This window comes from Gopherus flavomarginatus, chromosome 15, assembly GCF_025201925.1.
Source record: "Gopherus flavomarginatus isolate rGopFla2 chromosome 15, rGopFla2.mat.asm, whole genome shotgun sequence".
NCBI lineage: Eukaryota > Metazoa > Chordata > Testudines > Testudinidae > Gopherus > Gopherus flavomarginatus.
In genome coordinates, this window is record NC_066631.1 from 25745145 (window position 1) to 25975942 (window position 230798).

General features: G+C 43.1%; 3 protein-coding genes across 18 annotated transcripts; 1 reads left to right on the top strand and 2 right to left on the bottom strand.

Moving 5' to 3' along the window:
• The first annotated feature begins 6408 nt into the window (after positions 1-6408).
• On the top strand, positions 6409-201704 carry PITPNM2 (phosphatidylinositol transfer protein membrane associated 2). Of its 13 annotated transcripts, none has more exons than XM_050924398.1 (27): positions 6415-6527; positions 27753-27852; positions 105935-106108; positions 133422-133636; positions 134586-134707; positions 136469-136702; positions 143192-143521; positions 148044-148139; positions 154500-154601; positions 155639-155709; positions 158135-158379; positions 158897-159086; positions 160059-160178; positions 160970-161181; positions 166649-166824; positions 167290-167460; positions 168556-168705; positions 177295-177459; positions 181524-181736; positions 184573-184721; positions 189393-189509; positions 190652-190768; positions 191061-191209; positions 192548-192697; positions 192805-192988; positions 196286-196414; positions 197059-201704. In XM_050924398.1, the coding sequence occupies exons 3-27, from the start codon at positions 106031-106033 to the stop codon at positions 197401-197403; spliced, it is 4230 nt and encodes a 1409-aa protein (XP_050780355.1). In that variant the 5' UTR covers positions 6415-6527; positions 27753-27852; positions 105935-106030; the 3' UTR covers positions 197404-201704. The 13 variants fall into 13 exon arrangements, with proteins under 13 accessions (XP_050780369.1, XP_050780368.1, XP_050780355.1 ...); XM_050924403.1 differs by having other exon boundaries at positions 177298-177459; XM_050924400.1 differs by lacking the exon at positions 6415-6527 and adding an exon at positions 17025-17095.
• A 1357-nt stretch (positions 201705-203061) lies between these two features.
• On the bottom strand, positions 203062-210324 carry ARL6IP4 (ADP ribosylation factor like GTPase 6 interacting protein 4). Of its 4 annotated transcripts, none has more exons than XM_050924413.1 (5): positions 210094-210320; positions 209165-209494; positions 207132-207249; positions 204535-204604; positions 203062-204189 (listed from the first exon to the last, which is right to left on the bottom strand). In XM_050924413.1, exons 1-5 carry the CDS (start codon positions 210284-210286, stop codon positions 204133-204135), a joined length of 768 nt encoding a protein of 255 aa, XP_050780370.1. In that variant the 5' UTR covers positions 210287-210320; the 3' UTR covers positions 203062-204132. The 4 variants fall into 4 exon arrangements, with proteins under 4 accessions (XP_050780370.1, XP_050780371.1, XP_050780373.1 ...); XM_050924414.1 differs by having other exon boundaries at positions 210084-210294; XM_050924416.1 differs by lacking the exon at positions 204535-204604.
• A 6904-nt stretch (positions 210325-217228) lies between these two features.
• Positions 217229-227624, bottom strand: OGFOD2 (2-oxoglutarate and iron dependent oxygenase domain containing 2). The gene is made up of 7 exons (XM_050924447.1): positions 227425-227624; positions 225511-225567; positions 223707-223817; positions 222396-222495; positions 221194-221318; positions 219237-219494; positions 217229-218286 (listed from the first exon to the last, which is right to left on the bottom strand). Exons 1-7 carry the CDS (start codon positions 227560-227562, stop codon positions 218011-218013), a joined length of 1065 nt encoding a protein of 354 aa, XP_050780404.1. The 5' UTR covers positions 227563-227624; the 3' UTR covers positions 217229-218010.
• Positions 227625-230798: the final 3174 nt, after the last annotated feature.

Consider the following 230798-nt stretch of genomic DNA (forward strand, 5'->3'; position numbering starts at 1 on the left):
TTTATTGCAAGCACATTCTTTCAGTTTCTGGCCAAAGAGTTTTGTGATGGGATCGGCACAGCGGATTTTCAGTCTGCCCAGCGGTTGCTTGTGGTCTCTGAGGATCTAGTCACTGACACGGGTTGTCCACCTATTGTCTTTCCATGACCCGCCCATCACACATTAAAATATAAAATCTGCCTTTTACACTTACAAATTTTGTTGTGGTGAATAATATGTATTTCTTAGGTGGGACATTACTGAATTACAAAGGTGCATACCTAATATTTCAGGTTTGTATTGTAATATTAAACATTTAATTAGATTATTTCCTGCTGCGCAAGCATAATACTAGGTTTAGGGATATTACCCAGAGATGATCTAGGTTTTAATCATATCATCTGTCAGGGTTCAAGCTATCAACAATATGATTACTTTGCAACAGGAAGGGCAGGGTCATTGGCATAAAGGCAGCGTGTGCAAGTTTGATTCTAACATTAGAGAACTGGGTTTTAAAGCATTCAGTAAAGAACCTTCCCTATTTGGCCCTGCACGCGCGCGCACTTTCTTTCTCTCTCTCTCTCTCACTTTGCCGATGGAAGATTAGAAGGGGGATTGAATATGTCAGTGAGGGGGAGCTCCGGTGGTGGAATATTCTCCCTCTGATTTAACATAGACTGAGACTAGTCTTCTGGGCATTTTGTATTCTGATTTGTATATTGGATTCAAAATACCTAAAGAGAATAAGAATCTCAGCCTCCAAACAGCTGCAATGCCACTCACAAGGAATGGTGTTGCCACGATTTTGAATTATCATAGTGTACTTGCTCTAATGTCTTCAAGTGTGTAATTCAGCCTGAAGGGTTTCTCACAAGCAGTCCATTACTGGATAAGTTTACGCTTGGGAATTAAAACAGGGCTTCAGTCTTCACATTGTCTTAAGTGCTTTTTCTTGTTTACAAATCTGTTCTCTTCCCTCAGTTATCGGAAGAACCAATTTTCCTTGGATAATTGATATACCTACTGGTTTCCAGTTTCAGCTATTCCATTATCGCTCCACTACCCTTCGGTTTAGACCTAAATTTACCTCTATCCTACCCTCTTTGCTGCCGTTCATTTTTTATTACAGTCATTTGTTGACATCAGGAAAGAAGAATCATTCAAGTGAGTTTGTATAATTTCTGTCTGAAAGTAACCTCCCATTAGCTCAGAAAGCCTGAGCTGTTTCTCTTTGTGTTCTCATACTGCTGAGAAAAACTAGGTGTTGGTCCAACATTTTGAAATAGTATCACTGATTTTGGGTGCCCAACTGAAAATCAGGTAGGAGGTGTCTTATGGCTACACTAGAGAGTTGCAGCGCTGGTGAGGAGGTTACAGCGCTGCAACTTAGGATGTGGCCACACTTGCAAAGCAAGGCCAGCGCTGCAACTCCCTGGTTCAGCGCTGGCTGTACACCCGGTCGAGCCTTGGGTGTAGCGATGGTCAGCAAGTGTGTGGACCCCACCAGCGCCTTTATTGACCTCCGAGGTATAAGGAGGTATCCCAGAATTCCTGTCCACAACAAACCGGAAGAAAGGGAGAGCTCGGAGTTCAGCCAAACTGCTTATTTAAAAAACAAACACAGCTCCTGTTTGCTGAGCGAGCGGAGGCAGGCAGGGGAATTACTTTGGAATGTTCACAGCTGTTTGCTTGAAGAGAGAAACAGCACGCTCAGACGGCAGAGGGGGAGGGGGAAGTCCATGTTGAGCAGATGCTTATCTGGTCTGACGGGTATTTAAAAGTATATAATTTGCATTTAGTGAATGAGAGAGGGGTGGGGGAAGGGGGCCAGAACTTTTAAAATGATTGAAGGTAAGCACTGTGTGTCTTCCAGTCCTTAGAACTTGCAAGGCAGGGAGCTGAGAACAGTGTCAACTCCAAAAATCCATTCTGTCTGTCTCCTCCATGCTCCCTGTCACATTCCACCCCACCCCCCTCTTTTGAAAAGCACGTTGCAGCCGCTTGAGTGCTGGGATAGCTGCCCACAATGCACCACTCCCAACAGCGCTGCAAATGCTGCAAATGTGGCCACACTGCAGCGCTGGTAGCTGTCAGTGTGGCCACACTGCAGCGCTGGCCCTACACAGCTGTACGAACACAGTTGTAACTACCAGCGCTGCAGAACTGTAAGTGTAGCCATGGCCTAAGAAGTGCAGAGAACCTGCATCTCCAAATTAAGTCAGTGGGAAATCTAGATGTTGAGCACTTCTGAAAATCAGGCCAACGGTGTCTTAAGCTGGGAACCAAGAAATAGCCACACCCAAAGTCAGTGGCTGCTTTTGAAACTATATCTGTTATTGCAGCTGACCTTTCTGAATGGTGTTCCTTTAAATTAGATTTTTAAATTTACAATTTTAAAATGGCTTTCCTTTAACACAGATTTAAATCTCATTCTGTGCTGAGGGCCAAATTATATTTTGAACAGGCTCAAACATATTTATGCTCTTTTCAAGTATGCTCTTTTCCCTTTGCAATTCCTCCCATTCATGTGGTACTTCTATGCATCAGAGGGATAGGAAATTAACTAGAATCGCTACTTTTGTGTGTGTCAGTCTTTTTTCTGTTAGTTTTCTTGTAGACAGCTCTCCGGTGTAAATCTCTTCCAGTGCTGGATCTTTACAGCATTATGATAAAATGAAGAGAGAGGCAGATCAGTTAAGTTTTATCTCCAGACCAACTGACTGACCAACATCCCTGCTCTGATAAGTATAGTTAAGGAAGATTATTCTCTGAACTAAATCACTGAGATGTGCTGAAAAATAAACTGTGGAAAAATTTAAAACAAACGCAACAGGTCCAGAGTTAGACAACGGTTTTATACATCTCATTTCCTGACCCTCAGATGAGTTTTGTTACCTGTAGTACTTCCTTAAGTATGTTGCACTTAGCTGATTTCAGTTATTTGTATTGCAGTGTATAGTGTAACTGTGGACAGGCACTTTGCAAAGCAAATAAAGACAAGGTCCCTGCTTTAAAGTATTTATAATTCTAACAGGAAACAAAACACAACAAGAGTTCGGGCATAAGACAGCAGCAGATGAGCTCACTGGAGGCAAGGTTTGGAGGAATGCGTTTTAAGGAGGAGATGAAGGGCACTGGACAAGAATTGGGAGATTTTACATTTGGGTAGGAGCAGGGCCGGTGCAAACATTTAGGCGACCTAGGCAGTCACCTAGGGCACTGCGATTTGGAGGGCTCCATTTTCTTTGGCAGCGACCGCACTGGCCGGATCTTCGTCCGCCCCAGTCGCCGCCGGCATTGAGACAGAGGGAGCTGGGGCAGGGGAGGTCGGGGAGGGCCACCTGCAGCAAGTAAGGGTGGGGAGGCACGCAGGGAAACTCCCTGCCCCAGCTCACCCCTGCCCCACCCCCTCCCCGAGCACGCCGTGGCTGCTTCACTTCTCCTGCCTCCCAGGCTTGCAGTGCCTGAGCTGATTGGTGTCGCAAGCTGAGGAGGCAGGAGAAGTGAAGCAGCCATGGCGTGCTTGGGGAGGAGGTGGGGCAGGGGTGAGCTGCTTCACTTCTCCCGCCTCCCAGGCTTGCGGTGCCAATCAGCTTAAGTGCTGCAAGCCTGGGAGGCGGGAGAAGTGAAGCAGCCACGGCATGCTCGGGGTACTGGTGCTCGGGGTGCTGGTGCGCAGAGCAGGGATGATCTGGGGTGGGGGGTGCCTTAGGGTGGAGGATGGGGAGCTGCGACAAGGAGGGGTGCCTCAGGGTGGAGGGAGGGAGCAAGGTGGAAGATTCACCTAGGGCGCGAAGCATCCCTGCACCGGCCCTGGGTAGGAGGCAAATTTTGGGAATTTAGTGGAAAAGCTGAAAGGAGCAGTAAGGAGAGAGGATAGGAATATTAATAGGGAATGAAAATTGGAGGATAAGAGGGAAGTGGTGAGATGTATGTAAGGCTTTGACGGTGGGACCAAAGATCCTGAACATGCTGTAATGAAGAAAGTTCAGTGTATTGATAATGCAATTATGTGGATAAGGCTAATGACTTTATATGTAATTCATTGTATGTCTCAGAGCTCTGCAAATTGGTTGACAGTGTTGTATAGTGTGATAGAAGTACTCACATGACATATTTTAAATAATCAATTACAATAAATAATATTATTTTTAAAATATGTAAGGAATTTGGTTACTTCTCTGGCTTCAAACCAGTACAGATCACTGTATTTTTCCTGCTTTTGTCCAATCTTGTTAGTGAGCAAAGATGTAAGAGTAGTCAGTGCTGGTAGTCTTGTTATGTATCTCAGAATCAATCACTGTTGAAATTAGAACAGGAGTACTTGTGGCAGCTTAGAGACTAACAAATTTATTTCAGCGTGAGCTACAGCTCACTTCTTCGGATGCATAGAATGGAACACGCAGACAGGAGATATTTATACATACAGAGAACATGAAAAGGTGGAAGTATGCATACCAACAGGAAGAGTCTAATCAATTGAGATGAGCTATCATCAGCAGGAGAAAAAAAAATTTTGAAGTGATAATTGAGATGACCCATAGAAGGTGTGAGGAGAACTTAACATAGGGAAATAGATTCAATTAGTGTAATGACCCAACCATTCCCAGTCTCTGTTTAGGCCTGAGTTAATTGTATCTAATTTGCATATTAATTGGAGTTCAGCAATCTCTCTTTGGAATCTGTTTTCGAAGTTCTTTTGTTGCAAAATTGCCACCTTCAAGTCTGTCACTGAGTGGTTAGAGAGGTTGAAGTATTCTCCCACTAGTTTTTGAATGTTATGATTCCTGATGTCAGATTTGTGTCCATTTATTCTTTTGCATAGAGACTGTCCGGTTTGGCATTGCTGGCACATGATGGCATCACGTTGGTAGATGTGCAGGTGTTGAAAGTGTAACAGGGCTGGGGTGTTGAGAATTTAAAGGAGAGCAAGTCTGGTGAAAGGTCAAATTAAATGAAAATGTTAGGCTTCCTAATTCTGGCCCTTAAGTTCCAACAGTGGCATGTGATGAAAAGGTCATGTTCAAAAAAAACAACAGTAAAGGAGAGCTTCTAGGATGCAGCTTATCAGTTGCTTGTAATTATTTCAAGTTAATTTTAAGCCCCCTTATCATGGGATGGAAATTAACATGCAGATGATATAGGCAAGCATCCTCAAATCAGCCTTAAATCATCGATTTGTGAAATTATAGAAAAGCCACGTACAGGTCTCCTAAATACAGACCTAAGTAATTAACATTTTGCATTATATTCATCAAGGGCTAAGGGGGGATCTTTCCTGGCCTTGGAAGTGAATGAACATTTTGGGACAGATATCACATGGTTTAGTGAAGCCCTATCTTCATATTTTTAGCTTGTAATGATGACTGGTGCCTTGCACCCACACCCAGCAGTCATCTGAGAAGTTTTACCAATATTTGTTGTGCTAGATGGGGGTTGCAATGCGTGAGCTGAAGTCTTTCACTTGAATCCAGATGACCTGGTTTATTTTCAGTGTGATGGGAAGTCCCCTACATCCAGCCCTCAGTGCACTCTGCCTTGCCTTGGGGTATGTCCCTAAACCCATTGATCCCAGCAATGACCATAGCAATAGCACTATGGTAAAGGTGTTTCCTAAATCCCTGAATGCCCTGGCATTACCAGCATGAGGTGCTCCCTGTACAGCTGTGCCATGAGAAACAGGGCTATTGGGTGTACACTGTGCAAGACAAACTTCCAGGTACGGAGCTGAGAAGTGGGATCCATTCCAGACTCTGCCATTAACTCACTGTACCTCCCTGCTGAAGTCAGTCGCCTCCTTGATACCTCAGTTTTGCATCTGAGGCATGGGGATAAAGATGCTGACTTCCCTCGCTTTGTGACACAGGTAGAGATCTAGCCCTGAAGCGTGCACTGTAAGTGTATTATTAGTCCTTGGGCTAACCCTTCAGCCCCTGGGGGTGGGGCCTGGAACGTTCTTGAGTTTAGTCCCTGGGAACAGCTAGTTTGGAAGGGGGAGATTTCCCTGCCTCTCGCCCCACCTCTGCAAAGCACCAGGGAGCGGGTGCGACGGTTTTCTCGCTCCCAGCGCCCGGGCGTGCAGCTCCCAGGCGGCCCGTGCCCGGCAGGCGCTGTCGTACCCCGCCGCGGCCTGAGGGGGGCGCACCCCGCCCGGCTGCTCCCCTCGTGCTCCCGGGGCCCAGAGTGAGGGAATGCCTGCGAGCCGGGGAGGAAGTGGCCGCGCGCTGCAGCAGTGGGCAAGGCTCGCGCCGGGAGAGGAGGCTGCCAGCCGGCTCCGTGTCGCTGCCGCGGGGCAGAGGGCGAGCCGGGGCGCCCCCCCCCAGCCGCTGCAAGAGCCCTGCCAGGCAGCCGCCCGGGAGCCCGGGGCTTGCAGCGGCAGCTCCCCCCCGGCCAGCGGCACCGAGGAGCCCCGCTGCCCTGCCCGCCCTCGCCGGGGATTATGCGAGAGGGGAGCGGGCAGGTCGGCAGCCCGCTCCTGGTAGCCGGGGAGAGCAGCAGCAGCCGCCGAGCGAGCGCTGGGGCCGCGGCCGGCGGAGGAGCCGCAGCCGGTGCGTGGGGGGGAGAAGCCGCCTCCCCGGGCTGGCGCTGCTGCGCGCGGGGCACCTTGTCCCGGCGGGAGGGGGGTGCTGGGGCCGGCGCCCCCTCCGGCTCCAGCGGCCTAGGCCGGCCCCGCGGCGACGCGGCTGTTCTGGGGGGCGTGTGGCACAGGTCTGGGCTGGGACCCGGGCGCGTCCCCAGGGGCTGGGGGGCAGCAGGTGGCTGGACAGGCCCCCGGCTGGGCATCGCTCCCAGTGAGCAACATCTGTCTCCTCTGGGGGCCAAAGCCCATTGACCCGGGAGCGGGGAGGGACGAGGCTCCCCCCTTCCGCTCAGTTACGTGGGGTGAGTGGGTCCCTGCAGGGAGCGAGGTTCACTTTCACCAGCTGTTTCGGGGGGCGGGGAGAAACATTTTAACCCCCCCTCTTTTTTCAAACTGGTTTTATTAGCCCGACCGAGCTGTGGATGGGAAAGCTACCTACTCCCTGGGTTGCTAAGAAACAACCTCTTGGCGCTGCTGCACAGACTCATGCATTAATGGTCACTTCTGTGCCCGCAGATCCAGTCTCGTGCTCGTTATTACTACAAAGAAACCTTTCAGAGAGATGGGGGGGGGGTGTTTTTCTTTAAATGTACTTGACGCATGGACACTTCTATCCTAGAGACAACGTTGTTTGGTTGTTTGCACTGACAGGCTTGTCATACATACTAACATGCATTTCTTCCCTTGCTATAGTTAGCAACACAGGGCTGGTAATGCACAGGGAGAGCAGGCTGTAAGAATAATACAAGTCACTTGGTGTTTCTAACTAAGTATTGCTAGAACTCTTCTGTGTTTTAACCTGTCCTGTGGCAAACAGTAAACAGAGTGTTTTGCTAGCAAAAAGTTTCCAAGGTAAATGAGATGGCATGGTAGGAAGGACAGGCTATTTTAATTATATCACAACAAATCTAAGAGCTGCAACAATAACAGTGTGGTTTTACAGAAAAGATGAACTCATGATTTAGTTAAAATAACCCATAAATATCTTAAAATGTGGACTTCTCTTGTTTGGTGTCTACTTGTGCAGAGTGGCTTTCCTCTTAATTTTAGGCTGTAATTTGAATATAATGTCTGAGGAGATGTTTGTGTTTGAAAATATGAGGTAGCAGGTGGTACCTGTCTCTTGTTTCAAACCAGCAGATGGAACATTTTAGGTAGTTCATGTACTTGATGTGTGTGAAATAATTCTGGGCTTCAGGGATACCACCCAGCTAGACTTTTAAGGGTCATATAATTTTAATGCTACAATTTATTATAAGCGTGTGATTTATTTACCTTGGACCATAATGTTAAACTCATGGCTTGAAGGTTAGGTTTTTGATTTGGTTTGGATTTTTTGGTAAGTGAATTTAGTTCTACCAAAGGTGTCAGATTTGCATCCCTGGAGACTTCACTCTGCTCATCCCCAGAGCAAGTACAGCAGAGACTGTGGTAGCACAAGCTTCCCTCAAGCTGCCCTGTAACACTTGTCAACTCTGACTTGGCTGGATCACTTCTAGGGATGGAAGGGCAGATCTGTCTCAGTCCCGTTTCAATTCTCATCTCTCTGCTGAAGGTCCCCAGCTAGTGGTCTGATTTCAGGACAAGGGCACTTTTCAAATTGAAATGGAGCTGTGACCACCAACTGGGTTCACATAATCCAGGGGTTCTCAAACTTCATTGCACCGCAACCCCCTTTTGACAACAAAAAGTACTACATAACCCCAGGAGAGGGAACCGAAGCCTGAGCCTGCCCGGGCCCCGCTGTCACTGGTGCGGAGGCCAGAGACCATCGGCTTCAGCCCCAGTTGGGAGGCCGGTAATCTGAGCCCCGCCACTCCAGGCTGAAGCCCTTTGGCTCTGGCCCTGGGTGGTGGGGCTCGGTCTTTGGCTTTGTCCCCGGGTGATGGGGCTCGGGCATCAATCCCGGCTCCGGGCCCCAATAAGTCTAATGCCAGTCCTGGCAACCTCATTAAAACGAGGTCGTGACCCTCTTTGGGGTCCCTACCCACAGTTTGAGAACTGCTGACGAAATCTATGAAAGAGTCACCTTATAGAATAATAGAAATGTAGGACTGGGAGGGACCTCAGTTGGTCTTGTCCAGTCCCCTGCACTGAGGAAGGACTAATTATTATCTAGACATTCCTGACAAGTGTTTGTCTAACCTTAAAAATCTCCAATGACAAAAGAATCCATAACCTCCATAGGTAATTTGTTCCAGTGCTTAACTTCCCTGACAGTTAGGAAGTTTTTCCTAATATGTAACCTAAATCTCCCTTGCTGCAATTTAAGCAGCTTTGTTCCAAGCCATTCCCGCTGCAATCTGACTTGGCTTTCCCCTCTGAGAAGAGAGGTGGAAGGGACTTCCCCTTTCAGGGATCTGATTCTCTGGTTATTTGGGCATTGAAGCACCTTCATGCTACTCTTTGCAAAGAGGCTCTAAAGAAACATGCTGGCTGCTCCTCCATCCACCTGCAAGGATTACGAGGACTAAATTTGCAGTATTCCCTGACAGCCTAGAGAGCTTTTGGACTGGGTTCTGCAGCTGTGTGTGTATATCCTCCCCATGGGGGGGCCAGTGGCACTGCACTGGTATGGTCTGGCAGCATCAATAATGATGCTTTATAGAGTGCTGTTTATCCATAGCTCACAAAGAAGGCAAAGGATTACTATCCATAGTTAGGGAAACAGAGCACAGCTGACTTGCTCAAGACTGTGCCACACATCCATGGCAGGACTGGGAATAGAACCCTAGTCTCTGGTCTCCTAGTTCAGTGCCATCTCCAGAGGCCCATGCTGCCTCCTGAAGATGGGCTGATTTTATTTCATTCTCCTTTGGCATCACTGATTTCAGCTCTGTAGATTCCATTCCAAGTGTCTTGCTTTTGCAGTACAGTGCAATAAAACGTAAATTGGTGCATGTACTCAACTCCAAGTATGTGAGTAGTCCCATTAAAGTCAGTGGGACTGTGCAGTCTTTGTAAGCACAGGGGTTTAGTAATTAGTATGCACTGACTTGATTTCATATTTGAATAATGTGGACTCATAAAACTCCCTCTCCCTTTATTGCTTGATAGCCCCTTGTTTCCGCCCCCGATCCTTGATCCTCTGGAATATTTTTATCATGTTTATTTCTGCCATGTCTGTTTTGTGTGCCTGAGTAATAGAAGAAGATTGATTGTGTTACAAAACACAAAACTAGCTTCTAAGTGATTTTTCCACTCTTGAATAGTAGGCGGTCGCTTTTGAGAGTGCACCGTTCTGTCCTTTCACAGACCTCATGCCTGATATGTTCAGTTGATCTTGGTATGGCTGCTTATTTTAATGGTTGACTAGTTCATGGGCTTGTCCTCAGTTGCTTGATGGCTGAAAATCCTTAGCATGAAATACAAAGTGAAGAATAGCTAAGCATGACAGAAGAATGGCCACAGACCAGTCCTCTCTTGTGGCTCTGTGTTGCAGTGCTTCTTTACAATACAGTTCATGTATTCTGATCATGATAGCATCTCAAAGAAAGAGAGAGAGAGAGAGGAGTAAATGACTGAGGCTTAGGGGTTAAAAATGTGGCTTGTTCTGTGTCTTACCTTTGATAGATAGAGCAGACTCCTGTTAGGATGTTAATTTGCATTAATCATATTTAAGTTTCCATAACTAACTTTTAATTAAAGCATGGTTGATACCAGCTTAATGAATGTACGTATGCTAGGCCATCTGCATGAATAAAAATTGTTTTTAATTCCCTTACTATTCCCTTTATGGCCCCTTAGATACTTTTTGTGGCCATTTAAACAGCATATGGTAGCAGCTGTTCATCTTTTTAATATAACTTTTTTGCATCTGCGTTCAAGAAACAAGAATTATGTAAATAAACAACTATCTTGTATCTTTAAAAATATTTTTTAAGTAACTTGGAACATGAAAAGGTGGTAAAGTATGTCTAGGTGCATGTATGAGAAAACATTGCTTAAGTTAGGACCTGATCCAAAGCCAGCTGAGGTTAATGGAGAGCCTTTTTGTTGACTTCAGTGGGCTTTGAATCAGCTGTTGGGCTACAATTCAGCAAAACATTTATGTGCTTAAGTCTCACTGAAACCATTAAAAAAACCAACGAGGAGTTCTAGCCCACGAAAGCTCATGCCCGAATAAATTTGTTAGTCTCTAAGGTGCCACAAGTACTCCTTGTTGTTTTGCTGATATAGACTAACACGGCTACCACTCTGAAACCATTGACACTTAAGCACGTGCTTTAACTGTTTTGCTGAGTAGAGGTGGATTGTTCAGTCTTAATGCACTCTGATCGTAAACCTCTCTTATTTACAGTAACTTTTCTCAAGAATAATGTCTTCAGTAGACTTAATCCTGATTTACACCTCGGTTAGTGAGAGCAGAATGAAGACCTCAGAGAGTGATTTTTGGATTGTAGTTTATTTAATGGGCATCTTTCACCAAAACAATAATTTCTGATACAATATCCCTGTTATTTTGGATTTGCTTCGGACAGCATATTTGAATGTCTTCAGTGTTGTGCCTCGAACAGCCCAAATGTTTATTGTGAGCTGGCATCTGGTATGTGGGAGTTTTATGCATCTGCTAATTTTAGTTAACAGCCAATTTAGAAAGACTGTGTTTTAGCCTGTTGAGAAATGCTAAAAAGTTGCAAGTGAAAGTGGGATGTTTTGAGGTTTAATTATTTTATTGATTTGCCTTTTTAATTTGAAATCTGGATCGCTTCTGAGAGTTTTCTCTAATGCAGCATCACATCTTCCAGGTAAGCTAATTTTTTAAAAGGCTCATTCAGCTGCCCCAAACAGGTTTTTTTTGGAATGTACAGACTTCAGTAAAAAAAACAAACAACTGTCCTATTTATTGTGATACCGACATAATCTCATAGCTAATTAGCCACACTGTATTTTAAAAAACTGTTATGTGAGGCCTGATTCAAGAGCTGCAGAGTAAAATGGTGCTCTTCGTAGTGTAGAGTGATAGCTGCTATTTATTTTTTTCTGAATCTAGCATGACTCATGACTGTGAATTTGTGAGAATGCAATAATGTGTCCTAGGACCAGTACAATCCACTGGGAAATATTTCTTAACCTATCACTTTCCCTTTTAAATTTTCTATCCAAAATGCATTTTTCTTATTTGAATTGTCTTAAGTTCACAAATTAGAGAAATTTTTTAATTTTTCTTCTAATTATTTTTTAATCTGATTTGTAAAGAGGAGTGTAATCAGCGTTTCTATTTAAAAAAGCAAAAATTAGTGAAAGACAGTGTTTTTCAGGCCCAGATTTCAGGTTTTGTAAAAAAACAAGTGTTTGGCAATCCCAGTAGGAATAGAAATATAGTTATGAAACTGAAGGGGGCTGGGGTGGAGAGAATAAAATTAAACCTGTATTTGTTTATAACTTTTCCCAGGTAATGTTGGGAATCTTTGTACAACATTGTACTAGGGCAGGAGAATCTGAAATTGAAACTTTTTATAAACCCAAAATGTATCTGAGTAGTCCAGTTTCAGTGTCTAAGTTGAGTGTGGTGCCAATTGTAAACAAACAACATAAATAGTGAACAATAAATTTTGGGGAAATTACTTCAATTTTAATAATGTAGGTGGGATTTTCAAAAATATGTAGCATCAGCCTCACTTGGCTCCCTTGAAAGTCAACAGGAGTTTACGAAGAGCTCCTGAAAATTCTACTTATAAAGTACCAGTAACATGGGCAATGAGGTTAGTATGTGTAACTGTCTGAATAGTGGCTCTTCAGCAAGTTGCACTTAGGAAACTGGGAAACAGTGTGAAAATACACCAGATCTTATCATGGATGATCCTTGCTTCTGGTGGATCACCTAAGATCTACAGGTGTCAGGAGTCAAATCTCCTTTCCATTCTGCAGGGGACAAAGGGCTACAGGGTTGAGTGGTTTGGAGCCCTTGTGGTCACCCTCTGCACAAGGACAGATTTTGCCCAGAGAGGAAGGTGGAAGGATTCTCCTTGTCAGAGGATAAATAGTGAAGAAAGGTGCCACACAGAAAAAGGTAACTGAGCTTGTAAATGTATTTGCAAGCTCCAGCAACGAAAAGTAGGAAGAATCCAATAACCTTAGAGTTAAAACAACTCCTGGAGAATACTTGGGGATACCGGAGGAAATAAGTGCAGGAAGATATTTCTGACTTTGAATGAAGGCCTCTTTTAGGACTGAGCCTCATTGCCTGGTGCTCTTCTCCGTACAGTCCAGTCAGGGGTGGATTAGGGTTTTGTGGGGCCCTAGACCAGAGCAAATTGGGGCCCCATCCCTTCCGCCTGAAGTACCTCCCCACCCCCGGCGCTCCTGCTGGGGAGTGGGTCGGGGTATGGGGCCTTTCCCTGCTCTGCCCCCCCATGCTGGGCGAAGTAGGGCAAACCGCCGCCCTCTGACCCACTCCCCGCAGGAGCACCGGGTGGAGCAGGACAAGCCCTCAAACCCTGACGCAGCTCCCTGGTTGGAGTGCCCAGTGGGCGGAGTGGGTTGGGGTGCAGGGGCACCCATTTTTCTGGAGTCCCCCAGTTGGCCAGGTCTTCTGGGCACAGGCCCCGTTGGCCCAGTGGGTAATCTGCCAATGAATCCAGTTATTTGTAGATCTTCATAAAGGAGAGCAGGGAGGGATGCTGCGTAACAATAGTAACTGGCATTGCTGTCTACGGTGCCTTTTCATCTAAGGATTCTGAGGGATTTGATGAATGTTGACTAACCACTGTGCCACACAACACCTCTTTATGTTCAGAATGGGATGCATGAGTATCACTTCCCCTGCCACTAAGTTGCAGCTGCCTCCTGGGATGGGCATGTCAGGTGTATATGAGTGTGCAGCAACAAAACAGTTGAGGAAAGGAATTGACAAAAAATATTTTAGCCAAGAAGACTGTGGGTAGAGTGTAATTGTCTGAGCTAGGATATGGGCAGCAGGCCAAGGTTACCCTTGGTCTTATAAAAGAGCAGTAGGATCTTTTAATGACGATGCGTCATTAGGACTTCAGTTTTTGCATCTCTTCCCAACTCAGTTGCAGCTCCGGGGTTCCAGACGAACTGCTTCTGGACTGTATTCCAGCTTTGATGCAGCAGCCAAAACGTTTTGGTCAGATGAGTCCGACAAGGCTATAAGATCAGGAATCCTCAACCTTGTGGACAGTGAGATGCCCACAATGAGAAAATGTAAGGAGTCGGGTATCCTGGATAGTTTTGGAAGAGTTACACAGATTCCATTTGGTTTTGCATGGTGTTTAGACAGCTGTGCTCAGTGAGGACCATGAGAGTACTAACAGGAAACTTTATAACCGTTATGTGCACAGGGAAGGAACAGCACTTAGGCAGCTTAGAGAGAGACCTTGAATAAGATAAGCAATGATGATTCATCACTAACTATTCCCCCACCAGAGTGACTTAGCAGCTTAGCTCCCTAGCTGAGACTATGTACATCAGATTCCTGCTTGGAGTGAATTTTTATAGCCAATTTATAAATCTAGGTGACCAGGGGAAAAGGGCAGAGAATTGGCTAATGTCCCAAACGGTGTGCTGTAGCAATCCCAGCATTCTTGTACTGTCAGGAGAGGTTATAAAAGACAATAGTGAGTTAATGGTTTAAAGTTTTTAATTTGTCATGGTGAGTGCAACTAATTAGATGGATAGAAAAGATGACTATAATTTGTTTGGGTTGCTGGTGCTTACATAATTAATCCTTAGCTACTAGTTCAAGCAAATTATCTGATTTAACCCATACAACCATGTCCTCAAAAGGCATTCTCTTCTAACAATGCAATGCCCTGCTTAGAAAGCGGGCATGTGTAACAGTACAGGCATATGGAGGACCACTGTTGAGAGGCACTGGAAAGGCCTCATTATCCCAAGATGTATAGGAAGAGTCAGGAAATTCGACTTCAGCTACGTTATTCCCGTAGCTGAAGTTGCGTATCTAAAATCGATTTTAATTCCTAGTCTGGACGTGGCCTTAAGGATTTAATTCTATTAAGTGCTTTGAAAGGATGTGGGGGATTGCAGGTTTTTATAGTACAGCCATGGATCACTACTGTTCAGCTTACACAATGTGCCTTGAATTGGTTAGTCATCAGAAATCTGGTTTGGGGCTCAGTGCGCCACTCTTATGTCAGCTCATTTTGAATTGAAGTCAAGGAGTTATGACTTCTTGGGAAAGCTGGCAGGGCTGTGGCTATCTCTGAAGAGGCAAAGAATACTGTTGTGCCCTTGTATGTGAGTTTACGCTCAAGGTCCACTCCTGCTTCCAACAAAATTGATAGGAGCTTGGAATTAATAGATTACAATTGTTCTTTTTTGCTTTCTGTCACAGAAAGGCACAAAATGGGGTGTGAATTTGTTATGATTTTGTTTTTAAGCTCAATAGTTATAGGTAATCTAAGGGGCCTCCTTTTAGGGAAAAGGAACGATGTAGAATGATTTTTCTCTATGTGAGCAGTTTACTTACTTTAATGTTCTTCCCCCTTCCCTTTTCCGTTAAATGAAATAGAACATGGTTTTATGTTAATCATGTCAGATGAAATTGAAATCCAATATCTTCTTGCTGTATCTCAGGTTGAAACGAATTGGAGGCATTTCCAAGCTGTTTAATTTTCCCTTTCACTGAGTCGGTTGTTCCCCGTGCATGATGGAAACATGGACCCTAATTTCTTTTCAGTATTTGCCAGCCAGACTCTGCAGCCGGAAACACTTCCCTCTGTAGGCCTCTCAACCTAGCATCAGGCTTCTACTGTTCTAGCCTGAACATACACAGACTTTGTTACTTGCCCCCTCTCTAGTAGCAAATAAAGTGAATTGAAGTGTGAGAAACAAGGGGAGAGTGAGTTTAATGTCTAACTGTGGATATCTCTGAAAACAAGAATTTAAAATGCTGTGGGGAAAAACAGAGGGCTTATCTCCCTCTAGATAACCCTTACCTCTTCTATATGCCCTTTATCTGACTATCTCAAAAGCTCTTTGCAAAGGAGGTTGAAGTATCATCATGGCAATTTTACAGATCTTTACACTGAAGTGTAAAGTCATTTGTCCAAGTGAGTTAGCCAAAAAGCCAGGGAAAGAACCCAGGTTTCCTGTCTCCTAAACCAGTGTCCTATCTTTTGGTCCACACTAACTCTCATGAATATTCCCATGTAACCAAGCTGAGACTATTTTTCTGTTGAGCAGTTCTGGCAGACAGGGCTGGCTCCAGGGTTTTTGCCACCCCAAGCAGCGGGGGAGGAAAAAAAAAAAGCTGCAATCGGCGGCAGCTCCATTGCGCCGCTTTCTTCTTTGGCGGCAATTTGGTGGCAGGTCTTTCTCTCTGAGAGGGACTCAGGGACCCACCGCCAAAGAGCCCGACTTGCCGCACCTTTCCCTTGGCTGTCCCAAACGCCTGCTTGCTGAGCTGGTGCCGGCCCTGCTGGCAGATCACTCATTTGGGCCCCTATCCTGTGCATTGTGTAGTCCCACCTAAATAAATGATATGAACAAAAGCACAGTAGGCACCATGGTGTGTGGGTTTTTTGAGAGGTTGTGTGTGTGTGTGTGTGAAATGCCACATTTACAAAGATTTGAAGATCGTATTTGAATTTACTGCTGTTTTTCCCCTACTTAGACTATGAAATACTACAGCTAATTTAACTATTGCAGAAGGTAAACACTTGTTTTGTTTTTAATTGTCTCCACTCTAAAGTAACAGTCTGAAGATTGGTTCCCAAATATGCATTTAGCATGGCTACAATGTGTCCTGTCTGTTTTGTGGACCCAGAATGACTCTTAAAGCTCACTATCTCTTGTGTAAACTCCCCTAAATGGGCTTTTCAAGGACAGAATTTATTTAACACACAGTAACTGCCAGGTAGAAATGCATATTAGGGCAAGCCTAATTGAAGCCTTAACTTTTCAGCAGCAGCTCCTATGTAGCAAGCCTCTGTTCTAGCCTCGTGTATTTTATCAGTTTGTTTGTTTAGTGTAACAGGATGAGTTTTTTACTCTGCATGCTTTGCTAGCTCTATTTGACAGGCTACTTGGCCAGAGATTCATATAATGATATTATTTGAACCAGGGCACTGGAAATGCATCATCACTGCTCGGAGGGGAAAAAGCTGTATTGAATTAGGGGCTGATCTTTAACAGTGCTGATTATTTTTGCAGATCTGTGAGGAAAGCTGTTCAAAATGTTTTTCTCTGGTACATTGTTTCTCATTCTGAGTTAATCGCCATACAGAGTGGACCGCACCACAGAGATGCACTTGTTCTGTTACATGCGCCTCCTTTCCCTTGGCCCTATGGAAGGCTCTTCTGTAGGCTTGTCAAAGAGCTCGGACTCCATGGATGGTGAGGGCATTTCTCTCTTCCCCCGCCCCCATGAGATTCTCTTGCATATGATAATGTTGACATCACCAGCCTCCTCTTATGTTGCATGATGTGATATGCCCTGGAGGGGAGTTTCCAGCAGCTGCCAGTGTGGAGTCCATGGGAAGTGCTGTGGAACTGAGTAGAAGCACTGGGCTCTGCAACTAGCCTGTGTCTGGCATGGATGTGTGGATGCCTGTAAGTTTATGGAGGAGGAACCCTGTCTCTCCCCAGTGAACAGTTAATGTTTCCTGTGGAATCAGCTTCCTTATGCTGGTTTCTCCGCATTAGGGGATGATACTGCCAACTGTTAGTTTTTTTAAAATAAACTACTGCATCTATCCTGCCAGGACATGTGCTAACCTCTCTGGCAATAATGGCTTTCCCTCCCCTCCTCCCAAACCTTGGTGAGGCCAAGTCCCTCCCTCTCTTACAACCATACAGCCCTGTTGATTTCAGTAGGGCTGCAGAAATGTAACTGAGAGCAGAATGTGCCCCTTGTAAGCACTGCAGTTGTTCTGTGTTGCAGGCTCTTCTTCAGAGAAAAGAGAGTTTCAGATTTGGTTTTTGATGTTCAAAATGGGGCCACCTTTCCTAACATACACCCTGCAGGAATAGTGTTAAAATTACCAGTACCAGTGGTTTTTATAGTGAGAAACATGGCTGTAATAAAATGAGCATGATTCTACTAGTACTTACTCACCATGTCTGTATGCTGTGTGTCTTTGAGCCAGACCCGATAGCTTTAGTGACAAAACCCTGTTTTGACTCCCTGGTAGCAGTGCAGAGCTTAAAGAGCAGGCAGGAATATCTTTTATCTGATGCATCATCAATAACATTTTCATCTAAGTTGCGTTAGCAGTTTTTTACTGCTGCTTATCTGAGGCGGACCTTGGCTTTCAGACCTCATGTTGAGTATTCAGCACCAGCAGTTGGAATATGCATCTTCTGTTGTAAACTGACCTGAAACCACCAAGAGAATAAACCTGGAACCCCACGATATCAGTTTTACAGCTGCTTCTCAGAGGAGAACTGCATTTTAATATTCTTACTAAGTACTTGAAAGAGAACTGGCAGTAAACTTGTAATTGTTAAATTTTTGTGCATAATTTGGTTATATTGTTATGAAACCTACTGTAAATGAGTTCAACTCTTAAAAAACTTTATTTGTAGACAGAGGCATGAACTAGGGCCGTTCATTTTTTTTTTCTCAGTGTACTCTAGTCAGGTTCTTATTCCACACCCTTTACTGTAGCATCTGTAAGGCAGTTGTTAACATTACACTTACTTATTTTTGATAAACTACTGAAAATCAGAGTTGTACAGTAGATCACATAACTGAATACCAGGGTGAAGTTAAATCACTAACTTGGGGAGAATGGGTGAGATGCCTTTTCTCCAGAATCAGTTGCTGAATCGGCAATACGTTCCTTCTGCTAGCATATGTTAATCTGACTAGCTATAGCTGGAGTGAATATTTAAAGCTCTTCTAGCAAAGATAGCAGCAGCAAAACAGTAAATCCTACGAAAGCTGTTTGTTTTCAGGTATAAATCCAATTTAAAGCCAGCTTCCTAAGTCTGTTCCTACTTTAGTCACTTGGGGTCTCTACCAGTGAAGGCCAGCAGGACTGGCTCCTAAATTGTGGCCATATGCCCTACTATATCTAGGAGAGGGGAGAAATGCAACTGAGGTCACTACTAATCCTGCATGAAAAGCAAAAGCTCAACATCTCTGAGTTTCTGATATGGGGTCTAAGGAAAGATAGGAGCAACGAGGGAAGGGAAATACAAAGCACTGTACAGGACACTGGAAAGCCGACTTAACTTTCTATTTGCTATGATTAAGTTATTGTAGCTCAGGGGAGTGGTGTTTGTTTTATTTTTAGGTTATAATTTTTGATTTCTCTGTTCTCCCATCCCCCAGCTGTAAAATGGGGGTAATGCTGCCTTTATCTGTCTTGTTTGTGTGTATGGACTGTCTCTCAGTATGTATTTGAACAGTGCCTAGCACAGAGGGACTTACCTTTCAGTCGGGGCCTCTAGATGCTATTGTAATACAAATGAAAGCACTGGGGGCCAATGTTTTTAAGCTACTACGAGCTATTGCCTCTTGAAGAAAACCTTTCTATAAAATATTTCTTAATCTGTAAAACAGGGGTAGGCAACCTATGGCACGCGTGCCGAAGGTGGCACACGAGCTGATTTTCAGTGACACTCACACTGCCTGGTTCCTGGCCACCAGTCCGGTGGGCTCTGCATTTTAATTTAATTTTAAATGAAGCTTCTTAAACATTTTAAAAAGCTTATTTACTTTACATACAATAATAGTTTAGTTATATATTATAGTCTTATAGAAAGAGACCTTCTAAAAATGTTAAAATGTATTGCTGGCACGCAACACCTTAAATTAGAGTGGATAAATGAAGACTCGGCACACCACTTCTGAAAGGTTGCTGACCTCTGCTGTAAAATAATGAAAGCTAGCAAATCGTGCCAAACCTAAATGACGTGTTTCCATTTGACTCATCAGTTGTCCAAAAGATGACACCATTTACCTCATTAAAAATGAGACATCGTTGCCGACTGGCACATTTGTTCGTTCTGGTAGGTGCTGAGCACTCATTTTCGGTTAGGAACATAAGTAAATTATTATTTCAGCTAAAATTGGGGTGAAATTTGTAAATTTTAAATCTTTAATATTTAGGATTAAGAATTGCAGCTGGGATGGATTCATGTGTGATGTTCTATCTGGACCTAAACAGTGTGCAAGAATCCACTTCAAAATAATATATACTGTATTTTTAAAACTCTTTTAAAATGCAGACTAGCCAGATGGTCAAAAGAACCAATCAGTGAGGCAATATGTAAATATTTTCAATCATTGCCATGGCACTTCTGTGTTGACACTGAAATATAAAGTGCTATTCCATGGAGCTCATGGGTGATCAGCAGATGAGCTCTGATAAAATAGAGAATAAGCTTGAATATTATTGTGGATCATGGGTTTCATCTATACAGGGAGACTACAGTTCATTTGTATAACATGATGGAAAAGCTTTCTGTAGCCTCTCTTTAAGCATATTATTTAAACCCAGACAGTCTTTATTTCTTCTCTGTCAGGTCCTGATCAAATGTGGTTGTGGTTTTTTTTTTTCTTTTTTTGAGACTTCTCATTTCAACTGAAATATGCTGTGCAGTAGTTACCACTTCTGCTTTAATTGCCACGTGTATTTGGAAAGGGGCAGGGACTGGAGCTGTTGAGGAGTTCTTTGCTTTAAACATACCCAGCTAGAGAGAGTGATCAGAAAGTAGTTAAAAATCAGCAGATTGAAATACATTTTAATTTTAGAAAAGCCTTCCTAAAGGAATCTGCATGTACCCGCCAGAGCAGATCTTTTAGAAATGTGTACCCGGGGCGATAACATTTTCATGTATAAAACATGAGGTTCCCTCAGTGAGAACAAATGCAAAGCCTTCATCCAGCAGAAAGCAGCTTCCTCAATTGTTTGGCCCTTCAGAATCTCAGTGTCTGCAACCCCCATTGAGAATGCTCCCTCTTGGGAGGATTTTTTCCACCCTTTTGTGGTAGCTCCTAAACTAATATTAGACAGACAGCTATGGCAGATCCTCCCCAGAGTCTGAGACTTTTACTGGCCATCTCACTAGGCCAGTGTGGAGCAGTTGCTATTGTTCTAGTAGAGGCATGGCAACAGAGGGGCCTAAAGGCCATCGTCCATTTTGGAAGGTGGGGTTCTGAACAGACCGGCTGCAGCTTACAGCAGGCTCTCATAATATTAAATACAAGTTCTCCCCGCCATAATGAGAACACAAGGACCAGGGGAGTTAAGTCAGGAGTTAAGTCAGGATGTACGTGGGACCTCCTCCGTTGAAGTGCTGAGTTTTGCTGCAGTCAGTGGGATATAGATATGGCAACTTTAGTGTGTTGACGTGCAGCCTAGCACAAACTTGGCTCTCTGCCATTAATTTTATGAAAGTCCTGGGACAGTGCTCTGACTACAGGGCCGGAAGACAGGAACTGCTGGGTTCTGATCTTTGCTCTGTCGCAGATTCCATCGCTGACCTTGGGCCCATTGCTAACCTTTTGGCCTCCATTTTCCCATCAGTAAAATAGAATAACCATTCGCCTACCTTGCCAGGGTACCGGGCTGGTTACTGTTTGCAAGGAGCTTTGAATATGAAAATGCCATGTGAATGCTGAGTGTCGTCATAGGCATTGAACAGTCCAAAGAGCTGTCCCTGGATGACATCTCTGCCCTGGTGCTCAGCCAAGGAGAGAGCTCTCCTCACCCTCACACAGCTGCTTCCTTCCTCAAAAGAAGTGAGGGGAAACTCTATGCGAGGATGGTAGGGTGAGGATCCCTGCCTGGGCGGGGGTGAGGGGAGTCTGAATAATCTCACTCCACCAAGAAAAGAAAGACCTTCCTCCTCCTAATTGTGTAAACAAATTTACCACAGGAACCTTGGGGGCCCACTTGTATTCCCACTCTGAGGGCCAAACACAGGGTCTTACTCCATCCCCAGGTGAGCAGTAACTCCCTTGGGCTCCATACCTGTAGTTGGGCGGAGAGGTCCAGCGTATGGTGTTGTCTTGCAGTGAAGTGAGGCGCTCAGCTAGATGAGCTCCTCTTCCCTTCCCCGAGCCGCTTTATCATTCTCCACCCCACCCCCCTTTTCCCTTTTTGGCCTTATGCAGCATCACATCCTTTCCCTTGGATGGATCCACCTGCAGCCCAACCAGTACCTTCAGCCTCTCGGACCTGGCATTTTCCTGAAGCCTGTGTATATTTTCTCCTGGCTCAGGCCCTTTGTGGGTGAAACCAGAAGCATCTCTGTTACTTAAAGTGTGTAACCGCAGCAGCACAGTAAAAGATCCAGATGCAACTGACATTGGGGAGGGAAGAGCTTGGAACATTCTTTTCAGTGCACCTCATATTATTTCTGCATTAATCGCCAGATGTAGCTTTCTTGTTATAAACTGCACCTGTTCCCCGGTGTATTCTGCTGCCTGTTTTATCTGAATATAAGGTGATTTTTGGTTTTGGATTTATTTATTCCTTTTTTAAACAAAAAGCCAAAGTGCTGGCAGCAGCTTACCGAGTTACAGCCAGATATGGCCCGTTCGGACCGGTTAAAGGTCTGATAAGACGGGAAAGCCTTTTCATTTCAGGGTAGGCAACTACTGTGAATGCCCAGCCAGAGAATGTCGCTTGCAAATTGTGCATGTACAGTATTTGGCAGCAGCTGACCTCTGCGAGGATGTAACGTGTATTATTATAGATTGTACAAAATCACTAGACTGAGCTATAACAATTGCATTGTTTGGAACTATTTCATAAACCCTTGGAAAATTGCACTGTGTCCACTCTTCTGGGTATGCAGAAACAGAACAAGGATTGTTCTTCCTCTCTCCCCACTCCTTTCTCAGCAGTATAGCAGTGCTCTTCTGTTGACTCACGCTGTTATCACATGCTAGAGCCCTCCCTAAAGCTACTGACTGATTGTGGCAGGTGTGGTTTGTTAACTGTTCAGTTAAAAGGAAGGTGAAAGTGCCCTTCTAGGCACATGGAACTAGGGCACAGAGGCTTCTGCAAGGAAACCCTAGGAATGGCCAACCATAGGGACAAGACTGAGGCTTATGGTGTATTGTTATGTTTGTTTCAACTAACGATAAAGCCAAATGTCAGGTGGGGACCAAACTTGGGATGCAACGTAGTGTTGTGTATAGGGCACCAACATTGCGTAATGGGAATTGGGAGTCTTTAGTTATGTTCCAAGCTCTGCTAGTCATCTGCTGCCTGACCGTGGCAAGTCGCTTCCCCTCTTTGTGCTTCTGTTTCCCCTCTCACTCTTTGTCTTCTCTGTTTAGATTGTAAGCTCCTTGGGGAGGGACTGTGTCTCTTGTTGTAGGTCTGTACTACACTGGGCCTTGATCTTGGCTTGGAACTGTAAGCACTACCATAATCCAAATAAATATTTGGTCCATGGTATACCCAAGTGGCTCTCAACCAGGGGTATGTGTAACCCTGGGGTATGCAGAGGTCTTCTGGGGGTACATCAGTTCATCTAGATATTTGCCTAGTTTTACAACAGGCTACATAAAATGCACTCGCAAAGTCAGTACAAACTAAAATTTCATACAGACAGTGACTTGTTTATACTGCTCTATACACTGAAATGTAAGTGCAATATTTATATTCCAATCGATTTATTTTATAATTCTATGGTAAAAATGAGAAAGTCAGCAATTTTTCAGTAACAGTGCGCTGTGACACTTTTGTATTTTTATATCTGATTTTGTAAGCAAGTAGTTTTTAAGTGAGGTGAAACTTGGAGGTATGCAAGACAAATCAGACTCCAGAAAGGGGGACAGTAATCTGGAAAAGTTGAGAGCCATTGGTATACCCTGTTGTATTTGTTCTGTTCAGGGTGGGAACTCCACCCATTCCCCAATGAAAAGTACTTGTGTGTGACACTTACGATATCTCTTAGGGGGAACAACTGAGAACTGAAGCACAACACATCAGTTAAGTAGACAGGCCTTCAGAAGCCAGCCAAAAGAATGTTATAATTAGTCTGCTTCCATGGAAAGATAAATGCCAGTTCTATTAGTGTAGTGCAGCGTTTTCAATATTTGTGCTAAAAATGAGCAACTCACCACCTGCTGGGTGGCACCTCATCCTAACTGCAAAATGTATTTACATGTGAATCTGTCTACTAATAGCTGCGGCTGCTTTGATCATCTTCTGCATGGTCTCATGATGCTTTTGAACCTAATTTTTAATTTGTGAGTGTGTGTGAGAGAGAATCTTAAGAGGTGCTGAGCAATCCCAACTCCCATGAAAGTCTGAGAGAGTTGAGATTGCTCAGTACCTCTCTGGATCAGGTTCCTAATTGGTGGTCAGTAAATATCCTATCATGTATTAGCATTTCCTTTTTATTCTGGTGTGAGCCACCTTGGCCCAAATGTCTCCCTGATGCAGCTCCACTAAAGGCTTCATGGTTGCAGCAAGAATTAATTTAGATCCATATGTTTAAGAAGACACACTCATGATATGTCTTTATAATGAAGATGCAGTGGATAAAAGTCGATGATTGTTATTTTAAATGGAAAAATAAAGCATTTTTTATTGAACTTGGGTTTTTTAATTTTTTTAAATTAAATACATTTATCTTTTTAAAAATAAACCTGTTTAAAATTAAATTTGAAATTATGATGAGCTGTGTAAAGACCTAAACTTAATATAATCTACTAATTGTTTAATTATTTTTTTTAATTGCAGCACCCTTCTGCAAATTTTAATGAATTAAAGGGTGCTCCTTTTTAAAATTATATACAGAATAATGGGGTGGGGGAATCTTTAACTTTTGAGGTTAATTCAAGCTATGTCACAATGTCCTGTACTATATTAAGTAAGTATCTCTGTTATTTTCAGTCTTTACAATGGAGGGAATGCCGATATTTAAATTTTTCCAATGTAAGTACTTTGAAGAAGTATTGTGCAGAAAAGATTTTGCCCTAATTTCTTTTGGTTTCATTTTAGTTAGCAGGTGCAGAAAGAATATTTCTTCATGTGGACTAGTTAATTCAAACTTGAGAAGCTGATAGGGAGTTGAAAAAGTAGAAATGCTCATTTTTCTCATCCAATCTATGAATAAAAATCAGGTGGGAGAGGATGAGGTCTACTAATTCTAAAAATGTGAAGGACATGGCACCAGATTTTCAATGATATTTGGCAGAGAGGCACCTAATAGGATTTTCAAAAAGTGCTTCCCATGGGAGTTAGGCACCTAATCTGTTTAGGCACTTTTTGAAAATTCCACTAGGAGTCTATCTGCACCTTCAGGCACTTAAACGCTTTTGAAAATCTGGCTCATGGTGATCAGAAACAAGTTAGTCAGTTCACTAACTGCAGACGATATTTCTTTATATAATAACTTTGGTTAGTTTAAAATGCAAGGCATAATTTTATAAATATTTTTTGTGTATCTAGCACATTTAAGGTAGTTTTATTTAACTCATAAAAACTAGCTTAAAATGCTGCTTTTGTGCATTTTTTATTGAATTAAAATTTTCATCCTAATGCAAGTGTGAAAGAAATCATGAGTAAAAAAATTACCATTTAGTCACATAGATAGAAACCAGTGAATGACACATTTTTAACACTATAAAAAAATGTAAAAATTAAGAATCTGAACAAATGTCTGTTAAGCGACATAATTTCTGAAATAAAATATGTATAGGTACAGAAGAAGTACCAACATGTAGTATAAAGGCTATATTTGCATTGCAAATCAACATATTTGAATGGTCATGACAGCCAAGCAGAACAGACCTTTCTTTTGGACTATATACAAATGCAAAACAAAATTAAAATGATTTAAATCACAAGTTTTCCTGCTTGCTTATTTAAATCACTTCAATTTAAATCAGGCCTCTCGAATGAGGACAGGAGGTAATTCCTGTCGACTTCTATCTGGTATCAGATTCTTGCAAGCCTGAGGCTGAAATCTATCAATAGATGTTTCTTTGTTGGCACCAAGGTTAGCATTTGGGACTGCCTGACTATTGGTCCTGTTATCTGACCACTATGCCATGTTGCCAGAGCTGCAGTTCAATTTCTAAGTCAAATTCCATCCGTTAATAATAGTCACAATACGAAAGGTTTGTATATAGGTTAAATAACTTGCTGTCAAACTGCTGTAGCATTTTAATCTGTGCTGGGAAAGCAGAACTGGTGTTTGGGCTCCATGCGACCAACTGAGCTGTGAATCGTCAGATGACGTTAATAAGCATTTGAGGACTAAATATATTTTAAGCTGTCTGGCTGTTTGCTGTCTGTGAGGACTCTGAGACTAATGGACCTGAAACATTGCTCATGCTTGCTCTTTCTCCAGTGGGACTGTGGCCCTCGCAAGCACGTTGAATAGCTTTGTATGAAGGTACAAGAGTAAACTGCAATTAAAATCTATTTTGGTAAGGTATAAATCAACCCTATTAACCATGGCAGGGTCAGCTAAATAGTGCACAATGTAGCGATTCCACGCCTGGCTCCGTATGTCCTGCCTGCTGGCTTGTAATCCATGTTCCAGTCTCAAAGATGCTGTGCATGTATGTAGTCTGCTCTGGTAGGTGTGTGTTCCAAGGTAGCGCCTGCCAGGATAGGTTTTACTTTGCGCTCGATCTACAAGAGGTTTTTTTGAGGGAGGGAGAGGGGGCGGGTGCTCATGTATCTCTGCTGTGAGTGTGTGTATTGAGGAAACACTTGCACTGCCATGAAGTGGGTTTTTTTCCTCCTGCTATGTAATGCAGGGGCTTAGAGTCCAGGATAGGGGCCAGAATCACCTGCACTGGCACAAGTTACAACTCCCAGTGCTGGAAAGGGCAGTTGGGCATCACCTAAGCTCAAAGGGATAATGCTTCCACTGCTGCCCTGGAGGTTCTGCTGAGGTAAGGCAGCCAGTTAATGGGGGCTGCCGTGTGGATGCGCTGAATTGGTGCATCACCACTCCCTGGGCAGGCCTGGCTACACCACCTCACGGCCACACCCACCTCTGAGGTGATGTTGGCTGGCTGTGGGCCTTCTGGCAAAGGCAGATGCATGCAGATGCCCGATGTCATTGCTGTCTTCCCTCCCCTTTCTGGACTGTCCACTGCTGGGAGCCTTTGTCAGGATCTGTGCTGGCTGCCTGTGGGAGAAGGGGATTAAGGAAGGAGTCAGGAGCAGAGGTGTGGGTGATGCCAAGGTTTTGAAGGGCTTTGAAGAGACATAGAGGAGCTTGACTCTAATGTGAGAAGGGGCAAGAAGCCAGTGGAGTGAGGATCGGCAGGACTGGGGAGGGTTGTGTGTGTGTGACTGATGTATTGATCAGGCACTTTAAAAGCATGCCTTAAAAATGATCTACAGTAGTTAAAAGCAATGCCGAGAGTCCACCCAAAGGAATCTCTTTAAAAAGGTAATAGGCTATTTTCCATAATTAAGCAAACTGCATGAGCTACTTAGGATATAATTATTCTATTATGTTCCTTGTAAACCTCTCTCAGCTCTCCTGGCAAAGACAGCCTGAGGGGCCAGGATACCAGTAACCACAGGCAGGGAAGTAGAAGGGGTGGTGTCTCAGATATAAATTCCCCATCTCTGCCCCAATACAGGAGGGTAGTCTGTATCTATCTGGCTTGAGGCACTGAAAACTCTCACTTCCCCTGGTAGCCCAGCCCACTCCCGTTTCACCATGCTGCTCCTCTTGCAATACTAGGGGAAAAGAATTATCTCTCTGTAGTGGTACTGGGAGGTGCTATTTTTCCTTACTCCTCCCCTGCCTGTGGAAGTGAATAGCTTCTATAAAGGCAATTCCAGCTCCCTTCCCACTCTTAAAGCAAGGAGTCCTGCCTCATCTCAGGGTTTAGTAGACTGCTGCTATGTGAATTTTTTCTTCAACAACATCCATGCTAAATATCTGTGCACTTACATCTTTCAGCACCCTGTGTGAACTGGTAACCTTACATGGGGGATTAGGATTATTTTATGCAAAGAGAGCACATGGTAATGGTCAGTGCAGATTTTTTTTTCTTATTTTAAATTTCCATGAGTTAGAGATTACGATGACTCATGGCTTGGAAAGAGCTGAAATCCCTAAGGTGCTAGTTACCGCCTACTATCACGTATTGAATTTCTAACATACTGGAGGGATGTCTGCAGAGAACTGTGATGTACAATTATAAAAGGTTATAGCTTCATGTTGTTTGTACAGGAGCTATTAGCATGGCATAACTTCACTCTTGCTGTTAATTTCCCAGCGGCATGGTCGTTAAGTACATGTTCTTTATTTTCTCTAGGATGTTGACATATGTGGACCAACAGTGACATCCTACGTCAGCAATGCTGCATTGACTCCCTCCTGCATTCAGAAGCATCCAGAGAGATTTCATACGTACGGTATGTTCTGACAGTTCCATTGAATTGCAGTTCTCTTTCTGTTTTTTTTTTTTAAAAAATCATTCATATGCTACTGTGGGGAATGGCAACCATCTCTGGGGAACAAGTGGTTAGCCTCAGCTCAGGTTCCTCAGAGGAAGGGCTATACAATGGAAGTTCAAAGAGTGGCTGCTTGGGTAGCCTTTGGGAAGGTCAGACTCCATGCCTAGGGTCACAGAAGTAGGTTGTCCGGTGCTGAGTTAACTTGTATGTGTTTTCTGGTTATAATTGTTCCCCTTTTGAAGAAAACTTTTGCTGAGTGTGCCTGTGCGTTTGTTCCTGCTCAGTCAACACCCAGAGGTCTCTTAAGTTTGTAAAGTGGGTTCATTAAAGGGACGCTACCAAATAGGTTACTCCCCAAATTTAGACCTTCCGCTTTACTCTGCGCTGGTTAGGCCTCAACTGGAGTATTGTGTCCAGTTCTGGGCACCGCATTTCAAGAAAGATGTGGAGAAATTGGAAAGGGTCCAGAGAAGAGCAACAAGAATGATTAAAGGTCTTGAGAACATGACCTGTGAAGGAAGGCTGAAGGAATTGGGTTTGTTTAGTTTGGAAAAGAGAAGACTGAGAGGGGACATGATAGCAGTTTTCAGGTATCTAAAAGGGTGTCATCAGGAGGAGGGAGAAAACTTGTTCACCTTAGCCTCTAATGATAGAACAAGAAGCAATGGGCTTAAACTGCAGCAAGGGAGATTTAGGTTGGACATTAGGAAAAAGTTCCTAACTGTCAGGGTAGTTAAACACTGGAATAGATTGCCTAGGGAAGTTGTGGAATCTCCATCTCTGGAGATATTTAAGAGTAGGTTAGATAAATGTCTATTAGGGATGGTCTAGACAGTATTTGGTCCTGCCATGAGGGCAGGGGACTGGACTCGATGACCTCTCGAGGTCCCTTCCAGTCCTAGAGTCTATGAGTCTATAATATATTTTAAAAAATAACCCTCATACAAATGTATTAATTTTTCTTCTTTTTAAAAAAAATCAGTGAATGTAAGTATTTTATTTTTAATTTAAACCAGGCAGTGTTTGGAACCTGAATACTGCAATATTGTTTTAGTGCAAGTAATCCAGAAAGCAAGTAGAAATGGACAGGCTCATGTTCGTTTTCCAACCTGACAGAAATGCATACCTCCCACCCCCATGCAGACTGCACAAATGATGAGAAGTTGGAATTTTTTTTCTGTTTGGATAATTAAAGGTATCGAGATGTTTTTGTATTTTGTAATGACATAGTACATTGTAATTACATTGTGATTTAATCTTGTGGTGTATTCCTTTAATGTTTATTTTAAATATTTGGTGATTTTCATTAAACGTCCTTCATGTTAGTTTTGCTGTCCTGATTCATATTTCTAAAACGAGGGTGACCAGATGTCCCAATTTTATAGGAACAGTCCCGATATTTGGGGCTTTTTTTTATGTGGGCTCCCATTACCTCCCACCCCCTGTCTTGATTTTTCACACTTGCTATCTGGTCACCCTATCTAAAACTGCTTATGGAACTAGCAAATGAACAGGCGTTCTGCAACTAATTTACTTGAAAGTAGGTGTGGCCTCAGCATACCCTTTTTATTATTCTTGACTGTTTTGTTCGAATCTGTTGTATTTTCCCACTTTCCTTACCCCATTCTCCTTTACCCCATTAAAATTTGTAACAAAAATGGTTTAACTTTTATCTCCAGTCAAAGTTTCCCTTTGGAATGATGTCCAGGGTGCTGCAGTCTTGCATTCTGCTGTTGTAGACTAAAATTCGGGGCTGCTGACCTTCAGTTCAAGAGCAGCTGGAAGCAGGCACAGGATGGACAAGTATAGTTGTGAGAGTACCCAGGCTGAGGAGTACAAGTTGCTTTCAGTGATTCTGGATTCACACGCTCAAGGCATTGTAGTTATTCTGAATGTTCACAGTTGCAAGTGAAAGTGTAATCTGGCCTTGAACTGGCACTTGGGTGCTCCTAGCAGAAGTCACTGAAGATGATGGACCACATTGTACCCTTAGTATTGTACTGGCATAAAACCAAGGGAGAGGGACAGAGAGCCCAGGAAATGGAGCAGCATTCACCTTGGAGCATCTCCGCCTGATACTCCCCAGAAAGTCTGTGGGCCCAGGTACTGGTATGGTAACTGTTCCTAACCTTGCAGAAGGCTTGAGGCTCTCTGGGACCCAGCTTCTCTCCTGAGGGAGCCATGCTGCCATTGGAGTCTCTCTCCCTATTGGATCCGTGCAGTGGGAACCATGGACGGTCTCTCTGGGAGTAAATACCACTGTTAGCAGCTTAGCAGCAGGGCTAATGCTCTTAGCAGCACAAATTTTCACTCTTATCGACAGGACCTGAAAAGAACATCCCGTGAGCCTCCTCTGTGTGGTGGAGGCACAGAAGGGTCTCCACTTGCTTGGCAGAAGGGCAGGAACAGGCTCTGCTCTCACTTTCCATGGGTTTAAGGTACTTTATGTCCAAGTTCCTGCTCCTTTGCTCCCCTCTGGGCTGTGTAATGGGGAAGAATGTGACTCTGTAAACTAATGACAAGCAAAGGAAGGCAAATGCAGTCTCATCCCATTTTCAGAGTTGACTTAGCCCCATGCTTTTCACTCTCCTGAAGGGATTAATGTATCTCAGTAAAATGTAAAACAGACACAAAATTGGTCATCAGTTACTCGGAGAACAAGGAAATGCTACCTTTACACGCAGCAAAATGAAGCTGTGCAGTGCGGGTCGCTAGGAAGCTGAAAGGAGCGAGGAATGTCTATGTCTCGGCAGATTAAGTACATAAGGGAATAAAATTGGCTTTAAAATTTGATGGTGAATGCAGCACTCATGAAAACAAAGGTCTAAATGGCATTGGCCAGAACTAGGAGCTGTTGGATGCAGGCACTGGGTGATTTTCCTACTGTGCTCTACCATTGTCACTGTGCCAGAGTTCTGCTGTTCAATCCCTGAGGGACTTGTGACCGGACTGCCAAACAGAGCAAATAATGCGGAGGGTCGGGGGGGGGAGCTCCCTTAAGGTTGCTCCTCTGAGGTGCTGATGGTCTTCCACCCCCACTGCCCTCAGTACCTTACAGGGTCGGCACCTGAGAGAAACCATATCCCACATCCATGGGGGTATTATAATGAAAATACAAGAACTGGGCTTGATTCACAAGGACAGAGCTGGCCCTGTGGATGTACAGGCTGGATGTCCGTGTGTGGTGCCTCCATGACCTGTGATGGGGCTTGAGCCCCTCACAGAGGCTGGAAGAAGCCAGCTGGGAGGCAGCATCTGTGCTAGGGGACAGAGGTTGCTGGTACAGAGTGCCTGCTGCACCAGCAGCCTAACCTGTCCCCCTGCTCCTTTGCTCCTACCTGTTCTGAGGAACAGAATTTCCTCATTGCCCTTCAACCCTTCCCTGAGCCTCAGAGGGGAGGAAACGTGAATGTTCCCCTCCCTCATACTCATGTTGGTTAGTCTCTGTCTCTACCTCCGTTGGATGAGAGGGCAGTTGGGAGCTGGTGCACAGGAAGGGAGTGTGGAGGGGTGACAGACCAGGAGTTTGGGTTATGTGGAAAGGGGCAGCAGAAGTGAGGTGGTGGTGGAGGGGCATTAAGGACTAATTGGAGGCAGGGCTCTTGTACTCTGGGGGAGTGGATGCCCCCTCTGGGCAATTCGCATGTCTTAAAACAACAATGCATAGAACCACCCCGCAAAGGGAAGTAAAAATTACACCTGAATTGACTCCTCCCCATATATCCTGGTTCTGCCCCCTTTTCCAGCCTGCACCGCTACTTCTTTGGGCTGCACTGTTGCCCTAAGCTGCCAGTAAAGCAGGTGTGCACAGCTGAGTTGAGTTGCCTGAACCAACCCTGCAGCAGGTTTTCCCCTGTAGAGCCCTGGGCCTCTGTGTGGGAGTAAACAGGGACTGAATCTAACCCTTGACATGTGCTGTATTAAGCAAGAGTCTTAGAGCTATGTGGTCTGAGGAAAGTGGTCTGAGCATCACCCATAGCGTGAGGATTGTAGGCCACTTTAGAAGATGACTCTAAAGGCGGATGAATGGATCAATACAACACAATCTATTTTTATGTAGAATCTTTTATATGAAATATCGCAGGCCATTTTACGAGGAGAGTTAGATCAAGGTGATAACACTTCAGAGAGCCGGGCTACAGTCACTCTCCAAAAGACAGAAAACCGGACTGTGTGGGGAGATGCAGCTGAGCGAGATAGGAGAGAACAGCAATTTTAAAAGCATTTAAAGGTGGTGCATGTTAGCACAGCAGGTGTTGAGTTACAGTGACAGGCGAGGAGAAAGGAGTCGTAATAGGAGAGACGCGAGTATGGATAACTTGTGGTAAGGGAAGTGGATTATGAGCAGCTTGAGTTGGTTATGGTATTAGCTCTCAGCAGAGGTGAGCAATCAGGTACAGGGTGTCTCTCTTTAAAAGACTGTGACTTCAGCCTGCACTGATGTTTTTAAATCTCTAGTGGAAATAAGGGTGTGTTAAACTTTTTCCCCCCCTTCTCATTGTCTCAGTAAAAGCACTAGGCGTGATGAGCTGTTTGGACACCCAGTGTAACGGGGAGGAAAGAGCTGACGACATTGGTGTGGTTCTAACCGCAACATCAACTGACAGTAGTTTCCTGTTACTGGTGTAACTCTCTATAGATGTGTGTGTGTCTGTCTGTCTCATTTCTTAATTTTTGGGTGAAGTTCCATTGTGAATTTTGTTTAGGGGTGGTTGTATTATTATTTTTTTTTTTGCACCTTTGTCATATTTGTGTTTGGAGGGTGAGGTAATTATAGAACTAATTACAATCAAACATTTAAGAACATGAAAACAGACGTCTGCACCTCTCTTTTACAGATAACAATAACACAGTCAACAAACAACATCCCTCCCCCCGAAAGCATGTCAGGCCCTAGTTTTGCATTCAGATCTGCACATACAAAGCCCTACTGATTTCAGTGGGACTCAGTGGTCATAAAGATATACCTGTGGGGATCTGATTACAGGATAGGGGCCTCTGATTCCACCCTTTCCACAGATTCATATCATCCCCTCCCCAATATGTAAAATGTCACAGCTGCAAAAACTGGAGCATGCTCTCTTCTGCCGTTCCCATTCCAGCTGCAAAACTTCGCCAGATCCTTCCCTTGTGATTTGTGATATGGTAAATAAAGGCTTAGGGAGGTTGCACATTTTCCAGCTCAAGTTATGTTGATTCCAAGGCTGGGCGGCGGGGGTGGGAATTAAATTGAACTGTTCTGGGTTGTTGTAGGGAAAATATTATTAATATTATGGGAAAACAATGGAAAAAAGACCATCCCGAATTAGACCATTCCTTTCTGGCCAGAGCTTCATCTAGGGACATGGGGCCAGAAATAGTCTAAGCTAGGCACCTAAAGAAAAGTGACTTGATTTTCCAAAGGTGATGAGCACCTGCAGCTCCTGCTGACCTCACTGGCATTTATGGATGCTTCTGAAAAATAAGCCTTTTATCCTTAAAAGCATTAAGGATATAATTCTGCAAATATTTGTGCATGTGAGTAACTTTAACCATGCCCATCGTGACATTACCACATGAGTAAATTTACTCAAATGCATTAACATCTGCCAGTCAGACCTTTGAATATGGAGTTTTGGAAAATTTTGGTTATAGCTCTTATCAGGTCGTACACATCCTGTGGTCAGTTTAGTCCAGTACTCTGCCTTAGGTAGTCAGCAATATCTAATGCTGGAGAGAATGGGGTAGGAGGTGCAGGGGGAATGCATTATATGAGAGCTGTACGATTTTGTGTTTTGAAAACCTATGCTGGTTTTTACTAGTAGAGAGACTCTCTCGTGCTGAGCCATGATTTATTTGTTTTTGTTATCCAAGTAAATGCCTGTTTCATCTATCTGCCTGGTTTTTGTCTACTCCTTCTGTGTCGGTGTTTGAGACTTTCTGGTAATGAGTATTCACAGGAGAATATCATTGGTGTTTAAACTCCCATTTCATGTTGTTAGTTTTGATATTTATATTTAATCCTGCTAGGATTTACTAAGAGACAAGGGATCACAGCAAGGCTATTGGGCTTTATTACTGGCTGATATGCAGAGTGTGATGTTTATATTGGCTACAGCACTGCAAGTTTCTCTGTGTTGGTCCCAGGATATGAAAGAGGCAAGGTAGGTCAGGTAAAATATCTTTTTTGAGACCAGCTTCTGGTGGTGGAAGTACACACTTTTGAGCTACACAGAACTCTTCTTTTCCACCAACAGAAGTTGATCCAATAAAATATATTACTTCACTTACTCTTTAAAGTAACCAACAATTACTGGGAATTCTGTGTGTCAGTATTTGTTGGTGGTGGTGCTTTTTGTCTGATATTTACAGTTTTCTTTAAAGACCTTTTCCTGGTAAAGATTTTCTTGGTACTTTTCTTTATCAAAACAAGATATAAAGTGTGAATGCCGCTTGTCACTTTAGTCTTGCATTGTAGCTCAGTGCTGCAGAAGTCAAATTTGACATAAAATTTATATAGCTCTGAATGTGCAGTAGGAAATAGAATTAGTGAAAATACATTCCACATATAGATGTTAATTTATCTCTGCAGGATAGGTTTTAGATACACTCACTTAACCTGATTTTGTTCTTAGTGGGCACATAATTCATGGACATAAAAATAATGGCCCAGTTTTATCCCTGCTGTAACTCCATTGACGTCATTGAAGTTACAGCCGGGATGATTTGGCCCAGTTACTTTAAAAATAAGACCTGATGAGCAAACCTTTAAGGAAAAGACCTAGAGAGAATTGTTTCCCTGGGATATGATAAAAGGGATCTAATTTTCTATTAAAGTCTATAGGACCAGTTTGATTCCATCCCTATGAAATTAGATAGTACCCTTTCATAAGGGAAGAGTGCTTGGAATCTGGAGGGTACATTGTCACAAGTGGCACCAGGGAAAGGTTAATCGGTTCAGAGCATATCCATTTTAAAGGAACAAATTTAGAGCTAGTCACATACATGGAAGTCAGCTGGGTTGTATCCTCTACAACAGATTTACACTTTGCATGTTGAAAGACCCAATAGAGTGATATACTCTGATATCCCTCCTCCTTAGGAAACAATGTTCTGAGACATGTAATCTCGAACCAGGTTTTAGAGAAGTGACTGTGTCTATTATTGAGATGCCAAGTGTTCCTTTTCCTCACTGCCTTCTAGAACCGTCGTGGCTGAAGTATACGAGATTAGAAACCAAAGACACAGTAGCTTCTACCTGCCCTGTTTTCAGAATTTTGTCCTGCTGTGGAAGTGAGAAGGCATAGACAATACTGAAGGCAAAAAACAATCCCAACCGCTACAGAAAGGTGAATAACAGTTGTCTTAAATCTCCCCGTCTCCACCACCAAAAATAAAAACCCAGCAAAACAACCTCCTGTATTTGCAGGCTTAGCACAAATTGAAAACTCGGACATGTACTGTGGACTTTTAAGAAGTGCTGGTCAGTAGCATCTCCCTGCTCCTTTTGTGGGAGTTGTAGATACCCAGCACTTCTGAAAATGGTGTCATTAATTCATAAAATGATTATTTTGGTTCAGAGCCTATTGGCAATATTTGGGAGAAGAAATTGTTTGGAAAAATGAGGCCTGGTTGTAACTGATTGAAATTTCAGAGTACTGGTTCAATTCAGCTCTAGAAATGCTGATTTTTGTTGTATAGGGTAGCTGTGTAATTGGGAACTCATTAAGCTATGAGTTCTTGGCATTTTAGATGGCAACAGCTATATCTGGTCAAGATCTAGTTAGCAACTTCTTTTTTTAAAGTGTTCTTGACCTCTTGCACTATATCAGATCAGGGCTTTGGAGTGGAGCGTGGAGCAGCAGGTTTTTGCCTGGAGCTGGAGTGGAGCCAGAGCACAGCTCCAAAGCCCTGTATCAGATTATTCATTTCAAGGTGAGTACTGCTGGACATACAAATAATTCTCCATGGTGAGGAAAATGCTTTTCACATTTTTGGTGAAATAATTCTCTGAGCATGCAAAGCAACTGGCTTGCAAAAGAAATACCTTGCTGATTTAGGGGGCAGTGTTTCCGTGAGCGTATGTGAGGGCATGCACTGTAAGGGAATTCAAGTGAGCAAGCTTTTGCAGGGTTTTGCTAGAGCACTACAGAAAGTGCCATTGACTAGTATAAACAGTGAAAAAACTGCTAGAAGCTGGAACTGGACGACAAGGAATGCGTCTGGCACTGGCCACTGTTGGAAGAGAGAATATACTTAGCTAGATGGACCGCTGGTCTGACCCAGTATGGCTGTTCTAATGTTCTTATGGTCTGTTTTCTCTTCCCATCCCCCTTTAATTTTCATACTTATTTTGTTAGCTACCTTAACTCCAAATGGAAAATGTGGGAGGGAGCTCTTAGTGGGGGTGATAGGTTCTAGAACCTAATCTTGAGCGTTTCTGCTGCTCTGATCTCTACTCTTGTGCATGGACTCACTAGCTCCAGTGGGACCATGAATTGGAGCGTAAGCATAGACAAGACATTTAGTTTGCAGACTTTTTTCATGTCCATTTTGTATATGAAAATACTCCTCCTCTTTTTTTCTAGCTTGAGGAAGTGGGGGTTGGGACTCCATCTGGTTCAGCGAAGAGCTGACCTCCTCCTTTTCTAGCCCCTTTTACCTCCTATAATGGGGGACAATGGGGTCCCAGCAACCAGATGGCTGGAGCCAGGCTGGGGATTTGTGGATGGAAGATGATCCTGTACTGTACAATTTGTTGCTGGATGCTCCCAGATATGTTAAGAGAATAAAGTTGTGGCAAGTAAACCACATCCATTGCCTCCTGTCTTTCTTCTGGGATGGCTGTAGATGTTATATGGCATCGAATTAGACAAAGGGCAAAATTTTCAAAAGTGTCTTAAGAGCCTTAAGTCACTTTTGAAAAATGTGCCCTTGTCTATTTCCAAAAAAAGGGAGGATGCTTAAAGTTCCCATAAATTCTTTAGCAGTAGCATCCACTGTGGTCGTGTTCGCAATGAATTTCTAGGATTTGTGGACAGAGAGCCCCCTGATGTACCACTTTTGACCATAGAGAAGTTAAAACACATCTGAATTTTGCTCAGTAGGTTTGTCACATTGTGTCCATGTGAAATGGTGCATTAATTAAAATTATAGCAGATTCACAAGTAGATAGACTAAGTATTGCATTACTATTGAAGAAAATAGAATGGCACTGGTAGAATGCTGGCCCCAAAAGATTGAGGATTTTAAAAAGAGTAAATGAATTTTTTTTATTTGCCCTTTTGGGTTGAGTTTTAGGTATCTCATATTTTTTTCAGTGTTTTCTCAGCAATCCTGAGGATAAGAAACAGCATTTTAAAATGAAAGCTGAGATTGTTGTGCAGTGTAATAACATGACTCCAGAAGATAAGCCTCTTAAGAAAAATGCCAGATGTTACAAGACTTGTGATAAAATTGTGAGAGTTGTCAACAGAGGTCGGGCATTGATTGTAAGGTCTCTCTCACAGCCCTTTTACGACTTTTTGCACTGAGATCTTCTCTCAGATGTATTTTCAACCATGTTCCCTTTACTCATGGCTGTTTCCCCTGACCTGTGGAGGCACTCCTGTGGCATTTCTCTTGAATCCCCAGCCTAATTTTACATCCCTACTCTTGACTTATCTGCCATCTTGAATCAGTGATTACCCTCCCCTTCCTTGGATTCAAGTGGGACTTAGAATTTGACAGAGGGGTATGGAGGCGTGAGATAGATGTATTGTTTTATTCAGTGGGGACAGGGCTGGGGGGGACATCTAAACTTTCTGGGAATCAGGGTGGTGTTTTTGTTTTGTGCATGTCTCAGTCTTTAACAAATTTAGTTGTTTTTGTTTGTTTTGGGTGGGCTGAGTCACTGGGATACAGCATTCTCACATTGTGGGCAGTTGAGGCAACTTTAAAATTGACCGTACACCAGCCATTTTACTGTGAATACAGAGCCCAGTGTTGTGAGTTGCTGAGGGCTGCTGACTCCCACTCAAGTCCATAGGAATAAAGGGCACTACCACCTCACATGACTAAACTGCTGATAGCATGAGTTTTGTTGGAACAAAATGAACAGACTGTTAATCCAGCGTTCTGATTGTACCGGAGGGGCCACCTGTAGTAAAATGAACGCTGAAGTGCTTGTGCTGTTTGTGCTGTCTTTAGCAGTTTTAATTCAAGGACAGAGACCGGTTCTTCAAACAGGATGCCAGGAAGTTCAGAAGGTGGGAAAGCAGGAAGCAGTAGTATGATCCAGGGTTACCACGGGCTGCATACAATCCTGGTTTAGATTTATGCTTGCTTTGTGTTGGTGGGATCTGTACTTCATTTCCTGGCGTACTCCGTGCATTACGCATTGTCTCGCTAGAAGGCTGCGCTTAACCCTAGGTTGTCACCATGGCTGTGAGTAGAGATAAAGGCTAAGATAAAAAGCTTTTGTCTGGATCGAGACTTGTCCCAGGTTCTGAGGTGTCTGGACCCAGGTTTGGCCCCATCTCTAACTCTTATTGTACAGAGGATTATAAAAATAGGACCTTTACTGTTGGCATTAGACATACATCTGCTTCCCTAAACATCTAGAAACACACTTTTAGTACATATGTGATGATTGCAAAATGAGGATGTTGTTTGGGCATGCGACTGTGTCAGAAAAATTTATATAATTTAGGGAACTTATTTCACTTGATTGTGTTCTCGGAATCATTCCCTTTTTATAAACGGAAAAAACCCCAACCCCCTCCATGCCTATTTCCATAAGAGGTTCCTTCTATCTCAATATTAATTAAATGATACCAATGAAAAAACATACCAGGTAGTGTAAGCTGCAGTGCTTGTGACCCTTGCTGTAGAATGTAGCAATACATCTTTTTTCGTATTTTTTTTGAAGTAGTAATATTCTAAGAGAAACCAGTCTCTCACATTTTTGCCAAACCTGCAGCCAACAGTGGCCTCAAGTCATGGGATGCCCCATCTCACCAGGGACATGTTGAAATGCCAGCATGAGTTTTCTGCTCTCTTGCCGCTTGCCTTGGGGTTGAGTGGGTTAATGCCAAGTGAGAGCTGTGTAGGGGATTGGGGTATTTGCCCCATAGGCCAGCCTCTCATAATTGCCCCCTCCTTCTGTTCAATGGAAAGCATCCAGCCAATAACCCTATATGTCCCTCCACAATTAACCACATCAGTTCTGGACATGCTACCTGTTGACTTCCCTCATCTGTGAAACATCTCCCCACACCCTCCATCTGTTATAGAAGAGGGGATTGAGGCAGGTGAGTGGAAACATATAGCACACTGACTGCTTGATTCTGCAGCTTTGGATTGAAATGAATGGCTCTGCAGAAGCCTTCCAAATTTTCTTGAACCAGCCCTGATCCTAACATCTGTTGCATACAAATACAAAATCCTACTGAGGAAGACTTGTTGAGAGCTAAGCTAAATCGAACGGCACTTTTGCCAATTAAGTTGACTTCCAGCTTCTATAAATAAGTCTTTACAAAAAAAATGTACTTTATTGTAGTGCATGGAAGCTTTCAGATGGATTAATTTCGTCTTTGAGTGATGGTCCCCATCTGCATTCCACACGTGCGAGATGCATGCATACCGTGCTCCTGAGTCTGGAATTTCTTTCAAGCAGTGTCCATTGGCCCATACATGCGCCGTAGCTCTCCTCGTGTGCCAAACCAAGGGTATAAAGGGCGATGCAGGCCAATACCTCTCAATTTCCTTCTCACTGTCACATGGTCTGAGTTAGACTCTTCAGTGTCCTCGGTTCCTTTTTGCTATGTTATTCCTTTAAGAAATATATATAGCTTAGTTTATGTAGTTTATAGTATAGCATGGATAGATAGCTTTTCCCCCCAGGAAGTCTGGGATTATGCACCGAGTCCAGGGTTCAAAAACTGTGTTTCCTGGCCTTGCTCCTTTTCTGTTAGTGACAAACATCAGCACTGCCTCTGCTTCTTCAGAGGTTCATGTTTCCTCCAAGTGCAACATCTGCCAGTCTTTCCCTCTCCCCAGAACTTGTGAGGGTCAGGAACTGAGACTCAGAAAACACTTCGTGGAGAAGTCAGTGAAGCCCCAGTCAGATGCAGGCTAGGAACCACTCTCCCCATCCCCTCATACATGGCCTCAACAAGCAGGCAGCGCACCTCCAAGCATGAGCTTGGGAATGGAGGCTGTCCGTTAAGTCTATAGAGAAGGCTTCAGAGGAGAGTAAGGACGATCTCATAGACATAAGGACAAGTCATCTATGTCTAAGACTGTCCCAAAGAGAAAAGATCCCTCCCCAACCTCGCCATAGTCAGGAGAGCCAGTGTGTTTGGGCGCTAAGGTCTTAGGTCCAACTAAATCTTCTCAACAAGAGAAGGTGGTGCAGAAGGGTACAGATCTGACAGTTCCAGCGCTGGCTCTGGTAGTAAAGACATGGCATAGACAGCTCCTGGTGCTTCCATCCACTTTGGAACTGAAGTGGTACCAGTTAATGACGCAGCCCCAGAGGGAGCAGACTGCCATGGTGACCAGACAGACTCTGGCTCCATCAATAGACCCTCCTCTTGCTCCAGGATGGTCAGAGACATACATATGCTGTCCCCTACCTGCATTACCCACTCCTATTGGGCCTACCATATACTACCTTTCTGTAAGGAAACAGTCTTGCTATGTCTCCACCCTAGATTCATACTCAAGGCAGTTTCTGAGTTTCACGAGTCATATCATCCACATATCTATATTTTTTCCCTAAGCCACATGCCTTGGAAGAGGAGAGACGACGGCATTCTCTGAACATTTGGAGGTCTTTGGCCTTTTATTTGCAATGACCAAAGGACAGCAGAAAGAGACCTGAATATTTGTTTCCATAGCAAAGTGATCAAGAGATCAACCTATATAGTGCAGAGACTTTCAAAACGGATCTTGGGTTGTATGTTCCTTTGTTACCACCTAGTTCCCCACCCCTCACCTCCCTAGAAAGAGCAAAGGCTCATTTCACCAGGGAGCAAGCTACTTCATCTGCATCTCTGAGAGACGTACCTACAATAGAAATATGTAGGGCAGCCACTTGGAGCTCTTTGCATGCTTTCATGGGACAGTACGCCCTGGTACAATCGTCAGCTGTTGATATGGCTGTAGCAGTACTACAATCAGTCATTATTTCTGCGTCCTTGCACCACCTGTTTGACTACTGCTTGTTAATCTCTCACGTGTGGAATACACCTAAGGACCATAGCTCGAAGAAGAAATGAAGGTTACTTACTTGTCTCTGGAGGTCCTTTAAGATGTATGGTTCCTATCTGTATTCCACTACCCACTCTCCATCCTCTCTGCTGCAGGTTCATTACACTGCAGTAAGAATGGGAAACTGGAGAGGCGTCAGCCTGCATCACCTGTTATGCCCTCGGTTGGAAGTATGGGAGAGCGATGGTGCATGTGTGGGCCAATGGACACTGTTTGCAAGAATTCTGGACTGAAGTGCATAGTGTGCATGTGTATCCGACATGGAATATAGATAGAGACTGTGCATCTCGAAGAACCTGCAGTTACAGATGAGTAACCTCCATATCCTGAGTGACCCATTAGTGTAGCCTCTAATGACTTTTAAGATCTATTGTTAATTTAATTCCTTCACTTCCATTAAAATTGTCTGCCGTTTTCACTCCAGTCCAGCTTACATAGACACACACTTAAAGTGGGGTGAGGAGGGGGAAGAGATACTAAAATGTCTGTATCCACTTACATACCAAAGATTCTGAGAAACATACTACCCAGGTCTACCATAGCAACTGAAAACTTGATATCAAAGTATAAGCAAATTCATCAGGTGAGGTAAGATGGCATCTTGTTCAGGCAACATTTTGATATTCATTTCATCATGTGGCAGAAGGGGAAGAAACAGCTATACAATATTTAGGCAAAGCATATGCTTTCAGTGAATACTTTTCCTAAGTAGCCCCTTATAGTTCACTGCAATTGACAATGTTGGGTGTATGATCACATCTCCTCTACTCATGTAGTAATAGTGTGTCCTCCAGCCTTGGTTACTCTCTGTTAAGTGCTAAAATGTTATCATTTTGAGTGTTCTAATGGTCTCCTGGTACTGCCTGTTTAAAGATAAGGTTACAGAAGGGTTTTTATTATAACACTATAAACATGGCTGAAGTTTGAAACTTGGCAGGGGCAGAGTCTTCGTTATGATCTAGTACAGATATTCCAGCATCATGGTCCACTGAGCAGTTACCAGTGGTTTGCAGAAGGCTGGCTGGTCACATGCTCCTGTCTCCAACTTTGTTTTTAGTTGCAAAACTGCATTAAAAGAAAAATACATAGGTTATATGTTGTGTTGTATGCTAAGAGCTGCATTGCTCTCTCTCTCTCTACCTGAGATATGAGCAAGATTCATCTGATCTAAGGCAGCTATTAGTCCTGTAATACTAAGGTTTCTCCCTACACCCTATCCTTTTCCCTTTTTTCTAAAAACATTTCTGTTTGATAAGTTGGGAGAAAATAACTACTTCTAGAAATTTTGCTTTGTTACTTGAAAATAATCTTACTGATTTTAAATGTATAAAATATTACAACTGTCCAGTTAAAATGAATGGGGTTTTTATTAATGTTGTGTTTTGTAGGTATAATTTAATTAATATGGAAACAGTAAAAGTCCTATGGAAATAAAACAACACTGATGTTAATGCCAGATAAATAAATGATGTTCAGTGCTATTATAATGAATACAAAATTATTTTTTAAATTCTTAATGGGACTATTAGAACAATAAATGTAGATCTAAAGAGACATGCTTATATGCTCTTGCTCTAAGCTTGTGTTTATGCGTGTATAATTAAATGTTAAGTAATAACATGTTAGTCATTGATCTTGGCTAATAACTAGATTTCGGCTATAGCTGAGAGTGCCAAAATGTCTTTACTATAATAACTTGTCTCCACAGCCAGGTCTAGAGTTTTTAAAGCACTTGCATGTATCTGGTGCTGTCTCCATGTAGTTTAATTAAATCCTAAAATAGCCCTGTAAATAGTATCATCCCTGTCTTACGGATGGGTGTTGAGCAAGTGGGGTATTCTTTCAGTCTCCAGCCTCAGACATTGGCTGAGTTGGTAAGAGAGTCTTGGCTTAAGATGGATGAGAAAGAGTAAGGTGTGTACAGCTTCTTAATTCACTGTTTGCATTGTAAATCCTATTTTGTGAGTAATCCATTTCCACTGGTGGGAATCATATACTATCCGATAACTCATTAACTCCGAGAGTTTTATTTCATGTAAAAAAATGTGAGTGATTTTTACAGCGCTGTTACAGTATTTTATATGATTAAATTGTAGTTTTGAACTAAGTATTTTTGGCATATAATTTTCAATAGCACTTGTAGTTTCAAGGATCAGAAATCCAGTTTCTAGCAGTAATGAAACGCTTCTTAATATGCTCCTCTTGTGCCTTTGTTTAAATTCTTAAATCACTGTGGTTGTGACTGTAATAATGCTGTCATTTCATATCTTAGAAAAGGAAAAAATAATTTTATTTGGGCAGAATAATGCAATTGGAACACAGATGCCTCTAGGTTCTTTGAGTTAAAAGCTAAAATGGTGCTGATAGTTGACAGAGATGCACAGTCCTATTCTTTGATGATGATCTGCATAAATTCCACCACCAAATAGTGGCAGCTTATTGGTTTTCCTCAAATTACTATTAAGTAACACTAATATTTTTAAGATGTGAATATACTGGAACAATTCAGGATGAAAAAATCTGCTTGTTAGGGGAGACAGTATTTCTAGTGTTTAGTTAGATCTGGGGTTTTGGAGTGAGTAGTAGATCTGGGTTCTGTTATGGGAACTACCACTGACTTGCTATGTGACTGTGGGCAAGTTGCTTAACTTCCTTGTCCTCAGTAGATCACTTGTAGAATGAGTGTCAGTATCTATTTATGTGGTACTTTTTGTGAAGCAGTTTGAGATCCTCAGATGTGAATCGCTGTAGAAATGGAAAATGTTGTTTTATTTCTCTTTTGGAGGAGAGAGGAGATGTATGCAGAAACTTGATCACTCCCTAGAGAATCTTGAAATCAAGGCTTCTGCACATACTGTATCCAATGCTGAGTCAAATATAATTTTATACATTAAATATAAACACCAGTTTATGACCTTCTGCAAAATGCAAAGGCGAGTGTACCTTTGTGCTTTAAACACTATGCGCGTCTTCATCTTTCCTGTTTGCTGCTCATTGAACAAGTTCCTTGTGCCTTGTTGTTTTTGGCTCAGTGGAATGTGCTGAAAGTGAAATTTCAATATAAAAAAGTGGTGTGCTTGTTTTTCACATAAAGGTCTTTCTATAATTCATTTAAAAAAACCCAAACCACCTTTTCATGATTTATTATCTGTGTTCTTGTGGCTCCCAAAATATGCTAGGTGCTGTCTGTATAATCACAGTTCAGCCTTGAAATAGATCACTCTTCCCTCTCTGAAATATCATGTGCCTGAACTGAGGAGGCAGAGAGATCAATTTCTTTCCCATCTAGGCTCAAGCATCTTGTGGGCTATAAACATCTCTTGCCAGCTCAGTGGTGTGGGCAGTTTGTAGACATGGATATCTGGACAAATGATGTGTTTTTCCTCTCTGTTTCAAAGCAGAGTACATCTTGACTATTTATTTGACAATTGTGATTGCTGACATTTGTTGGGTGAAATTTTTTAAATTGCATCACATCCAGTTTCTCATTTCATTGCAATTGACTGTGAAGCCTTGGTAGGACTCCCAGGAGGAAGATGGCTGTACAAAGACGTGCGAAGCAATAAAAGTTCAGTGGAGCTAGCGTGTGAGCAATGTTACTCGTGTGAGAAATTAGCCTACTTATTTTGAAGGGCTCTAGAGTTCTGCTCTGTCAATGCGATCCGATGCCTGCGAGGCATTGTGAGCTGGTGTCATGACTTGTGCTACTGGACACAGAGAGTTGAGGTTTGTAATAGATATGTTGTGTCCCTCTCTCTCAGTGCCATGGATTGGAATGCTAGGGGCTCAGTGTGATAAGTCCCTGACAGAGTCCAAGGGACTAATGAGATTCTCATGATGAGAGGGAGACTGGGCTGGAAGGACTCTTGGATTTCCTTGTCCTTCTTTCCCCCTCATTGTCTTCCTTGCCCTCTCTGAACCGGCATCTTTCCTTCGTATTCCTCTCCACTCCCTCCAGCCTGCTGGCAGGGTGAAACCTACACTGCTGGCATACTCTCTTGCCTCACTTAGTCCAATCATCAACACTCCGTGCTCGGCCTGAAACAAATGGCCAGACTGCCCATAAGGGAAGCAAGTAATGTTGTTCTAGGTGGTGTTTGGCTCCCTGCAAGTGAGGGAGAGAAATGGACCTGGCAGAGAACAGCCTGAGCAATAGGGTTGCCAGCAGTTCCGTATTATAAGAGATGACCCTTATTTACATAAAAAATTGCCCATCTTATGTTAAATCAGTATGGGACTCCTTTTATTCAGTACTTTAATACGAGAAATACTTCTGGTTGGCAGCTTGACCTGGGGCACAAGGTTGCAATGCCAACCACCACTCAAGTTTGGCCTGGCATCCCTCCATTATCCCTATGTGGCCCATGGGTTTGTCCTGTATTTTTGAAACGCAATGTTGGCAACCCTACTGAGCAGGTAGAAACTGTCAGAGATTGACGGAATTGGAGACCACTCTCACTCTGAGGCACTCCCAGAGCAGGTGATTCTGCAGGAAAATACCTTGCATTGTTCAACTGCTGCCCCTCCAGTCAGCTTAAAGGGACATCATCTTAAACTTGTTTTGCCAGGAATCTTTGGACCTTCTGTCATTACAAGGAATCTCTAAATCTCTTAGTTTACTCTGTGCTTTTGGTAGATCTTTGTTTTCAGTCATTGTCACTGTTTCCATGTGTGGTCAGTTGGCACAAGAGAAGATAACTGAAAAGACCCTTATGAACATCAACAGGGGAGAAAGAGCAGAAACACTTTCTTTTTGAATATGAGGCCCTGAATTCTGTTGTGTGCACTCTTTTGGAGTGCATTGCTTTCAGGAGTGGGGTGGATGGGCTCAGTTTGAGAATCCTGACTTGATTCCATCAGGGAATGTCAGGAGGAATGAAATTGGGTATTGAGGTTGGGGAAGAATTTAGAGTAATAACACTGGTAGATTATCTGTGGTGCTACACTCAATGAAGACAAGATTTCCCTGAGAAAATCTTGGGTGAACTCTTTTAAAAAGAATGTCATTTTTTTTTTCTTTTGCTGTAGCTGAGATTCCGTGGGCAGCACAGGAAAGGTTTTGTTTCAAGAGTATGTAACTGAATGAAAGGTCACAGTCCATTTCTGGATTGTAACCTAGAAAAGGTCCCCTGTATTGCAGTGTCCATTGTTTTCACACTGGGGTTAGTGTTAACACTTCCAGGTGGTTTGCAGAACTGCTCTGTCACATTGGTTTTCAAGTTATGCTGCCTCTTAGCTATATACCAGCCTAGAACTCTTTTCACCATCAGGGCTTCTAGAGGCTTTCTTGACAAATTAAAATAAAAATTTTTCCAAGTGCACTTTGCGTCCTGCATGGCTGCTTCATATCCCTTTTGGGATAAGTTCAACCATGATCACATTTTGCAGTGCAGTAGGCTACAAGAGGAGGTTCAGAACCAATAAAATTCTACTTTTGCGCTCACAGGAAATAAAGTATGGATAAAGGGGAAAAATAATTGAGGGGCAGATGGCACCTTCTGCTCCGCACAGTAAAGTGAGTTTGTTTTACTCCTGTCATCTTTAATACTGCCTAGCATTATTTCTTTATATAATCAAGCACAGAAGCTGCTTCAAGGCAAGGTTTGAGAGTCTGGGAGTTGAGTTGGTGCCTTTTGAAAATCTTCCTCTCTTTAGAAGTAGTTGGTCCATAGTCTGAAAAAGTTTGAGAACCACTGACTGTACCAAATTGTAAAACATCTCCAGGACTTAAAATTATTCTGCCTTGTGTTGGACACGTTGGGAACCTGCTATTCTATATCCAGCACTGAAAGCCTATGAGTTGTTGTTTCAGCAGGATGAATAATGGAGATTTAGCACTGGCATCTCTTCTGATGGAAATAGGGGAGGAAGGCCATCTGTATTTTGCTCCCTCCTCCTGTAATTACAGCATGTTTGGGCTAGAAATGTATTGAGGTACCCAGGCTGCAGATGATGTTATGGATTCTCCATATTGCTAGTCCTAATCTTAGTTACATACAGCACAGTTCATGCCAATATTCACCCACTTGGATTTGCACTTCCAGTAGTAATCATCACACTGTGAATTTTACCTACGCATAGCTTGTCGTGCAGTCGAACCTGTGGTGTCGACTCATTTTTGCCACAGCATGGTGGGGGAAAGGAGGGAGAAGAAACCCACACAACTGAGATACTGGGACAAGCCTCTGAAAAGTGCTCTTTTGTGGTATTTGTCACAGCCCATTGGAGGTGGGTTGAGGGCAGAAAGGGGAAATAATTCGTTAACTCTATTTTTTGCCTTCTACTTTGAGAAGCCCTGTGCATTTGGGAAAACTCTACTATATGTTGCACATTGTGGTGTGTGTGTTTGTTTGGTTTTTCTTTTGAGAATTCCCACTCCAGTTTGTCAAGTGAGGAGCTTGAGAAGATTCCAAAATGTGCATGACAGTGGGAAAGCTCTGCTATCAAAACCTCTCCTCCATTTGCAGTGAAACTAAGATGCTCGTGAGTAACTTCCCCCCCAGATGCTTAAAAAACCCACCCTCCCAATTTCCCAGAGTTGTTCTTAGTATGAAATTGTCATTATATTCAGAATGTGTTTGTACATCTCACATGCCTACTGGAGCACTTAAAAGCTTGTAGCTGTGGTTATAGCACATGATTTGGTTTTTATGATCTCTTTAATTGGACTGTCACAGGGTGGCTGGCTCCTGTAACTGAAGTAGATCCAGCGTTCCTGTGCCAGAGCAGGTGCTCCTAGTTGGGCTAATTAAGGGGTTGGGGTTGCAGCTGTGGCTATAAAGGGTTTGAGGGAGTTTCCAATGTAGGGTTGGCTGTGAGAAGGAACTTGCCAAGGGAGAGTGAACCAAAAGCAAGAAGCTGCTTGCAAGCAGGACTTCGAGTCCCCTGGGAGGGGAGGCAGTGAAAGCTTGAGATACAAAGCGTAAGCTGAGAAACTGTTTGTTTTGGTTGGTTGTTTAAGTTTGGACCATAAAAACCTGCCTAAAAGGAGACTCTGGGTGTGTCATTGAGGCTTCCATAAGCTGATGAGAAGCCCTGTCATGTGACCCATAATGGATAATTCGGGCTCCTCAATCAGCTTCTGATTCCAAGGGAGAATGAGGATTGTTGGTGAAAGAAAAGAAAGGGACTTTGTTTCCCTCTAAGATTGACTGACCCCCACCTCATTTGAATGTTTAAGGAACATGGAGAAGGCGATTTTCTACTGGTGATGGCGCGACAGCAGACAGCCCCATTACAGTTGCAGCAGGAACAGCAGCAACAAACACAGACTGTGCTCTGGTAGCTGATGGAGAGCCTGCAGAAGCACAAAAGGCAGGATTCGGAGGCAAGAGGCCCAGTTCCAGCAATAGTAGTGTCTGCAGAAGCTGCTGGACCAGGGGTCTCAGTGGAATGTGGTTGGTGCTGGAAAGGGAAGCTTGTGCTGGCTAATCTCTGGCCTGGCAAAGTTGAGCCAGAAGATGACCCTGAGGTTTTCCTCAAGACCTTTGAGAGAGACGCACGTGCTGGTGGGAATCAATTTGGGCAGCGCATATAGCTCCTTCATTCCTGACCGGTGAGGTACAGGCAGCCTATTGAGCTCTAAGTGATGATCAGGAAGGCTCCTATCCTGTGGTGAAAGTTGCCATCTTAGATTGGGACTGACTGCAGAGGTGCATATGCACCAATGCTGAGTTGAACCCTTCCCGCATGGGATATGACCTGGGGTAGTAGCTCAGAAATTACAGGACCTCACAGCTTGGTGGCTGTGCCCCCAAATCAGCTCAGTAGAGAAAATCATAGACCAAGTCATCCTGAAAAAGCTTTTGAAGGTACTACAGATGGCAGTCCAAAGATGGGTAAGATGATTTCAGCCTCCCAGCAGAAGATTATCAATCATTCAATAGAACTGGAACAGCAATTAGCCTGGGTTCGGATGGAGGCAGAGAGTGAGAATCAGCAGTGCTTACTTCTAGAGCAGGAGTTGGCTAGGCTCCAGATAGAGAATGGGGGGCAGAGTATAATGGGGGCTTAGAGGCTGAAGCTGAGTGAGTGGGATACAGGTGGGACCCAGACAGAGCTTCATCACCGTGCTGGGGGCCAGGTCAGAGGCCAACAGCAAAAACAGTGGTCTTTTGCGGAAAGGGAGACAGGGACACCTGTTTTATGGCTCCCGTCCTGAGGGCTGGAGAGTTCCTGGAATGACTGGAGGCCACAGAATGTTAGCTACAAATCGTTGGACGAGAAAGAGAGAGAGAGCAACTGGCTGCAGGACATCGGGCTGCTCAAGAAGAGAGAGGTTGCCTGATCCTGATGGTCAGTGAGCATGAGGGGGAAGTAGAGACTCTGCATACAGAGACCTCAAAACCCCAGAGAGGATAAGATGCTATAGACTATCCCTGGTGAGTATATGAATTGTCTGGCTGGTGTTAAGGCCTGTGGGGAACTTGGGGAATATGGAGATAGATATAAATACATTTATATGTGTGAGTTCACATAGAGACTTTGTGTTTTGTATTAGGGGTCAGAGCAGTCCAGATAGGGCCCCACAGGCCAGTGTAAAAGCCTGCATGTGAAAGAGGCGGGCTTTTCTGAAGGGGGGTGGGATGGTATGTCACCTAGTGGTTGGCCCCTATAACTGAACTAGGTCCGGCTCCCCTTTGCCAGAGCAGGTGGTCCAGTTGGGCCAGTTAAGGCGGGACTACACTTGTTGCTATAAGGGGTTTGAGGGAGTTCCAGTGAGAAGAAACTGGATGAGAGAGTGAACCAGAGAGAGACAGGAAGCTGCTGGAAGCAGAACTGCCAATGTCCCTTGGGAGGGGAGGCAGTGAAAGCCTGAGATGCAAAGGGTGAGCTGAGGAACTGTTTTTTGGTTATGTTTGGATAATAAAACCGTGCCTAAAAGAGACTGTTGTTATGGCTTTGAGGCCTTGGCAAGCTGTTGAGAAGCCCTGCCATGCGACATGGACTATGCAAGATTATATATATTGACAGAAGTGTCTAGGGGGAGCTGTCAAAATACTAAGGAAGGAGTGAATGCTGAATGCATATATTGCTGTAATCTGCTCTTGATCAATATGTTATAGTGTATTTATCAAGTCAGGGTGAAGCCTTAATTACTGATATGAAGCCATTAGGGTCTGAAGCCGTGATTGGAGCTCTTATTGAAGTTGTGCTTATATTTCTGTGCTGAATTTAAGCATGTAGAAGGCTTTCTAGGTTGGTTTTATAGGCTAATCCCTTGCTTTTGTTCTCTCTCCTTTTAAACTGTACAAAGATGACAATAGATACTCAGATATTACAATGGTGAGCACCATGGAAATGCTTACAAATAAAAATAACCTGTTCATAAAGTGTATATGACTCCACGTCTGGAAAAAGTCTGGCCATGGAAAACAATACTTTTGTTCCACAAATGATTCTTATCCTGTCTATCTTCTGATGTGAGATTTTTGGATGCAAATTTCTATGGCAGTGTAATGCATTATTAAGCAACATTTGCGGTCAATATTGCAAGACTCTGCAGGATATTGGCATTTTACTTAAAGCAAAAGTGAACAAACCCTGGAAAGTGTACATATAAGGCTGTAAATCAAAGGATTGTACGAGAAAGCTTGTGTGATAGTATCATTACTTAAACCTAGAATAGATGGTGTGCTGCTCTGTTTAACACAATATTTCTCCCCTCGACAAGAAGGCTAAATATGACCTTTACAGCTATAGGGCAGGATAAAATGTACATCATTTGTTCATGGTTTCAAGCAGTCAGCTTTTGTAAACAATTACAAACATGACGTGAGAGGAGTGGTCAAAGAAGCCTTAGTCTGGACCAATGCCCTGCTATTCCATCTGCAGTGTTTTTGTTTCAAATTGGCTACAGCTTGTCTTCAATCTAATCTTTGGACTCTTGGTCACCTCTGTCAAAATCAGTGCTCTGCTCTGCTGTCGCTTATGCTCCTCAGCACAAACGCGCACACACAGGCATTTGCAATAAGCTTTGAGTTGCCCAAATGCAATGAGTATGTGCCTCATGCTGAGAGATGCTAAGCACCCACAATTCCCAGTTCTGGAGATAATGAGTTGCAGGCTTCTTGCTGTAAGCTTTCCCGGGCTGGGACTGTGTAGGTCCAACCTTTTCAGCCTATGGGTCTCACATATTATTTCAAGCTGTATCCAGTATGTTGGAGGAAGACTCTCGTTTGCCACAATGCTAACAAAAAAAATTGACAGTGGTTAGGCTCTTGGTGTGCGGAGGTCATGCTGACATGCTCTCGTAGTTTCCTTACACTGCCCTGTCTGCCTATGTCAATCCATTGTCTCTTATCTTATACTTAGATTGCAAACTCTTTGGGGCAGGGATCATCTTTTTGTTCTGTTTATACAGCACCTAGCACAATGGGATCTTGATCTATGACTGGGGCTCTTGGGGCACAATGATAATACAAATAATAATAATAGTTGGTCTGCCCTTCTGTGTCAGTCAATGGGAGACTTAGATCTCTATGGCAGGATCTAAGATTTACTGTAGTATAGAAGGCCTGTTTTCTCAGATTGTCTGTCCAGTTGTCAGTTCAGTCATTTTACTTCTGTTTTAAGGCTGTGTTTTTTCTGACTTTTGGCATGATAGGTTGGTTTTGGTGGTGGAAAATATTATTGCCTAAGCTCCATAGGGTAATAATTCACAGTATGGAGGTTGAAGGATTACTTGATGTCTTTGAGTGGCTGTAGTAATGATATATCTGGTATATTTTCTCAAGTCTTCTCTCCCTGAACTACCCTTTCCAGACTGGAAAAGAGCTAATTAGCTGTGAGGTTCAGGTGACAGCGAATGTGCAAGGCCCCTGATGCAGCAGCTAGTGAGCATTCAGAACAATTTCCCTTAGATGTTAACAAGAAGCCGTCCGTGAAATCTTCCAGACACCGTGCTGCTGCATTTTTCATTATTTATCAAAAGGTAAAACGTCTCTGTTGTTTGATGTTCACCCTAATAAACTGCTGGGTTTTAGATGGCTTTTTAAAAAACATGTATACATTATTACACATGGAACACTATTTCTTTCCTGAATGACAGCACTGCCTGCTTAAACCCTGTCATTGCTATTCATAAAAAGAATTGCTAAGTATAGTGGCTGGTCTAGAATCTGACCCTGACTAATTCTAGAATTACTGTTGATGTTTACTAGCTTAAATTAATATAAATTTTCTATTGTTATGAATAGGTAATTTGGCCCAGTACCTGCTTCAGAGATTTAGTTTAATTCTTAAACTAAATTGTTTACAAGTGTAAATCTGTAAAGGTCTAAGAGAAATAAAAGAAAGCTCCAAGGAGTTGTTTGAAGAATCCATAGACATTTTTAAGATGGAAAAGACATTTTATATTCACTCTTCATTCATCCTCCTGCCAAGACAGAATTGGTTTCTTCAATAGATTCTCCAATACTTGTTCCAGTCAAGCTTTAAATGACCTAAGGAATGGGGCTTCTGTCACTTCACTTAGGGACTGTTTCATGACATGACATCTTATTGCCAATATGTTTTCCCTGATGTTACTCATAAATTTACTTTTGCTTTAATTTATTCCAGGCACTCCTAGCTGTATACTCACATTGAGCTATCCTGAATCATCTTCCTTGGTGTTTTCACCCTGCAAATGCTTGCAGATTGATACCTCCATCTTAGTTTCTGCATAGTTAAGCTATACTCTTTCCTTATACAGTGATTTTCCCTTCCCCCTTAGTTGGTTTGTTTTATGATGCTGAGGCTGAGATTTTCAAGGTGGGTGACTGAAGGAAGTTGGTCACTCAACACTCATTGACTTTGCAGGATTGGGGCCTTTTGCGCAAGCACCTTCTTGAGGCAACTATATTATTACTTTCTATGGTTGAGTCCTGTCTCCCTTAGGCCCCCTTGACAGTTCTCTGCAATGCATTGTGTCCTCTTGAGTTCTCACCAGTGCTGGAGAGAGAGACCCTCACCTCTTAGATCTAGAGAGACCCTCACCTCTTAGATCTATAGTTTGCCTCTGTATATTCTACTCAGAATCAAGGGGATTTTTTGTTGTCATATCACAATGCAAATTGATATTTAATTTACTGTCTACTGCTATCCCCAGGTGTCCTGAGTTATCTTCCTCCAATGTATTTGCTTGCATTTTTCCAAGCTGAAACTCACATTTTGTTATTTCAACCCCGTATTTCTAAATTCTCTACAGAAGTCCATTATCTTCTTGTGTGTGTGTGTGTGTTCTCGATCCTCTGTGGTCTTCACAACATCCTCTGATTTCATATCATCATCAGTGAATGGTATTAACATGCTGATTACATTTTCTCTTTCAGATCATTAATAAGCGTGTTAAATGAAACTAGGCATAATACCAAGCCCTGTGCTTTATCAGCCCTGTACTGTTTAAAAGAAATCCCACATAACAAATGTCACCAAGAATGTCTGATGATGCCTTGTGAATGATTATGCTGCATAATATGGTATCCTGTAGGGTAAGGTATGATAAAACTAGGTTAAAATGTGTTAGCATAGAAATCTGAAAACAGTGAGAAATCCCTAGAATGAGTTGAGGGCCCAGATAAATGGCAGGATCCCTTTCTGGTTCCGTTGCTGCAGGACAGGGTGAGTGGGTAGGGCCTCCATGTCTCACAGCCCTCCAGACATAGAGCAGGTCTAGGAAGAGGCCATCTGTATGCCCTGTTTAGAGCTGGTTAGGAATGATCTGTGAGTATAGTAATAGGAGAGAGCCTAACATGCATTGCTCTTTCACAGCCCCTAGCAGATGTTTTCGGGAGTGGGAATTATAGCTTTGGAGGAAGTTGCCTGCTCTGATGTGTGATGTGGATTGGGTTCCAGTTTGATGTCTGGCTGGGATCCTCCTTGGCACTGAGCCACCTGAACAACTGAATGAAAATCCATTTCAGGTAAACTTCAAGGCTGTTTGGAGGAATTTATGCTTAATGGACTAAAATCTGCTCTGAGTGACATTGGTATTGGTCTGAAGTAACTTCAGTGGCTTCACTGTGGTTACATTTTACTCTAGCGAATGTGAGAACAGAATTTGATCTGTGAATGTTGCGCAGTACATCCCTTTCCCATCCTGGAAAATGTTAACCCTTGAGGATGTTTGGACCTTTCTACATTTGTGTTAATATGTTCTCATTTAAAAGGGCTCTGGTAGTTATGTTGTAATACTAGGATTTGGGAGATGAAGGGCTGGGGAGAGTATATTACAAGCATGTATTAATAAAAATATGTTAAGTCAACTATTAAGACAGTTTTCATTAACTGCTTCTAGTATTCAGACCTCCAGTTGCAGTTCATTGATCTAGGTATTCAATCATTTACTAGTGCATGAGAATCGGACTGTGAAATTGACCAGTTTTTTTCATTGCCAAAACAGTGAGAAGCCAAAAGTAAGTGGCACAATGGTGAAAAGTGAGCTAGACTTTTAAAAGCCTTTCAGCTTTGTAACAGATACTACAGTACTAGAAACATGGGGAAAGACATTTGCTTTAAAAAGAAACCTGATTTATTTTATCAGGACAGTGCCATTTTTAATTCTCTTTGCTTTTGTAACACTTGTAACTTTTTCCTTCCTCCTGTGCTCTCCTCTTTGGCATAGATTTGCACCGTGTATGTTGTTCCATCTTGTTATGTTGTGCTGCTTCTTGCAGCCTAAAGTCTCCACAGACTTATGTTGACAGTGATTTTTTGACATCACTCTGTTGCTGTCTTACATTTTGCAGTCTCTCCTGCTTGCTTTTCCCTTTCTTCACAGCATAACACTGTCTCCTTTAGCTTTACATTGACATTATCATGAAGCTGCTATCATTCAAACAAACAGAGAATTCCTGTTAGCATGAGAATATTAAGAGAATTGCTGCATGTGCACCACCACAGCATTGCTTTTATTAAGATGAATGGAAAAGCTTTGCAAGGAGAGAGGAAGTGCTGGTGTCTTGAGGGCATGATGTTTGGAAATGCAACTCTCCCACCGGAGGAGACGTGGTTTGAGGTTCCTACGTCTTCCCCTTTCTGATTATATAGGGCAGATATTTTCCACTGCTGCATGATGTGAAGAGGAGAGGAAAGGTCCATTATCTAGGTAGAAGTGTTCTGGTAGGAGTGTGCAGTGGGGGAGTTTGGAGCATTTTCTCCTTTCCTAGCCCCCACCTCAGAACCCTGAAGAATCTGTCTTGGCTAGCACTGTGTAAGATTGGGTTGGAGATGGAGAGCCCATACAGTGCGTGAGCTGCTCCAATGGTGGAGCTAATAGGGGGACAGGGTAGGTGGGAGAATCATCCACCGATGTCCTTTGGTGGCGCCATATCAAGCCAATAGGTATAAATGAAAGTGGCATCACCAATAAAACCCATCAACCCCCAGTTCTATATCTGCTCAAAACCTGGGCTCCGCTACTGAAGCTTCCTCAAGCACTAGTGGAAAGTGGGATTAACCCCTCTTATGTTGTTTCTTCCCAATTTGGGGTGAGGGGGGAAGGGTAGGGGCATAGCCATGGGTGATACCCGTTAGCAGTGTAACTCTTCAGGGATATGCTGTCTAGCAGGAGTCGGGGATGGACACCCCAGGGAACAATGGAGGATGCCTCTTGTGAGACTAGAGCTAGATTTCCCCACGGGTCCTTGACTTCTCCGAAGTTCCTGGCCCAGGCTCCTTTCACAATCAGTAAATCTATTCCCCAGTGAGAGACAGGGAAATGCTGCAGAGTTTTCTGGCTGCTTTTCCCTCTTTTTTTGTGTCTTTCTGATGCAGGCAGCATTTAGGCCTCTGACTGTGAGATGATTCCACTGCTATTCTGCAGATATCATTGCACTGAGTAACCCAACAGCAGAGGGAACCTGAGAAATGCACCAGGGAAAACTTTCTGCCTCCCAAGACTTGAGTTTGGGGCTCTGTGACTTTACCTACAACAGTAGATCGTATCACACAAAACAGAGCAGAAGCTGCACCCTCTGGAACTTCTTTGCCTACTTTGCAAACACTCTCTCCTCCTTGTTTGCAAGCAACTGCTGTTGGTTTTGATGGAAGTTATGAGTGCTCAGCACTTCTGAGAATTGGGGACCAGAGTGTCTCAATTTGGGCACCCAAAATGAATGGGCACTTCTAAAAAATGTTGGCCGTAGTTATTCTTCAGACGGCTCTTGGGATATAAACATGCTGTTCAGCCCTGCCCCAGGGAAAACAAAATGTATATTTGGACTCCCAGTTGCTTTGTGTGTGACTGCATGTTTATTTTATTTAAGGAGTTGGTACATAATCAGTTTTAAATCAGTCTGTTGACTTGTCACCCTGTGAATGAAAGCACATTGCTTGTAATTTGTTTGACATTATTCTGTCCTGTTGTCAGACTTCTAATTACATTTAGAACATAACCCAGATGTCTGACTGTCTTTTTTTTTTTTCCCCTTTTTAATTTTAAAACATGGAGGGAAACAATTATCTGGTGAACCTGTGGAAGTCTGTTTGCTCTTGTAAAACTTGTTTACTTAATTTCTGTGTGGTCATCTGCAAATGGATTTGAGATGCAAAGTTCATGTCGGGATCTGGGCCTGTCTTTTCAAAAGGGATGAGTGAATACTTGGCTTTGGTGCCCAACCTGAGATGCCTTAAAGGCAAAATGTGAACACTTGCCCTTCTGAGCATGAGGCCCTTTTAAGATGTCTCAGTTTGGGTCCCCTAAATCACTCGTATTGTTTGAAAGCTTAAACCCTAAAGTGGAACTTTCCTGCAGTTTGAGGTATTTGAACCAACCTTTAAATGTATCCCCCACCCAGGGACAGCTCAGTGGTTTGAGCATTGGCCTGCTAAACCCAGGGTTGTGAGTTCAATCCTTGAGGGGGGCCATTTAGGGATCGGGGCAAAAATCTGTCTGGGGATTGGTCCTGCTTCGAGCAGGGGGTTGGACTAGATGACCTCCTGAGGTCCCTTCCCACCCTGTGATTCTGTGACATATTTTAAGCATCTCTCTTTAGCCATTGCTCTCAAAAAATGTCTTTTTCGAAAGAGATGAAGTGGGGAGTGTGAGGAGAAAGAGAGAAATTGCTTGTGCTTGATAATGTTTATATCTAAATAGCAAGGAAAGAGATGCAGAATGTTGCCCTCTCAGGAGGAAAGCCATGTTTTCAAGTGAGTGATCTTTTATAAATCAGGAGTAGGATTGGCTTTCCCCTGAATAAGAGCATGGTATACCCTGGCCAGCTTGGCTTTGTGAGAGTTTGGCTGGGAGAACTCAAGCTGTTTCCCTCCTGCTGGAGTGGAAAGTTTACCTCTCAGAATCTCTTTGCAACTTGTGTTTTCTTAATGACTCCCAACACACTCTTAGACATATGGGATAAAATTTTCAGTAGCATGTAAACAACATCAGCTTAAGTCTCTTTTTCTCAAAAGCACGTAAGCCCCTTAGGCATTCTTGAAAATTTTACTCTAGCTAGTCCAGTAGTGGAGAAAGAAAGTCCTGTGTAGGCTGATAAGTGAATACTTGTCCCATCAATAGTAACTCGATTCCGCTGATCCAATTTTGTAAGGAGATTAGGTGCTCGGTAGCTATTTTTAGTGCCTGGTGACTTCACTCCTTTTGAAGAGCTTAAGTCCCCTCAAAGTCTCCTGAGATCCGTGTGTGTGTGTGTGTGTGTGTGTGTGTGTAGGAGAAGGCAAAAGTTTGAGGATGTCTTAATGGCTTGTTGTAGAGAAGGACACCTGGGGAAGAAGAAGAAAGGGAATAAAACATACTTCTAATACAACTGATGTTTGAGAGACTTGAGACAAAATAATTCCTTGGCTTTTTATTTCCCTGCCACAAAGAACAAATATTTCCTGACCTTTAGCCTGAATGTTGTAAAGGCCACGCAAACTGGACCGCGTGAGCAATTCTGTCCCTTTGGTGGAGGTGATTTTGTTTGTCATTCTGTTTTAGCATTGTGATGCTTCTTGATCCTCTGCCTTTGTTACTTAAGGACTTGATATCTGTTAAGGACTTACCACCTGCAAGCTAGAATGGCCTATGTTTGAGCTATGAAATACGTCTGTATTCACAGGATCCAGGATAAACTCACTTTATGGAGATCTGTCTAAAACGCTCTGCTAGTGACAAAAATGAAACCCTGGGTTGTGGAGATAGAGACCACTTTGGGGCTCCTTCCCTAACAGGTCAAAAAGAGAATAATAGAGTCAGACCTAGATAAAATAGTATTGAAATTTACTTGGTGCACACTTTATACTATAATATGGTAATGGCGAGGTGTGGTTCTTGGCTGTAGAATGACCAGAGGGAAGGGATGAGGGGTTGTTTGGGGAACCTTCTCTGCCTGTCTGCTCTTGTGAGCATTTATTTTATTGTCAAAGGGGAAAAGCCATGTCTCTTAATTCTTGTATGTTAGTTTCTGTAACTGATAATTCACCAACAAAATAAATACTATAAATGTTAACTTCATCTGGCCTGTTCATACATATTCTTGAACCTATAACAATATTTGATGCATACATAGAGAAATGTTGTTTTCACCCAGAAGAGATGTTACTGACTCCGTATGAGAACCAATATGAAAATTCAGAGCATATCTTTTTAACAAAAAATTATTACCTGAACTAGGATGTGAAATTTCAGGTGGGTTGGTTTGATTTTGTATAAATTAGGATCTGGTGGGATGTCGGATTTGCGCTTGTCATGAGAAGCTAGCTTTAATAATTGTTGAAAGGATGGCGTTCCTCTCCATAATATAGCTTTCTTCATTTTTCTTGAAGGAGATGCTGGTACAAAATACAACCCTAATCCTGCAGACACATTCACATATGTTAAACTTTGTGTGCATGAATTGTCTCGGTAACTGAAGTGGAACTATTCACGTATGTAAAATTAAGAATGTATGTATGTATTTGCAGGATTGAAGCCTTAGAAAGTAAGCAAAATAAAATAATCAATGAAATATTAATAGGACAAATATGCAGTGTGCCTTTTATAGAAAAAAATATTGAACAGAAAAAGCAACCAGTATTATAATTGCACTAATAAGGGGGAGAATTAAAAAGACTTAATAGCTTAGATACTTTTGTGTGTCTCCTTGTGTTAAGTATTGTATTCACTATAGGTATCACTTCTAATAGTGATAGTTATTCCCCCATGATGAGGTGCCCCTATGATTTATTAAAGCATTTATTAGCAGGGATTATGTATTTTTTCCAACTTTCAGCCAAAGCCTAAAAAGAGAGAGAACTGTAAATAGGATTACATAGTATGGAAGCAATGAATTTTACACCCTTCATGTTTCCTTTTGATTATGCAATAGCATTGTATGGAAGGGAATCTCTCCTCTGTGCTCATCTGATTTCATGGGTCCTTTCTTGTTCATGATGCAAAATATCCAGGACCAGTAAACTAAATCCTGAACTTCTCTTCACTGCTGAATTTTAATTTAAATTTTTTTCACTTGTCCATATTTTCCCTCTGTGACGGAACACTAATCTTGTTCTTTCTTATGACACTTAATTCCCCCCTCTACTCCCACTGAGACAGGAAGAGCTATTTGATAATGTTTGGTAGGAATATTTGTTTTTGCAACTATACCATCTTTCTGAAGAAGAACTGATGAGACTTCAGAGAAATACTGACTACATTTGAATATATAAATCTCTCTCTTTCTCCATCTGCTGTGGTTTCTCTCTGGATAACATTGAATAAGGCTGGTTTCTCTCTCTCTGTGCCCTGCCATTTGTGGATACAAAAGGTCCAATCTAAAGGCTTGACCCTTCAAATGCTTACACGTATGCATAATCCTGTTGAGTTCTACAGAATTGCTCACATAAGTGAAGTTATTCATGAGTCTCTGCAGGCTGGAGGCCTAACAAAAAATTCAGCTAGGACTTGGGAATGCAGACCTCATTTGAGTGTTTGATGAGGCAGACAACTGTCAAAGTTTCAAGTTCTGTTGTTTTTTTTGATTAAAGGCCACTGCTAAAGTGTACAAATCCTTTCAAATGAACAGAATTTAAAACAATTCTGATTGGCCAGTTCAGTCAGGCATTCAGGAGTGATCTCCATTTTCTGAGTCCTCCCTTAACTTATCAGGCTAAGAAAGTGGCTTCCAGTGTGACAATCTTTTAAAATTATACTGAAGACACTTAGTAATAAAATGGTGATTTATTTCCTCTTTGCAGTTAGCCTCAGTGACTGGGTTATCATCTATATTACACTCCCTGTTTGCTGTAATGAAATGACTAGCTAGAGCAGGGGTGGGGAAACTTTTTGGCCCGAGGGTCACATCGGGGTTGGGAAACGGTATGGAGGGCTGGGTAGGGAAGGCTATACCTCCCCAAACAGCCTGCTTCCCGCCCCCTCACACTTCCCGCCCCTGACCCATCCATTCCCCCTGCTCCTTGTCCCCTGACTGCCCCCTCCCGGGGTCCCCTGCCCCTAACCACCCCCCTGGGATCCCACCCTCTATCCACCCCTCCCCCCCACAAGCCCCTTTTGGAATGTGGCCCTGCGACCATAGGCAGAAGACTCTGGAGGAGCAGGGGCAGCTGCGCAGCTGGAGAGCAGCGGTGGTTTCCCCTTCAAAGTACCATTTCTCTCCGGCTGGCGGCACAGCCGTCTAGTGCTCCTCCTGAATCCTCCGTCCGTGTTCCCTGTGCTCCCACCACCCACACCGCCCACCTGCTCTCCTGCCCCCACAGTGGAGCCCCTCCTTCCCCGCAGGGGGTGCACCGGTGCTGAGCTGCCCTGGGGCCCCCTGTTGTTGGGGGGGGCCTCGTGCCAGGGCACCCTGGGTTCATTTGTAAATCTGCCCCTGAGCCACACCGCCCAGCTGGAGCCAGCCATGCTGCCGCACTACCGGCACGGTGAGCTGAGGCTGTGGGGGAGGGGGGACAACAGGGGAGGGACTGGGGCCAGCTGGGAGATCAGGGGGCCTGGCAGGATGGCCCGTGCGCCGTAGTTTGCCCACCTCTGAGCTAGAGTAATCCTTGGCACATTCACCTCCGAAAACTTTGCGGAACTAGCTATTCGTTTTCCTTTTTCCTCTTCATACTCTAGTTCTGACATACCCAAAATAAACCAAACATGCAAACCACTCCTCCTCATGTTCCTCCATGTCTTTTAGGTGTTGACATTTCACAGGGATGTTGTCAGCTGAAGTTGCACTTCTCTCTGGAAAGTTTTGGTTTTACTTATTATTCTTTCCTAATAAAAATCATACCGTTTGCCTCTTTGTGCCTCAGTTTCCTCATAGGAAAAAGGGGATAACTGCACTTTGCAGGGTTGTTGTGTGGCTTACTGAGCCTTCATAAGGCACTCGGAGATACTCTGATGAAAGGCATTTCAGAAGTGCAACGCTGTTGTTTAATTCATTTTACTATTCAGGATGTTTAGGCCAGAGTTCTTAGAATCACTTGTATGTGGAAATTAGGAAACTTATTGCTTGTAACAGTTCTGTCTGGCCTTGCCCGCATGCGGAGAATGGGCTGCTTTTAACATCTGTTGTTAAAATGGCTTCCTCCAGGCCGTTCTCTAAATGGTTTTAAACAACTGTCCTTCTGGGGTCAGTATGGTCAGACCAGTTCAACACACGTTGTAGGAACACATTTGAAAGGTTCAGAGAAGAGCCATGAGAATGATTAGAGGATTGTTATAGTGATAGACTCAGAGCTTGACCTATTTAACTTGACAACGAAAAGGTTAAGGAGTGACTTGACTACAGTCTGTAAGTATCTACATGGGGAACAAATATTTCACAATGGGCTCTTCAGTCTAGCAGAGAAAGATCTAACGTGATTCAGTGGCTGGAAGTTGAAGCTATACAAATTCAGACTGGAAATAAAGCATACATTTTTGACAGGGAGGGTAACGAACCACTGGAACAATTTGTCAAGGGTCATGGTGGATTCTCCATCACTGATCATTTTTAAATCAAGGTTGGAAGTTTTTCTAAAAGATTTGCTCTAGGAATTATTTTGGGGAAGCTCTATCCAGGAGGTCTAACTAGATAATCACAATGGTCCCTTCTGCTACGTATCTAGAGCTATTTGCTATAACTTGTATTATTATTATAATAATTAATGCACAATAGCAGTCCTGCTGTAAAATCATAGTGGATGCAAGGCACCTGTAGTTTTTACTGTGGAGCAGCTAGGTGGGGTCAACACTTTCACACACAAATTCCCCCATCTACCCTTCGAGCCACCCACAGTTGATCTCGCCTAGGTTACCTCATGGTAAAACTGCAGAGCCTTGTCTCCACTAGAATTCTAGAGTGGGCTGGGTAATGTGCATTAATTATCTCACAGTAAAAACACACCTTTTGACAGTAAAGACAAAGCCTTAGAATACAAGCTCCTTGGGGTAGTGTATGTCTCCCTCTAAGTTTGTATAGAGTCTGTGGGTGTTACTGTAATATAAATATTACATATTAAATATTAACGTTGACCCTCTGTGCTCCAGTGGGGCAACTGTTTTGCAACAACCATTTGAGAGGTACAGGGAAGCTGTTGTCAAGAATGGCTAATTTTCCTAGTGTACACTCTGCCTCCCATTACATGTTTCAAATCAGCAGCCCGAAGTATGTTGAGATGTGCACACTTTCTGTGAATACAGCCGCTTTTCTTGACCTATTTGCCAAAAATTCTGGTCCTCAAATACAGCTTGCTGCTGTTTGGCTCTCTGTTCTGTTGGAAATGAGAACAGCATTTTAGCACAGTTTTCCTTAATGCAAAAGAACAACTGACTCCCCTATTAAGGATGTGTTCCAACATGTGAATAAGCATGGGCTGAAGATTTAAAATGGGCCAGCAATTTCTGAATCTGAACCACCACATAAAAGTATTTGTCACTGTGAAAAATCTCCCTTCAAGAGAATGAAAATACCTTAAGCAAACATGGCTGTGTGATGCCAAACCTAGTTAAAGATTTCTTGCCCTCCCCATTCAAACAAAACCCAAATCTTCTGGTGCATCTTTAATTTGAGATGAGTATTGCTGTGGGTACAAGGACTTTCTCTGTGTACAAAAATTGAAGTTTGGTTTCCATGACTATTTTTTGATGCCACTTTATAAATTAAATAAGCTTCCCCCCACTCTCTTCAATCCTGTTAAACTTGACATTTTAATGACTCTCTTAAACCTCTTTTATTTTTAAGTTAGGGATGTTAAACCAACTGGAAAATGTTCAGTTGGCCGAAGGCCTGTGAACATCCATTCTGCATTTAAAATAACTTGTGAGGTGCACAAACAAGAAACTCTCTAGACTGATGTGGAGTGGTGGGTATGGGATAAATGCTTGTGTATGTATTACTGCTCCCTACTGGAATGAATGGCTAACTTATCTGTGTGAGAGGATGGGGTCAATCTCTAGTGGCTGCAGTCAACAGCTGAGAAAAGCCGTAATACTACAGCAGTTCATGGAGGTTAGAAGACAGATGTCTAGCTTTTTTATTAATTATTATTATTATTTTATTATTACTACTATTTGAAGCCGTAAATTCCAGGTCCTATTGCCTGCTTTGTATGCCTGAGGCTTAGCTAATGACCATGGTGAGAGGGAATTAGCAGTGTAAGAGGATCCCTAACTACAAACCCAGGACAAAAAGAACAAACAAGATTTTACTACTCATTTAAAAAAAAACAAAACAAAAACTAAACCTCTCTTTTGGACAAATTGTTTTAAAATATGTGGCTCCCGGTGACGGGGTTGCAGCACCTCCTCCTGGCTGTTTTGGGAATTAGCTCTGTGTCCTCTTCTGGTGGTGTCTCGCCCACCGTCACCTCTGCTCCTGGACCCACATCACTCCCAGGACCTTGGCATCCTCTTCATGACACTGCCCTCTGGCAGCGCCACACTCTGTTCTCCCCTTCCAGGGGACCTGTAATCTCCTGTCTGGCCACTCCCTTCAGTGGCAAACTGCAGTCCACAGTCTAGCCGCTTCCCATGTGGTTCCAGCACTGTCCTTGCCCTTGCATCAGGGCCTCAGTCTGCAGCCCCCAACAGCCAGCCAGGATCTGTCTCTTGTTCCCTTGGCCTCTGTTGGCAGCATTGCTCTGTCCAGGGTGCTGGCAGTTCTCTCAGCCTATCAGGGACCCAGTCCTTCCTCCCTTGGCTCCCAACAGAGAACTGGCCTTGTCTGCCCTGCAGCTCCCTTTTTATATGGACCTGCTTTGCCCTGATTGGCTGCTCCCCTCAGGCCTTTGATTGGCTTCCTCCTGCACAGCCTCCCTAGGGCTGCTTTTAACCCATTTTCTGCCAGTGTGGGGGCAGATGCCCCATCACACTCCCAAAGGGGGCTCCCAACTGAATTATAGGGAGCCTAATTCCAGTGCTCGCTAGTGACAGAATCGCTCTTCTTCACAACCTGCTTGCTGCCAAGAGCAGTGTTCGTGAGACACCGTGTATGAGCACCCGTACTTGTCAGTTAGAAGTTATCTTTCAGGAACCATATCACGATATTGTTCAGATTCTGGAAGCTGAGACATGATGGAACACAATTGTTAATTCATTACAGTGGCATTTTAGCTTTACAAATTAAATTGAGGGAGTTGTCTCTCAGTGGGGCTGCTTCTCTGTGCTGCTGGGGGCATCAAGCTGGTTTTTGTTGCTTCTATGGAAACTGACACACTCTTGGTACTTATAAATATCCTAGATGCTTATTTGCTGTTCTGATTATCTGTGTCCCCACCTCTGGGGCAAATATTCTGTGTATTAAATACATGTTCCAGCTATCTAACTAGTTGCAGTCCTCTGAGGGGCTCGGGGTTGACTGGCTCTGATTAGACCCTGCTACTTGCTCCCTGATGGCATAAAAGGATCTGAAGAAGATATGGAGGCCCCTTTTCATCAAGCTGCCCCTCGTCTCCTCTTTTCTGCATTTGCCATACCATGCCAGTGAGTGACTAAGTGGCATCCTCCTCGCAAGGCCTGTAGCACCCTCCCCAGCATAAGAGGGCCCCTGGAGGCTTTTCACTTAGCAGCTGAAATGTATGTATATGAACTTGAGCAAGGACACCAATGCTGTGTGTCCACCAGTGCCAGTGTTTTATGCAATCAATGAACATCAGCTGCAGGCAACTCAGAATACTAACAAAAAGATGAGTATTTGATCCTGCTGGGGACTTTTGCTGCTTGGGACACACATTCATGTGAAGGTAATCTGAGGGCAGAAGCAATCTGCTCCATCATAGGCAAATTAGTTACAGCCTTTGGGTTCCAAGCAGGCTGTAAATACAGCTTTCAGTTGGGCAAGGTGTGGGTGCCTCCCTTGCAAACTAATGCTCCAAGGGCTGTGGTTTGTATCCAGTTTATTTAGTTAGCTGTATTATAGTATATTTTCTAAATAGCATATTTTGGAAATGTGACCTAACTGCTGCTTAATTCCTTACGTGCAGTCTCTGCCTTGTAGAAAAGGCAGTATGGTAGCAGCGCTCCAGCGGGAATACCCATAGTTTATCTGAAAGAGACATTTCAAAGCTGGTAATTTCACAGAAGGGGGATGGCAATAGGTCTAATGCTGCTGAGTACAGAAAATATTAGGGCCGTTTTACTGTAATTGTGATTGTACATTCAGTCTGATTTTGATGGTTACAAAGGTTCAACAATATGCAATTATCTTAATAGGCTAATTTGGCAACGGTGTGTGGTTTTTTGTTTTGCCTTTGTGAGGATAGCACTGGCTCATGCTCATGACTGTTGCTTGGAAGTTAAATTAATAGTAATTGCCAGTAATTTCTTCTCAGCCTCAGGTTAGTGGGTGCAGTTAGAAATGTGCCACTGATGGCCCATTTGTTTCTACTTTCCCTCTGGCTACACTGTACTGTCTCCTTTCACCACATACTTCAAGTTGCTTCACAGCTCCCCTTTTCTCCATGGCAACTTAGCTTAGAATCGGTTTTCTTTTCCTTTCTTTTTGCCTGAACGTGGCTTTTGTGTCCAACTGACATGAATGCATCGCTCTCTGCTCTCCTGGTTTTATGGGATGTCATGAAAGAAGTGGTGGCAGCCAACTCATTAAAGATGCCAGAACAGAGGAATGCCTCAGGATTCTGCAAAAATATATCAGACCAACAAATGCTTACTGTGTTCCCCCCACCCAATGTAATTTTGCGGTTTCTTGGGAAGCATGGTGATACAGTGGTTCTGTCGGCTTGTAAGGCAAAGGATTAGTCTCACACGTTTGTTTTAAAAAGAGAGACTGAAAGTGGAGGGTACAGAATAGTTTATTCTTTCTGGGAGAATCCTGATGGGTGCTGCTTGTTCCATTCTGATGTGCAGGAAGTAAACGGGCAGCTTTATTTATTTAATTTATACTTAAACATGCAAAGTGTACTTATCAAGATCAGGAATAATACATAGAAATACATGGTACTGCTATGAACATAGTATTTTCTAAAATAGATAAGGAAATAGAAATATGGAGAAATACTCTTTTTATTCACTATTGATTTGAGAATAAATCCTTTTCTATATTAGAAATTGAGTTAGTTTATATTAAAGACTAGCTTAAGAGCAGAAGTATTTTGTTAGCAACTTTGAGAGCAGGCAGATGTTTGCAAGCAAGATGATGTTTTCAGACATTTTCTGTTTTGGTTTTGTTTCTGGCACCTGTCTGATTCTTCAGTCACCTTTTACTTTTCCCCCTTTCTCCTCTCATCACTGTTGGTGATATTTCCATAGAAAATAGAGTCTTAATTCAGGAAAAGGCTAATAAAAGGAGATCTTCATGCCATACTACTGCTGGGTGCCTCACATGCCAGGAAGACAGTATGTCTGCCCCATTTTCACCTTAGAGACCTTGGCTCTGATATTTATTTACTATGGGTTAAAATATTCCTCCTGTCTTGAAATGCCCTGTGCTCGAGGTAGTCTGACAGAGAGGATGTCGCGGGGATGCAGTTCAGCAGTCAGCTCTTAGAAACAGCAGTTTTGAATTTTGTTTGAGAATAAAATGTGTCTGATCTTTTAAATAGCAAATGGGCTATTTGAAATATACTTCATGAGGCACTTCCAACAGATCTACCAGGACTTTGATATAAGCAGCCAGAAAAAGCAGTGGTTTGTTTCAGCTCATCTGGGACTGACTGTAATTGTACTGAGTTCGTATGAAATTCAGGCTTTTTCTCTCTGCTCTTTTTTTCCCTTTAAATTGCATTGTTGGAATATGCAGTTTCTGGTAAATGCTGGCTTTTATGCTGTTTTGGAGAATCCATATAAGGGTGCATGTTTATAGCAAAAAACACATGGCTTTTTAGTCCAGAATACAAAATGGATTCTTTGCAGGGTAAAAATATTGATCCTTCTCTTCAGCATCTTTACTAAGCAACAAGTCACTAAAAGTAAATAACGCTAAAAGGGCAAATGGCTGGCTTCCTAAGCAGAGGTTCACAGTCCAGGTTAGTTATCTGTTTGTAGGTTGTTTTAAATTTTGTTTTTTAATGGATAAAGAAATGCTTACATTCTCGCAGTACCAATTAACTCTCTAGGCTCTGCACTTCAATATGTCTGCATTTGTTGGGCTGGATTTGGAATGTGTGTTTTGTGCTGTGAAATACTTTCTTTTCTCTGAGGCTGAAACCCTGCGTATGAATGTGAGAGAGACACATATAGGATCTTTAAGTGCTCATTTATATTGACAGAGCGTTACTAAACTTTTTTGATGTTTAGTTGGTTGCAGTGTGCGTCTGTCTGTCTCTCTCTGTGTGTGTCTGTCTGTCTTACTGGTTGCTTCATGTAAACTGGCAGTTTAAAAAAAATTACTTTTCTGAGCAGTATTTAACAGCGAGTGGAGAATTTAAAGGTCAGATTTTAGACAAGAGCTCTGCTTTTGTTATCCTTCATGTTCTCTGCAGGACAAATTTGTGTTCTCTATCTTGTCCAGATTTGCTGTTGTGTAGATTTATTTTTCTTTGTGTTCTGTTTTGAAACGGGATTTTTGAAATGGTTGTGGCAGTAATACTGTTCTCAGAATGTATGTAGTATACTGTATATATCATAGCCATTGCTGCTCTCCTACTAGTTACTCAGAGGTAGTAGTATTGATTGGAGCATGGAATTTTCATACTGTTGGAAGCAAAAATTATGCTATTACATGGGATGCTTTGAAAGGATTCTTTTACAACAATAAATGTATGTGGGCAGTAGTTACCAAAACTCTTTATTAAATATCTGTAAACTGTCTGCCAAGCTGTAGGCTAAAAATTCTGCTGGCAGTTTGTTAATATTTCTGACTCTTCTTTCAGTGTAATGGTGTATGGATTATACGTTCACAAGCTAATTCCAGAAAGAGACTTCTGTCTGACAGTGTAGTTTTCAGGACCAAAGAAGTGATTATCTTTTTCCTTTATGAAATATCATGTGCTATTTATGAAGGTGGTTGTTATTATTAGGGCTTGGTTTACTGAGAGAGGGGAAAAAATCAGTTCATAACATCATGAACCTCAGTAGGTAATGTTTGTTTTGTATTCCTGTTTGTTCAGTTCAGCTGGCTAGATGAACCACCTGTTCTTAGAAGTGTATGGGCTGCACTCTTAGAACTGTAAAGATACGATGACATAAATTGCTGTGTGTGACTTTGATTTAATTTTAATGTGAGTGCAGCTGAAGTGAGTGTTTTTAATTTGCAAGGTGAGCAGTTCTAATGAGAACTGTCTTGTCTTCAGGCTGTAAAGATGTCTTTATGTTTTGTTATGGCAGATAGGTCTGTGGTTTTAAGTGGAGACTTTGTTTTGTAGGGTCCCCGGGATGACAGTGTTGATTAAGAATTTGTTCTTTGTGGTACATTTTCGAATAGTTCTGCAAGTTTCTTGTTCCAGTTCATGAGCCCTGGAGTTTGATGGGACTGAACCAAACATCTCTGAACGTTGGGAAATTTCAGATATAGGTTTGCATACAAATTTTGTGGGATTTGGCTCAGTCTCTGGTCTGGGCTAGTGCAAGGAAGCTGCTATAGTGTGTAGCCTGTTTTTTATAGCTGAACCAATTTTGCGATCTAGCTGGAAAGGATTTTTAAGATGCATTAATCTTCACACTAAATTATTCATTTTGTAACAAACAATCTCCTTTTGTGTGTGTTTCTCTCTGCTGGAAGAGCCTGCATTGTCAGTGTAAAGTAGCCCTACCAAACATGAAGACATGGCTAGTTATTGGAAACAAAAGTAGAGCATCTTTAATTACTTTGGAACCATTGCATAGCATTTTTGACAGGTCTCTTGTTGTGAAAAAACATTACTTGCAATGTATGAATATTTAATAGGACACAAGTTTGAACTGAATTCTGCCTTGAGTGGCTCACTTCTTTGCAACTGAACTGCTTTTTTCTCTTTGAAGTTCTGTTCAGTTTTCGGCCAAATGCATCCAATCAGTTGCCTTTCCAGAGGCATTCCAATATTTATTGGTCATACCAATGATGAAGATACATGCTCCAGATGGGCTTACCCAACCTACGGAAAACTCCAGATTTATCAGAAAACACCTTATAGTTGTTTAACATATCAACGTCAATCATAATAGTCTTTAGCTCTCTGAGACTGTTGGATGAAAAGCAGCTTATAAATGTTAATGAATTAATCTTCACAAACTTTCCTATCAGATAAGTGACATTATCCCTGTTACACAGATGAAGAATCAGAGGCCCAGAGAAGTTTGGTGACTTTCTCAAGGTTACATGGAGTCACTGTTGCTGAGCCATGACTTTGAACCCAGATCTCCTGAGTCCTGTGGTGCTTTTAATGTTAATGGCCTTCTCAAACAAGTGGCAGTACAAAAAGATCATCCCTCTGGAATTATAAGAACATAAAAATGGCCATACTGGGTCAGACGAAAAGTCGATCCAGCCCAGTATCCTGTTTGCCGAAAGTGGCCAATGCCGAGTGCCGCAGAGGGAGTGAACCTAACAGGTGGTAATCAAGTGATCTCTCTCCTGCCATCCATCTCCACCCTCTGACAGACAGGCACGCTAGGGATACCATTCCTTGCCCACCTGGCTAATAGCCATTAATGAACTTAACCGCCATGAATTTATCTAGTTCTCTTAAACCCTGCTATAGCCCTAGCCTTCACTACCTCCTCAGGTAAGGAGTTCCACAGGTTGACTGTGCACTGTGTGAAGAAGAACTTCCTTTTATTTGTTTTAAACCTGCTGCCTGTTAATTTCATTGGTGCCCCCTAGTTCTTGTATTATGGGAACAAGTAAATAGCTTTTCCTTATTCACTTTCTCCACACCACTCACGGTTTTATATACCTCTATCATATACCCCCTTAGTCTCTTCTTTTCCAGGCTGAAAAGTCCTAGCCTCTTTAATCTCTCCTCATATGGGACCTGTTCCAACCGTCTAATAGTTTATGTTGCTCTTCTCTTAATCTTTTCTAACGCCAGTATATCATTTTTGAGATAAGGAGACCACATCTGTACTCAATATTCAAGATTTGGGTGTACCATGGATTTATGTAATGGCAATAAGATATTCTCCATCGTATTCTCTATCTCTTCTTAAATGATTCCTAACATCCTCTTTGCTTTTTTGACTGCTGTTGCACACTGCATGGATGTCTTCAGAGAACTATCCACAATGACTCCAAGATCTCTTTCCTGATTACTTGTAGCTAAATTAGCCCCCATCATATTGTATGTAGAGTTGGGATTATTTTTTTCCAATGTGCATTACTTTATATTTATCCACATTCAATTGAATTTGCCATTTTGTTGCCCAGTCACTTAATTTTGTGAGATCTTTTCGAAGTTCGTCACAGTCTGCTTTGGTCTTAACTATCTTGAGCAGTTTAGTATCATCTGCAAACTTAGCCACCTCACTGTTTACCCCTTTCTCCAGATCATCTAAGTTGAATAGGATTGGTCCTAGGACTGACCCTTGTTTGTCTTTGTGAATTTTTATTTTTTTGTGCCTTTATTTAGTGTCTCTCTCCTTTCCTTTCCCTCTTTAGTTACAGTAGAAACCGCATCATTGGCACAAGCTTCGTGACTCTCACAACTGCCAAATAAAATAGCTCTGTATAGTCTTTAGTTGGTGAAATACTGGTTGTATATTTGATACCCCAGGGCAGTGTGAGACTGACTTCTTCGTGTGTGGACATGCTAATTTTTATATCACCTACTGCCTTAGCGACTAGAAGCTTCTATTATAGAAATTAAAACCATGCAAGGAACCTGCACTGCCCCCAGCAAGCATGGATATGAAACTGAAAAACACCCTAACTGCAACTGTGCCCAGCAAGCCTTGGAAGATGGAACACAAACATCAACCTGAAATATGGGCTGGGGCTAGACCCTTCACCCTTTGCACACATGAGCTGGGGTTCCACTGAAATGTGTAAAGAAGCTGAGAGAGATCAGCACTTTTTACAGGATTTGACCCTAATAGAAAGACTCCTATTGACTTAATTATCTTTGGATTGGAACCTCTATGCATGGCATTAAACAGCAAATGCATTTTTAAATCAAAGCAGCTGACAACTCATTCCTGCCTCCCTGGTTCAGAGCTCTTCTTGCAGCAGTTGTTGACATTACAAACACTTTGCAGGTCAGTGCAGACACGCTGTCTCCCTGCTCTGTTTATGGAGTTACAGGAACCCTGAACTTGGATCTTGGCAAATCAATGACCTTTTCAGTTTACCTTTAAAAATGAATATCAGAGGCGTAGCCGTGTTAGTCTGGATCTGTAAAAGCAGCAAAGAGTCCGGTGACACCTTATAGACCAACAGACGTATTGGAGCATGAGCTTTCGTGGGTGCATGCATCCGACGAAGTGGATATTCACCCACGAAAGCTCATGCTCCAATACGTCTGTTAGTCTATAAGGTGCCACAGGACTCTTTGCTGCTTTAAAAATGAGGTACTCTGTATCCATTGCCTGGCTGCTTTAGAGATTTATCTAGAAATGCAGAGTAGCACAGCAATGGTCTTTGTACTGTATATGAACCTTACCTGCCTTTACCACTGCCTGATTTATCTGGCTCTGTGTGCTCTGTTCTGGCCTGATGGCTTATGAGCTTCTTCCTGAGAACTAGACCGAATGGATATTTTAATAACACTCATATTGATTGCCCTATTAGAAGGCAGAACTGCACTTGTTTAAAAATTTAAGGAGGTATTTTATGAGAGCAGCTTGCTATGGTGCGATCTAACAGAAGCATCTGCCACCCTAGCCTTGCCTGACCATCTGAGCGATTAATTGTGGAGACCCCTTAACTCAGGGGTTCTCAAACTGGGGCGTTGCGAGGTTATTACATGAAGGGCTCCAAGCTGTCCGCCTCCACCCCAAACCCTGCTTTGCCTCCAGCATTTGTAATGGTGTTATACATTAAAAACACTTTTAAATATGTTTAAGGAGGGCTTGCTGGGTGAAAGGGGTCACCAGTACAAACGTCTGAGAACCCCTGCCTTAACTGCTCCATAGTTCAAGTTGCCTCCAGAGTTTCACTTAAAGCAGGGATACAATGCTGCTACCTTGCACATTAGGGTTTTCAGTTTAGTCTCTGAATTTAACCCCTGTTCTTAAGGTCAAAGACTTACTAGCTTTGGCAGAAGATCATTTATACATGAAATCTTTTTGAACTTTTCATTGACATTATAAATTATTCTATGGGCTCTTCTGTCTGAACCACAGTGCGCTCTGTGTATTTGTATCAGCACAAACTGGTGGCAGTGTCAAGTTCTGCTGTTTTTGCTTCCTGGATGCTGCTATGCTAATCCCCAGGTCTCCCCAGCACAGAGTCTGAGGGACAGGGAGGTCTGAGTGGGGCTGTGTGTGCTGGGAGCTTTAGGAAAGGCAGGATCTGTAAGGAGATGGTTGGAGTGGGAGGAGCAAAATCTGAGGTGTGCAGAGATTTGGCTTTCCAGCCTGCTGGGCGTTGTGCCATGGGTACACAAGGTAGATGGGTGTAATCAGTTCTATAGCATGGTCTGGACGTGCAATGGAAATGTGTGGTGGAGTAGAGGGATGGGCTGGGCCATGCATGTCTCCACATCTGGGCTTGCTGAGTATTCCCACCATTCACCACTGGTCGTTCTAGTCAGATGGACTTCCCTTTGGCAGAGCAGAGAGTGATGCTTCCCGTGTCTCCCCGTCTCCCATTGTTACTCTGGAAAGCGGGAGAAGCCAGTGCAGGGAGATGGGGGTCAGGGTTGGGGCCAAGAAGCTGATCTTGGAGGCTGTGTTTTGAATATAGAAACACCTGGGCAGGTAGAAAAACACGAGTCCTTATTTATTTATTTTTAAAAACCAGGCCAGGTGCACATAGTGCATGTGCAAATAGTTGGTTGCACATTCAGACTGACACTACCACAGCAATTACGCGCCTGATTTGTTTAAAAATCGTCCTGACATCATCCTGGCTTCTGGGCAGTACTAACCCTGCTCTGAATGTTAATTGAAAAGACCTGAATTTTTAATATTGTGGGGCTTCTGGTGCTTAATTTACCCCCACAAAATGGGTATAACTGTAATAATCTTGTGTTTTTTATATTCCCCAAGCATCAGGTTTTAGACATCCTAGAAGTGTAAATGGAAATCCCCCATGGGTAATCTCAGCCCTTCATTGTTTATACATGTGGTATACGGTGTAGTTCACTGTGTTTTTATTATTTTGGATGAGACCTTAAAAACTAAGCTGTAATCTACACTTCTTGGATGCTAGCAATATGCCTGCTTGCTTACTTACCACCCTAAACTTGCCTGCATTTCAGTAGTGAAGAGCTTTGGTTCCTCTGGAAGGAAAGATGCTAGAGACATGTAAAATATTATCCTTGTTGCTACCTTTTTAACCTGACCTTTGTCCCACTAGACAGAGCCATTGGGCCTGGAGCAGGCTTAGAATAACCTCCAAAGACTATTTTATGGCTATTCACAAAGAAAATCTGAAAATGTGTCACAGAGGACATATATAGAGCTTTAAGGTATTAATTACAACTCTCAACATACCAGTTTTTGGAAAACATGCTCTTTCAACAAATGTGATTTATATAAATTGGGTCTTTCAAAGCCTAAGAGAATTCGACACCCAAATCCTATTGAAATTCAGTGGGTGTTGATTGCCTGACACCATTGGGCTCGTTTGAGAACTTCAGCCATAATCCTTAGGAGGGGAACTTCAGAAAACTAGGCTGCTGCTCATTGCAAAGTGATCAGAACAAAATGACACTGTGGGCCATATAATGGTGAATGTGATTTATCTAAGTTTTTCTGTTATTGCCAGGCTAAAAATAAATGTGCCCCGTTGTGTTACTGAATCATGAGAGCGTACCTTGAAAGTACAGTGCTGGAGTGGATAATATGAAAAATAACATTATAACTTTTTATTTAGCTTTTCCTATTTTGTCCCTTCACAGGAGCACCTAAAAATAAGTAATAATTCTGTGTATAGTCTGGTTGTAATCCCATCTGTCCCTATGAAACTGGCAAATACTTGAGGTTCAAAATAAACTCCACGTGCTGTCAGCTGAGACCATCAGGCAGAATAGTTTCCACATATGATTCCTGTTCAAAGGAAAGAGACTGGCCTTTCTCTTAACAAAGGACTCAAGCAGGTTTTAGTGGTGCTTCTGGGAAACAGTAATGGTTGTCCTAAGATTGGCCATTACCTTGTCCGTGAGCCACTTTACCTTGAATGTTCCTTTAAAGTTTAGACTATGTGCTAACTACTTATACTAAACTTATCTGTTTGATCTTATTTTTAGCTGTGACACTGTCTTTCCCAGACCCAAAGAAGAGCTCCGTGTAGCTCAAAAGCTTGTCTTTCTCTCCTACTGAAGTTGGTCCAATAAAAGAGATTCCCTCACCCACCTTGTCTAATTCCCTTATAAGAGGCTGTTTTCCTCCACTCCCATTTTGATACAAATAATTAAGCATTAACAATCTGTGTAAAATACTAATGTGCCAGAGGAAACTGCCAGTAGTTGGTCTGTTGGGTGATGTTGTGTAAAATGGCAGACTCTTCTGTTCAGCTTGTCTCTAAGCACTGCCCATCAGTGTATTAATGACAGAGCTTCTCCATGGTAGCAGGCCTCATCTTAAATTATTGGAAAATAATGATGCTTCCTTCCCAGATGGTAAGTGTTCCCCTGTATTAATCTCTGCCCTGGCATTGTAGCTGCCAGAGTCAGTGGCATGTTGTGATGACCTTGTGAAAGAGACCAAAGCAGCACAGTTGCGTGTTCTCTACTCCGCAGTAGAATAGCAGATCTCCCCTTCTTATGGAGGCTCGATTTAACAAGTCCATGCTCGGTAATGGGGGTTGTTTAATGTGAGACTTGCTTGTAGTCTAATGCAGGAAAGTTAGTTTTGAGCTTCCTATGGTACTGGATGGGATTATTAATGAAGGGTCTTTGTGTTTGGTACCACTCACTCTCAAGAACAGTCACCCTGAAGTTGAGGGAGAACTGTTATATAAGTGGTTCTTGGTCCAAGGGTTTCAGAATTGGGCCCCATGTTGTTATGCATAAATGCAATTTGTGGTTTGCTCATGAGAGAGTTTCCTGCTGAGCGCATTTATAGTTCAGTCTCCTATAGTACGAACTTCCCAGGGGAGGGGGTGCTCTCTGGAGCAGGCTCTTGGCTGTGAAATTTCTATGTCTAGGGCACAGTGCAAGTGTCCTCTTGTCACAGCCCAGTTAATGAGAGAGGCTTGTGCTGTGTGGCCTGAAGATTTGATCCCACTTAGGAACATAGGATAAAAATGAGGGCGGAGAGGAGATGGCCTTATTGTATGCATGAGATGGAGCAGCAGCAATGCTATATGCACCTGTATGCTATGGAGATTGGAAGAGAGAAATGGGTAGATGGAAACCTTATGAAGTCCAAGATATAATGCAAAACCTAGAAGAACTGAGCAGCAAGCCAGGCTTTTAATTGCCTTCACTCTAAACTCTTCTCTGAAGTTTTGCTCTGTATTGACGTGCTAACGCATAGGAAGCTAATGTTGTTGTTGGTTTCTCTTAATCTTTTCCCAATAAAAAAAACACTGGCTAAATTTGGAAGGAAACAGTCCTCCATGTTGAGCATTGGAAACCACTCCTTTTTCAGAAATTAGTTCTCTCTGTTGACCGACATTACTCATGGCTTGTGGTACTGAACTGAGTGCAGCAACAATCCACCTAAGAATTTGTCTTTGTCCGTTACTGTAAAGATCACTGTCTCACAACTCTGGGTCATTGCTGGCAAGGTGATGCATTTAATATACTTCCTCTGCTACACATGTTTAATGATGCTCCTCTGTTTTATGCCAGTGTAATGAAATCTTGACTAATTACCCTAGTCTGTGAAAGATGTTTACAAACCTACTTAGAAAGCCAGTGGCCTTATTTAAAGTGCATATGAGAAGTGAAGAGCGTATGTGTAAGTATGCAAGCATGGTGGGATGAAAAATGCTTGAGCATAAACAATTCAATGTGTTTATTTTGGACGGGCACCTGCCTGCTCTGTGCAGTCAGGCACAAACTGGGAAATTTGGATCTGGATTTTGACTTCCCAAAGCACATAGATGTTGAGGTCTGCTGCACTGTTTCAGTTTGTTTATTTGTAGCTTCCTCAGTGTGATGGGCATTGCACAAATATATAGAAGGTATGGGCCCTGCACCAAGGAGCTTAGTCTTTAAAAAGAGAGAGAAGGACCGTGAAATTCAGGCTTTGATTCAGAGCGGTTTGAGTCTAGGGATTTTAATTAAATCACCTCTATTATCTCCTTTTCCTTCCGAAAATCAGTGAGCTGTATTTGGCATAAGAGAGCCATTACTGTATTTCACTTCTCTAAAAGTGCATTTGCCTAATAAATTCATCCTGATCAGTGTTAATCCACAAAGCTCAAACACACCAGAGAAATAAGGCATAAAATTGCTAGTACAAGAAATAGAGCAGCAGGGAAACCTGTTAGTAATAGCAGTTCTTCTCAGCCTTATCTAGCCTCTGCTGTCTGAGGGTGTCAGAGCACTTCAAGCCTCTTAATCTTTTGTCTTCCCACCTCCTCCCCCTTTTACCTTTTTTAATGGAAAGTGACCTGTATAGTACGACTTTCAGATATGGCTCTTCTCCCCATGTCTGTACAGAAGAATGATGTTAACTTAAATCGCATATTATCAACAAGTCATTTTGCCAAGGTTACTAATACCAGGTTATCCAAAATAAGAGGTTTTTTTGTTTTGTTTTTTTTGTGTTAAATCCAATTTATTTGTCAGTGTTTATGCTCTTACTTTTTGCCTTTCTTTCTGCTTGGACAGTAAAAATCACTGAAGTCTGTTTCACTTCAGATTCTTAGTGTTGTGATGATTTCCAGTCACTACAGGGGAATGTACTTTAAATTTAAAAACCACTGTTTTCATTAATGTGTTTTTTTTTTAAAGTGGAAAATTTTACAAAATGTAAATGATGAGCCACCTGTAAGTTGACAATGGTCTCTTTAAAACTGTTCTTCCTCCCTCTTCTCCTTTCCTTTTTCAGGCTTTCACTGAATGAACATTGCAGAGGTTGTCACTTGGTTGGCTTTGATATAGTCAGATTTATTTATTTTAAGTGGCAACCACTTTTGCTGCTCTAGAGCTACTAAAAATAACATCAGAACTCTCCGTTAAAGACAGACTAGCCAGAATTCTTCATGGTGGGATTACACTGGACAGTGCCCCTTGACTTTTGTTTTCTCTCCTGATCTAAAGAGGCTAGTATGAAGCAGCTCGGTAACTTATCCGAATGTCTTTTGGAAATGGCAGCTCTGGTTAACGTTGGTGGAGAATGTGGGCTGTTAGCCTTTGCTCTCTAATTCAGGAAGGAGTGTTTACTATTGCATTTGTTTTTTCACCTCTTACATGATCACTCTATTATTCTCTCAAAATTTTTGTGAAAATTAGTGGATGAAAAGTGGTGACATAACAATAACATATTTAGAAGATTTGCTCCCTGTGCGTGTTCTGAGTCATCCTTGCTGACTTTAGTAAAAATATTTTTGTCGCTACTGTCGGCTCCTGACCTGTTAGTCATCAAGAGAGGGTGAGCTTGATTCTGTTCTGGCTCATGCATGATCAAGAGAGCTAACTAGGGTCCAGTCTTGCAAACACTTAAGCATATATTTAGCGTCACATATGTGAGTAGTCTCATTTAGCTCACAGATTCCTGTCTGACCTATTTTCCTGTACCTCAGTTCGCCACCTGTAAAATGGGGCTAAATCTTCCCTACCTGGCAAGGCTGTTGAAGATAAATTAATGTTTATGATGTGCTCAGATGTGAGAGGGGCCAAATAAATATCTTGATGGATAGATCTGCAGACTTTAATCACATGAGTAAGAGTTTGCAGGATTAGCCCTAAGTGAGTCTATGGGTGGGATCTGACACAGACCCATGATTGTTTAGCTCAGGCTTCTTGTTTGTTTTTTGGGGGGTTGTTTATTTTTATTTTCATATAACTTATCAAATCAGCTCAGAAGATTTTGCCCTTCTATACTGCCCTGAGAGCAGGAGGAGGGGATAGTTCTTTTATTTATTTTAAGTGAGTTTTCAGAAGGGGCTTGAAAACTGGACAGGCAGGGTAGTTTGGTTTATGTTGGATATATTGGTATCGCTGTGCTGGGATTCAAACATTTCTCAACTCAGAGTTGCAATTGCAAACCTTCCACACTCTTATCCCCATCTAAGGATTCTGAGCTTTATTCTTGCAACAGATTCTGGTTGAATGGTGTCCTCTGAGGGCCAGATCCTCAACTGGTGTAAATCAGTAAATGTTCATTGCTCCTTTCACTTCAGTGGAGCTATGCCAGTTTGTGCCTAGCTGATGATCTGGACCCTTTTTTTTTTTTTAATTAGTCCTTTTTCTTAGAGTGATTGCTCATGTCCATTCAATTTGGAGGTGTGTGCTCGCCACATGCACCGGTGCCAGAAGTTTTTCCCTCAGCAGTACCCATAGGGGATCGCACGCACATGCCGCGGTATATAGGGCACCACCAGTTCCTCCGCTCTCCATTTCTTTTTGCTGGAAACTGCAACAGTGGGGAAGGAGGGCGGGTTGTGGACTGGACATGAGGAACACATCTCAAAGAACACCAGTTGCGGAAAAGGTAACTGTCTTTTCAGTTATTGAGACTGCATCCCTCTGATTCTCCTTCTTTCCATGCTGTATCATCTCCAAATAAACGTCCTCTTTCTGACATTCTTTACAGGTGTTGTCCTTGGGACACAAGCCAGCCACTGTCTGCCCAGGGTTACAAAGAAACTTCCCCTTAGCGCAGGTACTGCATAATTGCCCATTATGGGAGTTTCACACCTTCCTCTGAAGCATCTGGTACTAGCTATTGTCAGATGGAACAGCAGCCTAGATGGGCCACTGGGATGATCCAATACGGCAGTTGTTGAAATGCTTTCCAGTAAGTCCCCATGGTGTGAAACTGGCTTCTTGCCTCACTTGCAGTCAAGGGTGTTACAAATCCGTCTCCTGAAAACCATTTGTGTTGTGAACGGTTGACTTCCAGCTTTCAGAAATGTCAGAGTGGCTTACTGAAAAGCAAAGAGCTCTAGGAGGACAAATGTATCAGTAAATCACATTGAAGAAGCAATAAGTAATCAGTCTGGGATGAACTCAGCTCATAACTTAATTGCACAATGTAAAATTAAAAACCTTTATTGTCCAACCCAGTGACTGTATAAAAAACGGTTCTTACCAGTATATTTTGGAAATCTTGTACATTAAAGGGATCTCACTTAAAAAAAAAAAAAGAAAAGAAAAACAACCATCGGGTGTGCATTAGTAGCTCTGTGGCTTGCTGCTGCTTTGCTTTTCGTGTAATTAGCAAGGCTGGTTTAGGGTAGTTTTTCCACATATCAGTGTTTCCTGCCAAATAGGCTAAAGAAATGCAAGCATTTGTCTCCTCTGACATGAGAAATGTTCTCTCAGGAAACAGACACCGCACACATCCTGAACTTTCCTTCATGCTCAGGTCTGGTTTTATTCCTTTAACACTATGGTAACAATAGTTGATGTAATCATGTCATCTTTATTAAAGAATGCTTGTTTTTATCTTTAGATGTACATATATGGACCTCATGAATTAGTCTTTATGGATCGGAATGTTCTCTTTGGCTATTTTGTATTACCAGCCCCAATCATAGCCTCTTTCTTTTTCTGATATTCTTTAAATACACATCCCAGGGCCTTGATCCTGCAACAAAATCTATGCAGAAAGACCCCTTCACCAAGGCAGAGCCCTGTCTCCACAGATTTCATTGTAGCAGTGGAGCGTTAGGTCACAATAAATAAGAACAGTTTTTTTCAGTTCCTGTGTGATCCTCTCTTCTCCCTGCTGAACTGGTCTCTGCCTTAACTTCTATGATTGTTTTGTTACGTTAGGTATCAATGGTGAGTACCATAGGCTGAGCGATATTGATCATGCTTCCCCTGTTTTGAGTATATTTTTAGAATTAATTAAACTCCCACAGTGACCTTGCATGCACTGGGTCAGTATTTTCAGTAAAATAACCTGGGATGCACTTTCTCCTCTTGTTTGTACCCAAACCCTAGTCAAAATATGGCATGGCTTGCCGAAAGAGTGGATGTTCTATTTCCCTCCCCATGGCTGCAAATCCTCTGTCCCAGGCTCTGAACCTTACCTTAGCCTTGAATCTCCTGAAATAAATCTAGTCTGACAAACCTGTCAACTGCCTCCCTTGTTAGACCCAACTGTCCCAAACCAACCGGATGCTGTTGCTCCGCTTCTTTCATAGTGACTTAATTTGGGTCTTAAGTGCCCAACTCCTGGAACTGAGACTTTTGACAACAGTCTTGTATATGGCAAAGAGCTGATTGCCACCTCACTGACATCATGCCTCTTGTAATGCTGCTCTTCTTGTGTTCCACATTTGGATCTTAGTTAGTGTTTGAGATTTATTGAGCTGTGAATTCACCTGAGTTTACTGAATAGAGATACCCCCACTGGCTTTAGTTAATATTGGACTTTGTCTGATAATGGCTGGAGCGTTGTGTACCTTTTTAAGGTATTACGGTCTGATTACATGGAACACAAGAAAAGGTCAGTATAGATTATAGAAACATGTGGCCATTGATGCAGCTAGTATGTGCTGATGTAAAACTCCCCTTTAGGAGAAACTGAAAACAAATATTCATAAGTATTTTACCCTCCTTGGAACCACAGGTTCATATCCTAGAAGGGTCGCCTCAACCCTTCCTCTTTCTAAAGAGAAATCCAGTACCATGCATCTAAGTGTGTGGGACTTCGCATGAGAACACGAAGGGAAGGTCCTGCTTGCTCTGCACTGACATTAAGGAGTCTGTGGTGTCTTTCATAACAGCAGGTGTTTGCCCCAGTGTTGCTTAGTAAAATATCCCTTTCTCCCGTTGTTGTTGTACTAGTTGCTTATGGGTGGCTGCACACAATTGGCTTTTACGTATAGTGTGTAATTTGCTTAGGGATGAAATACACTATAGAAATGTAAAAGGTGATGTTGGATACTTCTTCATCCGACTTGTAATTTTGGAGCTTCAATGGCTGAAGCATTTCTCTGTAAATATGGGCCTCCTGTCTGATTTAATGATGCCTCTAAGGAGATTTCTACCCAGAGGTATTGTTGTCTGTGGGTCTGACAAGGGCCCACTGTGCACAGGGCCTTTACCCAGTGACTTGTCTCAATTCTTTCCTTCCTGCTTTAGCTCCCAAACTCAGGAGTGTGCAGTTATTTCACAGATGACAGGCCTTGTTCTGAAACTGAGGGACGGATACTTTAAAAAGTCGGCTTACGCTTTTACTGTCTCTGTAAATGCTGACTGGCTTATCATTTCAACTGTCTTGTTTCTCTCCCACTGTCACCACCATCAGTAGGCAGCTGTGGTTGCAAACAATGCCTGTTGGGCAGCTGAATGACCTAGATGCCAAGTGGAGGAAAATATGGATTCTGTTTCCAGCAGTTGTCACACTATTTGGTGCATGTTTCCCTCTTTGACAAGATAAACCCATTCCCAGAAGTGATTCCGTCAGATGACTGGAGCAACTGAGCTTTATTTTCCTTGGGTTCAGTTTTGATTGTAAACAAACATACAATAGTTTCACATGTCTTTGAAAAGTGGAGAGTTTTGTCTGTGGAGGATTTATAGCTACTTGCAATGGCATTTGTAATGCTGTAAGAGCAAAACAGTACAGTTATTCTTGAGGACCATTTGCACAATGAATTGCAAAGTCTCTGCATCACCTCTTCAATGATGTATGTGATCAATAGAACCAAACCAATAATGCACATAACGGGGAAAGGTTCATTTGAAAACTAGGCTGTATACCAGAGCTCAGATGAGTTTTTAGGTTTGTGATCTGGCTTAAAGAGCTCTGCTTTTCTTGAGGATTCTCCCAGAGAGACTTAATTTTTTCTGTGCCTTTTTTTTAGTAGTTCACAAAGATACAGGGTGACTAGTAATGCCTCGTATCAGAGGGGTAGCCGTGTTAGTCTGGATCTGTAAAAGCAGCAAAGAAACCTGTGGCACCTTATAGACTAACAGACGTTTTGGAGCATGAGCTTTCGTGGGTGAATACCCACTTCCTCAGATGCATGCATAGTAATGTCTCAACACTTCTGCAGTTTCTCTTGGGTAAACCTTCTAAGTGAACATGCCTCTCGCTTCACATCCAGCAAACTGTAGCAACCAATTTTTTTTAAATAAAAGAATTGTTTCCCAGGCAACATAGAGAAGCAGTAAATATATTTTAAGCACCCTGCATGTATAGCAAGCTATTGCCCATGGAGACTAGAGCCAAGTAATGCCTGTGTCCAGAAAAAAGCCTCGTTCAGGTTTAATTAAAGTACATGGAAAGATTGATTGGCAAGATGCTGTGTATTCTCAGAGGCAGGAGAAATATGTCAGTGAGTCGGGGCAGAGCCTGGACTAGGACACAGTAGGGCCTGGGCCTCCTCAAGTCACTGCCTACAGGGAGTTCTGCAGATCGAGTTTATCTTTGCAAAAATATTAGAAAAAAATAGTATTTCTAAATGTGTCACCTGTATGGATATCATTTATACCTCAGTAGGTCATGATTATAAATCAGATCTAAGACTTCAGGTTAAACTTGGAGATTGCCCATCAAAGGACACGTGGTAGGATCCCCTGATTTCAAAGAATCTAGACTGCAAGGAGTTCCATGGTGCTCATGAGAATAGTACATATATAAAGGGTTACAGGAGCAGACAGCATGGCTCAGTGTGCTCTGCAAGACAATGTTTAGCTTACTAAGGATAAAAGTTGTGGGGGCAGGCGGGAGGGTGTGTTACTGTCAAGCAGGACCTGTGTGCCGGGCAGCGAGTTTTGAAACTGTAGGAAAGAATCTGTGAGCAGCTGTATGCTGTTGCATGATTTCTCAGGTCACAAACCATAAAGCACAGAGTTTCCTACATTGACTATCAAGTCTGCTATCCTGCCGTGGCCAATATCTGATGCAAGCCGTGCATCTGGCCGTTTTGTACAATGCTGTATTCAGGGAGACCTAGGGAATTTCCAACATGACCTCTGCAGCAATCAACTTGTCACGAAAGCATGCAATTGTGCATCTGTTATTGTAGCTTGCATAGCTATGGTTGTCATCGGTCATAAAGTTTATCCTGCCCTTTTTCAAAAAGCCAACCACAGTATTTGTGGTATCTCTTTCTGTTGCTGTTAGGATCTGAAGAAAACTGGAAGAGCAATCATAGAGATCCTGGAATAGCAGGAGAACACAAATCAGTATATTAGTGTAACAAAGCTGTACCATGCCTGGCAAATGTATCATAAATCTTCCACTGGAAAAAAAAATAGGGTTTGAACTTTTAATAAAAACAGACATGAGAAACTGAATTATCAACTGGTTGTATTATGAGTATAATGGACACGTCTCAATTTGGTGAGCTTTAAATAGTCATTTAAATCTAAAACCTGTTTTAAAATCTCAGGCTTCTAATCCATTTTCAAATGGTAATGAATTTTGAAAAAGCAAACATTTATTTGTGTCTATAGTGACGTGATTCAGGATAGCCTAGGGTTACCTCGGGAGAAGTTTTATTAGCCACAGCCTGTTGCTTCTGTAGTTTTTGGTGATTAAAGCAAATTAAGCAGACAAGATTGAGATCAGTAAGAAAATCAGTCCATGGTACTGTTTGGTCCTACATTTAGTTGCCTATTTATTGTCGGTGTTCGGAACAAATGGAATAGTCAAAGTGAAACGAGGAAGTTTAGTGGTTAGTGGAGGGTTGGGAGTGGGAACACTGAGATTGTATTCCCAGGTTTGTCACTGATTTGTTGTATGACCATGAGCCAGAGTATTTTAGGGCTTGAATTTCAGAAGTGCTGAGCACACAATTTCATCAAACCTTAAGAGACTCTGTCCCTCAGTTTACCCATATATAAAATGGGTTCAGTGTTTACTCACTCAGGAGTACTTGCCTCTCTGGGTATAGTCAGGCTCAATTAAATGTTTGTGGAGCACTCTGAGACCCTCAGCTGGAAGGTGCCTTTAAGACTTCATGGATGCACTCAAAACTTCAGGGCAATAAATGTGTAGCATCTAGATCCTCCTCCTCCAAAAGCACAGAGTACTAGTAGAATTAATGGGGAATCTCCATTGTTTGTTAACATTACAGGGCCTATGACAGATAGTTGACCAGTTCTGATTCAGTCCATTAGAGGCCAGCAGTACTCACATACCCTCAAACAAGCCAACACAATAATCTTAATGTTATGATTATGTTTTAAAAGTCCAGAACCCAGGTTAGGTTACTGTTTACATCAAATATATGTCTGCTGTGTATACATCTGTAATGCCCCAGTGCATGAAGGGTGTGTATAATTTCTCACAAAGATCATGCAGTATACCTCCTGTCTGATATACTGACAGCTGAAGCCAAAATATCAAGAATAAAGAAATTCTCAAGACACAAGCACTAGGTAAATCAGATAAGGATGGACAGAAGACTGCAAGAGACAGAGACTGAGAAGATGTATTCACAGAAAGAGAGCTCAGCCTGGTGGTGCAGAAAGGTGTACTGTAGTGGTGGTTCTCATTGTGTACAGCGAGAATGCTTACAAACAACACTGTCCTACAAGAGGCCAAATCCTACAAACTTACCCAGATACCAAGTATGGTAGGATTGGGTTCTCTAGTTGTACCTGTGCTTCTGTCGGAAGCATCATGCCTGTTTAGAATACATTTGTGACGAGTTGGTTCACAGAAACCCCCTTGGGGCTGCCAACTGATGTACCAAGACTACTTCTGCCCCTGCTTTCCCTGCCCGCTTGGGACTCCAGAGCCCTGCCTGGATGTGCCAGACACGCGTGCCAGCCACAAACACAGACCCAGGTCTGAATCACGTCCTGCAAACTGCAAGCTTAACTGAAAGCAAATTAAGAAGTGTTCCTATCTTTAACACTCAGATGCCCAAACCCCAAATAAATCCGTTTAACCTTGTATAAAGCTTATACAGGGTAAACTCATAAATTGTCCACCCTCTATAACACTGATAGAGACAGATGCACAGCTCTTCCCCCCCCCACCATATTAATACATACTCTGAGTTAATAAGTAAAAAGTGATTTTATTAAATACAGGAAGTAGGAGATTTAAGCGGTTTCAAGTAGTAACAGACAGAACAAAGTGAATTACCAAGAAAAATAAAATAGAACGCACAAGTCTATGGCTAATACAGTAATAAAACTGAATACAGATAAAACTTCACCCTCAGAGGCATTCCAGTAAGCTTCCTTTTACGGACTAGTCTCCTTCTAGTCTGGGTCCCGCAATCACTCACACCCCTATGGTTACTGTCCTTTGTTCCAGTTTCTCTCAGGTATCCTTGGGGGTGGATAGGCTATCTATGGAGCCAGCTGAAGACAAAATGGAGGGGTCTCCCAGGGGTTTAAATAGACTTTCTCTTGTGGGTGGAGACCCCCTCCTCTCTCCTATGCAAAGTTCAGCTCCAAGTTGGAGTTTTGGAGTCACACGGGCAAGTCACATGTCCATGCATGACTCATAGCTTACAGGTAGCAGCCACGGTTCACATGCTGCCTTGAAGGTCCTCAGGTAGACGTCTTATGTGGATTGGAGCCTTCCAAGATCCATTGTCTATTAAGTGCTCAATCAAGAAGCACTTAACTGGACATTCCTTTCTCAAGAAGCTGACCAAATGCTTTACTCAGGCTATTTAGAAATCAAGCAAATACACAGCCAATATTCATAACTTCAAACACAAAAATGATGCATGCATACAAATGGAATAGATTCAGTAGCTCATAACCTTTACATAGATATGTTACATGGCATATGTAGAATAAGACATATTCCAGTTATGTCATATATACATTCATAAGCATATTTCCATAAAGCTGTATGGGGTGCAACATAACATCTGCTGTTGTCAAACTGACACAAAATTCATTCTTTCTTGTAACTTTTCTAATAAAAAAAATAAAGTTGTGCCATGACCTTTGCAGACTGAGGTCAATGAATTTGGTTTGTACAGGATTTTCTTAAAAGGACCCCCTCAGGAGGAAGGGGGAGGGGGAAGGGGAATGGTTGTTCATTGTTTATACTAGCCATGGAAGGCTGAAACTGAAATCTGTTTCCTATCTTTACTAATTGCTTTCTGTTGCCCCTGCACACAGTGGATTGTTGTTATAGAGCTGCCCTTGAGTGTTGGATTGCGGGCTTGATTTTTATTTTGTTTTGTTTTGAACAGTGGAAAAAAAAGAGTATGGAAGTCCAGCTTGTTTTGAGAAACAAAAATACATGGAATTACATGAGCATTTGTCAACCGTTATAAGAAATCTGTGCTTGGGAAAGTCTCTAATATATTATAGCATTGAAACCATTATAGTTAATGGTCAGCCTTGCCCCTCTAAAGAGTTTTTTTCTAGAATGAAACCTAGCACAGTCTTAACAAAATCAGATCTCAGATTTTTAGAGTAGCCAACAGGAGGAAAAAATGTTTCTGGGGACCTCAATCTTTGCAAAACAACTCAAAATAAAGTACCAAAAATGGAGCTGTGACGTATGGTCCTGAATCTGAGCTTGTGTATTTGACCATTTGAAAAGGAATTCATTCCTGTATGCTCAAAATATTAATGCTAAAGTGACTGCTCTGGGTTCAAGTTAACCACTTCTGATGATGTGTTATCAGCGGCAGGGATTATTTTCACCAGTCTTTCTCTCGAGGAGCCCATTTAAATCAGGGTTAGATCATCTCCCGAAGCCATTGGTATTTAGGAAAAAATGTCCATGACACATCGGAGGAAGGGGCTGCTCCACAGATTTTCAGTACTAGTATCACGGGGAAAGGAGTGGAGCTTCCATCCATGGATGCCATGTTATATTGTGGTGTTCTGCCAAATGTTCTATTTCCATTCATGATACTAAAGTCACATTTCCAAGGAGTAAGGGAAATTTTCAAAAGTTATCTTGCCTACACTGTAAATACTGGCCTCGATATCCTTGCCATTTAGAAGGGCCCTGTCCCATATTAAAAGGTGACCCAAAATCAAGGGTTGGTGCCTTTTGGTGATGGCAGTTTTAAAGAAGAAAAGTCCTTGTGGCATTGGGGAGTCTCTTTTTGTAGTTGGGCTAGCCAATGCGGAAGATTATACAGGGATGTAAGGAGAAACTCTTAGTTCTGAAAGTAGAATCCATTTAAATGGGGCACTTTCCAGGAACGATCCACTTCTCTGGAAGTTAATAGTTCCAAGTTTTAAGGCAGCAAGTGTTAAAGGGTAACTTTAAACACATCTTTAGTCCACATTGTTTCTGATTTTATTGGTAACCACGTGTTGGGATCTACTTTGGCCATACAGAATGATGCCAATCAATGGAACTTAGCCTACTTCGTTTAGAGAGAGGAAAAGTGGTGGTGTGGCTGAAGCCTAGAAGTGGGAGCCAGGAAGTCCTGAGTTCTATTCCCAGATCCATAACCCAGTCATTGTGTGACCCTGGGCAAGGCCCTTCATCCATGTGTGTATCTGTCTCTCTCTCTCTCTGTCTCATTTCCCCACCTGCAAACTAAAGATAATGATACTACCCTAACTCAAAAGGGCACTGCAAGGCTTAAATCATTAATGTTTGTAAAGTGCTTTAAGATTCTTGCAAGGAATTCACTACGTCTGGGCAGCTAAGTATTATTTATTACTCTTACAGCACTTGTTGATCACCATCACTCTATTATCCTTCCCTGCTTGGCAAAATTTGTGTGCTTAGATACTAGAGTGATGGGAGCGCTAAGCATGCTTCAGATATTACCCCTTTTCCTCCCAAGTTAACCTTTGGTCCCTGGCTTATATCTTCTATTTTCAGGCAGTGTTCAGTGCTGTTGTGGTTTTTCTTTTTTGTCGTTGTTGTTTTGTTTTTGTTTGTTTTCTGAACCAACAATTTTAAAATAACACAAAAAAGCCAATAGATCTCCTCTTTACAGTTCAGGTAGTAGAACACCTTGCAGAGTTGTCACTTAGGGGCAGAAAAGCAGTTCAGAGTCATTTGTGATGTTACTCAGGGTGTTTAGTACCGACTACATGGAGGGGCTACGATTCCATTAAGAGGTGCTGTTTTCTTTCCTTCTCCAGCTCGTCCTGTTACAGCTGTTGCTGCAGTATACAGTTTAAATATTCTTTATGTTGTAGCAAGGAAACCAAACAAATACGGAATTGAGTGTAATCTTGCAAAAGGTTTATTAGTAGTGTACTGTGCTGAAACATGCTGTACTTGTGATTCAAAATGGCTCCGACAAGTTTAAATATACAAAGGTGTGGCTGGCTTCCCTCTTGGGACGGGCAGGGTCATTTTCTGCAGTATAATCAGCGCCCTCTAACTGGCCTGTCTCTGCACCTGGGTTTTATTATGATCGACTTTGCTGCAGGTGTCCTTTGAGTTGAGGTTTGCAAAAGCTCAGCTTTGCTACTGAGAATCATCAGACAGATGACTGGGCTAAGGGAGAAGTATGTGGGTTCCTTGGGAAGTTGATTGGGGCATTGTGATAAGAAACTGGGGGAGAGGTGAATTTTAAAAAAACAATCTAACAATTAAGCAAAAGTGCTTTTCAGATGTCCAGTATAAATATATATTTGCTTTGCTTCCTGAGTTTGCTTGCATGCAAAAAATACATATCTTGCTTTTCTTCCGCTCCAGTACAATATGGCTATGTAAGCTACATCCACTGTCTTTGTGTCTCCAGTTTATATCGGCACATGTAAAATGCATGTCCAGTTCACTTTGTGCATTGTCTATTTAAAATGCCTTTTCTCTACTTCCGTTTCCCCCATCATGCAAACTTAGCTGTTTTGAATGTCAAAAATAGCTGCAGAAAACAAGTGTTCAACCAAAAGCTTGCAAAATGAACAAAGGTTTGGTGAAAATACTGGTAATTTCAGGACCGTTTTGGTGATGGTGAGATCTCACACAGGCCCAATTTTAACCACAACCTCAGGATTTTGTAAAAAGAACTTCCCAAAAGAGAGAATTGGCATTGTTTCACACAGCTCTCATATCCTTTGGCGAGTGAATGTGGTTTACGGGGTACAGGAGCAGGGTACTGAGAAACAGGAGCCTTGGTTTCTATTCCCAGCTCTGCCCCTGTCTTGCTGGGTGGAGGTGACCTTGGGTGAATACCTTACCCACTCTCTGCCTCAGTTTACCAGTGTTTAAAATGAGGATAATATTTCCTTACTTAAAGCTATCATGAGGAATATTTAATGTCTGTAAAGTACTTCGATCCCCAGAATTATGGCACTGGATATAGTAAATGTGGAGAACAAGCTTTAATATTAATCTTCATTGATGCGGGTTGGGCTGAAGCCTCCAGCAAGTGTTAGAGAGGATCCCGGGAAGCTGTTCCATTCTCCCTGATCAGTGTTTGAGGCTGGGTTACGTTCTTGGAGGGTATGCAAGTAGGAGTGTGACTAGCACACAGAGATGAATGAATTTGCACTGCTCAGTGCGAAACAAAAGCTTCCTTCAGCTAGATATGAAACATAAATCCAGGGTTTGCAATAACGGGGGTTCAAACGCAGGGTCAGGCTTCTTACAGCAGAGAGACAATGGGTCAAGCTCCCTGCTGTGATTGGTTGCCTGTGGGCATGAGTTGAAGGTTCATACCCATATGGACTTCTCCAGGCTCCCATCAGAGTGTCTCCTTCCTGAGTTTATAGCCCCACCCGCCAAGGGAAAAGAGGGGCTGCTGTCGAGTTATCTTGATAACCAGCAGGAGTTTCCTGGGAGCATGCGTGGGGAGAATGCTGATGAACCTAACTGTTGGCAGCAGCTATGGGGCCTGCGACTGCCTGAAACGGGGACTTAACCCCTGGCTTGACAGGAGCTGCATGGAATCCATTGTGCTGCCACAGGGGCTCTAGGAGCTCTTTATTCTTAATTCAGATTCTGCAAATGGGAATAGTGAAAATACCCCCCCACCCCTTTGCACTGCTTCATGGCCTCTTTCCTCCTCCTGCCGTAGGCAAGTCTGCTTCTCCTGTGACTCATGCACTGAAATGACAGCTTTTCTGGCGTTCCCTGGGTTCGTCCAATGCTTGACTAGCTTTGCAAGCTGCGCCGTTTCTCGTTTATTGATAGTCTGAAATGTTTGATAGGAAAATACTTCTGCTCAGAACACTGCAGAGGAGTGGTTATGCTGTTATGGGGAGAATTAGCACCCTGGATGGTGCTCAGTCGCTACGCAGGCTCTGTGGGAGTTTTGCCAGGTAGACATATTGCTCTAGGCTGTACAATGGAAAATAACTTGTAGCCAGACCTTTCTTGCTAAGTCCCTGTGCTTAGACCTGCATGAGTAAGAAATAGCACTGGGCGTCTGTCCTTTTCACAGGGGCTTGGATATCAATTTTGTGTAGCTATTTCCTATACAGATGTTTATCTAGAGACTGGATTAAGTTAGTGTGACAGTTTAAAGTACTATGAAAAATCTGCAGGTAAAGTTACTGCAGGCAGCAAGCAGGGGAAATGCGGGGATGCTAGTTGTCAGTGCTGCCACGATCCCCCATCATCCTTCAAAAAACAAAATAATATGAACTTTATTACAGCCAGCTGGGCTAAGAGTGCTATTTCAGTTACAGTGGCCACACAGCAGGCCCAATGCAACTCTCAGGGCTTGTCTACATCAGAAAGTTGCAGCGCTGGTGAGGGAGTTACAGCGCTGCAACTTAGGAGGTGTACACATCTGCAGGGCACCACCAGCGCTGCAACTCCCTGTTTGCAGCGCTGGCCGTACTCCCGTTTTGTCTCGGGTGTAGAGGATCCAGCGCTGGTGATCCAGCGCTGGTAATCAAGTATAGTCACTTACCAGCGCTTTTCTTGACCTCCGTGGAATAAGCAGGTATCCCAGCATACCTGAGGAAGCTCGGTAATCAAGCTGGTCTCCTTCCCCGGCTTGCTCTCGCGTTCCCCGAACCCCGAGCAAGCAGGTCTCCTTCCCTGCGGTTTGCTGGGTGGTTCCGGGAAGGCGAGAGCAAACCGGGGAAGGAGACCAGCTTCGCCGCGGTTTGCTCTCGCGTTCCGCGAACCACCCTGCAAACCGCAGGGAAGGAGACCTGCTTGTTCGGGGAACGCGAGAGCAAACCGCGGCGAAGCTGGTCTCCTTCCCCGGTTTGCTCTCGCGTTCGCCGAACCCCCGAGCAAGCAGGTCTCCTTCCCTGCGGTTTGCTGGGTGGTTCCGGGAACGCGAGAGCAAACCGGGAAAGGAGACCAGCTTCGCCGCGGTTTGCTCTCGCGTTCCCGGAACCACCCAGCAAACCGCAGGGAAGGAGACCTGCTTGCTCGGCGGTTCGGGGAACGCGAGAGCAAACCGGGGAAGGAGACCAGCTTCGCCGCGGTTTGCTCTCGCGTTCCCCGAACAAGCAGGTCTCCTTCCCTGCGGTTTGCACGGTGGTTCGCGGAACGCGAGAGCAAACCGCGGCGAAGCTGGTCTCCTTCCCCGGTTTGCTCTCGCGTTCCCCGAACCCGAGCAAGCAGGTCTCCTTCCCTGCGGTTTGCAGGGTGGTTCGCGGAACGCGAGAGCAAACCGCGGCGAAGCTGGTCTCCTTCCCCGGTTTGCTCTCGCGTTCCCCGAAACCCCTTGAAGCCGCCCAACAGCGCTGCAGTGTGGCCACATCTAACACCACTTGCAGCGCTGGTTGCTGTAAGTGTGGCCACTCTGCAGCGCTGGCCCTATACAGCTGTACTAATACAGCTGTAACAACCAGCGCTGCAAAATTTTAGATGTAGACATGGCCTCAGATGTCAAGGGAGAAACTCCTATTGGCTTCAGTGGGTATTGGATAGGTCTCAGAAGACAGCCTGGTGCATACAGTGGAGCAAATGTTTCCAGACAGTTTTCAGAACTCTGGGTAGTGCAACCGCAGTTGCTGGGGTAAGCCCATATTGATCTGTGACCTCCTTAAAGATCAGGCCCTCTAGGAAACACTGGTTTACTCTGAACTAAATGTTTATCTTCATTACCTTCAACTCTTACCTTTGGTGCTCTTCTAATTGTGTTTATTCTTGAGCCATCATCATTGTCCTCAAAGCATCAACGAAGGAAGCATAGACAGTCCGTACCTCTGGAATTTTACAATCAAGGAGCCAAATTCTGCTCTTGTTTTAGAGGCACAAATCTGGAGTGAGTCTTTATTTGGGTGGAGTTGAACCAGATTTATGTCTATGGCTCAGAGAATGGAATTTGGCCTTAACTGAATTTTCACACTTACTGGGGAGTTTTCCATGGCTGATGGAATTGGAAATACTTTATACTGGTTTTCTTAGAACTATTACCCTTTTTGTCAAATTTCAAGCACCAAGACTGTGTTTACTATGTCTTTTTTAATATGCAAACTTTGATTTATCATCCATCCACCTTGTAGGTAAGTAGCCACATGAGAGTTGAGGGCTGTTAATGTGGCATTGTTGGAGAATCAGACCTTTGGAGGGGCATTATTTGTGTCTGAAATGTTTCTCTTGTAATGAAGAGAGCCAGATCATGTAAGTAAGCAGTGCTTTCCTGCCCGTATGTGGGATTGCTGCTAATCCACTATGGTTGATTTGTTGGAGTTTGTGGCATTAGTCCTATGTTGCACTTGCTTCCTGCATATGGGATAGTTCTCTAGATAAGACATGCAGTACTGTTTTTGGCTCTTTAGAAATATCTTTGGGTAACAATGGCGCAAGCTCTGGTGGAAACGTCAGTGATTGCTCTGCTGTGAATTAGGATTTTAAAAGGTTCTTGATAAAGATGGCTTTGAACTAGAATTTGAATACCCTCGGGATTGTGAACAGCCATATCCTGACTTCCCAGCTCCTGGCTGATTTCTAGTTACCAGTCTGCATCTGAGCTTTGTGTACTTCGTTTGGATTGAAGATCACATAAGACCCCAGCTACTGGTAAAACCTTAGTACCAGTGAGAGAGCGCAGAGCAAAATCAGTATGGCATTTTCCTTGAGCCATCCCAAAGAAAACATAGTCTTTGACGTTCTAAATGGCTTAATTTCAAAATCCTAATATTCCCGTACCCAGGGCATTGTTTGCAGATGCTATTAGCTGAAAAAGTTAACAAACAGTTAAAAACCACATATCAAGAATAAGAAATGGTAAAGTATCAAACTGATGTTCAATAAATCATGGTTTAAAAAAAGGCAAATTAAAATTTAAAAATAAAAATACTTTTGGTTTGAATTTGTACAACCTCCCCCCCAAAAAAAAAACCAAAAAAAAAAACCAAAGGAATGATTACAGAATGTGCCATACATAAGTAGGGCTAAAGAAGAATCCTGCTGCTAACCATTCCATTTTGTGAAATGCCAGCAGTTTTCACAAAGTTTTATAAGGGTATGGCTACACTTGAAATTTCAAAGCGCTGCCGCGGCACTGCTGCGAAGTGGGAGTGGGAGAGAGCTCTCCCAGCGCTGCACGTAAACCACATCCCTTACGGGTGTAGCTTGCAGCGCTAGGAGCCGCGCTCCCAGCACTGCAGCACTGATTACACTGAGGCTTTACAGCGCTGTGTCTTGGAACACTCGCGAGGGGGGGGGGTCACACCCCTGAGCGCGAAAGTTGCAGCGCTGTAAAGTGCCAGTGTAGCCATGGCCTAAGAAGATGAAAGTTTGAAGGATGTAAAACTTGAATCAGTAGCAGCTGTTCTATATGCCTGCACATTCTCAGAGATGTGACCAGAGACTGGCAATTGTCTATGCTGGGACCGAAGTGTCTTTCTTCCACTTCCAAAAACTGCCGAACCTCACCCTGCTGCTATTGTAGTGGCATTCCAGTACAGCACTAAAATACTAATTTTGGATCCAGACAGAACGGTCAGTTGTCTCATGTTCATGAGGCAACCAACTCAACTCCTCTCCCTTCAATAAAAATAGAACAACAACAGGATGGGCTTAGTTATTCTTTCTGAAAGATATTGGGCCAGACCCTGGGCCCTGCTTGGTGATGCTGTGGTGGATGAGAATTATTGGGTGTCATAGAGCTTTTTTAGCGGTTCCTGTTCTACCTACTCACCTCTTGCTCTGGAACTGTGTGAGGGAAAGGGTCATGGCCAAGGCACCCCTATAACCCACTCAGCCTGGCTGCTGAACAGCCTGTGGGTCATGGGCAACCAGGCATAAACTAGAATATCTGCTCTTGCTTATGCCGGGGACTTAACTGGTCCCCCGGCCAGCCCTTGAATTAGGGGAGTGAAAGTGGCTTAGTGATAGCTGAGCCAGAAGACGATCTTCCTCTTTGTTGTTCTGAACCTAAATAATCAATGAGCAATAGCTGGGAGTTAACAGAAATTATATACCCTGTGTGTAAATCGTTCAAGGACCTAGTATTGCCTAGAGTAGCAACAGGGGCGTATATGCAGGAGGGCTGTTAGAGAGGAGCAGTATGTTTTGTTACACAGCCAGAAGAAGAAATCCCACCAATCTACCAGTGCAGCTCAATTTGGACTCCTTTGCATCAGCTCGCAGTCTGCTTAGCTGAAAATATCCTGGAAACCCATAAATTATTTAGGCGTTATTAGAGGCTGGGTTCCATGTTGCAGTCAGTATTAGGAATGATTTGCAGCAGCAATAAGATCTGACATGTAAAAATGCTGCATCACTTCATGGGGTGGGGGAATCAGCCCCCTAAATGTACTGATTGATTGATTTAATATGTAAAAGTTCTTGATTATCCATGTACCTTCATTACCCTGGTGCAGTGTTGAAGGGAGGAAACATAAGTCTCTTCTTTTCTGAAAATCACCATAAAAGGCACTTAACAGATATTCAGAGTAATTATTTTTGAGATTGAAACTCTGAAGACATTATGCAGTGTGTGAAACCTTGTTGTTATTCTGTTGGCGTTACGGATGAAAGAAGCAACAGACACAGATGTTAAACATTCACCACAGCAGGACATAAGGATCACAGACTTTGAATCTCAGTTCCATTATTAGTCATCAGCCCCCACTAATTTGTGTCTCCTCCCATCCTTTGCTTCCTGGGCAGTTCTAGGTACCTGGGCAGTTTTCCTGTGGGATAGATTGTGCATGCTTTCTCAGTCCCTAATCAGTCTTTAGGCAAGGTAGACTTCGCACTGACAGATTCCAGTGTAGAGTATTGTGAAGCCATGGTGATAACGCCATGGTTGAGAGTGTAATATATTTTTTCCTTTTATAAAACCGTCTTTAAACCAGTTCTCAATGTTTGTTTTAACAACTGCAGTGTTCAGATTTGATACCTTAATCCTGGCTTTTATGCAGCAAAGAAAAGGGTGAAATGCTCCTGTTCACTTGGCAGTGTTTTCACAATTGCAGGCTGCGTTTTTTGTTGCAGCTTTGTGTTCAGAAACCCCTGTTTTAAAAGTGATTTTGAGCCTGGGAGCTCTGCAGGGTTGGTGTCATTCTCCTCAGCCCCATGGCTGAAGACTCCGATTGGCGAATGGACCACCACCTAGGAAAGAGGGCAGGTGTATGCGGAGGGCTATTGCTCCCTTAGCCCTTCCTGTTACTACTCTTAGTTCTCTCACTTGGTGCTGTTAATGTAGGTCTTATTTTCCTACTCAAAAAGACCTGTCCTTAACTCGAGTTAGCTAACGCACAGTGAAATGCTAGTGAAGATAAGGCGGATTCAAGTTTTCATATGAACTAACGAGTAGCATGAGATGAGGTTCCCCCACAGTATTTGGCTGTGTTTCACAACAAAAAGAGCTGGCTCTTCTTTTTTATGATGGTGGGATCACTAACATGCGTTAGTGTTTTAATGGAGACAAGGCATCAATAATTCTGACTGTGCAGTAGCTAGGTGATGTCAACCCCAGCCGTGATTGACATGGGTATGGCGTTGACCTCCCTTACCTGTGTCATGGTTAAAACTACAGGTGCCTTGTCTCCACTAGGGTTTTACACGGGGTGGCTACCGCATGTGAGTTATCTCACAGTAAATCACATCTTTGTCTGGTAGTGAAGACAAAGCCTTCATTGGCCCAAAGGGCACTGGCTAAACACAATCACACACAGTTTCCTCCTAAACTCCTCCAAGTGGCCCCCACAAAAGCTCTTTGATTTGAAGTGTGTAGGAGCAATAGATTCTTCCGTAGCCATCTTAGGGGATGTCTTCACAGCAGCTGGGAAGTGCAATTCCCAGTGCAGGCAGACAGCTCAAGCAAATGCCTAAAGCTATGGAGGTCTGGAGAGCAGCTCGGGCTGTCTACCTGAGTACGTACCCAGGGGGTCGGTGGGATCGCAGTAGGGCAGCTAGCTCGAGGTCACACTGCTATTGTGAGGTGCTAGCTCAGGCAGAGCTAATACATGTCTGTCTGCATAGGGAAATACAGTAGCAGCTGTTGTGCTGCCATACCCAAAGTTAGAAAAGCCATCTCGAAGCATTCTTGGCCAGGCATCACACTTCCCTAGGTGCTGCCCACAAATTGCACAGGCTTCCAGATGGCAGTTTCTTTAACAGTCCGCAGCCATTGGATTTACCATGGAACAGATCCAAAAATGCCCCCCTTTACTGTGTCCCTTCAGGTTTGCGATGCCTATTTACAGCAACCCCCTGCAGTTACTGTTCTCTTAATGCTGCTCATATATATTTTTGTATCCAGTTATTTTTAGCAACATGATGCGGAGGGACGTGGGCGAGAAACAATAGAGAGTGGGGTCTGCGTAGCTCTCTTCAACAGAGCTGAGCCTGCAAGAGCCTCACCAGAGTGGTTCTGCTGCAAGCCTTCCATCAGGGCGCTCGTGACATTTTTGTGACTGTTGCTTGAAATGTGCGTAAAATAAAGACCACGTGGAAGCATTTATCATTTAATCTCAGAGGTGTTCCTTTTTATATCCATTTTTTCTAAACAGCAGCAGAGGGGGAATTATAACTTATTTTATTTTTTTCCCCTAAACTGATCCATGACTTCACTATGTATTGCAGGTCTGTAATGTCTCTCTTTATTTCATTTTTTCATAACCTCCAGGCACAGCGTAACCTTAAACATTAATTTTCCAACTACCATTCGGCTAATGGACTTCCCTGCTGTTAAATCCCCTTGGAGTTAGAATGCCAGAAGCTGAACTGAGCACTTTGGGGAGCTCACACTGTAGCATCATTAATACAAGAGAAAGAAAGAAACACAATATTCTGTACCCAGATGTCGCAGGAACAGAGTAAATGGAAATGGGTATAAGATACTGTATTGTAGCTTCATATTAAAAACTGTTTCATGCATCATTTTTTGCTGCAAGCCAGTATTTGGCTGCCCAGTGAACTATAACAAGATTTAACAGCCACAGTGCAGTTGTATTGTATTTGGACTGATTCCAGCCTTCTGTTGTAATAAACATTGGCTTTACAATGGGCTCTTAAATTCTACAAGTGACGTCAAATTGCATCTAATAATGGAAAAAAGATTAAGTACTGTAAACTCAGCCTTTTCTCTTAATGTTTTCTTCAAGTCTTGCATTGTCTTCTGGTCTGTGTCTGCATCCCAGTGCACCATTATCTACACGTTCCGTATCTGAGTGAATTTGTTCTGAGCTTTGCATCTTAATAGCATCACCTACCAAACATGCCCACATCTCCTTTTGTTTTTCTCTTGTATAGTCCTGAAAATGTGGGACTAATTGTACTGCAGGCTAGAGACAGATATGGTGTATGCAGGCATTCTGCAGCAGCTTTTCCTCCTGACAGCTCTTCCAATGCACCTTAACCCATTCCTGCATTCAACACACCACTCCAGGGAGGTACTGGATTGTGCCAAATTATGTGGTGATTCTGTGATGTGGGCAGATGTTGTGTAGGGACTCAACTCATGTTCACATTTGATCTAAGGCAAGTTTTGAAACTGGGGTGGGTGTTTTATTTTTTTATTTTTTTAAGGGACATTATCAACCTGAATTCTTTGTAAACTAAATTAAAAAACTATCATTTGCTGAGACAGATCCTTCTAAACATGTATAAGTCACACCATGCTGGTTTCTGCTCCCTTATGTTTATATGGATATTTCCAGTTAATTAGTTTATTTTTTGCTATATAACTATGTATGAAAACTGAGACTATACAAAAAGTGCTGTCAAATGCACAAGGTGGACCAACTGAAGAAATAGAGAAAAATATTTTTAATGCTAACTACTTTCAGGAGTAGGTGTTTATAACAACTCTCGTAGTCACAAAGTTATTGCACAGAAATGTTTTTTCAACTTCTAATGTGAAAGTTACATGAACTAATCTACTTGCTCGTGCATAACATCACGTTTTTTTTAAAATTGCACAGTCTTCACATGTTCTTCAGCAAACCCTTGCAAACAGTATTTTTTCCTGAATGAAGTAGCACTTAGCAAAATTAACTTTGGTCTTAGGACCCTTACACTATCTTTCTCAGCAGAGTTGGTATGTCCGTGTACCACTTGTAGTGTTTGCAATCTTGATAGAGTTGGGATGGGGTGTGATACTGTCTGCCTTTCTGCTCACTCTCCCCTTAGGGACCTCTCACTGGATTGATAGGATTTTAAAAGAAAAACAATTTAGGGAACAGCTCCTTGAAATGTGGTGGCTCGAATGAACATTCTAATGCAGTTGGGACGGACTTTTTTTTGGGGAGAGTGGAGGGGGATGACACAGAACTGATCCAAATGCGAAATATCACTCTCTTCACAAAGAAGTCATTTCAGGGATAAAGAAACCATACAGAAACTAAAGAGGGACTCTGAGCACAAGGGACATGGAATTTTTAAATGGTCTCTAGGTAACACCTTTACAACCCCCTGAAATATTATTTAGTTGATTTGTTTGTATTCCATATTACAATCATTTCCTTGTTAACTACCATTCATTAATTGATACTTGAGTTATGAATGCTGATGGTCTTAAATAGTGCGATCTTTGGGGGAGAGAGCTGTTTCGCAGAGAAAGGAGGCAAATTCAGTCACTCCCATTTCTTAACCTAGTAGGTGAGTAGTATAGCCTAGTGGATAAGGCACTGTACTAGTACTTGGGAGACTTGGCTTCAGTTCCCAGCTCTGCTGTGGGGTGACTTGAATCAGTCACTTGCCCTCTGTGTGCCTCAGTTTCCCCATCTGTAAAATAGAAGTAATGATACCATGTTTGTGAAGTGCTTTGAGTTCTACGGATGAAAAGTGCTATGTAAGAGCTAGGTATTAATAATAAAATAAACATCTTGGGTGTCCCTGTCTGTGTACATGTACACCTTTTAATTCAGATTGTGTGGGATAAAGCTCCTACCTGCAGCTAGAAAAAGCTATTTTGTATTGCTTTGTGCTTTTAGGATTTATTTCTCCCCTAACGAATATGTTTAATATTAATTTCAGCATGGGGCATCTATTGCTTCTGCTGTTTAGTTCATTTCAGTTCTAGCTGAGCTCTGTGTACTGCAAAGGCAGCTCTCAGAAAATAGTAGCTGATCAAAAATTAGTTGTTGAGGTGACAGCTGGGAGAGCTTGTAGCAGCCCAGCTGGGGGTACAGCAATAATGGGTATTTATAGCTTGAATTTACCAGATGGTGACTGGTTTTCCCACATTGGATCCAACTGACAAGCTGAGCAGCCAGAAGACAGTAAAAAAATGTTGTGTTTTTTTTTGTTGTTGTTCTAATCCTCAATGCAGACCTTTTAGGGTCATCCATCCAGCTTGATCAGGGTTTGGCCTTCAGGCCTTTTGATGTTTAAGTATCTGCCATTAATAGTCTCAGCACTCATTAGCTCTTATTCCCTAATTACAAGGTTTCAGTTGTCATCAGTCCTTCAGTAAAGCCCTTTTGCAGTCTCTGAAGCTTCATTTAATGCCAGGGAGGCTGTGGCAGTCACATCTCAAACCTCTGATATCAAACAACCGATACGTGGGCTGGATTGAGGTGTTTAGATGCATCTGCTGATGGATTTGGATTCTGCTGAATCTAATCTTTTTTCTTTTTAAATGGAAGTTTCCAAGCCTTTTGTTGTGAAGGAAACTTTTACCATCAGAACTCAATGAAGTGAGAGGAGGGTGTCTTCACAAAGCCTGAAATTATAGTTCAGAGGGGGTACTGACTTGACTCATCTCAGTGGGGTATTAACTCTGAAGCCCAAGTACGATGCTTTAAGAGCCTGACTTCAATTATTTTTAAGTATAAAATTATGCGCCTGGCATATATGCAAATAGTTACTGCAGTTCTGTGTACAAAGGAGTAATGGCGTATATGAATAGCCAAATAGCAGTGGGCCTAAAAATGACCTGTATCCACTGCACAGCTTTTTAATGTTACTAACTAGCTTTGAGTGCCTCAGATTTTAGTGCCGTCCAGGAGCTGCAGGTGCTCAGCACCTTGGAAAATCAGGCCCAAGATGCCTGAAGTTGGACAGCCAAAATCCAGAGCCACTCTTGAAATGACGTCCTCAGTTGCAACCTAATGGCCATATTCCACCTCTTTGCACAACCCCCCACTTTTAGTGGTGGGGATTCAGCAGTGGATTGGGCTAGTCTATACATCTGTAGACCTGGCCCACAGACTATAAATAAACTTTAATTGGTCCCAATTCACTGACCATTGGTCCCAATTCATTGACTGTTGACAGCCCTGCTCTAGAGCCCTGTTCTGATCTCTCACTGGTGGTCACCCTTAAAAGCTTTCAGTTTTTGCTTTAGATAACTTTACCTCTGTGCAGTATTGACTATACTTGGTACCGGGAATACTGCAAATACCAAGGTCATGCTATCTGCTTATCTATGACAATCAAAACGTCTTTACAAGGACAGCCGCTGTCCATCAGTGTGAATTCGGAATAACACTGCTGATCCATGCAAATTGGGAGTTAATGCACTGAATGTATCTCACATCTGAATCTGGATAATATCCGTATTTTATCCTTCCCAATACAATGCGTTTTCCTGGATTGCCACTAAGTCAGACTGCAGTGTTTTACACAGGTTGCTATTTTTCAGGTTAAAGGCAGCCCAGACTCCAAATTTTTCCAGATTTTTTAACTCAGACTGACTTAAAAATTGGCTTTATGTGTGCTGAGTGCTTGATGTCCCTCCCTCAGGACCAAGCTGCTGATCCTAATCCTGGGTACATTTGCTCCCTGGCATGCATAGCTTGAGGTTGAAAATGAAATCTGGCATTTCAGCTCAGTTTCCTTCAGAAAGGTAGTTGCTTCTTTAGACTATGTTTTGTGGAGGATGTGTATGCAACTGCCATGGCAGGCTTCCTTAAGGATGGGACCCAAGCAGTGGAACAGAGCCACAGGAGGAATTCAGAAAAGTACAGTCCAGGTGGGCAGATCCTCTGGTCCTGCTCTTTTGGGGAGTGTTTGGTGGTTCTAGGCAACAGGAGACTTGTCAGTCGCATATTGGGACAAACTTTGGCTCTGAACACACTGAACTTTTAGAAAGGCCATACCTGGAGGGGAGCTTTGCAGCGAGGGCTTGCTCATCTCTCATAAAAACTGAGATGTGAGCTAGATCGCTACCCATTTCTGTAACCAAGACAGGCTATTCAAGGGGGGCCTGACACTCAAAGACCACGTGCAAGTTGAGGCTGCTGATGGCTGCTACTGTATGTGCTTGCGGCCCTAAGGCCTTTTTCTTTTTTTTTTTTTTTAAGGATGCAGTAAAACAAACCATCTTGTGTGTTGGTTGCCTGAATCTGTCTAAATTATTATTTATTATCTGTCTGGCACTGAATTATAAACACTTTTTCTTCATCCCGGTACCTGTATCCTGCCATTTTATTGCTCCTCAGATGCTCTTTTGTTTTATTCATCTCTTATAATCAACTGAAATACCCTTTTTTTAACAAGTGAGCGAAGACAGGCAGGTGATGGATGCACCCTACATGCGTGTGACACCATTTCAAAGCATCTGAAAAAGATTTTAACTTACCTTTTAAAAGATCACTATGTAGACTACACCGTTCCACCCCACACAAGCAACCAAATGTTATGTTAAATCTCAGGTGAACTCCTGCTTTAAAAGTTCGGATACCAGCTTTTCCTTGGAAGGTCAGGTCCATTCTGATCTTGGGGGGGGGAGGGTGTTGTTCAGGGCCTATCTCTATTAAATATTATTGCTTTGTTCCATAACATTAATTAAAAGCCTCTTAAGGTTATCCACACCCCATTCTGGAATGTTCTCCTAGTGGATTAGCCTGCCAGAGAAATTATTTTGGTAGAGTGCACACACATGTGTGCTTGACAGAAGTATTCCCCGCAGGGTCTGTCATGTCAGGGAAATTTTTCCTGGGGTTGCGCTGACAGGAATAATAATAATAATTTAAAAGCAATAAAATGGCATGAAACAGAATTAAAAATGGGAAAAAAATCATTTAAAATTCAGTGCCAAGCAGGTAATTATTCTGGGCAAGTCAGTGAGCAGTGAGATAGGTTTGTTTTATTACCGTCTCTCAATAATAAAAATAATAAAAAAGACTTAGAGCCCTATGTAAATACCCCAGCAACCTTCCACCCCCATCCTGCTAACACTTACACAAGTGTGTTCAGTGTTAATATGCCCATTGCATAAACTCAGGAATGTGTGTAGGTGTTTGCAGGATTGGGCCTAAACTTGCTTCTTGGCATGGCACAGTGTGGTTTAGGCACAAGACAGGAGTGAGGAAGAGCCTGGGTTCTAATCCTGGTTCTGATGCTCATATACTCTGTGATTTGGGCATATCATTTAGTATCGCCAAGCCTTATTTAATGTCAATTAAGTGCAGTGTAAGTGCCAAGTATCATTAGGGGCTCTCAGTGAGAATGGTGGGACAGGAACTCAGTGCTCCTAGGCTTCCTGCCCTCTGTTTAATTCACTAGATCACGTGGCTTTTGTGGGCTCACTATCACTAAAGCGAATTTTAGGATTTAATGTATTATCTGTATTAAGCTAGGCAGGCATCTTGCTGTGTAATGAGCTTGTGGACTGTGCTTTCCCTCTACTGAACAGCTCTGGCCTCTGTTAGCAAAAACATGTGAATTTGGAAGCTAACGTTTAGTGTAGGTGGAATCCTTTGAGGTCGGAGAACTCAGCCAGGCTTTTCTTGGAGTTATTACAGTAAGTTTACCAAACGTTTTGCCCTCGTGTACATAGTTTTTCTGTGGTATCAATCTTGAAATGCCTTTATTTTCCATGTACTGCACCTTCGCATTTCTAAAGACTGCCTCTCTTCAGGGACAGCAGCCAGATTGTCATCAGTCACAGCAGCTGTTACAAGAGTCGTACAGTGTGCATTCTCATGGAGACTTTACATGGAGTTCTTGTTGTTTTCATTAATCTAAAATCGTTCAGATTGAAAGTACGTGTTTTGTTCTTTGAGTATGGAAACATTAACGGTTTTTACTTCCTCTGTTTTGTTTGAGGGGGTTAAAAATCTTGTCTAGTAGTAGAACATCTTATTCTAACTTTCTACATATACACAATAAATATTGCAAACCAATATTCACCTGATTTTGAAATGAGAAATGGAAGTACATGTTATAGAAGCATGTTATTTCTTTTGTATAAGTATAGTATCTTACTTCTGTAAAAATAATGAGGAGTCCTTGTGGCACCTTAGAGACTAACAAATTTATTTGGGCATAAGCTTTCGTGGGCTAAAACCCACTTCATCAGATGCATGGAGTGGAAAATACAGTAAGGGGTGTGTGTGTGTGCGCGCATATATATACAGCACATGAAAAGATGGGAGTTGCCTTACCAAGTGTGGGGTCAGTGCTAACCCGGCCAATTCAATTAAGGTGGAAGTGGCCTATTCTCAACAGTTGACAAGAAGGGGTGAATATCAAGAGAGGGAAAATTACTTTTGTAGTGCTAAAGAGGCCAATGCAGTCAAGGTGGAGGTCGGCTATTTCCAACGTTGACAATAAGGTGTGAGTATCAGCAGAGGGAAAAATTACTTTTTGTAGTGACCCATTACACACACACTTCTTACTGTGTTTTCCACTCCATGCATCTGATGAAGTAGGTTTTAGCCTATGAAAGCTCAAGCCCAAATAAATTTGTTAGCCTCTAAGGTGCCACAAAGACTCCTCATTGTTTTTGCTGATACAGATTAACATGGCTACCACTCTGAAAACTGTTACTTCTATAAGCAAGTGTAAGATCCTGAAATTTCTCACCCTGTGAATGAGTCATTAAACAATTTTTTCTCTGCTTTTCAATTGATGTTCTTTTATGAAAAAATACATGTAATGTAACCAGATAAAAAAATCTAGGTTAAAAGAACATTATTCAGGTTAGAAAGTCAGTTACTCAAAAGATTTAAGGTCCCCTACGCAGCTTTTTTTCTGTCTCCTTGTAAACACAATAAAGGGATTTTTCCTCTGTTTTTTGCGAGAATTAATTGGAACAGTTTCACTAAGCAGATGTGACAAGAAGCATGTATGCTTGCTGTAGAAGGAACGGCATTTGGGGTTTATGTGCTGGGGAAACTGTTTTTAAAAATCATTTATTCTAGTGACAATGTTATCCCAAAAATGCTGCTGAGGTCGGTGTTATCTTGGATAATCTGCCCATGGGACTACTAGACAGATTTACACGTCTGACTGCCAGAGGGAGTTTTGCAGTCACGATTCAGTGTTCTTTGCTCCCTCCTCTCCTCACCTTTCTTCTCTCCATTTCTATGTTTTGTACTGCTGCAGCCGATACCCCTCATCTGCCGTGTGCTGGTGGTACTCCGAAAGTTGCTGTCTTAGCCCTCTGTTGATCAGTCCTGTTTTCTTTTAAATTGCACAGAAGCTGTGTATTGTAGGACTTATTTTCTGACTTGAAGTTTGATCTAATGCTGTTAACTTATGCTATGGGTGTGTAAAACAAGTTCTGCTATTGATTTCAACTGAGGGAGGATTTCATCCCTGGACTTCATTGGAGGGAAAAGAGAATGGATGCTGTTAATAATAATGGGAAGAAAAGTACGTTTTTACAGACCTCTTTGTTAGAGTCCAATTTAAGTTCTCCAATGTGGTGTTACCGAGGGCTGAGGAAGTCTCCTAATTAGTCTCTTTTGTTAGCTGCAGAGCAATCCTGTAAGAGGATAAGAAGATCTGAGGTCTCTGAGTGGCTGCATCTCTGATGTGTCACTGACATTGGAGAGAGACATTATTGTCCTACAACAAAAGCTTCACTTTCTCATTTTCAGCTGTGTCATATCTCAGCCATGGAGATGTTACATAGAAAAATCTGATTGATATGGTGGCGAAGGTCCCTAGGGCAATAGCTTTGAGGGTGTCCCCTGCAGCAAATAAAAATTCTTCTAAAAGAGTCTGTTCAACTTGATACCGGTTCCAGAGTAACAATCAAGGGATTTTTCTTCCTTGTTTTAAGAAAAATTAATGTCTCTAGAGATTAAATTATTACATTTAATCAGTGCAGAAAGTAATTGCATCTCTCTGCTTTTATTTCAGGGGTGCTCAATGCACTCATTTACCATTATTTAAGGAGTCTCTACTAGAAATATCTGGATTGCATTTCTGAACAGACAAAAAGGCTTGGACTTCAAGATGCTTATAAAGGAATATCGTATTCCAATTCCAATGAGTGTGGAAGAGTATCGGATTGCCCAGCTGTACATGATACAGGTTAGTAATGGTTCAAACAGACATACTCATGGGCCCACACTGATTTACACACATGATATTTTGGTCTTCACTTCCTGTGCAAAAAGTTATGTCTTGATGAAGAACATAATAATCTGGTGTTTCTGGCAGACTTTTCAGCTAACTTTTTTTAATGCAGTTTTGCTTTTAAAATTTATTTGACCATAAAGGCTGGATCCTGCTGTCCTTAAACTGGCAAAACTTCCTCTCTTAAAAGAAAATTGGAAGTAAACAGATCTAGTACAAACTTGGGAAGTATCACACTTTGGGTAGGTTATTCCTGTGTAGGGAGGCACTGGACCTTAATTTTGATGTGGAAAAATTAGTTCATTATAACTTTCAAAAGGCAAACTAAAAAGAGCTTAGCACATGACTTACATACTATTTCTTTAATAATTGTATGTAAGCACACAGATCCTGTCATCTTAGCTTAGGCACAAAATTTAGTTTTTATTAAATCTAATGTAAATGTTTTCATAACTTAAAAAAAAATAGGAAACAAAATGTTTGTTTTTGTAATCTCAGTCGTCCATGCTCCCCCTCCTAAAAATGGAAATCCAAAAACAATGGCCTTAGGATGGTACATGAGAAACCCAGCAGTGAAACTTACTAAAAAGGAAATTGTCCATCTAGTTTCATTGCCCATAAAGCTGAAGAAAATGCAAAAATGCCCTCAATCCAGCAAAACACATCCTAACTCTGAGCACACAGAGCAGTTCCATTTTTATTTCAGTGGGACTGCTCCAGAGGCTTGTAGTTAAGCATGTGCTTAACTGCCTTACTGGATTGGGACCTAAAATGAACAGCATAGATGGTGAAAAATTATTCCAGATATGAGAGATTATTTTTATTATACTGTGATTTTTATTTTTACAGTGCCCCTTAAAAAAAAAAAAAAAAAAGAATAATTAATTGCTAGACTTGACTGCCAAGCAGTGCACAGCATAACATATATTCTTCAGTATTATCAAAGGAATTCTTTTTTCTGGCAAAAATATTTGAGTACTTATATAAATTGATAAATTGATTTGTAACTTAATATTAGCATACTTGAGTAAACATTTTCTCAAGGGCCTTAATTTCTCTTTAGCTTCTCCTGAAGCTAAAATTGTTTTGAAAAATGTCATGTAATTATTTTCTCATGACTTTTTTTTCTATCACATTTGGATTAGATGTTTAAATAAAAATCATACTAAGGGGCAAACATATTAGCTATGCAAATGTAACAGCAGGCTAAGGAACCCGTTGAAGAATGGTCTCATTAGTGGGAGAGATTCAACATACTCTTCGTTGGGGAGAATACTTGAATACCATATGCCATTCTGGTAGCCCCATCTAAAAAAAAAGATACACAACAACTGGAAAAAGTACAGAAAAGGGCAACAGGAATGATCTGGTGTATGGTACAGCTTCTGTCTGAGGAGAGATGAAAAACACTGAAACTGGTTAGCTTAGAAGAAAGATGACTTGGGTGATAAGAGAGATCTATAAAATCATGAATAGTGTGGAGTCAGTGAATAAGGAAGTGTTATTTATGTCTTCACATAACACAGGAACCAGTAGTCACCCGCTGAAATTAATAGGCAGCAGGCTTAACACAAAAGGTAGCTCTTCTTTCTCACAATGCACAGTAAACCTGTAGAACTCGTTGCCAGAAGTATAACCGGGTTAAAAAAGAAGTTCATGGAGGATAGATCCATCAATGGCTATTAGCCAAGATAGTCAAGCGCACAACCCTATGCTCTGGGTGTCTCTAAACCTGACTGACTGAAGCAGGGACTGGATGACAGGGAATGGATCACTTGATAATTATCCTGTTCTGTTTGATCCCTCTGCAGCAGCTGGCCACTGTGGGAAGAGAGGATAGTGGGCTAGATCAGAGGACTGAAACACGCGGCCCTCTTCCTGCGGCCTGTGCTCGCCTCCCCACCTACCTCCAGGCCAGCGGTGGGCAAACTACAGCCACAGGATTGCCCCCCTTGAGCCCCGCGCCGCTCCCTGAAGCGGCTGGCATCACGTCCCTGCTGCCGGGGGGTGGGGAGAAGTAGAGGGCTCCGTCCGTGTGTGTTTCCCTGGTTCCAGGTGTGCATGCACACACACACACCCTGCAGCTTCCATTGACCGAGAACAGGGAACTGCGGCCAATGGGAGCTTCAGAGGAGGTACCTGGAGGCGCGGCAAGCAGCACGTGGAGCCTTGAGTTCCTCTCCCCCAGGGGCTGCAGGGACATGGTTCCAGCTACTTCCCGGAGCGGGGCCGACAGCCGGCCCTGGTGTGTGCTGCTGCCACCCTGGAGCCCGAAGTCCTCCTGCACTCTGCCCCCCAACTCCATGCCCTGAGCCCCCTGCTGCATCCCACACCCCTTCTGCACCCCAATCACCAGCCCTGAGCCCCCTGCCTGCACCCAAACCTCCTGCTGCACCTCAACCCCCTGCCCTGAGCCCCCTGCCTGCACCTCAACCCCCTGCTCTGAGCCCCCTGCCTGCATCCCAGCCCCCAGCTGCATCCCAACTCCCTGCCATGAGCCCCCTGTCTGAACCCCAACCCCCTACTGCACCTCAACTCTCTGCCTTGAACCCCTGCCACACCGCCCATGCACCCTCTGGGGGAAGAGAAGGGGCAGAATTGGGGTGGGGACTTCAGGGAGGGGTTGGAATGGGGGCAGGGCCTGAAGGGGTGGAGTGGGAGCAGGGCCGGGGGCAGCACGGGGGGGGTGTCAGTGATGCGGCCCTTGGGCCAATGAACTAGCCTCTCGTGGTCATTTGAGTTTGAGGCCCCTGGGCTAGATGGACCATTGGTCTGACCCATTATAGCCATTCTTATGGGATACGTCCTCAGGTTAACAATATTGTTGAATCAGAGTTGCTTCCAGGTTTAATGCCTTTTGATGGTGGAACGTTTAGTTAGCAGAATTCTGCTGGTGTTATCTCAGAAGCCACAAACAAGATTTTATCAGATTAGTACAGAGCGTGTGATTCCATTTAACTGCCTGAAACCATTATCAGGTGATGTGTGTAAGGTCTGGCACTGGCTTGGCAAGAGGTGGTGCATAAATGCACCATCCCAGCAATATCCCTCCCCTACTGCCCCCTTGCCAGACATAATTTGCTGCTGGATTGTGCCCCATCAGCAAATTACAGTTTCCCCTGCACCAGCCCAGCTGTACTGACTGGTGGGTTGGAAGGTGGGTGAGGCTAAGGCTCCAGCCATTCTCTGCCTATGCATTCCAGCAGGGCAATACGTGAGTGTGTTTAACTCTGTGGCCCAGCTCCAAGTTCCAGCCTGCAGAAGGGTATAAAGGTGGGGGATGGTTTCTTACTCCCACATACTTGAAGGTACAGTTCGTCCAAGGCATAATCTAGCTCTAAGAATGAACATAAGCACTTCTGAGAGAAAATGCCTCTCTTAGCTCAAAATATTTTGAAAGTCTCTTGGAATAAAATGTTAGGGTTAAATTCCCCTTTCTTTAATCTTGTTCTGTAAGGGCTTGTTCCATCTGCCCTTGAAGTCAATGGAAAGACTCCCACACACTTCAGTGGGAATTGGCGTGGTCCCCATGACATTAACTGCCTCTGTAAAAGAACACGGCTTTATCCTTTGAGAGAGAAATCAGGGAATGTTAACTCAGAAGGAGCAGGAAAGAGCACAAAAGACTTATCTAGATGTTTTCAGAGTGTGATTTTTTTAATAAGACCCTTTTGTCTGGCTATCGAGGAATCACTTTTTTTCTTTTCTTTCATTCCTTTGGAATCTGTAGCCCACAGGAGAAGTGTTTTTGTGAGTTATAGCATCTAGTTGGTGAGCATATTCCAGGGGCAGCAGCAAACTGGGATTCTGTATGTAATATATAGTAATGTAAAGCCCATTTTTAGGACAGAATGATGCAGAAGGAGACTTTTTTCCATGTTCCAAAAAGATATTGAGCATCTCTCCTTGAGAAGAGATTGTTCTTTTCTTTCCTTTTATTAAAATGTGTCCGTCAGAGCACAAAGCCTAGTTTTAAATTTCATTTGTTATGCAGAGCACTGTGTAGATGCTGCACTAGAATGATAATCATACTAGTTCTTAAGAGAGGAGGTAGATCTCCAGCACTGCAAAAGTGAAATATGTGGTAATTTATAGGAAATGTTGTTCATGAAGAGTTTATTTGGCTTCAGTGAGACTTAAATACATACTTGACTTTAAGCATATGATTTGTGGCTTTCCTGAATAGGGGTGGAATTATGCATTAGCTTGAAGTTAAACAAATGCAAATCAGGTCTTTTAAGAGCAAAGTAAAGCTTTGTGCACAAGTGTAGCCTATTGAAGTCCATGGGTAAAGTTTTCAAAAGTGTCTAAATCGGGTGGTAGTTAGGGTCTGAAGTCACTTGTGTGCTTTTGAAACTTTCACCCCGTGGCATTACTTGTGTGAGGGTTTGTGAAGTCAGGCCCAAAATAGTTGCAGGTTTTTTTTTAAAGAGAGGAATTTCCATAGTTTCTTTTGTTCCCTCCTTATTCAAACAGTGTGCGGAGAGGCCACGCTTTACATTCTGAAGGAGCTGCTCCTGTTGGAACTTGGAAAGATTCCCCTTCAGTTTGCTACAAGCAGGATCAGTTCCTGCAGAGAACAAAAAGTTCTTACCGCTGCTGCTTCTCTTAGAATGATGTGTGGTAGATGTACACTGGATAGGAGCAATAAAAGCGTACAGGATGAGATTTGGCATCCTAGTTCTTGGCTCTTTCTGTGCTATTGGCTGCCCAAGGCAGCAATAAATTGTCTCTTTTGTACTCGTATCTTGCATCTCTCACATTTTCTGGGTTCCCTGCTGATGTTTAAAGTTCCAAACACTGAAGTGAATTAATGGCCAGTTTCTTAGAGGCTTGTCATTTTTCCCCTTCGCATCTCCTTTTGCTGCTTCTGAATCCTTTTCTGCAGAGACAGTGGTTTCAGTACACGGAGTAGCACTTAGATTCTTCAATAAATAAGTTAATTTTATATTACAGCAATGAGCTTAATAGATCCTTGACCTGCTTGCAGACTAGAAGATCTGAACCAAATTGTTTTTTTCTCAGTTAGATTTGAGACTCTCTATAAATATAAGTATTTCCATGGGGAATCTCTAGCATGATGCTTGTCATTGTGTTCAGTTCAGGAAGTCTTGTTGCATCTGTAATAGGGCAGGTAGGGTAATCCTGTGCTGTATGTACAACTTTCTTCTCATCTTTACTTGTCATCATTGTCTTGATGATGGTCTTATTTCTTTCTCATTTGCTCTCCATGTGAAAAAATTCCAGCTGTTTAGTCTAGACTCCTAACCAATAATCTCCTTTTCTGCAACAATCTCCTTTATTCTGGTGCATAAATCAGGGAATTGAGAAAATAGTGCAAAATACTGAAATCATTCTCAAAACCTGTTTTCTAGCCATTATTTTATTCATGTCATTTTCATACTGATTTCACATTGTTCTTTGATTTGACCAGATCATCTCTCTGCAACACGCTCCATATGTTTTTAAATTAGATCACAACAGTGATTTCCCCCCCCCCCCCATGATAAATGGTTGACTGCAGCACCAACCAACCATAAGATGACGGGGGGGAGCAGATATCAAGCATGAGCAGCACATATAAGAGGCTTGGGGAGGTTAAACCTCACCAGAAAACACTGGCCATGCAGGAGGGCAAGCACCACGGGTGAGGCGTGGGTCATCTCCCTTTGGAGGAGTGCTGGAAGCAGAGCTCCCTAGAAGTAGGGGGAGGCACTGGTCCCCAGACCGTGGCCGCACTCCCCCTCTTCCCCCGAGGCCTCACCCTCATGCCGTCTCTTCCCTAGGTGGCTCCTACCCACCCCTCGCTCCTCTCCACCACGGAGAGGAGTGAGCAGGCGAGACTTGGGGCAAGAGACGGAGAGGAGCAAGCAGTGGGTGAGCCTCGGGGGAGGAGACGGAGTGGGGGCAGCGCCTCGGTCCAGGTGCTGGTGGCCCCCCGCTTCTAGGGAGCTTCCAGCACTAGCGTGTAAGCCTCCTCAAATTGAAGACTCACGTGTCTCCTATAATATCAAGCACTTATTTTGTATGCTGCCAGCATTTCTCTCTGCTAAATAAACCAGAAATGTGATACATGCTTATTCAAAACTACCTCCTGCTGGCAAACGAGAAGGTGCTTTCGGTGGCGTTTACTCTTAGTAACCAAGGACTAATAGCTTTGCACACGTTGCCATGATGAGCTTGGGGAACTGAAATCCAGCGTGGGGAAGTGCACATTCCCGTCCTGGCAAAGGAGGGATACAGCCCAAGAGAACTCTTCAAAAGCCAAAGTCTGGAATGTAGAACTACCATCTCTGAGTGTCTCTGTGAAATGTCTCACTCTACCCAGTGGTTATGGAGACTCCTGTTCCTAATCCCAAAGTGGACCTTTCTTTCTGATTCTCTTTTTCATTTTCTCTGGAGTTTGCCATCCCTAGGCACATTCTGTAGAACACAAGGAACTCTGCGGGGTCTTATCTCCTCTTAGAATCAGCCCTTTCATACAAGAGTCTCAAAGGAGTTTGGAAATATTAGCTCATAACTCTCCAGAGTACAAAAGCAGCTGTAGCCTGAAGCCCCACCATTGCTCATGGCCAAGGGCCCAATAGTGGCCCTATATTAGCATCTTGGCCAGGAAGTTCAGCTAAGATTGTGGCTGTTTAAAACTGTTTCAAACAAACAAACAAACAAACAAACCACTAAGTGAAAACAGAAGATTATGGCTGAACTAAATAAGCTAGTCAGGAAGCAAGTTTAGCTCCGCTCAGCCAAAGCAGAAGTGGGACATCAGCCTTTAATATTCAGGCCACCGCTTTCTAGTGTGATGCAGTATATTTTGCTATTTTAGTTGAGACAACAGCCACTATAATTTGTTAGCCATTCCTGATACCTAACAATAATGAAGGGCCTTCTCACATGAACATGCAGCTTATTCTTTAATTCTATTTGGGATTTCTGGGTAAGTGCAGGAATTTATCTCTGGCATGGAGTGCAGTGTTGGTCATCTCACCAGTTAAACAAAAATGAAAAGTTTTACACAGTTTCACAGCATTGTGTGGACAATATTCCTCAGAGCATACCCTGATAATACTGATAAATAAGGATTATTATTCCTACTTTGCAAATGGGGACACTGAATGAGGAAATGATTTGTCCAAAGCCCCTAAAGAGTTGAGATGGTTATAGGATTTAAGAGCTCCTAGCCTCATACTCTATCTGCTATTTCATTTGAGCTCATTCTTTGGCAATCACAGTTTTTCCTATGTGGATGCAAGTCTTTGCAGTGTCACCTTTTGAATGATGTGGACAAGACTTGCAGTCAGTCCTGGAAATTTAAGTTATGAAAACCTCAGACCTTGTTTTCTATTTTAGTTCTGTTGGATTCATTTAGCTTTACCTGAGCTCATGGGCTTTCTGCTGGATTAATGGAAGGAAATCCCTAGTCAGATGTGTCTTGATGTTTTTTCCATCTCACTGCAGGCTCCTTTTTGCTAGCTCATTCGTAATTTGGCTTCTGCTCAGACCCTTCTGCACATTGACTTGCAATGATCCTCCAACGTCTATAATTTGCTGTCAGGTATCTCCTACAGGCATACAGGAGAACACTTCAGCCTCCCTGGCCACACTATAGCAGACCTTAAGGTGGCCATCCTGCAGCAAAAAAACTTCAGGACCAGACTTCAAAGAGAAACTGCTGAGCTTCAGTTCATCTGCAGATTTGACACCATCAGCTCAGGATTAAACAAAGACTGTGAATGGCTTGCCAATTACAGAACCAGTTTCTCTTCCCTTGGTTTTCACACCTCAACTGCTAGAACAGGGCCTCATCCTCCCTGTTTGAACTACCTCATTATCTCTAGCTTGCCTGCATATATATACCTGCCCGTGGAAATTTCCACTACATGCATCTGACGAAGTGGGTATTCACCCACGAAAAGCTCATGCTCCAAAACGTCTGTTAGTCTATAAGGTGCCACAGAACTCTTTGCTGCTTTTATAATTTGCTGTGTTTTCTCAGAAAAACAGGCAGTGCTTTCAAGGGTGAGAATCTTATCTCATTTGTGCTGCTCCTGTCTGCTTGATTGGTATTGACTCTGTTGTTTTTCTTTCTCCAAATATACTGTGAATTCTGTCAGTCTTCAGTTGTCATTTTTTTTTTCTAGGCTGTCTTCATCATCTGGGCGGGGTTATTCTCTGAGATGCTTGCAACTGCCAAGTAGAGTCTTGTTGGTTCTTGAAAATGGATTTGAAGAAGTTAAGTGTGTGTTTGTGCAATGAATTCCTAGCATTCTGTCTGATTTCTAGTGGACAGGAGTCCAGCTCAGCAAAATCTCCACTGCATTTAGCACTGGCCAGCCCTCTTTGTTGACGGCCTCAGGAGATAGGTAAAATACGGAATGGGTTTGGAGAATGAGCTACTCTTTCATCTCTGGATGTTGGACACTTCAGAACAGGGAGAAACACTGACAGTGTGGGTGAAACCTGTGCATACATTGCATCTCGTCTACAGGAGAACTCACTTTCCTTGTTATCAATATGGCTTATTTCACTAATGCTACATCTTTGAGTTGTCGGGGCTACCCCATGTACCCTGTTTCTCAAACCAGCACTTGATATTCATGCTGTCAGTCAGATCCTTTTCTGTTTGTGTAATCTGTCTGACTTCCAATGCCATGCCAGTGTTGGCTTGTCTTTCAAAATCTGTCTCTAGCATGGCACAGATTAAAGCACCCAAGATCTGACAGTGACTGTAAAAGTCATCTGTTTTTCTCTGAATCTTTTTTTCTTTTTATACCACTGATTAAGATGCAGTTATCTGTTTTGCATACCTTGCCATTTGGAGGATGGTCATTTGCATGTTTCTGTTTTGAAGGCAGTTGCCACTTATCAGTACTATTATACAACAACAGCAGCAGCAGAAATAATGCAGGTCCCTTTCTCAGAGCAAAAAAAATGGTCTCATAACCAAATCCACGTTTTCAACCTGCTATCTGCATAGTATTGCCAACTGGAAGTGCTCAGAGATCCTGAGTCGGTCTCCCAAAATCATGCAGTTTTTAAAAGTCTTCTGTTTTGTTTTGTTTTGAGTTTTTTGGGGGGCCATTAGGGTGTACTCAGGCCATGTTTTCAAGATTCTCTGTGCAGCTGTAAGGGTGAGAAACATACTATTTTAAAATGAAAGCTGATTGTCTCACATAATCACTTAACTCCAGGAAATGGGGAAAAACACCAAATATCGAAAGGCTGACAATAGAGCTGCAAGACTTAGCAATATTGTCTGCATGCAGTGTTTGAAAAGTGCTACACAACCATGAAGTAGTGTTATTTGCAGTCATTGTATCAGTACCAGTTTGTGTCCCTTGCTCCAAAAGGATGAAGATCAGGGTTGATTTTATATTAATTAACTGGTTTGGTTATAGCACTAAGAGCAGGACACAATATGTGATGTTAGTCTGGGGTTAGGATGTAACTCTTGGCATTTTATTGAGAGTCTCACAGTGTTTTATATCTTTCTTAAAGCCTCAGCTCCTGGAGTCATGTTTTGTGAGAATGTCAGTAATTTTTTTTTAGTGAAACTTTCTAGCTATTGGAGTTATGGAGAAAAGCTTTCATTTTAATGCAAAATTTTAGTTGTGTTTGGTTTGCAAAGTAGAAGGGAGTAGTCTGAGTGTCAGACTGAGATTCAGAAGTTCTTGATTTCACATCCCATCCCTGATGCACTGAGTGCCCTTGGGCAGTGTGCTTCATCTACCTACCTCAGTTACTCCATCTGTAAAATAGAGGTAGTATTTCTCACAGATGGTGCTTTGTGGAGCAGTTAATGTTGTGCAGATCTTTGAAGAAGAAAAAGCAGGACATAAAGAATTAAAAAACTGAGCAGGAGATGGAAGCTGAAATGTTAACAGCCAGTTTAAAAGATATAGCATGTAGGGCAAGCAGGTTTGAGGTGTCTTCATTATAAAGTTATTTCCATTTTGCATTCCTGTGCGTCAGGCAGCCCAGCTCCAACAAAAGTGTGGTTGTATGACTTTGCACTGCAGAGTGATTTATGAACAGGTATAAGAATGGTTTTCTTTTAAGGCTGTTAAGTATTTATAGACTTGCACAGCAGATTGCCCACATAATATCATGATGTGTTGTACTAAGAGCTCCATTAATAGCCAGTCCTTGTTCTAAATAATGTAGTGCATATAGTATTTGTACAAATTGGGCTTGCACTTACATCTGAACTCTTTTGTGAAGGCCTGCTGCTCTCAGCCTGGCCATTTAACATTTGTCTTGAAAGCAGCGAAGAGTATTGAAGCCTCAGGCGACAGAGGTATTCATCTGCCCATCGTGCTGCAGGAGCTTCTACAGTAACAGTCTCTTTTTCGGGGGACAGGGAGGTTGTACGCCATCAGGGAGGTTGTGTGCTGCTGCTGCTTTTATCTGGCTATATCTCATTACAGCCTTCATCAGATTTCATGCTGAAAACCAAGTGAGAGAAGGTTCTTGTGGTCTAGTGATGCAAGGCAGGATATTTTTACAAGCCCAAGCAGGAGTGACACTTCACACTGAAGTGAGAGTGCTGTCTTGGTCATTCTGGCTTAAGCTCTTGCTTGGTTCATCCTTTTGAATTTGCCTCTGAAGGGGCCAGAATGAGAAACCCAAATTTAACTTTGTTTTCTTAAACTAGCAACACATAGCTTACATCTTAGTTCAGATGTTGTCCGTTTTGTCGCCAATTATCCCCCCTGCACTGATGTACATGAACACCATTCCTCAGGACAGAGCTGTAAGTGGTCACTAGACAACCCCTTCAATGTCATAACAAGAGGGAAGTGAACTCTTGTGGTGGTTTAATGGAACCAAATGTTAAATACAGTCTTGATAGTAAGAAACCAATTTACTTGAAGCTCCAGTCCAGGACACATCTGGAATTTTGGGAGCAATTTAAGGTTTTAATAGGTTTGACTGTTTAAATCCTTCATATATTTTCCAGCAGATGCACGATGTGATCTGTAGTTTATTTCAGCATACCCACACTCCCATTTTACTGTTGAGGGAAAATGTGGGATTGGGCAGCTAAGTGAATTGTCCAAGGATACTTTGGGAGGTCTATGGCCAACCTGGGAATAGATCCCAAGAGCACTGACCCCTAGTCCTGTGCCCCCTAATCATAAGACCCTGTGTAATGAAGGTCTGCATTTTGTTGACTTCCGAAGGTCACTTTCAAACTCTCATGTCCTGAGCTGTTGGGCTGATGTTTTGATTTATATACGAATAGATATAGTGAACTCTGTGCTAATGGCCTGTATCTTAATGGCCGTTAAAATCTCAGTCCTTATGAGAGTTTTCATATTAATAGCACGGTACTATGTGGCCATCTGTTGTAGAGGCCTGAAAAATAGCAATTCCTTTGATGGTGATGTTACCAGGTTTCATCCTATCTGTATATTTTTAATTCTCTCACTTTGCGGCCATCCTTCTCTGAGCATTCTTAGATTTCTTCATCGTTTTGCCTGAAGAGTAGCAGTGTTTGTACAGACTTTATAGTTGAGACATTTGGCTGAGTGCCGGGGCTGGGGGGGAATGTTCAGATGGAACAATGCAGTGTGTGCTGCTCAGAGAGTGATCAAACCTAGAAAAGGGGGATCTTTATCACAGCAGCCTGTTTTGCCTTTACACACTCAACAAGTGGCTTATCAGTAACTTCCCCCTCCCCCAGTGATTGAACGTTTTCAGCTCCTGAGTAACTTACAATGTGCTCAGGCTAGAACTCAAAATACCCTTGTCAAGCATCATGTTCTGATCTTCCTTAGAGTGACTCAAAGTAACCTCCCTTTGCTGAATGTGTTAATGCTGCCTCTAAATATATTATTTTTCACAGCACTAATTGAATTAAAATCATTTCGTGTCATGCATGAAGAATGCATGTTACAGCACAAAGGGGACACGGAGACCTCCTCTGTGGGTACCATGGATACTGGTGACATAGCTCAGTTTGATATTAATAATGATTTGTGTGTAGATGGCCTAAACTAAACCCACTGGATTGCTGATGCAGTCCCATTGCCATGGAAACAGATGCTGCAGCTTAAGGTTGCCTGTAACTGTAACATGATGCATGCACACAAAAGCATGGTCTGGTGGTGTCCATAACTCTTAAGAGGATATGAGTGTGATTACTGGAGAAAATGGGAAATTGTAATGGGATTTGATTTATAACGTAGGGACCTCTAGTTATAAGTGCACAGTAATTCATGGCACTCTCTGTATTTGGAGAAATAACAAAATGCAAAGGTTTTTAATTGTGATTTGACCTCCAGCTACATTACTTCTAACGAGCATAAGCTGCACAGTGCATGAATTATTTTTGTAGGTGTGTCTTATACAGTGCAGAGCACAATATCAATGCACAACTAATAGAGCAGGCTCACAGGTACTGATAAACCTCCCTGTGTTGGAGGGTTTTGCCTAAGGGTGGGTGAGGTAATGGGGAGACACTCTTCTCCTGTGCTCTGTCCCAGCTTTAGTAATGATTTGTCAAGTGACCTTAGGTAAATCCATTAAGCCTCTGCTTACCCACCTGCAAAATGGGAATAATTAGACTTGCTTACTTCACCAGAAGGCCCTATATAAGCTCATAGCAGTAGTATGCTAGAGGAAGGATGGCTTTGTGGTTAAAGCACTGGAGTGGGACTTGGAAGATCTGGGTTTTAATCCCATTTTGGCCACAGACTCCGTGTTCAAATTTCTTGAATTTTCTATGCCGAACATTCTCCATTGTAATTCCCATCCCGTGTTGAGGCTAAATTTGCTAATGTTTGAGAGGTAATTGATTGCCAGGATGATGAGTGCCATAGAGAAGCCAGTAAATAAACATTTAGTAATTATTATATACCACAGCATTTAATCAATTGTAATGCATTTACTACAGTATATGTAACTTTCTTATTCATATAGATTGCAATTTGGTCTTTATGTTGTGTTTTTAATCTTGTCATAAGAGCACATTATGTGCTGATAAAATTTCAATTTTGGTTTTGATTTCAGTTACTTCCAGAAAGGTTCCTCTTCACTGAGAGATGGGCTTGTCACTAACACACAAGAAGTTTATCTCCTTGGCTGAGATAAGAGTGGCCTTATTAGCATCTCCCCCACCCCTTTTGACTCTGGAGGTGGTTTTTTTCCCTCCAATATTAACCTAATTAGTTTACTTACATTTTCATTGGGTACTCCAGGTCCTTGATGGAATACTGGATGCCTTGTTTTAAAAACCTAGTTTAATATTGTTTCATACAAATAATTCCCCTACCTCCCTGCCCAGATATATTTTTAGGGCAAAATGACATTTTGTTCTCCTATTTAATTACATGATTTCGGGGGAACCTGCAGACATTAACTAACTGCCAGCTGTGAATGATGCCTGAACTAATAGTATCTGTATCCAGCAGACAGAAGATTGCTGGTGGTGAAAGCAGATTGCTCATAATGAATTAGATGTCAGATCAAATGATCAAAAAGGAATAATTAACAAAACACAGGGCTGACTCATACCACAGCAGGAGACAGCTGGGGATAAAAATGATACACCCATGGGTGCGCATATAATCGCAGTACGTGTTGTTGGGAAATGACAAACCCTACCCTGGAAAAGTGTATTAAAAATAAACTATGCATTAGTTGCAAGACCTTCAGATATTTTTCCAATAACTGTATCAGTGGGCTTCGGTTTCCATTTAATTATGGCTCCCAGCAACTATGCCCAGACCCTTGTGTCTGTCATCGTTCCATTTATTTGTGGCGCCTGGATGCTAGTCTGTGTAAATGTCATGGTCACAATAGGCCCAGATGCATGAGTTAGGCTGAGTGACTGTGCTACCTATTACTTGACCCAGCTTTCCAGGCAGCAGCTATAAAAGGATATTGAACACTCATCCAGGATGAGAGAAGAGGCAATTTTTAAGCTATAAAGAGAGGAGACCTCATTTCAAACCACAAACACTTCCTTTTGCTAGATCAGCATGCAGCATCGGTAGTGATGTGTGCAGCCCATCTGTAATAGAGAACAGTGCTATAAAACAATGAAGATGATGGGAGGCAAAGCGAGGACTGGGATTATCTGTCTGTAAGCCAGGTGTACAACACAGTGCAGCCAAAAAGCCTTAATGGAGGCTCACCCACATCCTTTACCTCTCACTGCAGTGTCAGGACCAACCTGGCCAGCCTGGGTTCATCCTCAGTGAACTCGGACAGTTTTTATTCCACGGTCACAGAAGATGCCAGGACCAGCTAACATGAGGCTGGCTTGTGTTTGATTTCAAACATCAGTCCTGATTGGGATGCAAAATAAGCATTGCCATTTTGCTCCCTATGGCAATTTTCCAATGCATCTCTTGGTATTGCAGAGTTTGGGCAACACCTGCTGTGTAAAACCATAGATAAGATTGTTCATCGCTTCCCTGTTTCATCAGTGGCTACACACAGTGTTGTGGTAAGTAGCGGTGCAAACAGTTACAATAAACTGTATTTAACTGTCTCCTTTGTTTACTGCACTCGCCTGTTGGAGGAGTAGTGGAAAAGGTCCCAGCATCAGATGGTTCGGCGTTCCACAAGCACTGGAGGGAAGAAGCCATAAATGGTTGAAATTGAACTCAAAGGACCTCAGTGATCAAGAAAGAATTTTGGCCCTGCTTGGCTGTTCTTTTGCTTGGGTGGAGGCATTTATTTTTTGTTTCTTTAAAAAAAAAATTATTATTAAAAGGACATTGTCAGGTTCGGTAAGACTAAAATTTGGTCTCTTGTGGACTGCAATCTTTTGTGTTCCCTATGGTTTTTCACTTGGACTATTATCACTCTCTGACCATACAAAATTATGGTACAGAATAGATACCTATTTAAGACACATAGGTGGAAAAGGGACTAAGGTTAGAAGTGAGTGATATTCTGAGACTTAGGGAATCAATGCTTGGCAACACAGGAGGGGAAGGAAAGACTGATAGTGCCCTAGAATGCATCAGGGAATTAATTATAAGTCAAGGAAGATAATGGTCATTCTTTACAAGGTTCTTTCAGAGCCCGTTTGGAGCATTGTGTGCTGGTCTGAGCACTGATTACTTTTTGAATGCAGTAGCATCGGGTGGCCCCTACTGAAATTGGGGCCCTATTGTGCTAGGCACTATTCAAACACACAGGGAGACATAGTCCTTGCACCAGTGGGCTTACAGTCTAAATAGACAAAGGGTGGGAGAAGAAACAGTGTCCCAGGGAAGTGAAATAACTTCCCCAAAGTCACACAGCAAACCGATGATGGAGCCAGGAATAGAACCTATTTATTCCAATCCAGTGGTCTGTCCACTAGACCATGCCTCCTACCCTGACATTCATTCTACCTTTGGAGAAGGTGCAGATGAGGGCAACAAGGATCAATTAAGGCCTGGAAAGGAGGGTCTCTTATTTAGTGTTGTGAAAAACTGACCTCATCACAAAGTTTAATTCGCTTAAGAGAAAGGTTGTGACTTTATCATGAGTCTTGCAATATTTGGTGTTTTTCTTATAGCCCCAGCTCCTAGAATCATGAAAATATGTGAGAATTTCAGATTTCATTTATAAATAGATGGTTTCTAGCTTTTATGGTTGTTGGAGAAAAGTTTGAAAATGTGGGCTAAGTGCACTCTAAAAGCACAGTAACCAAATGGCAAACAAAAAGAACCCTAAAGTTTTTATTGCTATTATTTTTAATAATGCTTTGTTGGGGGCCTGGCTCACGCTCGGGAATCGGGATTGGCAATACTGCCAAGGCTCAGGAAAAGACCATTCTGGATTCCAGGGAGATTGTACTACATGTGATTGTGACATTAGGAGAGATTGTGACACTGTGAAATTCAGCAGCATCCTTTGGCAGAATGTCCCCTTCTCCACACAAGCAGCCCCCACCATAAGCACAGTGCTCCATGCCTGGAAGAGACAGCGAATGGCCGGAGGGCAGATGGCTTTCACTTATCATGGTAGATAGTGATGGGAAGAGGAGGAATACTGTGCAAGTGTTCGGGACACTGAATTCACCATTGTCTAAGGACATTCAACTGCTAATAATCAAATTAGTATGATGTTACTGTGGGGGTTGTGCTTGATTCTGTGGGGATCCCAGGGCGCACATGTTACAGTGGCAGTGAGGAATGTTTTTTGTCCTTTTGGCTGGCCATTGGGATGTTTTCCCTCAGACAGTACTTTTAAACAGAAAGGAATCAGTGTCTGATTGGTGATAGGATATTTCAGAGCTGGCTAAGCCACTGGTGACTGGTGGTTGCTACCATCTTGTTGTTGAGTGGACTCTGAAGGATGAATTTGATCTCAGTGCAGTTCCCAATGGACAGGTGTTCACACACACATACACACTACTCCACACTGGAGTCTAATTAGCACCCTTCCTGCTAGCCTAATCACAACAACAAATCAGAAATGGAATTGGCCATGCAGTATAAATTCCCACTCTGCCTTACCAGGGTTAGGATTGAGTGTGTTGGCTGGTCAGTCTGGGGAAGTTTGCCCCAGTGCTGCCTTACCCAGTTCTGTGGGTAAATAGATGCCTTCATTCTCCAGGACTGTCGCTCTGGCACCTTCTACCAGTGTTAAATTCACACCGAATTTTAAAAAAATCCCAGCAGTTACTTCAGTAAAAGTGAAGCAGAGGATCAAAACTTCCGGTCACCAAACTGGAGACAAACCTTATGGAGTTACAGAAACCCCTTGGTTATTGTTCTCAGAGAACAGACTGTCTTCATTATATATGGACCCTCGGTTTTATCAAGTATAATACTGTCAATCTTTGCATTGTACGTTACACATGTTCAAACCAAAACCCCTCATCTCCCATGAAAAGCAAGTCTGTATAAATGTCACAGTAATGCATGAAGAAACTTTATTGTAAAACAAAACCATGTCAGCCTGTTATAAATGTCTAATTTATTTAGATATGATTGAGGGTTACATCTGTAAACCACAATCAATGGTAAACAAGTTAAGACTTCATAATTTATTTAAAAAAGCTAGAACAATGTCTTGGACTCCTATTATTAGTATGCAGCTTACACTTTTCTTACTGTTCTCTGCAGCACAATAGCTTTGCGAGAAGTAGCAAATTATACGTAAAAACAAAAACAAAAAAACCCTCAAATGAATCCAAAGATTAAGAAAGCTGTTTCTTCATTGTTAGTTTCACTGTAAACTGTACTATGGATCTACAGTTTTTAGAGTCAAAATGTGGTACATTTTTACCCTGAAAGCAAAGCATGATGAATAGGATTGATTTGTATAGGATCATCCTATCATCAATATCTCTCATGAGTCACGTTCAAATATAAATGGCAAACACAATAATGTATACATCTACAGAGTATAGATTGCAAAATCATCTGCATGCACAACCTATTGCTGGAAGCTTTCATTAAGCAAATTAGTTATGTAAATTGAATGACCTAAAATAGATCTTTGTGGAAGTCTTTTTGATATCACAAACCATGTTAAAGCAGACCGAGATGAGCTCTGCATGATCCTAGAAGACTGGAATTGGTGTAACAAGCGAGTTCTACCCACTGTCCATTTAAATTCACTTTGAGGAAGTGAAGGACAAGCAAGTTCTGCTGGTAAAGTTCTTCTGGGCATTGGGAGATAAGAGTTCTATTTCAGGCCTGCCAAAGACTTCCTGTGTGACCCTGAGCAAGTCACTTCACCCTGCAGTGCCTCAGTTCCCCATCTGTAAAATGGAACTAATTAATGTGTGCCTACCTTATAGAAATGTTGTGAGGCTTAATACCTTAAGTGGGGTGCTTTGAGATCCTGGGTTCGAATGTGCTCTGAAAGCACAACAAATCTTATGCTGATTACCAGCTAAAGCATTTTGGTATGAATAAGAAGGAGGTTATTTGCCAGCCTCTAAAGAAGGGGCCACTAGTTCAAAAAATTATATTTTTCCAAATCTCCCCAAGCAGTGTTGTATTGTAGAGATGCAAATGAGAGGGCGTGACCCAACCTCATTTTACAGGGTTCCTATTCCATTATGCCACTGGCATCCCTAGTTACACAGCAAAGCTATGTCATGTAATGACAACAGAGCTGCATGATTATTTATACCTCCAGATCTAGGCTGCTATGCAGAGATCAAAAGAACTGAAAATGGCTGAGATCTGACTGTGTCTCATCTAATCCCATCTCTGAGAGTCAAGCATTTTGAGTGTTAAGGAAAGAGGGATAAGGAAAGAAGAAAAGAAATAAAGAGATTCAGTGTGATTAGGATTGTGATTATGCTGAATACTTGTTATATTAGATAGTGCAGAACTTGATGATGAGGCTGGAATTTACCTATCCTGAAAGGCACTTATTAGGGTAAAGTGAAATTACCAGTTAGTCGGCAGGATTTGTTCTCCTGCTCTCGGTGTAAGTATGCGGTAGTGGGCCTGGGTTTCCTCGCCTTACAGACACTGGACACTCAGTGTTGTTTGCCTGCAAAACTTCTCCACTGCTTGGGATTAGGGCTGCATTTATTAGGCCTTAAAAAAGGAGCAGAAAAACCCCAGGAGGATTCCTGTGTCTGGTATCCTTAGGCTGGGGGGTCTTTCACAATCATTAAGGGCAGCAAGCAAAATAATGCCTCCCTCCCTCCCCGCCTCCTGCTTCTGCAGGCTCTGTGGCCTTCCAGCCTCCTTCCCAGGGAAGATCAGTAGCTGATATACATTGCTGGCTCACAATCCCAGCTACCTAATCTCTGCTGGTCCTCAGTACATCCTTGCGACCTGCTCTGGACAGGGTGTATTCGGTGGAGAGGGGTGCTCTGTGGACTGTGAAGGGAGGGTGTCCACCCTGTTCCACTGACCCAGGAGAGCAATCCCTGTGACTGTCCAGGTAGGATTTTAATCAAACTCTCTGAACTTCTGGGAGCGGAGGCTAGAGGCCCATCCTGAAATTCATCAGCAGAATAAATCACTTTCTAAGACATGAGAGCCTTTGACCTTATTTGCCTTCAAGGAGTGACGAGAAGTGCCTGTTTTTGAGCAACTGCGGTGAAGGCACATCACTATCTCCTCCTGCTTGTATGTCATTATCCACCTCCCCAGCTCTGGACTGCAAAATCAGATTGTGAACAAGACTGGCCTGCTGGTTAGTACAGCAATGATAGACACTGGAAACTGTAGCATTAAGAATAGGGCAACCTAATCAAGTCTCCCCCCATGATTCATATTGCTCTGATTATTTGATTTCACAGTGTCAACTAAAAAGGCAGCCCCCACCTTCAGAACATGTTGACAACTAGAAAATAATTTGGACAGGTGGATTATACTTTAATTGTCAATGCTTGTAGCTTTTTCCATATGTTCTTGGTCTTGGACTCTTACAGTCATAGGGTCGTGATATCTGTCTGCTGCCTATATACATTGCTGCAATGAGAACCTATCCATTTCGGATCTAAATTTCAAGGTTTTGGATTACTCTGATATTCAGGAAGTTCTGAGTTCTAATCCTGGCTCTGACATTAACACTGTCTTTGGTCTTGGACAAATCACTTAACTTCTCTGTGTCTCAGTTTCCTCATTTGATGATGATGACCTCATAATTGGGTTGTGGATTAGTTAATGTTCAAACAGTTTTGAAAATGAAAAGCTGTACATAAAAGCTATATTATCATTCCATTTTATAGGACATGATACAGCCTCTAATTTAAATATACTAACTCTTAATTCTGTACTTAATCCTTAATCTGAATCCTTAGCCCGATATTTAAATGACATTCATTGGAATTACTCATTCCATAATTGTTGTTGTGAGGTCATGTGCTGTGTCCCATGTTTGTGCTGCTGTGCCAAGTGATTTATTTTAATAGAAGCCTTTAAGTAACTGGCGTTCTTGCTAATCATGGTGCATCTGCTTCTCTGGGTTCCCTGTTACGAGTAATTTAATGCTATTACTTTAGCTGGAAGGGCTCTGTGTCACCATCTGTCCTGGAAAGCTATTGATGGGGCTGTACAGAACATGGAGTGTCATCAGCAGAAGAGAGAGAGTTCTAAAGGGATGACTGGATTTCCTGTTGTAATATAATATAAGAGGGTTTACTGTGATTATGGCTTAGATGAACTAGTATCTAAAGGTTGTTAGCTGCTATTTGAATTTGCTGGGGACATTTCCCCAGATGTGTATGGAAAGATGAGATGTAATGTTGTTAGCAGTTAGTTCCAGGTAGTAATCTCAAAAGTTAATCATTAAAAGGTTGAAGTTTGTAAGGATACAAGTCCTGTTAAATTAGTATCTAAAGAGCCCCAACCTCAAATGCCTGCACATCTGCAGCTCCCAGCAACCTAACATTCAGCAGCAAAGGCTTGCCAGATGCTGCTCAAGCCAAACATTTTCCTAATCAATGATGATTTTTTAATTGTTGTTTACCGACCTGTTCCACATAATAAACATCTCTTCAGAATATGGCAAGGAGTCACAACAGACATGAAAAGGCTACACAGTTGAAAAGCAAGTTGCTCTCTCGTTATCAAAGCCAGTGATGCAGTATAACTTGTAAACTTGTAAATTGAGCACGGGTATAGGGTATCTTCTCGGCTGTGTCAGAGCATGTTACTGATGCCTTTACTTGAACAATGAGTGAATTCATCTCATGACTAAAGTGACTGGTTTATAATCGAGTTAGGAAATTGCACTGTTCTCAGTCTAACCAGATCTGTCCTTGCCAAACCATTCTGGTTACGTAGGTTTTTCCTGTAGTCTAATGGAAAGCATAGGAGCTTTTCACAGTGTACTGCTAAAGGAATTCAGTGACGGGTTTGTTTTGTTTTTGTGATGGTTCCGTCCTTCTCACTGTGCCTGACTGGATGGTGCACGGTAACTCATGTTTTGAGTTTTTAGTACCCTTTGGACCAACCCAGAATCCTGGCTCCAATCTCCCCTGAAAGTTCATTTCCGGATCTCAGGTCTGTGGTTCAGGCCTTGCTTTAATTTTATTGAGCAAAGTGCAGCATCTCTTCAGTTTTCATTTATATTTAATAGAAAAATGTACTTGCTGCATATCAACATAGCTTGTGCAAATAACCTACACGCAAGAGGAGCAGATATGCACTACACAAAGCAGGGCCAAACTCTCATCCAGCTGCAAAGCCCACCCACAAAGGTTAGGTGGAAGGGCTGGTGTGGCTGAAAGCTGGGTGTGAATTAGCCACAGTCACTCCAGACTTTGGGCTATAGTAGTTGGCTGTGGTGCTCTACAAGCCCCGCTACCCAGGCATTTTGACTGGTGGATCTATGCAGCTCATGGATTCACTGCCCATACCTCTTGTTTACCACCAACCCTTCTCCATGGTGCCATAAAGGGGATCACATGAGGGAGGGCGGGGGGAGCAGAGCATGTCTGCATCCCCTCATGGCCCACCATCTTCCATGCAGTGTTTCCATTGCACACCTATGCCAGAGGTAGCAAGGTTGACCTATGAAATAGTAAATCCTGATCTGTGCACAGTTGCACAGTTTCCAGCTAGATTTACAGTGGTCACTCATAAGCTTTTTAATGACTCCATGTAAAACACACAGTCACAGTCGGCAGGAGTCTTTTCATCTGGGATAATGTTTGTAAGGAGAAAACGGAACGAGTTCATGGAAACAAAAGGAATTGGAAATTTTCTCGTATCATAACAATGCTTAGCTTTTCGGAATAAGTAGATCTCCAAACGTTTTACAAAGGAGGTCAGTATCATTAGCCCCATTTTAAAGACAGGGAAACTGAGGCACAGAGAGGGGAAGTGACAAGGTCACCCAGTAGACCAGTGGAAAGTGCCCCTGCTTGGGCTCAATCCAGGCTGATGACTGCTGGATGTGGAACCCAGCCTTCCTAAAGGCATTCTCCCCATTTTCCAGGCAACAACTTCCCCTGAGCACCTATGCAGCAGAAGAGAGAATCCCCTTTCACCCATGACTAGGATGTGCCATGGCCCAATGCCACCTGTCCCATCACCCTTAAAAACCAGTCAGTCGCCTTGAAGAACTAAATGATTTTACCTCATTGTTGGCAGTCTTATAGGCATAGGCGCCAACTCTAATGGTGCTCCGGGGCTGGAGCACTCATGGGGAAAAAATGATGGGTGCACCCACCAGCAGCCCCCTATCAGCTTCCCCCCACCCCCTCAGAACCTCCCGCCTGCCAGTGGGCCCCACCAATCAGTGCCGCCTCCTCCTGCCCACCACAATCAGCTGTTTCATGGCATGCAGGAAGCTTGGGGGGTGGGGAGGGGAGAGGAGTGAGGATGCGGCACACTCGGGGGAGGGGGTGGAACTGGGTGGGAAGAGGCAGGGTGAGGGGGGGGAGAAAGGGGTGGGGCCTGGGGCAGAGCCAGGAGTTGAGCACCCCAACGCTTTGGAAAATCGGCAACTGTGCTTATAGGTATTTCCTATTGCAAGTACAGGGAAGCATAGGCAATAACAGTGCAGATGCTAATGTAACTATTTGTCTATGACAAAACCAAACAGTATTACAGGGTCACCATTGTACCAACCATACAACACAAACCAGACAATTTTTTGTAACGCCAAGTCAATTGTGACAAAGTAACTTAATTGCAAAGAAAAAGTAGAGAGTTTGAATCTTGGCTGTGTATTGTGATGATTGCGGTACCATTGGACTCTGAAGCAGAGAGGGATTGTTGTTCATGTTGGGCCCATTCTTGACAAACTGCCTATCACTAATTAGCTGTTTCTGAATGTAAGAAAATGACTCTGCTTCTCAGTAACGCGTTTATAAACCATCCTGGAGCTAACTTCACATCTGGTGTCACTGTAGAGTGACCCCAGGCACGGATCTGGTCCCACTGTCCGTACACAACTTGTTGCTTGGTGGAGTAAGACCAGTGAAACTGGTCGCTGGGCAATCTCAAAAGTAAGAGATTTCTTCCTGGCAGAGAATCAACAGTTTTTGAATCACAACATTTATAGATGCTTAGGATACTCAGCAGAAACATTTCCAGCGAAAGGCATGCAAATTACTTCCAGGGAATTGTTAATTTTGTCTGATAAGGAGGGAGAGGCCTGTTTTACAAGGAGCTGATCAAGCATAGCAGATAGTAGCTTTTTACATGAAAGCTAAGGCTCTGTACACGTTACAGCTTACATGGGTATAACTTACATCGCTTAGGGGTGTGAATAAACCAGCCCCCCCTTAGTTACCTAAGTTACAGCAAGGTAAGAGTCAGTGCTTTGTTGGCGGAAAAGTTTCGCCCGCTGACATGGCAACCGCTGCTTGCAGGGGCTGGAATAATTAAGTTGATGGGAGAGCTCTCGCCCCTCAGCTTACAGCATCTCCCCTAGTAATGCTACAGCGGCGCAGCTGCACGCTCTGTAGTGTAGCCATAGCCTGAGTGTCTAGCCCTAATAGTGGTGGAGACAGTCTTGAAAACCTGAGAGAGACACGGTGGGTATGGTCATATCTTTTATGAGTAGGGTGACCCTACGTCCCACTTTGGCCGTGACAGACCCCCTTTTTCAGCTCTGTCCTGGCCGTCCCTTTACGCACCCTTTTACGATCACTCACCTCATTGTAGCTGGGGAAGAATCCTAGGAAACTGATAATCCTGGGAATTTTCAGGTAACACACTGCAAACTCTAGGCTCTAGTAAATCAAGAAGGGCCAGCAAGGTGTTCAGGCAGTCAGCCCCAAGCCCAGCTGCAAGCAGCACGAGGCTCAGGCAAGATGGGGAGGGCAGCTCTGGTGAGCCCTGTGCTTGGGGAGGTGTGCGGGAGAGGTGAGGTGAGGTGGGGGCAGCTTGGCCAAACCCTGGGCTATCCTGTTTTTACTTTAAGAAATATGATCACCCTATTTATGGGACCAACTTCTGTTAGTGAGAGACAAGCTTTTGAGCCACAGAGAGCTCTTCTTCACCTATATTGAAAACACGAGCACAGTTCAACCAAGACATGGATTCCTGCCTGTATCTGCAGAGAGCCTGAAACAGTAGCTCTGGGAAGTGTGGGCTGTCCCATTCGCCTCAGTGGGCTAGCAACTCAGATGTCTGGTGATGCTATTTTAAATGTCACCATTGTTAGCTATTTCATTGCTGTTGATGTAAGTAAGGGAGGAGAAGGAGGATCACAGATTTGCACAGTGTACTCTTGAGTGGAGTCTCATTTAATTGATTAGTGTTTGGGAGAGGAGCACCATTCACATGCACACCCTGCCCCTATCTGAGCCATGGAGCCACCATGTCAGAGGGAAGGAGCAGAGGTTGGATACATTTGAGACCCACCAAGCGGGAGCAAATATTTCAGAGCCCAGCAAGGCACCTGCAAGCCCTCTGTCAACCAGCCCCTTACCCAGCCTTCCAGGCAGTGAGGGACAAGTCTGTGCTGGTGTTGGGTGTGGGGCCAGGTGGCTTCCATCCTAGCTAACGGCAGCTGAAAGCATGAGGACTAGAAACATAACTCTCTTTAAATGCCCTGGGAGCTGGGGCCCTTGGTACATGCCAGTTGTGCCTGCTTTGCCTTAATCCAGCCTGCCCAAGGTGATTCTGAACCCAGCAAGGGAGGAGCCCAGCAGAGCCTGCGTGATCATATTTTGAATATCTGTGCAATGTGCTGTTGAGTGGCATGTCACTGTGGCTTGCCTAGTGGGTGGAGCTTGGGAGAATACAGCCGCTTTTTCCCCCAGTTCAAGCCCTGCAGAAGTTCATACAGTTTATACAGACAGTAAATACAATATGAGAAAGCAAAGCTCTTTTGCCATGATGACACCTGGGCTTGATTCCATCCTGTCTCAAACTTGCTACATGGTAGGCAGTTGGTATTTTATTAAAGAAAATGCCCTGCTGTGCAGGGCATCTATAGACAGGCCTTTACTACTGCACAACTTTCTGATCCATTCGATGGGAGTCTCATCTGAGTAAGAAATGCAGATGTTGGGCCTCCAAAGTGGTTGGCCCATTGGATAGCTCTCTCAAAGACTATAGGGAAATGAGAAACTTATAGCAGAAAGTCAAAAGTGGAGTTACTGTGCTCAGACTTAACTTGATTACTGACATGATATAAAGTATATGGTATTACATGCTTTTATCAAGAATAAAGCCTAGATTTCCCCCCCCACACACACACACAATCTTGGTATCAGCTATGGTTATAAAAACGGGCCACATAAATCATCACCATTTCAGCATCCAAATCCAATGCAAGTGTTTGTGTGAGATAACAGGCTTGATCCTGGGTCCTGATTTCAGTGAGAACTGAGGATGCTCACTCAGGCTATTTCATGTTTCAGCCCAGAGCAGGGAGCTGTTATCTGATTCTGAGTTCTTGGAGACTTTATCATCTCTAGTGGTAGGTCTCAAGGCAGCCAACGCAGGGTTTTACATGGTGTGAATTTGCACTAAATATGTCATCCGTGTTTCCCCTGCTGGTTCACATTTCCATGTACTACTGCCATGTAATGAAACTCTAGGGCACCATAATTTTCATCAGTTCTTCAGACCAGATGCTCTACTAAGGTTACCAGACAGCAAGTATGAAAAATGGGGACGGGGTGGGGGTTAATAAGCGTCTATAGAAGAAAAATCCCCAAATATCAGGACTATCCCTATGAAATAGGGACATCTGGTCACCCTAATCTCTGCTATTATTCTGTCTAACATATTTGCCATGCCTGCTGGGTTGCTGCCTTTTCTTAGACCTGCTACGTTGTGAAATTACAAAATGTTTAGGTCATCAACATTATTTAATGTTATTGTCATAAATGTTTGGACAGGACTTGGCCACTGCTTACATAAGCACTGAAAGACAGTAACTTGTTTTAAGAGGATGTGTGTTTAATTAACAGCAAGCTCAGTGCTCTCTCTATAGATTATTTTCACAAATGTGCTTCTCTAAACTGCATATCACAATTTACAAAAGACAAGACCCAAAACATTTTCATATTTAGATTTTTTTTTTGTCTGTTATCAGAGGGAGGGGAGGATTTAAAATGCTTCCAGACTTGGTTGGAAAGTGTATAGCTCTTCTTTGCTTGTTGTTTTGTCCTCAAACGCAGATTCTGATCTTCTGCACCTTATTAATCACTTTTTGTTAAACCATGTTGCCTTTCATGTTGTTTTTCTGCCAGAAAGAAAGGGTCAGTATTGCAGTATCTTTTACAGTCAATTTGGACTACTAATTCCAATTTGTTAATTTCCCAGTGCTGTTTAAAAAACAAACAAAGACAATGAGTTAGGTGTTCTGAAATACCAAAGTCCCTGCATTATCCTGCCCACTGCAGCATGTGTGTTAGAAGTGCACAAACATTTTGGGTCTCTCTGTCTTTCAGGCACTGAATTTAGGTTTTCTTATTAAATGAATGCTGCCAGGGTTTGGGAGAGTTCTCAACATAAGCCTGGATATGGAAGCTGCCAGAGGGTGCTCTGTGCATTCTGGCCAATTTAATATATTTTTTCTATAAATATCTTAATTATCAGGGTGTAGTCTTCAGGCTGTTCTTAAAGAGTTGTCTCTTGCCAGATCATTAAAGGAAAATGCCACTAAATGCTACATTTTCTGCCTATATATTGCATTGTGATGTTGCAGCTAATATTTGTTGTTTTGTCACTCTGATGTAACATTGCAAAAATACGCGTCAAAGCAGGCAAAACCCAATTCCTGCTACTTCTGGTAATGGAAAAGGTTATGTGGTGTGGTCTGATCAATTCAGATCTGAATCCAGACTTCAGAGTGTTTGAATACAAAGCTTTGATTCAGCCTATTATAGATCGGGGAGTTACCTGTGACATTTGGGTTTGGATCTTGATTTAACTTCTTCACAGTTTCCAGGCTGTCCTGCACTAGGGTTTTGGCCTGAGTTCCTGCTTTGGTTAGTGGATAAATAAGATGATCCAGTAGGTCTCTTCCATTTATAATCTCTCTGATTCTGGGGGTAGCATGTGATGATATGAGACCATTGGGTGACTCTGCAGTGAGGAATTTATGTGCAGGAATGGTGTCCCTAGACTCTGTTTGCCAGAATCTGTGAATGAGCAACAGGGGATGGATCACTTGATAATTGCCTGTTCTGTTCATTCCCTCTGGGGCACCTAGCACTGGTCCGTGTCGAAAGGCAGGATACTGGGCTGGACGGACTTTTTGTCTGACCAGAAAGGCCATTCTTATGGTCTTATTTGTTGGTGGTTAGTGGCTGTTGTTGAATATCAGTCCGTTCATGTAGGGTTAAATGCCATCTCTCAAGTTAACCTGCTTTGAGCAAGTGGTATGTAAAATGTGTACAAGTAAAAACAGTGGTGTCTTTTCCTTTCAGAAAAAGAGCAGAGAAGAGACATGTGGAGAAGGCAGTGGAGTGGAGATCCTGGAGAATAGGCCGTACATGGATGGTCCTGGTGGCATTGGGCAATATACACATAAAGTGTACCATATTGGTATGCATATACCCAGTTGGTTTCGGTCTATCCTGCCAAAGGCAGCTTTAAGAGTTGAAGAGGAGTCATGGAATGCATATCCTTACACAAGGACAAGGTACTATTCCATGTCGCCCTCCCTAGATTTTGAAAGGAACTGAATATCACTGTACTTGCCATGACTGAGTCACAGTGACATCTCTTGTGTATCCATGAACATTCTTTAGGGAAACATTGGAGCCAAGTCCTGAGATCCTTACTCAGTCCTCAGAGATTTGTATGAGTAGGCTTGGTGAGGACTTCAGATTTTGGCCCATTGTCTAAAGGTGGAAGCCCGGTTGTGCACCAAAGTGTGGAAAATCATTACGTTTTACACAGAATCTTGTGTGTCACCCTGCACGTTCCATTAACTATTGCAAATATCTGATCGTTAACTTAGATTATATTTAAATGTATGTGAAGATGGCAAGGTCAGCATGTCAAACACTGCCTAGTAAAAGTGAAATTGGATTTGCATCCCAACCCTGTTCTAGGTTGGAGAGTCGGAGAAGTGGGAGAGAGAGAGATTTAAGGATAGAAATAAAAATAATAGATATTTTGGAGGTTCTCAGATATTAACATGCTGGGGGCTTTATTATTATTAATTTATTGATTATGTATTAAAAAAAAAAGAAATAACCCTACACCTAGTAAAGTTTTTAATCCCCAAAAGGGAAGAGAGCCAAAGACTCCATGGGGCCCCCTAGAGACTTTGCCTTTGCCATTCACTGTATTTGAAAGGCATTTGGATATTAGCGTGATGGGCAGCAGTCACTTTTAGCCTAACATTGGAGATAAACCATATCCTGAGGCCACGCTCTGGCCTAAGAAAAAAATGTTAACAAAGCAAAATCACTGGCTCCTTTTTTGTACATGCAGATTGCATCTTAAATGGTATTTAAAGTAAAACATGAGTGAGAAATGACCTGGATTTGCAGTCGGTATTTAGGTGTCTGTTATGAAAGCACTTCTCTACTCCATCAAGCCTAATAGGCTTTAGTCTAAGCTTCATTACTCTTCTCTTCCAGGTATACGTGTCCTTTTGTGGAGAAATTCTCTATTGATATTGAAACGTATTATAAAGCCGATCCAGGGGATCATGTCAATGTATTCAACCTTTCTCCTGCAGAAAAAAGACAGACAATTCTTGGTGAATATCACTTTTCCCCTCACTTTTTCTTCTATCCTGCCTATTGATTGCTACACAGAAGTTTTTATAGTAATTTTTCTTAGGGGAAGAAGCATTGTCTAATGGTTAAAAAAAGAAGTGGTAACTAGGAGATCTATTCCTGGCCCTGCTGCAGACCATGTGTGACGCTAGGCAAATCGCGTAATTTTTTCCATCTGTCTCCATTTTTCCAACTGTAAATGGGGCTAATACTTTCCTGCCTCATTTGGATGCTGTGAGGACTAAGGCTTCTTAAAGGGCTGTGAGATACCAGATAGAAAGAGCTATCAAAGGGGAAGTATTGCTATTTTTAAGTAATTTTATAACAACATATTTTCTTTCTATGGGAAAACATTGTTCCTATGTAAACTTTCAAAACATAGGAAGGCTCTTCCCCCTTTCTCCCCAATATCATCTCAGCACTGGCTAACATTTCAGGCTTCTATTCCCATTTGCACCCTTTTCGGCAGATCACTTTATTGGGCCTTACAAACAAAGGACTTCAATGTGAAGAAGGCAAAATGGGCATTTTGTGAAAAGACCGAAAATGGCAAGTGTCATCCTGATTCCCGTTGCTTATATTTCCTACTGGCCAGTCCCTATGGCATAAGCAGTAGACGCACTGTGTCAGTTAGTGCTAGCTATTATAGTTACATGCCATTAAAGCATCACTTGCTTATGAAACTACTGACACACTCATGAATTGGTTTGAGTTTTGCCTGGCCTTCTTTTAGGAAATGTGAGATTAGCAAGCACAGTGTCCCAGTGATGGAAAGAAGGACACCTAGTGGTTGCTGTATCTTTTTCTTAGCCACTCCTGAAACGCTGCCTATCAGTGGGCAAAGATAGTATCTAAGGTGCAATTTTACTGTGTTTAATTTCTGTAGGCTTGACATTTTTTGTCATTTTCAGTCTGGATTAGTATGTTCTTGTCACTAAATGTCAAACCTGCCTGATCAGCCTTTGTGTACTAAATTGACTCTATATAAAGAATGATTTGAGTCCTGTTCCTTCATAGAGAATTTATTGAAAGGCCTGTCAATTCTGAGGGAATAACTGAGATATAACCGTTTCAGATGGAAGTTTAGATGCCTCTAGCAATGTTTTCTGATCTCAGGATTATTTACAGACCTTTTAGGATGCATTCATTAGTTCAGCTACAGTTGCTTGGTCCCCCTTATCACAAAAGTATTCATTAAATAATTTTTAGACTTCAAAGCAGAAAATGCAGATTATGTATTGTCCATAGCACAACATCAGCAAATGAGCAGTAAACCAGTAACATGACTGTGGTGATCTGCAATGGTACCATATTCAGTGGCTAGTCTCTGTTCTATGATATTATTAGAAAAGAACTGTTGTATTATAAGCTTCTAAATTTAGGCAGAGCTACAGCATTGTGGTGGCATGAAAGGAGCTGAAGGGTGAAATATACAAAAACTCTTTTTACAGCTGAAAAGATGTAACAGACAGAGCTGCCAAAATATCCTCGGTTTACAAAATCTTTGGGCAAAAATATCCATTTGCTAAGACCGTGCATGTGAGTTCTCCAGGCATTGTCAACATCGCTGTCTAGCAGAATTGTATAAACAGTTTAAATATCAGTTGTTTAAGAGAAAATACAAAGGAGCTAAATTGCTTTCATGTTTCTGATAAACACCAAAGAGATTTTTAAAAGTGTTATTTTATAGTTATGCAGAAAGAGAAAACTTTTTAAAAATCATTTGTGTTTTCTGCCTTTAGATCCTATTGATATTGTTAAAGATCCTATCCCACCACATGAATACAAGTCAGAAGAGGATCCAAAGCTTTATAAATCTGTGAAGACTAAAAGAGGGCCATTGTCAGAGGACTGGATTGAGGGGTACAAGAACAACCCTGGGAAATATCCAATCATGTGTGCATATAAACTGTGCAAAGTGGAGTTCAGATACTGGGGGATGCAGTCCAAAATCGAGAGGTTTATCCACGACGTTGGTGAGTAATTGTAGTCTTGTACGTGCTGTCAAAATTTTAACATTGTTTTTAGCATTTCTGAGTCAGAGTGCAGCAGCATGTTACAAAAACAGTATGTGCCCAGTTTTCATGTGTGGATGCCTTAAGAGGTCACTGGACTACTCAGTTTAACACTTGGCACAGAATCCTGTGCATATAACATAAGAGATGCCCTTAAAAGAGATTTTGACAGCACCATGCAGGATGGCTGTGGGACTGCCCAGAGTACTCAGCATCACTCCCATTGTTTGCAGTCAGACTGTGTGTGGACCCTAACCATGTTTTGTCATAGCTGTATCCTGGAAAATGTTGGGCAGGGCCTTAATCCTCAGGAAAAAGGATTCATCTGTCACAAATCTAACTAACGCTTTCAAAGGTCTGTTGGTTTTCCTTAGAATGGGCCAAATCCTCAGGTGCCTCCCAAACACAAGTAAATGGGCCTTGCAGAGGGGCCTGCCACAGGGCTTAGTGGAAGGGGGTGGAGACTCCCCACTCTACCCCACACCTGCAGGCCTGGGTAGCCAGCCTGCCCTATAAAGCTGGCTAAGAGACAGGAAACCGGGGGGAGACAGGAAAGGGAGGAGTGTGGGCTCTAGATCCCTGCTGGCTGGGAAGTTCGTAGTCTCCCAGGGTGTTGGTCTCTGTAAATAATAGGTGGTGGGAACAGGCACAAACAATAAAAGGACATGGGTGCTGCACATCAGTTGGTCTCTGACTGTGTTTGTGGAGGGGCCAGGAGCAGGCACCGCTACAGTGATCCATGTTGAAAATACATATCTCACTTTTTCTTCCAACAGCTGATTTCAAATTTTAGACCCTTCATTAGTTTGTCTGTATAGAGTAGGAGGCACTTCAGTTTGTGCTAGATGAAGTGAAGAGATGATGACCTTTAAAGGTTTGGAGATTTGGTTCAGTTTGAGTGAACACCCTGTAATTTATTTGTTTATCCAAACTGTCCAAAACTTTGAGTCTGCAAAATCATGCCTTGTGAGAACAGGCTTTCTTGCAGTAGTTTGAAACTTCCCATCTCTGCCTAAACCCATACGTGTCGATGCTCCCAAAAATGGGGAAAAAAGAAAAAGAACAAAACAGAAACAGGGTTTTGGAAAACAGTTCACTGTTTACATTTTATTTATTTATTTATTTATTGAGGCTCAGAAGTTTTATTTGCTTTGGGTCTCAGTTTGGTGCAACAATTGGGGATAGTCTTACATTAGCGCAAGAGGTTCAGTTAGGGAGTCCACCACAGATTTTATAATGAGCCCAGCCTAGGCTCGGAGAGAGCTGTGGGAGTTTGCTGAGTGCCAAGTGGCTACCCAGGCAATGCAGAGGTGGTAAATGACACGTACAGTTAAGTACCTTGTGTTATCAAGTCAAATTTTAGTGTTCTTTTGAGAATTCCCACCTACCTGAAACAAAACTGTACTAAACCCCCAGCTCTTTCTTACTTTAAAACTCTGTGTAAAACGTGCTAAATTCTTGTCTTAGAGAAGGTGGGAAGTAGAGGGCAGTGAATGTGTGCATGCTAACCAACAGATGTCTCAGAAATTATATGTGTGAGTGCTGGGAAAAAGGACAGATAATCCAAGATTTTAGTAATTACACTAAAACATAATCATTAAAATGGAAATGAAGATGCCAGATGTAATGTCCTAATTCAAATGTATATACTGAAAACCCTTGGATTCCATTAAGTAATGACATCCAGCTTCCGTTCACGCTACATTTTCCTACGTTATCTGCACAGTTGTTCCTTCCTATTGGCAAAGCTTCTTTGAATTGATTCTGCTCGCTCATACAGAACAACTGTGGTATTGCTTACAATAGTTAGCATTGGTCCCATTGTTTGTAATCATACTGTGTTTTCCGTATTAGTTATCTCAGGAGCACTTTTACAGTCCATTCACTAGCCTCGGTAGTGGGTATCGAGTGCTCTGCTAGAGCCATTTTGGTTTTACATTGTCCATAACCCGAGGCTCTTGGCCAGTCTTTCAGTCTGGTGTGGACAAATTGTTCCTCTCTGACAGACTGTACTTAGATGGCTCTTACACTATAACAAACCCCCTCAGTATATTGGGGAAATGAGTTAATTTCATCTCTGTCACAAAACATGGCAACAAAATAAAATGAGCCCTTTTTATCTGGAAAGTGAAGAGAAGTATATGGCCCTCTCAGTTGTTCATAAATAGGATTGGTAGAATTATTTTTTCATGATTTCAACCGATAGTATCAATGTTTAAATATAAGCATTTTTTAAATTATTTATCAATTTACATTTTCATTGTGTGAAATTAAGGGAGGTGTCAGACAGTAGTGTGGGGCCAGACAGCAATTGTTTAATGTCTGAGGATGTTGAGATTCAAAACATTAAAGCTTTGTAACTGCTAAAACACAAATTGTCAACATCACAAGTCAAAATATACAAAACAAATATCCTTAAACCAAATGCCAATAACTTCTCAAGCAGCGTTTTTCTTTCTTTGCCTATCTGTAAATTACGATTATTATCGGTGGAAATATTATTCATTGGTTTGCTTGTGTTGGGTGAAATTAACATTTACTGACATTTAGCAATAAAAATGTAATCTTTCCAATCCTTTTCATAAAGGAGCTTTGCATAAGTTAAACTGTGGTCTCTTGGAAAGATGGCTCTTGTATATTTCCTAAAAGACTTCATTCAGTCTCTTGTTGATCCAGCTGTAGCAGTGAGCCATATCATCTGATTGTCTGCCACTCAGGCTCCTTACCGCTGTGTTTTATTGATATAAATTATGCATCTTTGATCTGAAGTAACTTTAAGTTGCATAAAATAGGAGAAGTCTTTGAAGCAGAGTCAGAAAATTGAATGAAGAGTGGAAATTAAAAGCTGAGGATTTGTGGGAGATGGATAGCCTAGCTTAACAGTCCATGCTTGCCATGTGGGGGAGAGTTTTCCTTTTGTTAATATATTTCCTTGGTACTGGTAACAGTTTGGAGGATGTGCTTGTTGTCTCAGGCCAAACTGGTAATAGCAAAATCACAATGTAGAAGTAAACTCTAATTCGGGGGGGGAGGGAGGGTGTTAAACTGTACTCAGACCTCACACTTCTCTTGTGTTTTTTATCTGAGGACCTTTTTTCATCCCAAATTCCCTATTATCCTCATTTTACAGATGGAGAAGCTTACCCATGGACCAGTAAAGTGGCTTGTCCATGGTCAACATGGTTCAGATTCCTAATGCTCCGCACTACGTCGTTATTTAGACTGTGTTCCATAATGACGTACAATAGAAAGTTCGGGGAAAGAGTTGAAAGAGAAGAAAATGTTTGTTTAGTTAAAAATAGGATAATTATAATATGTGGTTGACTTACTAAGAGGCTAGACAAGGAAGGGAATGGCTGTGTGAGAGGCCGTTGAAATGTTCTCAGTCCCTGATTGAACCTAGAAGTCATTTGTTAACTAATTGGATGGTCGCTGTTATCTGACATCTTGAGACACTCACTGAAAATGTGGGCTGTTGATCTAGTCTGCTGTGCTAACTGAATGTGCTTTGGCGTGAACCCCAAAGAGTTTAATTACATTAGTAGTGTACAGTGTTGTCCAAGTTCAGGATTTTTGCCATTCCCACTCAGTTGGCACCCTTTGTACATGGGTTCTGTTTCTTTTGTTTTTCTTAAACAAATCAGTGATGATGTATCTTAAGACTATATATTGCAGATGATGTGTGTGCCAGTGCTGATAACCTGAGAAGTTTCGGGATAAGCCCGTCTTTTTCTGAGAAGTTTTGCTTCATTTAAATTTTCTGTGTAAAGTACTCATCTAGTAATGTCTTATCCAGTGCCCATTTAAGTCTATGGAAGGACTCCCATATATTGGCCAGCCCTTACAGCTTGATATGTACAAGTGTTGGCATCTCCTCTAAGCTTGTGTTTTAATAGATTGCAGCTGGAGGATCAGACATAACCATATAATTTTGCTTTGTGAGTAGCCTAAATTAGGGAAACGGGGGGGAAATAAACACAATTTCAGGGTTACATTTTATCAGAAACGTTCAAGCAACTAGAACTGTTCGGACAAGGTTATGGTATCTGTTGTGGCTATCAAGGAAATAAAGTGCCACACAAGGGAAATCAGACGTCCTTTATCTGCAGCCAGGAAATTGCAAGTGTGTTATGAAATGCTTGGGATGCGTCACTCTTGTGTGTAAAAACAACTGCCCAGATATACTTAGATTCTGCAGTGTTTTTATATTATAATTGGATTGGGTTTGTGGTTTTACTTTAAATAGAAAAAGCAAATCCTGAACTACAAAGAGATCTTTAGCACAGACAGAGCCCTTCAATGGCTTCACACTGGTTGAATTCTAGAAGTATTGTTATAATTTGACTGGAACAGGGTTAGCTAGGATGACAGCTTTGAAAGACAAGTGATTAAATGTCCATCGCCTGCTGATAATCACAAGGGATGATCTTTCCTAAAACAGTGGAAAATATTACAGTTAAATCAGCACAGAGATACTAGTTTTTTCTTAACTCAAAAATATGGCAATTTTTTTTTTTAAGTCAAAATGTTTCACTCCCTGGAGAGTTAATAAAAGCACACTAACTATTATTAGTATGTTGGCTGAAGAGGTATTTGGTGCTTATCCATAAAGAGACTGTTCCTGCATTCCTTTCACAGGCCGAATTCACGTTGACTTTAGTGGGTGTCTTGCCTGCAAAAGGACACATAGGGTTGTGCTCATTCCATAAATGAAGGTGAGAATCGGAATGAGACAAGCCAGGGCTTTGTGACAATTCGTTCTCTATAAATTTTTCAAGATGAAAATCAGTTCTGATTCTCCCTTACTATTCGTCTTTCTGATGAGCAAAAGAGAGCTCTTTGGAAGACTACGTGGCAATACTAGCTTTTCTTCATGTTATTGGACCACTCTGTTGCATTCCAATCTACGGATATGTCTGCCCTGAGGCTGAGAGGGTGCTTCCCAGCTTGACTAGACAGGATCAAGCTCCCAAGCTCTAAAAATAGCATGTAGCTGGGGTTAGCGTGGTGGTGGCTCGGGTTAGCCACCCCGGGATGGTGTCCTTAGCCTCTGTTTGCCAGAAGCTGGGAATAGGCAACAGGGGTTGGATCACTTAATGATTACTGTGATGGGGCAAGGCCAGATGGCTACAGTAAAGTACTGAGAAACAGGTATGTTAGCCCCAGGCTAAACAAATCCCTAGGACCCTGGTAACCAAATGGCAGTTGCTCCAGGTTAATCAAGGCACCTGGGGCCAATTAAGATCTTTCTAGAAGGCAGTGGAGATAGCTACTTTAATTAGAACACCTGCAGCCAATCAAGGCAGGCTAATCAGGGCACCTGGGTTTAAAAAGGAGCTCACACCAGTCAGGCAGGGAGGAGCCAGAGGAGAAGGAGCATGTGTGAGGAGCTGGGAGCAAGGAGCTGAGAGTGAGAGAGTGTACTGCTGGAGGATTGAGGAGGACAAGCGTTATCAGACACCAGGAGGGAGGTCCTGTGGTGAGGATAAAGAAGGTGTTTGGAGGAGGCCATGGGGAAGTAGCCCAGGGAGTTGTAGCTGTCATGCAGCTGTTACAGGAGGCACTATAGACAGCTGCAGTCCACAGGGCCCTGGGCTGGAACCCGGAGTAGAGAGCGGGCCTGGGTTCTCCCTAAACCTCCCAGCTCCTGATCAGACACAGGAGGAGCTGACCCAGACTGTGGGTTCCACAAGAGGGGAAGATCACTGAGGTGAGCAAATCCACCAATAAGCACAGGACCCACCTAGGCAGAGGAGGAATTTTGTCACATTACCTGTTCTGTTAATTACTTCTGGGGCACCAGCACTGGCTGCTGTCAGCAGACAGGATACTGGGCTAGATGGACCTGTAGTCTGACCCAGTAGGGACATTCTTAAGTACATACCCCCTAGGGGTCCAGGTGGGTTCGTTATCACAGGGCTAGCTCAAGCATCCCACCTATGCTACCCCCAGCTACACTGTTATTTTAGTGCATTTGCTCAAGCCAGGCTAGTGCATGCAAGTCTACTTGAGTTGGGAAACATGCTTCCAACTGCAGTATAGATGTACCTTAAAAGTGTCAAAAGTGAAAGAACACAATTCAGTAAAGGTTACGTCCACCTAGTTCAGCGACTCTGATCCATGTTACCATGTAATAGTGGTTTGCTCTGCAGTGTCTGTTGCAACGTTCCAGGTTGTTGCAGCTCTGTTCTGCCTCCGTTTCCCAATATTTAAAGTGGAGATAATGTTGTTTATTTGAAGGGTTTGTGAGAATGAATTCGTTAATGTGTGTAAAAGACTTGAAAGTTGAAATGTGCTGTTTGTATGTCCTGTGCATCCATCAGAGATAATTACCAGTTTAAGGGCATGATCTACCATGAGATTTTAAGTAGTTCTCATTGAAAATCCCAAACAATGACGTTCCTGCAGTGTGTTAGCTTTGCTGGTCACTGGCATGTTCTTGCTTTGCAGGCCTTCGGAAGGTAATGGTGAGAGCCCACCGGCAGGCGTGGTGCTGGCAGGATGAATGGTATGGACTCACCATTGAGGACATCCGGCAGCTCGAGAAGGAGGCACAGCTGATGCTGGCTCAGAAAATGGCCCAGTTCAGCTACAGTGAAAATGAGGCAGAGCAGCATGGAGCCAAAGACTCCCCGGGTGAGAATGATGCTGAAAGCAAGGCCATGTCCTCCGTCGATGCAGCAGACGCTGCTAGTAATGTTGGTGAAGCCGTGTCTGGGAGAGGGATAACCAAGCAGTGGTCCACGTCTTCCAAATCCTCGCGATCTTCAAAAAGAGGAGGTGAGATGTTTGTAATGGGATTAATTGCATTAGGAAAAAAACATACAACTCTTGCCGTGGTGCTGATGTAACATGCTGGGTAAGTGTGATCATGCCTCTCTTTAGGGGCTAGCCCATACGATGGGTCAGAGCTTATTTATTGCTACCAGCTAACTGAGTCACTTCTTTAGCCTGTGCATTTGGTGTGAAAGTCCCCTCTAGTGGAGCTGTGTTGAGGGTTATGCCTATGCTGCAACAGCGGCTCCTGAAATGACATTGCCATGAATTCTGTCAAAGTTAAATAAATTACAAAAAGGGGAAATGAGAAAAAGCAGTGAGAGCTGGTTGCAGTGATTGTTGTCAAAAGAAAACAAGCAGGGCACCATAGAAGGGAGATTAGTCCCTGTTGTTAGTAACATGGAAATTTTTTATAAGGTTTAATTCCTCAGGCGATGTTCTCTCTCTGGACATGTGCCTGTCTGATGTGAAATGCTAGATGCAGAGAGAGAGAGTCACTGAATAGGCCTTGATCTGATTAATTGTTAGATTCCATGTCTCCTGCTTTGGATTTCTCTGAAATACAGTTAAAGTGACAGGCATAATCCTCCCCGGTCAGCGATAAGTGTTACTGCTTTCATTCATTTCTAAGGAGGGGGTTGGCTCCCAAGCTGCTGCAGTGTAGTTTGCACAGCTAAGCACCATAATTGGCCTTTTGGGAAAATTAACGCAGGTCACCACTGTCAGTGAAGGGAGAGGGGAATGACAGCTGTTGCATTTTGCTGCTGTTAATGTCCTGCAACCATCATCCATGGCTAAGGAGATCAGATACCACCATGGATCATGTTTGTATTTCCTTTTAAATGCCATGCAGGAAAAATGTCCAACAGGCTCCAATGAACCTCACTGAAGGACTCACTTCAGACCCATGAATCTTCCCTGTGCACTAGGAAGTCACATTCTCTCAAGTATCCTTTACTGTACACGCCTCATTTTCTTGACCCACTCTTTGGAAAAGATGACTCGTGACATCTTTACTCAGTGTTTCCATCAGGCACAAGTCGCATCAAAGACAGTGGCAGGGTTTACAGTAGCAAAAAAGTTTTGTGTGTTTTGCAGTAGGTTAGCGATCTCACTGTAAAATCCTAGGGTGAAAACGTGGCCTATTGAAGTCCTTGGGGCCAGAATTCATCCCTTTGATGTAGTTGGGCAAAGTAAACCACTTAGGACAACCTACAGTTCTTCTTCAAGGAGTGTCCCTGTGGGTGCTCCACTTCAGGTGTCTTGGCGCCCTGTGCTTCTAATCAGAGATTTGTAGTAGCAGTGCCCTGGTTGGCCACACACATGTGGCAGCCATCTCGCACCACTCTGAGGAGTTACCCTGCTTGTGCAGCTAACCGTCCCCCAGTTCCTTCTCTACCGCCTTTGGCTTTGGTTGGAACGACAGCAGCGCCTCACAGCTTTCGATATTTCTATTATTTCAGTTCTTTCCCTAGCTAATACCCTTTCTTTATTAATTTCTCCTTAAATTTTTCTTTACCATACAAAAAACAAACAAAAAAACATTTCCTCTCCTAGTCTTCCCCTTTCCCCCACCTCAGGTGGGTAATTACCCAATTAGAAAAGAGGCATAAGAATGGATCTATTCCCATTCTTGCTTTCAGCATAGCCTCTCAGACATGCCTGGCTCTCCAGGTTTCAAATACTGTCTTGACTTGCAGCCCAAAATGCCCGCCATCACTTTCTTCCCCTAATCTGCAACAGGACTGTCCAGATTCTTAGAGACAACTTGGCGACTATGTTTTATATAAATTCCCAAAGAGAGGCCCGATCTTATCCACTCTGTGCAGAAGCAGTCCGCCTCTGGCAGTAGAGCATCTCCAACAACATAGACAGCATGACATTCTACCTGCCAGGATGCCAGAATGCTACAGCAGACCAACTAAGCAGGAACTTTTCACAAACGCATGAGTGGAAGATGGATTCTGGAATCCTAAAAACTATATTCAGACAATGGGGATTCCCCTCAATAGATCTTTTCGCAATGGCCCACAATGCCATGTGCCCGCAGTACTGTTCCCGGGCCGAGTTGGGACACGACTCTCTGGGCAACGCCTTTCTTGTGAAATAGAAAGCTCCACAATAGATTGCCTTCCCCGCAATCCCTCTTTTGAGCCGTATCCTTCACAAGATCAAACAAGACAAATCCAGAGTCATCCTCATTGCACCAGCATGGCCCAGACAAATGTGGTTCCCATACCTGAAACAAATGGCCGTGACACCACCATGAACCCTTTTCCTTGTGCCTTATTTGCTGACACAGGATGCCTTCATCACCCCAACATTTCAATACTCCATCTCGAGGCCTGGCTGATCTGTGGATGACAGGACTTGAGACAGACTGTTCCGAGGAAGTACAGGACATACTACTGAACAGCTGGCAGATGACCACATGAAAGACATGCATGCACAAGTGGAAACGGTTCTGTACCTGGTGCCGGGACAAGCAGATTCTTCGAGATGGTTGTCCCTGTGGGTGCTCCACTGCCCCTCCCCTTCAGAGTTTCACATTGATCCTTTAGGGTGGAGAAGGAACTGGGGGGACATTTGGCTGCGCACACAGGGGTAACCGCTCGGAGTGGTGCAAGACCCCTGCTGCATGCGCAGCCAACCAGGGCACTGCTACTAAAAATCTCTGATTAGAAGCGCAGGGCACCAAAACACGTGAAGTGGAGCACCCACAGGGACAACCATCTCAAAGAACCTCCATTACTGGACAAGATGAGTAACCTTCTCTTCACTTGCTACACACTTAACCTGGAGATAAAACTACCACTTGCCTTGGCTATGCTGGTATTTTACAGTGACAGAGACATCTCTTGTTAGCTATCTCTCCTGATGTAGACTTGGCCAATGGAAATTGCAGTTCTGCAGCACCTCTCAGGATTTCACATAAAGGTTTTCACCGGTAGCAAAGCATGATTTTTAAACTTCAGATTGGCATGGATTTTACTGGAAAAAACTGATGAAAGGAGTGAATTGCAATGAGCTGGGAAATACATCATGCAGATATTTTAATCCTCTTTCATGCTAGGTTTAAGAAATGGCAGCATATTCACATAGATAAATGCGAAGAGCTGTCTGGATTTACAGCTACCTTTGACAAGAAAGTAACTCTGTCTCTCTGTATGCAGACTTGATCCGTTTTACACTGCCTAAGCAAAACCCCTGGTGTGACTGGGGCTCTTGTCACCATCCCATATATTATTACGTGCTCTATTTTTAGAAACTAGCATGCGAGTGCATTTGACGTCATTCCACTGTGATTTAGCTCAGCTATGCCAATCACACTGCTCGCTATTCCCAGAGGGGTGGATGGTGGGATAATCGGGGGCTACAGAACCAACTAAGCTGTAATTAACTGCCTCTGCTCAGGGTCACAGTGGTCTTTCCACATGACAATTAGGAGGTAAAATTAGAATCTTAAGAATCTGACTCACATATTTAACCCTGTTACAGCAATGGAATAAATAGTTTTCATACAGCCATTGCAATAACATGAGCCATTCGATGGTCTTTGTATGCTAGATGAAAATTTTAACCCTACTGTGTTACATTAGAATGCTGCTGCTACAGGTACTTTGTGTGTGCTCCCTGTTCTGTAACATTGATGGGTGCACCACAATCATGAGTGAAACTGAGAGAGAGAGAACCAATCTCTCTTGCGTCTTTGTGTATGATTTTCACTTTAGCTGACTTAGCATCCTGTGAAGAGCTCAGCTAAAAAGAGTTCACAGTAGCTAGTTTCTGAATTGTATTTTGAAAGCTAATGCCACAAAAGGTTTACTTAGCACAATGAACTTTTAAATGGAAAATGAAAGGAATCAAGTAGATGTAAGAAAAGGAGGGCAAACAGCTACTGAAGGAGTTGTCATGTACTCTTGTTCTCACTGTATTAGTGTAAATCTGTCCATAGTGCACACTGAGACCTTCCATAAAAATAGTTTGATAGCATTTTATTTAAATCACCTCAGTTAAAGTGTAAATAGATCTCTGTTGCAATTGGTATGGAAGCAATTTCCTTCCAGAAAACAGATCATTTCTCTCCATACTGTTCCAGGTAGTTTCCCATCTGAAAGTTAGTGGAAGCTGTAGCACGGATTGTGTGCTGTTACAGTCGAGAAGAAGGCTTACAAACCAGATTGTTTCCTTTTTAATTGCAAACTTTAAAAACAAAATGATTTTACACATCCTACTAATGGTTATAAATAGCTACTGTTCAAAATAGCATAAGAGTGATACAAACAGCTTGCTTTAATGTGGCAGCTTGCGGGCAGGTTATAACCACAGTAAGCAAACAGGACTTGTAAAGTGGTACATTGACATCACACCAGCATCACTGGAATATTGTGCCTTAATCTATTGCTGCAGTGATAGATTTTCACAAGGTGCACACGACTATGTTCCTGTAGCAAAGACCATGTCAGGAACACTCTGCCTTGTTTATGTAGCTTTCCGCATACGCCTTTTTTTTTGTTTTTTCCAGCAAGCCCCTCCCGCCATAGTATATCCGAGTGGAGGATGCAGAGCATTGCCAGAGATTCAGACGACAGCTCAGATGATGAATTCTTTGATGCACATGGTATGTGGAACCAAAATGGTGATCGGTTGTTTTATCTTCTTAAAGGGTGGAGTTGGGAAGGGTGGAGCACCTGCCTTGCTTGAAACTATATTGTTTTCTAATCAAGGGTTTTATGCAGCATTAATGTAATTCAGAGCAGCACCTAGCAGACTGTTTCATTCAGCTGGGCACTATTTCAAGTTGAATGTAATCTGTCTGATTATTTTTTAACATGAAATGATCTTGAGTTCTTTTAACATATGGAACTTTGGTATTTTTTTGGTGCGAATGCACCTGGGTAAAATTCTGCAATTCTCTACACAAGCTGTGGATATAACTCTGAATATTTCTTGTTCAGCATGACAGATTGTTTTCAAATAGCCAAGTGGTAATGCTCATGACGAGTAGAGTCCTACCTGAGTAAGAAGAGACCCTAGTCTGTCTTTAGTAAGAGTCCTTATTAACATCTTGTATGCCTGCACGAAGAAATGCAAAAAGGAATGAAGGGAGATGTCAGAGTTCACGAGCACTGAAAGGTTTTTTTTTCTGTAAGAATTCCTGAAGTGTTTTAATGTGCTATAGCTCTCTCCACATATTTTCATGTTTGCTGTGTGTATCTAAAAGGAAGATGCTCTGCTCTACAGGACTCGTATTGTTTATTTTACTTATTTATTCAGTATATATTTGAACACTGACAGTGAGCTCAGCACTGGTACAAAGCACTAACTTCCAAGACACCCTTCTCCAAACAGCCTTTCAATGGTCATCTAACAAGCTGGCTAACTTGCACTGCTGGAGCTGGCAAATGGAGTTGCTGGTACCATTTTGTAAATAGTATTTCATTCGTGATTGACCATAGCAAGTAGTACAGCTGAAGTGATGTACTCCAGAAAAGTTTTGATATCAAGTATTACGAATATGCCCCAGATTCTCAGGCTTTCCTTCCAATGTTTTCTTGTGGGAAGTAGCATGCTGCTGTAGAGTAAGACTGCAGGTTTGTGCAGGTTAAGGGGCTGCTTTGAGTACAAGTTGGCTCGGGGTTGAAGCCCTAAGTGTCACTGGCCCATCAGCCAGGGCTAACTTATTTTATGTGTCTTTATTTATTAACTTATATAACTCCTGTAACAACTGTACCTCAAGGCTTTACCATAGCAATATAAACATATGAATACAAGTGAGTCATCTAAACCAGTGGTTCTCAAACTTTTTTTACTGGTGATCCCTTTCACAAAGCAAGCCTCTGAGTGCGACACCCCCCCCCTATAAATTAAAAACACCTTTTTAATATATTTAACACCATGATAAATGCTGGAGGCAAAGCGGAGCTCGGGGTGGAGGCTGACAGTTCACAACCTCCCATGTAATAACCTCATGACCCCGAGGGGTCCCAACCCCCAGTTTGAGAACCCCTGATCTAAACAAACATAGCTATCCACCATGCATTTTACCTTTTAATCACTGACTAACAGACTCTAGAGATGGACAACATCTGCTTAAATCATCTAGCTCATCTGCTGCCAATGGAAAAATTCCTCCCTAATCTGCTTTGACTGCATCCTATTCAGTCTAGGTTGAAATGTGCTTAATTTGATTGGTTTTTTCCTTCACAAATCGATGTTCTCGACAATGCATATTAAGACTACTCGATTTTCTTGGGTAGTGACAATCTGCTACACCCTTTATTGCAGACCAGACGGCTCTCTCATTAGATGCCAACTGCATTGGATTTGTGAATATGGAATGAGTGTTTCTTACAGTGAATACTGTGAGAGAGGCTTGCTGGGCCAGTACCATGGAAACTAAGTGTCGATTGGGGTATGAGTCAATGATGAATTCAGCTCCTCATGAGTGCTTCCAGTATACATTCAGATTTCCTTGCTGAATAGGGAATGTAATCTGAGCCTATAAAGATTTTTATCTTGTTAGACTTTCCACGTGTTCTCAGTCACTGGCATGTTCTGGTAAGGAGAGTTAAAAATACAGTAATATCTATACAGTAATAAATAATAGGAGTAATATCATATTTGGTGATCACTAAAGCAGCAGTAAGACCTATAATTAAACCTCTCAAAGAAATGAGTTCAATATTTAGATTAAGTTGCTGGAGAAGCTTTGAATTTAATCTCTCCCTTTTTGTTCTCTGTCTGACACACACAATTTCTCTGGTGTATTTCCATTGGCAGAGGTATCATGTGATGTTACCTGTTTGTACATTCTCTCTGTGCAGTGAAATCAGATCATCTCAAGTTTTATTGGGGTTTGAAGAATTATATGGCATGTTGACATGACCATTTCCAGGTCGCTATCTTTTATGGCTGAGGTGTTATTAAAAGCACTAAAAATAAGCAGGCTTTGCGCAGCAGTGCATTCAACCTTTATATAGCTCTTAGCTGTTTATCAGATTTCCTGAAAAGAATAGTGTTTCAAAATCTTTTTGTTCCTGATCCAAAGAACCTTGCAACTAATGATCTTATTAGTAGTTGTAAAGCAACAAAAAAAAGAGAGAACTTTAAGCCTGTGAATCTGAAGATTATAGGTTTTACATCTTGGAGACAGCTGAAATTGCAGTCATTTTTATGTTTAGAACTCAGTTAAATTTACCTCTTCGGGAAAAAAAATCGCTAAGCATGGAACTATAAATACAATTAAAACACAATTAACCTTCAATGATAAATATGATTTTCAAATCAGGATTACATAAAAGCTGAACAAAAGCAGTGTTTTATGTGCAGATTTGAGGGGTCATTCATTGGTTTCTCTTCAGTGTCAGAGAGAAGAGTGCCCAGAAATCAGAGATGGTCTGCTAAAGAATTGACCTCTGACTGTGGGCAGCCTATAAGGAGGGGGCTTTGTTAGCTGAAAGAAGAGTTTTAGAATAATGATACTGATATAGTGCCTATCATCTGACGAGCTCATTATGCTTAACAAATAATAATTTAATGAAGGTGAAAGTTGTATGAGGCAGAATGTTGCACACTTTCTGGTAACACAGCTTCTAATGCTCTTCCAGGATAGATTTGCTTTGCTGCTATGTCTCTTGAGTCTGGACAAGAAATACTAATGAGCTCACTTAATAACTGTGTTTAATTAAATCTATCCCTGCAGATAGTTGTGCTTGACTGAATAATGTTGATAGCTCATAGGAAGATAATTGGTACACCGCAAATCCAATAGTCTTTCATACATTTCCATTTGAGAATTAAAAATATTTTTAATAGAGCAGATTTTGCTGGTGGGTTTTTACTAAGTCCCACTCATCAGTGTAGGAGAAACAAATATTTAATATGCTCCAGCTTCCAAGTCTCAAAACTGAAAAAAGAAAAAAATTGCTTAACTTCCTGGCTAATGATCAGGCAGGTGTGTCAATAGGGGTGTTATACAGTTAAGTCTATTTGTTTGCCATACTTGGCATTTTTCAAATGTGATTTGAAAGAATTTTTCACTTACTAAGACATGAGCTCAGAGTTCTGAGCAAACTATGATGTTGTCTTTACATACATCAAACATTTATAGAGCCTATCACCATACCATTAGAGCGCACTTTACCCAGCTTAAAATTGCATCCAAGCCCGTGTCCAGGAATGAGGAGCCATTGCATCATTCCCTCCTTTAGCTCATGTGCTTAGAATCTAGAGAACAGAGTGGCACCATCGGGCAGGTCTACACATTAAACTTTTGCCAGTACAGTAATGTTGGCAATGGTGTAATTCTTTAACAACGTGTTTGTATCGGTAAAGCCCTAGTATAGATGTAGTTATACCAGCAAAAAAATGCTTTACCTGTATAGCTTATTTCATTCAATGGTATAAGCTATACCGGCAAAAGCACTCTTTTACCCGTATAAGCTATGTATACTCTAGGTGAGTTTGCCAATATAGCTGTCCTGGCAAATCCCTTCTAGTATAGACTAGGCCTAGTGCCCAGGATTTCTAGCCTATGGTCAGTATAAAGTGGAAAGCCTGTGCAAAGTGGCTGTCTTGCTACTCTTCCCAGGTTCAGGCTTAGATTTATTCAAATTTATTAATACCCAGAATAGCATTGGGAATTAGGTTCGCTTTAGTCCTTTCAGGTACTTGTGGTGCTAACAGTAATGATACTTAGCACCCTTTAATCCAGAGATCTCAGAGCTAGACAAACAAGGCAGCTTAGAGTCCTAAGTCCTCTGGGAGATACGTGCGGCAAATGTAGGGATCACGTCACCCACTCCTGAAATGCAGCAACTCCTGAAGTGGATTATGGTGCTTGTTTGTTATTTATTATTTGTGTTATTGTAGCACGTAGGAGCCCTACTCCTGGGCTAGGAGTCCCATGGTATTACATTTGGTACAAACAGAACAAAAAATATGGTCCCTGCGCGAAAGTGCTAACCATATTAGTGTAAGATAAGAGACACTAGATGGATACAGACAGGGAGGGAGCACAAGGAAACAGTGGGTATGACTACCCTACGGTCCAAAAAAAAAAAAAAAAAGCTACTTCAGCCAGTCTCCTCCGAGCCTGGGTCACCTGACTTGGGCTTACAGGGCTAAAAATAACAGTGTAGACATTCTGGCTTGGGCTGGTGCCCAGGCTCTGAAACCCAGTGAGGGGGAGGGTCTCAGAGCCTGGGCTCCCGCCTGAGCGTCTACACCGCTATCTTTAGCCCCACAGTGTGAGCCCCATGAGACCAAGTCAGCTGACCTGGGCTCTGAGACTTGCTGGCATGAGCTTTATTTGGTCTGTGTAAACATACCCAATGAGTCTGTGTCAGTCAGCATGATGGGCAGTGGTCTCAGCCCACCAGCTCTCCTCAGGTTGTTTTTGTAGGCATCATGGCAAAGGAGAGTTTCAGTGGATGATAATCAGTTTTGTGGATGTTTATTGGGAGCTCCTCCTGAGCTTGAGCAGAGGCGTGGGAGAAAGCACGAAAGCACGTGTTAGAAAACGTAACCAATGGTATCATGGGCTGATTGGAGATGAGAGTCAACATCCTGACAGTGAGAGAGGAGTGGTAGGCTGAGAGAGGATAGGCCATCAAGGGCCTTGAAAGTGAAGACTAGAGATTGTTTGATGCAGCAGACAAGGGGGAGCCAGTGGAGGGATGCAAAGAGAAGGCTGACGTGGTCAAAACAAGGGCTAAGAAAACTGTTTGCAGCAGCATTCTCAGTGGATAAGAGGGGGGCAAGATTGTGTTTGCCAGAGAGAGGGATGTTGCAGTATTCAAGACTTGAGATGGTGAAGGCTTGTATGAAAGAGTTAGCTGTGTGGATAGCTAAGAAAGTCTGTGTCTTAGAGATGTTATGCAGGAAAAATTGGCAAGATTTAGACACACCCTGGATATGAGGAGCTAGAGAGAGGTCCAAGTTGAATATGGTGCCCATTGTAGCATGAGTGACAGTCAGTGTGATGGTGTTGTCCATAGTGATTGAGAAGGGAGATAGCAAGGATGGCTGGGGAGAGGGCGATCAGGAGCTCTGTTTTAGCCATGTTGAACTAGAGCTGGTGGCTAGACATCCACAAGGAGATGTCGGAGAAACAAGCCAAGGTTTTAGTTTGGACAGAAGGAGGTAGGTCTGAAGTACTAGGGGTAAATCGGTGAGGCTGTTTAAAATCATACAGCAGCGTTTACAATATAGTTTAGGACAGAAAATGTGTCAAGGAAAACACAAAACTGGGATTCTAACAGCTAACATGAATTTAAAGCTATTTATACACATTTCAGAGTTATACACAGATTACTTGTATACTCTGTTGATTAACTTAAACAGCTTTTCTTTTATATTTAAAATGCATTTTGCTCTCACTGTCCTGAGAGCTGGTGTCTGCATAAGATTCCAGGATTGTCACACTCTGTGTGTTGCTCTGAAGCCTAGAAGGTCTATTGAGTCAGCGTGAACCGATGGAGACAGCTACAAGAAGGATTGAGAACTCTTTTTGTTTAGAATAACACCAGGTTCAATCATCACTGGGATTTGTGATCTGTTACCATCCAATGTTTAAGTCTTCAGCAATTTTGACTTTACAAAGTCTACCTGTGAGTCGTACAACTACAGTACATGTATCTATGCCTTGACCATTGTGATGCCAGAGGTAATTCAATCAGTGACCAGCCTTATTCTGCAGTTAATTTGCATGTGCCAATTTTATTGGTTGCGTGAGGGAGACTGCACAGCTGGCGGATTTTGTGGCCCAACTGCCACACCCAAGTGACGGCATGAGCTTTCAGCTACTAGTTGATTATACAAACACCACGTTTAACCATTATCTTGCCTCAAATTGCAATGAGGTCACACAGCATTAATAAAGGTATACTTTTATTTATAGACATACTGCATGTAGTGTGTGTGTGTGCATACACACGTGTACAAGTGTATCATACAAATATTTTTTCTGTCTTTAAAGAGGGCTTATCCGACAATGAAGAGATGTTCCCAAAAGAAATCACCAAATGGAGTTCCAATGATCTCATGGATAAAATTGGAAGCTCTGAATGTGATGTCCAGGGTAATTTATTTCTTTTTACTTCACACTGTACGTAGCATTTTTTTTACAGTCACTTAATTTAATTGTCCTGACCAGCTGCTAAGGAGGATACAATTTGTTACCCCCATTTTACAGCTGGACAAACTGAGGCAGAGAGAAGTGACTTGCCCAAGGCCCCAGAGAGAGTCAGTGTCCAAGCAGGGGTTAGGAATAGGGAGATTTTGTGTCTCAAAATCTCTTACGTTCCATTTCAGTTTGATTTCTTACTATAACAAAAGGAATTATCTGATAAAATGATTAAATGCTCTGGTGCAGTCTTAAATCACCCATACATTCCTCAGACTTTTTAATCCCTTCTTCTTCCTTGCTCCCTCCTCATACAAGAGGGGTTTCTGTTAGGAGGTTTAGCCTTCTCACCTGTATCCTCCTCATCTGATAACATCTTCCTCTCTAAGCCGTTTTGAAGTGCTGAAAGGAAATTGACTCATCAGGTTAGACTGATTCAAGTAAATCCACGCATGGAGGAGCAGGTCAAACCCCATTCCCTTGTTAGAGTTCAAACAGCCTCTTCCGTGCTCCTGTGTAGTTGATTGTTTTAACAGCTGTGCAAGGGTCTCTCCCACTACTGCTCTTTAGTTGCTGGAAAAGTACAGTTATCTCCTTGATGAAGAGACATATGGCCAAATTCAGAATGTTGTTAGCAATTTGCAATTCCATTTCCTTCAGTGAGCTCCTACCTGCTCACACCAAATCTGAATTGGGCCCCTTTTTTAAAATATGGGCTGCATCCTCAGGTCTACAGCTGGATGTCCTTTAGAAAAACCTTCATGTTAAAAGAGAGAGAACTATTAGGACATTTAATGATGGTGTAGTTCGTGGGTTCTCAAGGTGGGAAATGACCAAAAAGTGTTGGGATCACACATACCCCATCTTTCCCATATCGCTGGCTAGGTGGGAGGTGGATCCTGATGTGGATAAAACAGAGAACCATCATTTATATAGCTGCTGTATAAAATGGATTCTGGCTGTGCTTACATTAGAAACTTCTTTAATTCCAGATGACTTGTATCATGAAACATCAACAGAGTACCATGTTGGTTCCAGTGTGGAAAGGCTAAGCATCATAGAGGTAAACACTTAAATTGCATCAAATTAAAATCCCGTTTGTTTAGAGAATGTAGCTGGTGAAGTGATGGAGTAAATAGTGCACTTCATTTTTTATGTGACCCCTGTGGCATCTCTGTGTCATGGAGCTAGTTCATGACCGTGCTTACACAGTTACTTCACTAAGGTACCTACCTATAGAATATTGTTAACCACACATAAAAAACGACAAAGCTGAAAGGGCAAATGATGTACCCTTGAACCAACCTAGCAGCAAACATATTCAGAAGTAGCTGAATTTTCCAACTTGGTTACAGAGAGGGGTCCAAATCTGAGCACCACATACCAGCAGCCCTTATGTTCAGGGACATTGTGAGCTCTTTGTGGTTCAGACTCATCTTTCGTTGTAGCACAAAGTGGGGCAGGGATTTTTATTCCTCCCTCTAGAGACATGCAAGATCAAATCATGTTATGGACAAATCCTTCCCACTCCCCACCAAACACCCTCTAGTTTTGTTCCAAAATTAACATGCGCAGAAATGAGGTGGAAAACAAATAGAGTGAGGGTGTAATAGAGCCTTTCTAAATTCTGTGAATTGTTCCTTATGGGGAGGAGCCGTGTTTTTATTTTACAAGTTTAACAAGTCTCAATTATCCAAGAGTAGTTGTATTTCAAGAAATGTGTCTTGAAGTCATTTTCTAGGACTTGATTGGATTAAAGAATCCAAATAGCCCTCTCCACCCCTTACCTTACCTTTACGAGCAGGAGTCATTGAACTTGACAGGAAAGGAGCCTACAGGTGACTGCTGATAAGCCTCTGGGTGATTCATGGCATCTCAGAACTACATGGGGAAGAACTACACACATAAAATATTTATTACTGAAAGTAAAATCAATACTGACCTGGTATAACTGCTCCTCCCATGCGTTTAGTCATGTACTTCCAGACAAGAATCCACTTTACAGACACAGTGGGCCAAAGTGAATGAAAGTGTAAGTGGTGGTGTAAGTTAGAAACTAATAATAATAATAACAATAATACTTAGCTCTTATACAGCATTCCATCCATAGACAAATTCTAACTAGAAATTCCATTTCTTGAAGTCTTTAAATATAGTCTGGATGTATTTCTAAAAGGTTGCACAGCTCAACCAGAAGTTATGGGCTTGGCACAGGATCTGTTGTATGAAATTCTCTGGCCTGTGTTGTACAGGAGGTCAGGCTAGATGATCAGAATGGTTCCTTCTATCACTAAAATGTATGAATCTCAAACTCACTGTTGAGTTGGGTGAATATCACTACCCCCATGTTACAGATAGACACATCATCCATAGACCTTGGTTCCTCTGATACTGGGTAGATGTGGGGAAGAGTTTACACTGCTATTACTTGTGCTAGGAAAAATTAGGACTTGAGTTACTTTACAGAACTGTGAGTCTGGCACCTTTTCATGAGCACAACATTCATGATAAAAAATGACATTGCATTCTAAGAAGAAAAATGTTCAAAGAGCTGATGTTTGGGTTAACCTAAGAAGATTTGGAATGTAGCCTTCGTTACCATACAGCAGTGTTTCCCAAACTTGGGACGCCACTTGTGTAGGGAAAGCCCCTGGTGGGCCGGGCCGGTTTGTTTATCTGCCACGTCCGCAGGTCCAGCCGATCGCGACTCCCACTGGCTGCGGTTTGCTGCTCCAGGCCAATGGGAGCTGCTGGAAGCGGCAGCCAGTACGTCCCTCGGCCCACACCACTTCCAGCAGCTCCCATTGGCCTGGAGCATGAACCACGGCCAGTGGGAGCCGCGATCGACCAGACCTGCGGACACGGCAGGTAAACAAACTGGCCCGGTCCTTCAGGGGCTTTCCCTACACAAGCAGCATCCCAAGTTTGGGAAACACTGCCATACAGGGATAAAGTGTTAGGAGAAAGAATTAGAGCAGGACTCCCACAGTGTTTTTACTAAAATTATATGATGACACCTTAAATATATGTTGAATGTTTTGACCTGGTAAAATGCAGTGAAGGAGTCAGTGACACTAGTTATTATCTAGATCTTTAATAATATGATACAGGTTAAAATGGATATTTTTGCACATGCTTTTGGGGTATCAGGATTACCTCTCAGGCATTTCAGGAAGAAAGAGTCAAGTTTCTTTAAAGATACCCTCACTACAGGATTCCTTCTTACGCTTGAAATAAACCATTTCTCCACCACTGCGTATCTTGAAGTGCACCAGTTACAGTTGTGTGGACAATATATATGTTTTGTTTCTATTGGGTAGGAATTGGCCTGTCCCCTGGAGGTGCCTGTATGTCAGGGCAGTGTTCTAAGTACATTGTGAAGGGCTGTGGAATAGAAGGTACTAAATAAACATAGTGTTGTTGGGGCAAATGCCAACGGCTTGGGGGAAACAAGTACTTCCACTGTATTTTGTTTAATTTCTTCTTAGGATGAATCAGTGCAGCCATCCATGCAGCCAAGCAAAATCCACGTCCTAATCTTGGTACTACATGGAGGAAACATCCTGGATACAGGAAGTGGTGACCAGAATTCAAAACAAGGAGATGTCAATACTATCACCACAGTGTTTGATACAGTAATGAGGGTACATTACCCAGCTGCTCTTGGACACATTGCAGTCAAGCTAGTCCCTTGCCCAGCCATCTGCTCAGAAGCCTTTTCACTGGTATCCAAGTAAGTTAGTGCTCCTTTATCTTGGAGAGGGGCACATTTGTAAAATTCTACTCTCTGTTGTAGTGCATCTATAATCAACACTATGGGGTATGCTCTGTCCTTGTTGAGGATGCTCAATATTGATGAGAGCTATTCACACACTTTGAGAGCGCACTTTATTAATTAACTAGCAAGCCTTCCAGCCTCAATTTCATACATGGCTGTAATGAATACAATAGCAGTGCAGCTTGAGTTCTGTGATTGATTTACTCAAACTAATCAGATAAGTACTTAAACTTGAATTTTCAGAGTTATTGTCCAAAGGTCATTCTGACTGTGTGTGTTCTCTGAAGATTTAGGTTTAAGGGGGAAAGAAGTGTGTTTTTCCCCAGCCCTAGAGCATTTCTACCAGCAAGAGAACACACAGCTTTTGTACTTGGAGATTTTTTTTATGATCTGAAACATTGATTGTGCTGGCTGCAAATGATGAACTCATAACGCATGCCTCTGTCTCTTTCATCTCCTCTCCTATATTCAGCCTCAGCCCTTACAGTTATGATGAAGGATGCCTCTCCAATAGTCAGGATCACATTCCACTTGCTGCACTTCCTCTGCTAGCAACATCATCCCCACAATATCAGGAGGCAGTAGCCACGGTGATTTTGAGAGCCAATCAAGCCTACGGCGAGTTCATTAAATCACAAGAAGGCACATCATTTACTGGCCAGGTGAGTAAGCTGCTGTTTTAGAACAATAAAATGAAAAGCAGACAAGGCCATTTCCCTCTGAATCTCTTGGAAGAGTTGGAAAAGTTGGACAAGGCTGGGCTAATTTATGAAAATGTTTTCTTGGGCTTTTTGTTTTGTTTTTAAGATAAAGATTTTCCCTTATATGACACTGTTCTTATTGGAGATGAATTTCTATAAGAAGAAAATGCAAATTTGAGCTCAGAAATGTAGCTGTAAAAATGTGAAGTTTAAACAAAAGACACCAAAGGTGTGATGTAGCTCTCCAAATGAGGTGTAAGAAATGCTCTTGATCTATTTTAGGTACTCCTGGCCCCCATTACTGTAACATCTGAGACCCTCACAATCTTTAACGTATTTATCCTCACAATGCCCCAGGAAGTAGGGCAGTGCTCTTGTCCCCACTGGAGTGCTGCAGTCTCCAGACAAGAAACTGAGGCACCGAGAGGCTAAGTGACTTTGCCCAAGGTTGCACAGGAAATTTGTGAGAAGGGAACTGAATCTGGGCCTCCTGAAACACACGGTGGTGCCTTAACCTCCGGACTGTCCTTCCTCACCATGTATCACAAGTGCTTCTGCCTCTCCCCACCTTTTATAATCACGGATTTCATGACCTCCCATATGGGAAGAAATTATCTCAGATCCTGCCTCAAGCCAGATCTGCTCCAGAGCTGAAAACCTTCCAAGGTACCTCACAGCCTGGTATAGAGGAACTGCTGACCCAGAACTCACCCATTGGACACATGATGGTCAATAATTCCATAGCTGCTTGGGCTAGCGAGAGCTCCTAGGCAGATATTATCTGATTAAGTGGTGATGCTGATAAATACATGAAGGATCTCGTGTTCCCCATTTTCTGGGCTTAGATGCTTTATTCCTTTAGCTAGTATTTCTGTGAATTCAAAGTGAGGGGGATCATTTGGGGTTTTTTTCCATCTCTGCTTGCTTTTTCAGGTATGTTTGGTAGGGGACTGCGTAGGAGGAATCCTGGGATTTGATGCCTTATGTTACAGCAATCAGACTGTGTCTGAGAGCCAAAACAGCAGCCGACGAGGGAGTATTGTGAGTGTGCAGGTAATGTAGCCTACTAGAAACCACTCAGGATAACCCTGTTGGCCACAGAACTTACCTGTCCGCCCCTAGCTCCAGGCAGAAGGGAGGGTTCCACCTTTAATCCTTCGCAATTCTACCTCCAGTCATAGGCACTATGGAGGACTGGTTAGGACTCTGTCATGCCCTAATATCAGCAACAGTCACCACTGCTAACCTTCTTGTCAAAGCATAAGAATGTCTTTTAGAAAACATGGACTGTTTCTAATTTATTTCGGGCTTTCATCAGAAAGAACAAAGCTCCGTTTTCCAGTTTAATGGAGGGTGTATGCACACTGGGGTGTGTGCTTGTGTCCCTACTTTTGGAGTAGGCTTTGCCCAACCCTGCTGTGTTGTATTGTTTTGTATTATACACCCGCCTAGTGGCTATAGAAATGTTGTTTTTGTTTTAGGTTTGAATACCAGAAATCCCGTATGAAGCTAGGTTGTTTTTTTTAAGTATATTTGTCAAGTGAAAATTCATTACAGACAAGGATGTTCTGAGTAATCTTGCTCAGGACCATTAAACCACCTATTCTCCCAGGCAGTGTTAGTTGTTAGTGCCCTTTTTAAGCTTTTCAGTTGTGCTCCGAGGTAGGTAAAGTAGAAAAATTCCCAGAGTGCACTTAGATAGGGTAGGTGTGTTAGGAAATGGAGAGATTAGGTAGATTTGAACTGGAACAAATGAGGAGGCAGTGCGGTTCTTTGAAGAGGGAGAGTCTAATGTGGTTGCACTTCTGACTTGCTGCCTGATGCCTGTGTACTTCAAATCCTAGGACACTGACCTCCTGTCTCCTGGAATAATTGTGAACAATAGTTATTGTTCCAGTGGCTCCAACCTGGAGGCCAGCAGACACCTCAGCAGAAGCAACATTGATATTCCTCGGAGCAACGGAGAGGATCCAAAGAAGCAGCTGCCCCGAAAAAGGAGTGATTCATCAACCTACGAAATGGACACAATAAAGCAACATCAGGCATTCCTTTCAAGGTAAGGTTTCAAAGGAACAATGAGTCAGGAATCCCCGGGGGCAAGAGAGACACCCGTGTGCAGTTTTAATGTTGTTTTGTAATCCTGGGGATGGCAAGGTTGAGGAAAATTATTGAAGAACATCAAAGGTGTTCAGATTCCTTTGACAAGTGTGAGCTTTACAGAGGAATTACCAGCAGCATTGTACAGTACCATGTGATTGTTGGGACAAAATTAACCATGAGCTGCTGCTGCGCTGCACCCATGTTACAGTTGGGGGAAAACAACTGCATAAAAGTAGCAAGAGGGAAAAAGGATTATTTCCCTTTGTTGTGAGACTCAAGGGATTTGGGTCTTGGGGTCCCCAGGGAAGGTTTTTCAGAGGGACCAGAGTGCCCCAAAACACTCTAATTTTTTGGGTGGTGGCAGCAAGTACCAGGTCCAAGCGGGTAACTAAGCTTGGAGGTTTTCATGCTAACCCCCATATTTTGGACGCTAAGGTCCAAATCTGGGACTAAGGTTATGACATGGTGGGAGCGGTGGGAGGATAGACAGAATCCAGAAGCCAGTAGGGCTTGGAGGTTTTCATGCTAACCCCCATATTTTGGACGCTAAGGTCCAAATCTGGGACTAAGGTTATGACAGTGATTGTTGGGACAAAATTAACCATGAGCTGCTGCTGCGCTGCACCCATGTTACAGTGGGGGGAAAACAACCGCATAAAAGTAGCAAGAGGTTGGTATTGGTTTTATTGCCATGTTACTGCAGCAGAGTAAGTATGTAACTAGTGCAGCTGAGGATGAGACAGGAGGACTTAGAGGCAAATGGCATTTTAAGTTTAGGGATCTATCAAAATTGATCCTGACCTGGCTGGCCTGTTGGTCGGAGAGATGGGCCCGAGCCATCTGTTATGAGCATCCCTAAACATTGGGATATTTTGAGTCTGGATATGAATGCCAACCCTGGCCCTTCCTGGGTTCCTAGGGCCCTTTGCTGCTATTCTGGAGACACAACTCCAGAGCAGTAGTCCCTTGCTCCCAGGCCACGGGGTTTGGGATGCTGAAGGTGCAGCACTACGGTCCCCAGAATTACTCAGCTTTGTCCAATCCTGACTCTGACTCTGTTTAAGGAGCAGCATTGACTCGCTCTGAAGGGTGATTCCAAAGCCAAGCTGCCTTGCCTGGAGCTGAGTGGGAGCAGCCCAGGGCCTTGCATGTCAAGCAGGGAGCTGAGGGATCCTCAGGGCTCTGCCAGGGGCACAGTGGAACCCTGGGAGAGGAAATGAGATGATTGTGGATCCTAAAAGAACAGAATCCTAGGCATTAGAGATGGAAGACACCAATTAGTTCCCATCCAGCACGTCCCCAGTTAGTGCAGGAGTGTCTTCGACAGGTTACTAGACTGAGCACAGCATTAGATTTAAGTGTTGAAAGCTTTGGGTCTCCCCATCCCTTCCCTTGGCATACTGCTCCCAACTCTAACAGAGTGCTCTGAGGGAGGTTTTTGTTCTTGCTCTTCAGCCTGAATTTTCCCTTTTGGGAAATCTCTTTCATAACACCCTCCTGAATCTCCCCGTGCATAGGCTCAGCCAGAGGCATGTGTTGTATATTTACTGTATTGCCAGCACAGGCAGCCAAAGTTGCCTCTGCCCTGTTAATCCCCTCCTCCAAATGAATGTGTACCCTTTACTAAGCATGGAGACTATTCAGTTACATCAAAAGTCTGTTTCAGTTTCTTACATATATTGAGGCCCTTACGTAGCGTAATACTGAACTTTTTAAATGGTTCTCTAGAAAATCACTTAATTTATTATTAACTGAATTGCTTTCCTAGAGGAAGGTCCTGTTACCACTTAGATACTGTTCAAGGAGCGCGTCTTTGAAGCAGGACGCTTATGTCTTCAGTGCTGCATTTCCATCAGCTTGTGGAATTAGGAGAGTTCTAGATATTTTCTACTGATCCTTCCCTTTCATTGCCTGACAAGCGATGAACCCTATATGCAACTCCAAGCCTCATTCTCCTGCACCTGCTAAAGTCTTCTTTCCATTCCAGCTTAAGGGCTTGGAGTCTACACACCTGTCAGGGGCACTTTACTGAAGGATTTATACAAAAGGGAAGATAAGAAAGTGAATGGTATTGGGGCATGGAACCGCTATATTAAAAAAGATGGCTGCATTTAGGAAAACCAATAAGCTCTTTCCAGCAGGCTAATAAAAGACAATCAGTCTCTTGTCGTAGCTTAGCAAGGCAACCTCCCGTGTTAGGCAAATGCTGGTCAAATCAAAACATATTGCTTTCTCCTCCTTGCTTGCTCTAGAAGCCAGAGAGGGCTGTATCCTGGAGTGAACCAAGGAAGATACCCTTATTTGGTATCTGGCAAGCAGCTTTTACCTTGTAAAATTGGTGGTGGCCCGGAGTGAGCTAGGGATACTGGCAGGGCCATTGCGTTTACCCCTGTCTGATTGCATATAACCGTGTTACATTATTGTTACATTACACTCTGCTTCTGATGATTGATTAATGAACAGCAGGGTAACCAGTACGATCTCCTATCACTACATAACTTTATCACTAGTATGAATTTTTGCTTTGAAAACCAAGACATGATGTAATATGGTTACATGGATTAATGGAGAGATCTTGGCAGGAGAGAGACGCGTTTTCCTAATGAGCACAGCAAATGTGTGTCATTCAGGCAGCCTGGCATATGGCGAGCTTTCCATCAGTGCCCAGTGCAGACTTTAACACATGCCAAAGACAGATTAATTTTCATTCACATGTTAGACTTATCCACTGCTTTGGGACAATGCCCAGCAAAGTCAGAGCATCATCCGGTGAGACGACCACTCTTTTATTTTTAAATTCAATCCTTCTGCACAGCTACAATATTTCTGGTTGTGTTGGTTTTATATTGTCAATTAATCGACTTGCTACTAAACCCAATTTGATCCTGTCTAATCACTGCAGCTGTAGCATTCTAAAGGAAAAGCAGAACCATGTGGATTGCTTTGGGCATGATGGATTCTGATTCCCCCTCAGATCTCATTTCCTTTGATTCCCAAAAGGGCTGTTGCATATTCACTAAAATGAGAAAAAACTGTACCAAATGGCTTATTAGAGTGTGTTTTCTCTCCCCCATATCCAACCTGAGGGAGGCTGAAGGAAGGTACTTGGAATGTAACAGAAGTTGAAACCCATCTAGAAAATCCGTTCCTGCCATAATACATCTGATATATGTGCCATCTGTTATTTTGTGTATTCATTTGAATCAAGCTAATGGACTGGTTCTTCTCTAAAAGGGTGAACTTGTTGCTTGTCAAGTTGACTTAGTTACATGTAAGACCAATGTGTTGTAGCCCTGACAGCCAAAATGGTTCTACTTTTACCAAAGGATTGTTCTTTTGCACATGCACGCTAACATCATGCGTTCTAGCAGCGTGACCTCTTGGAGCATTGTTCATGTCACAGGAAGGGAAGCAGGCACACTTTAGCTATCATTGCTGTTCACCGTCTTGATGCCACTGTTTTGACTTTCTCAATGATTTGTGTGCACATTATAAGCAAGCATCATAACTTGCTCTCGTTGTTAGTTTCTTCTCTAACTCTAGACATAGAGAAAGACATTACAGAAAATACATGACAGTGTGGTACGGTGCAAAGGTTTTATTAGCGTCTGTCTAGATTGGCAGCCAGTGGAGGCTCAATGAGAAAATAAAATCAGAGTGAAACCAATTTACCTTTTTCCCAGCTGTGTGTGTGTCATTCGCAGCTGTTCGTTTGTCAGACTGGCCTTCCCAGATGAAGGATGCATGCAAGGGCAGCTGCTCCAGTATCCCAGTCGGCACAGTGCACACAGCCATGTTCCACTGGGGGCTCCAAGACAGCAGCCGTAGCAGGACTTCACTGCACAGCCTGGCAGCCACTACGCTTTCAGAAGGGCCCCTAATGAATGAGCACTTCATGCCTAGAGCTAGGGCAAATTGCAGTGACCCCCTCTAGAACTCTGCCCCAGAGCCGGGAAGGGCAGTGTCATTTGGAGTTAGCCCTGACTCCAGGCCAGTAGAACTTTTCTGTCAAACCAAGCTGCCATGTAATTCATTTATCCTCCATATTTTATAGGAAAATTCTTTCAACTATGTTACAGAGAGCTTTAAATACAGCCAAATTGTCTTGGTCTAACTCTGCAGGCCTTGGAAAATTACAATTCAGACTCAGACTCCTAGAGTCTGAAATAAAAACCAACCCTCTTCCTTCCCTAAAATAACTTCTTTCTGATCCATACATTGTGATGTTTAGCCTCTGATATCTCACAACCGACCAGCTGTAGAATAAAAACAAGCACTCTGTCCTGTTGGAAGCTGGAGTGATCCCCAGCTCACCCATGTAAGACAGCTTGTGTTTCTAACCCTGGTGGAGTTCCAGGAATATTGGACTTTATACTTGACCTATAAATCTGCATATTGCCACCCTGCACTTCAGACCCATTGAATTTTGTAAGGAAATGAGACCCTTTAGAAGGGGAAGAGAAACAAATTAGGGGCAGGCTTTATATTTTTTAATTGAAGCTTTCTGAAGTTACTCAGGATGGGGCAAGAGGGGAGTTTAAAATGTGAGTAGTCAAGACACACATGGATTACTGTGCAGAATGCAGGGGAGGTTATTGCTGGTGCATGATAAATGCAGTTTATCACATGGTTTGCTCAGTTCATCACACTGAAATCACCGCCATAGTATATGGGGTATAAATGTGTATAGGTTTTTATATAAGCTTATGCTGTTAGAAAACTCTGTGGCGTGAAGTCAGTGCACAAGAATGTAGGAAACCCTCTTGCAGATTTTGATCTTTCTTGTTCTCTTTCCCCTCCCATTTTCTTTTTTCTTTTCTTTGTAATCCCCTAACATTTGTCCCACTTCCTTGAAGAAGAAATGGGTAAGCACAGCTCATTGCTTTCCGTGGCACTGAGAAATAGAGTGATGAAAAGAAAAAAATGATGAAAAGAATTATGTTGACAAGAAGAGAGACAGTATTAACAATACATGTACTGGGAGTTAAGTTAACATTTATTGTAAATGCTGCCTTGTGCATGGTACTATAGTAATTTTTGTTTGCTCTTGCTAGCATGCAAATTTCTACTTCAGCAGCGGCAGCCAGCATTTGACTCAAATCCACAAAGAGCGTATTAGAGATTGGAGGAGTGGGGACAGGAATCTTAGAGATTGTAGCTCACTTGGTGCTTGAATTTATGGGCTGGATCATATCAGTGAAACAAGGGAACTCTGCTTTGATAGGGTCTCTCACTAGCATGTAGAGGCACCGCTGATTAATGGATACATTTCCTTTCTTAAAGTAAGAAGAATTATCTACACCATTAGCCACAGTACAATCTGTGTTCATTTTTTCTTTAAAAAAAACAAAAACCCACACCCTTGTGAACAAAATTTTGGCTTTTGACCCTGTTCTGATTTCTGAAATTATTTGTTGTTTTAGTTTACATTCTAGTGTTCTGAGAAATGACCCAGGATCCAGACGATCGAGTAGCTCCACAATGTTGGATGGAGGAAACCTTGGAAAATTTGAATTTGAGATCACTGATTTCTTCCTGTTTGGGTCTCCCTTGGGCCTGGTCCTTGCATTGAGAAAAACCGTCATCCCAGCTCTTGACAGTAGGTTTTGGCATGCACCAGTGGTTCCACTTACTGGGCATTTTAAATACCTTCTACTACAAAAAGCTTTCAGACTTGCAAAGAACAAATCCAGTAACTTGGATAAGATGAACTGTAGAACATATTGTGAAACTAAATTATATATGTGTTGTTCCACCATACAAGTTAGTACTGGCTACTCCTATTAATATTGATTACACATTTTTTGTCATTTAGCCCTAGACAATAAAAATCTAAACATATGCAGCAAAAAACTATTTAGTAAAGTATGTTCCAAAGAAACATCAGTTGTCCTGCTTGACTTACAACTGCAGTGTGATGGAAGTAAGCGCTATTAAAGGGCTTTTTTTCCCCTCATGCTGTATTTTCCAACTAGTAAATCACCTTTTAAATAGATTTATACGAGCCTCACAAATAACTTTGTAATACTTGGGAGTTTCTTTTTTCCCCTCCTTTTCTCCTTAGTCTTTCAGCTGAGGCCAGCCTGCCAACAAGTCTATAACCTGTTCCATCCTGCAGACCCATCTGCCTCACGCCTGGAGCCCCTTTTGGAAAAGAGATTCCATGTGTTGCCTCCCTTCAATATTCCACGCTACCAGAGGTTCCCATTAGGTGACGGCAGTTCTACTCTTCTGGGTACGTCAGTTTTTATCTGTTATCTGCCTGTGGCCCAAAGACTGTGCTCTCGGCACAGACGCTGAGGTCGGGGGTGTTTTAACAATGTGAAGTGCACAGGATTGGCCTCATAGTGTTTAGCTTCTTCAAAAAGTTTCCAGGCAAGTGGATTTTTCTTTACAAATTCAACGCCTCACATCCCAAATGCCATTGTTGTCATTTATTAAATAAAACCCAGAAGTTGCTTTGAGTCAATATGCAATGTACTCTGTATGTTGTTCTCCATTTTACATCCTAGGCAGTGCTTGGGATTGGAACCATTTCATAGGAACGGAACACATGATCAGCTAGGCTGAGATTTAGGGACTTGATCTTTCAGGGGGTCGATGAGGACTGGGAGGGAGCAGAGCAAAGCCACGTAAGGGATGCAGTTTGCTTTGTTGCACACAATCCATATGAGTGAAGCAAGCTGAGGGGACTGGGTGCCCAAATACCATTAGCTATGCACGGCACATTCTGTTGAACTGCTGCTGCATATTTTGCTCATGCAAATGGCTCAAATAAGGGAGCCGTGCTCAGAGAGCCCATTTTCAGTTCTTGTAATCTACCCGTATGTAAGCCAGCAGTTGAAGATCTCTTTCAGCCTAACAAACTTGTCTATAATGAACTCCATTCATAGTGAAATCAAATGCAAGTCCCTGATTATTACAGTGCATCTCAGTGTGAAAATTTAAAATCTTAGTAAGTAAATCTCCACTTGTTTTGGGGAATAATTTTCTCACTTTAAGAAGATTCCATTATATGTACTGTAAAATGATGATCAGTGATCATTTTGAAAAGCTACATTGGAGGATTTCCTTTTCTTTTGTTGTAAAATTGCCATTCCTGTGCTTTCTTCTGACATTATAACTGTTTTAACTAGTAATGCACTGAATTTAGGCTTATTTGGAAGACCATCTGTATTGGCTTCAATTCTTCTAATTGAAGGTTGGTCCTTTATAGAAGACCCTGAACTGTAGTTGCAAGTGTTTGATTGTAGTTGTTTGTATGTTTTACAGTTTGTGGCCACATGTTGGTTGTTCTTGTCCTTCTGTTTTCTTCCCCATTTGCTTCTAGTTGAGACAGTCCAGAACAATCCTATCCTCCTTGTGGAAACCAGCCCATTGGTTGCTCTCCAGCGCCAGGACAGCTTCATGGAAACCAGTATCCCTGTTCCAGTTCTGAATTGGCAAGATGTTTCCAATAAAAATGCCGTTTTTGCTGAGTGTGTGTAACCTACCCTTTTCTAGTGTCTTGCGTTGTGTTGTGTACTTGGGGTGCTCCTTGGAGAATGGTCTTCCACCTCATGGGGCTGAAAGCTTTGCACTGTGTACTTGAATATGACAAGTGAAGTACCTGCATAACCATGTATTCTTGGGCCCAACAAGCCACTGATGGGGGCTGGGGGTGTGTGTGTGGAAACTGAGCTGTGAGTGGTCTCCCCTTCTGCTGCTAATGCTGGAAGGGGAGATTGGAGCCAGACAATGAGTTTGCTTTTCCTCTGGTCGAGCTACTGGAGAGGCATCGAGTGGCCGAAAGCTGCGGGCCCCATACTTCCTTAGCTTTTGCTTGAGGCCTGCCCTGCTGTTACAGTTTATGCAGTGTACAGAATCTGCCATTGAAACTGACCACCTGGGTTTTGCTTGCACTACACAAAGTTTGCCACTGCAGTCAGCACATAACTACAGAATAACTAACATACGCTATATTGTATGCCTGTACCAGAAAGTGACCAGATATTGTCACGTGCCCAAAGGTGCACAGCTTATATTTAGACACTAATTTTGCATCATCTAAACACAGTGGACAAAGCTTTCAGGACCCAAAGGAGTCTTTTTTTAATTTGATTTCTCTAATAATTGCTGCTTTAAAAACAAGTTTGGTTTTTGTTGCTGTCAAAAATGCTGCATGGCTATATTTTTCTCGATTACAGCTGATACCACAGCTGCAAGTTAATGAAACTTTCAACTTTATTTATTTTCTCCTGTCTTTTTTGTTACTCTTCCCACCCCTTTTAAATATGCCCCCTGGAGAGCCTGCTCCTGCAGCCCTTACTCATGTCAGTCAGTTCTTATTGGTCTGAGTAACCCCATTGTGCTGAGTGGTAATTTTGGAACAGCAGCACCTTTCATTGGTTGGATAGAAGATGACACAGGGAGAGATTTTCAAAGCTGCAGATGGATGTTAGGTGCCCCATTGCCATTTGTGCCTTTTGAGATTCTCTCCCCCAGTGTTCTCTAGGAAGGGCGGGGGAAAGGACACTACAGTATTGCCCACTATCGCTTTCCACTTCACTAATGCACTTCACTTAGCCTTCATCCCGTGTTAGCTGACTACCCATACAAAAAACTCTTCTCCCATCCCCCATCGTCTCAAGAGTGTCATGTGGCCTAGTTGTGCCCATATCTGACTCTACCAATGGGACTGCAGATGAATTTTCAGGAATAATAAAACGGCGCTTCAGCCTCTTTTTCTGTTGCTTTTGAAAATAAGGATGGGATTTTCCAAAGCACTCAGCATTGGCCACTGACTTCAGTGGGAGCAGAGTTAGGTCAATGCTGAGCATTTAAAATGCCACCCCAATTTTTTGTTTTAACTGCTGAAGAGCTCTTTGCTTCAACACCACAATGCAGCCTATGTATTCCTTTGCAGGGTACCGGGCTGCATTGAAACAGCCTGTTTCCTGATGGCATGCAACCCTTACACCCCAGGAATTTAACTCAATGCCACTGATGTATTAGATAGCCCGATGCTGGTCATTTGGTGGGAAGCAATTACTAAATGCACTGAAAAATAAGTCTTAAAATGAAGAGTTGCGGCATTTGAATATGTATTAAAGCTCCACAGCCCAGAGTTGGAAGGAGAGAGGATTTTCCTCTCTCCCCATCCCTTGCTCACTTTGGAACTACATTAGAACTTTGCTTGTTCACACTGCATTGATCTACACACTCTAATTCACACACACAAAGGCAACTTCACACAACTTCTCAGCAAAGCTCTACTAGCAGAGGTGGTGCTACAGTGTGAGATCTCCTGTTTCTAAGTCTTCGTTACTCAAACAAAACACACTATCAAATCTTTACCACACAAAGTGCATTTAGGCCAGCATAGTCAAATGGCCCTAAATCTATATCTAGAGACCTAAATAAGTGGCCTGATTTTCCAAGGAGCTTGTCACCTACTTCTCCCATTATAGTTACTTATGCATCTAACTTTAGGCTCCCCAGTTTGAAAACATTGGCCTTAGCACACAGTTAAAGTTATCTTGTTTAGAACTAAATCGCACCTGTCAAGTGAAATGAACGTATGACCTTTTGTTGCCGCATTATCCTTTTTTAAAACTTTGTGCAAAATGTTAGTCATTTATACTGAGCGAATTGTAATGCAGTGAGTCTCCCAGTCGTTTGTGTGAGTAAACGAGGTCCTGTATTGAACAGCCTAAGGTTTAATTTGCAAATCACTTTCAATATAGATTTGGGATTTCGGAATACTCGACCGAAGGGGTAAATTGACGAAGTGGATATTCACCCACAAAAGCTCATGCTCCAATATGTCTGTTAGTCTATAAGGTGCCACAGGACTCTTTGCGGGGTAAATTGAAAAGACTAAGTTTTCTAGACATTTTCATCTCCTGTGTTTCCTGTCCTGTATTTTCCCTGGAAACAGCTCTCCGTTATAGAATTGAGGGCTCATAGTTTGAAAAGGGGGGACTCTGTAACTAAAAAAGGAAGAGGTTCTGGAGGTTTAAGAAAATATGAAAGCAGATATCATTAAGACTGTATGAGGGAGCACTGCTGTCAGAGTCAATAGACTCCCTTTATCTGCATGTAGAGTGTTAAGCTCAATAGCAAAAGCTTAATCGTTTATATGAATGAGAATAGTCTGTGGTGACACCAGCTAGGACGATATCAAAAGGGCTGTCTATCTTCTTGCTTCAGACCCAGTATTGCCAACCTCAAGCATTCAAAAACCATGAGTCAGATCCCAAAATCATGAGATTAATTTAAATATCATGAGAGTTTTCTTTTCATAATTTTTTTTTAAATTTGCATCCAGATTTGTAAGCCTTTAGTGTGGCCTCACATCATGTTTCCCAGCTTTCTAGCCCTCCTGGTTGCAGAGAACACATGCTTTTTTATGTTACATGAAAGCTGAGATTCTCCTGCAATCTCTGATTCCAGCAGCTGGGGCTCTGAGAAAAAAAAAAAGATATTGTAAGAGTTGGCAACACCAAATGCCAAGAGGCTGCCATTTTGGATCACTCTTACCATGTAGCTATTGAGCGACACAAGTGCTGTAGCACTGTCACCACTAGGTGGAGCTCTTATATTGGCATGGTTGAAAGTTGGTCCTTGCTCCCTATTACTGCCGGCTGCAGTTGGGATGGGAGGAAAAGTGCCCCTCAACTCTTTGTGTGTGCCTTGGGGGTTAAGTCATTTCCTTTGAGGCATCTGGCATTGGTGTAGGTGTCAGGATACCACACATGCTGGATCAGTAGTCTAGTCTGTTTTGCTGCAGCAATTCTGTAAATTTTTACAGCCTGGCAAAACCTCCTGAAAACAGGGTTCCGCCCATGCTTTCTCCACACATCTTTGATTGTGGGCCTGATCCTGTGAGGCATGGGGGGTCCACAATGCAGGTAGCTCAATGGGGAGCTGTACAAATGCCACCAACGATAGAGTGTGGAGACTTGAATAGGATCCACCTCTCTGGCCTGGTGTTGTTCACTAGGGGAGAATGGTTGAATTTAGGCTGGGTGTAGTTCAACGTGCTAGCTAGGCCCGAGATGAACTTGACCTTTCCCCCCCTAGTGCAGGTGCAAGTTAAGATCTTGAAATTGAATTATTTAGCTAGGCTGCAGCTCAAGCAACTGAAATTGAGCTCAGGAAGTTAGGGTATATCTACACTAGGGGAAAAGATCAGGCTTAGCGAGCACATTACCTGAGCCCAATCTAAACTCAGCGCTTTTCCGAGTCAAGATAAAGTCTCTGAGTCCAAGGGGTTGTACAGCTGAGCTCTGCTGTGTGTCTGCTGATTTAATGGAGAGCTGTTCCCATCACACACATTCCAAGCCCTGTTGCTGTATCACTCTGTTATAGGAGGGCTGTGAGCCCGATCAGGCATTGTAGAAACACATGGTAAGAGTGCCTGCCCCAGAGCACCTACAATCTAATAGATAAGCCAGACAAAGGCTAAGCGGGGAAACAGGTGCAGAAAGGGGAAGTGACATGCTCAGGGTCACACAGCAGATTAGTGTCAGAGCTGGAAATAGAGCCCATGACACGTGTCCCACTCCTGTCCACTGGACCATGCCAGATCTCCATTCAGTTCCGAACTGTAATCAGCTCCCACGCTTGGCTTGTGCCCCTTTTTGGAACGTGGCTTCAGTGTGTTTCCTTTCTATAAATCTTTTATTGAAGGAAGTGCCAGTAGGACCATGAGACTGCTGCAAAGTGTGGCACAGTGAGACATGCTGCAGTACAGACGCTGTGCAGCAACCTTGATAGCTGGCAGCTCAAGGCAAAATGGAAAGAGGAGGGAAGTGAGGGGAGCGTACATCAGAGGAGAGGGTGACATTAGCAGAGGCCTTTCAGGCTTAACTCATACAGTGTATGAAACACACAGTGTCAGGGTCAGACTCCAACTGGGCCCTAGACACTGACAGTCCATATGGCTTTACATTGATCAGCTTGTAGCCTTTTTTTCCTGCAGAGCACTGAAATAATCTTACCAACATTTAAGTCCATGTTCTACTGCTTTTAGCCATTCTCTTTTCCATCAGATTGGCATAGTTCATGTCAGTTGTGTGCCAGAGCCTGTGTTAATTGCAGGTATCTAAGAAAGCACAAATGTTTGGAGTTCCAGCTAGCGAGTCAGTAGCACTAGGCATATGGGCTTCTCGGATCACTATTTAGATGACTCATTTGTGCGCTTGCTAATACAACACCAGACTGACCGCATCCAAGGATATTTAATTTCCAGTTAGATCATTTCCCACACAGTTGAAATACATAATTTACAGTAGGGCTGTTGATTAATAGCAGTTAACTCACATCATCAATGCAAAAAGTTAATTGCAATTAATCAAAATTTAAATTGCACTGTTAATAGAATACTGATTGAAATTTATTAAATATTTTTGAATGTTTTTCTACATTTTCAAATATATTGATTTCAGTTACAACACTGAATACAAAGTGTACATTGCTCACTTTATATTATTTTTATTACAAATATTTGCATTGTAAAAATGATAAAAGAAACAGTATTTTTCATTTCACCTCATAAAAGTACTGTAGTGCAATCTCTTGATCATGAAAGTGCAACTTACAATTTTAAATTTTTTTGTTACATGACTGCACTCAAAAACAAAACAATGTAAAACTTTAGAGTCTACAAGTCCACTCAGTTCTACTTCTCGTTCAGCCAACTGTTAAGACAAACAAGTTTGTCTACATTTACAGGAGATAATGCTGCCCACTTCTTATTTACAATGTCACCAGAAAGTGAGAACAGGCATTCTCATGGGACTTTTGTAGCCGGTGTTGCAAGGTATTTACGTGCCAGATATGCTAAACATTCGTATGCCCCTTCATGCTTTGGCCACCATTCCAGAGGACATGCTTCCATGCTGATAACGCTCATTAAAAAAATACGCATTAATTAAATTTGTGAGTCAACTCCTTGGGGGAGAGTTGTGTCTCCAGCTCTATTTTACCCACATTCTGGCACATATTTCATGTTATAGTAGTCTTGGATGATGACTCAGCACATGTTTATTTTAAGAGCACTTTCACTGCAGATTTCACAAAACGCAAAGAACGTACCAATGTAAGATTTCTAAAGATAGCTACAGCACTCAAACCAAGGTTTAAGAATCTGAAGTGCCTTCCAAAATCTGAAAGGGACGAGGTGTGGAGCATGCTTTCAGAAGTCTTAAAAGAGCAACACTCTAATGCAGAAACTACAGAATCCGAACCACCAGAAAAGAAAATCAACTTTCTGCTGGTGCTCCCATCTGACTCAGATGATGAAAATGAACATGCATCGGTCCGCATTGCGTTGGACTGTTATTGAGCAGAACCTGTCATCAGCATGGATGCATGTCCCCTGGAATGGTGGTTGAAGCATTAAGGGACATATAAATCTTTAGCACAAGAAGCGGGCAGCATTATCTCCTGCGAATGAAAACAAACGTGTTTGTCTGAGCGATTGGCTGAACAAAAAATAGGACTGGGTGGACTTGTAGGCTCTAAAGTTTTACATTGTTCTATTTTTGAATGCAGGATTTTTTTGTACATAATTCTACATTTGTAAGTTCAACTTTATTAATGATAAAGAGATTGCACTACAATACCTGTATTAGGTGAATTGAAAAATGCTATTTTTGTTTTTTACAGTGCAGATATTTGTAATAAAAATAAAGTGAGCACTGTACACTTTGTATTCTGTGTTATAATTGAAATCAATATATTTGAAAATGTAGAAAACATCCCAAAATATTTAAATAAATGGTATTCAATTATTGTTTAACAGTGTGATTAATCTCAATTGATTTTTTTAATCACTTGACAACCATGATTTACAGCTGACTTTTGTTGCTGGGGGAGGCATTTTCCTCCTCCTTTTGTGCCTGCTTGCACAAAATTGGTTGATAGTTGTGAATAAAGTTCAGATGCCGATATTCCGATTCTCCCGTGATAGGCAGCAGTGTAGAACTTTAGATAAAAGTGCAAACTCACCTGCTTGCTTTCCATGTCAGCTTTGCATTCCATTAAATATGTTGCACTTACAGGACGTAGTTTCTTTAAATTGACGATCTCTGTGTGCATCACAGACATTAATTAATTCTGCCTTGAAATACCTCTGTAGGATGGGTAGGTGTTGTTATAAGCAAATTACAGGTAGGAAAATGAGACACACAAGTTAAGTGTGGCTTTGAGTGAGTCACAGCAAGTCAGTGGAACAGCTGGGAAAAGAACCCAGGAGTCACCTTCACTCCCAATCTGCTGTGCTAGCCACTAGGTAACTGTCATAAGCAGATTGTTAAGGGTTAATGTCTCTTGTACCTGTAAAGGGTTAACAAACAGGGAACTGGACACCTGACCAGAAGACCAATCAGAAAACAAGATACTTTTAAATTTGGGTGGAGGAAAGCTTTTGTGTGTGTTCTTTGTGTGTTGTGTGTTCTTCTCTCGGAGGGAGAGACTTTCCCCCCAGTACCAATACAAATCAGAATATTCCCAGCAACTACACATATAAAAGTTAACCAGCCAGATCCACAATTGCAAATAGAGTAAAAACAATCAAAAAGCCTAAACCACCTGTTTTTACTTACTATATGAAAAGAAACTTAGACAGCCTGTAGTAATGTCTGGTCTCTCTCAGACCCTCCAAGAGAAGAACACACAACAGACAAAGAACGCACACAAAAGCTTTCCTCCGCCCAAATTTAAAAGTATCTTGTTTTCTGATTGGTCTTCTGGTCAGGTGTCCAGTTCCCTGCTTGTAACCCTTTACAGGTACAAGAGCCATTAACCCTTAACAATCCGCTTATGACAGTAACACTGCCTTCCCCGAGCTTTAAAATGTTTTTAGTGTATAGTTTTTCCTACAGAAAAGCAGGATTGCCCAATAGAGCCACATAAACCTCACAGTTTCTCAGGTACATGCATTAGAGAACTAATTTCTCCCTAATAATACGTATGTACACACACGCGCGTGTGCACGCGCACTCCATACGAGTGTGATTTTTACTCCTCATTCCCCTTGTGTTTACTTCCTGAAGGATAAGGCCAAACTTTTTAAGCTTGAGGGCCTAAAGTTGTGCTCCTAAATCCAGATTTTAGGTACCTCAATAAAAGTGGCCTGATTTTAAAAAAGGCTCACCACCACCAAATGCTATTTAAATTAAAGGGACATTTGAGTGCTCAGTACCCAGGCTACCTGTACTGAGAAGCCTAAATATGGAGTTAGGAGCCTAACTGGCCTTCAGTTTCACAAATGGTGGCTGTATTTTTTTTAGTAACTAAGGGTATGTCTACACCGCAGCCGGAGATGTGATTGCAGTGTGAGTAGGCAGCCCCACACATGCTTTAATCTAGCTACCACAGCTAAAAATATCAACTAGACAGTGGCATAAATCCTGGCACAGGCCAGCAACACTAGTACATACCCAAGGTTTTGGGTGGGCTTGTACAGCCCACGTTAAAGTCCGTGCCGCTGCGTCTTCGTTGCTGTTAGCCGGGCTACGTAGGTTGAAACTAGCTTGGGCATGTCTGCCTGAGCTGCAGTCACACCTTGGATTGCAACGTAAACAAGTCCAACATGAGGACCACTCTGGCATGACAATATCTCTCCCTCAAACTTTCCCCTTTAGTTTAAAAGATGCTATAAAACTGGTACCTCCCAAATTAAGTTTTTTACCTTCTGCCCTTCCCCCACCCCCCCATTGTTCTGGCTAAATGTGAATATCTAAAGCTGTATATATTCACATGAGTCTGCATGATGCATCTTTCTGTTCTTGCTGCTCAAGCAAACCTTTCCTGATTTGGTTTGGTTTAAACTGATTCTTTTGCTTTTCTCAATCGGACAATGAGATGCTAGATGCCAACTCTCCTTTTGCCTGCTCCGGTGTTTTTTTTCTTTTCAAAATAGAGCTGAGATGAAATGTGTTTTCCTTCCAATTGGTTTGAAAGGTTTTGCATCTGAAAGCCAATCATTGCCTTGTTTGCCTCCTTTTCTCCTCTTGATTTCGTCTTGCCTGGTCTCTGTCTGTTGGTCTAATATTTTGATTTCCCTGTTTCGACTTCATAGCAGATGTTGTTCAGTCTCATGGTGCAGTCTTCATGGAAAATGCGTCCCTTTCCACCCCCATTACAACCCCTCAGTTCAGGGGATTCCGGAGGGCCAGTGAGATCAGCATTGCCAGCCAGGTCTCAGGAATGGCAGACAGTTACACTGCTTCCAACATAGCTAACAGTAAGTGTTTCGCACCCTCCAAGATTTCTTCTCACTGTAGCACTAAAGTAGCAGCACCACACACCAGGCTGACCTCAGTGTATAGGACAGACCCGTAGAACTGTTCTCTCTGTCTTTATTTTGTGTGTGTGTTTTTAACGTATAGCCTGGTTTGGAGTTAGCCACTGTATTGCTCCATGATCCTTCAAACTCCACACTGTGCAGTGTTATCAAATACAAAGGGTTGGGGAGAATAGGACACTGAGGGTATTTCCTGCTGTTGACTGTGTATCCTGGTGAGGGTCAGTCATAACAGCTGCCGGTCCTCCCCATTGCTTGCTTAATTAAGTCTAATAATAGCAGCACAGAACATCAGACTGCATGGCCAAGGGTCTTTTTTGAAAAGCATTTTGCTCCTTGTTAAAGGAAAACAGCTTCCTTGGCTATTGCAAAGGATGTAGCTCTCCGATCCATTGTAAAGCTGATCCCTGCCTGAATAGCAAGAAGAATACACATACATACATCTGAGTGGTGGTGTTACTATTTATTATTATCTATACCAATGTCATAACTTGTTGTATTTGTGTTAGACTCACCTGTCCTTTGGAATTGGGGTGTGAATGCAATAGTTTGACCAACTATTTTTCCCCCATGGGAAAACTGATCTAATGTGTACCTCTGAAACTGATGTCTGCAGAAATGGAGGTCACTTATTCCAGATATTCATGGGTGAACCATCGGGCTGTTTGTCCTCTTAATTTCTTGTTACAATAGTTGCATGTTTTGTTTAAATGTATTCTAAAATACAGTGCACCTTGCTAGCAGGGGTTCCACAGGTAGGATTGGAAGAGGGAGGATTTGAGCCCTACAAAGTTTACATGAATTCCAGCAGTGAGGAATCAAACATAGCCTGTCTAAGTCTTCAGCAAACTTTATCACTGGAGGTGGGGCTGAACCAGAATGTCTGGGGCTGTTTAAATCCCATATCTGAATATGATGGCAAGAATCAGTCTCTGCTTTTAGCTGGGAGCCTTGCAGTGAGGGAGGATAACAAATGTAATTGCTTGTCTGAGGCTGTTTTCAATGATTAATAAGAAGTTGGAACTATTCCACCTAAGCCCAATTTTATCATTGTCAATGACACATTGTTAATGCACCCTTAGGAAGAACAGATGCCTACAATTATAATACAGTGAGCTGCCACTATATTATGCATGTTGGAGTCATTATGGGCATAAATTGTTCATGTATAAAAGATAATTGATAACCTTGAACAACCATTGGCCCCTGTGCATCATTAAGGAATCAAATGGTACATCTTGTCTTCAGTTGATAATTGTGATCTATGCAACTGGTATATCATCAGCACTTTTCAATAAATTATGTAAGATCTGACAGGTGGCACATTACATATTATTTAAAGGTAATTTGCAAAGGGGGGAAAAAATTGTGTGTCATGTCTCTTCCCCGCCCCCCCCCTTTTTGGGCTGCTTTCTGTTTTAAAAAAAAGTTGAGGAGGGGGGACTTAAAAGTTTTTCTTGTTTGGTTCACACATTAGAAATTCAGCTAATATTTTGCCCAGAGGACTAGAGAATTAGCAAAACGATGACATTACAAGAACCAAAGCTGAGCAACGGAGTGTGGAAGTGGTTTTTGGTCAGATTGAGTTTTTAAAAAAATTTTTTGTCAAGGCCAATTTAACTTCAATGACTAAGAAATCTTTTGGCGAAAGGCAGCCTTTGCTAAAAATTCACCCTCTTCCTCCTCTCTATTAAGGTGTGTGTGTTAACAATAGACATTCTTTGCGACCCCCCAACAAATCAGCCAGAAAAGCGAAACCAGCCCAACACTGATGTTCCTGATACTGCTAAGGCAAAAACCAAAAAATAATCTTTTAAAAACAAAAAATCTTTGAGAACCTGGAAGGAAGCTGAAACCCCCAAAGGCACAATCTCAGTTTTAAAAAATACTTGTGCATATCACCTTTAGTGGACCACTAGGCTTTGAACTATTACGTTTATAATTAAACAGTAAGGTTTTTAATTCCTCCTGAGGTAAATATCATAATGTGAAGTAAAATGTGTAGGCTGGGACATTCAACAGAGCTCAAGGCTTGTAGGTTCCTGAGTCCCATTGAAATCTGCCCACTCTCTTCTGCATCTTTGACTATTCCAGCTTTAAAGAACAAACAAAGGGGGCACCTGCTCTTCTGGATATGTGCACGTACCTCCTCTGAGCGCTTGGCGAAGTGCAGTGTGTGGTCTGTGCGCAGGATTGGGAGATAGGAGTTCCCAAATCCTTCTGCTGTCTCTGATACTGACTCCCTCGGTAGCTTTGGGCAAGTCATGGAATCACCCTGTCTCAGTTTCCCCATCTGTAAAACAGGAATAATAATATTACCCTCCTTATGGGCATGTGAGGATGAATCAGTTAGTGCATCTAAAGTACTTTGACCATGAAAAGCAGTATATCTAAGTTCCTAGTATTATTAGGACTAGGATTTCTGCATGCACCCCATGTTTATGCCATATAACATTTTTGTGCATATGTCACAGTGGGGTTGAGTAGCTTCTTATTTTCTTTGGCCAAATGTCAGTGTGTGGCGAGAATAAACTACCTGCACTTTAACAAATGGGGGTTTCCTTTCTTAAGGAGAGGATTTTTTTTTTATCGTATCAGAGCAAATACACAAAACACACAGTGGGATTGCACAATAAAATGTGTTATGCCTTGCTACATGTTAATCTATCTGGGTAGAAGGTTCCTTACCAGGGGGTTTGTTTTGTGCACGTTTCATACCCCAGGGTAATTGCTGAGCTCAGCTAGTCAGGAAGGTAAATAAATCCTGAAGGAGGAGTTGTTAAGTGTTGATTATTAAATATGTATCTCATGGTAGCACCCCAACGTCCCCATCAGGATCAGGGCCTCAGTGCGCTGAGACCTACACAAACACAGAACAAGGCGATTGCTGCCTTCAGGTGTTGACAAGCTGAATAAAGCCTCAGTGTAAATATCCAACATTTCCCTGCCCTGGGGAAGTGAAGCTGTGTAGACAGTGTGGGTCAAATTCATTAAGCCACAAGCTCTGATGGCGTTACGCCAGGGGATGGATTTGGCTAGCATTCTTCAGACTGCCAGCTGCCTTCATTATACGAAGGTGAGAACAATTTGTGCCCTTGCTCATGCCTACATAACCCCACTGACCTCGGTGGGATTGATGGAGTTTAATGGAGAAACCAGAATCTAGCTCATCAGATGAAAGCTGGGGCTTTTGTATTGGATGGAAAGATGCCCTCTTCAAACTAACTTCCCTCCTTCATTTCTGCATGTGTTGCTGAGTAGAAGAGTTGACCTCCCCACCCTCGTTCGTTTGATTATTAAGACATCTGTTTGCAACATGATTTTTGTCTTCCTGCACAGTTGGCCTCTAGAGCCAGAAATGTAGCACTGAAGGTTCTGACTTTGTCTCACTGTGAAAGGGCCTGTCCTCAGCAAGCACTTGAGTTAGGCCTTCCATATACATTTCCATCTCTAGATCCCTTCCAGGGCCAGCTTTAGATACTGGGAACAAGCCACTGTGATTCCGTTGCGTGAAGTCCAGTGAGAATCCGCAACATGGGACTCCACAACCCTGCTTCCCGGGGAGTTCCCTCTGCGTGGCACTGTAGAGTGGTGGGGGATAGCTAACTGTGGATGCAAAGGCTTAGCCCCTCCTCCCCACGGAAAAACAACATCCTATCAACAGTGGCAGCAACTTTGCAGCCATTGAGTTGGGGAAAGAAGATTCCCAGCTGTATACCTCCTTAGATCTTCACCATAAGGACAGGCTACTCAAGGAGGCAGGTGGTCAGTCTTCATCTCTTTATAAAGAAAGAGATGTAAATGCTTAATTTCAACTCCAAAATAATAGTTCCCACACATGGGATCGCAATCCTGTTTCTTTAATCTATGCGTCTTTTCCATCACAATGTTAAATCCTGGAGGACAAAACTGATGTGTTCTGGATGTGCATGCTGTGATAATAAGTGTGGGTTTTTGTTTGTGTGTGTGTGTGTGTGTGTGTGTTTTTAATTTTCTTCCTTTAGAAAACAAAAATCATCTTAACCATGCCAGAGGAGGATTTAGCTTTCTGTCCCAACTTGCGCTCCCTCACAAATCCCCCACCCAAGCCTCGCCCAAGAGACGCAGGCAACGTAAACATGAAATACCCCAGAATCATTTAGGAAGAAGGCTTGAGGGGCCATCAAGTTGGGATCCGGACTATATTCTACAAATACCAGATCTGGACATCAAGAAAGGTATTCTGGAGAGGGGACTTATCTATCCAACTACTCTCCTACATCATCTAACCTGGGCAGTTCTCTTCTCCAGAGGAAATCTGTTTGCTTTCTCCTTTCACCAAGGGCCCTCACAAACTGAGCACTATTTAACAAATACTTGTTTTCATATTGCTTGAAAGAGTAACAGCAGCACCGCTAACAGCTGGTGATGGCACAAACTCTTGTAGACAAGACATGTGAGAGCAAGTGCACTGGCCCATAGCCCCTGTTGCAATCTCTCCCTAGCACGAAGGCGTTAATCCTGGCTGTTCTGTACAAAGACTCTGAAATTAACCGAGAATAGGTCTTTCATGAGAAATGGAAAGTTGGATCTTTACCAATAACTGGGACTTTACCAGTAACTAGTGATTCCATAACCGGAAACGCAAGCAGAATATCATGTCTTTTGATAGGTCAATATCTCTGTATAAATGGCCATTGCGTGTCAAATCATGTGCTGAGCAGGGAAAGCAGAGTAACCGAACTGGCACACCTATACTCAGAAAAGACAGCACCTGTATTCTGTCTGCCAGCAGCCCCTCCTGCCCATTATTCTTGCTAGAATCAGGAGTAGTTGGCATGGGGAAGCATGGTTCATAGCCAGCATTGCTGGACCAGGGGGCATATACACATACCAACGCCGTACCTCAGATCACCCTGCTGTGGCTCCTACCAGAACAGCCCGCAGAGGAGGAGTCTGCTCATTTGTGGAAAGAGTGGGCAACTCTTCCCTTGAGCCCAGATTTTCAACTGAGGTGTCTGCTTGGTGGCAGCTATCACATCCCCTCCCATGTCAGGCTGTCTCGTTTTTGTGTCTGATGCCTTACTGGAGAACCAGCAAAGCTATTCTAGTGAATCCCAAGCTCCTTGTCCAAGCCCAAGCTTGCTACTTGCATGCCGAAGTAACTCCTCCTAACACCACTGCTCTGGGGTCTCTGCATCTCCTTCTGTGGGTGCTTTTTCATCACAAAGCATCATCAAGGCTGCCTGCAACTAGAAAGTCAGCCTCTTGCTTTTGGCACTGAAATCTATGTGCCAAAACGCTCTCGCTCTGACCCGTTTGAAAAGGTGATTATGTGGTTATTTACAGTGGAGCTCAGTGTGGGGTTAAACCATGGCAGTGCCCCAGCCGGGTAAGTGTGACAGGCACTGGCCAGGTGTCACTTGTGGGCTGCCAGTGGGTCTCAGACTGGGGTCTTGTGGAAGGAAATATTCTGAAGAGCAACACTGGGGAGTGGGATCTGGGCAGTGGGGGTGGGGCATGGGAGGGAATGTGGAGCCATTTTACAGGGAAGAACTTGGGAACCCTCTGGTCTAGCTGAAGGATCTGACTGGCTGTTCCTTGTGTTTGGGTGGTGATCTGTGTGTAAACTGCCCCCACTGAGCACATCCGCTTCACCACCTCACTCCCATTGATATCCCTGCCGTGTGGCTCTGGTACTAGAAGAGAGAATGAGTTGGTATTAAAATAAGCTAATTGACTGTTCTGCTGGGTTTTAAATTACCCTGTAGCTACTGGCTTCCCCTGTAGCCCCCGTCCCAGTAGATGCTGATGAAGCCTGGAGATTTGTCCATAGCTTCACCGTTTAATGACCCATCCTCAAAGCTCACCAGAGCCTCTGTTCTGAGAGCTGCAGGGTTTAAGGACTCCTCCCTGGTTCTCTTGTTGGGCCGGAAGGTTGATTGTGAAGACACTCGCCCCTGCAGAGGCTGAGCAAGTTGCTTCAGCAGCCCTCCAGAGGCTGGCTCCCTGCAGAATGGTGGTGGGGGTGGTGATGAATGCTTCACCATGGGCCTTTCTCATAATCCAGTCTCTTTTCCCCTCCCAGTGTTTCGCTCACATCTTTCCATAGCAGCTAACCTTTGGCTCCATTGCCTTTATATTGTTCACTTCTGCTTCTGATATTAATAATAAAATATAGGATTTTAACTCTCTCTGGGTTTGAGAGAGTTTGTGCCTCAGTGAAAATTAAAGGGAAACATGCTGTTTGTTTAGTTTTTTGCCTTTAACAGCATCTGCTAGCCTCTGCTTAAAGCAGACCCATGGAGCTGAAAATGACTCAGGTATATCTGTGCAGTGTTGTTGTGGCTGTGTCGGTCCCAGGATATTAGACACTCAAGGTGGGTGAGACAATAGCTTTTATTGGACCAACTTCTGTTGATGAGGGAGACAAGCTTTTGAGCTTACACGGACCTCTTCAGGTCTGGGGAAGGTTGCAGTACGTAGACACATCCATGGCTCTCCCCCATCCCACCTCCAGGGCAGAATCCTTTTATCCCATTTTTGCTGTACGGATTGAGAGGTTTGTTTGATCCTCATCACCACGGTATCAGCACATTGTCACAAACTCACTGTGAGTGGGAGTGACCCTGCACTGGGGACACCCACTGGCTGGCCCCAGGAGCGTTGATGACATGTACATGCCCCGTCTAATCTGAAAGTTATTTTGATTATTGCTATTCTAGTATCCACAAGAGACTCTAGGGTATGTATTAATGGCCTCTAATCCCCTGGCTGGGCATGGAGTCACCAGCCTTTGATCTGTGCCTCACATTCTCCTGGGGTGTGGATTAATGGCTAGTGACTGCCTCTTCGAGGGATATCCTGTTTGATTTAATAGAGAAGATGTCATGCTCTGTGCCTTGTACAATCCTTGGGTGGCTCATTAATACTTTTGAGCCCTGTTCAAAGTTTGCTCCATCTTAACAATAAAATCAACGGGGAAAGAATTGCCCAGCGCAAGGACCTATGGCCTAAGGTTAACATTGAAAACAGCTCGCTCCTCTCTTTTTAACAAGCCTTTTCTTTCATTAGTTGCTGCCAGATGGTGGGGAACAAAAAGAATAGACTATGCTCTTTACTGTCCCGATGCACTGACTGCCTTTCCAACGGTAGCCTTACCACACCTCTTCCATGCAAGCTACTGGGAATCAACCGATGTAGTCTCCTTCTTGCTGAGACAGGTACCATAAATATTTCATGCTTCTCTCTCTTCTCCCTTGTGCCTAACTTTTGTTGGAAAGTATTTTGGAGTCTATTTTCGCCTTGCTGCACCCTCCAGAATAACTGTTGTTGACACTAATGGGGGCTTGCTGCATATATGGAGGGGGGAAATGTACACTTCACAACTGCAGAGCCATCTTTGTTCCCTTCCCATGCTGTGTCAAATACAGCTGCATTGCAAATAATACTTACTGCTATGCACAGTCTTTTCATGGAAACCACCAAATCACACATGACTTGCTTGGTGCTGGCTTTTGTGACTGGAGCAGGTTCGTGGAGAGAGGTTCACTAATGATCTGAATCATTTGGAGTCAGTCTGGGCCCATTTCATATCATAGTCTTGCAGCATTGCATGATTTTGAGACAAAAAACAGGTGATGCTTGCCTGTTTGAATTGAACTTTGGTTTGAATGTTTACATTCTTTCAAACCTGAAGCTCAAAGGGAAACTCTCGATGCAAACCCCGCATGGAATGAAACAGAAGGAAAAGTTTGTACAAGTTTCAGACTTGGGTTGCTAAGTTGAAGTGTTCAGTCCTCCATTTGGGCTCTCAAATTAACACTTAAACACCCCGAGGACTACGGATTTTTGCTTCAAGATCCAGAACTTGGTACCACAATTCCAATTACTTCTCATGGGGTTAGGTGAATAACAAATGATGGTTTCTGGACCATCAAAATTTGGATTCTTTCAGTTTAACTTTGGTGACACATTTAAATTTTGCAAAATCACATTTTTTTTCTAAAACCAGTGGGGATATTTCCCTTTCAAACAAACAAACATTGAAAATAGTTGTTTTCCCGGAAGTGCATGAAACCCAAAAATAGCAGTACTAAGACCCCGGAGGTGAAAACAACCATGAACAAAAGGGGGACACATTCTTCTTGATTGCCCTTGTCCACCTGGAGAGAAATGCAAAGAGTAAACAAGGAGCATAAATAGTTAAAGAAGAAAGAAACTTGCTAGCTTGTGACATGTGGGCCAATGTATTCAAATCAGGGGCCTAAAGTTGAGCTTCTAGATGTATGCGTAGGCAGCTAAATCAGCGTAGCCTGGTTTTTTTAGAGACCCTGAATACCACATGTCCCATTGAAGTCAGAGGGAGCTGCAAGTGCTTAACCCCTGTGAATTTTGGTTGTCTCAATATAGATTTAGAAGCCCCAACTTTAGCCCCCAGGGTTTGAAAACTCTTGCCAGGATTATTAAATTGACAATGTATCTTTAAAGCCCAGTGCATTGTCAGAGCATAACGATCCCTCGCTGCAACACAAACATTGCGCTCCACAGAGAAAAAACACACAAGCCCAAAGGGCTGCTCTAGTGACCGTATTGCCGTGGCCCTCTGTCATTTTCATCACAGCGGAGAGGGGGCTGCTTCTGTGGATTGCAACCCGCTGGCCGTGTCCTTCCAGATGCACAATGGGCTGGAGTCTTTTCTCTTCCTCCTTTCCCTGCCCCAAGTTCTTTCCCTGATCAGGATTTGGAAACATCTTTTCATTTGATGCATCTTTTGTCAGGCGCTAGCGAGAGGCCAGGTCACCCAGTACGAAGGGACAGTCTAGGATCATCACTCCACAGACTGTAGCTGAACTGGGGCCAGTTGTATCCATTTTGGTTCTACCCCCGTTCATTCTGAATTGCCAGTGGCATGGTGCTGGAGCATTCAGAGGGGATCTGCCCACTTTGGTGTCCCTTCTGCCAGAAAAAACTCCAGGGGGCCCTGTGCTAAAGGATGGAGAATAATTATTTAATCCTAGTACCCTGATTTTATGCTTCAACTCCTTTTAGTCTAAACCTTTGAACTGGCTTAAGTGAAGTACTAGCACCCTAAACTCTGCAAGCTACTCAGCACCGGGTAGGATCCAGCTCCTCATATTGACCTGGGTTTGCTGTGTATTAGCTCAGCTGTTTAAATTACCCCAGTTCTGTTACAGCATATCTGACTGCAGTGCTCTGTTATTTATAGTCCTCTATTGGCACTCTTTTTCATTGCTGTCATCCAAGTTTGTCGTTCGGTTCCATAACAACAGGGATGTTAGCACTGGTGGCTGCCGTATCCTAGTATTAATCGATCTCGACCCTTTACTCCCTGCCCTGTCTCTGGTTTCCAAGCCAGTGGGCCAGTGCTGCACTCACATGCCGTGTCTCCTCATTTTGAACAGTAAACTCCAGTGTGGACCTTTGCCTAAACGGCTGCAGGAAGGAAACGTACGTGTGTGTGTGTGTGTGTGTGTGTGTGTGTGTGTGTGTGTGTGTGTGTGTGTGTGTGTGTGTGTGTGTGTGTCAGAGCGTTAAAGAGTCTAACACACAAAATATTCTGTTCTAGAAATAGTTACTCAGAATGCAACAAAAACATGTTGTGTAAGGCAGTGTGTGACTTTACATCTTGTGGCATGAAATATATCCTTGCCATCCATTCAAAGCCCTTGGAGCTCAGCAGCGGCTGCCTCTGCAGTGCTGTTTATTTAGCCTTGTCTCTCTCCATTGCCCCACCTCTGCTTTTAGAGCATTATCTTTCTCAATCCCCACCCTCTGCCTATTCTTCTAAGGCCCTGTGCCTCCTTCCCTCTGTTCAAAAGCCTAGAATGCCAGCACTGGAAAGCTAATAACAGGGACATGATTTTTATCCTCATTGAAAGGCATTCCGGACAAAGTTAAAAGGAAGCTTGCAAGTAGATTTAAGCCCAAAACGTAAACAAATAAACCCAAATATGATCAGAAACATTTTCATGATTTAAACTTTTCATCAGTGAAGGCCATTATTTTATTCATCCCCTTAGCTTTTCATTCCCAGCAGCATTGGGGGTGAGGTGGAGGTGGGGCAGATGGATTAGGAGAACCAGGAGGTGAAACTGACCAGTTTAGTTTTGCTATGAATGAAATGGAAAAATGAAACAAACAGTCTAAATTCGGCAAAGTAAACTGGCCTATCAGATTGCTTCAGTTTTAATCTACATGGGGCAAATGGTAACACATAAGGGAATGTGTGAGGTTTTAAAATATGTTTATTCACTTGACAGAGCCCCTTTCAATCTTTGCATGGCCTGGAAAAAAATTGGAAAACAACCCATCTGATCATAGTACAACTCAAAATGCTCCATGCAATCGCCGTGCAATCTCTCTGCCCAGTCTTCTGGAACTGTCCTAAGAACAGTCTAGCTGCAGTGTGAACCCAGGACATGACCCCATTTCCCTCTGCCATTTGGTCCAGCCGGCAGATGTCCCCGAAGGTTGATAGTGAGCTTACCATAGGAAATTGTTGCACACTTTGCATATCTCATTGTATCAGTCTGCATGTCCCCATTCCAGTGCAGGAACATGACATGGACTTCTCCATGGACCCAGACAGCCAGAGCCCCATTCCTCTCCTGAACTGGTCTCCTACATCACAGCACTGCTGGCCCAGTACTGAACTTGGCCTAATACCTAATGTCTTCATCAAAGTGAGAGGAGTACAAGAAGCAAGACAGGAGAACGCCATGTGCAATGTATTTAAATAGAAACACTGAATGACAGGCAACTGGGATTGACTCCAGCCCAATCAGGAAGCCTGCTGGGATCTTAGACCTCGCAGGGTCTAGCTTGCGCAGTGCAGTTAAGGGCAGACTTAGTAGCTCTGGAGGGGATGATGAGAATACATCTGATGAACAAGCCCAAGGAAATGACACATGCAGACAAGCGAGCACAGTCAGAACAAGTAGAGCTGGATCTGAATTACTGAAATGGCAAGCAGATAATGACTGGAAACGCGTATATGACTTAAGGACCTGGCAAGAAGGCAGGCAAGGCTGGAGCATAGTCAGGCAAGATGGTGGCTGCAAACTGTAGGATTCCCTAGAGAAGAGGCAGTTTTCTATAAGTACCTGAGTGCCAAAGTTCTTCTCCTGCAGTGTTTGCTGAATGAGCATTTTCCAAGGGCATCTTTTTGGACATGGTCTCAAGGAAGTAGCAGGGTCTGGGGTGCCACAGCCTCTCAGTTTATGTTAATTAAACGTCTGGGACGAAATCCATCTCTTGTATAAGCCCAGCGAAGCCAAGAGAGTTACACTAGCAGCCTAGCAGTTGTGTATCTGTGATCAGCTTCTGTGCTTCATTGCATTTGCTCCATTTTGTACTGAGCTTGTTAAACTCCCCTATCGTTCTTTCTGTTCCTTAACTCTTCCCAGACTCATTTCACTGTCTCTTCAGCCTTTTCTAGCTTCCCTCGGCTTCCTTTTCATCTCTCTCTCATTCTAGTCCTAACCATGCTTCACCAATAAACTCTTTCATACTTGCCCTCCTGTGTGCCTACTTATCATCTCAGTCTAAGGTTCCCTTTTATAGCTTCATCCCACTTGATATTTACTCAGCTCTGGCAACAATCTTTCCTGGCTCTGAAGATCACTTACATCGTACAGTTATGGGACGGCCAGAAAAATCTTGTAGGCTAACGGTGCAAATTTCCTGCAAGCAAAATTCTATAAAGCTGCCTGCCCAGCAAATGCTGCGATTCCATCACATGCTTTGCAAACACAGCAGAGAGGAATAAATGCTAAAGCTGCAGCGGGTGCATTCACTGTGAAATTCCTGCAGCTCTTGAGTTTTAGCCCAGGTGCGTCATGAGTTGCTGATGGGGGCTGCTCTTTCCTTAGGTGATGAGACACGAAAACTCCAGCATTCTGGAACTGGATGGAAAGGAGGTCTCTGTATTCACTCCTTCAAAGCCGAGGGAGAAGTGGCTGCGCAAGAGGACGCATGTTAAGCTAAGGGTAATAGTGTTTCTATGACATGTCTTCCCAAGGGAAACTACTGTTAAACATGATTTGGCTGAATGTGGGCCTGTAATAAGAACAATTTTAAAGTTAACCAATATGGGTACAACTCTGTTACTGCCCATGAACAGCACAATTCCATGGGGCTGGAGAGATTGCATTGCAGTAATCGTATGTCAGTGAGATATCCCAGTTATGGATTTCTGGAAGAGATAGACACTCTCTGCCATAAGGTCTCCTTCATATAAAATACTAAGTATTGGCTATAGGTCAAGAAAGGAGACAGAATTGTTTCAAAGCCTGGTGTCCTGAATTGTCTGTACAGTAACTATCATTCCCTGGAGCTCTTAATCTAGAGGATAAGAAGCTTTTCTGATTTCCATGAGCAGGAAGTTTGTTTAGCCAGTAATAATGTCAGTAGACTCCTGATGACAGTCATTTTGCCTCCTAATCTGAAGGTGCAACATACAGAATTTTGCACCACAAGGGATCAGATTTTCAAGGTGTTCTGTGTCACTGACTATACAGTATTTGTGACCAAAGGATCTGGAGTAGTATTACTAGCGAGTGACAGTATCATTGTGTGATATCATGGCATATGCATGCATGAAGGTCCACAAAGGACACCTGTAATTTTTGCAGACTCAAATTTTGCCTGTTAGGGGTGGCAACAGTGAAACCAAGTAGAGGCCCCTTCTAAAATAATGCCCAGGATCAATTAATTATAGGTGCAAATTCTACCATTTAGATGACTAGATAATTAACTGCACCCAGACATCAGCTGCTTGGCAAAATACATTAGGCTCCACACCCACAATTGATGGTGGGTGCAAATCATGTGCCCATAAATTACTATAGCTAAAAAGGAGACCAAGTGCAGAAGGCCCTTTAAAAGTCTTGTCTTAAATGTACAATACTTTTTTTTTCCTTAAAAATGTGTGGTGTTTAATATAGATATATAATAGTGTAGGGGGAGAGAGGATGGGATAAGAAGAAAATTACTCCTCCAAAAACTGGTTGTCCATGTGTTTGGCATTATTATCACTATAGCAACTTTCCCTATAAACTCTGCCTTAGCCATGAGGTTCTGCTGGGAATCTAACTAGGTTTATTCTGTGTTTTTCCCTTGACGTCTGCAGAATGTCACAGCCAACCACAGAATAAATGATGCCATCGCTAATGAAGACGGACCCCAGACCTTAACAGGAAGGTTTATGTATGGGCCATTAGACATGGTCACACTCACCGGGGAAAAGGTACATTTGTCTTAGTTGTGCATTGCCCCTAAATAGCAAAAGATGTAGGCAGTAGTAGTTGCTGGCCAATGCTCCTTTTGTATCTATAAACATTAAAAGAGAGAACTGTCCAATTACCTGCACAATCAAGCACCTTTGCCTGTGTCCACTAAGAGCCTCCCCTGCCCAGCCTATCTATTGCAATACACTAGAGAGAGATTGGCGGACGCCATGTTCAGAACCAGGTTAGGATCCTGTCTAGTATCAAGGTTATTTAATAGTTCCTTAGTCCTGAACCTCCTTTGCCTCCCAGGTGGACATTCACATCATGACCCAGCCACCATCTGGAGAGTGGATTTACTTTGACACCGAAATCAGCAACAGCAGTGGCCGGATTTCCTACGTTATCCCTGAGAACAAGCGTCTGGGGATTGGCGTATATCCCATCAGGATGGTGGTCAGGTGCTGAGATTTAGGCTCATTTGGCTTAGACCCCAGTTTGACAGGACCCTCTGAAAAAGACTGTAGACACGTCTCAGTTATTCTGATTGCATGACAGAAAATCCATATAAATGTTAACTGGTCAAGTGCAATTCTACCTGAAAAGTGACTGTGTTTAAAAAGTGGCATGTTCTTGTCAACCGCTCTTCTCCCTATTGTATCATCAGAGTCTGATCTGCTGGCTTGATGGACAAAACAATTTTACTCTTGTTACCCTGCAGCACCAGTGATGGGAAAAAGAGCTGTATTCGGTTCTGCCTCCTGCCTCATCAACAGCATTGTTAACCGAGTTCCAATTGCTGTCAGACGTGCAACTTCATTGTTTTCAGTGGAGCTGCACAGCTGAGCGCACCTTGAAGACTGTTAACTTGCACTCGCCCACATTCCCCTAAGAGCAGAGCCTTTGTTATGAGTGATGATGCACAATGCAGAAAATCTCTAGCTTGACTGATCACCAGCTTTCAGAGTGGGCAGCGCCAAAAAGCATCTTGTCATTGGTGAACTGAACAAATCTGCTCTAGAGACATGGAAACATACTGAAGCTGGAGCCCCCCACAACGCTAGTCCAAGTCACTGTAATTCTGTTCATCTAACATATAGGCATTTTCTGTGGGGCTTCTCGCTGTAGTATCATTAATGACTTTGGGGCAGATATTTAATAGGCACCTGGTGTGATTTTCATAAGTGCCCAACTACCATTGAGGAAAGGCCCTGCACTGCCTCTGAGTGGGGTTAGGTGCTTTTGAAACTCCCACTCGGCAGCTATCTGCACATTTAGGTGCCTAAATACCTTTAAAAATCTGTCCCTTTATCCTCCAATAATGCTGCCAGGTAGGAAGTCAGTAGCATCATCCATTTGACACGTGGGTAACTGAGGCACAGAAAGATGACTTGCCAAGTCAGGAACAGAAGCAGTATCTCCTGAGTCTTATTCCAGTGCCTTACCCATAAGACTTTCCTTCCTTTATCAGATCAGTGATAGTCTTCTCTACCACATGTGCTGAGATACAGACACAACAGGCCATATCTGCAGCTGTTATAAATCAGAGTAACTCTGAAATGAGTGGATCTGTGTTGATTTACATCAGCTGAGACGATCTAACCCTTAAGACACAGCAGGAAGTGTAGGGCCGTAGCAGAATTGTGTATGTGACGTGATGGCAGGATCTGACCCTTAATTCTGCATTCCCAGGTCGTTTAGTGTATGCTTGTGAATTGGCATTGCAAATGGGTCGTGTAGCTTTAATCTCTCAGCCAGGTTTGTCCACTGTTTTTAACCCCCTATTCCTTTCCTTGTAGGGGTGACCACACATATGCAGACAGCTATATCACCATTCTACCTAAGGGGACGGAATTTGTGGTCTTCAGCATTGATGGTTCCTTTGCAGCCAGTGTGTCTATAATGGGTAGTGACCCCAAAGTCAGAGCTGGTGCAGTTGATGTTGTAAGGTCAGTGGCAGGGGAGAGGGCTGGGGAAAGGCTTTTGTATTAAATGAATATTTTAACCCTACCTCAAATATAGGTCCATAATACACTGTTGCTTTTTTCCCCACCAGGCACTGGCAAGACCTTGGCTACCTCATTATCTATGTCACAGGCCGACCTGATATGCAGAAGCAAAGGGTGGTGGCATGGTTAGCACAGCACAATTTCCCCCATGGGATAGTCTCTTTCTGTGATGGGCTTGTCCATGACCCACTGCGGCACAAGGCCAACTTCCTGAAAACCCTCATTACGGACGTAAGCATGGGCTGTACTGAGATGTGAGCAAAGTGAGGGTTCATCCACTTGACCTGGCTTCAAGTCCTGACCTGCAGTTGGAGATTAACCTGCGTTCATTTTATTTTTAGCCCCCCCCACCTCCCCTTTTCTTTTATTTTCTAACTCCACAAAGGTGCCTATGCAGTTAAAATGTGTTCGCTCCATTCTGCACTGTGCTGCAATCCTTGCTGCTTCCATTACTAAATGCCTGTTGCCATAGAGGGAATCATGATGATTGTGCTTTTTCCCCACCTGCTTAGTGCATTTCTGGATACCTTATAGATAGAGGGCTGTCAAAGAGATTGCGACCTGCAGCCGACCAAAACCCAGAATTCAAGCCTGTCTCCATATTGGGCCAAATCCAAATAGCCCGTTATCTGAAAATTTGGACTGGAATCTCCATGTTTGTGAACATTAAGATCTAGGGTTTGGGTGAGGTCCATTATATAGATGCCAAGTTCTGATCCAAAGTTCCAGTTCAGGGGCTTGGGGTGGACTCATCTCTACTTGGAGAGTTGGGCCAGATTAGCACTTGGATGAGAGACCTTTAAGAACATCCAGGCAGGATTGAGGGTGGGGGATCTTCTGCCATACAGTAATGAATGAATGCCCTCTCATGGTGCATACCATCCTTTAGATGAAACAAAACCAGAGTGCTCATTAGAAATCCCTTGGCACTTTTTGCAAGAGAAGGCTTGTTCACCTTGTTGTCAGTTGAGATAGTTACATTTGGTCTCCCTAAATTCCTCTTGTAGTTGAATATTAGTGAAGTCCTTTTTGATCCTTGGATGCAGGGTTCTATAGAAGTGCCATATAATTTCCTTTATCTTTTGAAGACTGGCCTGCCCTGGCAGTGCTTTGCAGGGCTTAAGAAGACCTCTAGGTCTCCATCTCTCTCTGCTTTGGGTTGGTAAGAATTAGAGTAGTTTAGGGTGATGCATGTAGTGATGGGAAGAAACTGCTGGTTCAAGTGATAGCAGAGCAGCTAGAGAGGGCCTTTGACAGATCAGTGAATGTCACAAGAGGTGGCAGGACTTCAGTCCATCCCTTGCTAAGATGTTAATGTTGTCAGGCATATCAGAACATGTGAGTTTGCCCGGCAGCAGCCAACTGATATGATATGTCACTGCTACAGTGCCTTCCCTTGGAGGATCTCAAAGCACTTTATTGCTATCGATCAACCATCCATCATAACACCTCTGATGTAGGTAAATATTTTCCCCCTTTTACAGAGAGAGAACCTGAGACACAGAGCTGAGTTGCCCATCACAGAGAGGATCATCTGACGAGCCAGGCTTAGAACCCAGTTTTCTGCTCTAACCATGAGATCACTTTGCCTCTCTCAAGCAAAGGCTGTGCATACTCTTGGTAGCAGGTGCACAACCAAACAAGTAAATAGGAGTTAACTTCTTGGTTTGTACTCCCTACTCTGCAAGGCTCAGAGTATCCACAACCCCATTCAAATGTTCCCCTCACAAGATCTGGCTCTCACTCAGCATGGAAATTAACCAGCAAGTTTTATAGAGGCTGTTGGTGCCAAGGAGACCAGACAGTGTAATAAATGCAAAAGCAGTAGAAAGGCACCAACTTTACTGCATGCAGTTAAACCCAGTCAATCCAAAAGGTTGTTATAGAGGGTGAAGAATGAAGTGCAAAATAAAACCTACTGCATAGCCCCTGTTTTTAAAGACTAGCACTGTGCGCTCTTCGCCTATGGGGATCCCCCCAAGGTCATACTGCATACATCACCTGAGTCGAGAGAGAGCAGAAAAAAGCAACAAGAATGATCAGCGAGCTGGAGGAAAGATCACAAGAGCATACACTGTATCTGCAGTTTGGGTATAGGATGCTCAGAATGGGACGTGCTAAATGTCTACTGCATGAGGCGGGTGTTAATTGCAAGGAGGGAAAGGAGTGATTTAGGGATGTAACTAGGAGTGGCTTCAAAGAATTACGAATGCAAACATTTAAGCTGAATACCAGAAAAACTTCCTGGCCAGGAGATCTACTTGTAGGAACAGTGTCTGGGGGAAGTGGTGGAAGCTTTCTAGCTTGTGCCATTTAAAACTGGACTGGGCTGAATACTAGAAAATATGTTGAGGGGATTGATTCTACACTGGCCTCTGGGATTGGAGCAGATGTCACTGTCAGGGCTTTTCGATCTCTGATGTCAATGTGTCTGCGAAGTGAATCTTTGGACAGATTTCCATAGTGTCATATTTCAGCCCGGTAACTGATAGGCTTTTATCATGTCTTAGACCTAGGTTGTTCAAATTTCCCCTTTATTTCAGTGTTAAATCAGGGCTACTTAATGGGGCCACCTTGGTGATCCCAAAGTTATCTAGCCCACTGGATCAGATATGCCATTGTGTAGTATAGTGAAACAATGTCCGTTATTCTAGAGCCACTGTGCCTTATTCTCCCTCCACCTTGACAAAACAAAAGCCCATCATTAAATACTGAGTGCAATGACTGTTGGAATCAGCCTCTAACTTGAAATCTAAGTCCAAAATGTCAAGAGTGAGCTGTCTTTGGAACCCCCTTGTTATTATCCCTTGTTGGAAATCTGCCTTTCCAGAGGGCACTGAGGTTCACAGATTTGCTGCAGTGGGTCTTGGGCCAGCTTGCAGCTCTGCAGGCAGACCCAGATGGGTCCATGCAGGATAAGCACCTCCCCCTGCAGCGTCCCACCAGTTTTATTCCACCTCCACAGCTGCAAAATGATCTTCTCAAATGTCTGGCTAAATGAAATCGTTTGCTCTGTGTGAACAGATCAGTAACTACTTATGGGTAGAAAAATCCAGTGCATCATGCAAGGTGATATGCATAGTTGTCTGTCTAAACTGCCTCAAAATCCAACAACATTAGGGATGCAGTCTGGCTAACCCAGCCTCCAAACCAGTGTTGCATGCGGCGGTCTCTCAGTGGAAGGGAATTCTTCATGTAAATAGTTACTGAATATATTGAAAAATGCTCCCTTCTGGCTACAGTGTATAAAAAGCCTTGGAACAGAGCTGTGGAGCCTGCCACACAAAGAAAGGATGTTAGGTAAACATAGCTACGTTCCTACTGTAGTTCCTAACTTCATTCTGCCCTTGTATTCTGCAGTACAGCTAGAACAGTAATCGGCCTATAGTACAAACCTTCAGCACTGCTGTTGGTTAATTAGTCCGTAACTCTGCAGTGCACTGTAGACTGGATAGTCCCACAATCGTGGTGAAAAAGCCAAGCGTGCTGAGCAGTGTCATAGCATCAACTTGTTTCCTCTTCCCACAGCTACACATGAGGATCCACGCCGCATACGGATCCACTAAGGATATTTCGGTCTACAGCGCCATTAGTTTGCCACCCACGCACATCTATATTGTTGGCCGACCAACCAAGAAATTACAGCACCAGTGTCAGGTAGGAATCTAGGTTATTTCATTTGTAGAACACTCAAGTGGCTGATGTTGCCCCTACTGGAGTCAGTGGGAGTTCAGACACTGACTTCACCAGAAGCAAGGTCAGACTATTTTGTAAAGAGGAAGTTCCCACACACCAGGATCCCTCCGCATCTCTCTGAGAGGTGTGAGGGTTCCTTGCTTTTAAGCATCACCACTATGGAAATAATGGACTGAAAATACCAGTTGCTGTTCCACTGCCTTGTGTTTTGTAGTGTTATATGATTAGATTATTTTTTTAAATGAAGTCCTGTCCACTTAAAAATCCCCCTTTTGTCTGAACTTGTCCCTGCTGTTACATAGGCTGAGTAAAGCGGAAGATCAGAAGGGGGGAGATCTCTGTAGAGCTAGTTTCCTTTTTGTGTGTGACAGCACCATATGTCACTGTCAGTTGCCTCCCCAGTCAGTTCCCTCTGCTGTTTTTGTGGGATTGCCACAAAGCAACAGGGGAAAGAAACATTTAGGAAAGTGATTGTCAACCCACAATTGGTAGAGGGACTTAAAGGTAGATGTGGGATCCGAACTGACTGTGACTCCATCTTTTTTTAATTGCTTGATTTCAAGTTGACTGTGTCCTGTAAACCCCCCTGACCTATTGTTTCACAGTTCATTACTGAGGGGTACGCAGCCCACCTTGCCCAGCTGGAGTATAACCATCGCTCCCGGCCTGCCAAAAACACGACCCGGATGGCACTGAGAAAAGGCAGCTTTGTTCTCCCCAGCCAGCCAGATTTCCTGCGCAAGAGGAACCATTTGCTACGTACCATCTCCTCACAGCCCCCAGGGACGAGTGGGAATGCCAGCCACAGACCTGAACGAACGCAGAGCCAGTCAGACGGCGATAGGGAGAGAGAGCGGGAGCGTAGCCAAAGAAGCATGAGCATTGCCACGGGGTGCTGGGGCCGGAGCACAGCCTCAAAACTGGAATCTGGCACTTCAGGTCAGAAGTAGAGCCAGCCAGGAGCCAGTGACAGTCGGCCACAGCCACCAGAGGAGAAACAGAAGGAATAAAGGACAAGGCCAGCAGCGTGAGCTGGAAGGGTAAAAATGGTGCTACTCTCTAACAACAACATGGTATGCTAGGAGGAAAAGCTGGTGTATTTTCCACATGGAATGTGCAGGCCTTAAAATGGCATGTTGGATTTGCAGAGCACCAGCCTGAAAAACCATTTGAGATTAAGGAACCAAGGGGGAAAACAATCAGTTTCCAGATCAAGACCATGCTCTCTTCTGCCTCCTTTTCTTATCCAGGTTTAGTGACTGTAAATATGTGCCTCCCTCACCTTCTTAGCCATCAATCAGATACACGTGACTGAGTGTGATCCTCAGTGCCATGAGGTGAAAAGAGAAGTCGTCTGGTCAAACCTTTCACTTGGGTTATTCCATTAGCCAGACTGAAAGAGACTGCTGGATACCAGTTCTTTTTTGTGTTTTTAAACTAAGTATGTCATTTCCAAGGTTTAGAGAGGCTGAAAGGAGAGACGGCTTCTGCACTGGGTGAGGTAATCAAATGTTTTACATGTACAGAGAGCTTAGAATTTATCCACTTTGTACCCAGGAGGATGTATATCAGCAAGGCATTAACGAAGTATCAACTGCTGTTGGTAGGAGCCATATGTCAGCAGTTTGATGCTCTAGAAAGTGGGGTCGTTAGTTTTTTGTTTTTGTTTTAAACATTTTGAAAGGTGATGGAATTTAATGCATTAAGCTATTCCAAAAAAACAAGGAGTTTTTTTTAGCTGTTAAAAACATCAGTCACTTACTTTACTGTATAGTTCTCCAAGTATTACTGCTGTATATTATTTCAGAAACTAACCACCATATATATTTGCAAGTGTCTGAAAGTACTCAACAGCTAGATTACACTGCATTTCCTGTCATCAAAATGCGGAGTCCAAATATTTCACCACTATCCCCAACTCAGAGACATTTCTTCTTCCCAGGTTCTCTCCGATATCAGTAACAGCTTTCATGGGAATTAGACTTGCTTCTTTTAACTGTAGTTATTCAACTGTAACACCTCATTGTTTTTGCACTGATCATTTTTAGAATGGAGACCTGTTACCATCTCATGTAGCTACACCTAATCATTTGTAGTGCATGACAATTAAATATTACTAAGCCAGGGTGTGTGTATATATATACATATATATACTATATATATAAATTTGTGCAGAAGTTTTTCCAACAGTAAGGAGATCGTAAGGAAGTGTGCCAAACAAGTTGCACAAGAAAAGGCCATATCTTAATTTTCCTAGCCTCTCTTTCTGTGGATGTGTCTGAGCTGATGGTTTGGTGCGCTGCCATGACTTGAAAATCTCTCTTGCACTGAGCATGCCAGGGTCTGGGAGCATTGCAGAGGTGACATTTCCAGTCGGCAGGACAGTGTGCTGGGTTGCTTGCTAGCACACCCTACTGACCACTGCGGAAGAGGAGATTGTCAGCCACAAGGTATTCAAAGGTGAAAAACATAATTTAAGGAGGAGCAGAGGAGAACAGTGCCTAGAATAGAGGGGTTGCCTGAAAGCCCCTTAGCCCTGCCCCCTCCCAGGTCAAACTAGCCAGGATTTCTGAATTTCCAGCCTCGGTGAAGGGCAGAGTTTCCTTCTTGCACACACCCAACTGGAGTATGGGAAATCTTCACACTGGGATATTTGGGGCTCCCACCTGCCTATTTCACATGAAGATTTTATATTCATAGCACATTCATTGGCTAAGTATTATGCTGCTCTCCTCCACCACAATATACTATGTTTATATCACTTTCTACTTACAAGGATCTTATTTATAACAGATTTTTTAGACTGTCTGCTTCATTTTATGAACTGTTTCAGTACCAAGTGCAGCACTCCTGCACCGAGACGCACAGCACTGTGAACACTGCTCTAACTGGCTCAGACCTGCAGTAGGCAGACATAACTCATCCACACATCAGAAATCTATTTCATGACTACTGCTTAAACCTCAAGTTTCAAAATTAATTTAGAATGTGTGCTCTATCCCTGCAGTGATAGAAAGAGGACAGTGTTCAACTACTGAGAATGTCCAGGGTGATGGAGCTTTAACAGATCCACCCACAAACACAGTGCATCTCACTTACTCTTAGATAGCCTCATTGCAAACTACTGCGCCATTCATCTTTGATAATTATCGTATTACAGAACATACCTACAGATTTTTACTACTGAAAAAATTACTTCCCTTTCTGCTGATTCAGCCTAGTTTCCTTGAATGTATATCCAAAGCTACTCGGTAAAAATGTGAATTGTGTCGTAGCTTTTTGCTAGTTGAATATTGTACCAAACTGTTGCCATCTGACTTAGAAGCAAGCCACAGTCCATTCTGTAAAGTATCCAAACCATGATCACAAAGCGTATTTGCAAATTTGGATATGGCCTTTACAAAGTTCAATCTTACTCTGAAAGAAGAGTCCACAAACCAAGGCATGACGTGTACATTTTTTTTCAAAATGCAAATGAGATGTTAACATTTTCTTGTGTGTAGATAGTGTAAAACTGAGGATAATGTAAATGTTAAAAAAAACAAAAGTGGGTATATACAAAGTGAAAGTTATTTATTTTATGTAGAGAAAAAGTGTCTGGAGGGAACAGAACCTTCAGAGATTATTAATATTAAAATGTAGCTTTTTTGTTTCAGGCATTATGTACAAAGCAATTATTTTATGGACCAAGTTTAATGTAACTGTCAATGACCGCAGAAGTGCAATATTATAATCACCTCTCCATCACTCCGTATTTTAAAACCAATAATAATCAGTGAGACTGACAATCATAGCACCTGTGTCCTGACCCTTTGTTAAGCTTCTTGGATTTTCCAACTTCTCCCCCATCTGTTTCCATTGTAAGAATCCATATAGAGAAACAATGGTAGTGTAGAATCTTTGTTCATCACTGCAATAATATCCCATGATGTGGCCATATGTTAACATGAAATATGGGGATAGGTTTTTTTCACCCATACAAGTACACTGGGACTCTCTCTTCTCATACGTTCCTGTCTTCTTGTCTGTCTGAAGAGAGGATCTGTATATTACTCTGTCCTTCTAAGAACAATAGCAATAGTTTAACTCTGTTTATAAACTGCTCTGAAATGTTCTAGGGAGTGGTGCACTTGAAACAAAATCTCTTTCCAAATGCACAAAAGAGGCTCCTTTGGGATACAGTTAAGGAAAGCTGAATGTATTTTCCTTTCTTAGTAAAGGGGCACTGTCAGGTTAAAGGCCTTATTTACCTTTGTTACAAATAACAGTTCTGAGTTGTTTGAAACAGAAGGACTATTAAAAGTTGGTTATACTTTTCACTGTTGTGCTAGTTAGTTCCTTTTTGCATTCATCAGCTTGGCCAAGGAAAACAGACGAGTTGGTTCTGGTAACGATCACTTCCTGGTTCTCATGCACTCAGCACATGTTTATATTGCAAGCACTGGACAGAGAGATTTATTTATTGGGGTTTTAAAAACAACATCTCTTTCCACTGAAATTAAACATTCATGGAAACATTTATGTGGATCTGATTTTTTTTTCTTCTTCCTAAAAAGCAGCTTTTCTGTCATCTGAACATTGGACAGAAACCTGACACTGTCCCTTTCCAGTCTCTTTTTTTAATCCAAACTGTCACTTTAATTCCTTATTTTCTTCTTTTGATAAATTATTAAAAAGGAAAATTTGAATACCAAAAACCCTGTGTCTGGTGTTAGAAAATACGTTCAATGAAAACCAATAGCTAACCAAAGGGTTACTAACAAACTGCTCTTCCCACAAGCAACCTGCACATCTTGTAGTAGCCCCTGCTCTTCAGGTATCTTCACCTTTGCTGCATTTTCCTATTAGTTCTAGAAGCCTTACATTTTTCTCCCTCTCCTTGTATGAAAACCCTGGATATTGATATCCTTGACTGTCAATTTTATATTCAATAATGTTCTATTTTATTTATAAAAAAATCTTTTAGGGATACAGATGGGGGGAAACTACATCATGGCTTAATTTGACAGACACACCTGCACCCCACCAGGGAATGAGAGTTGACCCGAGTCTGCTGCTTCCTGGTTTTCATTTTGTGTATTATTGTGTGTGTGTGAAATACTGTTAAGATCTGTTTGCTTGTATGTAACAAACCATAACTACTGTGCAACTTCCTTCTCCTCCTTGCTGTTAGTGCATTGTTCTAATGCCTGGGTGTGCTTTGTGTACAGTATCTTTGTACATTACACAGATTAAAGAAACGGGAAGGCTACTTTCTGTGTCTGCTTCTTTTGGTGACTTACGTACAAACTAACAGTTAATGCATCACAAAAGCTAGGAATTGGGAACTGAAAATGAGCCGGTTTAATGGAAGTGTCCACTGGGATTAGATGCCAAAGAAAAAGATGGCAAAGACGTATACTGCTGAGCAGAAAAATACAGGGGGTGCAAACATTGATACGAGGCAAATGGAAAAGAGAGACAATTACAAGCACATGGTGCTCTGAACTGCAGATGTTCTACAGCCAGTGTGTGAGTGAAATGATGGGATGCAGTAAGTGAATCAACGACAGGGGAGTGTGAGAGTGGAGAACAGAGACACCCAACAGCACGTGAGTGAGTGCTTCACTTGAACTGGCTGCCAGTAAGTGCAGCTGGGGAAATGCACTATCCATAAAGCCTAAGTCAGAGGCCGCCTCTCATTCCCACACACCACCTGCTGTCAGCACTGCTGCCTTACCCTGACCCTTCCAAAGGGGGAGGCTCAAGAGACCTGCACCCTCTGCTGTTCAGTACAGGCAGAGATTTGCCTGGCTCAGCCCCCCTTCGACACCCACCTGTTTGTCCAGGGCTTGTCCCCCTCTCAGCCTGGCTGCTGTGAGTGTCCTCCCTGTTAAATGTCTGGGCCCAGGGAGGTTTGTGCCATAACTGGCTCCTTTATAAAAGGGAAGTGAGTTGTCTCCATCTGAGCCATGTGCCTAATCCCCAGCTACTAGAGGAGGAGGCCTGCATTAAAGGGAAAAGGAAGAGGCATTGACAGGAGACCTGCCAGCAGACTAGCTGAATCCTTATATAGGTGATCAGCCTCCCACAGTCAAACACCTCCAGTCCTTTTCTGAGGCTAGAAAAGTGGCACACGAAAACTAGTTCAAACCATACAGAAGGACAATTTTTTTTAAACAAACAGGCAGTGATTTTATAGCTCAGAACAAGACTTTCCACCAACAGGCATCAGACCCAAATGAATGACTGAAGAAGTCTGCAGTGGGATCCGTTCAATAGGGTGGAGTAAAGGGACCAAGGAAACTACTAAGTCACCAAGGTAGGCAGATAAAACAGGCGTCTCTAGGGGGAGTCAGTGTGGTACTTTCTAGGTCTTGCATTTCGCTAGCTGTAGCTGCTCAGCTTTGGTAGCATAAGGTCAAACCTCTGACCTACTCTGCTTTTCTTAGCAAGCCACTGGGTGCAGAGGATGAGACAAGCATTCACTGCAAAGCTTTGGGTATTAGCCCAAACACACACACACACACACACACACAAAGATCTTGCCTGTCCCCCTGCGACGGACTGGTTTGTATAACTGTCGTCCATTCACACTGGCACATAAAACAACAACTTGGGCTGCTGGATTGATTTAACCAGTTTATTTTTTACTAGTTTTCAGATTCACCATGTTAAAGGGGGGTGGGGTGTCAGAAGACTGAGTTTTCCTGGGCTCCTCTGCTTCTGAAAGGCCAATTTCACTAACAAACCAAACCTGCCCCTTGCACTTCCGTAGGGTGGCAAGAGACAAAGAGCAAGGAAGGGGCATCGCTTTGGTGCAGGGACATGCGCAAGGCTGAGCAAACCCCTGCCCATTACACTTAACCCACAGGCAGGTACAGCAGCTGAGCTCCCACTGCAGCCTGCCATCAGGGGAGCCAGTGCTAATTAGCTTGAACCTGTACCATGGCAAGTGCCTTCACCGCTCACTGGCTCACTGAGAGCAGGCACCTTGCAGGATGTGGCCCTAATGCTGCAGCCTGCACAAAGCTGGGGCAATGTATGAACGTGTCTCTGTCCAACCAAACACTGAAGTAAATGCAGGGCAAATAGTCATTCAAAGAGCAGGCACATAGCAACCACATGTGAAGAAAAATGATTGAAGGTGGCCTCATTTCAGGGGAGCACTGTGGCAGTCACCCCAGTATCAGCGGGGTTGTGTCCACCTGGTACCTGGGCATTTGCCTTAGAGCTTGGAATCTGAATCACCATCAAGGAAGTGTATTAAAGATAATGTGGTGTTAACTGGGTCGGTTTGTCTTCTCCGGGGACTCAGCCTTGTTGTGCTGACGGCACCATGAGCTCCCTGGTGGGATTCTCACTGCCTGACAATCACTTGCTCAATCACTGAGCAGCAGTGGATTGAGTCTCAGAAAGCGACCAAGTTGAGAGCAATGTTGGCCAGGTCTTAAGGACTTTGCATGGATTGGCAGGAGAGAAGCTGTGGCTAAGGGGGAGGTGCCATCAAAGTCACTCCCTCCTCCAGGCGATCGATGGACCCAGCAGAACAGGACATGTGCAAAGGGTAAAGATCCTGCTGTGTCACACACACATCTTGTCAGCGCAGGGAGAACGGGGAGCTGTCTGCTTTGCAGATTAGTGTCTCAGGGAGCAGAACAAGAAAACCACCTTTCCTGATGTACTTGACATCTGGACTGTCACTGAAGCATCCCTGTCCTCATTTGGAAGGCCAGGCTGTCTCCTCGGGTGGCTTGCTGTGAAGGAACAGACAAACAGGCACTTAGCGGCCAGTCTTCCCAAAGAATCATGCTCGGTGCTTCCATACCACCTACCTGCGAGAGGCTGAAAGGCCTCTGCCAATGTGAGTGGTCAAACCCACTTCCATCCTGGCTAGGCAGGATTTATTATCCCTGTTTGACAGATGAGAAAAGCCAAGAGAGAGCCTGCAATTTCCCGAAGGCCACGCAACGAGTCAGCAGAACTCAGCTCTCCTGCCCCCAGGCCTGCGTTCTAGCCACTAGCCCATGTTTTCTGCTTTACAAACCCAGCTTAGGGCCTTGCTGGCTCCAAAATGTGTCTTCAGTACAAAGACCGTCTACCTTGTTAATCTCTTTGTGTCTTTCTTTGGTGACAATTTCTTCTAGTACTTCTCCATCTCCCTTAATAAGCCTGTAACAGAAACACATCAAAACAACCAGTAAAGTCTATCAGCCATCCAGTTACCAGCTGTCAGCAACACATTGTTTTGTTTCCCCAGCAGCAGAAGGCGACATGCAATGAGGGTTCTGGCCCCACTGAGGGAGTGACTAGATCACCTCCCTCACGTGCCCACACGGCTAATGTTTCATGCTGAGGGAGACAGTATTTTGCATCGGAAGACATCCAAGAAGCTGGACTTGTTGAGGGGTAACACCAGCGGCACCTTCTGTGTGAGCATGTGCTCTAGAACGGAGTCCAGGGCCTCTGCCAGCCCAGGCTGGCTGCAGCCGGCGTCCCACACAATCTCTGGGAGGGTGGCAGCTTCGCAGTGGCAAAAAGGCTCATCACATGCTGGGGCTTGGGCCAGGTGCTGCTCTGACAATCTGATGTAAACCTGGGGCAACTCCACTGACTGGTGTAACGCTGGCATCTCTGTTTTAAAGATGAGGGTGGCTCCACTATAGAACACTTGAGTCGGACGTTAGCCAACCCTCGGTAAATGGCCTTTGCAGCCTTTTCCATTATGCGGCCTGCAGAATTAAAACCAACAAGGTCCTGCTTCAATACGCTTCTTCAAAAGATGCCGTGTAGTGAATGTATTGGGAACAAGCTTCCTCTCCCAGCATTCCCATGAGGTAGGATCTGCCAGGCTTCAGGCAATCCCCAGCCCCACACTGAGCATTCCCTAGAGATCAGGCATGCTGCACATCAAGCCTACCAGGCTTGCTAAGGAAAAAGAATCTCCCATTTTCCTATAACTCAGCGTGTGGATTTTCTCAGCAATGGGAAACTGGGTTGGTTGTTCCCACTCTCAGATTTAACGTGCAGACAGCTTCCTTTATGACTGAGGAGGGGCAATGCAGAGGTTTAAGTCCAGTCCCTAGCTGCTCATAAAAGTTGCTGGATCATCTAGTAATCGGACGAGCATTTGACCTTTGGTAATAGAACTGGAAAGGACCCAGTGGGGCGAGGGAAGGGGAATGGTATCAAACCAGCAAATCCAGTAGCAGAATCATAGGCAGGGCTCAGCCTCTGAATGCAGAAGAGGAATTTAATTGTTTTCATTATGTGCCTTAAGGGTAACTGACATTCATGCAAACATCTTTCCTGAGCATTGCTAGCTGCCTTCTATTTTAAGAACTGGCTTGCCACACACAATTTCCTTCAGCGTGATATTTTCTATTCGCAGTGAAGATGCTCTTTAGTGAAAACAGGGTCATTTCTAATCCTTTACTCCTGTGGGCCCCTAGAACAGAGGGGCAGTCGCCCCCAATTGTGCAAATAAACCCCTCTGGCCAGAGGATCTGTCTATTACAGGGACTGGATGCTTCAGACTTGACAGGCAAGCATCCAAAACAGCAGCTGCCACCGAAGGAGCAACGTCTAACAGGTCAGAAAACAACAAAGCTCGGAACTGTCAGCCAGATCCCCTGGTTCAGATTTTATCCCCACATCACATCTTAGAATTGCATTTACTTTGGGGAAACTGATCTCCACCTTGGGTAACAGGGCTTCAGCCAGATCTTGAAATAGCTGCTGCTCTTGGCTGCATTCTACAGCTCATACTGAGCACAGGCCATCAAGGACTCAGCTCTGGGAGGCTGTCCATGCTCTGTAATCCCTCTGATTTCAGTAACAACAGAGAGCAGGCAGCACTACACAGGAGGTGCTTAGCATCTGGCAGGATCAGACCCTTACCTGGGATTTTCTAACAAGAATAGTCTCAGCCTGTCTGTCTAAACACAGCAAGCCTTTTTCTCCGTCCCTCTTTCAATCCTGGTACTTTGATCTGAGCATCTCTGCTAGTGAAGCAGAGACCAGTGTGATTTCTACCTTTATGTCTGGGCCTGAAAGCTTTAATCTCAGGCTAGCCTGATGGGTCACAGTGTTCAGCTTTCGCACGAAGAGCCTGGCAAGGTAACAATGAAGGCTCAGGAGCTTGCTGCTGAGAGTGACCGCCGCTGGAGGGGAGGTAAAAAGGATTTAGTGAGAACTCTGCTTTTACAAACAGCAAGGATCTGGTGCTAAACCGGCATATGCTTCTGCCTCTCTTTGGAAAAGCCTAAAAAGATTCTGCTGCCCCATCTCTCTCCACTCTTCAGCCAGCCTCATACACTGCTAGGAAACCAAATTGTTTCACTGGTTTAAATACAAGATGTGAATTCCTGTTCACTGTTCAGAAGCTTTGCGGATTGTAAGCTTTTTGGGGCAGGGACTGTGTCTTCCTAGGTAAGTGTACAGCACCTAGCACCTTTTGGGCCCTGCTGCGGTACAAGTGATTCATCCTAAAATATACCCCTTAGTGGACATGCTGAACTAACTATGATTATTTAGCTCAACATTATCTACTACACTTACACCTCAGCTGGTATGAGTCAACTAGCTCTGTAGATCCCTAGAATTATTGTAACGATGGAAATCCTGCCTCTCCAAATGCCCCCAAACAGCACTGTTTCTCAGCTATTGTTTCAGGACTCTCTAACCCATGGGACCGTACCTTGTTCTTCCCGTTTCGGGGTCCACAACTTTTCTGATGACACTTTGCCTTGCGTCCCATTCTTCTTTTGTCATTGGTTTCATAGCCTGGATGCGGGACTTTTGTTCATCTGTCAAAACTAGAATGCAAACCTCAATGAGCTCCTTGAATAAGAATAGCAAAGAGTCCTGTGGCACCTTATAGACTAACAGACGTACTGGAGCATGAGTTTTCGTGGGTGAATACCCACTTCGTCAGATGCATGTCTGATACTTGAAGAAGAATGTGTGCACATAGGTCTGTCTTCTGCCAGAGGATCATGACGCAGTTATTATGGAGCACCACTCTGTGCAGTGCACTGCTGAAAACACTAGTTCCAAAGAGCCACCTACCCCAAAAAGCTTGAACTATTTAAGCCTCACGCTGCTCCTCTGAGGAGGGTATTGCTAGCTTTGTTTCTAACAAGTGAACTGAGGCCTGCAGAACAGCTAAGTGATTTGTCCAGAGCCACACTGGGTGAGATTTTCAAAAGCACTTGGCATTAGTCTGACACTCCTCCTGTTTAACTCAAGTGATAAAATTCCCATTGACTTCAATGGGAACAAAGTTAGGCCAATGCTGAGCACTTCTAAAAATCTCACCACTGGTCCAAATGCAGAGATGGGACTAGAAACCAGGCATCCTGGGTTCCACTCCTTTGCTGCGCTACAGACATTTAAGCCTACACCTGTCTTTGCAAACCGTCTTACTAGCACTTCTGCTTGGAACATTTTCCTTTCAAATACTATTCTCCTCTGCTTATTTATCCCCCTCATCCGCTCTCTTTCCTTTTAACAGGAAGAAGGATTTAGATACTTTGTAAATATCTTTAAGACCAAAGAGGGGAAATCCCAGGGGAAGGCTGGGCCAAATGCATTTATCCAAAGCAGGTGGTTTTGGATTCCTCCCTTATCAGCAAACCTTCATAAGTTAGCACCTTCCCCCCCAGTGGCTCCATTACAATTCCTCTGTCTAGATGCATTTACCACCTGGTCTGCTTCTGGGACTGAGACTGTGGCCTGCCCGCCTTATGTATATAATTACACACACATTAAAACTGAATTACTACCTATTGTTAAAACCAATCCTCTTTCAGCACTAGCATACGCCACATACTATAACCCCTACTGCTTTGATAACAGACTTAGGAGAGTTCCCACTAGGACTAGATAACACACAAAGAAGAGATAAATAATAGTTTGACATGAACAAGATCTTTCCAAATAAATCATAGATTTTGAGAAGAACTGAAACAGGGATTTGTGTATGTCTCCAGCTCAGGGATCAAAGCCTCATCTACTTTTTTTAGTGTCACAAACTCAAGGAGCATATAGACCTTACATTTCAAATTTGAGGCCTGAGATAAAATTTTCCAACACACCCAAGTGACTGAGGTATTTGAAGTCCCACTGAGTTTCAATGAGACTTGGGCAGTTTTTGAAAATTTGGCCCCTGGTTTTGTATTTCTTGCACACTCAGCTCACCCATGAGATACACTGGAAGATCTGGGGGCACCTTAAATCAGTGGTGGATACTGTCTAGAGGACCTGGTCTCAAGAGATAGCGCTACATTTGTGTTCATTCCTTATCTTTCCTCATGGCTTTACATATGTGAGCAAAGGAACATGCAGAGAACTATCAGCTTCACATACTGAATGCCAATACCAAGTGCTTCATGAATTCATTGCTTGTGGGTATGCCCTTTCATTGTCAGCTTTTGTTCCCAGATCAGAGGCAATTTTAACGAGCTTACAAGCAAAACCATCAATTTGGGTCCTCATGTTACTCGTGGTTGCTCAAGTTGGGCCACTGAAATTAAGAGGGAAAAGGCATCCAGGGTTCATGACCAGTGTTCCTTATCATGCAATTTCTAATGATCCTTGGATGAGACATTAAAAGAATCTGCTTCATTAATGAGTGGGAGAGTCGCATGGATTTTCTCAAATGGCATGTCACTTCTCTACTCTCTAAATGGGCAAGTGTGAGTTTTTTAAACCTGGAAACAAGAACATTACCTGGGCCAGGTTCCACCAAAGATTCTTTCTGCCATTGTTCCAGTGATGGGCCAGGCACACCTTCCACCGTGGCTCTCTTCTCTTTAGGCCGGTCCTTTGAGTTCTTCTTCGTTTTCTTTTTTCTTTTTTTCTTCTTTCTCTTTTTGTCTTTCTGTTTTGTTCGTTTCTTCTTGCTGTGCCTCCTCTTTTTCAATTTGGATTCACTGTCACTCAAATCTTCTGAAGAGGAGCTGGAGGAGGAGGAGGAGGAAGTCCCAGAAGACGAACTTGTCGTCTCAGAGGAGGAGGCACTTGCCTTTCTCTTCTTCTTGTCTTTGGCTTTCTTTTTCTCTGCAACACATTAAGAAGGGGGTGGTTTGGAGAGAACTTTTGCTCCATGGCAGCCAAAGAGTCTGTCACGTTCTGCATTTCAAGCTGCAACAGTCCACTGTTCTGGCTTTGTTCTTTGTTAGGTTGCTCAGAAGACTGAACAAACCAAAACACTAACGCCACAGCAAAATCCCACTGGGCTAATACTTCTATATTATCACAGTGGGAGAGGGCTACCAGTCAGCACCCCTCCTACATGCCTAGATATCCCAAGACTGGAGCAGGGGCTGGACTCCATTCAGGCCCTCGAGACTCATACTACCCTGGGACTACGCAACCCAGAGGCTTGGATTTCCCTCACAGGGCTGGTCAGCGAGGGGTGCCTGAATGGAGCTGTGACAGGCACAATGCTGAAAGATCTGCATGCTGGAAATTGTTAAGGCTCTAGAAATGTCAGAACACAAGAGTAATGGGTATGAAGTGTGTGTTGAGATGATTGTATAAAGTTAAGCACTGTGTATTCCCCCAAGGGCACTCCCTGTGCATATGCCCCCGGTGGCTCCCAGAACCATGTGAGAAGTCAGCCTTCAACAGTAGCTATCATCCTCACCTGCCCTTACCATCTTTAGTAGATGCTGAGCTCGACCTGCGTCTGTGAGACCTGGATGCCTTCTTCCTTGGAGGAGACAGGCTGCTCCTCTTTGAGTCTTTACTGCTTTTTCTTCTTTTCTTTTCATCCTTTTTGTCCTGCCTGCTTTGAGACTCGCTTTCACTCCTGCTTCGGGAGCGTTTTCTGGATTGGCTGTGAACCATTATGCTTTGATTCCTAATTTAAACAATTGATTTTTCTTTCATTAGTGGTGATAATAAAGGACAGTGAAACTTAATTCCATCTAATGAGACTGTCCCACAGTATCCCTAAACACAGCAATTCCCATTCTGCTCCACCTATAACTAGGAGGCCCGCCTTCGTTAAGCACCCTGTTTACGCTTGTCCATTAAGTAGTTGCTGAAGACAGGTTCAGCGTATTATATTAGGCCATGTCTACATCTAAAATTTTGCAGCGCTGGTTGTTACAGCTGTATTAGTACAGCTGTATAGGGCCAGCGCTGCAGAGTGGCCACACTTACAGCAACCAGCGCTGCAAGTGGTGTTAGATGTGGCCACACTGCAGCGCTGTTGGGCGGCCTCAAGGGAGGTTCGGGGAACGCGAGAGCAAACCGCGGCGAAGCTGGTCTCCTTTCCCGGTTTGCTCTCTCGTTCCCCGAACCCCCGAACAAGCAGGTCTCCTTCCCTGCGGTTTGCTGGGTGGTTCGGGGAACGCGAGAGCAAACCCGGGAAAGGAGACCAGCTTCGCCGCGGTTTGCTCTCGCGTTCCCCGAACAAGCAGGTCTCCTTCCCTGCGGTTTGCAGGGTGGTTCCGGGAAACGCGAGAGCAAACCGCGGCGAAGCTGGTCTCCTTTCCCGGTTTGCTCTCGCGTTCCCGGAACCACCCAGCAAACCTCAGGGAAGGAGACCTGCTTGCTCGGGGTTCGGGGAACGCGAGAGCAAACCGCGGTGAAGCTGGTCTCCTTTCCCGGTTTGCTCTCGCGTTCCCGGAACCACCCAGCAAACCTCAGGGAAGGAGACCTGCTTGCTCGGGGTTCAGGGAACGCGAGAGCAAACCGGGGAAGGAGACCAGCTTGATTACCAGAGGCTTCCTCAGGTATGCTGGGATACCTGCTTATTCCACGGAGGTCAAGAAAAGCGCTGGTAAGTGTCTATATTTGATTACCAGCGCTGGATCACCAGCGCTGGATCCTCTACACCCGAGACAAAACGGGAGTACGGCCAGCGCTGCAAACAGGGAGTTGCAGCGCTGGTGGTGCCCTGCAGATGTGTACACCTCCTAAGTTGCAGCGCTGTAACTCCCTCACCAGCGCTGCAACTTTCTGATGTAGACAAGCCCTTAGACTCAACTTACAGACACTCTTCTCCTGAAACTATGTGAAAATCTCTGACAAGTGCACAGGGGGTTACTCTGTTACATAGGAGTGGCCAGGCTGGCTGGGTTCACTGAGCCCTTTCCAGTAGTCCACAGAGGAGTGAGGGACAGAGAGCTGACAGGACTCCAGGAGAGGATTTCTAAAATGCTGTTTTTCTTTGCACAACAAAATCTTTAGGCAACTGTTCGGTACATCCCGAACAGCCCTCTTTGATTAGATTTGGCATGAGACTTCCACCACTCTCTCTTCCCCCTTTCTTTTAAATGTCAGCAGCAGCTACTGTGACACACAATTTCACAGCTGTGACGATTCAGCAGAGGGCAGTGATAAACACACTTTATTACTGTATATTCTCTGATCATTTTTCATCCTTCTCAGGAGCTAAGAGCTAGGGCTTCTACTTTCTAATCAATGCCTATGTATTGCCCTCACTACCGTTAGCAGGAGTGTCACATGCTCTTTATGGCCCCATGGATCCAGACATTGCATGATGAATACTGCCACAGCTGTCAGCAGCATTAAAAATTACATTCAGAACTGAACAAAGAAGAATCAATCACCGGTTTATTTAAAATACTGACAGCAGCCACTAGCTAAGGGAAAATAATTAATTTTTAATCATTCAATTTACTTTTATAAAACAGATTACATGCTGAACTGGCACCTTTTTCAATCAGCCCAACACACTGGCAGTGGAATATATGGGCAAACCAATCTATGGCTAGATACAAGCTCACATTCGTTTAAAAACAAAACAAAACTGGCATCAGCGTAATTGTAGCTGGGAAAAGCTCTTATCTCAGATTTGCTTTAAGGACAAACAGTAGAAAAGCTGCAAGGAATCAGATCCACACACCAAATCCAGACATACGTATGTTTACAAAAATACCAAAATCTCTTTCACTAGGTCCTTGAAAACCCAGATAGCCCTAGAAGCACTATTCTGATCTCAGAGACACAACTGCATAGACACAATCCTGTACAATTAGCTAGTGTGGACAAAAGTGCAGTAGCTGATTCTACAAGAATTCCAGTGATAAAGTTCACAGATTCATAGCTCAGCCCAGACTGTATGTGGTTATTTCCCTGAACTGTATTTTAATATGTATTGCCTGTGAGAATGTCAATGAATGCTGACATTAAACACTGCCTTTCCGTTCTAAAAAGGCATCTGATTTTGCCCTTAGATAAATGGGGAAAATAATGAGCCAAGTTTTTCCAGGGCCTGCTAGATAAGCTGGATGTGTGTTTGTTTTGGAGTCTGAATCAGGGTAATGAAGTTTACAATGAAGACTGAGAGAATGTTTTCCCAGCTGCAGAAAGGTCTCAGCAGTCTCAAAACCCAGAGTGGAATCTTTTAGACACATCATGCTAGAGAACAAGTCACTAGACCCTCGACCTTAGAGACCAACAAATTTATTCGGGCAGAAGCTTTCATGGGCTAAGACCCACTTCACCAGATGCATGGAGTGGAAAATATAGTAGGAAGATGTGTATACATACTACATGAAGAGATGATGGGAGTTGCCTTACCATTATCAATTAAAATGGGCTATTATCAGCAGGAGGAAAAATCACTTTTGTAGTGGTAATCCGGGTCACCCATTTCAAACAGCTGACAAGAAGGTGTGAGTAACAGGAGGGGAAAATTAGCATGGGGAAATTAGTTTTTAGTTCATCTAGTGACCCATCCACTCCCACTCTTTATTCGAGCCTAATTTGATTGTGTCTAGTTTTCAAATTAATTCCAGTTCTGCAGTTTCTCGGTGGAGTCTGTTTTTGAAGTTTTTTTATTGAACTATTTGAAATGGGCCATCCTGATTACCACTACAAAAGTGATTTTTCCTTCTGCTAATAATAGCTCACTTCACTTTAATTGAATTGTCTCGTTAGAAATGGTAAGGCAACTCCCATCCTTTCACATACTATGTATATACATCTTCCTACTGTATTTTCCACTCCATGCATCTGATGAAGTGGGTCTTCGCTCACGAAAGCTCATGTCTAAATAAAATGATTAGTCTCTAAAGTGCCACACAGACTCCTCGCTATTTTTACACACGCTGTGTTTTTCATCAGTAGCTCTCATTGCTTTATGAGGCAGAGCAAGTGCTGTTATGCCCACTTCACAGATTGGGTGCCTAAACTCTACCCCACCCAGACTCTGACACAGTGGGTGCTGGCCCTTTAAGATTCACAACAGGCGGCTGGCCCTTTAAGACTCCCCCCTTCTCCTCCATTCCTGCTAGATACGGTCCGTCCCTAAACAGCACTGCGCATGCGCAACAATATCGGCCCATGAAGACTTTACGGACCCAATCTCGCCCCTCATTCCTCCCGCTAGTGCTCATCCCCCTCTCCCGCCCGGCCCCTCCCGCGCAGAGCCAGGCCGCCGCAGGTAAGGGACTCACCCTCGGGGGAGGGGGGGGCGCTAAGGGAGGCGGCACAGCCCCGGCGTCTGTCGCTGAGCGACCCCCCGGAACGGCTCACTCAGTTGGTTTCAGTTCGTTGCCTCGCCCACTTCCGCTGTTCTATTGTTTTCTGGGTCCGGTGGGGAAACACAGACCCCCCGCATGGTTCCTACCCCGGCTATGCCTGGGCCGGGGGAGCAGGGCCCAGCCCGAAGGAGGCGTGTGCCCCACTGAGACCGGCTGGGGGCAGCCCTCAGTGGGGTGGGGGGCTCTGGCCATAGCAGGGAGTAGTAGAATCTCCCTCTCGGGGTGATGGGGGAGCCCAGGTGTTGGTGAGAGCCAGGCTGGCTGTGCCCTGTGGACCAGGGGGCTGCAGCAGGGAGGAGATGGGGTTGGGGGCTCTTGCTGTCTGTGCTTTGTGGTGATGAGACCAGGTGGGGGAGGTAATATCTTTTATTGGACCTACTTCTGTTGGTCAGAGGGAGAAGCTTTCCAGCTACACAGACTCTTCTTCGTGATCATGGGCTTCTCTTCCCCAGCTTTGGCTACACATTTCAGAGAAAGACAAAATAACAAATCCAAAAGTAGGGGAGCTGACACAGCAGGACCCGGGAGAAGCTATCGTAAAAATAAAGAAGGCTCAGGTGGTTGTGACACATAGACTGTATGAAAGCTCAGAAACATGCTAAGCCAGCATTGAATTGGGACCTGAGGTAGGAAAGAGAAAGCAAGGAAGATCAGGGAAGAACTGGCAGAAGTGACAGAGGATATTGAATACTTTGGCATCATGGGGGGAAAAGTGCAGTAGAAACTCTGAGTTATGAACACTGCGGGAATAGAGGTTGTTTGTAACTGATCAAAACGTTATGGTTGTTCTTTCAAAAGTTTACAACTGAATGTTCACACAATATAGCTTTGAAACTTTACAATGCAGAAGAAAAATGCTGCTGTCTTTTTTTTTTTAATAGTTTACATTTAAAAACAGTGCTTTTTTGGTCTCTGCTGCTGCCTGACTGCATACATCCAGTTCTAAATGAGGTGTGTGGTTGACTGGTCAATTCATAACTCTGAGGTTCCACTGTACCACAGCTAGCGAGTGACCATAATCAATGGAGGAACAAGACTGCCTGATGTGTCAGTGGCACAGAAGAACTAAGATAAGGTAGTGCCTAAGGACTGAGAGTGGAGCCCTGTTGTGCTAGGCACTGTTCAGAATAGTAGATAGACCCTGACCCTTTGAAGAGTTTACACTCTGAATGGGACATTTACAGTCCCCCATGGTTTTTGGTGAGTTATTTTTTCCCTCCTTATATCCCCCAAATTCTGTGTTCCATCCTGAGACAGAGTGAACTTGTAAGAAACCAGTGCAATAATAATACAAAAAATGCTCAACATGCAGCCATGTGCTGATCCTATATTTTTCCTAGTACTCCAAACTATTTCCACTGTCGTCATCTTCCTGGTGAATGATTCCAGCCTCAGCCTCGTGCAGCTTCTTTGGCAGCTCAACTGTTTTTGTTTTGGACACAAAACCCTTCTGGGCTTTCCCAGACACTGGAAGTTCCACTGGTTATGGATGGCTGCAATTTGTGTTAGACTATTCTCCAGAAGCAGAAATCTTCTGCCGCTTTCCCTCCTCCACTTTCTGTAGGTGAATAGCAATTTATGATGTCCATTTGCTTAATGGCTCTGATCTGTTAGAATTAGGGTGTATTTGTCATATGGGCAATGCATATATTTGCCCTGCTCTGCATTCCTTTCCTCCTTAACTTTGAGGAGCAGAGTTTAATATGTCAGGGGTTTTATCTGATAACCAAGGCATTCCTATCCCCTGGGTTAGGCAAGTTTGCCTTGTTAGCCTGTTGCAGGCAAAAGTTTCACTGAAGAAGAGGAGATGGAGCAAAAGCCAAAGAAAATCTTCCTTATCCTCTATCGCTGTCTTGATTTCCCTGTGCAATTCAGGATGATCTCTGGAATGTAAGTGAAGTTCAGGTGGGTTGTTGGACAAGGTCAGTAAGAAGAGCATCCACTGATGATGCCCAGGTAGAGATCCCTTGCTCTATTGTTACGGTAGTCCTTGACATACACAGCCTACTGCTTTTTCACTTCGAGGGTCCTCCTGTAGTCTGCTTTCTGCTGTTCTCCCTCAAAGACATGACCAGCTAAAAACTCAGCAGATATTTGATTTCTTTTCCTCCTCCAGAGAACATGCAAGTGGCTCACAAATATTAATACATTTAGCTTTGAATACATGTTAGATAAGAACATTATCCTAATTTTACACATGGGGAAACTGAGGCACAGAGTTGCAGTACCCACGATGACTCAATTGAGTGAGTGCCAGAAACTCCCACGCTCTTGATTTAATGACTAGACTACAGAGGAGAGAGATTATTCTTGTATATCCCAGAGCCTTTTCTTTATTGTCAGTCATTTACAATCTGAATTAACGGTAACAGAATTCAGACAGTAGCAGCCATATTGACAGGCACATTTTTCTTTCATTAACTTAATTTTCTTGGTATAATTTAAATGCAAATATGAAACGAACATTTCCTGATTAAGAAATTAAGATTCCGTGATTGGTTTTGTTGTTATGGAGAACAGCAGAAGCAAAATCCTTTGGTGCTGATTCTCGGGTTTTGTGTACAAGTGTAATGGCCGTTCTTTCAAAATGCAATTTGAAGGAGTTTTTCAAATGCAAACTAATCAGCAGCATACGCTAATGAGATGTCAAGGCCAAAACACTCCAGGATCTACTGGGAATGCTTAAAATTAACATTCTTCATAAACTACAGTGGTGATATTCAGAGTCTGGCTTTCATCATATTGTTAATGATGCAAATGAGAAAGTTCATATCAAGTAATTGCCAGAGCTAAAATGAATGACCTAAAGAAGCCCCCAGTAAAGACGGTGGTATGGATAGCTAATAGACATCTAGTTTTCTTGGGAGTCACACAAGGCAACAAAATCAAAAGGATATTTTGGCTTCTTGAATATCAGTTTTCTAGATTTTTGGAGTCTGTGACTTGAAGCTTTGAATTAATGTCCTGGACTAACAGGCACTGAGACAGACAGTGTGTGTGACTATCTAATCTCTCTCTCTCTCATGCACTCATCATAGTGGGATATTCGGGCCAAATTCAAGAATTCAAAAGATTGCATTGGTCATGTAAGGACTAGAATGTCCACCCTTCCCTTGGAGATAGTTTATTCTGTATGCCCACCTTGGAAGGATATTCTCATACCTAATGGAAGGTGATTACATATGTTTAGACTACTTCTGCGTGCTCTCTCCTTACACCAGAGAGACATGTTGTCATAAATTGAAAACAGCCCCCCAAATCTTTGGCCCCCCAAATCTTTGGCTCTACAGCTGATTTCTGCTTTTTCATGTGGAATCCACAATATTTTTAAAAAGTGATTTTTAGCACTTTGAGTCTGGGGTTATAAAGGCAGTAAGTGACTCACTACACTCACTTGTAGAGTAATAGGTTTATGTTTGTCCTGTAAGATGCAGCCATTGGAAGCAAGTTGATCACAAAGTTGCTTGTTTTAGCTACTAGGGGACAACACTGTCATATTCGTAGCAGGTCTTGCATTCCATCTATTGGGAAGCAGCAGGCTCTTACCCTAGTGAAGTTAGATATTCCATCTGGAAGAGGGTAGTGGTAATTGTGAATGGACGCTGACTGACATGGTAGCATATTGTTGTATAATTCTTTTTTTACGCATCAACCAGTAACCGTGGCTGTCAGAGCAGCTGTCTTTGTATAAGACCTAAGCAGTCTTTCTGCCTGTTTTCTATGTGTGATTGTACTCAGATGACCTCTGCAGTTCACGGTATAGATCGATACCTTAAGCCTTTTTACATTTTCAGAATATGCTTATAAAAAATTCCCACAGTGCAGGCATTGTCTACCCCAGACACCAACTCCTCCAGTAGACCCCAGATGGCGGCGGCTGCTCAAAAAGCTCTTTTCCCTCCCCCAAGAGAAGTTTCTGAGTTGCCTTCTAAGAAGCTATTTGTTGACCTGACATGTTTCTGCCAAAGGGATACTCTGCTTGTTTCTGCTATCTTGGGGCTTGGAGCTCAGTTTTAGCCAGCTCAGACTGGAGAATTCACTCCTTACCGTCTCCTATATTAAAGAGCATAAATCCACAGTCTTGGGCATGTCACCTTCAGGACTTCTTGTGAACCCATCTCCAAATCCCTCAGCATCCACTAATTCAGGTTTCTTGTTGCACATGGGGCAAAGCTGATTGCGAACAGCAGATGATCTCATCCATACAATGAGGTTCCAGCGCTCCCCGGAGGAGACAGGCAGGGCCCCATGCATCTGCCCTCCGCGGTGTAGCAAGCCTTGGGATACCACATGTTCAATCTCCACATACTTTGGCACTGGGGTTGGGGCCTTAAAAATAGATGATAAAGCAGATGCTAGGTTACATGAACTGTCTCTTGCTGCTGACTTTCTAAGGCGTTATTATAACTTGCTTTTAGTGCCTTTCACCCCAGACTGTTTTACTAACCAATGATATCTAGGGATCACTTCACACACAACTGAAATGCAGCCACTTCTGGGATGAAACATTACACTTGGTAATCTGTTTGTACCGTTAAGGACAGGCAGTAAACAGTTCCCAGCTCAAACTACATAGAGGCACATAGAAAGGCAGACTGTAACAATCCAATAGCAATTCGGCCAGCACATATTAACCTTCTCTTGCTAAAAGTACATTGGAAATTCTAATAAAATGACCAGGGCTTCACTTTTCTCAAGTGAAAGACTGAAACTGCTTGAGTCTTTAAAGCATTTTCTCCACTCTTCCAAAGTGAGCCCTCCTGATCATTATTTTAGTTGTGAAGGAGGTAGAGCATTTTACTCCCTCCTCTGATATAATAGTTATCTGTGTGGTCTATTTGAATCGACTCCTGTTAACTTCAATATTTATGATTAATTCACAGCAGTAAAGATTTCACTATAACCTCCTCTTACATAGAAAACTGGTGAACAAGATAGTCCTGATTCGGTCAGAAGCAGACAATTAATTTTAGTCAGTCAACTTTTTATATGATCTTCTTTTTCAAAGTACAGCTCCCTACAAGCACCAATCCTCCTCCATGGCTTATTCTAGTTAGGTTCATAACATCAAATAAACCAATCAATGAAAATGGCCAGGTTTGATCTGTGAGAGCTAACCCTATATTTTAAGCCTAAGGCTACTTGATGGTGTCACCTTTAACTCAGTTACTCAAAAAATTCCTGAAACAAAGTTAATGGCCTGATCCTACACCTCCGAAGTCAATGGGAATTTTGTGGGGAGCAGAATCAGGCCTAAGTTAGAGAGAGATTCTCAGTACCTGTCTGAGGTCTCCAAAATACAAGTTGCCCTCAGTAAATTCTTTTCCTAGGGATACATTTAATGTGACTTCTGCATTGTCATAGTGAGAGCTCAAATCCAGATCTTCATGTAGCGAGTACTTGACAATAAATGCTTTGTGGCTGTCCAGGGAGCCTCCCCCACAGTCAGGGTAAAGCAGGCATGTTATGGGCTGCAGGTATTTTTCACGCAGAGGTGTAATGAAAGCTTCATACAATCCAAGCTCATTTAACAGAACCTGCACCAAAGAGAGAGTACATGGAACACACTGATCAGCAAATGCAACATGGGCGCTTCTGCTATATCATTAGATATGCTACTGAGCCTCCTGGTAGTCATCTTCCCTTCCAACCTTGCTGCTTACATGGATAAAGATCTAGTGAGCAAAGACACAGGCTATAACAGGGACAATGAGTTCAGAATGAAGAGTGATGTCATGCAGAATGCCAGGAAGATCAAAACCAGCATGGGTAGTGCCAATTTTTACCGGTATGTTGTGCTATTCCTGCTGGTTTTATAAAGCAGTCCTGTCTTGTGTGGCTAAAGAGAACTCCAGTCTCTGGCTGTCAATCCAACCCCTTTCACCAGCACTACATTAATATATAAAATGCTATGTTCTTGAAGTATCAAGTCCCAGTTGTATGAAGTACTTCTACAGCCAAAGCAAGGACTGAGAGGCCACACTTGGAATGGTGTGGTCAGTGTACAGACACTCTGTTTGGAGGCGACTTTCTAAAGGAGGGCATCAGTGGATCCCAGAGCAGCGGCAGCAGACTCCAGAAACTTGCTGCAGCTGCGCAGAAAGGCAAGAGAAACTGGGACTTGTAGACCTTGGAGAGGAAGAGACTAAGAGCAGAAGGCCTCATGGATGGCTGAGGGAAATGAATTCCATTGTGGAGGAGCTAGAGATCAGGACTATTGAAGTTTGTGTGCAGAGCCACAAACTCTGCCTGAACTGTGTCTTTCCTTAGTTTCTTTTACAACCTTTCCTTGTCCATTTGGACACTGCAGTTTATAGTTCATATTGAAGAGATTTATTCTCTTTTCAGAGAGTACAGTTACAATGCACAGGTGACTACAATAAAGACACTGGCTTATGTCCTCTCTAATAAAGCAGGACCTACAGTCTGAACAATAATCCTACTAACCCACTTTTTGCATGGTTATGTCCCAATTTATACAGTAAAAGTCTCTTAAGTGGGACACTCAGGTAAATGGCTAATTTCTCACATCAGATGAAGACACTTATTAAAAACAGACTTGAACCAAATACAGTATTGCATTAAATATTATGCACAGTATTTCATCTTTATTTTTTAAAACTTTATTTGGCAGCTTCTGTACTTAAAGCAGAATTACATCTTCCATATCAACACCTAGTTAAACATCAGTTAACCCCTGGGCACTATCCAAGTGTGTCCCCACTTATATTAATGCTGCCACAATTCAGTAGCAATCATTGCTGTTCACTATCACTAGAATAATTAGATCCCCGGAATATGTCTCAGTAAAGCAGCCATCTCAGTTAACTAGTGTACATGGTGCTACTTTTCTGAGTGTTTGTTTAAAAGCGGGGTGCTAACATTTTGCCATCAAACTTTTTCAGTAATTGTTTTATTTTTATATATAATATAAAATTTTAAATACAAGATTCCGCTAAAGCAGATTCCACCTCACATCTCCTTCTGGCAACCTCCTCCCCCCACCCATGTACTAAAGTTAGAAATGTAAGTAAAATTAACTCCCTCACCCCTGTGCCTTTTCATTTATGAGTGTCTCTGCATTTGGGGTTTCACATCAGTGTGTGTAATGGATTTCCCAAGATCTTGGAGGGGAATGGACCTTGATAGATGCAAATAGGTTGGTCTGATACGTGTCACTCACCCTAAAGGCTGTAATAGCACATGAGAGGTTAACTCTACAAAGCTGAGTCTTACCCCATAGTTATTCATAGTGTTTGGCCGGCCTTTGGGCATCTCAGATTGCTCAAAGTTCTCCATCTCTTCAATGAAGACTCGGCAGAATTCCTCAGTGAACACTGGAAGTCGATATATCCTCTTATCTGACCAAGAAAAAGGAGGTGTCTCTTATTAGGTAAAATAGCAGTAGGGACTATCCTTAACAATAACTTTATTTGCCAGAAAACAGTACTCGACAGCAGTATAATAGAGAAGACAGCCTCCATATGCCTCATTGCATGTTTTTTGTTAAATAGTTATTACTACAAGGCTGGACTCCAGGGCATGTTACTTATTGGTCACTGGAAACTGAAAGCCTCCCAGACTTCCCAGGCCAATAGCTAAAAGCATCTGAACGATGAGGTGACCAGGTGATGATGGAGAATTACTTGAGGCATGGCATTTTGTGGGAGGTGGGACATCATCCCTCTAAGGACTCTTCATGCCAATCCATTAGCCCTTTCTGTTAGGAATAAAATACAATTACATTACACTTCCAGCATAGAGCCTTAAAGAGCTGCATAAAAAGTGGATGAGTATTACAAATGGGGGGAACTGGGATACCAACAGCTTGAAAAAGTTGCTTGTACCTGAAAATTATTCCTCTTATGTAACACCCATAATGGGTGTCAATGCAAAACCCCTCTATTTTCCATTTTACTTTTTACACTTTCATTGCTTCCCTTATATATTCTGTCAGCTTCTCCAGCATGAAAAGGCCCCACGGACATCAACAAGCAAGCAGAAAAACCCAGAACTTAAACAAAAATATTCAAGACATAATTTAAAGGGGGATCTACTAAATGGTAATGTTGGGAAATAGCCCATTTCAAATAATCCAAGTGTACGGTGTCCCTTGAACAGATTTGCCGAAGGTCAAACACTGAGTCAGTGGCATGGCCAAAATAGATCCCAGGATCCCAGGGGTGAAATCCTGGCCACTGGGAGTTGTGCCATTGACTTTAAATGGGCCAAGATTTCCCCCATCTCTAACAACTAGACTATGCTTCCTCTCTCAAGAACTTTGATCATGCAGAAGAAAATATCCTAACGGTCTCCAGTCATTTTTCAAAATTACAATATTAAAGAACTGGTTTAGAATAAACAATTCACCATTGAAACGACTTGTGCATATCAGAGTGTGGCCCTACCTACATTGCTGATAGGTCCTTTCACTTTACCTGATATAGAATCAATGCGGCACAAGAGACCTTGGAGATCAGCATCTTGTGATGTGCAGTACTTAACTGTCTCTAAAAACTCAGGAGCCAGAAATGAATCCTTGTGTTAGATGGGGAGAAAGACAAAGAAAAAAAATTAAATGAACACACAATGACTTCATCTCTAACCTTCAAACAGCCACACCACAGGCAGCAGTTGAAATGTAAGTGGAATCTAGGGACCACACCTAGCTTGCATATAAACATGTATAAAATATTGAAATCATTAAGAAATGCACAAAGCTGTAATCTGCACTTGTACTTTTCTTGGTAGATTGATGTAAATTACTTATTGCTGGAGTTCAGCTGTAATTATAAGCTATAGCTGGTCAGATTTATCTTTGCACTGATTACACTATGGGCACACATAATCTAGCAGACAGCAGTTCTCAAACTGTGGGTCGGGACCCCAAAGTGGGTCACAATCCTGTTTTAATGGGTTTAATGGACTTGCTGGGGCCTGGAGCCAGCGCCGGAGCCCCACTGCCCAGAGCCAAAGCCCAAATTGCTTCAGCCGTGGGTGGCAGGGCTCAGGTTACAAGCCCCCTGCCTGGGGCTGCAGCCCTTGGGCTTCGGCCCCCCACCCTCCCAGGGCAGTGGGGCTCAGGCTTTAGCCCCAACCCAGGGCAGTGGGGGTTAGGGGGGCTCAGGCTTCAGTCCCCCTCTGGGAGTTTAGTAGTAATTTTTGTTGTCAGAATGGGGCACAGTGCAATGAAGTTTGAGAACCCCTTGCAGATCAGTGTGTAAACAGTCATGCCTAATTGATTTTTTTTGGTTTTTTTTAACCACCTTGCTTTGGGCCAGGATCTCAACCCCATACAGTAATCAGGTTGTGCTATGAATATTACCCAGTGAAGAGCGTGATGCAGAGTGTAGCATTTGTTATTAGACTGATCTTTCTATTGGCTGCTCCTTAAACTCTGTACTGCCCAATAGTCTTTGTAATAAGACTTTACGTCTAATATTACCAGCAGCAGTCTGAGCTGGTTCTGAGTCTATTCTCATCTACGGGAATGTAACCATTGACTTCAGTTAAGTTACCCCAGAATAAATCGAGAGTAAGAAGCGAATCACATCCAGAGGGTGTTCTGTCTTCTTCAATAGAGATTTATGAAGATGTCCAAGTTGTGGAAGTCAGTCCACTTCTAAATGAACACAGTCCTGAGACTAGACAGGATTCTGAACGGCACAAAAGAGGCTTTCCTATTTCAAACTAGATTTCCATGTGGTTACTACAGCATTATTACAGACTCCAAACAGCATGTGTTTTACCTGTAGAACATATACTTCTGGATGCTTTGGTTTGTAACATTGTGAAATTATGGCTTTTCTTGCCAGGGACTGATGATCTAATTGCTTTCTTCTTTGCACTTCTTTCTGAATCTAGGAATAAGTGAAATGATCTTGTTAAGAGATCAAATGCTGGCAGTAATAAAAACGTTTCAGTCACTGATTCAAAATAGTAATTTTTGCTGAGTGCATCATCTGCTCATGTGCACCTTCGGGCATCCTGAATGTATTTCTATGCCTTCAATGGGTCATTATAGGAGAGGTCTAAGTCACACTCTCATTAAGACAGAAGGATGGGTTTAAAAAACAAAACACCTAAAGGAATTCCACTTAAGTTAACTGAGGCTGCAAACTTTCAGCACCTTGGAAAAGCAGGCTCCTTATTAGGTGCCTACATACAGTTTTAGTTGCCTAACTTTAGATAGGCCACAATTTTCACACTTGAGTAAGTTCGGGCAAAATGAGGGACTTCAGTTGCAGAGAGATGGTGCTCATTAGCGAAGGCTCATTACCAAGTGTTGTTGTGATGGACTACTCTGTCACTTAAGGAGGAAGCAACCCATAGTAATAGTAAACTCAGGCAGCTCTTCCAATTTCATAAACCTCCCAGGAGGCTAATTTTGAGATACCCTTGTGAAAGCAGGAAGCGGAAGAATTATCTGGAGGGTACAGACACCATTCTGGTCTCCTCCATTCTCCTGGGCCTAAAAAGCCAGACATTTACCCAAGAAAGGGGTAACTTCCTTTCAAAGATCTCCCTTTATCTGGGCCTATTTGGTAACCAGAGATGGACTCCCCCCTTGAAAGTGTCCTGCAGAGAGCGCCTGCTTTTAACAATATCTTCTATGTGTTTCATACCCCATGTATTTCAGAGTAATTTCAGTGTAAATGCATTTTTAATACTGTTTTTCCTTGACATTGATTATCATTTCAGTCTTGACTTGAACTGGACATTGATGCTGGGGGACTCTTGGTTTCGTTATGGCCAAAGACGGCTGTAGGGGCAATACTGATTTTAAGTTGCTTAGGAATTCTTTCTGATGAAATGGTGCAATAAATAGTCATCTGTTTTGCTGAATACCCCACCCTAGAAGTGGCTGCATTTCAGTGGCGCGCGAGTGATCCCTGTACACAATGCGTACAGTGCTGCAGGATCCTTTGGGATGAAATGGTAAGATCTAAATGCACTACACTAACTTTGGAAACGTGTATTTTACATAAAAGGAGAATGGGGGAAAATCAGAAAAGAGGTGGGACAGATTGATTAAACCAACAGGAAGGAGAGCAAGGAACCCATTGCCATGGAATAAATGTCAGTGTTAACTTCAGGACTTTGTCAGCAAATGAGGTCATCAGAATATCCAACCTGGCCCTCAGGTGCCAGTAGAGAGTTTTTAATTTCTATGTCAATCCAGCACATCATTTATGTCTGAGTGTGAGAGAGTGTTGGAGGACAGGAGAGAAACCAGGATCGAGTGTTTCAATCCTTTATGTAACCTTGCCTTCCTCTAGCTTTCAGCAAATCGCTTGACCTCTCTTCTTCATTGTTCATACAAACTATATCGTTAGCATTAACCCTGTATATGAAAGTTCCTGTAAATCAAGATGATTCGTTCTGAAGAAAGCCTTCTAAATTAGATCCCTACTCCCACTTAACCAAGCAGACTCCACAACTTGTGGTTGGAAAATTGTAATTAATTGAGATAAGCAATACATATGAAAACAGGTGGTCCACGTGGAGCTGTCTGGACCCTTACAAATGACTTATTGGTAAAGTTGTGTATACCTCTTCCAGAACTGCATTAAAGTCTTCATCACTCCTGCAGCCATGATCACCTAACACCTGTAATATAGAGAGATTAACTGTTGATAAGTATCATGGATTTTTATGGTGCTCATCAACCTGGCATGGGCAGTGTTGTCAACTCTCCCAATTTTACCATAAGTCTCCTGATATTTGGTCTTTCTTAAAGTCCCAACTCCTGGAATTGTGTGAGAATCTTAGGCTTAATTAAAAAATATATGTTTCTAGCTCTAATCTAATTATGTCATGTAAATCTATTTAGATTTAGCAACAGGTAGAGCGATTGACACAGCAGTCTAGCTCCCTAGGAAACAGTCTGGGGCTCTGATGCTGCAGCCCAAAGTTTGCTTTAGGAGCAGAATTAAAACATAAAACGGACTATGAGCAAGGAGTTTGGGTTTTCTCCCCAGATCCTTTATTCTGGGCTGCTTTTTCCTTGATCCCCATATATACATTCCACAACCAGCCCTTTGGGGTGCAGGCCATACCCACTAATTCCTTCATCCCCAGTTCTTTTGCATAGTAGCACTACCTGCTGCCAGAGGAATCAGGAGGTCTCCTGGCTTCTCAGGCCAGACAATAACTAGCTCTCTACTCACCCAATCCATGCCTCTCTATCTACACAGCTAATTTTAGCAGGATAGGCCTTGCCCCACAGCAGGGAGAGGGTATGGCACATCCTCTGCAGTGTTGTGCTATAAGGTTGTCAGTTACCTGCCAGCTTTTTTACATAGTCAAATGGGCTACAATTTGAGTCCCACCTCATCTGTACTGGGACTTGCCAATCTGGGGGGAAATCCCAGACACTGGCAAGATTGGTCTTTTAACATGTTCCTAGAAGAAAGCTCATTGAAGGACATATTTTACTATGTTTGTGTTACAGTTTGAATTATGCAATTCTGCTTTTAATGGTACTATAGAGATGGGTAGACCTGAAAATTGACCAACATTACCCCAGTGGTCAGTATCCTAGCTGAAAGTCTTGCTTTAGTTACTCTTTGGTCATTTTTTCCCCCTTCTAATATGATCCTAGCTTTACAGGAAGCCTTATATTGAACATGGAGTTCAGAGATCACCTGTAATATGTTATGGCAATACTCTGCGTAGGGCATAAGAAATGGCTGGCTCCCTAGGGGAAGGTACAATAATTCTCTAGTAAAGGCCCTGAACACTACAGCTTGCTCTAGCGCATAGCCCAAGTGCAGGTCTGTGTTTTCCAGTAACAGCATTTGCAACACAACTTTAATGGAAAGACTTGTGGGTGTATTTTCTTTTAGCATGTAACTGTTCTGAATATATATTTTAAAGGGAAGCGGTGTTGTCTAGGGAACCATGAGTTAGGAGATCTGGTTTCTACTTCCAGCTCTGCCACAAATTTGTGGCTTTAGGGAAACTAAGGTCCATATTAAGGAGTTTAACAATCTATAAAATAGGGATAAGGCTTTCCCAATTTTTCAGATGGGCTTAAAATAATCTATGGCAGTGCCATATTAATGAATGTTGCATTTCTACTTATCCACTTCTTGATGGAGACTGTTGTGTTAAACAGCTACCAGCTCCTGCCTGCCCCCGATCGTGGATGCCCGTCAGAGGCAGGTAAGAGGCCCGTGTACAGACTGTGAAACATCTGGGAATCCTCTGGGATGAAGTGGTGCAATAAGTGTTTATTCAAAACCTATTTTGCCTGCAGCTGTAGGGAAGATCCGGCTCCACATGTAGCTGAATTGGGGGCGGGGGGGGTGACCACCCAGTACAGCACCTGGGATCCACCAGTACAATGCAAGCAGCAGGTATTGGTACCCATCTGCTTTCCCCAGCCAGGGACCCCCTCCCCTGCGGTGCCTGAGGGGGAATCCCCAGCTCCCCCCTCCCCTGTGGGTGCCGGGGGGCGGTTACCGGCCCATAGTCCCTGCGGAGCTGCGGCTCGTCCCGGTAGCTGACGTGCAGGCCGTAGCGCCGCAGGAACAGGTTGTCCGTGTGGAAGCAGGCGCAGGCAAAGAAGCCTCGGGCCGGGGACCCGGCCCCCGTGGACATGTTTCCACCCGGACTGTAGGGGACGTAGCGGCGCCTCGGGCTGAGACGGACGGCAGGGAATGGCTGTAAGGGCAGCGGGTCCGGCAACCAAATGGCTCCGCCGGGAACCAACAGGCCTTGCTTCCGGTGGCCGCTGCTCACACAAGGGAGCGTCAACAAATCATTCGGGGAGAGTGAACGAAGAAAACGGGGCTTTTTGCCTGTTTCTCAATCTTCTGTCTCCACACCCCAATTTAGTGTCTCTTCCCCTCCTTTTCCTTTTCTCCTGTTCTGTTTTCCTTCTCTTCCTCCTCTCCTCCTCCACCCTCGTTGGGATCTCCTGAATCACCCCCATGGTATATTGAGAGCCCTTGGGAAACAGTGGGATGGAAAGGGGCATCTGAGTTGTGGGTAGGTGACCCTGACCCTGTGCAAGGATTAGAAAGCGTTTGGGATCTGTCTTTGGGGATGGCATAGCTCAGTCACCCTATGCTGATGCTCTATTGATTATTATAATGACCAACTTTTGAACTAATTTGGAATAAACTAAATAAACATCAGTGTTTCACCTGTTACCAGCACAGACATTCACCTTTGTGTATGCTTTATGATGTATTTAAATATGTTCCCATTCATGTCACTCATCGCAGAATAGTGGGGAGGCGCCCCATGCCTCAGTTTCCAATCTGTAAATTTGAGAGAATGGTCCTGATCTCCTTTGTAAAGCTCTTTGCGACCTGCTGATTAAAACTCAATTCCATTTACACTGTTTGAGTTAATTCACTTTGTATGATTGAATGTTAACTGTACCAGAATAAAGAGCATTGCTATTAATATGTAATTTCTGCAATCATGACAGATATAATGATATTGGAAGGGGGTGAGTGGAGAACTGTCTAACCAGAGCTCTAGGCACATGCATATAATATACCTAGTGAAACAAATGGAATTAGTATTTAGAGCCCAGCCGACCGCCTCAATAGGCTGTGGATGCTAGAAGAGACAACATGGTCACACTTGCTTATGCACTTGAGTAGTGAAGCTCTGTCCAGTCAAGGGCAATGCTGACAGATGCACAGTGTAGGAGGGCGTCAGTGTGTTATATATCCTCTAAGCCCCAAACTGAGAAACAGTTGGAGAGCCTGGAAGCTGTAATTAATCCATTTGGTGTTTTCTTCAGGAATGGCAGGTCTGACTGAGGTGGAATGCGGCACCCAGACAGAAGTCCGAGCTGTGGGAGGGATCCAGGCTGAGACCAGAGCTGAATCCTTAGAGAGGTACAAGCAGGTGTACAAATACCTGGCCAAAGGCAGATATCCCAGGCACCTCACCGCACTACAGAAGAGGAGTCTCCGCAGATACGCCACCAAGTTTGAAGTGGAAGGTAAGCTTGAGGCGGTGCCCTAACTGTAGGACCTGATCCAAGGCCAATTTACATCAGCGGGATTTTTTCCACTGATTTAAACGGGAACTGGATCAGGCCCCTGGAGCTGGGTAACTTTTATCTCAATACCTGGTTTAATTTTGTTAGGGAAAATCCCTCCTCACTCTCTTACACTCATGCCTCGAGTGTGGCTGATATCAAATCACTGGATGTCATTGGAGGAAATATCCCATCTTTCACATTGCTACCCAAACCTCGTTCTGTTCTCAGGCAGACTTTCTGAAGGCAGTTAGGGCTGAGAACACTTTGCCCTTGAAACAAACCACGTTACTGGTTTTAAAGCCTCCAGGGAACTTCCACAGTGCTGTAAATCTTAGTGAAGTCTCCAAGCCCCTCAGTCCAAGGGAGAGGGTTTTCTGTGCTGCCTCCTGTCATTCCCCAGGGTCAGGCAGGGGGCTGGACTAGATTACCACACCTGGTCCCCTCCAGCCCTATAACAGACTCGCATCCTCTGCAGGGGGTAGGGTGACCAGATGCCCGGATTTTATAGGGACAATCCTGATATTCGGGGCTTTGTCTTATATAGGCGCCTATTCCCTCCACCCCATCCTGATTTTTCACAGTTGCTACCAGGTCACCCTAGCTGGGGGGCTGGAACAATTTGCATAATGGGGGCACTGAGAGCCATTGACCCACACAGTGAACCCTGTCTGCGATGGAAACCACTTCAAGCCAGCGCGTGTAGCAGCCCCCCAGCCACAGATCCGCTGTGGGGAAGGACACGGAACACACGCAGAGCTGTGGCGAGAGCCTCTCTGCGGCGTTCATTGCCCGGCGACACTGATACACGGCCCCTTAGCCGGCCCCAGCCTGGGATCCGCCGAGGGCGCTGCCGGTGTCGCTGTGAAAAGAGCCCGGCCCGGCCCGGCCCGAGCCCCGCGAGGGGAGACGAGCGCGGCGCCTTGGCAGCGGCGGAGATCCCCGGCCGCAGGGCGGCCTCCCGCACTGCTGGCCTCCGGCCCCGCTGCCCCGAGCCGCCAGCCCCGGCAGGGGGCGCCGCAGCCTCCCCCATGCTGACCATGGACCCCGCCCTGCAAGTGGCCGAGGAGGAGGTGGTGGAGTCCTGCAGCCCCAGCAGCAAGTTCGAGGACATCTACCGCCTGCTGTCCGAGGGCTGCTTCCCGCCCAGCTTCTGCTCCATCAAGAGGAAGAACCTCAAGCGCTACGCTCAGAAATTCGTCATCGAAGGTAACGCGAGGGAGGGGCACGGAAACCGCCCCTACTGCCACCCCCAGGGCTCAGGAATCACCAGATGGGCGTTAAAATCATGAGATCATGGAAAACTCATAGATTTGGGGTTCTTTTTATTTGCCTTCTGCTTTTTTGTGTCTGGGCGCAAACTGGGGTCACACCTGGAAGCTTTCTCCACAGCTGTGAGGACTAGAAACTTACTTTTGCTCTTAAGAATGGAGGCTGAAATCATCACATGTCCACCTGACCCCAGGAGCTGGGGGTTTAAGGAAAATGATAATTATCATGAGAGTTGGCAATACTGAACTGCAACATTGAACTGCCCCTGCAGATCGCTGCCTCTCTGTCGCAAACACACCTGGCACATGTATGCTGTGCACCCCTCTTGCTACCACGCCCATGGCTCTGCACCTGCATTCCCCCCACATTCCCTGTGGAGGAGCAAGCTTTCACTGCGAGGGAGGAGAGGTGTATGGGTCTATTCTGTTCTGTGGAGGTTATTATACTATGCTCATCATCAGAGCATCTGAGCACCTTTGCATAGTGTGTTTACTGCTCACTATACCCGTAGTAGGTATAAGAACCTATACCACATAGAGTTGGGGTGGGATGGGGTTGGTCA

What these genes read in the sequence shown, in the direction of transcription:
- PITPNM2 (XM_050924398.1), top strand. Translation starts at nt 106,031, where the DNA reads ATGCTTATAAAGGAATATCGTATTCCAATTCCAATGAGTGTGGAAGAG. An exon ending in AAAGGCTAAGCATCATAGAG is followed by an intron (nt 155,710 to 158,134) that starts GTAAACACTTAA and finishes ATTTCTTCTTAG; the next exon opens with GATGAATCAGTGCAGCCATC. An exon ending in GGTGCAGTTGATGTTGTAAG is followed by an intron (nt 192,698 to 192,804) that starts GTCAGTGGCAGG and finishes TTTCCCCACCAG; the next exon opens with GCACTGGCAAGACCTTGGCT.
- ARL6IP4 (XM_050924413.1), bottom strand. Translation starts at nt 210,286, where the DNA reads ATGGTTCACAGCCAATCCAGAAAACGCTCCCGAAGCAGGAGTGAAAGC. An exon ending in CTCAGCATCTACTAAAGATG is followed by an intron (nt 209,495 to 210,093) that starts GTAAGGGCAGGT and finishes AATGTGTTGCAG; the next exon opens with AGAAAAAGAAAGCCAAAGAC. An exon ending in GACACAAAGAGATTAACAAG is followed by an intron (nt 204,190 to 204,534) that starts GTAGACGGTCTT and finishes GTTCCTTCACAG; the next exon opens with CAAGCCACCCGAGGAGACAG.
- OGFOD2 (XM_050924447.1), bottom strand. Translation starts at nt 227,562, where the DNA reads ATGTCCACGGGGGCCGGGTCCCCGGCCCGAGGCTTCTTTGCCTGCGCC. An exon ending in CAGAAGTATATGTTCTACAG is followed by an intron (nt 222,496 to 223,706) that starts GTAAAACACATG and finishes ATCTAACACAAG; the next exon opens with GATTCATTTCTGGCTCCTGA. An exon ending in ACACTATGAATAACTATGGG is followed by an intron (nt 219,495 to 221,193) that starts GTAAGACTCAGC and finishes TCTTTGGTGCAG; the next exon opens with GTTCTGTTAAATGAGCTTGG.